At 39.9% G+C, this 288,358-nt stretch overlaps 10 protein-coding genes, 1 long non-coding RNA gene and 2 pseudogenes across 21 annotated transcripts; 5 read left to right on the forward strand and 8 right to left on the reverse strand.

Annotated features, from left to right (window-relative positions):
• Positions 1–16,819: 16,819 nt before the first annotated feature.
• MARVELD2 (MARVEL domain containing 2) lies at positions 16,820–40,239 on the reverse strand. Of its 2 annotated transcripts, none has more exons than XM_061393345.1 (7): positions 40,153–40,239; positions 34,033–35,196; positions 32,873–32,908; positions 26,956–27,104; positions 22,506–22,677; positions 19,467–19,517; positions 16,820–18,869 (listed from the first exon to the last, which is right to left on the reverse strand). In XM_061393345.1, the coding sequence occupies exons 2-7, from the start codon at positions 35,179–35,181 to the stop codon at positions 18,747–18,749; spliced, it is 1,680 nt and encodes a 559-aa protein (XP_061249329.1). In that variant the 5' UTR covers positions 35,182–35,196; positions 40,153–40,239; the 3' UTR covers positions 16,820–18,746. The 2 variants fall into 2 exon arrangements, with proteins under 2 accessions (XP_061249329.1, XP_061249331.1); XM_061393347.1 differs by lacking the exon at positions 40,153–40,239 and adding an exon at positions 39,982–40,065.
• A 417-nt stretch (positions 40,240–40,656) lies between these two features.
• On the reverse strand, positions 40,657–74,603 carry RAD17 (RAD17 checkpoint clamp loader component). 2 transcript variants are annotated; one of them, XM_061393348.1, is made up of 17 exons: positions 74,522–74,603; positions 72,924–73,027; positions 70,024–70,281; positions 69,400–69,483; positions 64,012–64,168; positions 62,470–62,606; positions 61,922–61,974; positions 61,708–61,833; positions 61,550–61,619; positions 56,340–56,448; positions 54,322–54,507; positions 53,927–54,012; positions 53,663–53,809; positions 52,303–52,452; positions 50,013–50,133; positions 43,278–43,335; positions 40,657–41,420 (listed from the first exon to the last, which is right to left on the reverse strand). In XM_061393348.1, exons 1-17 carry the CDS (start codon positions 74,535–74,537, stop codon positions 41,156–41,158), a joined length of 2,127 nt encoding a protein of 708 aa, XP_061249332.1. In that variant the 5' UTR covers positions 74,538–74,603; the 3' UTR covers positions 40,657–41,155. The 2 variants fall into 2 exon arrangements, with proteins under 2 accessions (XP_061249332.1, XP_061249333.1); XM_061393349.1 differs by lacking the exon at positions 74,522–74,603 and adding an exon at positions 74,167–74,418.
• Positions 74,604–74,920: 317 nt separating this feature from the next.
• Positions 74,921–88,753, forward strand: AK6 (adenylate kinase 6). Of its 2 annotated transcripts, XM_061393358.1 has the most exons (5): positions 74,921–75,008; positions 76,685–76,777; positions 85,161–85,219; positions 85,451–85,596; positions 88,293–88,753. In XM_061393358.1, the coding sequence occupies exons 1-5, from the start codon at positions 74,981–74,983 to the stop codon at positions 88,483–88,485; spliced, it is 519 nt and encodes a 172-aa protein (XP_061249342.1). In that variant the 5' UTR covers positions 74,921–74,980; the 3' UTR covers positions 88,486–88,753. The 2 variants fall into 2 exon arrangements, with proteins under 2 accessions (XP_061249342.1, XP_061249344.1); XM_061393360.1 differs by lacking the exon at positions 76,685–76,777 and having other exon boundaries at positions 74,926–75,008.
• Positions 76,688–78,536, forward strand: TAF9 (TATA-box binding protein associated factor 9). The gene is made up of 2 exons (XM_061393356.1): positions 76,688–76,777; positions 77,491–78,536. Exon 2 carries the CDS (start codon positions 77,508–77,510, stop codon positions 78,300–78,302), a length of 795 nt encoding a protein of 264 aa, XP_061249340.1. The 5' UTR covers positions 76,688–76,777; positions 77,491–77,507; the 3' UTR covers positions 78,303–78,536.
• LOC133233391 (N-alpha-acetyltransferase 20-like) lies at positions 82,694–84,036 on the forward strand (annotated as a pseudogene).
• Positions 88,754–95,025: 6,272 nt separating the features above from the next.
• CCDC125 (coiled-coil domain containing 125) lies at positions 95,026–127,403 on the forward strand. Of its 3 annotated transcripts, none has more exons than XM_061393352.1 (12): positions 95,026–95,249; positions 103,797–104,250; positions 108,869–108,927; positions 110,817–110,903; positions 111,904–111,981; positions 113,435–113,520; positions 115,402–115,484; positions 117,792–117,910; positions 120,651–120,758; positions 122,629–122,803; positions 125,974–126,104; positions 126,938–127,403. In XM_061393352.1, exons 2-12 carry the CDS (start codon positions 103,941–103,943, stop codon positions 127,241–127,243), a joined length of 1,542 nt encoding a protein of 513 aa, XP_061249336.1. In that variant the 5' UTR covers positions 95,026–95,249; positions 103,797–103,940; the 3' UTR covers positions 127,244–127,403. The 3 variants fall into 3 exon arrangements, with proteins under 3 accessions (XP_061249336.1, XP_061249334.1, XP_061249335.1); XM_061393350.1 differs by lacking the exon at positions 95,026–95,249 and adding an exon at positions 95,720–95,921; XM_061393351.1 differs by lacking the exon at positions 95,026–95,249 and adding an exon at positions 95,720–95,906.
• On the reverse strand, positions 126,562–160,245 carry CDK7 (cyclin dependent kinase 7). 3 transcript variants are annotated; one of them, XM_061393353.1, is made up of 12 exons: positions 160,053–160,245; positions 159,639–159,698; positions 149,826–149,859; positions 148,635–148,702; positions 147,721–147,789; positions 145,912–146,022; positions 144,590–144,708; positions 142,915–143,014; positions 142,384–142,470; positions 135,042–135,191; positions 132,671–132,818; positions 126,562–132,232 (listed from the first exon to the last, which is right to left on the reverse strand). In XM_061393353.1, the coding sequence occupies exons 1-12, from the start codon at positions 160,116–160,118 to the stop codon at positions 132,204–132,206; spliced, it is 1,041 nt and encodes a 346-aa protein (XP_061249337.1). In that variant the 5' UTR covers positions 160,119–160,245; the 3' UTR covers positions 126,562–132,203. The 3 variants fall into 3 exon arrangements, with proteins under 3 accessions (XP_061249337.1, XP_061249339.1, XP_061249338.1); XM_061393355.1 differs by lacking the exons at positions 147,721–147,789; positions 148,635–148,702 and having other exon boundaries at positions 160,053–160,084; XM_061393354.1 differs by lacking the exons at positions 149,826–149,859; positions 159,639–159,698; positions 160,053–160,245 and having other exon boundaries at positions 148,637–148,661.
• A 33-nt stretch (positions 160,246–160,278) lies between these two features.
• On the forward strand, positions 160,279–179,975 carry LOC133233499 (uncharacterized). Of its 4 annotated transcripts, XR_009731729.1 has the most exons (5): positions 160,279–160,487; positions 161,713–169,760; positions 170,897–173,450; positions 173,746–173,803; positions 174,598–179,975. It is a non-coding gene; the product is annotated as an uncharacterized LOC133233499 (long non-coding RNA). The 4 variants fall into 4 exon arrangements; XR_009731731.1 differs by having other exon boundaries at positions 161,713–170,677; positions 170,897–173,803; XR_009731728.1 differs by having other exon boundaries at positions 170,897–173,803.
• Positions 166,155–175,213, reverse strand: KGD4 (alpha-ketoglutarate dehydrogenase subunit 4). Its single transcript, XM_061393361.1, has 4 exons — positions 175,132–175,213; positions 168,995–169,058; positions 167,855–168,042; positions 166,155–167,145 (listed from the first exon to the last, which is right to left on the reverse strand). Exons 1-4 carry the CDS (start codon positions 175,171–175,173, stop codon positions 167,128–167,130), a joined length of 312 nt encoding a protein of 103 aa, XP_061249345.1. The 5' UTR covers positions 175,174–175,213; the 3' UTR covers positions 166,155–167,127.
• Positions 179,976–183,372: 3,397 nt separating the features above from the next.
• Positions 183,373–202,372, reverse strand: CENPH (centromere protein H). The gene is made up of 9 exons (XM_061393357.1): positions 201,881–202,372; positions 198,427–198,482; positions 192,187–192,235; positions 191,740–191,814; positions 189,705–189,761; positions 187,285–187,348; positions 186,909–186,960; positions 184,457–184,620; positions 183,373–183,811 (listed from the first exon to the last, which is right to left on the reverse strand). The coding sequence occupies exons 1-9, from the start codon at positions 202,003–202,005 to the stop codon at positions 183,719–183,721; spliced, it is 735 nt and encodes a 244-aa protein (XP_061249341.1). The 5' UTR covers positions 202,006–202,372; the 3' UTR covers positions 183,373–183,718.
• Positions 198,427–201,174, reverse strand: LOC133233309 (mesoderm-specific transcript homolog protein-like; annotated as a pseudogene).
• Positions 202,373–207,612: 5,240 nt separating the features above from the next.
• Positions 207,613–217,420, reverse strand: CCNB1 (cyclin B1). The gene is made up of 9 exons (XM_061393362.1): positions 217,208–217,420; positions 216,443–216,613; positions 216,194–216,346; positions 214,344–214,526; positions 209,610–209,768; positions 209,161–209,397; positions 208,744–208,884; positions 208,019–208,129; positions 207,613–207,839 (listed from the first exon to the last, which is right to left on the reverse strand). The coding sequence occupies exons 1-9, from the start codon at positions 217,226–217,228 to the stop codon at positions 207,732–207,734; spliced, it is 1,284 nt and encodes a 427-aa protein (XP_061249346.1). The 5' UTR covers positions 217,229–217,420; the 3' UTR covers positions 207,613–207,731.
• Positions 217,421–232,916: 15,496 nt separating this feature from the next.
• On the reverse strand, positions 232,917–264,992 carry SLC30A5 (solute carrier family 30 member 5). The gene is made up of 16 exons (XM_061393363.1): positions 264,590–264,992; positions 255,480–255,602; positions 250,237–250,303; positions 248,724–248,809; positions 245,997–246,084; positions 243,312–243,399; positions 242,010–242,086; positions 241,647–241,817; positions 240,852–241,140; positions 240,486–240,694; positions 239,717–239,874; positions 238,768–238,897; positions 236,251–236,458; positions 235,254–235,480; positions 234,163–234,291; positions 232,917–233,564 (listed from the first exon to the last, which is right to left on the reverse strand). The coding sequence occupies exons 1-16, from the start codon at positions 264,676–264,678 to the stop codon at positions 233,394–233,396; spliced, it is 2,310 nt and encodes a 769-aa protein (XP_061249347.1). The 5' UTR covers positions 264,679–264,992; the 3' UTR covers positions 232,917–233,393.
• Positions 264,993–288,358: the final 23,366 nt, after the last annotated feature.

Here is a 288,358-nt window from a genome sequence, read left to right on the forward strand (position 1 = left end):
ACCTATTTTGTAAGCCCAGCTCAGGGCTGAACTGCAGCTTTACTTCTTCATCCAAACACTTTCTGGCCACTCCAGCCTACTGTGGTCTCTCCAGAACTCCCTGTCTCCAAAATTCCTAACACTGTTGGGGGCTGTCAGTCCTGAGATCAGTTATGTAAAAGGGCTTAAGAAAGAATAAAGGTTAAAGAATAAATGTAAAACTATACTATCACTTGAATTGCCTTTAAACATAAACCAATCCCTTCACCGTCAGCTCCGGGAAAATTCCTAAAGGACCAAAAATGTTTTTCCAACTTCTCTGAATTCTAAAGAACATAGCACTTATTAGCACAGCGCTCTTTATAATTCTCAGCCTTGCCTAGCCTTCACATTCTTTCCAGCTTAGCTCAAGAGAGTTCTGCTTTTTTACTGAGAAAATCTCGGCCACTTTTATCTTTCTCCAAGGGTCTCTGGAGTCAACTTTGTTCTCTAGCCCTCCAGTCCCTCCCCTCCCCTCATTTAACACACCCTTCTTGGCATTAGATTTATTGTCTGAATGCACCTCCTAAGAGACTGTCCACGAACCCAAAACTTCAAAGTCCTTTCCTGGGCTCCTACGTTCAAAAAACTCACGAGTTCTTTCTTTACTTTTTAAGGGGTAAAGTTTTATGTAACACTAAACATTATTAAGGAGCTACAGAAGTTATTAAAGGTAACTCATCTTTGCTATTTATAAACCAGAGTATTGACTCTTAACTCATGTTTACACAGGAATTGATTCAGCCTTGTACTGAGAAGCTGAGTTGTCAACAGCTTTGCAAAGACCCCACGATGCAATCACTCAGATAGCTGGAATTCTTTGCTTTTCCAGATAGAAGGCTTTGTTAAGGGAGTACTGTCAATGTTGACTCAGGTTGGTTCTTAGGTATTAAGTTGGCTTAGTGTTTCCTTTAAATGTCAATTATTGTTAGTTTAGTTTCATTATTGTCAATTTAGTGTTTTACTTTGCTCATTGTATTTTTTTTCGTGATTCTAGATTACATCAGTAGGATTTTTGGACCATAAATTTTCAAGGAACTAGACTTTAAGATGTGTATGGGTTGATAGTCTAATAGGAGACTCTTATACTCTCATTGCTAAATCAGGTATTTTTATAACTCCCTAGAAATATCCTTGCACTGGCACTTCATTGGTTATGTGTTTCTCAGGAATTTGTGCTATTGATTTAACTTATAACATGGAATCTAGGTTAAGTGTAATGAAACAATGGGTTATTTTTAAATGTATAAAGCATTGTTTTATAATACAAAATCCTGTGGGCAAGTTCATATTCTTCTGTTATCAAGTAAATACAAAGTGATTTTATATTATGTATCCAGCTGTATATCCATCTCAATTTGTTTATAAGGAAAAACATATTAAGGACGTCCTTAGTCTACACTGTGGTATCATTTCGTGATGTGATATTAACAATACATTTATTGTTTTGTCTAAAGTATATTGCTATTTTAGACAAAAAGAGCCAAGACTATTCAATGAAGAAAGAATAGTCTTTTCAAAAAGTGGTGCTGGGAAAACTGGATATCCATAATATGTAAGGAAACAAAGGAGGACCCTTACCTTACACGACATAAAAAAAACGACTCAAACACACCAAAGACCCAGAATAAGAATTAAAACAGTTAAACACTTAGAAGAAATATAGAGAAGAGGAGTTTTCACCACATCAGATTTGATAATGATTTCTTAGAAATGACACCAAAGACACAGGAAACAAAAGAAAAAATTGGTAAGTTGGACTTCATCAAATCCGAAAATTTGTGTGCATCAAAGGACACAATCAATAGAGTGAAAGACAACCCAAGAAATGGGAGAAAATATTTGGAAATCATATATCTGATAAGTGACTGATACCCAGAATACATAAAGAACTCCTAGAACTCAACAACAAAAATACCAAAAAACTCAATTAAAAATGAGAAAAGGACTTGAGTGGATGTTTCCCCAATGAAGATACATAAATGGTCAATAAGCAAATAAAAAGATGGTTAATATTACTAATCACTAGGGAAATGCAAATTAAATCTACTATGAGATACCACCTCACATCCATTTAGAATGACTGCAATAATAAAAAAAAAGAAAGAAAGAAAAGAAATATTGACAAAGATGTGGAGAAATTGAACACTGTATTCTGTTGGTGAGAACGTAAGCGGATGCGCCACCGTAGAAAACTAAAACATAGAATTACCACATGATCCAGCATAGAAGAAGAAACAATTTTTTCTACCCTCTTAGGCTCTGTTACTGGAGCCTTGAATTACACTGGCAAAAGACAGATTAACAGGAGAAGAGCATACACATTTTTTTTTTTGACATTAATATTTTTATGTGGCCTTTGGTGCTTCATGGAAAAGAAATGAGAACCCTGAATAAGTGATTAAACTTTGGGGCTTCTATTTTATATTTATATCTTATTGGAGGCTTAAAATTTTAACAAAGGACCAAAAATGTGGAGAAATGACTATGAAAAAAAGGAAAAATGGGGTTGGGTTTTTAGGGGTAGTAAATTTTGGGAAAGTGACTAGTGTTATTTGGTCAGTTATGTCCAACTCTTTGCAACCCCATGGACTGTAGCCCACCAGGTTTCTCCATCCATGGAATTCTCCTGGCAAGAATACCGGAGTGGGTAGCCATTTCCTTCTCCAGTGGATCTTTCTGACTCTGGGATCAAACCCCTGTCTCCTGCATTGCAGGTAGATTCTTTAGTGTTTGAGCCACAAAGGAAGCCCTAGGAAATATATGGGGGGAAATAATGGAAGAGAAGCATTACTTCTGTAAGGTTGGTTTGTGCAGACTTATCTTGGCGTCAATTCCCCATCTCTAGGGACTTACTTCCCTGGTGGCACAGTGGATAAGAATCCGCCTGCCAGTGTAGAGGACACAGGTTCGATCCCCGGTCCAGGAAGATTCCACATGACCCGGAGCAACTGAGCCCATGGGCCACAACTACTGAGCCTGTGCTCTGGAGCCCAGGAGCCGCAACGACTCATGTGCTACAACCACTGAAACCTGTGCTCCCTAGAGGCCGTACTCTGCAATGAGATGCCCTTGTACCGGAAGGACGAGTAGCCCCCGCTGGCCGCAACTAAAGAAAGCCTGTGAGCAGCAACAGACCCAGCACAGCCAAAAATAAATAAATTATAAAATAAAAAGTCTCTATCTCCAGTAATAAAAATGCCCTCTCTTTTCTGGTACCAGGAAGGCAGCTTTCTCCTAGAAGTGAGCGTATGCCAAAGGATGTGTTCATTTTAAATAGGTACTGCCAAATTGCTTACTATAGAGGATGCACCATTTTATACACCTACTGGTAATACAGTCTCTGAAGCTCAGACGGTAAAGAATCTGCCTGCAATGCAGGAGACCGGGGTTCAATTCCTAGGTCAGGAAGATCCCCTGAAGAAGGGAGTGGCAACCCACTCCAGTATTCTTGCCGGGAGACTTCCACGGACAGAGGAGCTTAGTGGGCTACAGTCCATGGGGTCGAGAAGAGATGGACATGACTGAGTGACTAACACTTTCACTTTTTTCATCACTTAAATGTGGAATCTAAAATATGACACAAGTGAACATATGTATGACACAGAGACCCACAAACATAGAGAACAGATGTGCCAGGGGAGGAGGCATGGGGGAGAGAAGGATTGGGCGTTTGGGATTAGCAGATGGAAACTAGTATGTATAGGGTGGATAAACAAGATCCTACTGTACAGCATGGGGAACTAGATTCAATATCCTGTGATAAATTGTAATGAAAAAGAATACAAAAAATAATATATGTAAGTGAGTTACTTTGCTGTGCAGCCGAAATTAACACGACATTGTAAATCAACTATACTTCAATAAAATTAAAAACAATTTTTTTATGAGGTTATACTGGAGAAGCATGGACCCCAATCCAACGTGACTGATGTCCTTATAACAGCAGAAACACAGAGACAGAGACATATGCAGAGCAAATATTATGTGATAATGGAGGTAGAGATTGCTGCTGTAAGCTAAGGGCCACCAAGGATTGCCACAAACCACCAGAAGCTAGGAGAGAAGCAAGAAGTCTGCCCTGAGGTTTCAGGGTGAACATGGCCTGCTGACAGCTTAATTTCAGACTTGTAGCCTCCAGAACTGTGAGGCATACATTTCTGATGTTTCGTTTTTGTTTTTTTAATTTCTGTTGACTTCCTCTCTTCCTGTTCTCCTAAAAACTAGCCTGACCCTCCTAAAGATTTTACCTTTTGTCCACTCTGGGAAAATGGACAGAGGTATAAAACAAAGGTACATCTGTAGAGGTTGTTGTTGTTAATTGCTCATTCATGTCCGCCTCTTCTGTGACCCCATGGACTGTAGCTCGTTGCCAGGCTCCTCTGTCCATGGAATTCTCCAGGCAAGAACACTGGAGTGGGTTGCCATTCCCTTCTCCAGGGGATCTTCCTGATCCAGGGATCGAACCCAGGTCTCCTGCATGGCAGGCAGATTCTTTACTGTCTGAGCCTCCAGGTAGCCCAGAGATTTAAAAAGTTGTCTTCTCTGACCACCCTGAGTTAAGTAGCCATCCAGCTCTCTGACATAATTCCTGTTTTCTCATTTACTTTATATCCTTCACTAGAATATAAACTGCATGACAGCAGGGACCCATTCTTTTTTCTTCACTACTGTATCCTGAGGACTCACCGGACACATGAATGATCAATGCTCTTTGTACAATAATTGAATAAGATTGTTACAGAATTCTAGCTGATTACCATCTGTGTCCTAGGACATGTCATATAATTGTCCCAGCCCTCAGTGTTTTCATCTGTAAAATGGGGAGAAGTATATATGCCAAGAGTTAGGAGGAAAAAGTGACCAGTGCTATGGGGCTGTGCTGTGCTTAGTCGCTCAGTCGTGTCCGACTCTTTGTCACCCCATGGACTGCAGCCTGCCAGGCTCCTCTGTCCATGGGGATTCTTCAGGCAAGAATACTGGAGTGGGTTGTCATGCTCTCCTCTAGGAGATCCTCCCAACCTAGGGATTGAACCCCGGTCTCCTGCATTGCGGGTGGATTTTGTACACTCTTTACCAGCTGAGCCACCAGGGGAGCCCAGGCCAGCTATGGGGAGGTGGCCTAGTTTTTTGGTTTAGTGGGGGAGGAATCAACCAGACTAGAAGCTCTCCTGATTCTCCACTAGACTTTTTTTAGTGTGGTACCCTCAGTCACTAGCAGATCCTGACACACAGTAGATGATCAATAAATGTGTTGAATAAATGAATGGAAGGCAAGGGTTTTGAGAGATACTTCACAGGTAAAACCTGGTAAAAAACTGGATATTGGGGAGAGGAAGAATATCTGAGATGAAAACAAACGTTTTGTTCATATAGGTGGGGCTCCTTTGACGTGGCCTTCATACTTTAAAACTTTTCTCTGGGAGGGCAATTCTAAAGTCTAGAGGCAGGCTTCTTAGAAGAAGAGTCATAGATCTGACCCTACCCCAATTTTTCATTTTTAATTTGGCCGTGCTGCGCCACATGCGAGATCTTAGTTCCCTAATCAGGGATTGAACCCATGCCTCCTACATGGGGAACACAGAGTCCTAACCACTGGATCATCAGGGAAGGCCCCGCCCGCCCCCCACCAGTTTTTTTTAATTTAAGGGAGTAATTAGCTTTTCCAATGCACACTCCTCTTTCAGTATTTCTTTGGAATTAAGACCGAGTCATTTCTTGGTAAGGGGCATCCCAGAGTGAACAGGGAAGAGAACAGGTGAAGTCAGTGGCTGTAAGCCAGCCAGAAATAAACAAAGATTATGAGGGAAGATAGAGCTTTGGTCAGTCATATTCTTCGAAACTGAGAGTCACAAAGCCACAGATTCTTCACCTTCCCCACTCTTAGATTTAAAATATCAACAAATTCAATCTACGACTTCCATTGATGTGGTCCTGCTTCCAGAGTCACCAAGAGCCACATCCTCTCCCCACCCTTGGGGACTGGCCACAGGCATACACAGCTTTTATACTTGTGAAGAAGAGGAAGTAACACCCCTCCGGTTCTTTTGAACTGGTGGGCCGTCCCCTCCTTTTTCCACCCCCGCTCCCACTCAGACCCTCAGAAAAGAAAAAGTAGACTTTCAAAGCTGGCAAAATAACAAAAGTTTGGTTTTTAAAATGGAAACAAAAACAAACATTTATAGCCCTTTTCCCACTTCTCAGCCTCCACTAGGCAAAAATTTAATTAAAAAAAAAAATTTTACCCTTTGCCCTCTCCCATTTTTCTTTAAAAAACAAAAATCTATTTATTTGACTGCACCAGGTCTTCGTTGCAGCGTATGAGATCTTGTTCCCTGAGCAGGGATTAAACTTGGGACCCCTGTATTGGGAGCTTAGCCACTGGGCCACCAGGGAAGTTCCCCCATTTTTCAACAAGAAAAAACTCTATACTACTTTTCTCAATTAAATTATAGGACTGCCCTGGCTCTCCAATGGTTAAGACTTTGCCTTCCAGTTCAGGGGGTGCTGATTCAATGCCTGGTTGGAGACCTAAGATCCCACATTCCTCGGGGCCAAAAAATCAAAAGACATAAAACAGAAGCAATATTGTAACAAATTCAATGAAGACTTTAAAAATGGTCCACATCAAAATAAATTTTAAAATTAACTAATTTAATGTATATTTTTATATCTACATACAGATACATGATTTTATATGATATGATTTAGGTCCTTCTTTAAATCTTCTTTAGATAGATTAATAAAACCTAGAAAAAATTTAAAAGTTATTTATTCATTCATATTATTTAAAAAACTTTTAAACTGGTTTTGGTAGAATTTTTAAATAGTTTGGAATATATATCAAATAATAATAATGAAATAAGTAGATTAAAAGTAGTTTAAATTAGATACAACCAATTTTGTGTTGCTAATTTGAAAAGGTCAATTTTTTTGTTAGTATGGGGCTTCAATTATTTATAATGTTCATATAATTATCTCAGTTTTCTCAATTATTTAAATTATATGCAGTGTACATCATGAGAAATGCTGGGCTGGAAGAAGCACAAGCTGGAATCAATATCAATAACTTCAGATATGCAGATGACACCACCCTTATGGCAGAAAGTGAAGAGGAACTAAAGAACCTATTGATGAAAGTGAAAGAGGAGAGTGAAAATTTGGCTTAAAGCTCAACATTCAGAAAACTAAGATCATGGCATCCGGTCCCATCACTTCATGGCAAATAGATGGGGAAACAGTGGAAACAGTGGCTGATTTTATTTTTCTGGGCTCCAAAATCACTTCAGATGGTGACTGCAGCCATGAAATTAAAAGACTCTTTCTCCTTGGAAGGAAAGTTATGGCCAACCTAGACAGCATATTAAAAATCAGAGACATTACTTTGTCAACAAAGGTCCGTCTAGTCAAGGCTATGGTTTTTCCAGTAGTCATGTATGGATGTGAGAGTTGGACTGTGAAGAAAGCTGAGCACCAAAGAATTGATGCTTTTGAACTGTGGTGTTGGAGAAGACTCTTGAAAGTCCCTTGGACTGCAAGGAGATCCAGCCAGTCCATCCCAAAGGAGATCAGTCCTGGGTGTTCATTGGAAGGACTGATGCTGAAGCTGAAACTCCAATACTTTGGCCACCTGATGCAAGGAGCTGACTCATTTGAAAAGACCCTGATGCTGGGAAAGATTGAGGGCAGGAGAAGGAAAAGGGGACAACAGAGGATGAGATGGTTGGATGGCATCACTGACTCAGTGAACATGAGTTTGGGTAAACTCCGGGAGTTGGTGATAGGGACGCCTGGCATGGGAGGCCTGGCGTGCTGTGGTTCATGTGGTCGTAAAGAGTCGGACGTGACTGAGCGACTGAACTGAACTGAATTACCTCAAAACTTAGATTCTTTTATCCTTTTGTCTTCAGTCAAAAGGCTTAAACTAAACTACTAACAAGGTAAAGGTTATAGCATGAAAATAAACATTTAGATTGTCTTTTAAAATACGTCTTGTCAGCTGCCTGTTGTGAAAGTGAAAGTTGCTTGGTCGTGTCCAACTCTGTGTGACCCCATGTAGTCCATGGAATTCTCCGCACCAGAATACCGGAGTGGGTAGCCTTTCCCTTCTCTAGGGGTTCCCAACCCAGGCATCGAACCCAGGTCTCCTGCATTGCAGGCAGATTCTTTACCAGCTGAGCCACAAGGGAAGCCCAAGAATACTGGAGTTGGGTAGCCTATCCCTTCTCCAGCAGGTCTTCCCAACCCAGGAATTGAACCAGGGTCTCTTGCATTGCAGGAGGATTCTTTACCAACTGAGCTATCAGGAAAGGCCCAGCTTCCTCTTAAAATAACTTTATTCCCATAAAATAATGTTTTTGAAACCACATCTGGGGATAAAAAGCATAATTGGGTGGTTAGTTTTAATTTTAAAATCCTGGCCCCAAATACTTACTTCTGAATTAACTGCTTTCATATTCTCTCACTCAATATTTATATTTAATGCCCATTCTCTCAATGTCTCTGAAACTGCTCCCCCATAATGTACTTTTAATTTCATTTCTCTGTCTCACCAAGTATATATTCCATTTTCTTCAGAATCTCTTGGCTTAGAAGATCCTGAATGATTCACTAGAGTATTCCTTCCCTCACTACAAGCAAAACACACTTCAGAAATGTGTCCCTTCCACTTCCCACCAGTTTATGGACACTCAGGTTGGAGGAGAAGGCAACAGCAGGCTTGGGTACCAGGTGACACAGCAAACACAGGAATGAAAGGAGTCTTGGCTTTTGTTGTTTGACATTCACTTTTTGGTGACCTAAGGAGTCGGACATGACTGAAGCGACTTTGAATATTGTCTTTAAGATTACTGGCCAGCCCAGCCAACAGTCCAGAAGTAATGTTTGACCAATTTTTGTGTTAAGTTCCCTCCACCACCATAAAATTCCCACCAGATTATATTATTTTTTATATTTTTGCTTCTAAAGATAATCTAGTTAAGAATATTTTTTGGAGTCTATAAGTCTCCTGGTGCACAGACAATTTAATCCAGCTCAAAACAAACCAAATTCAGAGTATATACAAATTTACAATTCAACAACGACAAAAAACACCCAATTAAAAAATGGTCAAAGAACTTGAATAGATATTTCTCTACAGAAGATACAGTCAGTTAACACAGACACTATTTGTCTTCCTTCAAACTCACTCTCCACCCTTCTCCACCCTGACCCCAGAGGCTGACGCCGGTAGACCGCATTATCAGACTCCTTGTCTCTGCCTTCTGGTTGGGTTAGTGGGGGGAACCAGCAGGACATGGGAGGAGGAGAAACATCAGGCTGGAGTTTTTGTTCCCTGGGTCTCTGCCCTGGGCATCTCTCATAATACATACTAAGCACAAATACATAACAAATACAAATCCTGGACCCAACTCTGGACCGGTCAGAAAATGCCCGAGAGGGAAGTAGGAACACAAACTAGCAACAGCATGCTGGGTGATTTGGATAATCAGACCAACCACTTCAGGCAGAGGCCCTCAGATGCTGAAGTCATGGTCCCAGTCTGGGAGGTGAAGTGACTTGCCTCAGGTTACACAGCTGGTAAGTGATACCGTCAGGCTTTGAGCCCAGCCTTCGGTTTCCAGAGTCAGCACACGTAAAACAAACAAATACACAAACATATTATTATGACTTTTAATCTTGGAAGCTCCGTGAGTCTTATTTATTTATTTGGCTGTGTCTGATCTTAGGTGGATCATGAGGGATCTTTCACTGTGGTGCGTGGACTCTCTGGTCGTGATGCACGGGCTTAGCTGCTCTGTGGCATGTTTTTAGTTCTCAACCAGAGATTAAACCCTTGTACCCTGCATTGCAAGGCAGATTCTTCACCACTAGACCACCAGGGAAGTCCCCCAGAGCCAGTACTCTTAACCGCTCTACAGCTTCTAACACAGTTCATGGGCCTATGTATATGCCAATGACTGCTATGAGAGGAAAAACCATGGTTCGTCTCATGAGCAGCACTGTAAGCAAAGCATCTGCTTTGTACAAGGAGAAGCTCAATTCCTGTTCAACTAACACCACAAAATGGAGATGGGAAGACCGTGTAGGTGGCTCTTCCAGCCTAGAGGCACCAATTTCAGTACCAATTTCTCATCAAGGGAATAGGAGAAAACCAAGGAGCAGGCTGTGAGGAAACAGTGAAACCATGACAGTGACTCATGAAGAGTTGCTCATTGACACTCGCCATGCTGACATCAGACACCTGCCACAACATTCTCGCAGGGCGTAATCTCTCTGTAGTCTCTGATTTCAGATGCTTAATCCCAGGGGTTTCTAAGAAAATCCTAGATATCACCACTAATTATATGAAGAGCAGCAGCCTGTTTCCACCACCCTGTTGCATCCGGGCCGCTGAATCACGTGACAGGCACCTCCAAATACTTAGATGGTGGTTGGGCATAACTTTGTCCCACGGTTTAAATTGCATTTGCCCTTCGGCAAAAACAATCCCCAGAGTACCCTTGAATATTAACAACGTTGGCAGGCTTCCTGATCACAAACAAGATTTAAATAGGGAAGGGCTGCATTTTTTCACACATTACTAACAAACAGTATTTTCCTCACCTGTCATATAACCATCAGCCTCCTGCCCTATGCACAAGAGAATTAATAATCATGAATTCAGTGTTAGAATAAAAGCATTGAAAACAGGTATAAGTAATCTTCAGGTTCATTCACGTGTAGACTGTTTTTGGACAGCTCATAGAAGAAAAAAAGGAAGAAAATGGTTATAATCTGCCACCTCTGATAGGAAGTTGGTTCAAAGTCTGAAACACACACAACCCTGGGTTTCAAATATAACTCATTAAATCAACAGTTGTTAGACTGTAGTGTTGCCTTAGCTCTAACTCTGTAGAGCTCTCCAAAGACCACTAGGACAGTAGGCAGTTCACAATTTATGAATGGATTGTGTTCCCAAATTTATCTGGATTGTTTTAAACTGGGAATATGCTTTTCTTCAAATGTATATTATTGTTAAAAATTGAAGTATTACATATGTGCAGTAAAAGGCACTAATTTTAAGTCTTCAGCTTGATGAATTGTTACGTAATTTATATACCCAGGTATATACCCTGATGCCGGGAGAGATTGAAGGCCACAGGAGAAAGGGCAGCAGAGAATGAGACGGTTGGACGGCATCACCAACTCCCTGGACATGAGCTTGGGCAAACTTCAGGAAATAGGGAGGGACAGGGAGGCCTGGCGTGCTGCAGTCCATGGGGCCGCCAAGAGTCGGACATGACTTAGCCACTGAACAACAATAACAACAACCCTCGGCAACCAACCAGATCAAGTAATAGCATCTGGAAGGCTCCCTCATGCCACCATTCCTAGGTGATAACCGTCTTTCAGAGGTATCCTCTATTTGACTTCTACCACCAGAGATTAGATTTTTATAACACAGTAGCTTTTTTATTGATACAGAACAGACATATGTTAAGTGTATAGACTAAACTCAAGGGCAAAGGGAAATAAATATTTAAATATGTATATAGCCTTGTAGGGGCTTCCCTGGTGGCTCAACTGGTAAAGAATCTGCCTGCAGTGCAGGAGACCTGGGTTCGATCCCTGGGTTGGGAAGATCCCCTGAAGGAGGAACTGACGACCCACTCCAGTATCCTTGCCTGGGAAATCCTGTGGACAGAGGAGTCTGGCGGGCTATAGTCCCTGGCTGCAAAGAGTTGGACATGACTTAGCAACTAAACAACAACAACTTCTATGACCATACCATAATTTCTCATCTCTACTACTCTCCTGTTGATGGATGTTTGAGTTGTTGCCAGTTCAGGGCTTCTGTGAGCAACATTGCTAGTTACATAGTAGAATATTCAGTAGGAGGATTTGACCTACTCTGGAAAGGCCAGGAAATGACTTCACTGCAGTGCTCTCTGGGCGATCGTGTTTTTCTGAATCTCAAACCTGGAGGTGGTCTTGTGGCAAAGACTCTGAGTTCCCAAAGCAGGGGGCCCAGATTCGATCCCTGGTTAGAGAACGAGATCTGGCATGCCATAGTCAAGAGTTCACTCTTTGCACGTCCAACTCTTTGCAACCCCGTGGACTGTGTAGTCCCTGGGATTCTCTAGGCCAGAATACTGGAGTGGGTAACTGCTCCCTTCTCCAGGAGATCTTCCCAACCCAGGAATTGAACCCAGGTCTCCTGCATTGCAGGCAGATTCTTGACCAGCTGAGCCACCAAGGTAGCCCAAGTGTTCGCAGGCTGCAACTGAAGATCCTGTGTACCGCACTAAGACTCAGCGCACCCAAATAAACTAAAATAAATAATTCTCATGGCTCTAGCAGTGATGCAAAAAACCTGGAGGCCAGGGATTCATCTCCTATGTGTCCATAGTGGGGACCCTTTCTGTCTTTTCCCTCAGCTCTGGAAGCATTAAGGGTGTTCTGGCATTGGCTGTAATGTGTGTATCTGGCCTGTTCATATATGAGTAAGATAAATCCCTGACTACACTCACCATGAGAACAATTAATCTGTAGGTAATATTTGTTTTGGTTTTTGGCTGTCAACATCCAAATCCCTTCATACTTTGGGGAATTCTCTAAGTGATAAATCTCAGTAGGAGGCCGGATCTTCCTGCTGAAGCTCAAAAGGCCCCACCCCAGTCCCCTTTGCAATTAGAGCATGGCAAAGGACCTAACTCCCACCAACTCGTTTCTCACTCTGAATCATCTGAATCTGAGTCATGTATCCAAGGATGGCAGGGTTGGCAGTGCATTTGCCACACAGAGGGCAGCAGGAGCAGGAGAGCTGTTTGCACGAGATGGAATTTTAGGTGTGATTTTGGGCATTTAGGTGTGATTTCTTCCTGCTGTATAGCCTTCAACTCAGTTCTCCATGGCTCCCAACAGTTCTGTAAGCTAGACAGTGCATGCATGCGTGCCAAGTTGCTTAAGTTGTGTCAGACTCTTTGCGACCCCGTGGCCCATAGCCCGCCAGCCTCCTCCGTCCATGGGATTCTCCAGGCAAGAATACTGGAGTGGGCTGCCATGCCCTCTTCCAGGAGATCTCAACCCAGGGATGGAACCTGCATCTCATGTCTCCTGCATGGGCAGGTGGGTTCTTTATCAGTAGTGCCACCTGGGAAGCCCAGGCCAGACAGTAGATGGTAATAAATCCCTCTTCTACTTCAACCAGCCAGCTTTGTTTTCTGTCGCTTATAACTAAGAACATCGACAGTTAAATTCTCCTACCAAAACTGCCCCATAAATAATGAGTATGACTATTCACTGTTTGAACTGGTAGAACAAAATGCTGCTTTATGTAAAAAGCGAAACCTTGTACACTACTTACAATTCAAACTGTCTTGATAAATCCCTTTTATGGGTCTAACGTCTTATAATAACTTTAGTTTCTCCAAAGCAATTAAATGGTAGAGTTATCCGTTAAACAAACCACAAGGCAAACAGAACTGTCTTTAAATAGATATCTGGAGGTAGGGTGATGAGCCTCTTAGGTCTGAGGGCCCCTTTTCCCTCTTTATAAATAAAAAAGGAAGGTGCCAAATCAGTACTCTATTAATTGGAAAGTCAGTTCAGTTCACTTCAGTTCAGTCGCTCAGTCATGTCTGACTCTTTGCGACCCCATGAATCGCAGCACACCGGGCCTCCCTGTCCATCACCAACTCCTGGAGTTCACTCAAACTCATGTCCATCGAGTTGGTGATGCCATCCAGTCATCTCATCCTCTGTCGTCCCCTTCTCCTCCTGCCCCCAATCCCTCCCAGCATCAGAGTCTTTTCCAATGAGTCAACTCTTTGCATGAGGTGGCCAAAGTACTGGAGTTTCAGCTTTAGCATCAGTCCTTCCAATGAACACCCAGGACTGGTCTCCTTTAGGATGGACTGGTTGGATCTCCTTGCAGTCCAAGGGACTCTCAAAAGTCTTCTCCAACACCACAGTTCAAAAGCATCAATTCTTCAGCACTCAGCTTTCTTCACAGTCCAACTCTCAAATCCATACATGACCACTGGAAAAACCATAGCCTTGACTAGATGGACCTTTGTTGGCAAAGTAATATCTCTGCTTTTTAATATGCTATCTAGGTTGGTCATAACTTTCCTTCCAAGGAGTAAGAGTCTTTTAATTTCATGGCTGCAATCACCATCTGTAGTAATTTTTGAGCCCCCAAAATAAAGTCTGACACTGTTTCCCCATCTATTTCCCATGAAGTGATGGGACCAGATGCCATGATCTGTTTTCTGAATGTTGAGCTTTAAGCCAACTTTTTCACTTTCCTCTTTCACCAAAAGGCTTTTTAGTTCCTCCTTACTTTTTAATTGGAAAATGCCTCCTCAATTCCCTGCTTTTTGCCTACTCCGCATGCACTGTGGCTTCAATCAGTTGAAATGGAAATGTTCTTTGTATATGTGGAGGACATTCTGGCTGTACCAGAATATCTAGACCTCCGAAGAAGTCCTGATTATATAATAAATATGTTTATTGGGCTTCCCAAGGTGGCTCCTGCCAATGCAGGAAATGCAGGAGACGTGGGTTCGATTCCTGGGCTGGGAAGATCGCCTGAAGAAGGAAATGGCAACCACTCCAGTATTCTTGCCTGGAGAATCCCACGGACAGAGGAGTCTAGTGGGCTATACAGTCCATGAGATTGTGGAGTCTGACACGACTGAGCACACATGCACTGCAGACTACTAATGAAAAGTTCTTATTGATAACATTATCAGAACAAAAAACGTAGAAAAATAAATTAAGGATTTTCACAGAGACGTATGGTTTACAAAATTATTTCAGGTACTTTTGTCTCATCTAATTCCATTGCTCAGAGTTTAGTGACTTGCCGGAGGCCATGCAGCTTGAATCTAGAACTAACTCCCATTCTTTATTTTCCCACAATATGAGCATTAATCACTTTGAAACAATGATAACTGCATTGCATTAAAATGAAACAGAAAACATAAAAACTCTACATTCAGAAAAATTATGTTTTATTAAGTAAAATGCAAAACACGGCATGCTATTTGTAATAAACTTGTTCTGTAAATACCACAATTCTTTCTTTACATGCTTATACATACACTTGTGTAAGATGAGAATGGAAGGATATGATCTCAAATGTAAACAGTGACTATCTCTAGGGGTCAAAATTATGGGCAGTTTTATTTGCGTGAGCTTGGGAGGAAGTGCATAAGCTTATTATCATTTTCTACATTTTCTACAGTTAGCACATTACCTATACTTCCTGAGAAAACCTTTTATCATTATTATCAGTCATTTTTGATATTCTATCTTTAAAACAGACAGATCATTATCTAACTCCATGAAAAGTATAGTTTGAGTATCTAGCCACCACTAATTAAACAAGCATCTTCTTGAAGTTTTACTAACAGTATTTCATTAATTTTGATAACAGTATCATCAGGTTGTAATACTATCCCATCACAGGTAAGGAGGCTAACGCTCAGGTTCCTTTGTTGAGATCACACAGGAAATAACAGCCTTGGTTGCTGCCAGCTCCAAGTGCACCTTCCCCTTCTGCTGGGCTCTCCTTACCTTCCTTCTGACTCAGCGTATCTTCTCTAGCGTAGGAGAGCTGCTTTACCACACGCTGGTGCACCTCCCAGATTCATTTCTTTAAACACAGACTTATGGTAGTAAAGGAGACTACTTAAAATGATTCTATGTATTATCAAAAGACTAGAAGAATATATTCCGAACAGCATGGTAGGACTTCCATTTTCTAAGCTTTTGTATCTATTAGTTTTTTTTTTCTCTTTTAAAATTTTTTAATTAAAAAAATATGAGTCAGAAAAAACTATGTTTTTTCCCTATATTGTCTATCTTTTAAACAGTGGGGCATCTCAGTTTCAGGCTATGCAGACCATTTCTAGAAATGCACATAAGAAAAATGCATACTTCATCACCATCCCTTTGGCTTCTCATTTGTATCTCCTGTTAAGACAGGGTCTCTCCTGTTTTACTGACTACCAAATCTTCAGTACTAGAACATCTGGCCAAAGAAGGCACTTGGCATATAACTGGCAAATGAATGAGTGAAGGATATATACTATTCTCCTTCCAAATTTTAGATATACTGATATGTTCTCATACTGTTTCAAAATAGAATACATGTCAAAAGTCAGCTGAAATAAAAAATATACAGGGAACTCTTTTTCTGAATCTCACAGCTTGTTCACGGTGGCTGTTATGTGTTGAACTGTGTCCCCTCCAAAAAGGATAGGTTGATGTCCTAATCTCTGGGACCTCAGAATGTGACAGTGTTTGGACACAGGGTCTTCGCAGGTATAATCAGTTAAGATGAGGCGACTAGAGAGTGTTGGTCCCTGATCCAATATGACAGCCGTGTGAAGACAGGCACAGGGAGAGGGGCACGTGAGGACAGAGGATTGAGGGGATATGTACACAAGTCAAGAAGGTCAAAGACAGCCAGCCAAAAGCATCCGAAGCTGGAAGGATTCCCCTACACGCTTCAAGGGAGCTTGGTCATGCTGACACCCTGATTGCAACTTCCAGCCTGCAGAACTGTGAGACAACACACTTCTGTGTTAAGCCTGTGGTACTTGGTTAAGGCAGGCAGCCTAAGGAAACCAAAAGCGGCCTTGACTTTGAATTCCTGCAAGTAGTGGGGGAGGAGTCACCTGAGCATTATGACCTACAAGCTTCCAATGACTTTCCACTTTATTTTCTGATAATGGAAAATATTTTCAAGAACATGCCCAGTCAACTCAGGAATGCCAGCAAGGTAAACAATAAAGGGCACACACAAAACAACAGGTAACTGAAATTTTAATAAATCTACGTATTTACATAAAAACTGCAAAAATCAACATTACAACACGGGTTTTCAAAGATTAACATTTACAATTATAGTAAAATAGTTTCACAAGTTAAATTTCCCTGACACTTCATTTCAGTATTAATCTAACTCTTTATAGTTAATCAAAGTGGTATTATTTCATCTTTTTTTTTAAAGCATAGGTGTTTTTCTTAAGTGAAATGTTAACATGGGACCCCAGTATATAAAACAGAAAGTGAAGCTGTTCTAGTTCATGAGAAGGGTTTCAGAGGGGGCCTCACACTTCCCTCAGTATCACCTCTTAAGACTTGTAGCACCCTAAGCATTGTCTGAGAACTGAGGGCTGAAAATATTAACAATATACACTAAATGAGATTTCACTGACAAAGAAGAACTAGAAAGCTTATTCGGTAACCAATTTGTTTTTCCACATGCTTTTCTTTGGTTTTATCACCTTAGAAAATTCCTCAAGTATTAATTATGTGAATGGCAGCTATATGAAGCAAACATTATATTTCTGATTTGCTGCATTCTCCCACCTGGTCTCCTTTTTTCTAAACATTTTTGCTGCTCCTTAATTTTATCTTTCCAAAGCATTAGTTTTATGTCTTACTACTTCTTACTTACTTCCTACTACTTCCTTACTACTACTTACTTCTTTCTCACCAGGAGAAGGAAATGGCAACCATTCCAGTATTCTTGCCTGGGGAATTCCATGGACAGAAGAGCCCGGTGGGCTACAGTCCATGGGGTCAAAAGAGTCAGGCACGACTTAGTGACTTGTACTTCTATACCTGGGAAATTATCTACAAGATGGATGCTGCCGAATAGGGTCCAATGACAATGATTTTTTTAAAAACATTTTTAAGGCAGTCTCTTGTTCACATTAACAAAAATAAAACATTTCTCATGAATAAAGCCTTAAAGTCAAGCTAATTCTTGGGATGATGAAGCATTCCAATAAAGCGAAGGGAGGTTCTAAGTAAGATGTAACATCATGGGGCCTTAGGATGGACGTCTAAACAGGACAGAAAAAGAAACAGTAAAAGCTCAGTCTTTCTATTTGAGGTTTAGAGGAATGGCTGGGCTGTGGGAACATGAAGTGGGAACACAGTGACGTTGATTAAAGAAAGGTAAGAAGGTTGCACTGGACCCCAGTGGGCACAGGGCCACAGGGAAGCAACGTGTGTAAGAGTTATTTACAGGCCATGGCCTTGGGTTAGCTGGCTGGACTTGCTCATTAAGGTCCTTTCTTTGAGACTTACTCTGGGTAGATTATTCACTCCACAAACACGTCTGTATTTCACAAACACTGGTGCAGTGCTTACAGTGTGCTCCAAGTGCTCACAAAAGTAACTCATTTAATCCTCATAACAACCCTGTGAGGTAGGTACTATAATTTGCCCCATTGTACAGATGAGGAAATGGACACAGACAGGTTAAGCAACTTGCCCACGGTCATAAGGCTTGAAAATGTTGATCTCGGATTCAAACCCCTTTCAAGGGAAGAAATGACATTTTTGGCTGGGATGAGACGTTTGTCCTAAGAAGTCCCAGGAACCGGCCTAAGTAAAAAAGGAAAGAGCAGCACCAGGACTGATGACTTCACTCGATCGTCACACCACAAGGACACAATATCTGAATCAATTTGAACAACATAAATATAACTTGCACACAGATGAGTCCAGAATTTCTTCCACTCTCAGTAAAGGCCCTTAGTAAATTTGAATTTGTTTTGAAATGTCTGAAATGCAGCTTCAAACTGTCTTAACGTGACATACCAGCTAAACCAACCAGAAGCCTATTCATGAGGCATTTGCTTCTCTATCACAGACACCAGCATAAAAGAGATAGTAAATAAATATTAAGCATGATATAAAAAAGTGGCTTCAAATAAGTTTTAAGAATAATCCTGTACATCCCAATTCATTACTTTATCATATTCTTGAATCTTTTGCTTTATGTGAGAAAGTTTATTCTTCAGATAATCACAGCGTTCTTTTTTTTCTAGAAATGTAGGATCCTGGAAAAGAAACATAGCTGTTATCCCAGGCACTGGCTTCCTCAGTGAAAACCATAGAAACACACATTATCACCCAGAAAATGGCCTTTCATAGCAGATTTCAAAATCTGCCCAACTAGAATAATAGGAAGTTCTCTACATGTACTTCAGTAGATTTTATTTTTTAGAACAGCTTTTGGTTCACAGCAAAATTGAGTCAGAAGTAGAGAGCTGACATGCCCTTAACTTGAGTAGTTTAGAATACATTAAAGAGTAAACCATGGATTACTAAAAGCACTCCCCAGTCTCTACTGATTTGTGCAATTAAGTTAGGGATGGAATTAGAAACCTCTAGAAGAACTTAAATCTGTGAATGAATGTGGGTGAAGAGCTCCGTCAGGGGGCTCATTTCCCTGGGTTCCTAAAGCAGGACACAGCAGAGTGTATTCAGGACAGAGAGGACAGAGGGCACCCAGCAGCCACCCACGGTTCCTAACAAGTAGCATCTTAAGAATCACAAAACAAGAACTACATTAGCTTCAACAATCTGAAGTCTGTCAGCCGACACCACTGTACCCGGATAAGGCTACACCATAAGAAGGAAATGGTTTTACTCACATTTTTCTTTTTCTTAAGCTCTTGGTGGATTCTTGAAATTCTCTCATGTTCCTAAAAATAATATATCATATACGTGAATGAAAATACTTGCAGTTACTCAGATCGTATCTCAAGAGGACTTCCCTGGTGGTCTAGTGGTTAAGAATCTGCCTACCAATGCAGGGGGACATGGGTTCGATCCCTGGTCTGGGAAGATCCCACATGCCGCAAAGAGCAACTAAGCCCGTGTGCCACAACTACTGAGCCTCAATGTTGTAACTACTGAAGCCCGGTGCTCTAGAGCCCACGCTCTGCAACAAGAGAAGCCACTGAAATGAGAAGCCTGGGCATCGCAGCTAGAGAGTAAGCCCCCACTCGCTGGCACTAGAGAAAGCCCGCAGGCAACAACCAAGATCCAGCACAGCGAGGGGGGAAAAAAAGGAATGTCTCAATAGTACACTGGCCACTGAGTACTGAGTACACAGTGGAGACGAATAAGCCTGGCTGGCAGACTCCTGCCCGTGCAGAGCTCAGCCTGAGGACCAGAGGCTGTCTTTTGTGATACAATTAATATCTCCACTTTGGATAAGGCCTGGAGGAGACTAACTGCGGCCCTGTCGTTTGGCTACTTGCTTGCCAAGCCGTGGTAAAAACCAGAGGAAATGAGTATTGTCGACACCCTGTGGGATTATCATTGGAGGACTCAGTCTCTCTGTGCCTGCTGTAATCAGGACCCTGCCACCCCACCAACTGCAGACCCACCTCCTGAGCCCTGTTCACTCATAAGCAGCCTACAAACCTGAGACCACCAGGCCTGGGCTTCGAGACCACACAAGATGGTTGAGTTTCTAACATCTGTCTGCCAACCAGCCTGCTATTCCCAACCTGTGCTGATCTAGATGCTTGGCGCCTGCTCCTCCCTTCCTCATCTAAACTTGGTCGCCCTTCTTGGAACTGTGGACCTTGTCTGTTCACCAAACGGTACTAACTGATCCTGGGCCTGCCTTCTGTGCTGGCCTCCTCCTGGTTCCCGGTACAGGTGTCTCTTAGCCAACACCTTTCCATCACTCCAAGGCTGGGAAAATGTCACTACTCCACACATTTGGCTTGGAGAGCTCATAGTTATAACTCATTTAAATGTACGTGTAAAAGTCTGGTCAAAACAAAGATGCCCAACTAACAGAGGTCTCAGGAGAAGAATATACATATCTACATATAAAATATGCATGTGTGTGCTAAGTTGCTTCAGTCGTGTCCAGCTCTTTGCAACCTATGGACTGTAGCCCTCCAGGCTCCTCTGTCCATGGGATTCTCCAGGCAAGAATAGTGGAGTGGGTTGCCATGCCCTCCTCCAGGGGATCTTCCTGACCCAGGGGTTGAAGCTGTGACTCTTATGTCTCCTCCTTTGGCAAGCGGGTTCTTTACCACTTTGCGCCACCAGGCAAGCCCCATATAATATGGATATAGACTCTATTTACATACATTTGACATTTATTAAAAAAATGCTGTATGAGTTTTAAAAATTTCAATGACACAAGTGGTAGATTAGATTAATACATTCTTTTTATAAAGGATAAATGTTCCTTTACATGTGTGTGTTCCTTTACACACAAATGTGCATAGCAGCATTATTTATAATAGCCCAAACATGGAAACGATTCACTGTCCATTGTCTGATAAATGGATAAAAAAATTCATACAAAGGAATATTATTATTCCACCACAAAAAATAATGAAATATTGATTTCTGACCCAACATTGATGAACCTTGAAAACATGAGGCTAAACAAAAGAAGCCAGACATTCGAGGCCAATTCCCAGGTGCCACAGCAGTAAAGGATCTGCCAGTGCGGGAGATGCGCATTTGATCCCTGGGTTGGGAAGAGCCCCTGGAGGAGGAAATGGCAACCCACTTCAGCAAACTTGCCTGAAAAATTCTGCGGACAGAGGAGCCTGGTGGGCTCCAGTCCACGGGGTTGCAAAGAGTTGGACACAACTGAGTGCCAGAGCGTGCACACACTTATATTACTGCATTTACACCAAGTGTTCAAAATAAGCAAATTCATACAGACAGAAAGCATTAGTCGTTGTCAGTGGTTGGAGAGAGGGGAAATGGGGAATTAGTTCTAAGGGGTATATTTTTTTTGTAGGGGTGATAAAAATGTTCTGGAATTAGAGTGGTAATGGTTATACAACTTTGTGAATATATTAAAGCCACCCAGGGAGTTTCCTGACAGTCCAGTGGTTAGGACTCTGGGCTTACACTGCTGAGGGAGTGGGTTCAATCCCTAATCAGGGAAACTGGGATTTCGCAGGTTGTATGGCATAGCTAAAAAACCCCACAAACACCCAAAACAAACAAACAAAAAAACCACGAAACCACTGAATTGACACTTAAAAGCAATGAATTTATGTCATGTGAATTATATTTCAATGAAAGAAATGCATGTCAGGTAAAAAAAATGCCATTGATTATGAGGGCATCCTAATTTCCCAGATATTAAAATGTGAAAAAGACAAAACATTAGAGAAAAAGCATGAGTCTCCTATGACTGCCATGTCCACCTTGGTTTTCCTTTCTGCCATAGCCACGGTCATCGGTCTGAAGCACGGGCCCTGCAGCTCACACGTGCAGCCTCAGGTCCACTTTCCACCCTTACCCGCTGTGCTCTCTGGGCCTGGGGTGCAAGCTGCTCAGCTGTGACTTACCTGGAGAATGCACGGCCACTGGCGGCTCCTCTACACTCCGTCCACCATTTGTGAATAAACTCTCCTCCAATTATCTTAGTTTGAGTGTGCTGTCTGTCTCCTTTGGGACCCTAATTGACTCAGTGTGCACCTTAGGCAAATTTATATTTTACTTAAGTAGGAAAATAAAATGCAGTTTAACAATTGAAAGCAAAAGACATTAAATGATATATTTTGAATTGTCACCCTGAAGATCTCAAGTGACTTCCCCAGACAGCAGATGTATACGGTTATGCCTTCTCTACATTTTGGACAAAGTCAGAATTCATCCTTCCTCTATTGGAACTCTTCCCCAACAGTGCAGGCCCTCACCTGCTGGTTTTCTGAACGATGCGGCAATCTGCTCATCACGGCATCCAGCTCATCAAACTTCCTCAGGACAGCCTGGACTTCTGCGGAGAGCTCTTTGTACTCTGCAAACTGGTCCTGGAACACAGCTTTATAGCGTTCTCGCTCATCACTTGTCTGAATCATAGGGTATTTCCTGAGGAAAAAAAATAAACCAAAGTTGAAGCATGGCCAAGACGGTGGAGTAGGAAGATCCTGAGCTCACGTCCTTCCATGGCCACAGCAAAATTACAACTATTTATAGAGCAACTATTGCTGAGAGAGACCAGAACACTAGCAGACGATATCTTCTACAACTAAAGATGTTTACTAAAGAAGCAACCACAACAAGATGGGTAGGAGGGCAGAGATACAGTAAAGTCAAGACCCATACCCCTGGATGGGAAGCCCACAAACGGGAGGCTGACTACAACTGCAGAAGGTCTGCTCAAGGAGTGAGGTGTCTGAGCCCCACACTGGGCTCTTCTGTACTGGGAAGACAAGGCCCCAGAAAATTTGGTGTTGAAGGTCAGCAAGCCTTACTTTCGGGAGACTCTGAGGCCTGTGGCAAATAGTCTCTACCCTTAAAAGACGCACACAAAATCTCACACGCTCCGGGATCCAGAGCAGAAGCAGTTATTTGAAAGACGTCTGGGTCAGACCCACCGCTGATCCTGGAGAGCCTCCCAGAGAGGCAAGAGGTAATTGGAACTCGCCCTGAGGACACAGACACTGACAGCAGCTATTCTGTAGAGCTCGTTCTACCACAAGCGCCATTCTGGAACCCTCCCTCCGGCTTCCTGGTGCAGGGACCAGGCCCTGCCCACCAGCCTGTGAGCACAGTACTGGGATGCCCAGCCCACCAGCCTGTGAGCACAGTACTGGGATGCCCTGCCCACCAGCCTGTGAGCACTAGTACTGGGATGCCCTGCCCACCAGCCTGTGAGCACAGTACTGGGATGCCCTGCCCACCAGCCTGTGAGCACAGTACTGGGATGCCCTGCCCACCAGCCTGTGAGCACCAGTACTGGGATGCCCTGCCCACCAGCCTGTGAACACAGTACTGGGATGCCCGGCCCACCAGCCTGTGAGCACAGTACTGGGATGCCCAGCCCACCAGCCTGTGAGCACCAGTACTGGGATGCCCTGCCCACCAGCCTGTGAGCACCAGTACTGGGATGCCTCAGGCCCAGCAGCTAGCCAGGTGGGGTCACAGTATCACTCACTAGGGGGCCAGGTGGGCCCGTCCACCAGAAGACCAACACCAGCTCTGGGACCCCTAGACCCTGTAGCCAGAGACCCCAGGACCCAGCTCTGCCTACCTGTGGGCCAGCACTCGCCCCAGCACCTGGCCCTACTAGTGGGCGCACACCAACTCCAGGACCCCGGGACCTGGCGCCACCCCACCAGCTGACTGGCACTACCCTTGGGATCCCTTGGGCCCCAGCTTTCCCATTGACAGGCTGAAGTCATGGAACTAACCCTCCCCCCCACCCCCGCCCACCTTTCTTTCCCCTGGCCAGACCCCAGCATACCCACCAGCACCAGAAGACCAAGCTCAGCTCTGAGACACTTTGGGCCCCAAAGCAGCTGCCCTGGGACCGGATACAAGCTTTGAGACACCCTGGACCCCACAGCCAGCCATGCTAGGAACTAGCCTCATTCAAGCAGGCTGACCCTAGACCTGGGCTCCCCAGGCCTGCAACCACCAACCCTGGAAACCAGCTCTGCCCATCTGTGGACCAACACTAGCCTCAGGACCCCCGGGACTTCACAGGCATCAACCTTATGACCCAGCTCCACCCACCAGTGGCCAGCAACCTCCACACAAGGCCGGGCCTGGCGGCAGGACTAGGAGGCAGCCACGCTGATCAGACATCCACGGTAGGCAGCCTGCCGTCACAGCAGGGCCCATGCAGCCATCACAGGGGATACGGTTAGAGCATGCAGCTCTGGTGATGAGAAGGGAGTGCGCCGCGGGGACACACGGGACATCTTCTACAAAAAGCCACTACTTCAAGGCCAAGAAACAAAACTGCCAACCAAACACACAGAAATAAAAACAGCAAATTAGGCAAAATGAAGCCACAGCAAATTATGTTCCAAATGAAGAAACAAGATAAAACTCCAGAAAACCAAGTAAAGTGGAAATAAGCAAACTACCTGATTATACTCATAAAGATGTTCAAAGAACTCAGGAGAAGAGTGCATGAGCAGGGTGAGAAGTTAGAAGGTTTAAACAAAGAGTCAAAAAATAAAAAGGACGCCGAGCTCAGCTGAAGAATATAATAACTGAAATGAAAACTCTACCGAAAAGGAGGCAATAGTAGATAAGATGATACACAGCCACAGATCAGCAAACTGGAAGACAGAGCAATGGAAATCACTCACTTGAGCCAAAAAAAGATTTAACAAAAATGTGAGAACACTCTAGGAGACCTCTGGGGCAGCATGATGAACACTGACATTCACATTATAGGGGTCCCAGAAGGAGAACAGACAGAGAAAGGGACAGAGAAAATATTTAGACACATTAATAGCTGAAAACTTCCCTAGCCTGGGCAACAAAGGAAAAGCAACAATTTATCACAAGGGAACTGGCATAAGGCCATCACGTGACATTTCAGTAGAAACTCTGTAGGCCAGGAGGGAGTGATAGAATATATTCAAAGTGATGATAGGGGAACATCTACAACCAAGAAATACTCTACCTGGTAAGGCTTTCATTCAGATATGATGGAGAAATCAAAAATTTACAGACAAAAACAAAGAACAAACAAACAAACAATTTTATGGACAAGCAGAAGATAAGACTTAGTACTACCAAACTAGCTTTACAAGAAATGTTAAAGGAACTTCTTTAAGTAGAAAAGACCATTAACTAGACACCTGAAAATTAAAAAAAGAAAAATCTTATTGGTAAAGGCAAATATACAGTAAAGGTAGTAAATCAGCCCTGTACAAAGCTGCTGCTGCTGCTGCTGCTAAGTCGCTTCAGTCTTGTCCGACTCTGTGCGACCCCATAGACGGCAACCCACCAGGCTCCGCCATCCCTGGGATTCTCCAGGCAAGAACACTGGAGTGGGCTGCCATTTCTTTCTCCAATGCATAAAAGTGAAAAGTTAAAGTGAAGTTGCTCAGTCATGTCCGACTCTGTGCGACCCCATGGACTGCAGCCCACCAGGCTCCTCCATCCATGGGATTTTCCAGGCAAGAGTACTGGAGTGGGGTGCCATTGCCTTCTCGGTGTACAAAGCTAGTGAAAGTGAAATCACTCAGTCATGTCCGACTCTTTTCGACCTCATGGACTGTAGCCTACTAGACCTCTGTCCATGGGATTTTCTAGGAAAGAGTACTGGAGTGGGTTTCCATTTCCTTCTCCAGGGGATCTTCCCAACCCAGGAATCGAACCTGGGTCTCCTGCACTGCAGACAGACGCTTTACCCTCTGAGCCATCAGGGAAGCCCGTATAAAGCCAGTAGGAAGGTTAAAAGACAGAAGCCGTAAAACCATCTATGTCACCTGTAAGTAGTGGTTGCCAGAGAGGAGAGAGGTGGGGGAAACAAAGAAACTGGTAAAGCAGATTAACAGGTAAAAACTTTCAGCTGCAAAATAAATGAGTCACAGGTACGACATGTCCAGTGCAGGGAGTATAGTCAATAACTACGTAGTATCTTTGTTTGATGACAGATGATAACAGACTTATCCTGGGGATGATTTTGAAAAGTATAGAAATACTGTATCATTATGTTGTATACCAGGAACTAACATACTGTTGTAGGTCAATCATGCTTCAAAAACAAACTCACAGAAAAAGAGATCAGATTTGTGGTTACCAGAGGCAGGGGTAGGGGAAGAGGAAGTTTAGGGAGAGAAAATTGGATGAAGGTCATCAAAACCTATGAACTTTCAGCTATGAGATAAATAAGTTTCAGAGACGCAATGTACAACATGATAAACACAATTAACACTGCTGTATGTTATATATGAAAATTATTAAAAGAGCAAATCCTAAGAGTTCTCATCACAAGAAAAAAATTTTTTCCTTTCTTTAATTTTATATCTATATGAGATGATGGATGTACACTAAACCTACTGTGATGAACATTTTATAATGCATGTAAGTTCATGATTTCATTACACTGTACACACTAAACATAAACAGTGCTGTAGGTCACTTATATTTCAAAATTGGAAGAAAAGAAAATCAAAGTGATAACTTTTTCATTAAAACAAGAGGAACAGGAAATCAGCTTATTACCTTATTTCTCAGTGACCATACTGTACCTTCAGTTCAATATACTACCTCTCAGGAAACAAACAACTGTTCAAATATAATTGACTTTAAGCAGAGTATTAACTTGAAGATGAACAGAAAAATGAAATTCCAAATGGAACCTTGCTATCTCTACCTTGAAGAAAGGCAGATACTCACGCCACGTAGTCTGGCATCACAATGGGTTTTGGGATGTGGCCCGGGGGAATAGGTCCACTCAGAAGCTCAGGTTTCATTTTTGTTGCTCTCAGTTCTTTAAAATTAACTTCTTGGTCTCTCTGTCTCTCACAACTGGTGGCCATGTCACACTACAGTTAGAGGGGAAAAGAGGATTTATTTATAAACAGAGCAAAAAAAACTCAACTTCATTCTTAGAGGAATAAAGACCCAGCACAGTCAAAAATAAATAAATAATAATAATTTAAAAATCTAGTCTCATTAAAAAAAAAAAAAAAGGAATAGAGTGCTTGGGGGCCCCACTGGGCAGTGCCCAGAATACCAAGCAGGCTGGAGAGGCTGGTGGATTCCAGGAGAGGGGTTTCCACATTACAAATAAAGGAGTAAGGTTCAGAGAGATTCAGTGAATTCAAGGTCTCACAGCTATGAAGTGAAAAGCAACAATGAAAACCCAGGCCTTTCTAGTTAAGACTGCGCTCTCACTGCTGAAAGCCCAGGCCCTGTGAGTTGCATGGCACAGCCAAGGAAAAAAAAAACCTAAAGCCCCTCAAAAACAGTACTTTTTGACTTTTGGGTTCTTTAAATGAATAAAAGGAGGAAATCAGTTTACTTAAATGTATATCATGTCCGACTCTTTGTGACCCCATGGACTGTAGCCTATCAGGCTCCTCCAACCATGGGATTTTCCAGGCAAGAGTGCTGGAGTGGATTGCCATTTCCTTCTCCAGGGGATCTTCCCAACCCAGGAATCGAACCCAGGTCTCCCGCATTGCAGGCAGACACTTTACCGTCTGAGCCACCAGGGAAGCCCTGGTGTTCCTAAATGTGTATCACTCAATCCTAAAGTTCCCTGAAGTTCTGGTTGTGGTGCTGTGCTTGTTGCTCAGTCGTGTCCAACTCTTTGCGACCCCATGGGCTGTAGCCCACCAGGCTCCTCTGCCCATGGGGATTCTCCAGGCAATAACACTGGAGTGGGTTGCCATTTCCTACTCCAGGTGATCTTCCCAATCCAGGGATCGAACTCAGCTCTCCCACATCGTGGGCGTATTCTTTAATTACTGAGCTACCAGGGAAGCCCAAGTAGCACACTAGAAATGAGGCTGTGATGGGCAGAGGTGGGCAAAGGCATACTGCTTTCCGTGACATAGAAGAAAGCTCCCTCCACTCCTCTGGTCTTCAGTCTGTGCTTGCTGAATAAAACTCCATCAACTAATTGAGAGTGGCTGGGGAGGGACCCTAGTCTATTGAAAACAAAATATAAAACAGGAATTTAAAACCTTGCTCTTTACCTGGTCAGGCAGCTTTGCAAATCCTTTGTTTCCTGATTTCTCTATCTCTCAGAGGCTGCCTTTGAGGTCTCATTTAACATTAGCTCACGCTAAAAACCTCCAACTGTTAACTCACCAAATAGTGCAGCCCATGGATAAGCCCAGCTTAGACGTGGAGGCTGCTGACTTGCCCTGGGGGAGGGCTACCGAGAGGGGAAGCCTGCACCCAGCAGGTGGAAGGAGAACCAGGGCTCCTCCGCAGAAACGATGCCCAGCCACGGACCCAAACAGCAGGAATGCGAGTGGAGAGCAGAAAACCCAGAGGAAACGGGATCAAACAAGACTATTTTAGGAAACATATTCTGAGGTTAGCATCTGTTGCACTTTGTTCCTCGCTGGTCAGAAGGCCACTTCTTCATCCTATTGAATTCTTTAATGCTTAATCTTGAAAATCCAACATGGTATTAAAATCAGTGGAAATTTTTTGGCTTAAGTAAGTGAATTTCCATTTCACGGCATCCCTTTCTAGCTTCTAAATATTTAACAACCTGTTTTCCCCCACAGCTGCCTGAGAAGTGTCTAGGGAGCACACTGACCCTCTGGGGCAGGCTCAGATTGCATGGTCAAAATCACGAATTCTACCCGGGTAGTCACATTGGACAGGAGAGTCCATGTGAGGCTCCCCCCTCAGTCAGTCAGTTCAGTCGCTCAGTCGTTTCTGACTCTCTGCAACCCTGTGAATCGCAGCACGCCAGGCCTCCCTGTCCATCACCAACTCCTGGAGCTTGCTCAAACTCATGTCCATCCAACCATCTCATCCTCTGTAGTCCCCTTCTCCTCACACCTTCAATCTTTCCCAGCATCAGGATCTTTGCCAGTGAGTTGGTTCTTTGCATCAGGTGGCCAAAGTATCGGAGTTTCAGTTTCACCATCAGTCCTTCCAATGAATATTCAGGACTGATTTCCTTTATGATGGACTGGTTGGATCTCCTTGCAGCCCAATGGACTCTCAAGAATCTGCTCCAACACCACCACAGTTCAAAAGCATCAATTCTTCGGCGCTCAGCTTTCTTTATAGTCCAACTCTCACATCCATACGTGACTACTGGAAAAACCATAGCTTTGACTAGACGGACCTTTGTTGGCAAAGTAACGTGTCTGCTTTTGAATATGCTATCTAGGTTGGTCGTAGCTTTTCTTCCAAGGAGCAAGTGTCTTTTAATTTCATGGGTGCAGTCACCAAGTTTTTTCAAGCCAAAGCTATTCATTTTCCTTACTTGCCCGTCCCTAATTCCAAGATTTACCTTTTAATATAAAAAGGAGTTCTAAGAAATCATATTTCCACACAGACTATCTCACCTGCTTTACATTTTCCCCCCTGTTTTTATGCTCTTAACATTTTCTTTCACTCCTTTTGGGTGAACCACACTGATATCAATTCAGAAAATCTCCTGGGGAAAAAAATCTAGAACTAGACATGACACAAAAATGAAAACCTCTTCAGGCTTTCACAGGAAGGAAGTTAGTTGGGCTCCAGCCCTAGGACACACCACTCTCAAACAGTACTCCAGATTACAAACACATGGCCCCAGATTTCATGACCTTTCTCTGCATCTAGCAAGAACTAGTCTTGTCACAGAAAAGCTTTGCTGTGAGGCAAGAGAAATCAATTAAGTCTGGGGTAAGTAATGTTATGGATACAATTACTAAGCTTTTCAAATAAAAAATGGGCTGGAGGAATACATTGTCAAGTTAGAAATGGGGAGAGTCAGACATGTGTTTCAGGGTGCTTTTGTTCAATTTCTGATTGTCCCTCCCTGTAAGTGTATTTGATGTCATGATGCACAGACCCCAATCCCAAACCCACACTATTACTTTTTATGCCCAGATTAGATTAGAAAAAATTATTTATTTATTTGGCTGCATCAGATCTTAGTTGCAGCATGTGGGATCTAGTTCTCTGACCAGGGATTACACCCGGACCCCCTGCATTGGGAATGTGGAGTCTTAGCCACTGGACCACCAGGGAACTTCTTCAGGTTAGATTTTGACTTTTCTAGTTTAGAAATCTGCTCAACACTTAAGGACTTAGAACTTCTTTCTGTAGAAAACTGATGATCCATTTAGCTTACTCTGATTGTTAAGTCACTGAGTTAGTCACAAGTCTAACTGAAATGTATATCCTGACGCAATTAATGTTGAATAAATAAATGAACATTTAAAATGAACTAAAACACAAGAGAATCAGGAAGTTAAAACAAAGTACAATTAAAAAACAACCAAAATGCCCCCCCTCCCAAAGCAGTATTTCTCTAATTCTATGAACAATGTTTAAACTGTAGAGGTTTGTAACATTTGGTCCACACTGTCCTGTGAGAGAGAAACTCTTCAATATTCTATACATCAGCTATTAATACCAGTCTCACTTATTCCCATGCATGGTCAGTCAGGACTGGTCAGATATCCCTTGATTTCTAAAGACTTATGGATCTCCAAGAAAACCACAGCAAGGCTCAGCTGTAATTCAGATGACTTCATATATGTGTCAATCATTTAATGCAACTGACCCTTTAAAAACCATGACTAATTACAGATCCTCAAAGTTGCTTTGATCAGTGAATAATGTTGAACTTGAGATACTATCATTCATAAATTGATTTCCCGAGGAGATGACATAGAAACACAAATCTGTGAGTTATTTAGTTTTGTACTTCTTGCTCGCTTGCTCTCACACTCACACACAATCACTCCACTAATCTTTTGTCTGTGTTTTTCACTAGATTTGTAAGCCCCTGGGAAATGGAGATAATGTTCCTTGTTGCATCCATGTCACTGGCCCACAACCTGTCACATGTTTGTTCAATGAATGAATTAATGATGACACCGATGCTTTAATCATGATTGCTGAGATAGGCTGTTGTTCATCCACTTAATAACGTTCTTATTTCAACATGAACAAGATGTTTTCAAATAGTATTAATATTTGTATGTTACAACGTAATTGAGAACAAAGTAAAAAAGAACCCCATCAAAGGTATTTTCAAAATGAATGCATTTAACAAAAAAAAAGAACTTAAAGAAATTAGCAACCCAATTAAAAAAAACTGGACAAGATATAAACAGACAGTTAATAGGGAAGAAAATGCAAACATATGAAAAAGGCTCAACCTCACTCCTGATAAGAGAAATGCAAATTTCTACATTAGTGATATTTTTCACCTACCAGGTTGACAGATGTTAACAAATTTCCTAACACTGTGTGGTGAGGGTGTGAGGAAGCCTGTAGTGTGTTGGGGATAGAAATTGGTAGACCTTCTATTGGGCAATCTGGCAGTCAAACCAAAAATGTACATGTCTTTTGATCCAGAAACTCTCTTCTCAGAATTTCAGTGTTCTTGCACGTATATGAAAGGAAGTCCGTATAAGTATGTAGTCGTATGTATAAGGTTATTCACTGTAGCACTATTTTTAATAGTGAGAGGCTAGAAACAACTTACATGTTAATATTTGACTAAATGAATTACAGTCTAACCACAAAATGCAATATTCCGTAGTTAGAAACCAAGAATGCAGAAGTTTTCTATGTACTAATAAGGAAAAATCTTAGAAATACATTGTTAAGAGAAAAAAATAAGGGATATAACAGTAGGTATGGTATGCTACCATTTGTGTAAAAGAAGGAGTAAAGCAAATAGATATCTATCTAACACACTCCTGAAAGGAAATACAGGATACTGGTAACACTGGGTGCCCCCACGAGAGAACTGGGAAGCCACCATACAGGGACGAGAGAAGACTTTGTGAGACAGCCTTTTGCATTTTGAATTAAGGGAATACACTTCCTTTTTAAAGAAACAAACAAATCCAAAGGTTGGATTCTTATCTTCTTGCTTAGAAATAGTGCCCAGGGACTTTCCTAGTGGCCCAATGATTAGGACTCCATGCTTCCGCTACAGGGGCACGCGTTCAATTTCTAGTCCAGGAACTAAAATCCCGCATCCCATGTGGCCTCCCCGGCCTCCAAAAAAAAAGGAAAAAAATAATGCCCAATATCTTAAAAAAAAAAACTTTTCAATGAGGTAAAATTATGATTGAAATATATTACATATTCTATATATACAATAATTATAATAACAGCATCTCAGTTAATCCTCTCAAGCAAACTTGTGAGGTAGAAATTATTAGTATCTCAATTTTACAGATTAAGAAACTGAGGCCTGGGAAGGTAAGCACCTTGTCTACCGTCACAGTTAGTAAACTGTGGAATGGGGATTTCTTTCCCAACACGACAAAATTTGGCATCTGAAAGCAGTGTGACAAGAATAGGAAAGAATGGAGAAGAACTGAAGACACTGAAAAAAATGAGGGAGAATCGCCTTCATTAAAAAAAACAATTAAATATATAATAAGAACCAACTGTGTTCACTTGCAGAAACTTTCAGCTAACAAAACCAAAAGATGCTACAAATAGCCTTGTCTGATTTGGCCCTCTTCGTATTAGAAAAAAGCTAAAAAGTTCTATTACGAACTTACTGCAATAGATACACTTTTACAGACAGGTGATCTACAAACAGACAAGAGAGAAAATTGGCAAATCCAGAGATAAAATATGATGTGGACTTTGTTCTTACCATTTTCCTTTTCGATGGCAATGATGGCTCACTTATCTGGAACAGAAAGAGTTAAAATGACTTTTTAGAGGTGTGTGAAGCTACTGAGCAAATAGTTTTGTCCCTTGTATTTACAGCCCAATTTCAATTTTATAGATACTGCTTCTCTACAGATGGATTCCTGACTCTCCTGGCCACGCTTTGATGGACCAGTGGAGAATGAGAGGAGGAGAAATAATTGTGACTCCCTGTCAATCAGGAGCAGAGAGCAGAGCTGGCAATAAGGAGATGGTGGCGACGATTATGGAGTTGCCTTGAACTACCTAGAGATTTTATTTATTCTTGATTCCCACTGCCTCACACAATTAAAGAGTTTGGAATGGTTACATTATTAATTTTATAATTAAAAAAGCTACACATCAGTATGTCTTAACATTTAGGAAGTTACAGCAACACAAACAGGCATCATTCAAGTTTAATCAACCATTATGCAAAGTCTTATAAAAACAAGCTTCTGTTAGGAAAAGGAAAAGAAATAACAGAATTATATGAGTGACAGCCATCATAACATAGAATTTGAAGTGATATTAAGAACTCCATTATTATTAAATTACATAAAATTATAAGGATGTGTTTCACCATCTGATTTCACACTGATTAGAATTTAAAATTCTGTACTTTGCATACACAGATGTAAAACTTAAAAATATGCTTACAATACTGAGATAAATTTATAAACTCCAAGAAAAGTGGGTTTCAGATTTCATTACAGATTTAAATGAGCACTTTGCTCTTGCAACTGAACAACTGTGCTTTTTGTTAAGTCTTACCATACTAAGGAATCAAGATTGTTCTTAATGATGGGCCATTTACTTTACTGAATATGTTGTTATTCTTCTTTATAGAAATTCAATAGCTGTGTCTTCTCTTACCTATTGGACAGACAATAGTGCAACCAACGAACTATATATTACCTTACACATCTGGGGTCTATTTGCGACATTACACAGCAGTGACACGCCAGAGTGGGTTATCTGGTCAGAGCACGTCAGATACAGAGTGAGGCCTTTGGAACTTCAGACCATTAAAAACAACAACGACGGCTTTGTTTTGAGAACTATAGGTATTTAAGGAGGGAGCTAATAGCAGAAAGAAAGAACAAAGATGGTGAAATCCCTTACCTCCTGCTGCTCAATGTATTCCCTGTGTCTCCGAGCCGCCTCGTGCCTCCACAACTTTAGGCAAACCAAAGCACCGATGAGATAAACAATCATGGTGACAAAGAGGAAGATCATGGCTGCTATCTGCCCTCCTTCCACCCGGCAGAATCCTGCGTTCACTGGCGTGTTAAATAACGGATAGTAGCAGAGTCCCCCTCGGTTGGTATCATTCACGTAGACTATGGCTGCGGCCATGTACAAAATGAACAAGGAGACATTGATTCCAAATTCAGTGAGGGGCCACCAATTTGAGTCCAAGAGGATGGTCCGATAATACATGGACATGCCAAGCACCAGGATGATGATGGTGGTCACCCAGGCCAAGCCAGCAACCACAAGGACAAAAGCAGTTTTGGGGCCACTGTAGTAATAGCCCCCATAGGTGCTGCCCAGGCCACCCACGCCTCCGATGCCGTAGGGCTGTGAATACCCAAACATGTTATACCACTCGCTGTCCTTGTGAATGTACGCTGTGACACAAGCGAAAACGCCGGCCCCCAGCAGCAGCTCGGCCACCCCCAGGATCCGCAGCAGGCCTGCCCACGACTTCATGTAGGAGTACCTAAGGTGGTACTCCTCCACCTTCTCGCTGTAGGTTCGGGCTGTGTGCGTGTGTCGGCCTAGGGATCCATAGGGATCGTGAGGAAACACGGCCTCAGTCTCTTTCTGGGAATGCCAGCTGCCTTCGGACTCGCCGTGAGGATCTTTGCAGGAGTTTGGGGGTGAACGATGGTTTGATCTTGTGGGCGAGGCTGGAGGTGAACACTCCACTCCATCGGAGATGTATCTGATGTCTGACACTGGCTTATCCCACCCCGGGTCCTTTTTCTTCCCTCTGAAGAAGTTCTTCCAGGACTCAGGGACAAAGCGTCTTACAGGCTTGAGATCCGGCGCTATGGCTGGTTCCTCTGTGTCACTTGAGTAGAATTCTGGGCCGAAGGGTGGCTGTAATGGGAGAGGGGGTGGTGGCAATGGATCAGCGCTCACAGCCAGCTCACTGTCTCGAAGAGTCTGGAAGGTTCTTACGGTGCCATCTGGATAGTCCGAGTCCCTTGGGACCTCATCATAGTGTCTGTCCCGATTCCTGGATCTTCTGTCACTGGACGACATTTGTGATGTTCACACCTGGGGTCAGGATTAAAGTTATCTCTTATGCTTAGTTATGTATCCCTTCAATGATGCTGGTTTTAGTCACTTAGTAGCAAATGATCATATTCAGGAAACCAATATGATCATATCTAATCATCATGATATAGAGAATGACAAAGCAAATAAATACATTTTAAACATGTGTAACAATTACATTAGCCAGGGATACAGAACCATTCTATGAGATTTAAGGGCAATTAAAATCTTAAACCTTAGGGATTACAGCATTTATAAGTCAAATTTACCTACGAGCCCTATAAACAACAAAATGTAAAAAACCAAAAATGAGACTAAATTTTAATGCAGGGTGCTAACACATTCCAAGCAGAGTCCTTTCCTCAAATATCTAAATAAACATATTTAAGAGTTTGAGCATACCAAAATTTGATGGGTCAGCAAATACTCACTTTCATTAACTCAAGTCTGTTTTGGAACAGCCCACGAGAATCAGTCTGGTAAACACATGCAGTGGAGAGCCCCTTTCCTTCCTAACTTGGGAAGTCATGTTTTGGGAGTCACTTCTTCCACTCTAATGGGATAACGCTTGATACTAGAAAATTGACTTCTCAGAGCCACAGCAATGCCCATGGACATCACTCTTTCCAGAGCAATTATTTAAAGGTGATTTGCTGAGCCATGGAAAGACTCATAAAGTATCTCAGAAGACTTGCCTGGTGGTCCAGTGATTAAGAATTTGCATGCCAGTGCAGGGGACATGCGTTCAATCCCTGGTCTGTGAAGATTCCATCTGCCTTGGGGCTACGAAGCCTGTGGACCACAACTAATGCGCCCAAAGCTTTAACCCTGTGAGCCGCAACCCTGTGAGTTGCTTGGGCGCAACTGAGCCCAAGCGCCTAGAGCCTGTGCTCTGCAATAAGTCACACACCGTTAACTAGAGAGTAGCCCCTGTTCACTGCAACCAGAGAAAGCCTGTGCATAGCAACAAAGACCCAATGTAGCCATAAATAAATAAAAAATCTTTTTAGAAGGTGGTGTCTCTTTGCGACCCCATGGACTATACAGTCCATGGAATTCTCCAGGCCAGAATATTGGAGTAGGTAGCCTTTCCCTTCTCCAGGGCATCTTCCCAACCCAGGGATCAAACCCAGGTCTCCTGCCATTGCAAGGGATTATTTACCAGCTGAGCCACAAAGGAAGCCCAAAAAGCTGTCTTGCTAAGCTAAGTTGCTTCAGTCATGTCTGACTCTGTGCGACCCCACAGACGGCAGCCCACCAGGCTCCCCCGTCCCTGGGATTCTCCAGGCAAGAACACTGGAGTGGGTTGCCATGTCCTTCTCCAATGCAGGAAAGTGAAAAGTGAAAGTGAAGTCACCCAGTCGTGTTAGAGAGTATTTAATCCATCTGAAAAATAGAAAATATCTGTAACTTTTTATCAAACTTGATGATTTCCTTCAAGAAATCAATGACCTGAACACATATGCAAAAAGGAAACTATTTGCTATTATAACTACTATGTTTAAGGTACAATGCTTTTCTCCCTCAAACTGCTCATGAGTATTTATTGAAGGCTCACTGGGCACATGGTATTATACTTGGCACTGTAAAGTTCTCAGAATTAAAGCTGGTAATCCCACCTTTACGATGTTGAACAATTTAGAAATTCCTAAGGTTTTGTTTTTACTTTGTCAAACAGAGATCTATCACTCAAACAATTATTTACCAAGTACCTCTCATGCACAAGGTTTCCTGAAGATGTATCGGTGAAAAAACTTGATGGAAATCCTTGCCTTCATGCAGCTTAAATTCTGGGGGTGGGGAGCAGGGATGACAGATGATAGATAAGGCAAGTGAAACAGATGCCAAAGAACAAAGTTAGGAAAGAGGGTAAGAAGTGCAGTGTGGATAGGATGCTATAATTTTACATAGAGTGGCCAGGGAATTCTTCAGAGAGAACAAGACATCTGAATATAGAAACGAAGGAGATGAGAGAAGATGCCAGGCAGGTATCAGGGGAAGTGTTTTGGGCAGCTGGAACAGCTAGCATAAAAGCCTTAAAGTGGGAGTGCCTAGCATTGTTGAGGCATGGAGGCAGCAACAGCATGAGGGTGCGTAGCAGAATTGAGGCTGTCTGAATCCTTAGGACTTAAAAATCATTAGAAAGGATTCAGGCTTCTATTGGGAGTGACATGAGAAGCCACTGGAAAATTTTCAGTAGAGGTCTGACATGATGTTATTACCTTTTTAAACAGGATCACTCTGGATGCTGTGTTAATAGTACATTCCAGGAGAAAAGAGTGAAAAGAGGGAGACCGGCTAGGAGGTCACTGAAATACAGTTGACCCTTGGCGAACACAGGAGGAGTTGGTAAGGTGTAGTTGGGATTCCAAACCCAGGGATTCAACCAACTGCAAACCACTCAGTACTGTACATATATTTATTGGAAAAAAAAAAGTATCTCAATGGACCCTCACAGTTCAAAGCTGTGTTGTTCAAGGGTCAACTGTACTCCAATGGGCCATGGTGGTGGCAACAAAGATGGCAAGAAGAGGTCAAACTCTCTGTACAGGGAATTAAAATTTTTAATAAAGAAACTTCCAAACACAATAAAAAGTGGAAAGAATAGTATTACGAGCCCTTATGTGCCCATTAGCAACCTTCAATAATTATCAACTTATCAATACTGTTTCATCTATACCTTCCCCCTTATTCATGAATAGATTAAAGCAAATCCCAGACATCAGATCATTTTATCTACAACATTTCTACACTGCCCAGCTTAGTCCTTGGAGGAGCAGCCTAAAGAGAGTCTAAGATACCTGTTAAAAGTTCAGGCAAAGCTAACAAGTAGGTAGGCTGCCCACTGAAGGGTATATACTACCACAGACTAAATACAATCACCTGAGTATTGAGTGGAGCTGGAGAGGTCTAAATTCTGGGGTTTTCTAAAGGGGCACTCCAATTTTAAAGAATTAACTGTGAGTCCCAACATGGTGCCCAATGAAAAGTAGGAGAAAAAATTTAGTACAGAAAATAATTTATATAAATGATAGCAATTAGCAGTATTTTTTGGTCCTTTATCTCTTTATCTGTTGTCTAAAAGTACTTAAATTCTAAGAATGCGTAGTACTAGTATAATTCTTGAAATACATTTTCCTAAAAAAAGTAGAGGCAAAAGCACAACAAATAACTTTAACAAGTTTTACATATCCTTCAATATCTTTGATATACAGGCATTTAAGGGATACCAGTTTGGCGAATGGAGAAGGCAATGGCACCCCACTCCAGTACTCTTGCCTGGCAAATCCCATGGACGGAGAAACCTGGTAGGCTGCAGTCCATGGCGTCGCTAGGAGTCGAACACCACTCAGCGACTTCACTTTGTGATCACTTTCATGCATTGGAGAAGGAAATGGCAACCCACTCCAGTGTTCTTGCCTGGAGAATCCCAGGGACGGGGAAGCCTGGTGGGCTGCCGTCTCTGGGGTCGCACAGAGTCAGACACGACTGAAGCTACTCAGCAGCAGCAGCAGCAGTTTGGCAAAAGGAAATGGCAATCCACTCCAGTATTACTGCCTGGAAAATCCCGTGGACAGAGGAGCCTGGTAGGCTATAGTCCATTGGGTCGCAAAGAGTCGGACACGACTGAGCGACTTCACTCACTCATAATGGATCTAATTTATGCTCACTTCTAATGGCATCACCGACTCAATGGACATGAGTTTCAGCAAACTAAGAGATAGTGAAGAACAGGCAGGGCTACATACATGGGGTTGCAAAGAGTGCGACGCGACTTAGAGACTGAACAACAGAAAGACTTCTGAAAAGTAGCTTATTTGAATTAGATCACCTTGGTGGTGGTTTGGTTAAGTCGCTAAGTCGTGTCCGACTCTTGTGGCCCCATGGACTGTAGCCCGCCAGTCTCCTCTGTTCCTGAGAGTGGGTTGCCATTTCCTTCTCCAGGGGGATCTTTCCGACCCAGGAATCGAACCCGGGTCTCCAGCATTGCAGGCATATTCTTTACTGACTGAGCTACAAGGGAAGCCTAAGATCACCTTAAAAAGTCAAAATTCCAAATTTGGAGAAACGTGTAATAGCAAATTATGTGATTTTAGAAGGGTTCAGTCAGTTGTATTTTTACATTTCTATATCTGGATACCCCTAGCATCTTTCAGGGTCTCATAGAGCGTCCAGTTAGAATCAGCACGCTGAGGCAGGGCGAATTTTTGTTCTGTTCAAGCCCCGGGGCCCTGACTTCTTTCGGTCTGCACACACCATAGCGGTGATTAGAAGAAACGGTCTCCCCAGGAAAGTTACAGGAATCCAGTTGGTCACCTTTACACCACAGAATCACCACTTAGCTGGCTTTTAAAGTTACGCTGGGCCCCAGACACAGGCAGATTTCACACACTACTGGTTTCCAGTGGAAAGGGAACTGCGCTTTGAACCGGGAAAAGTTGCAAGCATCCTTGTCGGGGTCTCTGCCCAGGCCGCGGCTCATCGCTCCGCACCCCGCCCCACCTATTCGTTCGGTCTTTAGCTCTGCACCCCCAGGTACGCGTCTCCGAGTCGGAGTGAAAAGGCATTTTCAGTCTTTCAAGATTCCGGCCCAAAGCGGCCGGAACTAAGTTGGGCCGGACCAGCCCAGGTCGGAATAGCCCTGCGCCCGGAAGCACCGCGGCTTCCCGGCCGGGGGTGGGGCGCGTCTCGCCCGGCACCTGTGTCCGCCGCGTGAAACCTGGCTGGCCGAGGGGCCCTCCTGCTTCCCAGGCCCCAGCTCTCCCCGGGGCCCGCACCCCTTACCGCGCCGGCGGCCGGCCTCGGCCGAAGGTAGTGGCGGGCGGCGCAGCAAGCGCGCGGCCAGGAAGCTCCGAGGGGCCTACCCCCTCCCCACCGCGCACCTGCCTGGGGTCCGCCGGCCCCTCCCCGCCCGCGTCCCGGTCACGTGGGCCCCACCCCTTGGGCCCAGCTCACCTGAGCGGCCACCTGCCAAAGCGCCCTCGCCGCCCGCGGCTCCGAAACCCAGATCGGGCTCCTGGGGCGGGGCCGGGCCGAGCTTCGCCCCGCCCGGCTTTGTCAGGCCCAGACTCCCGCCTGGGGCTTGGGCGGGTCGGTGTCCCCCACCCCCGCCAACCACACCTTACAGCAATAGCTTCGGATCAGGCTCCGCTGGGAGAGCTCTGGAAAGGTCTTTAAAAGAAAAGAAAGTGAAGTCGCTCAGTCGTGTCCGACTGTTTGTGACCCCATGGACTGTAGCCTACCAGGCTCCTCGGTCTATGAGATTTTCCAGGCAAGAATACTGGAGTGGGTTGCCATTGGATTAAACCCTCCGGAGTGTTCTTCGCAAGCTTGCCATTCCCTTCCTTCCCTACTTTTGAAAAAGTTTGGCACTGGATGAAGGAGACTCGTGTCCTATGTCCAATGATACATGGCAGACAGTGCATGTTAGGAAACATTGAAATACAGAAGAAACAGAAAGAAATTCAATATTTTAATTTTATATAAATTACGTAAATAGTTTCCAGAAAGTTATCTAAAATATTCCACTGTACAACATATAAAAATGGCATCTGAGAAGCTAGAGACCAGAGAGAAATTGTGAATAAGGCACAAAGTTTATTTACACTCATAATTGCATTTATAATTCTTATTTACAGCCCATAGAGTTTCTGTGTTCTGAATTACTCCTTCACATTTTCTGGTATTTGGCATAACGTTCAAATGCACTTGATACACACTGACCTCCTCTCCCAACACCACTCACAAGACTAAATAAATACTAGAGGAAAAAACTGAGATTATATCAAGGTTTGAGCTTCTATTTACTTCAACATAACAGAGGTCAGTTCTCTGTGCTGAAATACTAGGAGAAGAATTAACAAACTAATTCACCTGAAGTCTATTATCACCGTTCAAGTACCACTGAATAACATGAGTGTGAATCTGTCAGTTAACAGTCTCATGGGCAGGCTGCTTTCTATGTCCCATCGCTCTCATAGTCTTCTATTATCATGTCTTCTTCTTCCACATCTCCCTGGGCTGAAAAGGGCTGAGGCTGGCTGGCCGGCAGTTCATTCCCACTATTCTGACTCAGAGGAAGAGACCAGGTTTCAGGTTCAGCGCTTTGAATGGGTTCACCCAGTGCTTCCTCTGCAGACTGCCCTCCAGTGAGCTGGGCTTCATCTCCGCTGTCCACCTCTATCATTCCATTCTCCCTGTCAGTCAGGGCTTCCATTTTCAACCTGCCAGATTCATAACACAGGCACTAATAATAATCAAAGGAGAGGATTCTTTTAAATTACATCAAGAGTTTGAAGATTATAAAGCCATCTCCCGTGGTCTCTCATTTACCTTCCTTGTGCTTTTTAACCAGGCACTCCAGTTTATTTAATAATATAAACAAAACTAAAAGGTAAACGACAAACTGAATAAATCATTACAACTTATATAACACAAGTTAATTAATATCTTTAGTAAACAGTTCTTATGAAAATAAAAAATTAAGTGAAATAAAAAACAGATATAAAACATGAACAGAGAGCTTATGGAGAAGAATGGTTACTAAATAAATTGCTTAACCTAATCTGTAATTTTAAAATGGAAATTAAAATAACATTGTCATCTTTCAAACTGGAAAAGATCTTTAAGATAATAAAACCCAGTGGTGGAAAGCATTAGGAGAAAAGAACATGCTTAAACATTGTAAGTGGGCATTAAGATTGGCAAAACATTCTTGGAAGCAATCTGGCAATATAGAGCAAAGGTGTATATCCATTGATTCAGCAATTTTATTTCACAGAATTCATCCTACATAAATAGTATTTGATATACATGATGATTTAGCTTCAAGGAAGGTTGTAATAACAAAAGCTGGAAACAAGCTAAATTAATACAGAACAAGGTGTAGGTTCAATTAAAGGAAACTATGCAGCTATTAAATAGAAACATTAAATATCAAGTTTAAGTATCAGAATATTCAACATTATCAATATAAATCAAAGATAATGTTAAATATGGTAAGTGAAAGACAACAGTACCAGTCATTGTGATAAGGAGCACCGACAAATCCTGCCTCCCAATTCAGATCAAGTACTTGAACCAATAATAAAATAGTGACTCTCGTTCTTTTAATTACATCTTAGGAGGAAAAAGACAACAGAAGACAACTGTCTTCCCTTGATTTTTATGTCATAATCTTGGAGGGAAAGGAGCCAGTGAGAATAGCTGGTCCTTCTTTGATTAAGACAGAAGTGAGGAAAAAAGGAAAGTTTGTAAAAGGTCTGAGGCCTGATCATATCCCACTGGGATGATGCTCTAAAATCCACCCATTATTATCTTCCTGTAAAAGGAAAGGTGCGCTCCCCATAGCTAAGTCACTGTACAGAAGAAACCATTAAACAAAGGCCTTTATTGAATCTATGAAGGTAGAGGGAAAAAAAATCCCAGATAAGCAAGTTTTCCATTTGGGACCAGGAATAGGAGAACTAGTGGAAGGGGTACTAGGTGCCGTTTCTCTCATTTACTCTCATCCTTAAACCAGGACGTGAGTGCTTTCTAAACCTTTTTTAGAATGCCTGAGTGCATAATTTGATCTTATAAATAAGCCAAGTAGAAATGAACTACAAGCACTGTGTTAATCACTGATATTAGCCTAGAAACTATTTTGCAATAGAATGAACAGTATAGATGGAGATTTATCCCTATATTTATATATTTTTTTCACTTGTCTGAATTTTCAATGATAAAGAAATAAAAAGTTCCTGACTATCACACACTCCAAATATATGCTAAGAACACATTAAGCAAAGGGGTTTTCAGTTATGCAAAATTTGCTGAACTCAAGGATTTTAAAGATTCCACTGCCTTTGTAATCCAATGATTCTATCTAACCTGATTCTGAGCTGGTGAAAAATGCTGTTATATGTAATAAATACAATAGATGGGTCTACAGTGTGATCATATAGTCTTTGATCACTGGTACAACATATATTTCTTAACCTTTACAGATATCATTTATTGACTATATAATGAATAAATAGATAAAGTATTTGGTGGTTATTTAGGTAACAGCTCTTTGAAAATGAAAATGATCAGCTTACCTTCCAAAGTGTCGCTTTAGAGGAAGTCTTCCAATATCTTGGATAAAAGAAATCTGAGCTAAAACAGAAATTTTAAAAAAGTTTTAAACAGACATTTCTCCCAAAGAAGAATGGCCAAAAAGCACATGAAAAAATGCTTAAGGTCACAAATAGTTAGGAAAATGCAAACCAAAACCATGAGACACTACATCACACCCCTTAGGATGACTATTAACAAAAAAACTCAGAAACCAACAAGGTGACAAGGATGTGGACAAAGCTGTAGGATATAAAATGGTGTGACTGCTATGGAAAATGGTAAGGTAGTTCCTCAAAAACATAAAAACAGAGTAACTATATGATCTAGCGATTCCACTCTGGCTATATGCCCAGGGAAGAAAGAAACTGAAAGCAAGGTCTTGAAGAAACATCCGTATACCCATTTTTATAACAGCAACATTATTGGTGATAGTCAAAAAGTGGAACCAACTTGTGTCCATCAAAGGTGAATGGATAAACAAAATGTGATAAATATATATACAATGTCATATTACCCAGCTTCAAGAAGGAAGGAAATTCTGACACGTGCTATAATGTGGATAAACCCTGATGACATGCTAAGTGAAATAAGCCAGTCATAAAAAAACAAATATGGTATGATTGCACTAAAGTGGGGTACTGAGGGTGGTCAAATTCATAGACAGAGAGTAGGCAGTGTTTTCAGGGGGTAGCTAGCATGGGGGTGGAAGGGAGGTGGTTAGTGTTTAATGTGGGTAGCTTCAATTTTTCAGGATGAAAAAGTTCTGGAGATTGGCTGCCCAACAAAGTAAATATACTTAAGACTACTGAAAAGTGAAAGTCGCTCAATCGTGTCCAACTCTTTGTGATCCCATGGACTATAGAGTCCATGGAATTCTCCAGGCCAGAATACTGGATTGGGTAGCCTTTCCCTTCTCCAGGGGATCTTTGTACTTAAAGATAGTTTAAGATGGGTGCGTCCTTACTAAGGGAATCCACCTGCCAGTGCAGGAGACAAGTTTGATCCCTGGTCCAGGACGATCATACGTGCTGTGGAACAACTAAGCTGGTGTGCCACAATTACTGAGCGTGTGCTCTAGACCCGGGAGCTCCAACTACCGAAGCCTGAACACTCCAGAGACTGTGCTCCACAACAAGAGAAGCCGCTGCAACGAGAAGCTTGTGCACCGCAACGAGAGAGTAGCCCCCGCTTGCCACAGCTAGAGAAAAGCCTGTGCAGATACAAAGACCCAGCACAACCAAATCAATAAACAAATAAAATAGTTTAAGATGGTAAATGTTATGTTATGAGGAAATATTTACTCAAGAATGTCTAACAGCAAAGAGTCTCACATTTGAGTCATGATCTGCTTTTCCCCTTCCTCAACTTGGGAGATACTTCACTCCAGGTGGACGCAGCCAAGAACACAGAGCTTCCCCTACAGAGTGTCGCCAGCCGAGAGTTTGGGGCTCCCTTTCTCCACCCAGCCCCGAGCAAAGGATGGAGACTCTACCCCAGGGCACAGCAGTGCAAGAACACTGCCTCCTCTTTGAACTGCAATCACCCTCGCCCCCAACTCATTTGTAGGGCAGAATGTCCCCAGTGGGAGAGCCCAAGCCTAGATCATCAGCGGCTCCCTTCAGCTGAGCACACACGTAGAAGAGTGGCTCAGAGATTTTGCCCAGAGGCCTCCTATAGGAAAAGACCGCTCTGAAGCTCTGCCCAGAGGAACTGGCTCTATAAGAAACAGAATGTTGGGGAAGTTCAAGCCAAGGGGCCCTCTTGAAACCAATAGCCCCTCTTAATTAAGACTAACAAGCTGAGCAAAAGCCAGCTAGTTTACCAGAAAAGAACTAGGAAAGAGACAAGTAAGAAGATCCACCACCCTTCCCCTGGGTCAGATCAAACCTGACACTCGCTTCAAGGTTTACACATGCCCACATTTAACTGGATCAGACTGTGGAATAATTTATAACCCCTTGACACTACTGAAAACAATAGAGGAATCTGCCAGTAACTACTTAAACAGAACAGGTGGGTGTGATATCAAGCAAGGCAAACAATTTAACAAAAATAAGGGAAAGAGACAGTTACAAACAGCCCTCCTGTCATCTCATGGTGATTGTGGGCATGTCCAAAGCTGAGCTCACTGAGGAGTGACAGAAGCTTCACACTGTAAGGGAAACAGACTTCATCAATAGTTTAGCCAAATCACTAAACAATTAATTAACAAACAACAGAAAACACAAGCCCCAGAGAGTGGAGGTGACTCAGTATCCAGAGGAGCTACAATATATTACCCAAATTAGCCCAGTTTTCAACAGAACATTGTGAGATGATACAAAGAAACAAGAAAATGTGATCCATACACAGGAGAAGGGTAGGTAACAGAAACTCTGAGAGGGACCAGACATTAAACTCAACAGAAAAAGACTTCATGGACAGGAGCCATTATAAAGATTTTCAAAGAACAAAAGGAAACCTTATTTAAAGAAGTCATGAGAGCTATAATGACAATGGTTCATAAAATAGGGAATATCAGTAAAGAGAACTGTGTTAGTCACTCAGTTGTGTCCAACTTATAGGCTGTATCTCGCCAGGATCCTCTGTCCGTGGAATTCTCTAGGCAAGAATATTAGAGTGGGTTTCTATGCCCTTCTCCAGGGGATCTCCCGACCCAGGGATTGAATCCAGGTCTCCCGCACTGCAGGCAGATTCTTGACCGTGTGAGCCACCAGGGAAGGCCTTAATAGAGAAGAAAATTGCAAAAAGAACCAAATGGAAATCTGGACTTGTTTGAACAAGGAGAAGAAACAATCCGTAACCTTGAACACAGACTGACAGAGATTATGCAATGAAAGAGAAAACAGAATGCTTTTTTAAAGCCTTCCAACAAACACTAATGGAGGACTAGAAAAGAGGATGGAGAGAAAGAAGAAACATAGTGATAATGTCTGAAATGACACAGTAAATAAAATGAAAGAAATGGGATAAAATTTGATGAATAAGAAGAAAAAAATTGATGAATAAAAAGAAAAGCCAAAACATCCTATTTTTGACTATATTTGTGAACCTTCTAAAGTTTGCAAAACAAACTCTATGAGAGCTCTTGGACACTTACCTTTTTAAAAATCCAATATATGACACCATTAGGATTTTCAAAAACAGCTTTTTGATATGGAAAACCTGAGTTGTGATCCTGGAATCTGAACTTGTAACTAGTGGATATAATGATTCTCCAGAAGATTCCAGCATGAGTAATGCAAACCAATACTTCTCAAACATCTGCATAAGAATCACCTGGAGAATCTCATTAAAATGCAGATCAATTCAGCAGGTCTTGACTGAGGCCTGAGATTCTGCATTTTTCTCCAGCTTCCAGGTGATGCTGACGAGTCTTGTCCAAGGGGACTCTTATTAAATCAAACCAATTCACTTTCCCACAGTGGGAATGGGACAAAGAATGTGGCCAGCTGTGCCAACATGAGTTGGTGGCAACAGGCTGGAGCTGAAGGAACAGCCTGCATGGTTAGGAGATAGGTTATAGACAGAAGAATTAAGCAAATATATTTAGCAAAGTGGGAGACAGGTCCATATCCACTAAAAGGAACCAGAACTCCTAGAGATTTCTAAGTCCAAAAATAGACTTTTTTTGGGCAGCAAAGTATGAAATAATTCTGGAACATTTTGTATCAGAAACTACTCTAAGAGTAAAGGCAAAGTCACCTAAAGCAGCTTGCATTGGCCAAATCTGGGCCAAAATAAATAATGATAGTGCAAAACAACAGCTGACAAAGAATCCAGACTCCATACTAATGTAAACAAACGGAAGAGGGTGAAGCGATACCTTACAGCAGAATTTACCAACAGGAATGTAGAAGGAATAATGCCATTAGAAAATCATGACTTGCCAACTATCACAGATTCAGGAAATAATTATCAAAAGATGCTGTGACCAGTGGGTGAAATTTTAATGAGATACAGGATATTTACATAGTCTCAAAGTGTCTCCCCACAAAACACTTAATAATTTTACATTAGAGAACCTCAGAGATAATTACCTTACAAAATAATTAAAGTTAACTTCACCCGCATGGTATAAACAGACACTGTATTCTCCTGATGTGATGCACTGAGAAGAACATGGCATCACTTTTGTGGTATTCCTGACAAAAATACATACCTGTATCCACTCAGACAGATAAACCCAAATCCTCAGATAAACCGAAACTGAGGGACAGTCCATTTTGTAACAATCTTATATGTTTCAATTTGCAATGGACAGGGGTGGGCCAGTGGTTAAGAATCTGCCTTCCAATGCAGAGGACACAAGACTGATCCCTGGTCAAGACCTAGGATCCTACAGACCACGGAATAACTAAGTCCATGCGCCACAACTACAGACGCCCACGTGCCGCAGCTCCTGAGTCTGCGTGCTCTAGAGCCAGTGCTCCGCAGCCGGAAGCCAGGGTGCCCAACAAGAGAAGCCCGTGAGCCTCAACTAGAGAAGCCCTTGTGGGCCGCAAGCAGGGAAAAACCCTGCACACTGCAAGGAAGACCCAGTGCAGCCAAAAAAAAGACATAATGGACAAAGAAACAACAAGGTACTATTCTAAATCAAGGAGACTGAAGAGATAGCAACTGAATAGCTAAGTGAATCATCTGATCTTGCACTGGATTTTTGGACAAGAAAGAGAACAAGTTTTTGTTGTTATTTTGCAAAGGGCATTATTAGGACAACTGGCAAAATTTGAATGGGGTCTAAAAATTATAAATGGGGTCTAATAATTAAACTATGAATTAGCGGTAATGTATCAAAATTAATTTCCTGATTTTGTTGTAAATATCGTGGTGATATGGGAGAATATCCTTGGTTTCAGGAAGTACATGCTGAAGTGTTTAAGAATAATGGGCATCATGTCTGTACTTTCCTCAAACATGGTTCAGAAAAAATATATTTGTGTACAAGTGTGTATCAAGACAAAGAAAACAAGGCAAATATGGTAAAAATGAAACACTGAGGAATCTTTGTGAAGGATATACAAGAATTTCCTTTGTACCATTCTTGTAATTTCTAAGTTTAAAAGCTAACGTAATCTGAGAGTTCCCTGGCGACGCAGTGGTTAGGACTTTACATTTTCACTGCTAAAGGCCCAGGTCTAATCCCTGGTCAGGGAACTATGATCCTATAAGCCACACAGCACAGCCAAATAAATACGAGTATAATCTAAAATTAATAGGCAAGCATAGGGAACTCTCTGGATTCTGACTCACAGATTAAACATGCACACTATTCAAAAGTCATCTCACTTCTGCCTATAAATATAGAATATTTAAAATTTTTAAGTATCAATATTCTTAAAAGATGAAACTCTTGTATGAAGGTAGACATTTACTCAATAATCTTCTCTTCTGATCATTCATAAGACAAACACTATCATTGAAATTTATGAGAAGTTTTGGGACTTCCTAGCAGTCTAGTGGTTAAGATTCTGCCTTCCAATGCAGGGGGCGTGGGTTCATTTCTTGATCAGGGATCTAAGGTCCCACATACCATGGGATGTGGCCAAACAATAAAAAGAAATAAAACTTATGAGAAGTTTGATGAGTTATGTAATAGATTATATTTTCAATATTATACAAATTCTCTGTTCTACCTTGAAGATCAGCACCACAGACATGTGACCTAAGACTGTTAATGAAATATGGCCCTTAAGATATATGTTAAAAAAGAGAAAAAAAAAAAAGAGAAACAACGGATGGAAAACTGCTCTTCAAGAAAGGCAAACCTCGGTACACATATATCGGGCAAGTGGGTATCACACAGGTTTTTGGCCGCACGGAGTCTCTGTGCAGCGTGTAGGCTTTCTTGAGTTGCAGCAGGTGGGCTCAGCTGCTTCACAGCGTGTGAGATCTTTGAACCCACATCCTCTGCATCGGACGGTGGATTCTTAACCACTGGACCACCAGGGAAATCTCTCACTTTTTTTTAAAGCATTACTTATAACTTCAAAATTAGGAAAAACAATGTAAATATACTATTAATGGACACCATTTGTAATACTGAATCAACCAAAATACATTATCAACAAGGTTGAATGAGTTAGATCTGAATATACTTTAGCATTGCTGCTATTACGGAGTAAATGTTTCTGTCACCTCAAAGTCATATTTTGAATCCTAACGCCTTTAGGAGATGGGGCTTTGGGAGGTGCTTAGGTCATGAGGGTAGAGCCCTCATGAATGGGATTAGTGTCTTTATAAAAGAGACCCCAGAGAGAGCTTTCTTCCTCCTCTCTTTACCACGTCAGAATACAACAGGATGGCCATCTGCAAGATCAAAAGTAGGCCTCACCAGACACTGGGTATGCTGGCACCCTGATTTTGGACTTCCCAGCCTCCAGAGCTCCTTTGCACTAATTTATAAAATATGGCGTTCTATGTATGATAAGTGACAAAAGCAAATTAAAGATCACTTTCATTATTATATCTGCACAGAAAAAAGTCTAGAAGAATTTACACCAATCTGTGAAAAGGAATTACCCATGGTTTATAGAGGACTTTCGATTTTTACTTTATATACTTCTTTTTTTTATCAAAAAGCAGTATTAATTCTGATTCAAAAAACAACGGGGAAAAAACTGAGTGTCAGTGGTACACAGAAATGACTTGATGCACAAAAATATAATGTTATAAAACACTACTTCTTGGGAATAATAAAAACCCATGTATATTACCTTGATTTCTCATTGGAATGGTTAGCAAAGTGAGGTATGGCAATAGCTGAGTCTGGAGGCACAAGGCTGGTAAGCAGAAATCAGAAAAAAGTGCTTTTGCTGCCAGGCAATTTTCCCGATACTGTAGAGAGAAAAAAAAGGTGAAATGAAAAATAAAAATTTAAATATAGATATTTATTCCTACACATAAGTTTATTATGTCACAATATGTGTGGGTTTCTACACTAGATACTTTAGAAGTTTATCTCATCAGTCTTCTTTTCTGGCCGCATCAAGCAGCTTGATTAGTCCTTTCTAACTGTCCTGTTCTTGTTGTTCAACTGCTAAGTCGTGTCTGACTCTGAGACCTCATGGACTGTAGCACCCCAGGTTTCCTTGTGCTTTGCTGTCTCCCGGAGTTTGCTCAAACTCATGGCCATTGAGTAGGTGATGCCATCCAAGCATCTCATCCTCTGTCTCCTCCTCCTCCTGCCCTGTCTTTCCCAGCATCAGGGTCTTTTCTAGTAAGTCCTAGTATTATCTAACAAAGCACTTTATCTGTGCAACTAACTCACATTTGATATAATAGCAGAAAGAACAACACCTTAGGTAGAAGGTCCTTAAAAAAATTAAAGGATTTCTGTTTATGAGCATACACATACACCAATTATGTGAAGATACTGTTTCTCAATAAAAGAATGTATTTTCTTCAGTTAAGAGAGGTGCAGTGTTATGGTGATGGCAAGAGAAATATAATCTCTAGCGTTTCAGGAGCCCACGGTTGTAGATCACTTATATGTAACAAATGAAAAATTAATACACATGCTATAAAGAGCAAAGCAAGTCGATAAGGGACATAAATTGCTTACAGTTGCTCCAAGAAATCCACTGGAAGATTTTTCTCAAGTAATGAATGATACTTTCATATTTTAGCTACATGAATTTAGAACTGGAAGACATCTTAGAGATGACCTAGTTCAGGGGTCACAAAGTCAGATGCTACAGGAGGTCAAGCAGGTAATAGAAATCAGTGCAGCAGAATATCTGGGGACAGCGGCACCCATCACTCCCGCCACCAAGGGGCAGGTTATACTTGGCTTGAGCCAATTACAGCCATGTAAAATATGGACCAGTGTTGCCCTCTTTTTTTTTTTTTTCCCCAGGACACTCAAGAAATTCTGAGGCCAGAATTTCTTATCTGAGTTTTAACTATTAAACTAGTTTTTAAACATGGGCAATTCATTAAAAAAAATCTATTTGTGTTGTGTGTTGTATTCAAATTGTGAGCCACCTGTTTTTGACTTCTAAATAATCCAGTCCTATACATTTATAGCTGTGGAATCAGAATCTAGAGGCATACTAGGTGAAATAACTTGTCCAGATGGTTAGAGGTAAAGCCAGGATTTATTTTCAACTGAAACAAAAATATAACTACAGGCATACCTCAGAGTATTGTGGGTTCAGTTTTAGACCACTTCAATCAAGTGAATATCACAATAAAGCAAGTCATACAAATGCTGTGGTTTTCCAGTGCATATAAAAGTTATGCTCACATTAGACTATAGTCTATTAAAGCATGCAACATAGTTTAATGAAAAATTTCTGTTGCTGTTTAGTCGTTAAGTTTTGTCCAATTCTTTGTGACCCTAAGGACTGTAGCCCACCAGGCTCCTCTGTTGATGGGATTTCTCAGGTAAGAATACTGGAGTGGGTTGCCATTTCCTTCTCCAGAAGATCTTCCCTACCTAGGGATTGAACCCATGTCTCCTGCTTAGCAGGTGGATTCTTTACCACTGAGCCACCTGGAAAGCCCACTAATTAAAAAATTCATTGCTTAAAATATGCTAACCATCACCTGAGCCTTCATCCAGTCATGATTTTTTTTTTGCTGGTGAAGAGTTTGAAATATTGTATAAAAGTATGACACAGAGTAAGCAGTGCTGTTGGGAAAATAGTTCTGACAGACTTGCGTGATGCAGGACTGCCACAAACCTTCGATTTGTAAGAAACGCATTATCTGCAAAGCACTTTAAAAAAGTGCAATGAAACAAAGCAGGCCTGTATACTTTGATTCCAATAAAACAGGCATATGCTTTCAAATTTTGAGTGCTTTTTCTTTAAAAAAGCATTTAAGAAGACTGTCCTTTTAATGTTTTATCATAATGCTAAGAAAACTAAAAGCCTTAGCCACTATTTCTTATTAAGAATGAAAGATCATTTTTCTCTTAAATAAAAAAAATAGATTTATTGGGATATAATTCACACACCATAAGGAGTTCACTTATTGAAAATGTACCATTCTCTTTTTTACCTTTTTATTTATTAGAAACCACTGGGGTTTGTGCAAGGGTCGAAAACTTGATCCCCCTCCTTGGCAATGAGCAAATCCTCGGGATTTGTTGGAATGTATGACACCTCTCGTAGCTATAGATGTACTATATTCCCTGAGTGAAGAGCGTGTCTAAAAAAGAATAAAAAATAAAAAATAAAGAAAATAAGAGATTTGTAAGATAGTACTTATTGGTACTACTGACTCCCCAAAAAGGCTAACCGTATTTATTTACTACATAGTCATTTTTTTCACATTCACCATAGCCCTAAACATAATAATGCCACAAAATTATCTGAAGAAAATTCAGCGGAGACATAGCCACCAAATGCTATGTGCGACTATTAACTGTGTATCAGACGGGGTGGTAGGGATAACTTTAAATACATTTTTGAAGTAACTGGGAAACAGGAAGGAGGATAGTATCCTTACTGAATTTATGTTAATTATAATACATACTGATTATATTAATTCTCTTTAGGTGTGATAATGCTATTGTGGTTGTAATAGAGCAGTGTCCTTATCCATGCTTAAGTAAGTGCTGTGATGCTCCAATTACTTTCCAAGTATTCAGCCAAAACAAGTGTGTAAAAATACAGACTAAGCAAATGTGGAAAAATGTGAAAACTGATGAACAAAAGTTAAAGGTGTTCAGATAGTCATTGTATATTCTATTTGTCAGTAGAGTTATAAAATTTCAAAATAAAAAAAGCAATATAAAATAATTAAGCAAATGCAACTACTAAATAGTGAAACTCTAAGTATATAACAGAAACTGTATCATAAATGTTTAAATGCTGGAAATATGGCTAGCATGACCAGGGAACTGAATTTTTAATTTCACTTAAATAGCCATGTGTATCTAGTGACTACTATACCAGTCAGAGCAAAGTTAAAATATTAAGAAAAATTACAAGCTTTATAATGAATAATTTCAAATTTTAAATAAATAAATTTAAAAACTCAGAAAGCACAGAAAGTAGTACAGGGCATTCCCTGGTCAGGGAACTAAGACCCCACATGTCACATGGTATGGCCAAAAGAAAAAATGAAAAGAAAGTAGCACATTCCTTCCCTTCAATCTACTTTTCAATTTGTCAAATTTTCCAACTATGTATTAGTTTTATTATTAGAAAATAACTTTAGAAAAAATTAGTGCTACATTAACATAGAAAAAGCAGATTCACTGCAGAAGTTTCACTGCGAACACTGGTTGCATGAAATTAATTTTGTCATAGTTATTAAAAAGTTAATTAAAATAATGTCACGTAAGTATGAATAAAAGTAAACTTTCTTTCTCAGTTCTGAGGAAATAGTCATAAACCAAACACTTAAGTCTTACATTCCAGTCACCACTGAGGATATCCGCAAAACTCAGAAATTCACTGGCTCTCACAAGATCATCCACTTCCGTGAAGAAATCTACATAGTTCTGGTGAAGATATAAATTAAATAACTCTCCTGGCATGTGTGACATTTCTACTACTTCCTATAAAAAATAAAGCATATATAATTTTAGTAAAAATTCACTGGTTAAATTTATATGGACACAAATGTAAATAGCATGTATTGTGTAAATAGTACTAGGTATTATTAAAGACTTTACCTCAGGCTGAACAAGCAGTGTATCCCGGTCATACTCTGATAAATGAGAAGGTAATCGAGGTGAGTCTACTTCTGTTACAGGTGTGCCTACAAAAAAAAACGTCTGGGATTATTAAAAAACAACACCATCTTTATATAGCACCTCTCATTTGAAAATTTTTCAACAGGTGATTTTTTTTAATAGTTGATTTTTATGTTTAATTCCACTTATAATCCAAAAATACTCTAAGTACATTTTCCTGCTATGTCTTCCTTACGTCATGCCAAAGTGTATCTGACCTATCTTAGCTCTTTCTTGAAACTGAACCTAATATATGACATTCTGAAAAATGGGGTTTTTAAATTTTAATTGTAAGATAATAAGATATTTTTAAAAAATGAATAATGTTTTCTTACGTTTACAATATAGTATTTTCCCCAAAGCTCTGAAGAGAAAGAGGGAGACATCTTTGCCACCAATAGCTTGAACCTCCTGATTTTCAAATATCCTATCAGTTTTTTGTCTTCGTTTTGATTTTGACAGCACAACATCTGATTTTAAGGAAGACATTCCTTTTTTCCTTGGCCGTAAATTGTTCTTTCCTAAATAATATACACCAAAGAAACAATATTTAAAATAAAATTAAAACATGAAAAGTAAAACAGAACATTTCACATATAGTTACACTAAGTATTCTACTTTAAATGCTTTTCTAATAAATAATAATGAGGTATACAAACTGAATCAGAGCCCTCTTTCAGTTACTAAACTACTAAGGACATAAAATGTCATCTGAAAGTATGTCATGAGCTAGATTTAATCTTCAGTGACTGAAATTATGTAGTCCCACCAGAACTATTTACACAAGTAAGCTTGATCTATACAATTCATTTTTCTCCTTAAGTTTTGTGTATGTGTGTCAAATACATAATAAACACTGCAACAATAAAAATAAATAAAATATGACTTGACACCTTTCAAATTTTCACATACACAATGACATACTAATATAGTTATATTACCTTGGTTTCTCACAAAGGCAAGGTACTATTCTTGGTGCATGGTATGTACTAACCAATTCAGTCCTCACAATAACTATGAAGGAAGAACGATTACTATACAGAGTAAAGAAATGAGACATAAAGAGGTTAAGTAAATGGCTAAGGTCATCAGCTAGCAAGTGATTTGAATCTGGGCAGTCTGGTTCTGCAAACCCTGCTTAACAATGACTCTATATTACTTCTTTACTGATTTGGGCAGTCTCCAACTTCTGAATATGCCCATGTTCATATTTCACTGGGAAATCTACTTTTGAAAATTCAGAATGCATGATTTTAGAAAACCAGCCTGGAAGAGCAGAAACACAGAATCTGGGTTTTCAATTGTAGTACTATCTCATTAGGCTGGTCTGAGAATTAGATGAAAAAACATACAACTGCTAATATAGTTTCTAACCCACCCCAAAATTATTATTTTCTTCCTTCTGAAATTTCTGAGTTCAGAGCAATAATATTATAAACGGTAGTCAGGATCTCAAACTGGCCCACTCCTAATTCTAGTAGTGAACCTAAGGATAATTTACATTTATGTTTCTATAGGAAGAAGCAGAATTCTGGTTTTGGTTGAGTTAAAATGTCTAATTCTTTACAGTTATTTTGAAAAACAAAGATGAAACTAAGTGAACAGGTTACACTTGTGGATAGAAACTAGATTTCAGGTGGATTTTGAGAGCACCAAAGAGCTATTAATTTTTTAAGGTCAATCCCTCAATGTTAAGCATCGAGTAGGTCACCTGTTAAAAGTTTTCTGATGATGACTGTGTGCAGTAAATTATGATCATTAAGAATAAAAATTAATTCATTGCCATTAGTGGGGCTATCTCTTTACTTCAGCATGGCTAGGCACTCCTTTTGTTTCTTAATAAGTGGAAATATATTTGTTAAACATATCTTATATAAACCAATATCAAACTCTAACAGCTGGCCATTTCAGAACTCAGTATGTGTCAAGCCCTGGAATAAACACTCTGTATTACCTCACTTACTCTTCACATAACTTGATGAGACAGGTGCTCATGTAAGAGGTGAAAAAATACAGGCATGGAAAGACTAAGTAACTTGCACGATTAAGTCACTAAAAAGTGGCAGAGCCACAATTTTTTCCCAGGAAGTCTCATTCCAAATTAACTTTGAAAGGTAAAGTGGCAAACTATGTAAATAAGTTTTACCTCAGATATGCAAATATATATGGTGACACGTTCATAGGGGTGTGTCTATGTACACATACATACATAATTTTATTATTTTGTCTCAATAAAAAATATAAGTGGGTATATATCAATTTCAAGTTAAAGTATGTTTAATTTAATTTCATTTCATGAACAAGAAAAAGTTAGTCACCTAATTAATATTATGAGTGTATCTTTACCAATTACCTGTTGAGGAAGAAAACTGGAGGCTATTTATTGCACTTCTGATATCACCAGAGCATCCTTGACAGAGAAACTCTAGAGAAGTTTTATCAGGGACAATTTTTCCTCCATTCTAAAATGAAACAATTAAAATTTTAAAAATATATGTTTTCTAAAACAAAAACCAAAACTCTCTATTTTCTAAACTTAATCGAAGTATATTAGAATCTTTCAAATTTGCATGCCAAAAAGCCTACATGTTAAATAGTCTGCTTATGAAGGTACAAGTGTCAATGACACCTTAGTTTAAAGTAAATAATCAAGATTATAAAACAGTTTTACTTTTTTACTCGGACTAGGCTATATAATATTTTGAAGTTCTCTCCCTATATATATATATATACACACACACACACATATACAAATGTATAGATACACACATATACATATATGCACAGAGAGAGACCTCAAAATATAATACAATGCAATAAAACTAAATACACAAGAAAATTTGAAACTTACATGAAAATCCCTACACTGGAGTCTTCACCATATTAGTATAGTCTGTTGAGTATTAAAAAACCACAACTGCATCAACTCATATTTAAACCCTAAACTTCATAGTTATTTAAGGTATATGATATATCACATTTCACATCCTTGGTAGATCAAATGTAATGCAAGAGAAATTTATCCTCTCTTTTCCCTTCAGAAATTCTTAAATAGTTTACCGACAATATGACTTTAGCTGGATTCATGTGATTGCTCAAAGGTGAACCCATTTCAGGTCCTGTAAAAATTGCTTAAAACAGTAAAACAGTACTGTGCTATGATTTTCAATATATTTTTAACTGTATTAATAATGAAAGCTGTCTTAAAAGTTCTTTATGCAAGTTAGTATACTTTTAGTCTCCACGATTCCAACTTTGTCACAACTGCTAACATTTTGGTAGGAACCTTTCCAGACCATTTTTTGTGCTCATACATCTGTAAGTATATATAGTATCTATAAGTATATACAAAGAGCTAATTTTTTAAACACAAGTGGGGATCATATGTATTATTCCATTCTTTATGATCTATGTTAGTTCCTTTAAATCTATATAATTAAAAAAAATTATGGTTATACAGTAATTAAACTAATACTTCTGTCAATGAAGGGATATTTACGTTTCCATTTTTTTTCCAACCATTCCAGACCTCTCTCTCTATATATATATAGATACACACATACTATATATATAGTTGATCCTTGTATAGTGTGGGGTTAGTGACAGGAGCCTCTCTCAGAGATAAAAATCCAAGTATAACTTATAGTTGACCCTCTGCAGCTGTAGTTCTGATTCTTTGGATTCAACCAATCATGGATCATGTAGTACTGTAGTATTTACTGAAAAAAATGCATATATATGTGGACCCATGTAGTTCAAGAGTCAACTGTATATACCTTTGCCAACATGCATGAATACTTCTGTAGAGTGTCGTGCAAAGTGTCTGTAACATTTACCAGTTTTATTTTTCCCAGCAATGGTAGGTGAGAGTGTCCATTTTTCCTTATCTTTGGCAACGCTGTTTATCAATCTTTTTCTCTGATTACTAGCAGGCCTGAATACCTCTCATGTTTACTATCCATTTGTCTTTCATTCCCATGTTTGTCTTTTATCTTTGTTTACCATGTCTTCTGTTATTTCCTAAGTTTCCCATTTTTTTGAAGTAAATCCATGGCTCTCAGGTTTTTTTTGTTTGTTTAGGAAGACTTTCCCCCAACTCAAAGTATTTTTTTCCTAATACTCTTCTAATTTTTGTATTTAAATTTTAAATCAAGGTTTAAATTATTTTTCTGCATAGTATGAACGAAAGAGACAATCTTATGTTCTTCTGTTTGAATATGCAATTGTTCCGATACCACTTATTAACCATTAACAGTCTATTCTCTTTCCCTCATGATGTAAAATGCTACTTTCATTGTGTTAAAAAAATTCCATTTACACATATTGATCTAGTTCTGTGCTGTCTTCTCATTTTACTCTTCCATTTGTCTATTCTTACACTAATATCACACTGCTGTACTCTCTACAGTCTCATATTATGTTCAAATATCTAGACACCAAGTTTCTCTTTATCACTCACAAAATTTTCTTGCTCATGCCTTCGCTTCCAGATTAACTGCATTTATATTGTGAACACATTTACTTTAAAAATTGTTTTGGGAGGAGTAGCTTGTTTTTGAAAAAATTTAAATTTGCCCGCAAGGAAATATAATTTGAAATCATGATTCTTGGAGCTGAAGAAAATACTACAGATGTTAACTACGGAGAATATAGCAAATGTGGCTGAAATGTGTGATCAGCAGTTCCTTCCACACTTTATATACCTAATGACATCAGAAAAGACTAAAGATCTTTTTTCCTATAAATACACAGAAACATTTATTTAAACTTAAACACTTAAGATAGTCAACACTCTTTATTGTAACTCATTCACATAAGATGTCTATACTCTTTCTTAAGATAATTAACTAAGCTATGGAATAAAAGAGATTAAACTCACTTAAATCTTCTTATACTATTGTTATCATCCTTGGCAACCCTCGACAGTATCATAACATTTGATTTTATATTTACATTTGATTTATATTTAAATATTGGGCTTACTGCTGCTCCTGTGATGTAACATATCAATGATGATTTCAAAACTATACTAGTTCTAACATTCTTACAGGTCAACTATTTAAGGTAAAGCACATTTACTATGGGCTTCCCTGGTAGCTCAGCAGGTAAAAACTCCATGTGCAATGTAGGAGACTCCAGTTTGATGCTGGGCCGATAAGATTCCCTGGAGAAGGGACAGGCTACCCACTCCAGTATTCCTGGGCGTCCCTGGTGGCTCAGATGGTAAAGAATCTGCCTGCAATGCAGGAGACCTGGGTTCGATCCCTGGGTTGAGAAGGTCCCATGGAGGGGGGCATGGCAACCCACTCTAGTATTCTTGCCTGAAGAATACTAGACAGAGGAGCCTGGTGGGCTGCAGTCCATGGGGTGGCAAAGAGTCTGACATGGCTGAGTGACTAAGCACATCACATTAAATACGTAACAAAGAAGTTATGGTAATTATTTTACTAGTATAAAACAACTTGCTAGAGTAAATGCCATTTGCAATTTAATGACTTAGTCTTAAAAAAATTGTGAGTCACATGATAAAGTAACATGAGGCTGACTTTTTATTATTTCTCCAACTTTTTAATAAATATTTAAAACTATAGTTTATAGTTATCATGCTTATAGTAGAGAATGTAGAAAAAAATTGTAAGTAATTCAACCACCCAGAATCCCACTTAGCATTTTTATGTGATTTCTTTTAGTATATATAGGTTGATGTATATATGTGCATTGGGCCGTCATAGATTAACATAGATTAACAAATCTATGTTTCGTTTTAGCACGGTAATTTGGAGTCAGAACAAAACTTCCAACTCATCTGACACTTAATAGTCATGGAATATTATTCAAGTTATTTCCTTGCAAAGTTCAGTTTCTTTACCATAAAATGGAGATAATTTGTATAGCTGTAGTAAGGGTTTAATAAGATCAAGTATGTAAAAATACCTTGCATAGGGCCTGACATATATCAAAGGCTGAAACATCATTTCTATTGTTAGCATTATCATGTAACTTTGCATCCTGTTATTTTTAACTTGACATTAAACTGTATTTCCCTTTATCACTAACTGGGATTTCCCAGGTGGCGCTAGTGGTAAAGAACCTGCCTGCCAATGCAGGAGACATAAGAGATAACATTCTTACAGGTCAACTATTTAAGGTTAAGCACATTTACTATGGGCTTCTCTGGTCGCTCAGCAGGTTAAAAACTCCACGGGGTCATGGGTTCAATCACTGGGTCAGGAAGATCCCCTAGAGGAGGACACAGCAACACTTCAGCGTTTTAGCCTGGAGAATCCCATGGACAGAGGAGCCTGTGTGCTACCGTCCATAGGGTCACAAGGAGTCGGACACAACTGAGGTGACTTAGCATACACCCATACCACTAAATATTTTCAAAATATGAATTAAGGACATAATAGTTCACCATAGCAGCTGCTCCCTCTATTACTGGATTCACTGTGTTTCTAATGTTTCACTATTAATAGTTGTATTTATTCAGCTAAGTGCTCCACATACATGCGCCATTTTGTTTAATCCTCAACATAACCTCTCCCCTGGAGATTTCCCTCAGTTCCTGTGATCCAGCATTGCAAAACAAATTATGTTTCATGTAAAATCCAGTTGATTGATAGCAGGTGGTCCACCTAGAACCATGCTGCTGAGAGAAGAAGTTTTACCAATTTAACTTTAACACCATCTTGATTTGAAAGATTAAAAAAAAAACGATGCATTAAATGTAACAGCTATTTCAGAACAATGATAGTATACTCAACACTACTGAACTGGATGGCTAAAAATGGTTAAGATATTTCAAATATAAAATACAGTTAGTAGTACTGTGTATATTATATATTTGAAAGTTGCTAAGAGAAAAAAATCTTAAGTGTTCTCATCACAAAAAAGAAAAGGTAATTTAAGTGACATGATGGAGGTATTAGAAAATGCTATGGTGGCGATCATTTTACATTATGTAAGTTTTATCAAGTCAATGTGTCATACACTTTAAACTTATATGACGTTATATGTCAGTTATATCTCAATAAAGCTGGAAAAAAAAGTCTAAGATGGTAAATCTTATGATGTATTTTTTACCATAATTTTAAAAAATTATTAAATCTTTGAAAAGTGACACAGGACAAAAGTAGAGTTGGATTATAACTGATTAATGAACCAAGATGGCAGGAAATAGTTTCTTAACAATAGACACAAATTAGAACACTAAGCCAAGCAAAGGAAAATTAAAGGTTAAGGATGTTTAAATTTTTTATTTCTTGGCCACACTGCATGGTATGTAAGATCTTGGTTCCCCAACCAGGGATCAAACCTGCAGTCCCTGCAGTGGAAGCACGGAGTCTTAACCACTGCACTGCCTGCAAAGTCCAGGTTAAGGGTTTTTAAAATCAGTCTTTCCTACATTTTTGACATGCTTTAGGAGTATAATTAAATTTTTTTAATTTTAAAAACTGAGATAATTCATGTCTCTAATTCCTCAAGTTTATATAATACCACTTAAGTTTGGCTTTCTATAATGACAATGTAAAGTTCAAAAAAATCAGTTCTTAAGAAACTTACCTTATTAGCTTCTACTGTCACTATTCGATTAAGAAACTTCATCATAATTGTTGGTGCCACAGGGTTGAAACTGTCAAAGTTTTATAAAGAAAGACAGAGGTTATGTGATTAAAAATACAGTATGTATGTGAAATTTTAAGCAGAAATTTCATTCTTACCTAATATTTGAAATAGCACACTCTTCTTGAATTTCTTTGGGAAACAGTAACCTTTGACTATTATCTCCACTGAGACTGTCAGAGATTATAAATATTAGAGGACACCGACCAATCTGCACATACTTCCTAAAATAACAAAAGATAGCAAGCAAGGCTGAAATTTAAACCTCCTGTCATTTAATTTGGAGTTTTAGAAGACTTCACTGAAACTCACCTCAAAACTTCATGTAAAGTATGAGAATCCCGATAAAACTGGTTAGGTAAGTCCTACCAAAAACAAAGGATAAACACTAGCTCAGTTTTATTCCCATGCAAATTTATTTTCAGACTTATATTTACCAAAATGGGAAAAATGTTATGTATTCAATGTACTATAATCAGAACTTCTGCAGAAATTAAACATCAACTAGCTGAAAACAACTAGCTGATTCCCTAATAGTAATAAGCGTCTATGGAACTTTCAGATCAAATTTCTTCAGGTCACTGCAAGTTATAATATTCTAAGACATCATTTTCCAATTATTTTTTTGCCTCTCTACATTTAGGCCATTAAATTTTTAAAGTTCACTAACCTATAATATATATACACATGCAACCTATAGTTACTCTATCCAAGTTTAATGCAAGTTTATTCTATTACACAAAGACTTTATATTTTACCACTACTAGTACCATGGACAGAGTTAATGTCACTCTCACATAAGATATATCTTGCAATTGTTTATTCAATAGTTACAGCAGAATCTCAAAAGTTATTCTTACTTCAACTAGAATTATCTTCTTATCAGTTCTCAGATCATCTCCAAGCATTTGTAGTTGGTTATATTTTGTTGCTCTTAGTAGAAACTCTTTAAAAACTGCTATCTGAGACTGGTAGGGAAATATATGGAAGCTTGATTCTGAAAAGAAACATACTTAACACTTACTTTCCACAAACTATGTATATATCAATATTACATATATGTACATAACATCGGAGAAGGCAATGGCAACCCACTCCGGTACTCTTGCCTGGAAAATCCCACGGATGGAGGAGCCTGGTAGGCTGCAGTCCATGGGGTCGCACAGAGTCGGACACGACTGAAGCGACTTAGCAGCAGCAGTACATAACATACATGAATATTACTAAATATATTTACATATACATAAAGTAGCACACAATACTGTAGACTGTTTTTTAATTTAAAACTGTTCAAATTTAAAACAGAATATTCATTTCAAAAGACAAACTCACTATGAATAACACTATAATGCTTCTGTACCAAGAAATGTAATATGGAGTTAACTTGATTTCAGAACACAGCTGTTAGTATAAAAATCATAAAAGTGGTACAAATATTTATGACTTTGTCTGCACAATGAAGACTCTCCCAGTAAGTGTGTGATCATAAATGAGCTATTTTCAGTAAGTTTTACCTTAATAAGTTTTAATGACAAAAACAGAATGACTGATTAGTAAACTTATTAGGACTACAAGAAGTAATATTTTATGCAGAAGATTGTTAATAAAGACTTTCAGATTGTCAAAAGTAACATTACTACTAGAAAGTAGTAAGAATTACAGGAGTAGCAGCAAAAGAGTATGCATATGCACAGATGTTACAGAACCTAAAAATAGCATTTTAAAGAATACCCCACATTAAAATACTAATATAATTGTCCTTCTACAGAAACTCTTGCACTTCAAAATGGCCTAGGTGATTTGTATATGCCTAGCCTAGTTACTCTAAAGCAGCAATAGGAAAGCTATGCAAGTTAAAAATGATCATGCTGGAGTTCATAAGCATATATGTGAAGTTGTATTACATTATATTACATTACACAGTATTTTCCCTGGTGGCTTAGATGGTGAAGAATCTGCCTGCAATGCAGGAGACCTGGGTTCAATCCCTGGGTCAGGAAGATCCCCTGGAGGACAACATGGCAACCCATTCCAGTATTCTTATCTGGAGAATCCCCATGGACAGAGGAGCCTGGCGGCTCCTGGCGGGCTACAGTCCATGGGGTTGCACTGAGTCAGACGTGACTGGGCGACTGAGCACCACCTCTTTTACTGGAGGGACCCTCTCCTTCCTTCTCCTAAAGTTACTTCTCTCTGAACCTAAATGCACCCATAAAGTTTCATGTGATTGCTCCTCTGACTGTGAAGCAGCTGGTAGTGGGCAGATGCCGATCAAGTACAGGAGCCGCAATACATACCTTCCTCTCAAAAACATATCCAAGTAGGGTCTGAGGGGCTTGTTTCAAATCTTCTGTAAACACAGACTTTCCCACTATTTCCACTACCTTCACAACAAACCTTACCAGGATTCAATATCTCCTTGAAATCATCTTTTTGGAATTCTGGTAAAACTGGATTAATCCACTCTTGTACTTGAATACCATGCTCTTTTGCTAGTATTTTTATAGTTGTTGTTTTTCCACATCCAGGAGGTCCTGTTATTAATAAAATAGATCCACCCTAAAACCAAATATAAACATCAATAAAAAATCAAAATCATTGGAATGTTAGAATATTGTTTTAATATTCTTCTTAAATATTATCTCTAGAAATATTTAGTCATAAAAGCAGAATTAATTGCACAATGTTAGCTGGACTAAACCAGCTATAGATAAAAGTATCTTATTTCCTGAACTTCTAAGCACAGCTTCTGATAATTTCTCATTCAATTTTTGGGGGGCGGGGGGACTTCCATTTTTTCTTAGTATCTTTATAAAAATTTTTTTTAATTAGAGGACAATTGCTTGACAATATTCTGTTGGTTTCTGCCATATATGATGTGAATCAGCCATAGGTACACACATGCCCCCTCCCTGTTGCACCTCCATCCCACCTCCCAGCACCTTCTATCCTTCTAGGTTGTTTCAGAGCACGGGATTTGAACTCCTTATGCCGCAGAGCAAATTTCCACTGGCTATCTGATTTTATGTGTGGTACTGTTTATATTTCAATGCTATTCTCTCAATTAGCCCCATGTTCTTCTTCCCCTGCTGTGCTCACAAGTCTGTTCTGTTTGCATCTCCACTGCTGTCCCTCAGATAGGTCCATCAGTACCGTCTCTCTAGATTCTATAAACACGCATTACCATGTGGTATTTTTCTCTGACTTACTTCACTGTGTATAATAGGCTCTAGTTCATTCACCTCATGAGAATAGGAATGATTCAAACACGTCCGTTTTTATGGCTGAGTTGGAAGGAATGCCACCTCATGCAAAGAGCTTACTCATTGGAAAAGACTCTGATGCTGGGAGGGATTGGGGGCAGGAGGAAAAGGGGATGACAGAGGATGAGATGGCTGGATGGCATCACCAACTCGACGGACGTGAGTTTGAGTGAACTCCGGGAGTTGGTGATGGACAGGGAGGCCTGGTGTGCTGCGATTCATGGGGTTGCAAAGAGTCGGACATGACTGAGCGACTGAACTGAACTGAATAGTCCACTGTATATGTGTTCCACAGCTTCTTTATCCATTCATCTGTCAATGGCCATCTGGGCTGCTTCTATGTCATAGCTATTGTAAATAGTGCTGTGATGAACAATGGGGTACATGTGTCTTTCTCAATTATGGTTTTCTCAGGGTATATGCCTAGTAGTGGGACTGTTGGGTCATATGGTAGTTTTATGGTACCATATGACCATAAAACCATATGGTCATATGGTAGAGTTGGACACGACTGAGCAACTGAACAACGGTAGTTTTATTCCTAAATTTTTAAGCCATCTCCATACTGTCCTAAATGGTGACTGTATCCACAATTCTTGCACTATGTTCCTCCCAAGGACTATTCAGCAGCCAAATTAAAACACCTTCAGCTAGATTAAAGAGGTCATGTCTGATACAAGTATTTTTAGAGGTTACCTGAACTTAGAAAATTCAATCTTAATATCAACCTCTCTTTGGATTATATAGTTCAATATTATACAAGTATAATAGTCTTATGGAATGACCTCAGTTTGGATATCAGGTTTTTTAAGAAATGTATACTAAGAAATGTATTTACCAGAGACAGGACTCTAAAGACAGACTAAAGGTTATAGGTCTCAGTAACATTTCCTCACACATTGAAAAAAAAAGTTTTAAAAGTTTAAAACTGAAAAATTATCAGGGGAAGATATCCCACATGTAACGGTGGGCTGTGATCCTTGCTTGCTTGTTTACCTTTATTAACTATGGTGAACAAGGGCATGTGTACTTGTACCCAGAGAAGAGCCAGTTACACTATTCATTTTATTTAATTCTATTTTTTTTTTTTGCCATGCCATGCAGCTTATTGAATTTTAGTTTCCCCACCAGTGACTGAACCTGGACACTGGCAGTGAAAACACTAAGTCTTAACTTAGTGGACCACCAGGGGATTCCCCTGTTCTATTTTTTAAAATGGAAGACCTTATGAGTGATAGTTCTACAGGCCATGAGTTTAATGTTAATGATCTAATAATACATATTAAATAAGGTATCTTGAGGACTTCCCTGGCAGTCGAGTAGATAAGACTCTGTGTATCCACTGCAGGGGGATGGATGCTGGTTGGATCCCTGGGCAGGGAACTAAGATCCCACACGCCAAAAAATAAGTAAATAAATAAAATTTTCCAGTGGTCATGTATGGATGTGAGAGCTGGATTGTAAAGAAAACTGAGCGCCGAAGAACTGATGCTTTTGAACTGTGGTGTTGGAGAAGACTCCTGAGAGTCCCTTGGACTGCAAGGAGATCCAACCAGTCCATCCAACCATCCATCCTAAAGGAGATCAGTCCTATGTGTTCATTGAAAGGACTGATGCTGAAGCTGAAACTCCAATACTTTGGTCATCTGATGCGAAGAGCTGACTCATTGGAAAAGACCCTGATGCTGGGAAAGATTGAGGGCAGGAGGAGAAGGGGACGACACAGGATGAGATGGTTGGATGGCATCACTGACACAATGGACATGAGTTTGAGTAAACTCCGGGAGTCGGTGATGGACAGGGAGGCCTGGCGTGCTGTGATTCATGGGGTCGCAAAGAGTCGGCCACGACTGAGTGACTGAATTGAACTGAAATAAATAAGGTATCTTTACACAGAAACATACAAAACAAGGTTATGTATTGATGGGGAAGTGATGAAAATGTGACCAGAGCAACATTAGGTTTTTCGTTTTCTTTCATCATTAGGTTTTGAAGGAACCAATCTTGCATTTCCCATAGGAGCAATGGTTCAGGACTTGCTAATTCTTTGCTTGCAGGGACTTTAACAGAACATAACTAATGCTGTTAATGAGAACTGATTACTTCTAAGGAAACTACTTCTTTTCAAAAGAAGAGGAAGCTCAAACACAGGCAGCCCTGCATTTTTCTTATGGAACAAAGTTGCATATGTTTTCTGACACATGATACAGCCACACCAGGTTTTGCTTCTAGCAACAGAATTGGGAGCTAGTCTCCTATCGGAACACTAAATATTTTTTTAATCCCCCCAATGCTTACATTGTAATAGATTTACTATATTTTGAAGGAAAGAAGTTGGCCTCCAAAATTAAACTCAGTGAAAAAACAATTTTTTAGCTTTTCCATATAGAAATCTAGAAATTATCCAGGATTTTTAAAATCAAAATGTCTTATAATTACTGACATTGAAAGTTTTGTATAATAAAGAGTATATGGCTGGTTAAAGTACAACTTCCTAGAGGGAAGAAGCTTTTCAAACTGTAGAGGAAATACTTTCGCTAATACCTATATGCATGCACACACAGCTAAGTCATCCTACTGGTAAAACAATAACAATAACACTTGTGTTAACACTTGTGTAGGTTTAAGACACAATAATGCTTATACTAAAAAAAAAAAAAAAAAAAAAAGGTACTGTTAAGTGATAAAACACAGTGGTCACTGAAAAATAAAGACTATTTAGTTGAGATGACCAAACAACACAATGAGAAAAAGCTTTCTGAGAAAGTACCCAAGAATTGGTACTCAGAGAAACAAGTGATTTCTATGAGCCAGTAGAGGAATACCAATGCTGAAAATGAAGATTCATTTTGAGTACATTATCTTAACTCTACACCAAAGATTAGATTGACAAACCAGTCAGAAAGAATCTTGATTCAAAAAAGGACCTGTTTACCACTGGAGGTAATGAAAATACCAACTCTTCATCTCAAAGTAATTTATCCTGTCTTTCCAGTTGGAAATGTATTTAAAGGTATTAATAACTAAGCAAACCCAGTTAGTAATGAGGAAATCTGTTTTTATAGAAAAATGCCAGCTAACAATTATAGAAATAACAATAATAGAAGTAGAAAATTCACCATTTCACAATCTTAACAAAATTACTAACCAGACAAGGACTGAAAATGAACACTAAATCTCTTAGGTGAAAGACTGTCAGAAAATCCTATATGCTGCCAAAGCATCTTCCAATAGATTATGTGCCAAATGCAAGAGGAAATTACAATGAAGAGTTTTGACTATCACCTCCTTAATCTACCGATCAAACAACAGGATAAAAAGACCCTGGTCTCTTCAGTAAGTCAATGTCGTAGAGAGAAAGAGAAAAGTGAAGGGAACTGTTCTAGATTTTAAAGCCCTAACAGATATAATAATCAAATATAATGGATGGTCCTTGATCATGCACTGGTTGTAACAAACCAGATATAAAAGACATTTTGAGGACAACTGGGAAAATGTGAATATGAATGGATCACGAGATCATGTTAGGGAATTAAATGTCAAATGTTTACATTTTATGTTAAAATACTCATGGGGGAAAACGATGGCTATATTACAGGTTTGTGAATATTCAATTACTATTCTATTTTTATGTTTGCAGAATCTAAAAATTTTAAAAGTTTAAAAAGAAAGAGAGGAAGAATATTCTAGCTTGGGAGTCAAGGGCAATTATGAAATTACGAGGTGAAAGAAAAAACATTTTACAGGGTAAAATAAATGATTATTTTAGGTTATATTTAGTAAAAAACTAGTATGTAATTTGCCTACTTGCTTGAGTGTGAGATAATCTGATATGCTAAATATATTAGCACCCAAATGGTTTACTATGCTTTAGACATAAGAGGGAAAAAGAGATAAAGTAAAGGAGAAAACTCAAAGTCTCTTGAGTCTTTTAATGAGGCAGAAGTAGTAAGGTCAGACAGCTTTCTACCACAGATGAGATGGACTCATGAGTACAAAGTATGCATGTTTATAATAGCCAGGACATGGAAGCAACCTAGATGTCCATCAGCATGAAACTTTTTAACTTCCTACAACCAACTGTAAGGCAGAGAAACATCTAAGGTCAAGTATTTCTAAACATTCCTTGGGGTTTCCCTGGTGGCTCAGTGGTAAAGAATCCACCTGCCAATGCAGGAGACACAGATTTGATCCCTGGGTCAGGAAGATCCCATATGCTTCAGAGCAGCTAAGCCCATGCACCACCACGACCGAGCTTGTGCTCTAAGCCCGGGAGCCACCACTACTGAGGTCTGAAGCCCACACGCCCTATACATAGCCTGTGCTCTGCAACAAGAGCAGGCACTCCAATGAGAAGCCCTCTCACCACAACTAGAGAGCAGCCCTGCTCGCTGCAACTAGAGAAACTCCCACACAGCAACAAAGACTCAGCATGGCCCAAAAAAACACTAATAAACAAAGAAACAAAAATAAACAAATAAAAACTGCTTAAAAAAACAACAACAAAAACATTTCTTATTTAGTTACCTGTTTTGGCTGCCTTTCTAAGACTTCAGCTTTTAACCAGGTTTCAACTTCTTCAATTTTCTTTTTATGCACAGCAAGTTCATGCTAAAATTTTCAAGTTTAAAATAAAAACACTTTAACTCAAAAATTTCTGATACATCGCACAGACTATTGTACACATTTGTAATGAAAAAACTAGCAAATGAGTAACATAATAAAAAAGTCTTTTTGATTGTAATTCTTCATATTCATATGGAAAAATTCTATTGTTAAACTGACCGCAACATATGAATATCTGAAGCACATCTGAAATTATAAAATATTTTAAAATCCTGAAATATATTTTATTAAGGTAATAAATAGGGAGGGACTTTACAAAAAATTAAACAGATTAAGTCAATGTTAGGGGTTGATTAAATGAAACTAAATCAAAGGGTTAAATTAAATCAAAGACAAATAACCAATGATATATCTTCAGAATAACTGCTGGGAAAATTCGAGACTGGAAATATAAAAAAACTTAGAAGTTATTATTTTTTTCTAATTCATTTAGGCAAAAAGGTTTTTATGAATAATAACAAAAATGCACATCCCTCTCCTTCCTGAAACTAAATTATGAAGACTTCTTTGTATGCTAATTATTACCTGAGTTTCTGGTTTGTATTTATCCACCCATGGTTCATTTTCTGACAGATATTCTTTTGAATTTTCTAGACCACAGATCTGTTTAGAGGAAGATAGGCTTCCTCCTTTGCTAGCCGGAAATCGGCTACTTTCTAATGTGGAAGGCACCTTTTTTCTTCTAAGACTTGAGTTATTCACACTTAATGATGTGGCAGTAATAGCAGAAATGCTTGTAGTCTCTGAAAAACCATCAAATGATGGGTCTACCCAGTTTGTTACCTGAAAAAAAGAAACCATATAAATAAAGTTATATTTTTTTGCATCTATTCCCTATGTAACTACTCTATTAAAAATTCTTGTATTAGCAACATTGACAATAAATCTCACAAATTCTTTAAATAAAACTGACTCTATGTATGTTATTCTTCTACTTTACAATAAGTATAAATGCATGCTTATCTACTTGACCATGGCAATGATAAATGCCATATAGATGAATACAGAGTACAAACAATTATTTTTATAAATAATCTTTCCAGGGTAAAGATTGGTGGCTTCCCTGGTAGCTCAGACAGTAAAGAATCTGCCTGCAATGCAGGAGACCCAGGTTCAATCCCTGGGTTGGAAGAACCCTGGAGAAGGAAATGACAATCCACTTCAGTATTTTTGCCTGGCGAATCCCACGGACAGAGGAGCCTGGTGGCTACAGTCCATGGGGTTGCAAAGAGTTGGATACAACTGAGTGACTTTCACTTTCAGGGTAAAGATGAGGCTGATTCTTTTAAAACTCATTTGTAGCTTTGAAACACAAAAATTAAAATCACCTATCAAAAAAGAAGTAAAACAGAATAAAGAAAAAGGCAACCACGTAGAGCAGTAAGAAAAGGAACACTTCTGCCTTGACCAGATTAATATATTCACAAACTAAGAACCATTTCATACATTGAAGTAATCCCTATCAACCTTAAGACTTGTGAGGATAAGGTCTAAGAATACTGATGCTATGAATAATCCGTATGTATGACTTGATTATATTTTTCTTCAGCTCACGAAGCAACTAGTATGTTTCTGAAAGGGAAGCAGGCTTTCCAGAGAGGATGATCTGTCAGATTTGTTCAGGAAAATGAGTACTAGGTTAATAGAGCAGGAAAGTCAGTGAGTTCTACTTCACGGTCCTCTGGTCTATAGAAACTCCTGACCTCTCTGTTCCCCTCCATCATTTATTTTTCTTTAAAATCCTTCATAATGATACACAGTGAAAAATGCAAAAACAAAATATTTTAACCTAAAAATATTTAGGAGTATTAAAAATACTTAATTTTTTAATTATTAAAAATATTTAATAATTTTATTTTTAAAAGTGAACTTTTTCTTCACATTCCAACAGTATAAATCTAGAAAAATCTAGTTCAGTGCCTGACTTTTGGAATTCCCTGCCTGGCTAACAAGGGGGAACAAAGATATATTTTCCTTGAAGAATGCTCAGCCACAGTTGTGAACCACTTACTACACAATGCTTCTTGCTGGGAAGGAAAGAAAAAAACAAACAAACAGAGATTGGCACTGCAAGTAGGCTCAGGAGAAGGGAGTTAGAGCTTACAGGTATTTTATGAATGCAAAATCACACTTCATTCCTCTTATAAAGGCAGAGGTTAGGATTATGATCAGTAGAGGGTAAAGGAAGGAAGACCTCTGGGGAAAACAATTTCAGTCATAGCTACCCCTCTCATTTCCTCCTCTTTAAAAGACTATCACTGGTACTACAATTTTGGCCCCTTTCCTTTATAAAAATAGAGTACATGAAAATATGAGTAGTAGTAAAACTCTTAATAGCAATTCTCATCTAGCAACTTCAATATGCATATTACTCATAAATTTTAAAGTTTTATTTCTTACATAAATGTGAATTTTTCCTTAAAAAAAGAAACAGCAAAGTTAAATAATCTACTTACAGTCAGAGGACAATCAGATCCACCACTAGGAAAATGGATAACTTCCAGTACACTGTCTGACACCCATCCTACCCATCCACCAGCTGTACTGAGAACTGGTACACGGAACCACATAATTTCTAAGAGGTGGGGCTTTTCAAGTTATAATACCACATACAACATATTTATCTCTGATTGCTCTTTCATTCCCAATGTTCATCACAGCACTGTTTACAATAGCTAGGACATGGAAGCAACTTAGATGTCCATTGGCAGATGAATGGATAAGAAAACTCTGGTACATATATATACAGTAGAATATTACTAAGCTATTAGAATACATTTGAATCAGTTCTAATGAGGTGAATGAAACTGGAGCCTATTACACAGAGTGAAGTAAGTCAGAAAGAAAAACACCAATACAGTATATTAATGCATATATATGGAATTTAGAAAGATGGTAACGATGACCCTATATGTGAGACAGCAAAAGAGACACAGATATAAAGAACAGACTTTTGGACTCTGTGGGAGAAGGAGAGGGTGGGATGATCTGAGAGAACAGCATTGATATATGTATATTACCGTATGTGAAAAAGATCACCAGTCCAAGTTCAATGTGTGAAATAGGGCACTCAAAGCTGGTGTACTGGGACAACCCCGGGGAGGGGATGGGGAGGGAGGTGGGAGGGGGTTCGGGATGGGGGACACATGTACATCCATGGCTGATTCATGTCAGTGTATGGCAAAAACCACTAAAATATTGTAAAGTAATTAGCCTCCAATTAAAATAAATAAATGAATTAAAAAAAATTAAGGTTGTGTTTTCAGTGCACAGTTGTTTCACAATTATTAGAGTCTTTAGATCACTAATTATAATAAGTACTGGGCACCATTACTTTGATTGCAGTAACAAGTCATTAGGAACATATTCAAAAATTTATAACTCCTTTTGGGCAACTATCACATGGCCATTTTAGTGTATCATACCTTTGTGGAAGATACCTTTGGTCTAAAAAAAGTTTTTGACATTATAAACTTCAATAGTTCCCATCCGTAGTATACAACCTGTAGTACATTAAAGTATAATTCACCTAGGGGCAAAAAAAGAAAAAAAATCTCAAATTCAGAAAATTGTAAAACAGAAGTACAGTAATATGTATTGGTAAAATCAACAACATAATAAAGGCTCAAGAACTAGTGAAAGAGAATACTGTAAATATACATGCAGTAAGAAATCAAAATGGTAAAGTGAATTTTATTTTTAATGACTATAACTGTCAATTATCTACAGAGATACAGTTTTCACATGAACTCAGTAATACATTAGGTAACACAGAAAAACCAGACATTTGTGTACTTCTGTTTTGTTAAGAAAAATTAAACTATTCTCTTTGTGCAGTTTTTATACTGAAAATTAAAATTTTCCACACTTCAGGGCCTCCCTGGTAGTCCAGTGGTTAAGAACTGTGCCCTGCAATGGAGGGGACATCAGTTCCACTCCTGGTCTGGAAAGAGCCCCCATACCAGAGCAACTAAGCCCCTGCACCGCAACTACTGGGCTCACACACACTAAAGGCGGGGAGTACCCAACCAGAAGTCCACACACTGCCACCAGAGCGTAGCTCCTACTCACCGCAACTAGAGAAAGCCTGCAAGCAGCAAGGAAGACCCAGGGCAGCCAAAAATAAATAAAATACATCAATTTTTTTCCCCCACACTTTAAATTTCAAAAAATTCCCCCAAATTTCAAACAACCAAAAAAGCACCATACAATGAATTCAGACTTATCACTGACTTTAGACAAAGACTTTATATTTTACTATGAAGTTTTTCTGTAACGGTTTGTTCTTTTTTGAATACGTCATCAAGACATTTTTTTGGCAACACTCTTCTGAATTTCATAGTTCTTCAATGTTTACATAAACTGACGAACTCAGCAATTTTAAGTTTGCCAGAAGGAAAGTTCTTTAAAGTCAAAAACCTGTAAACTGAGCTTTATAGTTTGGAGACACACGTAATTTATGTGTAAACACTTCCACACACTAGAAAGCAAATCATACACACTCACAAATTTTTCACAACTGGGAACATCTTTGCAGTTTCAAAGAGGTACACAGGTGGAAAAAAGCACCTCTTTGAGTGAACATAGTTGGCAGGTCGAAATAAGAGAGACAGACTGTTGTTCTAGTCAGAATTCTAGTTGCTCTTTGAAAACAAGGCTGACAGTTACCTCCTTTTAAAAATAGGCAACTGTCCTTGAGGATACCAGGTTCCTGAAAAGAGATGTCAGCGGCAGAAGAGACCTTGAAGAGTATTTCTAGCACACCCACCACCACCCTACACACTGCACTGGAGATAACTAAGCTGAAATATTTGTCCAAGGTCAGGCTGCTAGTCAGGCGAGAGCCGAGACGAACTCCCGTGCCTCTGCTCCAGGCCAGAGCTCAGCACCCCACCCTCTCACCCCCAGATGGGATGGGCAGTTCAGGAGGAGGAGCCACGAGAGGCCGGGAGGCGTGAAGGCAGACATGGATTCGCGTCTCGAGGACATATATACACCACAGCCGCAGCAACGACAGCCTTACTTTCGGGTAGCTGCATCCCCTCGCGGGCGGAGGGGAGCGGTGGAGCCCAGGCTCTGCTCCAGATGGAAGGCAATCCACCCGGCCCTGCCCGAGCTCAGCGCGGAAGCCTCTCAGAGGCCCCGCCCCTCGGGGACCTTCCTGATCTGTCGGCGCTTCCGCGACCCAGTCCGGAGGGCGGGGCCGCCTAAGGAGCGACTGTCTTAGGCATCCAGCGCATTGCCTGACTCGAAGCGCCGGCCCGACCGCTGCCGGTATCTCGGACCCTGCGATGCAAGCGTGTCCTCGAGGGCTGGGTAACCAACTGTGGGTGACGAGGCGACGGAGGTGGGTCTCGAGTGCCCCTCCAGGCCTCGAGTACCCCGGGCCGCTGGCGCTTGCCGTTGCCCGCCCCTGCCGGCCCCTCCCAGGAGTGTGTAGAGCGCGTGTGCAGAGGCGTGCGGAGCCAGCGCGGCGAGGACCATGTTGCTTCCGAACATCCTGCTCACGGGTCAGGGCGCGCGGTGGGGTGCTGTCGAGGGGCTCGGCTGGCCTGGGACGCCGAGTGCTCTGGGGCCTGGCCCGAAGGGTTCCTTTAGTGTTCTGTGGGGAGGTTCGGCGAGGGTCCTGTGGCGGGGTTGTCGTCAGGGCGTCGACCCGGCCCTCGCGGCGGTTTTGCGGGAGGCGGGGGGAGGGGACGACGAACGTTAATTCTGTTGGCGAGAGGTGGCCTTCTCTGTGAGGCGGAGAGAGGTAGATAGATCCAGCTCACTTTTCTGGCAAGCTGCCTAATCTTTCTTAATCACGTTTTTGTTTGTAAAATGGCTGTTGCTTTACTTGGGTAGGGTTGTCTTTGGGTTGTTAGCTAAATAGCATAAAGCAGTATCTGACCCTTAGTAGATCTGTTAATGATGGATGCCATTATTAGGTCTTGAGGCTTCTTGAGCTGCCTCTCATTTTTCCTTTGTATCTGAGAGTCAGGTGAAAGGAGTCGGATGTTTGTGCTGTGGATGATTCATTTGTCATAAACGCTGGCGGAGGTTGCTTCAGGGGCTTTTTAAATTTTAAGAACAGAAGGCATCGACTGAGATCTCTGGTCGTTTCTCGTCCAGAGGTGCTGTAAGATTCCCGGGATGATTGTGGGGTTTCTTCTGGGTCTTTGGATCCATGCTCAAGGCGCCTGTTATATATGAGGGGCCCTAAAATGCCGCATAGTGACTTCAAGAATATTATTTCTAATTTGTTTAACTCTGAAAATGTCTTAACTGTTAAATTGTAGTAGGTAATAGCATCACGGGACATTCATGTCAAAATCTAATGGGTGTAGATGCTGTTGCAATACAAAATTGAGGCGCTCTTTGTGGAAACAAAGCAGTTGTATCTTTCAACAAAACAAGCATACTGGCAGCACATAAGTCTTGACTGTTTCTGAGAGCAGCAGATTAACGTCAACAAATTAACATTTAGCCTGCTCTTTAAGAGGAATGTTTTACAACATCTTACTTATTTGTGTCAGACAGTATCTTAATTTTTTAATATTAAACCATATCGTCAAAAATATAAATGAGCATTTTATTGAAAACATGGTGAGTTTAGGATTCAAACTTGGTGTATTATAGTGGACTGGAGGTAAAATATTATTTTCCTTACAGGTTGACCTGAATTTATTCCTTTTATCTTTAATTATAATGACCAGATTTTATAATTTTGGCGGCATTAAATCTGAACAGCTGAAAATTAGAGTATGATTATCTTGAAGCAATATGAAAAAGGGAAGGTGAAGAACAATGTATAGTATTGCCACTTATGTAGGAGAAGGAAATGTATGTATATATATTGATATATATGCACGCAATGTGTATATATGTATACACGTTAAAACAAATAAATGGTGGCAGTTTATTTGAGGTGGCTAATTTTATTCTGGGAATTTCCATGATGGCAAACAGTCTGTGATTGGCATCAGATTCTCCCAAGCCCCACTTGCTCTGGTAAAATCAGATACACTGGGTGAAATTCTGATATCCAGCAGGCTTTGGGTAGTTCATTAGGTTATGGTGTGTGTTCATATAGGATTGCTAATTAGGAAACTCTTCATTTCAGTTGTTGAGAACCTTAAGGGCAGATCAGTGGCTAAAGTCTAATGAGTATTTCATGAACAGTATTTTTCTGTGGCTTGTCTTACAGGTACACCAGGGGTTGGAAAAACTACATTAGGCAAAGAACTTGCATCAAGATCAGGACTGAAATACGTTAATGTGGGTGATTTAGCTCGAGAAGGTAAGGGACACTTTGGTGTTAGGTTTGTTTATTTAAAAAGTGAGAAATAAATAATGAAGTATTAGCACTGTATTTATTTGTGAGAAAGAAGAGAAAATTTTCCATGAAGGAATTTATGCTCTGTTGGGGACATAGAAATAGAACATATTGTCTCATGCTGTGTCCTGGTTATTTTGACTGCTGCGTCCCCTCTGCAATTGGCTAGCAGTTTTTGTGGACAGTAATAACTGGAACAGCTTCCATGAAGATAGGACTGTTTGAATATGAGGAAGAGTATTTTGAGTTGTGCTAAGCATATATGTATAGAGAGAAAGATAGTCTGTGAGCTTACTGGAAGGACAGAATTTTGAACTCAGGCAGTAGGATATGGCTGTACTACGGTCTTAGATTAGTTTGATAGATGCATGCCTGCAAGCATCTGCACATGTTTTTAAAGTATATGTTTTTACCTATTTTACCCTGGTTTTTCCCAGTCTTGGATCACTTCCATTATTTGTGTCTTCATCTTTTTATATTCTCTAATGGGTAGAAACTCGATAAATTTAAGTAAAGGAACCTTAAATGTGCCTCATTAAAATTGAAAAGATGTAACATTTTTTAATTTCTATTTTTAAAAACTTGTATTTAAAAAATTTTAAGTTCCTGACAGTTGCTACTAAAGTAACTATTTCACATTTGATCTAATGTACATATTTTTTTCAAATGATCTAAAGTTTGATCACCGGATATCATGGAGTCTGGCAAGATGGCTTCTCCCAAGAGCATGCCGAAAGATGCACAGATGATGGCACAAATCCTGAAGGATATGGGGATTACAGAATATGAGCCAAGAGTTATAAATCAGATGTTGGAGTTTGCCTTCCGATATGTGACCACAATTCTAGATGATGCAAAAATTTATTCAAGTCATGCTAAGAAAGCTACTGTCGATGCAGATGATGTGCGATTGGCAATCCAGTGTCGTGCTGACCAGTCTTTTACCTCTCCTCCACCAAGAGATTTTTTATTAGATATTGCAAGGCAAAGAAATCAAACCCCTTTGCCATTGATCAAGCCTTACTCAGGTCCTAGATTGCCACCTGATAGGTATTGCTTGACTGCTCCAAATTATAGACTTAAGTCTTTACAAAAAAAGGCATCTACTTCTGCAGGAAGAATAACAGTTCCACGGTTAAGTGTTGGTTCAGTTACTAGCAGACCAAGTACTCCCACGCTTGGCACACCAACCCCACAAGCCATGTCCGTTTCAACTAAAGTAGGGACTCCAGTGTCCCTCACAGGGCAAAGGTTCACAGTACAGATGCCCACTTCACAGTCCCCAGCTGTAAAAGCTTCAATTCCTGCAACATCAGCAGTTCAGAATGTTCTAATTAATCCATCATTAATTGGGTCCAAAAATATTCTTATTACCACTAACATGGTGTCATCACAAAATACTGCCAATGAAGCATCAAATGCATTGAAAAGAAAGCACGATGATGATGATGACGATGATGACGACGATGATGACTATGATAATTTGTAATCTAGCCTTGACGCATGTAACATGTATACTTGGTTTTGACTCTATTGTACTGAGATTAAACATGCATGCTAGATGTTTCCATGTTGTGTTCTAGAAAAAATAGTATTTAATGAGTAAATATGCTTACCATACTTTTCGATTGAGCTGTTGTGTTAGATTTTCTTTAATAGGATTAGTAATGGTTTCTCGTCAGCCTTTAAGTGTAAAAAATAAAGTTGCAATTCGTGCATTTAATTGTTGGTACTTTGGCAATTATGTTCTTAGTTTTTTTTTTTTATAATTGCAGTTTTCCACCTCATCACCAACAGAAATAGCAGTTGGAAAAACTTGAAGTTGCTGCAGTCTACTCCTTAACCATTAGAGTCACTTCTAGTGTTTTCACATGTTTAGATCATAGTATGATCTCTGGTGTTGAGTCACTCTTAGGGGCCATTCTTTCAGATTGCTGAAAGAATTCAGATTGATAACCATGTCTGCTTTTTAGAGAGACCACTTGGTCAGGATTTTTATTTATAGTGAACCTTATCCATTTGGGCTTCCCTGGCAGCTCAGATGGTAAAGAATCTGCCTGCAGTGCAGGAGACCTGGGTTTGATCTCTGGGTCGGGAAGATCCCCTGGAGAAGGGAATGGCTACCCACTCCAGTGTTTTTGTCTGGAGAATGCCATGGACAGAGGAGCCTGCCCGGCTTCAGTCCATAGAGTTGCAAAAAGTCAGACACGACTGAGTGACAAACACTTATCCATTTAGATTTACCTTTTTCAATTGCCAGGGTTTTTCTTAGGTCCTATTTTTCTATTCCTTTGCTTATATTTAAGGATCCTTGGTGTGTCTCTCAGTATCTCACTACTTAAAAATTTTAAGTTTTTTCCCAGCTTCCCTTTTTGCAGGTCAGTTATGTATCTTTGCTCATCATATTCTTGATACTATAAGCTAGTATCATGCTTATATTTTTAATCCAGGTTTGGTGTTCAAATTATAGTTGATAAAACTTAGGTCTTTATTTGCTACTGTGTATAGCTTGTCATTCTGCATTTTATACCCATATGAAATCTGGTTTGTTCCTTTGCCTGTGCAACTTTACTATTTCAGAGTCACCCGTGTGCTTGTCGCTAAGTCATGTCTGACTCTTTTGTGACCCAATAGACTGTAGCCCGCCAGTCTCTTTTGTCCATGGTGGCTCTTCTGTCCAGCATGAAGACTGGAGTGGGTTGCCATTTCCTCCTCTCAGAGTTACATACAGTAGTCAATTTCAGTCATGTCTTCCAGTTCTCACCCACTCAATTTTATGTTCCTAAACTTAATGAAATAATCTGTCATGAATAGCATTGAGAGCAACAGTAACACCAGAACCAAGGATAATCCACAGTAAGACACTCTCCTCTTGAGTCTGCTTTACACACAAACCATTTTAGTTGTGTGCCTTGATGGTGCATGGTCTTGACCATTCTGTTTGTATTTTATTGATGAGTTATTTAATGAGATGGAATCTTCCTTATAAATGGGGCATTTTTCCTCCTATTATGCCAGATAAAGGATTCTGGTCTGATTTAACATGTTAGATGATGTGCTTTATTAGATTTTTCAAAATGTATCAGATTTTTTGCCCCCACAGATGCCATTTGAATATACCTGAAAATCTAACTAGGAGATAGTCTGAGACATTCAGCTGCCTCATTTTTTCCCAAATGGTAATATGTTTTAAGGGAAACCACTCAGTCTTCTACAAAGCACTGTTTCTCAATGGGGTGATTTTGTCCTTCGGGGGATATTCCGAGACATTTTTGCTTGTCACAACTGGAGTGGGAGGTTTTCTTCTGATCTCTAATGGGTCGATGCCAAGGATTCTGCTGAACATCCTGAAATTCACAGGACAGTCCTCTGTCTTCATAATGAATTCAGTTCAGTCACTCGTCATGTCCGATTCTTTGCGACCCCATGGACTGCAGCACCCCAGGCTTTCCTGTCCATCACCAGCTCTGGAAGCTTACTCAAACTCTTGTCCATTGAGTCTGTGGTACCATCCAACCATCTCAACTTCTGTCGTTCCCTTCCCCCGCCTTCAATCTTTCCCAGCATCAGGGTCTTTTCCAGTGAATCAGTTCTTTGCATCAGGTGGCCAAAGTGTTGGAATTTCAGCTTCAGCGTCCGTCCTTCCAATGAATATTCAGGACTGATTTCCTTTAGGATTGACTGGTTGGATCTCCTTGCAGTCCAAGGGACTCTCCAAGAGTCTTCTCCAACACCACACTTCAAAAGCATCAATTCTTCGGCGCTTAGCTTTCTTTATAGTCCAACTCTCACATCTGTATATGAATACTGGAAAATCAGAGCTTTGACTAGATGGACCTTTGTTGGCAAAGTAATGTCTCTGCTTTTTAATGGGCTGTCTAGGCTGGTCACAGCTTTTCTTCCAAGGAGCAAGTGGCCAAGCTCAAAATGTCAGTAGGATTTCAGGTTTAGAAACCTGCTGTAAGTCATGAGACCAAAACAAAACTGGTTTTAAATGAATGTGCCTAAATGGAGTTTATTGCCATCCTGGTAATCATGTTAAGTTTCTGTATTATTTGTAAGAGACCATCTATGTTGCTTAGAACTAAAGCAGGAAAAATTAGGTGGGGATTTAAGCTTAATAAAACTAGAGAGAGTCCTGACTGTGGAGGGACCAAGACTGCTTTCCTTATCCCTCTTCATTCAGCCTGCATTCCTCACTGTCCTGTCCCATGTGCAGTCATTTAATTATACTTGTTATCAGCATCCTTAATTGTTCTGCCACTAGTTTATCAATCTTCAGCCCCTGTCCCTAACCCCAGCATGCTCATGGATCTAGACGTTAGATGCATTTCAAATATCTGGCCCACAACACTTAAAATCTTGGTGTGTTTCTAACCCAAGGGTTGGCAGGCTGCTCCTGGTTTTGTAGGAGCCACTAGCTAAAGAGTAGGGTGTAAATTCTGAAATATTTACTGTCTGGCCCTTTATAGAAAAAGCTTGCCATCCCCACTCTAACCTTTGTGTATCTCATTTTTCCCCTCACTTTAATAACCTACCACTAGAAGACTTTGAAACTAACTTATTCCTTGTCCTCTCACCAGCACTGCTATCCCAATGCTTTCATCTGATTCTTGCTTTCCCACCATATATGTCTTTTCCTCTGTGATCTTGTAATCCTGCCTTTCCATCTAGTGATCTCATTGACTCAGACTGGTCAGTTATTTTTGCTGGTGACTCTTAGATTAATAATTAAAACTTAGCCCAATTTATAGACATCTACTAGATGTAACCATCTGGATAGTCCTGGACATTTCCAAATGAATGTTTAGGTGCTCTGTAGTCCTCCCTGACTGCTTGTCCACTCCTGATTCCTGTCCCACCACACATACAAATGCATTCACATGCTAGCCAGATGCACTTGGCTTCTAATCTTGATAGTTTAAAAAATCCGTTTGAAACCCCTATTCCATTCATAAGACCACTGATGCTGTGTCCCTGGTACCACTGAACCATCCTCAAGACCATTAGTGCTGAATCTCAGTATCTCATTGTTGTTTAGTTGCTGAGTCGTGTCTGACTCTTTTGTGACCCTGCGGACTGGAGCCCACCAGGATCCTCTGTCCATAGGATTTTCCAGGCAAGAATACTAGATACTAGAATACTAGTTGCCGTTTCCTACTCCAAGTGATCTTCCCAACCCAGGGATTGAACCTGTGTCTCCTGAGTCTCCTGCATTGGCAGGCTGATTCTTTACATATTGAGCCACCTGGGAACGAAGGATCATCTTACCTACCTTTTTTTCCTTAGCTTCAAGTTTCTACTTAGAAGTTACCTCCTCCAGGAAGCTTCCCCAAATATCCTGCTTATGTTCCTCACCTAAAAGATGCCCATCTTATTGCTCAAAGCACCATGATCCACAGCATTAAATATTACAATTTCCAGGTTACTTGTCTATCATCTCTCATGTTACTGTAAACTGTTGAAGGGAAGGACTAAGTTGGTCTTGGTGTTCAATTTGTTCACTATTATATCTTCATTTCCTCTGTAATTACTGGACATGGTGTTAGATAAATGTTTTTTGAAATGAATGTTTGAAAGCTTGTATTACACTATTTTATTAAAATGTATTAACATGATTTTAAGAAATCCTGCATTTCAGCATTGCAATACATAAAGACTTTTAATAATAAAGTTAATACTGCTATAGTTGTATTTTAGACAACATATTCTAGTCTGGACTTAAAATATGAAGGAACATTTATCTACTCCAGATTCCCACATAGTACAAAATCAGCGGTAGGTATTCTTCATTTTGTGGCATTGTGATATATATATGTATATATATACACACACATATGTATATATAGAAAGTAATGTAAAAATAATGGAGAAATTTAACAACCTAATTTACTTAAGTTTAATTACATACTTCAGCCAGTTAGTAAACAAGATTTAACTAATTCACTGTTGTTGAGTATTTTAAAGCATCTTTTATACTTTTTTCTGGTTAGAAATTCAGAGGTCAAAGAAATCTCTGGACAGGACATTTTTCTTGAAAAAATTACAGATTTCCAGGGCGGTTGTGGTATTGCGGTAATCCGGTTCCCGTGGGTGCAGCCGTGTGACGACCTGTTTTGCTTCAACAACATTTAACTTGGATCCACTTAGAGAAACTTATGGGATTCCTTTTTACTTAGAGTACCTCGCCCACTGGCTGGAGTACTTCTTCATTGCAGAGGCCCCTGGTGGAGAGTTAATGGGTTATACCATGGGCAAAGCAGAAGGCTCAGTGGCAAGGGAAGAACGGCATGGGCACATCACAGCTCTGTCGTTGCCCTGGAATTTTGGTGCCGTGGTTTGGCTGCTAAACTTATGGAGTTATTAGAGGAGGTTTCAGAAAGAAAGGGGGGATTTTTAGTTGATCTCTTTGTAAGAGTGTCTAACCCAGTTGCTGTCAACATGTACAAGCGGCTAGGCTACAGCATGGACACAATAGTCAGGAGTACTATTTATTCAGCGCGCAATGGGGAGCCGGATGAGGACTCTTTACAATATGAGGAAAGCACGATCCAAGGACAGTGAGAAATCCATCATACCATTACCTCTTCCTGTGAGGCCAGAAGACACTGAATAACCATGAACAGTGGTTCTTAGGCTGATGATGCTCCAGATAGTTTATGGACAATATTATTTTCATTAGATGATCTTGGAGCTCTATTAGGAGAAAAGGGGCTCATTTAGCTCTTAAAGACTTCAAGAAAATACAGGTTATTAACATTTTAAGTCTTCTTTTCTACTAGCAATATTATACCTTCTAAAGCTGTTCACTGTAATAAAATCCAATAAAAAAAGGCATTTAGGTCAGAAGGAAACGTTCCACTGGCATGGCTCATAACATACTATTCACAATGTGCTAGGGAAAAAGCTTGCTCCAGTCTCCTAAATTCTGTGCCTGAGAACCGCTGCTATATATACATTTTTATCTTGTATTGAACTTAAGCTTTAAAAGCATATTTGAATTGTATGAATCTAAGATGTATACTAAAATGCACTGTTGACTCTAAAAACTAATTACACATTTTCAGAGTCAATTTACTAAGTACATAATATAACAGTTATAAAAAGGCTCATTTAAATTTGCATCTCTTTAGTAGCTGGGAAAGTCCAACATTTTTTTCATGTATTGTTTATTAATTATCTTTTCCATTATGTGTGAATTGTTTTCTTATTATTAGGTTACTGTTTTTTTATTTGAATCAGTTATTTTTTTCACAAACTCAAATGAATCATTCCTTTGTAAAGTTTAGTTTTCCATTAGTTATCTTTGGAATGTAGTAATTAACTTTTTAATCCACCTAGAACTTGTGGTGTAAAGTAAGGGTTTAGATTATTTTCTATATAGTTAACCAGTTTTCCCCACACCAAGACAGTTTAACTTTTTAGCAGGTAAAGTTTCTGGTAGCTGAACAGTAACCCAGGAAGTCCGAGGTCACACTAGGATGCTAGAGAAGTGGTTCATGTGCTCAGAATCGGTCCACAGGCCGATTTCCAGGCAAGACAGTTAAAATTGCCTCTGCCTTCCACTAACCCTCAGGGACTACCCTTCTGTCACTTCAGAACTTATGTCCATTTTAAGCTCATTTCAACCTGTGCCACATTGTTAGGGGGAAGAGGGAGAAGACTATAGCATGCGTTTTGAGATGGCTAAAAGGATGATCTAAGTCTGCCTCGTGAGGACATGCCTCCCAGGGGTTCAGGGTGAGGGTGGGATTGGTATATCTCACCTCCTTACGACACACTTCATTTGAAAGAGAACGAATTTACTGGAAAGTTTTTATGTTAGATTTAAATTTGCCTTCTTTATGCCTGCCCGCATCATTCTTGTTTTACCTTCTGAAATTTAACCCTTGGCTTTTGGGGATGCTGGAAATCTAGACGTTCAGGAGCATGTGTATACTGACTTTCCTTCCCCAAACCCCGTGAATGTGACCTCGGTGACAAAGGGTTCATTCGTGGAATCAAGCGCCAGTTATTGCTTTTAATAAGTTTCATATCCTTGGCCTAATAAGTTTGGAACTTAATCTGCTGTTAATGTATGTGAGTGTTTAGGACCACAAATGCTGAAGTTGGTTCTCTGTTGATGGTTTCAGTTTTGAAACCATCAATAGCTAAAGCAGTTGCAGATACACTGTTACCCAAATTTCCTTTTAGACAAAATTCTAACTTATCAGCATTGCTCATTATATTTGGTGTCCATGTGACACTGTGTATTAGTGCCCTCTCTTATCTCTAAAAAAGTAATAGAAAATTACTGAAAGTTACCAAGAAAAGACTACTTTAATACTCCAATGTAAATCTCTTTTAGGGCAGTTATATGATGGCTATGATGAAGAGTATGACTGTCCCATTTTAGATGAAGATAGAGTAAGTACAATTTTTTAAAGTATACATTTAAAAAATTTAATAGGAAAGTTGACCTTAGGTTTTTTTTTTTTTAATTGATTGAATACTGAGGTGATCATTTTTTTTTTAGCTTATTTATTTTATTATTATTTTTTTTTTGACCTCAGTTTTTAAAAGAGTATTCAAAAAAAAAAACAAAACAAAAAAAAAAAATAAAAGAGTATTCATCTTTATTTTTTCCCTTTCTTACAGGTAGTTGATGAGCTAGAAAACCAAATGAGTGAAGGTGGAGTTATTGTTGATTACCATGGTTGTGATTTCTTCCCTGAACGCTGGTTTCATATAGTATTTGTCCTGAAAACAGATAACAGTATTTTGTACAAAAGACTTGAAAATAGGTAAGAAAGGAAAAACATTACATTCTTTTTTTTTTTTTTACATTCTTAAAGTATTATATAAACTTTTTTCAGATTCCTGAAGTTGGCAACTACTAACATCAAAAAGGTTCTATTTGAAAATGTGACTGCTTTATATTTTGTTCTCATTATAAACCAAGTCTGTATAGTACCAACATTCTGAACCTAAGAGAAAAAGATGCATTTGTAAAACACAAGCAGTAGATTCTGACCTAACTGACAGTCTGATTCAGTAAAATGTACTATATAGCAACTATTCAGTCATGCTTTTTCCCTAATGTAAAGCTTGTCTAGGAAAACAGCCAAGACAATAGCATATTCTTTGCTATGGAATGAAAATTACCCACTTAAATCATCCTCACATCAGAAATGAGAAAACTTATGAAAAACTAACAAGATAAATTAACATTTCACAACATATTTGAGTTCATCCTTTCCAAGAGAGCATCAGGCTTAATCTAGAATAACCAAAAAAGCAAAGTTTTATGGAAAACATTTCCCCACTGTCTTTTGATTCAAGCTGTGGCAAAGGGGGAATTTTAAAGGAATTTAGAAAGAAGTTTCTGGAAGGAAAATTCCAGAAGTTTGCCTAACTAAGGTCAGGTTCAGAATTTGTGTTCTCAGTGATCATAGTCAACTCTGACTAAACACCGTTGAATTGTGTGTCTGTGTGTGTGTGTGAGTCACACTCTTTGCAACCTCATGGACTGTAGCCTGCCAGGCTCCCTCTGTCCATGAAATTCTCCAGAGAAGAAGACAGGAGGGGGTTGACATTTCCTTCTCCAGGGGATCTTCCCAACCCAGGGATCAAACCTGAGTCTCCCACATTGCAGGCAGATTCTTTACCATCTGAGCTACAAAGGAAGTCAATCCTTGCACAAAAAAGTATAGTATGAAATGTACAGGGAAAGTTAGGTGGGAATAATACCTGAAGCTTTCATCATCTTTCTTGAGGCAGAAAAAGCCATTAAAAATATTTGAACAGAGAAGTAATAGAGACAATATGGTACATATGCCTTTTCTCAAAAACCATTTAACATTTTTATTAAAAATTAAAATTTTATGTAAATAAAGATTAAAGTATGAGAAAAGCAGTCTTGTTTTTAGCCATTGAAAAAATTAATCACCTTTTTTTTTAATGAGTAATCACCTATTTAAAGAAAAAAACCTTATTGAAATAAATTCACATACCATATGAATTGTACAGCCCATTTGAAGCATACACTTCAGTGGTTTTCAGTGTATTCACAGAGTTGTATATCCATTATTATAACCAATTTTTAAAAATGTTCACCAACCCCCCTTAAAAAAACCCATACCCATTAGCAGTCACTGCCCATCTCCCCTTAGTCCCCAGTCCCAGGCAACCAGTAATTTACTTTCTATCTCTGGATTTGCCTATTTAGGACTTTTTATATAAATGAAATCATATAAAATGTGATCTTTTGTGTCTGGCTTCTTTTATTTAGCATAATGTTTTCAAGGTTCATCTGTGATGTAGCATGTACTGGTACTTCTTTTCATTGCCAAATAATATTCCATTATATGGATATACCATATTTTATTTATCTGTTTATCAGATTATAGACATTTGGGTTGTTTCAACTTTTTGGCAATTATGAATAATGCTGCTGTGAACATTCATGCATGTGTTTTTCTGTGAACATTATGCATTTATTCATTTATCTTGGGTATTGAAGTTTCTCTAGGAATAGGATTTCTGGGTCCCATGTTAAATAGCTATGTATAACTTTTGAGAAACTGTCAGACATTTTCCATAGTGACTGCACCACTTTACATTCCAAAGAGTAGTGTATGAAGCCTCCAGTATTTTCACATCCTTGTTATTATCTTTTTGATTGTAGCCATCCTAGTGGATATGAAGTAGTATCACAATGTACTTTTCATTTGCTTTTCCTTGATGGCTAATGATACTGAGTGCGTTTTCATGTGCTTATGGGCCATTTGTATATCTTTTGGGAAAATATCTATTTAGACCTTTTGCCCAATTTTTAATTGGATTATTTGGCCTTTTTTATAAAGTTGTAAGATTTCTTTATGTATTTTAGATATAAGTCCCTTATCAGATATAAGATTTGCAAAAACTTTCTCCCAGTCTGTGGGCTATCTTTCCATAAAGTTAATCACCTTTTGAGTAGTTCAATCTAATTTTGATTGTTACAAAATTGAATTGAGTCTGAATTTTCCTTACTCATTTCACTAACTAGCTGGCTAATTTACATCTTCCTAAAGATTATACAAGTTAATTTTTTCAGTGTCTTTGGAACTGGTAAACTACAGATACATCTGTGTGATCTAGTACCCAATTAGTATATGATATTCTTTATCATGTGCATTTTATTATATGCCATTTATTTGTTTTATCTGTCTATATCTTAATTCCTCTAACTTTTAAAATTTAGAACCATAACTATAGACTGCTTAATCTCATAGCTGGGCATCTGGCTTGAGGTAAGTAGATGTTTGCTACTTATTGAATGGCTGACAGATTGTAGGGGGAGGAATGCCAACCTATTTCTAGGTAAAGAAACTAAGAAGTATTTTTGTGCGATTCTTCATGTGTTCAAAAAGTGTATAGATTCTGAAGTGTCCAATTTCTAATTTGTTCCTAAAACTCTAGTTAATGCCATTCAGATTATCTCCTCTTTGCCTTCTAGGGGTTATAATGAGAAGAAACTAAAAGATAATATTCAGTGTGAAATTTTTCAAGTTCTTCATGAAGAAGCCTTAGCATCCTACAAGGAAGAAATAGTGCATCAACTGCCGAGCAATAAACCAGAAGATCTAGAGGATAATATCAATCAGATACTGAAATGGATTGAGCATTGGGTCAAAGATCACAGTTCTTAACAAGAATGGCCACTGCACAATCACTCTTGACATCTCTCTGCTGATGTCACATAAATTATTCAATTATCAATAAAACTTTCTTATTGAAATTGTGCTGTTAGACTAGGAGGTGGTTATAAAGGTTTATGTTTGGGTTTTTTCCTCTATGAGAAAGCTAAACTCAAATATAATGAATAATACTATTAAGGATTGAGAGTTAAACTGTAAAAGTTTATTACAGAAGAAAATCAAGATGATCTCTTAAAATAAAACACAGGTTAAAGATAAAGCATCAATTTTCCATTTTTGTTTCTTTAAAAAAAGAAGTAATACTTGCACTCTGTATAGAATTCAAAATGTACAAAAGCATATACAGATGGTACCCAACTTAAAATGGTTCAGCTTAGGATGTTTTGACTTTATGATGGAGCAAAAGCGAGAACATACACACTAGAAATTGATAGCTTATGGTGAATGATGTCTGATTTGTGATCTGTGAGGAAGATTTAGCTTCGGGACCAGGGACCAGGCTTGATCACTCAAGCTTTTGTGTAGCAGAGTGTTATTAAAGTATAAAAAGGACAGAGAAAGCTTCTGACACAGACATCGGAAGGGGGACAGAGAGCCCCCCTTCCTAGTCTAAGCAAGGGAGTTATATGCTTTTTTAATTAGTTATTACAATAAATCAAAAGAATGTCTCAAGGTTGTAAAGATCTTACTAGACCCCTCCCATAATTTACATTTTAAGGTAACAGGATTAGCCACAAGGTTTTCAGGAAGAAGTAACTGTCCTCAAGCCAGAGACATTGTTGTTATATAGTCCTTACTAAGGAATGTAGAAAAAAACGTTTGTCCTTTCGTCCTCCTTGAGAATTCCAGAAACTTACCTCTTCTTTGAGAGCCCCAGATCCCACTTTTCCTCAGGGACCCCAGACTTACTATCAACCTGCCTAGGAATTGACTCTTTCAAAATCATGCTTTGAATTTGGATGTTTTCCTGGGCTAGCGATCCGCATGCAGCATGTTACCTGTGATAGTAGGGAGTGGGGGTGGCTGCAGCTCCCAGTCAGCCAGGTGATAATGAGGGTAAACAGCCGATAAAACTCACCGCCACTCTGCACCGTGCAACCGTTTACTCTTTCAGTTTAGCGGTCAGTAACTTACGAGACAGTCAACAAATTATTATAAAACAGGCTTTATGTTAAGATGATTTTGCCCAATTGTAAGTTAATGTAAGTATTCTTACATTTAAGATAGCATATTTAAGGTAGGCTAGGATGGGAGCTTCCCTGGTCGTCCAGTGGTTAGGACTCCGAGCTTCCACTGCTAGGCGTTGTGGGTTCATCCCAGATTGCAGAACTAGGATCTCACATTCCACAGTGAGGGGGGTGGGGGCGGGCAAAAAAAGGCAGGCTAGGCTGAGCTGTGATATTTGGTAGGTCAGGCGTATTAAGCACATTTTTGACTTAGGATATTTTCAATTTATGATGGATTCATCAGGCTGTAACCCCAACATAAGTCAAGGAAGACCTGTACTAGAAAGGTAGGCTTCCCTTTCAGGCCACCCTGTTATTCAGTCACTGCTAGTTTCCCTCCCTTTAGGAAAGAATGTTTCTGGTTTGGATGTGTGTGTGTGTGTGTATGCTTTTTTTAAGCATATGGTAGCATTTTGTGGGTGTGTTGTGTGTGTGTGTATGTGTATGCTTTTTTTAAGCATATGGTAGCATGTGTGTGCTTACTTTTTTTCTTTTAAGCATATGGTTACCACATACCATGCTGGAGAAGGCAATGGCACCCTACTCTGGTACTCTTGCTTGGAAAATCCCATGGATGTAGGAAGGCTGCAGTCCATGGGGTCTCTGAGGGTTGGATATGACTGAGCGTCTTCACTTTCACTTTTCACTTTCATGCATTGTAGAAGGGAATGGCAACCCACTCCAGTGTTCTTGCCTGGAGAATCCCAGGGACGGGGGAGCCTGGTAGGCTGCCGTCTATGGGGTCACACAGAGTTGGACACGACTGAAGTGACTTAGCAGCAGCAGCAGCAGCAACATACCATGCAAACTGTTGTGTCATTTTTTTTTCATTTAATGTATTTTGGATATTATACCATCTTAGAACATACAGACCTTCCTATTCTTTATTAAGCTATAACTCACATATAAAATCCACTATTTTAAAGTGTACAGTCCATTTTAAAAATCGTATTCACAAGATTGTGCAACTACCCCATTCTATAACACTTTGATCACCCCAACCAAAAGACATCCCATACCTATTAGCAGTCACTGCTCATTCTTCCCTTCTAGCCCCTTGCTATTACTAGTTCACTTTGTTGCTATAGATTTGCATATCCTGGAGATTTTATATAAATAGAATCATACAATATGTGGTTTTTCATATCTGGCTTCTTTCACTTAGCATAGTGTTTTCACGATCATCCATGTTGGAGGCTTAATGAGTACCTCATTCCTTAATATGGTTGAATAATATTCCACTGTATGGCTATTCCACATCTTGTTTATCCGTTCCATCAGCAGCATAGTTGGATCGTATCCATTTCGGGTATTATGTTTTATGAACATTAGTGCACAAGTTTTTGTGTGGATGTATGTTTTCAACTCTCTTGGATATAGCAAAGAGGGAGATTGCTAGGTCATATTGCAACTGAGTTTAGCATTTTCAGGATATGCCAAAATGTTTTCCAAAGTGGTTGCATTACTTTCTATTCTCACCATCCATGTATTGGGATCTAATTCTCCATATCCTTGCCAACACTTGCTACTGTTCACCTAATAGCCATCCTGTAGATACACAGTCGTAGCTTCATTTTGGTTTTGATACATTTCTCTAACGACCAATGCTGTTGAGCATCTTTCCATGTGTTAGTCATTTGTGTATCTTCCTTTGGATCCCTAATACTTTGTTTGTTTTGGCCAATCCACGTGGCTTGTGGGATCTTAGTTCCCTGACCAGGGATCGAACCCACTCATGCCCCATGCAGTGGAAGCATGGAGTCCTAACCATTGGATCACCAGGGAATTCCCAGTCATCTGTTTAGAAAGGACTTTTTTCACTAGGATTCACTAAATCCTCTTGTCAAGTGACTGCTACTACTTATCCATCCTAACACTAACATTGCCTCATAATAAGATGTTCCTTCAACAAAGGAAATAATGGAATCTAATACTGAACTATATACATTATAAGACTCTTAAAAATATAAATATGCTTATTAATTTCAGGCCAAGGTTTTCATGTAATGCTTTCATCACAATGCTTTAACATTCATAGTTGTTTGGAAAAAAGTCTTAAAAATAAACCTGCTTATTGTTTGTCTCGGTTTTATCCAAACCTACTTGTAAACTTTTTGTTTAAATAGGCAGTATGATATAAACCAAACGAGATAAAAGTGTGGCAAATTTTTAATCATTTTGTATTTCTGTGAGAGTTCTTAACCTGATTTATTCAGTTTCTCAAAAGTGTCCTGGGACTTCCCTTGTGGTCCAGTAGTTAAGACTCTGGGCTTCCATTGTAGGGAGCATAAGTTTGAAAGTGTCTTAATAAGCTTTGACATGTGCATAAACAGTCATTTTCCCCCCTTTTGCCCTTCTTGGTATATTTTTATTTTTGTGGGCTTTGAAATAAGGTATTGGCCTTAGTGGGGCTATATTTCTTCTGCATTCTAAGCATGTCCTACCACCAGTGCCTAACAACATTTGAATTTGTGTTTATCTTTAACACAAGAGTCAGATCTGCAGAGAACTATTTATTCTTTCCAGTTGAGCGGGGAGAGGGCAAGGTGGAAAAAACACCTTGTCTTGGGGGACTTCCCTGGCAGTCCAGTGGTTAAAACTCTGAGCTGCCACCACAGGGGCCATGTGTTTGATACTTGGTTGTGGAACTAAGATCCTACATGGCACAGCTGAAAAACAAAACCCTGTTCTTAATAACTCTGGTTGCTGCATATGAGGAAAACAAGATCATGGAAATTATACCTGTGCTTTTACTAAAGATTTAGTTCCTTAATCCTTTCGATGATATAAATTCCTTTAACAGTCATGTAAGCTATGAACCCACTTCCTTCAAGGAAATACAGATCTACATACTAACATAAAATGTTATATTTTTAAGGGATTTATGGATCCCTAAAATCCATCCAGAGGTTTATTTTTTAAGGAGTTTATTTTTATGGAAGGGGAGATTAGAAAAATATAATTTGTTAAGTGAGACTAGTGAATAAAAAGCAAATTGGTCATCCTGTAAGTCCTAGGCAATGGCAAGCCACTCTAGTACTCTTGTCTGGCAAATCCCATGGATGGAGGAGCCTAGTAGGCTGCAGTCCACGGGGTCGCTACGAGTCGGATGCGACTAAGGGACTTCACTTTCACTTTCACGCAATGGAGAAGGAAATGGCAACCCACTCCAGTGTTCTTGCCTGGAGCATCCCAGGGACGGCAGAGCCGGATGGGCTGCCGTCTATGGGGTCGCAGAGAGTCGGACACGACTGAAGTGACTTAGCAGTAGCAAGTCCTAGGCAATTCATTAAGCAAGAAAATAAAAGATGTATAGAGCTGAAAGAAATAAATCAGCTATTCTGTTAACATTGTTTATGCAGAAATTCCAAAGAGAATCCACACAGAAGCTACTTGAATAAGTCACATTAGTAAGGCCACAGGATACAAGACCAATACAGAAAAGACAATGCATTTCTATACAGTAATGACAAACATTTGGAAATTAAAACGACAATACCATTTTAAATGGTACCAAAAAGCATTACATACTTTAGGTATAAATCTAACAAAATACGTGCAAACTCTGCATGCAGAAAACTCAAATGAGAAATCAAAAGATCCAAATAGGTGGATATACCATGTATGTGGACTTCCGAGGTGGTGTTAGTGGTAAAGAACCCACCTGCCAATGCAGGAGATGCATCCAGATGCCCTGGAGGAGGTATAGAAACCCACTCTAGTATTCTTGCCTGGAGGATCCCATGAACAGAGGACCCTGGGAGGGCTACGGTCCACAGGGTCGTAAAGAGTTAGACACGACTAAACCAGTCCATTCTAAAGGAGATCACTCCTGGGTGTTCTTTGGAAGGATGATGCTAAAGCTGAAACTCCAGTACTTTGGCCACCTCATGCGAAGAGTTGACTCATTGGAAAAGACTCTGATGCTGGGAGGGATTAGGGGCAGGAGGAGAAGGGGACGACAGAGGATGAGATGGCTGGATGGCATCACCGACTCGATGGACGTGAGTCTGAGTGAACTCCAGGAGTTGGTGATGGACAGGAGGCCTGGCGTGCTGCGATTCATGGGGTCGCAAAGAGTCGAGCACGACTGAGCGACTGAACTGAACTGAACTGAAACCAACTTAGCATGCACACACCTTGTTGATGAATTTCAACTCAATATTATTAATATGTCAGTTTTCTCCAAATTGATGTATAAATTAAATTCCAACATACTCTTTTAAAATAAAAATGGATAAGTTGAATCTAAAATTTGTATTCTAGAAACTAGAATAACCAGACAACGATGAAGAAGAACCAAGTTAGAAGACTTAAATGATTTCAAGATTTGCTGTGAAGAGTAAAGGCAGTCAGTGTGGTATTAGTGGAAGGATGAACGAAATATGATCTCAGGTGGCCTCGGACTGCAGCAGCTTGAAGCAGGATTTCGATTCCCTGGCCAGAGACTGAAAGTCAGGCTCTGGGAGTGAGAGTGCTAAATCCTAGTCACTAGACCACCAGGAACCTGTGACTAGTGACAAGGCCCTGGCCCGCCACCTGTGTAGAAATGAATTCCCACGGAGAGATGTAAAGTAGTGAAACAAGTGTTTACAGGAAGAAAAAGGTATGTGTGAATAGACACATGGGAGGGCTCAGAGAGAGTCTTGCCCTCGTGGTAGGGCCCTCCCACGTGTGCGCGTGCATCTCTTAACCAAGATGGAGTCTAGGAGACAGGCCCGTGGATAGGTCCACATCACCTACTACAGGGTGGCATGCGTGTGTGCTCAGCCGTGTCTGATTCTTTGTGACTCTATGGAGCGTAGCCCGCCAGGCTCTTCTGTTCATAGGATTTCCCAGGCAAGAATACTGGAATGGGTTGTCATTTCCTCCTCCAGGGGATTTTCCTGACCCAGAGATTGAACCCTCGTCTCTTGCGTTGACAGGCAGATTCTTTACCACTGAGGCACCTGGGAAGCCCTGTCGGGCATTCAGTTCAGTTCAGTTCAGTCCCTCAGTCGTGCCCGACTCTTTGCGACCCCATGAATCGCAGCACGCCAGGCCTCCCTGTCCATCACCAACTCCCGGAGTTCACTCAGACTCACGACCGTTGAGTCAGTGATGCCATCCAGCCATCTCATCCTCTGTCATCCCCTTCTCCTCCTGCCCCCAATCTCTCCCAGCATCAGTCTTTTCCAATGAGTCAACTCTTCACACGAGGTATTAGGAAATATCAAAATCATTGCACCAGGTGAGGAAGCTAAGGACTGGCACATTTTGGGTGGAGTTGAAGGGAGGTAGGGTCTTTCTCAGGAAATTCACAGGAATGGATCTCCTCAGTAGCAGTTCTCCAGGCCCTGCCCTCTGGTTCCCTCCCACTGCCTAGCCTTCGCCCTGGCAGTTCCTTTGGCCTGCAAGGCCTCCTCATTCCTCGGCTCTGAAGCCCTTCTTTTCAAAAGCCCCTCTACAGCTCAGCTCCATCCTTCTCTTAAGCGACTCCTAGAGGCGTAAGCACTCTTGCCTGGAAAATCCCACGGACGGAGGAGCCTGGTAGGTTGCAGTCCATGGGGTCGCTAAGAGTCGGGCATGACTTCACTTTCACTTTCATGCATTGGAGAAGGAAATGGCAACCCACTCCAGTGTTCTTGCCTGGAGCATCCCAGGGACAGAGGAGCCTAGTGTGCTGCCGTCTATGGGGTCGCACAGAGTCGGACACGACTGAAGCGACTTAGCAGCAGCAGCAGAGGCTTAAGCTTTGAACCAGTTCATTTTACCTTCAGTGACGCACACACGACCTCGTCGTTTCTCGAGGTCTCGAGCTATTATTTATAACTCGGTTGCGCTGTATCTGGGGACATTATGGGTGTCCAAGTCGCACAGAGCTCCTAGTCCCCGCATCCTAACCGGGAGAGCTCAGACGGTGGCGCCGAGCTAGGAGGCGGGGCCAGGGACCCGGGCGCCACGCCGCCTTCCCGATCGGGGCCGCACCGCGCGGTCATGTGGCGGGAGGAGCGGCGGCGCGCGCGGCGAGGAAGCTCGCGCCCGCTGAGCGCGCTTAGGGGCCGTCGGGGCGAGACGCGGGCGGCGCGAGTCGGCCAGGGTGCCCCTCGCCTTGCCCCACTCTCAGTTCTTCACTCGCCAGGGATCTGGGGAGGGTGTGGAGCCAGACCCCAGGACGCAGCTGCGCAAATTCGAGAAACTCCGCAGGTTGTGGACAAGCTGGTAAACGGGCTCCTCCTTTCCCTCATGCTAGTTAATGGCCTTGTCTGACATTATGGAAATGAGAAATAGGTTTGAAAGACTCTATTTCTGCCTCTCCCCCCTCCTCCTTTATTACTTTTTCTATATTTTTTCTACTAATTATGAACGTTAAAACTGTAGCTCACTAAATGAATTGTGGTATCCTGGATTGGATCCTCGAACAGCAAAGGACTTAAGTAGGGAAACTGGAAAGGACCCTGATGCAGGAAAGATTGAGGGCAGGAGGAGAAGGGAATGACAGGGGATGAGATGGTTGAACGGCATCATCGACTCAATGGACATGAGCTTGAGCAAACTCCGGGAGATAGATAGTGAAAGACAGGGAAGCCTGGCGTGCTGCAGCCCATGGGGTTGCAGAGTTGGACAGGCCTGAGGGACTGAACAATAACAAAGGGAAAGGGGAAATTCTGATAAAGTATGTGGTTTAGTTAGGGCTTCCCTGGTGGCTCAGTCAGTAGAGAATCTGCCTACAATGTGGGAGACCTGGGTTTGATCCCTGGGTCCGGAAGATCCCCTGGAGAAGGGAATGGCAACCCACTCTGATATTCTTGCTTGGAGAATTCCGTGGACAGAGGAGCCGGGAGGGCTATAGTCTATGGGGTCCCAAATGGACACGACTGAGCTACTAACACACATACAGATATATGGTTTAGTTAAGTGTGTGTATCATTGTTAATTTCTTATTTTTGATAAATGTACCCTAATACTTCATTAAAAGAATTTGGGTAAAGGGTATACAGGAGTTCATGGTACTATCTTTGCAACTTACTGTATATCTAAAATTATTTTAACATAAAAATTTAAACAGAATTCTACAGTGATATGCAGTAGACCATTGTTTACAGAAAGGGCTGACGTCACTTCCTTTTTTGCCAGGAATTAGGTGTCTGTTTGATCAACTTGTTTGCTAAGGAAAGAGCTGTCCGGCTAGTGGGTGTGGGTGTTTCTAGTTCAAGTTTTCCAAGCAGGAATCTGTTTTCTTTTTCCGTTCCATCTATGAAGTGTCTCTGGAACACCTGTTATGCACAAGTAAATGAGACACACACATTAGGGGCGTGTACAATAAAAACACAAGTCAGGAAGGAAGGAAGGACTGTTAGAAAAGTACAACACTGAACTAGGAGGGCTCAGAGGTGGGAGAAATCGCTTCTGGCCCCGGGGACTCGGGAGGGCTACTGAAGGGAGTGGCTGTCGTGAACTGAGGGGTCCTGAGACGAGAAGGGATCCCTGGGGTGGAGAGTGGCTCCAGCAGAGACTTTAAGGAGATGAGGCTGCGGGGGCCTGGGAGCAGGTAAAATACGTCTCACACGGAAGCACAGAGCGTGCCCAGGGAGTTCACGTGGCACAGGAGGTGAAAGCTGCAGTTACCTTATAGAAAAGGGCGACACCTGCTTTCCCTGTATATGCCATGGGAGCTGTGGCTTGTCTTAGGGCAGGAGAGGGGCATTATTGGATGTGTGCTTGGAGATGATTGACTTGGCAGCAGTTAGGGGAGTATTGGTTTAGCACAGGAGAGGTTAAAGAAATTCACCCAGGGCTATGACGTCGATGTGCAAAGACAGACATAAGCGTGTGTGCGTGCCAAGTTGCTTCAGTCGTGTCTGACTCTTTATGACTCTATGGACTGTAGCACTCCAGGCTACTCTTATCTGTGGAATTCTCCAGGCAAGGATACTGGAGTTTGTTGCCATTTCCTCCTCCAGGGTATCTTCCCATCCCAGGGACTGAAGCTGCTTCTCCTGTGGTTCCTGCGTTGCAGGCGGATTCTTTACCACTGAGCCACCAAGGCAGCCCAAAGAAGGACATGGCTTGGGGAAATTTTGTGGAAAACTTGACAACTGAAGGCCAGAAAATAAGAAAAAGGGGAAAAGCCTAAATCCTGGAGTTTTTTGTCCCTGAATGTTTTGGAGCATGGTTGATGGATTTGCAGAAATGGGGGACTCAGGAGGAGACCTGGGGTGGAGGTGGGGAGCGCAATGAAAGTATTTTTGAACAACCTGTGTTTGAGTTGTTGGCAGGATAACCAGCTGGAGATGTATATTTAAAGTATTTAGGAGAGGAAGCCAAATATATACAAAAGGGACAGGAAGAGGAAAAGGAGTCTGAGTGGGCAGGTAGGAGGCGGTCAGGGACCCCTGTGGGGTTGTGTGCCAAGAGGGACTTGGACATGGCGAGTCAGTAGCATCATAGCTTGTGCAGAGGTAGAGGAGACAGAGGGATGAGGCTGTCTTAAATTTAGGGATTAGGAGGCTAGGTCTTAGATTTAGGAATTAGGAAGACCCATGTCCCATTCAGGGTTGTTTTAACGGAAGAGTAGGAGCTTGTCTGCTCACAGTCCGTCATCTGTTCATCCAGGGGCCATTCGCAAGGGGGCTGGGAGCCAGAGATGTGGTTTCTAGTTCTGGCTCTGCCACTGCCGTGTAAGTTTCTGTATAATTTTACACCCTTAATAAAACCAAAAGGATCCTTTTATTCCTAGCAACACTGAATAGTCCAGAGAGCCAGGGTTCCCTGGGGCACACCTTGGAAGAATGCTGCAATAGAATCAGAATTTTAGAGGTCTAAAGAACAAAAGAGTCTTATCCAGTCCTGTGACTTGACAAATGAAGACACTAAAACTCAAATTCATATCAACCAACATTGATTTCAAGTATATTAATAGTGCCCCAAATCCACCTATAAAGTAGCCATGCTTAAACCCGTTTTGGAAATTCTGACATAGGCTCTGAGAGGTTAAATGACTTGCCCAGAATCAGAACAGCAAGTGGTGGTGTGAGATGTGAACCCAAGCCTCCTGGATCAGGGCTTTCTCTGTCACACCTCCTGCTGCCTCCCTGGTTGATAACTTTGGATGCATTTAAAAGTGGTTGAATGGAATGTAACGTCAGTCTTTTCTCCTTTCTTATAAGAAATGTGTTCTAAAAGTCAAGTTTGACTGCATTACAGATTACTATTATAAATGGCTGCCTGGGGTGGGAAGGATAACTTCAAAGAGCATGAGGGAACTTTTCTGGAGTGATGAAAAAGTCACTCTAGACTTAGTATATAAAAGTGTCCCAAAGTTACATTTTAAAAAACACTAGAGCATTAGACCATGTGAAATCTCATATTCAACTCTGAATAGTGGCAAGGTATACCTATGATACCTGAATATATATGGCACTTTGAAAAATATTCTTAGCTGATCTTGTGATTGCTTACTCTTTCCTCTTACTGCTTTTTTCCTTTGTCTTGACCAATTCCATTTTCTTCACTGCTGGCTGCCAGACCCTGACCACACCCTTCTTAACAGAGGCAGGAGGTTGAATTTATAAGCAGAAATCTGCTCTAGTGCAGCCTCTTAGGGATTAGTCTCTGATTCAATAAGTAATTTCCTATCAACCTTGACAAATAAAAATAGACAGACTTATTTAGGAAATAAACATATAAAGGAACCAAGAGGATTTCATGAAAATTTTGGGGGGAAAATGGGTCCAATATACTGTGTTGAGTGTTGGCCAAACTAAGTATCCTAGACTTTCACTCTCAGTTTTATTTGATGTCATAAGTAATAGAAACTTGGTTTACTCTGATATTAATCTCATTAAAATGCTCTGAAAGATAGAAAGCAAGGTCTAAGAGTCTAGCAGTATCTTTGACATGAGGAGTCTAGATTCAGAATCTGGCTGTACTCTAGCTATGTTATTTAACCGCTCTGTACTTCAGTGTAATGGTTCTAGGTAGACTTAAACAATAGTAGTATTGTCTTTTAAAGTGTTTGTGGAGATTAAATAGAATAATCTAAGTAGAGCACTTAGAATAGTGTCTAGTAAGCAACAAGTGCTGGCAATTATTAGATCATGGTTTAAAAGTTGTTACCAATGTAAGACATCCAGTTTAATGATTTTCTTACCGAGGACAATACAACCACTTAACACACTTCTAATCTTTTCCCCTAGTCCAGTTAAAAGATCCTTTACTTTAAAAAAATTTTTTTAATAGCTTATTATTGAGGTATAATTTACATATAATAAAAGGTACCATTGTAAACGTATGGTTTAATGAATTTGACAAACCACCATCCAGTCAAGACACAAGACGTTTTCATCACTCCGGAAAAGTTCCCTCATCCTTCCCACCCCAGGAAACCATTGATCTATTGTCTGTTGGTCCAGATTTCATACAGTATATGGTTCTTCTGTTGGATAATGTAAGATTCATATTATCACATGCATCTGAAGTTCGTTATCTATTAATGAGTATAGTCTTTGTGTGGACTACCACAGTATGTTCATTTCCTGTTGCTGAACATTTGGGTTGTTTTCAGGGTTTTTTTGGCTAATTTGAATATCAGCCAAAGAACTGAACATTCATGCACACATCTTTGTAGGCACAGTGTTTTCATTTCTCTTGGGTGAATGCACCTGACGGGTCACTTGTTTGAAAGAAGCCTTCAGACTTTTTCAGTGGTTGTACTGTCTTACACTCCTGCCTGCTGTGTGTGTGGTGTCCGTATCCTCGGCGCACTTGGAATTGTCCGTGGTAGGTGGTGGAATCTCACTGTGGTTTAAATCTCCAATTCTTTCATGATGAATGATGCTGAGTCTCTTTCCATCCACGTACCTTCTTTTATGATGTATCTTTTCCAGTTTTCTAAGGGCCTTTTTTTGTTTTTAAAATTTTTTGAGGGCCTTTGTTATTAAACACTGAAAATATGTGGTACCTTGGCCCTAAAGGCACCAGAATCCCCTTCAGAAACATGATAGATTTATTTGGCATCTGTGTCTGCTTTTAATAGCAAACTAAGAGAGCGACTTCAGCAAAAACACAAGACTGAGATTTAACCATTTTGAATGTCCTTGTAAGCAGCTACTTAAACAGCAGGGTATTTAGAAAGGATGTCAGATCTGATTGTTTTCCTTTTTTAAAAAACGTGAGTCTTGAGAAAAGGATGAAATGTTCCTAAACAGCTTCAGCACAGCAGCTGTTTTGAAATGCTTGGTGGTAAAAGGCCCTCTTAACTGCCCTGGTACTGGAGGGCAAGGCTGGGCATTTCCGGTGCTCTTCAGCCAACAGGCAGGCCATGTCACCAGGCAGGTGGCCACAGTGGGCTCCTTGTGCGAGGGCTCAGTGTTGGGCATTTCTCTGTATGGCATTTTCACCTGCAGTTAGTCCCAGGTTATCCAGTAGGGAGCCTTACCAAGGTGACTGTTCAGTTTTTTACCCCAGGCAAGTATTTCAGTTTTTTAATTTGTCTGTTTATTTATCTATCTATTTATCTGTCTTTTATTTATATATCTGTAGCTCCGATGGTAAAGAATCTGCCTACAATGCAAGAGACCCGGGTTCGATCCCTGGGTCAGGAAGATCCTCTGGAGAAGGGAATGGCAACCCGCTCCAGTATTCTTCCCTGGAGAATTCCATGGACAGAGGAGCCTGGCAGACTATAGTTCGTGGGGTCACAAAGAGTCTGACACGACTGAGTGACTAACACTGCTAAGTCACTTCAGTCGTGTCCGACTCTGTGCGACCCCATAGACGGCAGCCCACCAGGCTCCCCTGTCCCTGGGATTCTCCAGGCAAGAACACTGGATGGGTTGCCATTTCCTTCTCCAATGCATGAAAGTGAAAAGTGAAAGTGAAGTCGCTCAGTTGTGTCCGACCTTTCTCGACCCCATGGACTGCAGCCCACCAGGGTCCTCCGTCCATGGGATTTTCCAGGCAAGAACACTGGAATGGGTTGCCATTTCCTTCTCCAATGCATGAAAGTGAAAAGTGAAAGTGAATTCACTCAGTTGTGTCGGACTCTTAGCAACCCCATGGACTACAGCCTACCAGGGTCCTCCGTCCATGGGATTTTCCAGGCAAGAGTACTGGAGTGGGGTGCCATCGCCTTCTCCGGTGACTAACACTACTATTTATGTATCTATTTATGTATTTTGATTGCGCCGTTCAGCATGCAGGATCTTAGTTTGCTGACCAGGATCGAACCCATGCCCCCTGCAGTGGAAGCATGGAGTCTTAACCACTGCATCTCCAGGGAAGTCCCTCAGTTTGTTTGTTTATTCCTTCCTTCCTTTATCCATTTATTTAAAAGTATGTGTTGAGCACAGATCATGTCTCTGATAACTGTTTAGGCATTGGGCTTGCAGTGTGATTCAGACAAAAGTCTCTACCCCGTGGAGCTTGCATTCCACTTGGTGCCCTCAGGAGCAGGTTTGGGCTCCGGCAGAGGAAATGTTCAGGACACCCTGCTTTTTAGGAAGCATCACAGGCAAGCCAGAGCCACCTTCTGCTTCCCTTTTGTTGTTGTTCAGTTGCTAAGTCATGTCCTACTCTTTGGACTGCAGACCCCATGGACTGCAGCACACCAGGCTTCCCTGTCCTTCACTATCTCCTGGAGTTTGCTCAAACTCATGTCCATTGAGTCAATGATGCCATTCAACCATCTCATCCTCTGTCACCCCCTTCTTCTCCTGCCTTCAGTCTTTCCCAGCATTAGTGTCTTTTCCAATGAGTTGGCTCCTTGCATTAGGTGGCCAAAGTACTGGAGCTTCAGCTTCAGCATCAGTCCTTCCAATATTCAGGGTTGATTTCCTTTCAGATTGACTGGTTTGATGTCCTTGCTGTCCTCGGATTCTCAAGAGTCTTCTCTAACACCACAGTTCAGAAACATCCATTTTTAGGCACTCAGCCTTCTTTATGGTCCAACTCTTACATCCAGACATTACTACTGGAAAAACCATAGTCTTCCCTAGGCTCCCTTTTGTACTATTTCCCCCCTTCTGGTGGTGTGCTTTGAAAAATGAGTAAAATATGGAGGGGCATGCTAGAAGGTCATAAATGCCAAAGAGAAAAATCAGGCAGAGAAGGAGTAGAGAGAGGAGGAGTTGGCAAATTTAGGTGGGGTACCAGGAAAGGCAGCAGTGAGAAGGAGACACTGTAGGAAAGATCCAAAGAGGCGAGGGACCAGCTGCGCATCCCCTGGGGAAAGAGTGTTCAGGGCATGGGGAACTCGAAGCTCTGGGGCAGGAATGCCTGGCTGGGTCCACACCACCAGGGAGGTCAGGGCAGCTGGCCCAGGGTGAGGGTACCAGGCAGAGATGAACCTGGGGCCCCTCACCATTGGAAGGGCTTTGACATGTACTCTGTGCTGAGAAACGGTGGAGGGTTTTGATCACAGATGTGACCTGGTTTGAGAAAAAAGAGAGGGAGGGATGATGTAGGGGCAGGAGAGGGAACCTTCTTCCCTCCCACCTGTCACTGACCCAGCAAAATGTCTCCTAATTGTGTCTGCACAGAAATAGACAATGAACCAAGCAGAGCTGTAGGAGAGAGTGTAAGAGTCCTAAGTGTCTCAGGCAGATGAAGGATAAAGGACAGGGATAGGATGGTCTTAGTCATTGGGAGCTGATTTTTCAGACACTTTTTGGATTATATATATATTTGGCTGCACCTCGCGGCTTGTTGGATCTTATTCCCCGACCAGGGAACTCCCAAGACTGCTGAATTTTGTACAGCTCTTAGGCTTGTGAAAACTGAATGCTTTCCTTTGGAAGCTCATTTGTCAAGACTGTTGTTTCCTTGGCAAAGCCTGATCTCTTCATCCTGATCAGTTATTACTGGAATCAGTAAAAGTCTGTCCTGTGTCCTCAGAAATATAGAGTCAGATTTTTCTTTTTCTTATTTAAAAAGTCCTGAAATGTTAAATAGCTTCAGTTGGGTTGCCAGGGGCATCTGTGTGCTTGTGCGTCGCTGGCTCTGCCAGCATGATGCAGAAAGGAACTTTTCTTCCCTGGCAAACCCAACTCTGATTATACTGATTGGATTTTAACTGCTGTTTTTTCTTAACTACAGGTAACTAGGTAAAGAAGGCTTCAGGGGACCTTCCCAACCCAGGGACAGAACCCACATTTCCTGCACTGGCAGGCGGATTATTCTTGGATTATTCTTTACTGCTGAGCCAGCAGGGCAGCCCATTGTAAAGAAGGCACGTGACTGATGAGCAGAGTGGCGAGGCTGCCGAGTGAGGCGGAGGGGCAGGCCTGGGAAACAGAGGACGATGACACGGCAGAAGGCGACCTAGGGTATGGCCTTGGAAGAAGGCCTGGCGGCATTTGTGAAGTGCCAGTTTCACATTTATTTAAATCTAGAAAAAGATCAGATGGGAAGAATTCTAGTCCTCCCCTTTTTTCAAGAAATGGGGACAAAAGAAACAGTGCCGTTTTTCAGTATTCCAGACAGAAGAGCTTTCAAGATACATACCTGGAAGGGCCCCGAATTCCCTATCACAAGCGACAAAGTAGCACCGGTAAGGATGCCTACTGTCCTCCTCTTCTTTTCTCCGTTATGAGTGCGATCAAGGCTGTCACCCTTCCAGTGCGTGAAGATGGGGCACCATCATGGGTTTTAGAAATTTATCTTTATTCACCTCTAGAGATTGATTGGTGATGGTATAAAAGTAATTGATCCTTCTGTTTCCAAGTATTATACAAATTGTGAAGTACTTATTCTGTGGCATTGCATACAAGCTCCAGGACTTGGTGATGGACAGGGAAGCCTGGCTTGCTGCAGTCCATGGGGTCACAAAGAGTTGGACACGACTGAGTGACTGGACTGACTAGCTGACATATATGTTAGTAATATCGATAAGTGATTACTTACCTTACTTTTCTTGCGAAGTAGTGGTATATTTCATTTTAAAATTTTTTGGTCTTATTTGATAAACCTTTACTGGGTACCTATTAGGTGCCCACGACAGTACCAGGTTCTGGGAATAACATCAGTGAACAAAATAGTCAAAGGCTCTAAGGTCATGGAGGTCACATTCATGGTAGAGGACACAGAAAATAAACCTGCAGATCAACTATATAACATTAGGCAGTAGTAAATGGAAAGACAGTAAGTGATTGGAGGGCAGAGGCGCTGCTGTTTCAAGCAGAGATCCTGAGGATCACCTCCCTGAGGAGGTGACATTTGAGCACTGCAGGCCCGGAGCTCATCTGGGGAAAGAGTGTTACAAGGCAGGACACAGGCTTCAGATTATTTTAGGGATATCATAAAATTCTCAAAATAAAATTAATCTTAATTTGTCATAACTATGGAATGAGGTTCCATAGTTCGTGACATTGTACAGGAGACAGGGATCAAGACCATCCCCATGGAAAAGAAATGCAAAAAAGCAAAATGGCTGTCTGGGGAGGCCTTACAAATAGCTGTGAAAAGAAGAGAAGCGAAAAGCAAAGGAGAAAAGGAAAGATATAAACATCTGAATGCAGAGTTCCAAAGAATAGCAAGAAGAGATAAGAAAGCCTTCTTCAGCGATCAATGCAAAGAAATAGAGGAAAACAACAGAATGGGAAAGACTAGGGATCTCTTCAAGAAAATCAGAGATACCAAAGGAACATTTCATGCAAAGATGGGCTTGATAAAGGACAGAAATGGTATGGACCTAACAGAAGCAGAAGATATTAAGAAGAGATGGCAAGAATACACAGAAGAACTGTACAAAAAAGACCTTCACGACCCAGATAATCACGATGGTGTGATTACTGACCTAGAGCCAGACATCCTGGAATATGAAGTCAAGTGGGCCTTAGAAAACATCACTACAAACAAAGCTAGTGGAGGTGATAGAATTCCAGTTGAGCTATTCCAAATCCTGAAAGATGATGCTGTGAAAGTGCTGTACTCAATATGCCAGCAAATTTGGAAAACTCAGCAGTGGCCACAGGACTGGAAAAGGTCAGTTTTCCTTCCAATCCCAAAGAAAGGCAATGCCAAAGAATGCTCAAACTACCGCACAATTGCACTCATCTCACACACTAGTAAAGTAATGCTCAAAATTCTCCAAGCCAGGCTTCAGCAATATGTGAACTGTGAACTTCCTGATGTTCAAGCTGGTTTTAGAAAAGGCAGAAGAACCAGAGATCAAATTGCCAACATCCGCTGAATCATGGAAAAAGCAACAGAGTTCCAGAAAAACATCTATTTCTGCTTTATTGACTATGCCAAAGCCTTTGACTGTGTGGATCACAATAAACTGTGGAAAATTCTGAAAGAGATGGGAATACCAGACCACCTGATCTGCCTCTTGAGAAATCTGTATGCAGGTCAGGAAGCAACAGTTAGAACTGGACATGGAACAACAGACTGGTTCCAAATAGGAAAAGGAATTCGTCAAGGCCTGTTTATTTAACTTCTATGCAGAGTACATCATGAGAAACGCTGGACTGGAAGAAACACAAGCTGGAGTCAAGATTGCCGGGAGAAATATCAATAACCTCAGATACGCAGATGACACCACCCTATGGCAGAAAGTGAAGAGGAACTAAAAAGCCTCTTGATGAAAGTGAAAGTGGAGAGTGAAAAAGTTGGCTTAAAGCTCAACATTCAGAAAACAAAGATCATGGCATCCGGTCCCATCACTTCATGGGAAATAGATGGGGAAACAGTGGAAACAGTGTCAGACTTTATTTTTCTGGGCTCCAAAATCACTGCAGATGGTGACTGCAGCCATGAAATTAAAAGACGCTTACTCCTTGGAAGGAAAGTTATGACCAACCTAGATAGCATATTCAAAAGCAGAGACATTACTTTGCCAACAAAGGTTTGTCCAGTCAAAGCTATGGTTTTTCCTGTGGTCATGTATGGATGTGAGAGTTGGACTGTGAAGAAGGCAGAGCGCCCAAGAATTGATGCTTTTGAACTGTGGTGTTGGAGAAGACTCTGAGAGTCCCTTGGACTGCAAGGAGATCCAACCAGTCCATTCTGAAGGAGATCAGCCCTGGGATTTCTTTGGAAGGACTGATGCTAAAGCTGACACTCCAGTACTTTGGCCACCTCATGCGAAGAGTTGACTCATTGGAAAAGACTCTGATGCTGGGAGGGATTGGGGGCAAGAGGAGAAGGGGACGACAGAGGATGAGATGGCTGGATGGCATCACTGACTCGATGGACGTGAGTCTTAGTGAACTCTGGGAGTGCGGTTCATGGGGTCGCAAGGGGTCGGACACAACTGAGCGACTGATCTGATCTGATCTGAAACATAAATTCTGCTTGTACACTAAGGAGAGACTAACATTCAGAATCATCTTGTGATAGAATGTTAACATCCCTGAAGTGACTGGGAACTGGTGGATGAGCCCCTGCCTGCACTGGGGCACAGCTCTGGTGTGGCTGAATCTTTTGTAATCCACTGTTGTAAAACTTCCCCTCCAAAGTGGAACAGCATGAAAATAATTTAAGAAACATGGTTTCAGATGTACAAATAACATGTTGCAGCTAGGGACTGATGTCTATCCTTCAGAATCCTTCTTGAGATTATTTACATATTTTTCTTCAAAGTCTTTATCATGCATAGAGGATGGATACTGTTTTGCAAGAAAGATGTTGAAAACTGAGCATTAGAAACTTTAGGAAACTACTGGGATATAAATAAGAAATAATAGTAATGGTGAAATTGAAAGTGAAGTCCTTCAGTTGTGTCCGACTCATTGCGACCCCGTGGACTGTAGCCTCCCAGGCTTCTTTGTCCATGGGAGTTTCTCAGCAAGGGTACTGGAGTGGATTGCCATTTCCTTCTTCAGGGGATCTCCCCAACCCAGGAAAATAGTAATGGTATGAGCTCCTATTCTGGGAGTTTATGGACTTTTGTCTTTTCATCAGAGTTGACTTGATTCTAGGTAAGAATATGGTATTCGTTTCCTCTTGCTAATAGGCAGTTTCCAAATGATCAGAAATGTAATGGTTTAAAACAACACAAATTTTATTCTCTTACAGTTCTGTAGGTCAGAAGCCCAAAGTAGGTTTCACTGGGCTAACACCATAGTGTTAGTGTGACTGCCTTCTTTCTGGAAACTCCAGGGGAGAATCCTGTCCCTTGCCTTTTCCACCCTGTAGAGCCTGAGTCCCCTGGTCCATGGTCCCCTTCCTCTATCTTTGAAGCCTGCAGTCGCCGGTCGAGTCTTTCTCCCGCTGCATCATCACTCTAATTCTGACTCCCCTGCCGCCTCTTTTCATTTGTAAGGAGCCTTGTGATTACATCTGGCCCAGCTGCCAGAATAATCCAGAATAATCTCCTGTCTCCAAGTTCTTAATCACATCTGCAAAAATCCCTTTTGCGAGGTATTCACAGCTCTGGGATTAAGATGTAGATTGTTGGAGGCCATTATTCTGCCACCACAAGTATAACAGAATAGAACTTGTCACTGTCAGCCCGGAGGCGCTTTTGTCCCTCCTTGGAACCCTGAATTATCAGAGTAAAAACATGACTTAGGTTTTCCCTTGGATACTGTCATGTTCGTGAAAGTTCAGAATAGCAAAAAAAATTTGGAGAAATCTATAATGTACTTTCAAATATTCTAATTGTTTTGCTTCTTTTTACTTCCCGCCCTCTTGCTCTAATTTACCAGTTCAGTGTTTTTCTGTTGCCAGTGAGACTGCGATGAAAATGAAGTTCCTGGGAAACTCAGTTTAATGTCTCAATTGATCACATTAAGGAGAGAATAATTGAAGTTACTAGAGAGTTCTCGTCATTCCGCTTGGAAAGAAACTAAATTTAGGTTATTTCTTAGATATTTATATCATGATATTGAATAGGCTTAAGCCAAACACCAAAATTCATTTATTTCACTCACGAACATTCATGTTTTCTGATACTGTATGTGGTTATAGTAGTTAACCAATTCATTAACAACAGTTTTATTTAAGAGTCCTTTTTTTTAAAGAATCTTTTGATTCAAAAGTATGTGCTTTTCATTTGTGGAGTGTTTTAAGCTACCTGTTTTTATCATCAGTGTTTTATTACAATTATTTTCTCTTTTCAATTTAGGGAAAGCCTGTATTTGATATCTTGTAAACAAATGTCCTATATCTAACTAATTTAAGAAAATATTTAATAAATACTTAATTTTTTCTCCCTCTAATAGATTCTAATTCAGAGTTGTCAAATGTGGAATTAAGGCAACGTCTTCATGAAACTTTAGAGGTAGGTACTCAGGCCGATATACAAATTCGCATGTGAATGAAGACCACTGACATTTTGTTTAAGTGATACTAACATGGCATGGAATGCAGTTGTTGGCCTTCCAGACATTCTCGAGCCATGGTGGCAAGCTCCTAACTTCTAACTGACCTCCTTATCTCTCAAAAAGGCTGTTTATGTAAACATGCCTTCCTGTTCTCCTTTCCACCTTACTTCTCTAATGTCCTAGAGAAAATACTAGTCCCTCCCTTTCATCTGTCTTCCCAGAGTGTGTGGCTTGAAATAACCTGACTTAATTTAACCTCTTTCAAGTCAGAGGACCAGAAAGCGCCCAGGGGGTCTGTGGAGGTCATCCATCTTGCTTGGGAGTAGGAGTTTCAATGCGGGTGGCTGTCCTCTCAGGGACAGGAAAGCTGTCTTCAGGCGCATTTGTGAACTCTTCTGGTGAAAGCTGCTCTACTCGTTTCGTAGAGCTGCCTTGACACACTGGTGGCTTAAAAGAGCAGATTGATTCTCTTTCAGTTATGGAGGCTCAGTTTAGTTCAGTTACTCAGTCACGTCCGACTCTTTGCGACCCCATGAACCGCAGCACGCCAGGCCTCCCTGTCTATCACCAACTCCTAGAGTTCACCCAAACCCATGTCCATCGAGTCAGTGATGCCATCCAGCCATCTCATCCTCTGTTGTCCCCTTCTCCTCCTGCCCTCAATCTTTCCCAGCATCAGAGTCTTTTCCAATGAGCCAGCTCTTCGCATCAGGTGGCCAAACTACTGGAGTTTCAGCTTCAACATCAGTCCTTCCAATGAACACCCAAGACTGATTTCCATTAGGATTGACTGGTTGGATCTCCTTGCAGTCCAAGGGACTCTCAAGAGTCTTCTCCAACACCACAGTTCAAAAGCATCAATTCTTCGGTGCTCAGCCTTCTTCACAGTCCAACTCTCACATCCATACATGACCACAGGAAAAACCATAGCCTTGACTAGATGGACCCTTGTTGGCAAAGTAATGTCTCTGCTTTTGAGTATGCTATATAGGTTGGACATAACTTTCCTTCCAAGGAGTAAGCATCTTTTAATTTCAGAGGCCTGAAATCAAGGTGTGGGTGGACCATGTACCCTCTGAAGGGTCTAGAGGGACCTTTACAACCTTCCTAGCTTCTGGTGGTTGCCACCAACAGTCTCAGACTTTAGCTGCATCACACCAGTCACTGGATTGAGGCCTACCTTAATCCAGTATGACTTCAATTACATCTGCAAAGACCTTATTTCCAAATAAGGTCGAATTTATGGTACCAGGGGTTAAAGCTTGAACATATCTTTTGGGATAGAGAGCACAGTCTAAGCCATAATATTAATAGCTCATGGAGCTGTATGGATGAGCATGTGCTTAATTTACATGGTCTAAAGATTTTTCTCCAAATTATTAACTGTGGAGCCTAGGGAATTCCCTGGTGGTTCAGTGGTTAGGACTCTGCACTCTCACTGCCAGCAGCTCAGGTTCAATCCCTGGTTGGGGAATTAACTACAATCCCACAAGCCTCACATGTGGCCAAAAAGCAGAAGCAAATACACACACAAACACACACAATCCCACAAGCCTCGTGTGGCCAAAAAGCGGAAGCAAACACACACATACACACACAAACTGTGTGGCCTACATAGGTAAAAGTAAAAGATTTGGGCTTTTAGCCATAACTGATACCTGATCGTAATGATCTCAGTTTTAGCCTCTCTAGTCCCCTTATATAGCCTGGAGGAATTTCCAACCTCATTTTGTAAGGTCAGAGTGCTTTGAGTCAAAGTGAATGTTGAGCTTAAATGTAAACTAAGTTGATCATTAGGGGTTGCATATATTACAGATAGGAAGACTGACTATATTTTTCTCCTCAGGAGGTAGAAATTTTAAAAACTGAACTTGAGGCATCTCAAAGACAACTTGAAGGTAAAGAGGAAGCATTGAAAATTCTTCAAAGCATGGTAAGAAGTTATTTTCAAACTTTCATCAGGTACACATTCCAGTGATAAGTAGTATGATTTTTAGCTTTTCTTTTTCATTTATCTTTATTTTTATATTTTTGGCTGTGTTGCACAGCTTGCAGGATCTCAGTTCCCCAAGCAGGGACTGAACCCTGGGCCATGGCAGTGGAAGTGCTGAATCCTAACCAGTAGATCACCAAGGAACTCCCTGGTTTTAGCTTTTAAAATAAATGCATCAATTCTTAATACAGTTGTTTTTTTTTTAGCTACAGATTTTAAAAACAGCTTTATTAACATAAAACTTATGTGTCATAAATTTCACTTGTTTTAAGCATACAATTTACTTTTACTAAATTTAGACCTGTGAAACCATCATCACAACCTAATTTATACTATTTCCATCACCTGCCAAAAGGAACCTCTTAGCCATTAGCAGTTACTCCTATTCCTATCCCCCCAAAAGCAGTATCTGCTGTTTTACAGCTTTGCCTTTTCTGTTTCATAAATAGAATCATACAATATGTGTCTAGATTCTTGTGCCTCTGGATTCTTTTAGTTTGCATATTTTTAAGGTTCATGGATGTTGTAGTATGTGTCAGTGCTTGCCTCCTTTTTTATTACCAAATAATAAAATGTGGTATAGATATACCACATTTTGCTTACCCATTCACCAGTTGATAGGCATTTATGTGGTTTATATTAATACATTTTGGCTGTTATAAATCATACTGCTGTGAATGTTCATGGATTCGTTTTTGTGTGGGAAATCCATCCATTCATTCATTCATTCTCACATTCATTGGGAAAGAAATGAACCAAGATCTTCTGATTTTGAACTATCAAACTCTATACGAAAGGTGGTCTCTGTGGGAATTCTCATCTCAAGGCAGTTTTCTGCTGTCTTAAAATAAAAATATGAAGAATAAAGATGTGAACTTCACCTTGTATATAAGGGTGGTCATATATTTAATTTATACTGATATGTCTTTATTTTTTGTAGGCAATATTTGGCAAAGCCACAAGTCACACCCAGGCAGTGCTTCAAAAAACTGTGGAACACAAGAGATCCTTGGAGAAGGTATTTTATCACTTGTAGCATCAGTTCAGTTCAGTCGCTCAGTCATGTCCGACTCTTTGCAACCCCATGAATCGCAGCACGCCAGGCCTCCCTGTCCATCACCAACTCCCGGAGTTCACTCAAACTCACGTCCATCGAGTCGGTGATGCCATCCAGCCATCTCATCCTCTGTCGTCCCCTTCTCCTCCTGCCCCCAATCCCTCCCAGCATCAGAGTCTTTTCCAATGAGTCAACTCTTCGCATGAGGTAGCCAAAGTATTGGAGTTTCAGCTTTAGCATCATTCCTTCCAAAGAAATCCCGGGGCTGATCTCCTTCAGAATGGACTGGTTGGATCTCCTTGCAGAGAGTCCTCTCCAACACCACAATTCAAAAGCATCAATTCTTCGGTGCTCAACTTTCTTCACAGTCCAACTCTCACATCCATGAATGACCACTGGAAAAACCATAGCCTTGACTAGACAGACCTTTGTTGGCAATGGACTTGTTCAATTCAATAATCTTTCCAATAGAATTTCCTTAAAAATCCCCATACCAATGGTTATGTCATTTGTGCCTACCTTCTACCAGATGTGCTTCAGCTTCATATCGTCCCTTCCCTTTTGGATCTTATAATCCAAAACAGATTGTCACATGGGCTAACCCTGCCAAACTGACACTTCTATTTCTCTTCTTTTTCTATTTTTCTTCCTCTACTTGCCCTGCAGTGCTTGCCTCTTCCTATTTCATCTTCACTAAAAGGGTAATTAGGCAGCAGTATTGGAAGCAGCTTGAGATTATCATACTAAGTGAGGTAAGTCAGAGGGAGGAAGACGAATACCAGATGCTATCACTTCTATGTGGAATCTAAAATATGACACGAGTGAACCTATCTACAAAACAGAAAGAGACTCACAGACACAGAGAGCAGGCTTGTAGTTGCCAAGGGGTCAGGGGTTCGAGAAGGACAGACTGGGAGTTTGGGCCTAGCAGGTGTAAACTGTTATACACAGAATGAACAGCAAGGTCTGACTGTATAGCACAGGGAACTCACTGTCCTGTGATAAACCATCATGGTTAGGAATCACTCTTAAGTGGTCACATTCCTGTGTCCGTTTCTCTCTCCATCAAGGGAGAGAGTCTTCTGGGAGTGTCCTGGGCTCAGACTTCCGTGAGTGTATTTTGGGGTCTGCATGGATTGGAGGTGATGAAAAATCTAGGCTCAAGCCAGCAGAATTTGAAGCTAGACAATTTGAAATTTTTCTAATGATAAGTAACCTTCAGTAAAGCTTTTTGAATGCTAAAGAGGCATGTTATGTGTGTTTACAAATGTCACAGACTTTTTGAGCAATAATTAGTGTTTTCTCTTTAGCCTAGTTCTGTGAAATGACTAAATGATTTATTTCAGTTATTTGTTAAGTCATAGAATGATTTAATTGTAGTAATTTTCCTTGAAAGTGCTATTTTTTTCTGTAGGAAATAAATGCCTTGCAGTGGGAAATACAATTTGATCAGAATAGATTTAAAAATATAGAGGAATCTTGGATCCAAAAATATGACAGGTTTGTATATTATTATTCCATAATTTTTCTTTGGAAAATTTTAAACTGTGTATAATTTAAGTGTAGCTTAGGCTTTCTTCTTCTTTAACCTAATTGTAAACATAAAATTCAGGGAATTCCCTTGGCAGTCTGGTGGTTAGGACCCAGTGTTTTCATTGCTGGGGCCTCAGGTTCAATCCCTGCCCAGGGGACTAAGATCCTGCAAGCTGTGTGGTGTGGCCAAAATAAAAAATGAAATTCATGTTGCTTATCTACTTACCAGTTCCATATTTTACTGTTACTGTTTTCTTTTTTAAAAAATACAGTATAAATTGTGTATTAAAATACTGTTTAAGAATTGTGTTTCCAAAGTTATTTTAGCATTGGCACTGTTTTTTACAGTCTTCTGAACAACTTTTTTATCAGCGTGAATTTATTTAATAACTTTATAGCATATTTACAAGGTCAGTCATTGAGAAATTGATACCTGGGGTTATAGATGGCTTTAGTACCTAATTTTTTAACTTATTACTTCTTACTTGGAGATAATTGAAGACTTACAGAAAAGTTGTAAGAATAGTACAAATAATTCCTATATATCTTTCACCAAGATGCTCCAAATTTTAACTCTTTACCACATTTACTTTATCATTCTTTTTACCTTTCTTTTTCTCTCTTTGTAGTTAAATACATAAATATAAATAGAGGTAATATTTTTCTGCTTTGTTCAAGCGCTATAGACACTGCTTGAAAAAGTGATTTCACGTTTTATTAATTTGTTAGGTAATTCATGGAAAGAGGATGCCTTAGGTTTACATATTTTTAGATGCAACCAACATACTACATTAGTTCAGGTGTACAACACAATGCACTCAGCACCTGTTCACGTTGCAGAAGGTTCACCACAGTAAGTCTAGTCAATATCCGTCACCATGCATGGTTACAGAATATTTTTTCTTGTGATGTGAACCACATTTCACTTTTTAATTGAAAAACTTGAGCTTCATGACCACTGTTCTAATGATATGAGGCCTATGGCCTATAGCATTTGGGATAAATGATATTATATCCCAAGCACAGGATGTAATATTCCCTAGGCATATCACAACATGTCTTGATAGGTATTTTATTTAAAGTTACAAATTAGACCAGATGATCTGGCTACTGTTTTTAATTACAAAAGCAATTTTTTTTTTAAGCCTCTGGTGTTGGGCAATTTAAGAACTCCTGTAGGTAATTCCAACTTTCATTCAATAGATAAAACTCCCTATGTCTCTTTTTCTTAAATTAAGGTATTACTGACATATAAATAACATTGTATTAATTTCAGGTGTACAAGACAATGATTCAGTATTTGCATATGTTGCAAAGTGATCTTTACAATAAATCTAGTTAATATTCATTGTCATACATCATTACATCTTTTTCTTATGTTGAGAACTTTTAAGATCTACTTTCTTAGCAACTTTCAAATACTGCACAGTAATTGTTGGCTATAGTCTCCACACTGTGTATTACATCCCCAGGACTTATTTATTTTATAACTGAAAGTTTGTACCTCCTATGTAGCTTTTTATGTAAATTTTGGAAGGTGTCCTAAGCATGTAGTTGGTGTTCAAATGATTATTAAGTTGATTGAAACTTTAGTAAAGATATATGAGTGTTCAAGATAGATGCCTTACAGTTATTTCTGGTTCTGATTTTCTCAGCTAAATATATAGAAGTGTTAAGCGTAAGTACAGAATCTTACCATATACCTTTAAATTTTTGTTACACATATAAATTCTAGACAATTTTGAAGTAAGAAAAATTATATTTGGGTTTTAATGTTCTAACTATGGGAATAAATATTCAACTACAAAATGTTAATGTTTTAATGATTTGGAGGGTACTCTTTTCCAGGCTAAACTGTGAAAATGCAGTCCTCAAAGAAACTTTGAAACTAAAAACAGAAGAAATTAAAATGCTCAAGTCTGAAAATGCAAGTAAGTAGAATGGTATTTTGATAATTTTTTTAAAATATTATGTTAAAAGACCAGTTTTGTCCTATGTTAAGAATATTGTGAAGTAATATATTTTAAGAATGAAAGAAGAAATGCATCAATTAGTTTTTTTCTTTTTTTAAAAATATATTTTTGGGCGCCCCAACACTCCCCACTCCCGCCACGTGCCCGGTCACGTGACCTGCCAGGCGTCCGCACACGTGGCCTGGCGCACTCCCCTAGCGCCCAACTAAAAAAAAAAATATATATATATATTTTTGGCTGCATGGGGTCTTTGCTACACTAGGGCTTTCTCTAGCTGTGTTGAGCAGGGGCTACTGTGTTGCGTTGCGAGGCTCCTCATTGCAGTAGCTTCTCCTGTTGCGGAGCACGGGCTCTAGGCACAAGGGTTCGGCAGTTGTGGCGCCCGGGCTTAGCTGTCCCGCGGCATGTGGGATCTTAGTTCCCTGACCGGGGATCAAACCTGAGTTCTTGGCACTGAGAGCCTGGAGTCCTAACCACCTGACTGCCAGGGAATTCCCAGCAGAAGCTATTTTTTAAAGTGGTGGCTTGAAAGGGATGAGTGCCCAACTGGGCCACGGGCCCAAGAGCAGCACTTTCCACAGGGCAGTAAGTGAAGTGTGGCGATGCCCCGGGTGAGAACTGCAGGCACAGACCTGCTTCTCCACACCAGTGATCTGAGCAGATAGTGATTTCCCTCTTGTTGGGTTCATGCCAGGACAGAAACTGCTAACCACTAGCCCTGCCCTTCCTCCCCATCCTTCTACCCTGCAAGAAGAGAGGAAAAGTTACTCTGTTTTCTGCTCTGTAGTAAATAGCAGGACCCCTCTTGTTCTAAGTATTTGGGTTAAGAGCCTCTTATGAAAACTCTTAACTAAAACAAAAGTCTGATAGCATTTAGAGAGCTGGTACGGTACATTAATTTAATACAGACAGTACATTAATGTAGCATATGCGATTTCATTGTCTGATTGTCTCACAGTGTGGATACTGTATATCTCTTTTTGAAAATCCTACAAATTTTTTTTGAGCAAATGACGACCAGACTTCAGTTGCAGTTAAGATCCTTCCACATTAAAAATAACATTTTGGCCTTCGCTGGTGGCTCAGTGGTAAAGAATCTGCCTGCCAATGCAGGAGACGTGGGTTCAGTCTCTGGCCTGGGAATGATCCTACATACCTTGGAGCAGCTAAGCCGGTGCACCAAGCTCCTGAGCCTGTGCTCTCAAGCCTGGGAGCTGCAACTACTGAAGCCCATGTGCCCTGGAGCCCATGCTCCGGAGCAAGAGAAGCTACCACAGTGAGAAGCCTGTGTACCAAAACTAGAGAACAGTCCTCGCTTGCCACAACTAGAGGAAAGCCCGCGCAGCAGCAAAGACCCAGCCTGGCCGAAAATAAATACAATTATTTTTTTAAATTAACATTTTTATCTAGTGTTGCACGTCCGTCTAGTCAAGGGTATGGTTTTTCCAGTGGTCATGTATGGATGTGAGGGTTGGACTGTGAAGAAAGCTGAGTGCCAAAGAATTGATGCTTTTGAACTGTGGTGTTGGAGAAGACTCTTGAGAGTCCCTTGGACTGCAAGGAGATCCAACCAGTCCACCCTAAAGGAGATCAGTCCTGGGTGTTCATTGGAAGGACTGATGCTAAAGCTGAAACTCCAGTACTTTGGCCACCTCATGTGAAGAGTTGACTCATTGGAAAAGACTGATGCTAGGAACAATTAGGGGCAGGAGGAGAAGGGGACGACAGAGGATGAGATGGCTGGATGGCATCACTGACTCGATGGACATGGGTTTGGGTGAACTCCGGGAGTTGGTGATGGACAGGGAGGCCTGGAGTGCGCAGTTCATGGGGTCGCAGAGTTGGACACGACTGAGCAACTGAACTGAACTCAACACGTGTATTTACATGACTCAGTGGTAAAGAATGTGCCTGCCGATGCAGGAGACTGGAGTTCAGTCCCTGGCTCGGGAAGATCCCCTGGAGGAGGAAATCACAACCTACTCCAGCATGGGAAATCCTGTGGAGAGAGGAGCCTGGCGGGCTACAGTCCATGAGGTCGCAAAGAGTCGAACATGACTAAGTACGCATGCACATGTGTATTAATACCTGCTTAATACCCACTATTCTTTCAGGTAGATTTTCTGGCTGGAGGCAGATTTTGTGGGTAACTGTATATCCCTTGCTTAGAGGAAATAAGTATATGATGCTAGTTTAGGTGGATTAGGTGAAGCTCGAGTTGGACCTCGTGACTAACACTTTCTCTCTTACATGGCCCTTCCCCAGTTTTGAATCAACAGTATTTGGAGGTACTTGCCATGCTTGATATTAAACAGCAGCAGCACATGGCTCAGGAAGACACCTGCCAGGATAGAAGTGGCTTTTCAGAGGTTTCAGGCCTTGAGGTAGGTAAGCAGTTATGAAAATTTAGCAGAAGGGAATTTTTCACTTGTGTTCTGTTTCTGTGATCGCCATCACCTCCATGTCTACAACAGCAGCGTGCTTAGCACCTTGAGACTGAGGGTGAGAGGCCTGTGTCCCCTCTTCAACCTTGCAGGTACTGTACCCTTTGGGCATTAGGGGATGAGCTTGCTGCTTCCTGCTCCTTTTATTTCCTTTGTCTAGCTTCAGGAGAAACTAGTTAGTAGTATCTCTCCGGGTAGAGGCTTACCATGGCAGAGTACTTTCCCACACATTTTAAAATCTGATCTTTGTAATGGTCTTGTGAAGCCTGCAAAGCAGTTATCAGCCCCATTTTACAGAGGAAACTCAGGCTCAGTTTCATTTACCTCCCTGAAGTGACGCAGTCAGTCTGGGGTTGAGCCAGGTTCAGGATAAAGATCTGCTGATGCCTTGCTGTTTGCTTGCTGAGGTGTGAAATGTCTTACAAGGTAGAAGTTTGGCTGATAAGATAAAAAGGGTCCTGGGGACTCATGAGAAATAAACATCAGTGAGAGGGAGTAGCCATTCACTTATTATAGAACTTCAAATAAAGTAACTACTACTCATAATAGCAAATACATAGTCCTTAGTAAGCACCAGATACTGTTCTGGGTGCTTTGCATAGATTTATACATTTAATTCTCACAACTACCAAATAAGGTGAGTACTATTAAATCCTTATTTTACAAATGAGGTTAACAGAAGCACAGAAGGGTTCAGTAATTTGCTCACAGTCACAGAGCTGGTAAGTGGTGGAACTGGGATTTACACCCAGGTAGAGTTTAGAGTCTGTGCTTTTGATCACCATGCTCTACTGCCTGGGTGGAAAACTAGTGTATTAGCAAAAAAAGAGAAACATACAAGAAACTGAACTGAGAGAGAGTTCAGAATAAGTGTGCCTTATTATAATCCTGAGTAGGCTATCGTAAGTAACCTTATAACAGGCAGGAACAAGGGCCCTGAGCCAGCTGATGGAGGGGCACTGAGGTAAGGGCAGAGAACTGGGACTGAGAGGTCCTTGCAGAAAACTTGCGATCTGAAACTGGTTGCTGGCAACTTTCGCAGGAACAATATGAGTAGTTGGAGGTTGAAAAGGGAAGAGGGAAGATACCAATCAGCCATATAACCACTCAAGTCAGCCGAAAGCTATGTACTTCAGTTATCTTCCATGCGAGAAGGAATTTTCTGAAATAGCCTTTACCCTAAGAGAGACAGTGGACTCTTCTTCTCTAAACAGTCTGTAAAATAAGATTCTATTTTAAGCCAGTCCATTCATATAAAATTAACAGCAGCAGGAAGCTTCGACAATAATTTGTAGTAAGTTTCACATGAAACTTTAAAAGATATGGCCCAATATCTTACATAGACTGTCCCCATTAAATTGGAGTATGTTGGGAAAGCAACTTGGGGTTAGTTGTCAAAATGAGTTTTAAGAAAAAGTACAACAGTTCTTACTTTTCTTTTTTTTTTCTTTATTTTTAAAAAATTTTATTTTATTTTTAAACTTTACATAATTGTATTAGTTTTGCCAAATATCAAAATGAATCCGCCACAAGTATACATGTGTTCCCCATCCTGAACCCTCCTCCCTCCCCATACCCTCCCTCTGGGTCGTCCCAGTGCACTAGCCCCAAGCATCCAGTATCGTGCATCGAACCTGGACTGGCAACTCGTTTCTTGCATGATATTTTACATGTTTCAATGTCATTCTCCCAAATCTTCCCACCCTCTCCCTCTCCCACAGAGTCCATAAGACTGTTCTATACATCAGTGTCTCTTTTGCTGTCTCGTACACCGGGTTATTGTTACCATCTTTCTAAATTCCATATATATGCGTTAGTATACTGTATTGATGTTTTTCTTTCTGGCTTACTTCACTCTGTATAATAGGCTCCAGTTTCATCCACCTCATTAGAACTGATTCAAATGTATTCTTTTTAATGGCTGAGTAATACTCCATTGTGTATATGTACCACAGCTTTCTTATCCATTCCTCTGCTGATGGACATCTAGGTTGCTTCCATGTCCTGGCTATTATAAACAGTGCTGCGATGAACATTGGGGTACACGTGTCTCTTTCCCTTCTGGTTTCCTCAGTGTGTATGCCCAGCAGTGGGTAAAGTGACCCAGATGGACTAGTTTCTTCATTGTGATCCAAAGACAGGTTTTGAGGAATCCGGGCCTTATGCAATTCCAGAACATTGGGTGAGCCAGGAAGTATTTAAGAATGTATTACATGATCACAGGGCGTCTTTTTTAGGAGTGGCAGGATGATCGTATTCCTCATCAGTGTTAAAAACTACCATTTGCGGGACCTGACAGTAATCAATGCTGGGCGGCAGGGCCAAGCCCAGTCACAGAAAATCCATATGATAGAGGTTTATATTTACTTCGTTAGGTCAAGTTCCTGCCAAGGACTCAGAGGTATAGGAAACTGATACAAAGTGAAAGGTTTTGAAGACTGAAAAGAATGTAGAATTCCTTTAGGTTTTTGTTCCTTGTAATACCAGTCTCTGCTTGTTTGTAATTAATTTCCACTTGGGTCCTGAAATCATGGTCTCAGCTTCCTATTTTTGTTTTCTTTCGTAGTTTCTTTGAATGAGATGCTTGTCTGAAATGTGCAGTGGGTTTGTGAGTGCCCCGTGTTTGTGTATGGGTCAGCAGTGTTACACTTGGTAATGGATAATTCTTTGGGATTTGAAGCTTGCAGTGCTGGGAGCTTGCCTTTGTCACCGTCCCAGAGGGAGCCCCTGTGCTTGTGCCAGACTGGCCGCGTCCACTCGGAAAATGCTCCTGCAGCTCAAACAGGAGGTAAAAACAGTGAAAGCTTTGGTTGTTTCTCTGTTCATACAGTAAGTTCCCTACATACGAGCCTTCAAGTTGCTAACTTTGAGAGATGCGAGTGTGCCTTCCCACGTCCAGTCACGTGAGTTCACATGTGTCTGGTGTAGTCACGTGCATGCATCCTCTACAAGGGCTTGTGCTTTTGTGTACATTACTGTACATGGCTATACGGAGTACAGATCTTTATTTCAAGCCCAGGATGTCTGGAAGCAAGTGTAAAAGCAGTGGTATATAGCTGATTGTATTATCTGGGTACCTAGGCTAACTTTGTTGCACTTATGAATGTGATCTTGGAATGGAACTCATTTGTATGTAGGGGACTTACTGTATGAAGATGAGTAAATGGAAGTATATGCAGTAATTAGCTTCATTGGTAGTCACTGGCTATGTAACTTATCCTTAGTTTTAAATGATATTAGTAACATTAATGTATAAAAAACAGGTTTACACGGTTCCAAAATACAAATAGTACTTGGCACGATACTGTAACCGTAAAGTTGTTTGCCTCTGTATTAGTTAGTATTGCCTAAGTTCTTCTTTCTGTTGTCTATACATGGAGGAAAAGTGCTTAAAATCATCAGGATGCACAGCACCGATTAACAGATAAACATGAAGCGTCTTAGAAAAGCTGCAAGGTATAGTGGAAGGAACCTCTGTGCCAGCCAGATCTAGGTTGGAATCTCAGCTCCGTCACTTTCCTCCTTTGTGGCTCTGGATGTGTGTTAAATGGAGGGTAATAACTGGCTTGGAGGTTTGTTGTAAGAAATACAGCACCTACAATGTTTAGCATATGGCCATGCCTGGCATTTAATCAAATGATAGCTGCCATTATTAGGCTTTAATAATAAATATAATGTGGACCATAATTTTTAGAATATATTTATTGAAGGTATGGAATTTAGTCTTCAGTATATATGTGAAAGCAAGCAGCTAAACATTACAAATTCATTAGGAAAAGCATAAGATTACAAAGACCAGTGGGAGGTATCTGAAAGATGGTATTCATAATTATTTTAGTGGTATTGTCTGGAATGGCCCAAGGCAGAACTGAAATGTGGCATTTGGCATCCTCCCTGCTTCCTTGTTGGGAAGGGCACACACAGGGCCTGTCTTGATAATGAAGTCTGAGAGTTGGATTACCAAGGAGCTGACAGGCATAAGGGAAACTTCCAGTAATCTAGTTGGCAAGTACTAATTAGATTAAACAGATGCAATAGGTCACGGATATGCACTCAACTCCACTCAGTGGTAAGACTGCATTTGCTATCCTGACTCAGCAGTTGGTAATAAGGTAAAAAAAAAATTGTTCTGGTTTTGCGTCCAACTCTTAGTGACCCCATTGACTGTAGCCTGCTAGGCTGCATCGGGTTATCCCGGCTAGAATCCTGGAGTGGGTTGCCATTTCCTACTCCAGGGGATCTTCTGATTCTGGGGTTGAACCTGCTGACACGTGTCTCCTGCGGCTCCTGCATTGGTAGGCAGATTCTTCACCACTGAGCCACCTGGGAAGCCCTGGTTTTGCCTCTGCTGCTGCTACTGCTGCTAAGTTGCTTCAGTCGTGTCCAACTCTGTGCAACCCCAGAGACGGCAGGCCACCAGGCTCCCCCATCCCTGGGATTCTCCAGGCAAGAACACTGGAGTGGGTTGCCATTTCCTTTTCTAATGCATGAAAGTGAAAAGTGAAAGTGAAGTCGCTCAGTTGTGTCTGACTTTTAGCGACCCCGTGGACTGCAGCCTCCCAGGCTCCTCTGCCCATGGGATTCTCCAGGCAAGAGTACTGGAGTGGAGTGCCACTGCCTTTGCCTCTAACACCTCTCAAACTTTCTTTCAAAACCAGATGGAACTTCTGCAGAAGAGTAAAGAAGAAGCCTACATAATGGCAGATGCATTCAGAATTGCATTTGAGCAACAATTAATGAGGAAAAATGACCAGGCACTAAGATTGACACAAACGGATAAAATGTGTAAGAAAGCAACAAAATGGATAAGTTGGAAGCACCTTAAAGAAAATGGTAAATATGAATTATAACGGTAATAATCAGGTATAATTTGTTTTTAGTTATAACTAAGCATAATATGGTGAATATAATTGAAATTTCAGATATGATTTATCTAAAAATTTAGCAACTGTGGGGACAAAGTGGGTCGCTGAATGTTACCTATGGAAATGAAATCATAAAATAACAGGAGACTCTACTTTAGTACTCTTCTATTTCATTTAAACAAGACTGTGCTCAGTGGGAAGAATTTATAATGAGTGCTAGATGATTAAAGGGAAAAATGAGAGTGAAACCCAACATCAAACTTACCTAAGTAAACTTTATTGAAATGTGTGTTTCTGGAAGGACACACTGAGCAGTAGAGGAAACTCAAATTGGACAAATCAATATATTCTTATAAAAAGTGAAACAAATTAAGGTTTAGATTTTGGTTTACAAGCCTGTCAAAAAGTTCATGGCCATTTTTGAGTCATTATGGTATAAGTGTAAACAAAATATATACAAATGCCATGAGAGAATCAAATTGTCATTGAAGTATGTAGACTGTCCAATATATACAAATAGGTATTACTTTTTAGAAATTAGTTTCTCTTAATGGTCAATCTCAATTTTCATTTATAAGTATTATTCAGTAGAACTCATTTTGTTTCCATTTAAAATTCCAATTTGAAACCATTTATCAGTCATGATTGAAGTGGTTTATTAAGAAGTGTAAATTTTTATTATTAAAATTCTGAAATGACCCTATTTCTAAATCTTTTTTAATTTGTTAAAATCCATAATCCTAATCCCAGTCTCTCTCATTTTCAGATGAATTTAGGACCAAGAAGAATCTTACAGTATTTACATATGAAACTTTTAATATATAATACTTATTCTGTTTTAAATATTTCTTTTCAAACAGTGCATATTAGTATTAGTATATGGGTCAAGTGTTGTGAAGTTTAGCTTCATTAAACTTTACCCATCTCTTTGCTGAAGTGGTAAGAAATAAGGGATAATAAAAACAGAAGTGGTAAAGAAGAACTGTGAAAGTGGGTGAAAGCAGATTATAAAAGCTGTGTATTTAGAGTCAGGTGGAAGTCAGGACAAATGGGGGAAAATGATACTCGTCAACTCTGATTCTTCAACAAGCATTCCACTTTATCCTGAAACTAACTTTTGAAGTTGTTTCTTCTGAGATTTACAGAGGCTGATGAGCAAGTATAATGGCTAAGTCCTCCATGGGCATGGGCTACCCAGGTGGCTTGGTGGTAAAGAATCCACCTGCCAATGCAGGAGACGCAAGAGACGCAAGTTTAATCCCTGGGTTGGGAAGATCCCCGGGAGGAGGAAATGGCTACCCACTCCAGCATTCTTGCCTGGAAAAATCCCAGGGACACAGGAGCCTGGCAGGCTACAGCCCATGTGGACGAAAAGAGTTGGACACAACTGAACACACATGCAGAGAGAGAATAGGGAGAAAGAGGAAACAAGAGAGGTAGATCCATATTCATTTCAGCGCCTGTATTCATTTAATATTCCAGAATTCCTGCCTTGCCTATTTACAGAATTCAGGAACTTTTCCATTGAAAACATGATTTGAGAGGTACAGTCTTTGCTTTCCATAAGTTACTGAGACTGGAAGCAATATTTAAAATAATTGGTTCGTCTCTGAAAAGTCTTTACAAGTCCATAAAAGCGTTACTAGCTCTGAGTTTCTTAGAGACAAGCATGTGTGCCAAGTCGCTTCAGTTGTGTCTGATTCTTTGTGGTCCTATGGAGTGTAGCCCGCCAGGCTCTGTCCATGGGATTCTCCAGGCAAGAATACTGGAGTGAGCTGCCATGCCCTTCTCCAGGGGAAGCTTCCCCACCCATGGCCTGAAGCCACGCCTCCTTTGGCTCCTGCGCTGCAGGCAGATTCTTTACTGCTGAGCCACTGGGGAAGCCCTTCTTAGTGACAAGACTTTGATTCACTTTATTAATATTCTTCAATAATTTGTTGCAAAATGATTGTTACAGGTCATTTTTTTATTTGTGGTTAACAGTATATTAACTTTTCTTGATTTGGCAGCTTAGACAAGTCCTGAGAGATAGCTCATAAACATATTTCTTCTTTTTTTAGATTAAAAATAGAGACACATTCATTCACTCTCAGGATTGATGAGCCAGTCAACTTGTCTGGCTTTCCCCCTTTGCCACCGTTGCCACTGGCAAATGTCAGGTGTGAAGCCGTCACTGTGGTTTATCAGGAATGGGTAGAAAGGGAATTGTCCCTTTGGAGTTCATCTAAAACTTTCTTGGTATATAAATCTATGACTTCGTATTTTCTGCTACAAACTGCATCCTTTTGATGGATGAAGAATATCAGCATACATACTGCAGAAATGTGGACTTTTAAGCATTATGTCAGTACCCGGGCTAGGTGCTTTCCCAACTGTGTGGTTTAATGGTGATAATTATACATAAATCTTAGCATTTTAACCATTTTTAAGTCTCATTAAGTCTGTTCACATTGTTGTATAATCATCACCATCATCCATCTCCTGAACTTTTTCATCTTCCCAAACAGAAACCCTGTACTCATTCAATACCACTCCCCTCTCCCAGCCATGCTCTATTATTTAAATGGCACAGCAGCCCAGCAATAGAGCATAGGGACTATTATTCTCGTTCTAGAGCTGAGGGCATGTAGCTTAGAGAACTTCATTCTAAAGTGATACCCTTCTGAAGTGGCTAAATGGGGATTCAAGTCCAGGTTTTTTTCTGGCTCTAAAGCAGTTTGCATGGTTCAGAGGCCACCTGTCTGCAGGTATGTTTTGCTGGGAGTGTTCTCAATGTGGGTAGGTGGCTGACCTTTACATCAGAAGATTTCACATACAAATGTGGATCGCTGGTTCCTCTGGAGGACTTGAGTTGGGTAGCAAGGGCTGCATTCTCCCATGGGCTGAGCAATGAGTGCAGGGCGCTGCTCTGGGTTCTCAAACTGTGGTCTCTCACCTGCGTTTGCTGCTGGCTCTAAAGTCCATTTTTCCCACTGCACTGTGCTGCCTGCCTCACTCATGCTGGAGGGTCCCTGAAGAGGACAAGGTCCTGATTGATTTAGGAATGAATTAACCTTGGTTCACACTTACCTCTTTTCCTGGAAGCATGTCAGTGTGTGTCTTTTTATGTCTCAACTGGATTTTCATGTTCTATTTTAGGGTCACTATCCCAAGGGAGTAAGAAGACCTTAGGGCAGAAATTGTTGGGTATGCTCCCTTCAGAAAACAGTTCTAAGAGTACCAACGACCAGGACGATCCTCAGGAAATCTTTAAGATGCTAATAGACTTGGTTAGTATCTTTGCTTTCTTTGTTGTTAGAGGTTGTGGATGAGCTAATCTTTTTGCTTCCTATTAATTCAACTCTTTATCGCAGTATACTTGACATTTATGCTCTTTTCCCAGTTGAGGTACCATTTTCTGGAATTTTTATCATCTTGAACACCCCACACACGCTTTCCAATTCCCCCTTCTAGGTTCCTCCTGTGCAACTTTAATAAAGTTCCACCTCTGAAAAAGAGGAGGCTCTCTGTAATTAAGTCCAGGCATCTCCATCATCAGCACTTATGCATAGTTCATGACAAGACTTTTATACATTTAGGATTTTTTTTAAGTGTTCAAAGCACATCCTCATGCATCGTATCCTGTAATCATTACCACAACACTGTCATCAGTCCTGTTATCCTCAATTTCATAGATGACTAAACTAAGAAACTCATGTTATATGAACATACGTATCTATAGAAGAGTATTATCAAAGTTATTTATTGCATATAAATATATAACACAATTTTATAAATAACTTCATTCTTTCAGAGTTAAGTACATGTTAGCATTATATATACATATATACACACACCCCATGTAAATATATACTTCTCTCCAAACGACTTAAACATTTTTTTCGGCAGAAGGAATGCTGTTTTCTATTCTTCCTAAAAAAAAGAAAATCTTCAATAACATGTAGCACAATGCTGAGGAATTAGTGGACCTAAATTAATTTATTCATATTGACTGACTGGACAGATTGAAGACTAAATTTAATTTTCATGAAATACTCCTGACTACAGCTCTGTATTCTGATTTACTGACTAACTGGTACATTTTTACTTTCTCTGCATGCAGTTGAATGATAAAGAAGAAGCTTTGGCTCATCAAAGGAAAGTGAGTTACATGCTTGCTCGGGCTTTGGAAGACAAAGACACCACTTCAAAAGAGATTAAAGAAAGAAATTCTATGAAAGACAGTTTTACATTAAAAAACCCCTGGCAGAAAATTTTAGAATTCCCTGTTTCATGTGATCCTGTACATTCAGGTGTTCAAATTTTTAATTCTGTGGGCTGCATTTGTTCAATTCAGCACTTTCAAACAGATCAAAAGTACACAAGAACTCTTAAAAGGTCCCATTCTTTGCCATCAAATATGTATTGAAGATAAATCAGATGAAATTAGAACTGAGAGATGTTGATATTGAGACTTTGAAAAAGGGCCTTGTAAATATTGCTACATTTTCAGAAGTTGTATGTTTTCTAGGTATTTCTAAATTTTAGGAGGCAACTTAATTAAATAAATGTTTTCTATAAGAAATTTATTAGTATTCTGTGTTGATGCATTTTATTTATAAATTACATTACTATGTTATATGAAATTTTCAGCATTTCCCAAAATCTTAAAAGAAATAGTGATTTTTGAGGAAAAAATATTTATTTAGATTGACTAAACAGATTGTTGACTATAGGGATCTTTGGCTCAAGCAACAAAAGGAATGACTCAATGTTAATTTTTGGAATACATTTATCTTGTTCTAGTTCTGTTTTTTATTTCCCATATAAAGCTTAAAAATAATTTCCTTAACTGCAATAAAAATGTTATTATGATAGGAATTTGGCAGAAGTACAAAGTCATTGCTAGCAACTTTCCTTTACAGCTGATTTTTTTGTTAGAGTAGTGACATTTTATAGCCAGATCTACCCAGAATTCTGGCACTTATAAATACCTCTAAATTAACTTCTTGGTCTTAATGCTGAATTTTAGGCCATTTAAAATGTTCTCTTCCTAAAAATATTACATAGTAATAATTTTCAATACCTTTTGGGAATATTACTATATTAATCACAAAGCATCACAATGATGGCACAGGAAATGCACTGCACTTTCAGCAGTTACGAAAAGATACTACTATTTAAATAGATGAACACAATAGGGTAATAAGGTAACAATATAAACCATTTATAGTTGTGTTACAGGAACCACACTGGTAGTCATTACTAACAAAAGCTGAAAAATTGGCAAATACATTTTGAAAAAGGGAAGAATAATGAGGATCTACTGTTACCAGATATCAAAGTATATTTATCAACTATACTCCAAAATAAAAATTACATTTAATTAAAAAATATATTGTCCTGACAGTAATACAACGCTACATTATTCAAAGCAGTGTGGAAACAGCAGGTCAATGAGAATAAGATAAAGTCCATACACAGTCTAGTATATATAATAATTTTCAAGGTAGGGAAAGGAAGGATCTGGGATTATTTAATAATACCAAAAAGAGAAGCATAAAAAAAAATCAAATTGCAAAAACTAGAAAGGTTCTTTTTAAATGTGTTTAAAACAAACACATAAATTGATAAAATTTGTAATATTCCAACTGATCAAGGACAAAGAATTAAATTTCATCAAGTAAACAAAAGCAAAAATAAATGGGGCCTAATTAAACGTAAAAGCTTTTGCAGAGCAAAGGAAACCATAGACAAAATGAAGAAACAACTTGCTGAATAGGAGAAAATACTTGCAAATGATATGACAAAGAGTTTAATATCCAACATACATAAACAGCTCATATAACCCAACAGCAAAAAAAAAAAGGCAATCCAATTTAAAAATGGGCAGAAGACCTGAACAGACATTTTTCCAAAGAAATGCAGATGGCCAACAGGCACAGGAAAAGATGCTCAGCATCACTAATCGTCAGGGAAATGCCAATCAAAACCACAATGAGATATCACCTTATGCCTGTCAGAAGGGCCATCATCAAACACACGTAACAAGCAGTGAGGGTGTGGAGGAAGGGGACACTTGTGCACAGCTGGTGAGAATGTAATGTGTACAGCCACTGGGGAAAACAGTATGTAGTTGTCTTAGAAAACCAGTGCAATACTATTCAGCCATAAAAAAGATCTCCCCATCTGAAGCAACATGGATAGACTCAGAGGGCATCATGCTAACTGAAGTGAGAGCAAGACAAACACTGCAAGGTATCACTAATATGTGAAATAGACAAACGAGTGAATATAACAAAAAAGCAGACACAAATACAGAGAACAAAGTAGTGGTTATGGGGGTGGATCCAGGGGTAGGGGAGTGGGGGTACAAACTACAGGGTGTGAGACAGGCATAAGGGTATACTGTACAACATGTATAACAGTACTTGGTAATACCTGGGCTTCCCTGGTGGCTCAGACAGTAAAGAATCCGCCTGCAATGTGGGAGACCTGGGTTTGATCCCTGGGTTGGGAAGACCCCCTGGAGGAGGGTGGGGCCACCCACTCCAATGTTCTTGCCTGGACAATCCCCATGGACAGAGGAGCCTGGCGGGCTACAGTTCTTCGGGTCACAAAGAGCTGGACACAACTGAGTAACTGAGCATGTATATAGCACACACATATATAAACATTTGTAGTAACTAAATGGAAAGTAACCTTTAAAAATTGTATAAAAAAAATCTGAATCAACAGTTCACAAAGGCGGAATCATATATGATTAGCAACACAGTAGAAATCAAAGAAAACTAAATTAGAATGAGATAAATTAGCAAAGACCTCAAAGACTGAGTGCTACAGGGAACTCTGCTCAACACTGTGTGGCAGCGTGGACAGGAGGGGAGTTTGGGGGAGAATGGATACATGTATAAGTATGGCTGAGCCCCTTTGCTGTTCGTCTGAAACTGTCACCATGTTGTTAATCAGCTACACTCCATTAAAAAATAAAGTTTTTAAAAAAGATAGATTATGAGTGTTAAAGATGAGATGATGAGGTGAACTAGATTCCTACATAAAAGTTAATGAATGTATACATTTGGGATCCTGCATTCAACTTTTTGGGGTACATACTCAGAAGTGAAAATGCTGGATCATATGGTAATTCCATTTTAAACTTTTTGAAGAAACACTAGTTTCCGACAGCTGCTGCAGTGTTTTTATACATTCCCGCCAATGGTGTACAAGGGTTTCCTGATTTCTCCACATGCTCACTAATACTTGTTAGTTGTTTATTTTTGGTGACTGCCATCTTAGTAGGTTTAAAGTGATATCTCATTGTGGTTTTAACTTGCATTTCCCTAATGATTCGTGATTTGGGCATCTTCTCACATGCTTTTTAGCCATTTCTATAGCATCTTTGGTGAAATGTCTATTTCAAGTTCTTGGCCCATTTTTTAATTGGATTTGTTGTTGTTGTTGAGCTGTAACAACAGCTTCCCAGGTGGCCCATTAGTAAAGAACTGCCTGCCAATGCAAGAGATGCCAGAGATACAGGTTTGATCCCTGGTTCGGGAAGATCCCCTTGGAGAAGGAAATGGCAACCTGTTCCAGTACTCTTACCTGGAAAATCCCATGGACAGAGGAGCCTGGTGGGCTACAGTCCATGAGGTGGCCAAGAGTTGGACATGACTGAGCAACTGAGCACACACAATAACAACATATATTCTTCACATATTCTGGCTATGAACCTTATCAGATACATGATTTGCAAATATTTTCAATCCATAGGAGTTGCCTTTTCATTCCATCGATCATGTTCCTTTGAGGCATACAAGCTTTTAATTTTGATACAGTCCAAACTGTCCTTTTTTAACTTTTGTTGCTGCTGCTTTTGGGGTCATATCCAGGAAGCCCCTGCCAAACCTGACGTCATGAAGCTTTCCTCCTATGTTATTTTCTAAGAATCTTTATAGTTCTAGGTCTCATGTTTAGGTTTTCTGATATATTTTTTTCAGTCACAGCATGTGGCTTTCAGGATCTTAGCTCCCCAACCAATGACTGAATCTGTGCCCTTGGAAGTGAAAGCAGAGTCTTCACCACTGGACCATAGGGAACTCCTGAGTTAACTTTTGTATATAGTGTATGGTAAGGGGCTTCTCCATTTTTAAGAACTACTGAGCAGTTACTGGGAGTGTAAATTGATACAGCTACTCTGCAGAAGTATGGCAATATCAATGCTACTTGAAAATATACAAGTGTGTAACTGTGACCTCACAATTACAGTTCTAAATATGTACAACTCCTGCATGTACATATAAACATTTTTTTTTTTTACAACTGTGAAAAATTTAAATAACCTAAACGTCCATGTGACAGAATTCTTAAGATGGCCCTCTCAAGATTCCTGTCCTGATTATTCAAGCATTCAATCTAGGAACTGCTATGAAGGGAATTTTAAGACTTATAATTAAGCCTTTGGTGAGCTGACATTAGTTTATCAGGTGAGTCCTTAAAAAAAAAGGAAGAATTTTCTCTACTGGCAGCAGATCAGGAAGCCATAGATTTGACACTGTTGCTGGTTTCCAGATGGAGAGTGACATGCAACAAGGCAAGTGAACTGCCTTCAACTAGCAAGGATAAGAGGCAAGTGCATTAAAACGACATGAACTGTATTAATTAGGAAGCAGATTCTACCTTAGAGCCTCAAATAAGAGCACAAAGTCCAACTGCCATCCTGATATTGGCTTATGCAAAAGAAACAAAAAAAATATCACAGTTGATCGATGAGAGGTATCTGACCTACAGGGCTGGGAGCCAATAAATTTGTGTTATTTTAAACTGCTGCATTTATGGTAACTTTTATGTAGCAAAAGAAAAATAACATGGTCTGTAAATAGAGCATGTGTAAGATATGATATCAAAGATGTGATATATGCTATAAATTATATGGCAGCTAAAACAGAAACTAGATTTACAGGTAATAACATAGAAGAAACTTAAAAGTTCTAAGTAAAAATAAAAATGCTCTATGAGAGTTACAGTCTACTTACCACTCATAAAATTTTGAGACCAAAACCAATTTTCCATTTTTAAATACTACCCCCTTTATTATAAATTTGTAATGCTATATAGGCCAGATCATTAAAATAATTGATAATTATCTTTATTAAGGATTCCTTAATGCATTTTCAATTCTACATTTCAGAGAAGCAGACTTATTTTATTACTACTGCACTCTAATCAGAAAATCAGAATTGTTTGTTTTAAAATACATTTAATAAAAATAACCAAGTTTTACATATTTTACACGTGCAGAATATTTACAAATATCTTGTAAAGCATTTACTTTATTGTGCCTTTTTCACTGTTTCCTTCAGTAGTAGAATATTGTCCAGTTTTCTCTGTAACTAAAAAATTAGCTTCTTGGGTAATCCTCCTAGGGGGAAAAATGAGGTTATTTAATTTTATAGTAATTCTATAAAATTACATTTAATTTTAAAGTACTTCTAACCAATCATTCATTCCAACTATATTTATACTTGCTTTGATTTTCCAATAACACTTGCTAAACATTAAGCATAGAGTGTATTGTTAGGAATTTATGAAAAAAATAGGGTACACATGGATAGTTCTCATTAACTCTGAGGTGTACTCAAAAGTGCTCATGTCCTTAAAAAAAGTATGATTTTAAGTACGCATGATGTTACATATTCTCAAAGGAAGCAAATATAGGTAAAATATCACACTCTACTTTATAAAATTTAAATTGATAATAAGTAAACAGCTCAGTCTGCATTTCTTGGCTACCCAGTCACTAGCTATACATTAGGTATCTGGAGTTTTCGGAATTCATGTAAGAAAATGAGAGTTTTACCTTGTTCCAAGGCCTCTGTTCTCTTCCGTTTTGTTGCCATGGCTGGATTGGACTGCTCCTTTAGAGCCTCCGCTGGACAGTTTGGTCTTGGCAGCTGACATCCAGGTGTTGGCCCTGGCCGATTACTGAAATACTTAGTTTTCAACGCCTTTCCAAAGAAAAGAGACCAGAGATAGTGAGCTTTTATGTGAATATCTGAACTGTGTTGTAAGGAGCATTAAATATACTAAGCAAATATACCCTGTCTCAAACAAATTTAATTTTGAGTATTTGGATATGTACATTATTACAAATATCTAGCAGCCTAAGATTGATTGCTAATTCCATTACTGTGTTACTACAAGAATGGAATTTTTCCAAGATAGCCTATACAAAATATGAAAAATCCTTAATAAGATATTGTAAAATTCATCTCTCTACACATTATAGGCTCTATAGCTGAAAACAGAGAAACTTGCTTAAAAACAACTTCCAAGTTTATTTGTCACAACATTTGTGTGTGTTCAAACTCCAAATCATATGAATTCTTAAAAATAAAGCTTTTAAAAAGATGCGATGGGTTGGAAATGACAGATTAAAGTCCAACAATCCACTAGAAATTAACTGAATTCTTACTTGGAAGGACTTGTCCAAGTTTATTTCTATTTACCACTAGTCCAACGTTCTATAATATTATATTTTTACCTAGGTCCAAAATTCCAATAAAAAGAGTTTATTTGAGGTGACAAGTTGTCAAGTTCATACTTTATTTGCATCATAGTACTGTTCAACAGCCAAAGTAATTTAATAAGGTATTTCCTTCTGGATAATTCTCTTAGGAACAAAAGAAGTCCTATAAACTTTTCAAGCAACTCTCCCTACTTGCCAACATATTTGCAGTAATAATTTAGATAGAGAATTCTTACTTCAGAAGAGTTGAACTTACAAAATATTACTTCTAAATCACAGCAGTTCCATAAGTAAATTAAGCTAATTTTGAGCTACACAGAGATCTAAGAAGGGTATCTCATTAAACTTTTATGTTTTTAAAATGTTTGTTTATCTGGCTGTGCCAGGTCTTTGTTGCAAGATGCGGGGTCTTTAGTTGTGGCATGAAAACTCTTAGTTGTGCCATGTGGGATCTAGATCCCTCACTAGGGATCGAACTTGGGCTCCCTGCATTGGGAACACAGGGTCTCAGCCACCAGACCATCAAGGAAGTCCCTCATTCCAACTTCTAAATATCCATAGGCCAAAACCCATTAAAAAATTAATTCTAAAAAAAAAACCCATTCTATCAAAATACAACCCAAATAAGTTATCACAACTAATATGTTTCTATAAATTTTGAGCTTTACTATTAATAAAAACAACCGTTTTGACAATCTGACCTGGTCTCAAGGTTCTTATGACAGAGATAAGATGTATACATACATGGATAAAAGGTAAAAATGAGTTAACTGTTTGAAATTAGAAGAGTGACTCCAATGGTAAAATATCTATTATATATGTATTAATGTGGCATATACTGCTATGAAGTAAAGGTTTATACATTAAACAAAGATCTGGTAGTCTATAATAAGCCTATGTGAAAAAAAATCCACTTTTTACCCGATATTTTGTGCACTGATGTTTCGTCAGATATGAAGATGTGCGACATTTCTGTCTCTTCCTTTACGAAGCCGAATCACTGTACCATGTTGCATTTTGGTACTGCATCCCTGCCCCAACTGTAAGCGTTCGTGACCACTCATCTATCTATATGTGCTTGTTTTTAAAATAAAGAAAAAAAAGACTTTCAAGTCTATAGATCTTATATTTTTATGTTGGATAACATTTCTCTCTTCTATAAGAACAGATATTCTTGGTATTCCACATTTTTCTTGAGTTTGATTCTTATTTCCCTTAAGTAACTGGCAGTTTCAGTGTTTTTCTATTTAGAGTATCTTTCAATCTCTTTAAGTAATACAGTTGTATCAGGCTATACCATTTTCTACTCATTATCTCTTTCTGACTGTGACAATGACCAGAATGCATTATCTGGACTGCATTTCATGGGCGAAAACACAAAACAAAACACTTTTGGCATTGGTTTTGGCACAAGATTTAAGTTACTTAAGAGTTTAACTGAAAAAAAAAAAAGAGTTTAACTGAAATATTCCAGTGTCTTAACAAACACAAAACATTTTTTCCCTCCTTCTCTAATTTACTTTCAAGTAGATGACCTAATTAGGAAACAGAATCTTTATACTCTTCTGAACTTGTACAGGCATATAGTGCTTATAGCTCAGGGAAAAAAATAACATTTGTTATTTCTTAAAACAAAAGCATCTTTGCAGTATTTAAAGAATGTTAGGAAATCTTAAGAAATTAGAAAAATATACTAACATACCTGTGTGGCTGTAATTCGAGTACATGGATTAAATAAGAATAAGCCTTGTATAAGATCTAGCAAGTCATCTCCTGCTGCAATGAAGATATGTTGTAATGGGATTCCAGGAAAACTCTTAAATGTCACGAAATCTGGAAGACTACACATGTCCTGTAAAAATATTTTTATAATTCAAACTTAAGTAAAGGATTGAATGGCAGATAGATCTCAAATGAGTAAATAAAACTGTCATACCGATGATATGATGATCTATCCTAGCACTACTGAGCAGACAAGGTTACAGGAAGATAAACACAAGTCAACTTTAGTTCTCCGTATTAGCAAAGAACATGTGGACACTGAAATGAGAAACAACGCCCTTTAGAAACTCTCAAAAACAACGATGAAAAGCTTTGGTGAAAATCTACAAAACGTGCGCAGGACTCGTATACTGAAAGCTATACCACACTGATGAAATAAATCAAAGCTCCAAATCAACGGTGAGCCCTACCATGTTTGTGGATTGGAAGATTCAGCACTGTAAGGATGTCTGACAATTCTCCTCAAGTTAGTAAACAGGTTTAATGCAATTCTTACCAAAATTCTGGCAAGATTATTAGATAGATAGGCTATTCTAAAATTTATATGGAAAGGCTAAGGAACTAAAATAGTATAAACAACTTGGAAAAAGACTTAATATATAATTTATTAAGACTGGTACTGGTAGAGGGGGAGGTATCATAAACAACAAGCCCCACTCCTGCCATAAAGACACTTTTAGTCTCACATCTCATGTAAAAATTAACTCAAAAAGGATCACAGACTTAAACTATAAAATTTTTAGGAAAAAGAAAATCATCAGGAATATCTTTGTGTTAGGCAAAGAGTTCTTTGACTTGCTGTCAAAAGCATTATTCATAAAAAGAAAAACTGATAAGACAGACTTAATCAAAATTAAAAACTTTTATGCTGGGAAGATTCTGGGAAGAGGATGAAAAGACAAATTACGGAGTAACAGAAAATTTGCAAACCACATATACAATCAGAGGATGAGTACTTTATATAAGTACTCAATACTCAGCCAAAGTACAAACAATCCAATTAAAAAACAAGGCAAGAGACATTCCATTAAAGCTATATAGATGCCAAATACGTACATGAAAAGAAATTCAACACCATAAGTCATCAGGGAAGAGAAACTTAGAGCCACAATGAGCTATCACTACACATCTCTCACGATGGTTAAAATAAAAAAGCAACACCACCAAATGCCAGTGAGGATGCAGAGAAAACAGATTACTTCTACATTGCTGGTGACAATATAAAATAGTACAGGCCCCTCTGGAAAGCAGTTCAGCAGTTTCTGGTCTTCCCTGAGGAGCCGTGGCTGTGCGGGCACAGGAGGGCCTAGAGGAGCTATCCCACATTGAAGGTCAGGAAGGGTGGCGGTGAGGAGATACCCCTCGTCCAAGGTAAGGAGCAATGGCTGCGCTTTGCTGGAGCAGCCATAAAGAGATACCCCACGCCCAAGGTAAGAGAAACTCAAGTAAGACGGTAGGTGTTGCAAGAGGGCATCAGAGGGCAGACACACTGAAACCATACTCACAGAAAACTAGTCAATCTAATCACACTAGGACCACAGCCTTGTCTAACTCAATGAAACTAAGCCACGCCCGAGGGGCAACCCAAGACGGGCGGGTCATGGTGGAGAGATTTGACAGAATGTGGTCCACTGGAAAAGGGAATGGCAAATCACTTCAGTATTCTTGCCTTGAGAACCCCATGAACAGTATGAAAAGGCAAAATGATAGGATACTGAAAGAGAAACTCCCCAGGTCAGTAGGTGCCCAATATGCTACTGGAGATCAGTGGAGAAATAACTCCAGAAAGAATGAAGGGATGGAGCCAAAGCAAAAACAACACCCAGCTGTAGATGTGACTGGTGATAGAAGCAAGGTCCAATGCTGTAAAGACGAATATTGCATAGGAACCCGGAATGTCAGGTCCATGAATCAAGGCAAATTGGAATGGTCAAACAAGACATGGCAAGAGTGAATGTCGACATTCTAGGAATCAGCAAACTGAAATGGACTGGAATGGGTGAATTTAACTCAGATGACCATTATATCTACTACTGCGGGCAGGAATCCCTTAGAAGAAATGGAGTGGCCATCATGGTCAACAAAAGAGTTCGAAATGCAGTACTTGGATGCAATCTCAAAAACGACAGAATGATCTCTGTTCGTTTCCAAGGCAAACCACTCAATATCACAGTAATCCAAGTCTATGCCCCATCCAGTAACGCTGAAGAAGCTAAAGTTGAACAGTTCTATGAAGACCTACAAGACCTTTTAGAACTAACACCCAAAAAAGATGTCCTTTTCATTATAGGGGACTGGAATGCAAAAGTAGGAAGTCAAGAAACACCTGGAGTAACAGGCAAATTTGGCCTTGGAATACAGAATAAAGCAGGGCAAAGACTAATAGAGTTTTGCCAAGAAAATGCACTGGTCATAACAAACACCCTCTTCCAACAACACAAGAGAAGACTCTATGCATGGACATCACCAGATGGTCAACACTGAAATCAGACTGATTATATTCTTTGCAGCCAAAGATGGAGAAGCTCTATAGAGTCAGCAAAAACAAGACCAGGAGCTGACTGTGGCTCAGACCATGAACTCCTTATTGCCAAATTCAGACTTAAAGTGAAGAAAGTAGGGAAAACCACTAGACCATTCAGGTATGACCTAAATCAAATCCCTTATGATTATACAGTGGAAGTGAGAAATAGATTTAAGGGCCTAGATCTGACAGATAGAGTGCCTGATGAGCTATGGAATGAGGTTCGTGACATTGTACAGGAGACAGGGATCAAGACCATCCCCATGGAAAAGAAATGCAAAAAAGCAAAATGGCTGTCTGGGGAGGCCTTACAAATAGCTGTGAAAAGAAGAGAAGCGAAAAGCAAAGGAGAAAAGGAAAGATATAAACATCTGAATGCAGAGTTCCAAAGAATAGCAAGAAGAGATAAGAAAGCCTTCTTCAGTGATTAATGCAAAGAAATAGAGGAAAACAACAGAATGGGAAAGACTAGGGATCTCTTCAAGAAAATCAGAGATACCAAGGGAACATTTCATGCAAAGATGGGCTCGATAAAGGACAGAAATGGTATGGACCTAACAGAAGCAGAAGATATTAAGAAGAGATGGCAAGAATACACAGAAGAACTGTACAAAAAAGATCTTCACGACCCAGATAATCACGATGGTGTGATCACTGACCTAGAGCCAGACATCCTGGAATGTGAAGTCAAGTGGGCCTTAGAAAGCATCACTACGAGCAAAGCTAGTGGAGGTGATGGAATTCCAGTTGAGCTATTCCAAATCCTGAAAGATGATGTTGTGAAAGTGCTGCACTCAATATGCTAGCAAATATGGAAAACTCAGCAGTGGCCACAGGACTAGAAAAGGTCAGTTTTCATTCCAATCCCAAAGAAAGGCAATGCCAAAGAATGCTCAAACTACCGCACAATTGCACTCATCTCACACGCTAGTAAAGTAATGCTCAAAATTCTCCAAGCCAGGCTTCAGCAATATGTGAACTGTGAACTTCCTGATGTTCAAGCTGGTTTTAGAAAAGGCAGAGGAACCAGAGATCAAATTGCCAACATATGCTGGATCATGGAAAAAGCAACAGAGTTCCAGAAAAACATCTATTTCTGCTTTATTGACTATGCCAAAGCCTTTGACTGTGTGGATCACAATAAACTGTGGAAAATTCTGAAAGAGATGGGAATACCAGATCACCTGACCTGTCTCTTGAGAAATTTGTGTGCAGGTCAGGAAGCAACTGTCCAGTTAGAACTGGACATGGAACAACAGACTGGTTGCGAATAGGAAAAGGAGTTCATCAAGGCTGTATATTGTCACCCTGTTTATTTAACTTCTATGCAGAGTACATCATGAGAAACGCTGGACTGGAAGAAACACAAACTGGAATCAAGATTGCCGGGAGAAATATCAATAACCTCAGATATGTAGATGACACCACCTTTATGGCAGAAAGTGAAGAGGAACTAAAAAGGCTCTGGATGAAAGTGAAAGTGGAGAGTGAAAAAGCTGGCTTAAAGCTCAACATTCAGAAAACGAAGATTATGGCATCCGGTCCCACCACTTCATGGGAAATAAATGGGGAAATAGTGGAAACAGTGTCAGACTTCATTTTTCTGGGCTCCAAAATCACTGCAGATGGTGACTGCAGCCATGAAATTAAAAGACGCTTACTCCTTGGAAGGAAAGTTATGACGAACCTAGATAGCATATTCAAAAGCAGAGACATTACTTTGCCAACAAGGGTCCATCTAGTCAAGGCTATGGTTTTTCCTGTGGTCATGTATGGATGTGAGAGTTGGACTGTGAAGAAGGCTGAGCGCCCAAGAATTGATGCTTTTGAACTGTGGTGTTGGAGAAGACTCTTGAGAGTCCCTTGGACTGCAAGGAGATCCAACCAGTCCATTCTGAAGGAGATCAGCCCTGGGATTTCTTTGGAAGGACTGATGCTAAAGCTGAAACTCCAGTACTTTGGCCACCTCGTGCAAAGAGTTGACTCATTGGAAAAGACTCTGATGCTGGGAGGGATTGGGGGCAGGAGAAGGGGACGACAGAGGATGAGATGGCTGGATGGCATCACTGACTCGATGGACGTGAGTCTGAGTGAACTCCGGGAGTTGGTGATGGACAGGGAGGCCTGGCGTGCTGCGATTTATGGGGTCACAAAGAGTCAGACACGACTGAGCGACTGATCTAATATGATCTGGGGGCTCAAATGGTAAAGAATCTGCCTTCAATACAGGAGACCTGTGTTTGATCCCTGGGTTGGGAAGATCCCCTTGAGAGGGAAATGGCAGCCCACTCCAGTATTCTTGCCTGGAGAATTCCATGGACAGAGGAGCCTGGCAGGCTACAGTCCACAGGATTGCAAAGAGACAAGACTAAGCGAATTTCATTTTCTTTTTGGCAGTTTCTGGCTAAATATGCAACTATCATGACTTAATAACTGCACTCCTGGTCATCTGTCCCAGAGAAATAAAGATGTATGCTTACCTAAAAGCCTGTACATGATTTTTTTTTTCCTTTGCCCACGTAGCTTGTGGGATCTAAGTTCCCTAAGGATGGAAACTGGGCCCTTGGCAAGAGGAACAGAGTTCTAACCACCAGACCGCCTTTGGACATGAAAGTAAAAGTCGCTCAGTCGTGTCCGACTCTTTGCAACTCCAAGGACTACACAGTCCATGGAATTCTCTAGGCCAGAATACTGGAGTCGGTAGCCATTCCCTTTTCCAGCGGATCTTCCCAACCCAGGCATCCCGCATTGCAGGCAGATTCTTTACCAGCTAAGCCACATGGGACGGGAAGCCCGAGAATACTGGAGAGGATAGCGGATAGCGGATATCTCTTCTCTAGCGGATCTTCCCTACCCAGGAATTGAACAGGGGTCTCCAGCATTGCAGGCAGATTCTTTACCAACTGAGCTATGAGGGAAGCCACGATGCACTGTTATTACAAATACCAGTGTTATTTGTAATAGCCCCAAGCTGGAAACAATGCACATGTCCTTCAATGAGTCAACAGTCAGACACACTGTGGCACATTCACACCACTCAGCAAAACAAGGAAAGGAATGAATTACTGACAACTTGGATGAATTTCCAGAGAATTATATTGAAAAAGCTTACAAATCATATTCCAAAAGCTTACATTTTATATGATTCCACTTATAACATTCTTGAAATAAAGTTATAAAAACGGAAATCATATTAGTGATTGCCAGGGGTTAAGGAATGGGTGAGAGTGGAAGGAAAGTGGGTGTGATGATAAAAGGGCTCTTTGTGATGTCCTGTATCAATGTGGTATACTTTGTGGTGATACTAACTGTATCAATGTTAGCATGCTGCGTGTGATATTATCCTAATTTTGCAAGATGTTACCCTTCTGAGAAGCTAAGTAAAGGAAGTAAGGGATATATCTGTATTATTTCCTTCTACATGTAAATCAAAATAAGAATTTTTAAAAATCCAAGGAAACCATCATAAGCAACTACTATTTAGAAAATCATGTCAAATGAAAAGTACTGGATAAATGCTATGAATATGGCTCTGGAGTCAGAAAGACTCAAATTGGAGTCCTAGGAAATGGCAACCCACTCCAGTGTTCTTGCCTGGAGAATCCCAGGGACAGGGGAGCCTGGTGGGCTGCCGTCTATGGGGTCGCACAGAGTCGGACACGACCGAAGTGACTTAGCAGCAGCAGCAGCTGACACTAGGTAGCTTCGGGTAAGCTACTTAACCTCACGCCACAGCTGTCTCATCTATAAAGTGTGAATAACAGCACCTACCTTAACAGGATTGTTGGGAAAATTAAATACAATTTATGAAACCCTATCATTAACGGCATAGAGTAAGTTCAATAAATGAATGCTGTTAGAGCATGTTTTACAATTAGAACATACAGCTGACCTTCAGTTAGAAAGTTGAGGAAGTAATAACGCAAAAGAAACTCCTTAATTTGTTTTAGACAATTTCATTACAGTTTTAACCAGAAGGTAAAGAGGCTGATTAAAATGTCTTGTCTAGGATTTATTTTTTCCCCAGGAGATGAGGCTATAACAGAAAGGAAAATCAAAAGGTCTACAATTATAATGAACAAGTGAGAATTTCACTGAACTGTAATACATAAAATTAGCAACTTAAACTGTAATAAATTTTATCACAGATTTATTTTTTTGAGATAATTTAATAGGTTAAAAATAAATAATGAGTTCCCTGGTGGCCTGGGATTCCAGGCTTTCCTGGAGGACCAACTTCAATCTCTGGTTGGGGAATAATGAACAACAAAACCAAAAATAAACCTTCACTGTGTTAGTGAAAATGCAATAAATAAATCCATCAAGATGCTGATAAACATGAAACAGCCACAAAATGAAATATTATATAACTTAAAAAGGAAAATGTGAACAATATTAGGAGCAAGTTGGTTGCAAAAATTTACATGGTGTGATCACATTTTTAAAGAATCAAAGAAAAAGCAAGTCATATGTATTTATGTGGGCGTGTGTCCTCACAGCAAGGCTTTACAGCAAAATAATGATTAACACTGGGGTAGAAATTACTGGGATGGGTGAGGGCTATATGTATATAGGAGTCTGGATGGTATATCACAATTTTAACTTTTACTTTGTGTAAATTTTGCAAAGAGTAATTATTACTAGTAAATTAAGACAATTAATGCATTTGTTTAAGTAATATTCATGTTATAGCACTATACACTACTCTAAATTTCAAAGAACATGTATGAAAGCTTACAGGCCACTGCTCTTCAGTTGGTGTGCCCAAAGTTTCAAATATTCTTGTTAGTTGATCAAGGTCTGAATCTCCTGGCAAAAAAGGAACCTAAAAGTAAGAAGCAGATATTTCAAGATGATCTGTGATAGCTGTTACACAAATAATGATAAATTTAATAAGAAACATTAAACAATAACAAAAATAAAAACTTAGTCTAAGGGTGGGACTTCCCCAGTGATCCCAGAAATACAGACGTTTATCCTAACCCTTTTAGTTGCTTTAGAGATAGTACCATATTACAATCCAATAATTTTATGACGGTCGAATTTCAGAACACAGAATGAGCAATAATAAACCTTTATTGTCCTAAATGGTGTTAATAAACAGGCTGTACTTGGTGGAGGTTTTTTTAATTGGCCTGTTTGTTGGTTTCTTATTTCAAGGATGGTAATTACCTCTGGGAAATTACCTCTGAGAAGATAATGTTTACACAAATTGTAAGAACAAATACCTATAACAATACTGAAGAGTGTACATCAACTCAAGACTTACCCTTAGAAGCAACTCTGCTAATATACAGCCCACAGCCCACATGTCCACACCTACACCATACATTCTAGCTCCGAACAGTAGCTCAGGGGCCCGATACCACCTGGAGAACAAAAATAAACATTGTCATTTTAGAGTGGAATTAGTAAAGTACTTCTTAGAGAAAACTCCTCAGAAAAACATCATGCACTGATGAAATGTACTTTTACAGATATATTAACTCAGAAAAATTGGCTATAAAATCAAAAGTTCCTTACTGCTGCAGGAAATTCACCCTCAGTCCATTTATCCTCTCACTTTTAGACGATGAACATGTTCTTTCTCCCAAAACCCTAAATACCATCCTACTTCTTAGCTGATTTTCTAATTCCTACTTCAATAAAATAATGCAAGTAATGAAAAAAAATTTCTACAGACTCACCAAGAGTCATCTGCACACTCACAATCCACCTTCCCATCCATAACTACATAACTAGCCTTTAGTGTTTTTAAAGTCAGTCCCTCAACTTGGGCACTGGATACAACACTCTTGCCTGTTTCCAAGGATATTGCTCCTGCAATTCTCTTTTTCCTACAACAGTCAGCTTTTTGTTCTTTACTAGATTTATTACTATCAATGTTAAACATACCATTGTTTTCATAGCCTTAAAAAAATAAACTAAAAAACAAAGAAACAAACAACAAAAACTTCTCTGAACCCTGCTGCCCCTAACACCCCTCATTCTCTGGCTGTATGTTCTTACTGTCTCCATTTACTCTTCTCTTAACTCCATCAGTCAGGTTTTCATCCCACACCACTCCACCAAAATTGCTCTTGTCTAGGTTATCAAGATATCCCTATCACTAATCTAAATTGTTAATTCTCAATCCTCATTTTAATTTGACCTATTAGTAGTGTCTGATTTCAAAGTAGAGAAAGTCAGAAACAGGTAAATGAAAACCAGTGAAACGCAACGCTCATGTATGTGGGTCCTTGTTTTCCTGAGTTCCCAGAGTTCCTGAACGACGGGCCTAATTTTTCCAGAAATTACCTGAACAACTACTTATATCCCTTACTTTATACTCTAGGATCAGGTGATTGACACTCAATGAGATCTATTTGGAAGAAGGTGACAAAGTAATTTAAAGGATAGAAAATCTGAAGATCGTCTCAGATTCTTAAGAGTCAGGGAAGTTAACAAATGCCATCTGGACAAGAATTATAAAATCTACTGTCCCTATCCATATAATGTGATTTTTAGTTTTTATTTTCTGTTTATACTTTTTATGTATAAACAGAAAATATTAGCAATGAAAAATCCAAATAAAAGCACTGCTTTGTTTAGGGAATTTTCATTCACACTCAATGATACAAAATATGGAATCAGAACTGACCAATAAAATAAACACAGGCCCCCCCAAGTCAGGTGGTTATGTAAAAGAACAGCCACTATAGTTCCAACCTACCTAACTAAACTGTGTAAGAAGTATAAATTAGTCCCCCCAAATTACTAGGTAAATCTCTGGGGACTGAATTAATTCAACTCCATTAGAAAGAAGGGCTGAATATTTTTTCACTGTTTAATAAGATACCAACAATAACTCCTGAACTCAGCCAAAATTCAAAGAAGCCAAATGAGGCTCATTTGTGATTAATATCCTACACAATACAAGCTTTAGTTAGTTAAGGAATCCTTACCTGGTTACAACCTGATGTGTATAAGCTCTACTGGGGCTCCCAAATGATTTGGCCAGGCCAAAATCAGCCAGTTTTAGAACTCCATTTTCATCTAGCAACAAGTTGTTTGGTTTTAGGTCCTATATAATGGAGATTTTAAACCAACAAATAAGCGGGGTGAAGGAGAGCATCATAGTAATACATTTAGTTATATTTAAATCTAGCAGAAACAGGTAACACTCCAAATTTAACCACCACCAAAATTTTTTTCATTGATGTAAAATCCTAAAAATCAAAATAAGATTAGCTATATTTCTTAGTGAGGCCTTGGGTCAAGGTACTTCTTTTCAATGAACTTCAATTTATATACTTCACAGGTTTGCTGTGAGGATTAAATTTAATATTTCCTATGAAAAGCCTAGTGTAATGATTGGTTCCTAGTAAGCATTCAAAAAACAGCTGCTGCTATTAATTCAATAACAATATATACAGGGAACTCCCTGGTGGTCCAGCGGTTAGGACTCTGCATGTCACTGCTGAGGGCCCCGGTTTGATCCCTGGTTGGGGAACTAAGATTCCACAAGCCGTGAGGCCCAAAACAATAAACACCACAATATATGAACTTTAGTAAATAAAAACATTATGTGTTTATAAAAGATGAAGAATATAGTCTTCACAATCAATGCTAAAAAGATATTAGCCTTAACCTAAAAGGAATTCCAAGCTTAAGTATGACAATTACTATTATATATATTTTAGCTACTTTATGTACTGATAAATAGGATGCCTACGAACATCTACCTATCTAAATCATCAGCCTTGTTCTAGTAGCTGAATGTTCCTAACAATGACTCAGCCATTTCAGAAATTTTACTTCATTACTTCCCAGAGTTTCAGAGCTACCAGAAATATTTTTTCAGAAGTATTTTTGCATTGTATAATTTAATCCAGACGCCCACTGTTGTTGTTTTCTATTATAACAGTATAGCACAAAAAACACTGAACTTCAAGCCAAAATATCTAGGTTCTAATACTCTTGTCAGTCACTACAGCTGCTGACCTCAAAAAAAAAAAAATGTAACTTTTGGGTCAGCAACTTAACTCTTCAAGTATGAAAAAAATGAAGGAATTGGCCTCTTGCATTTCTAAATTCCACCTAGTAACACAGAGTTTTCACAGCGCCACCTGGTTTAACTGAAGGAGCGCAGAGAGGAAGAAGGGTGGATAGAACAGTCCACTTCTACTTTTATAATTTACATACTTAGGCCTTTTGTGTAATAAACTGGCTGCAGAAAGTCTGACTACAACATAAAGACACAATCATACTTGGTTAAAAACCTTACCCTATGCAGAATCCAATGTTGATGTAAATATTCTAATCCTTGAAGAGTCATCAACATATAGGCTTTGATGTGTGAAGGTGTTAGCACAAGACTGTTATCCTTTATTATAACCTGTAAAGTAGGCAGACAGTATACAGGTACGCTTTTATCATTCCAAATAAATTCTACTATATCAAATCATTTATAGACAAAAGATGGACTTATTCATAAAGGAGATTCTTTACGAAAGAAAGGAGATTCTTGCCTAACTCTCCTTAGGAAGCACGGTCAGAACTCCCAGTTATGTGGTTAGGCAAAGTCTCTTTAGAAGGAAAGCAGTACTGTCTCCTACTGCTTTGTTTTTAGGCATCCATGTAGCAATCATCTGCCGTTTCACTTGCCCCAGGATATACAGCCCCTCCTGATAACAGCATTCAACATTCCTTTCAGAAACCTCGGGTTCCCAGCTTAGTCCACGTGGTTACACGTTGTGCACTACCTGTGGCCTCCAAAGGTAGCGGACACATGATCCAGGCATGCTCCGTCACCACTCTACAGCCTGCTTTCCAGACTAGTTCAGGGATAGAAATGTGAGCCAAGCCAAGCCATACTTGAGCTAGAATCAAAGGCAACAAAATACTTTCTCTCCTCAGGCATTATTAAGCTCTAAGGATAGAAGCCTACAAGCACCTGAGCCACTATATTGAGAAATTTTACCCATGAACGAGGCAACAGAGAACAAGTGAAAAATTGTGTTCTGCTAGCATTATTTGTGAACTATGATTCAAGTCAGTTTATTCCCAGACTTTTAGTTATACGAGCTAAAAATGCAATTTTCTTTTTTTCAAATAGGTGAAAGACACTTTTAATTTCAGTTTTTAACACTTCAGTTGTGTAACCACTACCACAACCAAAAACCGTTTTACAATTCCCCCTAAACTCCCCCATGCCTCTCTCTACTCAATCTTCCCCTCGATTCCTAACCCCAGCAACCAAAGATCTGATTTCTGTTCCTTTAGTTTTTCCTTTTCCAAAAAAAAACATACATGAATCATACAGCATCAGTAGCTTTTGAGCCTGGCTTCTTTCCTTTAGTGTAATGTATCTGAGAGTTACCTATACTACTGCATATGTTAATAGTTTGTTTCTTTTTATTCTCAAATAGTATTCCACTTTATAAATGTACCAGTTTGTTTATACATTCACTTGATGAAAGACATTTGGGTTGTTTTCAGTTTGGGTCATTATGAAGAAAGCTAAACATCTGTGTGGACATGTTTTTGTTTCTCTTGGATAAATAAATATATAGACGGATTTCTAGATCATATCCTAAGGGTGTATTTAGTGTAAGAAACTGCCAAACTGTTTTTTCCAAAGTGGCTGTATCTTTGCATTCTCATCAGCAGTGTATAAGAATTCCACTTGTTCCACATCTCCAGACTGTCCATCATTGAGATTCAATTAGTATTAATGAAAAGCCTAAAATCTTATTCTTCTCAAAAAGAAACTTGGTTTTCAAAAGGACAGTCTGTGATAATACCACAAGGAAGTTCCAAACCCTCCAAAGCCAAACACTTATTTTTCTAAAAAGTAATGTTAATAAGGTATCGGGAACTTGGCAGACAACAAATGCTATCGAAATCCAAATCTTGTATGTAACACTGGGAATATGGGTAAATGATTCAGAAGATCTTTGACTTAAGACCACATCTAGATTTCAACAAAATTTAAGCATTCTTTTGACTACATTCTTCAAAGGTAGAAAATAAACATTTAGATTCTCTTTTGATAAACAGGAAAATAAATTTCTCCAGAAATCTTAAGTCTTACCTCTAGATCAGTTTCCATAAAATCAAAGACAAGACTAATGTTAGATTTATGTCCAAAAGCATCAAGGAGCTACAAAGCAAAATTTAAAAAAAAAATCAACATGTGATACTCTTAATAAATACTTGACATTATACCTAAGTTTTTAATCTTTAAAAACTTAAGCATTTGGACTGTAAAGTTTAAATAATTTTATTAAATTTAATATTTATCCATTTTTGGCTAGGAATTAGTACTTTGAAGCACAAGATATTAAGCCTTACTATTAAAAAAAAAAATCACCAATACTTAACCTCTCCCTCCAAATTTTAGGAATTATAATTAAGTAATGAATTAATGAGAACCTCACTGAAGTCCCTATAATCTAGAAAAACTCCCAACCTTGGTACTTAAGAAAATCCAACAAACAGCAGCAATAGCTATTATTCACTGAATGAGTGTGTTCCCTATGCCAGACATTATCCCAGGTAAGTAGGTGTTAGTTGCTCAGTCATATTGGGCTCTTTGTGAGCCCATGGCCTGTAGCCCACCAGGCTCCTCTGTCCATGGGATTCTCCAGGCAAGAATACTGGAGTGAGTTACCATTACTAGACGTGTCTTCAGTGAACTAGTCTCATAACAACCCTATGAGGTAGAGACTATGAGGCAGAGTTCAAGGGAAACTGCTCAAGGTCTTACACATGCTAGAGCTCTCTAGACTTCAAAATTTCTGATAAAGTCAGCCTGTATGCCCATATTTAATTTATTTCAGCAGCTGTATAGTTTTTAAAACACTGCCTATAAGAACAATTAGGATAAAAAATACATTTCAGCCTTTTTGTAAGGCTCACCTAGGACAACTCCTTCCTGAGCCTTCAATCAACATCCACATTTGGAAAGGCAGGGTCCCAAACCCCAGAAACTTAGATCATACTCACACCAATTATATTTGGATGACTTAGCTCCTGTAATAATTTTATCTCTCTTAAGGCTGTTCTATTTATACCTAGATAAAAAGGCAAAGAAAAAAGTGAAAAAGAATTCTGAAATCTCAAACCTTCTTATAAACATATTTTTTGGGAAAGATCAGTCTCTGATGAAATAGCAATGAATATTCCTCAGGAAAAAAAAAATAACAATTTTTATAACATACCTGTTTCCAATTTATATTGCTTTGTTTTTAAAACAGTTTAGGACAGACTATGATAAATGATGAAAAAAGTATTCACTTCATCTATAGAATATGAGATCTGAAGACTCCTGGAATAATATGTACACAAGTATGTAGCCTATAGCTGAGAAGTTAATAGCTTTTCTTCTCTTGCCTTATGAATATTAGAGGCAGATTCTTTAAGCTAACAGAAAACTAGTGATTAAATACCATCTTTCCCAATGCAAAGGACAAAACCCAACATTTTAAAATAAGATCTGATGGGATTTCCCTGGTGGTCCGTGCACCCAATGCAGGGGGCCCAGGTTTGACCCCTGGTCAGGAAACGAGATCCCACACGTCGCGAGTTAAGAGTTTGCTTCCCACAACTAAGAGATCCTGCATGCCACAATGAAGATCAAAGATCCAGCATGCTGCAACTAAGACCCAGTGTAGCCAAATAAATAAATACTGGGGAAAAAAAACAAAAAACGACCTGGTATTAGTATTAGAGAGATGATGGATCCTTTACACAGAAACTATTTCCTGATGACTAAATAGGACTTAGCACTCAAACAGAGCTTTAGCAGAAGGGATACAAAAATCTCCCCCATCCCTATACATTTATTCTATAGTGAGCTTTGTATACTTCCATGAATCCTGAATTTTCAAAGTAACCAGAAGCTCAGAAAAACAGTGGCTTGAAAACAACTAAAGCAGTAATGAAGACAGTAAGACAAGTCACTAATAACCTTGCTGTTTTCAAACATCTGCTTAGGTGATCTGAATATCCTCTGAACACCCAAATGGTGAAAAGTACAAATATCCTATCTCTATCCTGAGTCTATCGTTAGTCTTCTGGGACCTGCAATAACTCTACCCAGAAACCACTGTTAACTTAATTAATACTTTGTTCTTTTCCTCAGTGAGAAGAACCACCTTTTCTGTTCTGTCAGATTACATGAAATAAGTTACTTACCATCTTTAGCTTCTGATCTATGTCCAAGTTTGATCTGGTAGAGGAAAACACAATAAAAACGTGTTAAACTATTTAGACAAATGCGTAATACATAAACACTTCAAATGCTTAAAGCAAAAATACATAACTACTTATATGTAGCTAATATTAGCAGGCAAGGAGGGAGCAGGAATCACGAATCAGAAAGGCAAAATTAACAATATAATAAAGGATCAAGTACCTATCATTCCTTTCCCCTCAAGTTTTGAATTACACAACTTTGTAAGATTAAACGTGGAATAAATTAAATGCATACAGGCTAATAAAAGAAGCACTTCAAATTAGACTACTTGGGAGGAAATATGTAACATATAAAATAACATGCTTAATATGCCCAATAATATACTCCCAGGGACCACATTTTCCAAGAAGAAAAATTATAGATTGTGATACATATAGAACTTAGGGAGATAATCTAGGTGGGTGGTGGTGGTTTGGTCACTAAGTCAGTATCTGACTCTTGCAACCCCATGAACTGTAGCCCACCAAACTCCTCTGTCCATGGAATCTTCCAGGCAAGAATACTGGAGTGGGTTGCCATTTCCTTCTCCAGGGGATTTTCCCAACCCAGGGACTGAACGCAGGTCTCCTGCACTGCAGGCAGATTCTTTACTGACTGAGCCACCAGGGGAAGCCCAATAAACAAAACAAGCACTTCAAGTTAAGACTACTTGGGAGGAAATATGTAACATATAAATAACATGCTTAATATGCTCCCAGGGACCACATTTTCCAAGAAGGAAAATTACAGATTGTGATGGATACAGAAAATGGTTAAACTTTTGCTACTATATACAAGCACAGTGAACTGCATTAATAGGTTCAGTCTCACACAAACCCAACTACTAGGTTAAAGAACAAGAGCTTACTACTTTATGCAATGACAATGTAGCCAAGAATACAAAAAAAAAAAAAAAATCCTACTCCAGAAAATCAGCTATTTTACCTTTTAAAATACTCCCCACCTATATACTACAAACAACTTTTAACTTAAAGGTAGGCTATTTATTTTATCTTGGGCTTCCCTGGTGGCTCAGCCAGTAAAGAATCTGCTTGTTACACAGGAGACCCAGGTTCAATTCCTGGGTCAGGAAGATACCCTGGAGAAGGGAATGGCAATCCACTCCAATATTCTTGCCTGGAGAATCCCATGGACAGAGGAGCCTGGTGGGCTACAGTCCATGGGGTCAAAAAGAGTCGGACACAATTGAGCGACTAACACTTCCACAGGCTATTTATTACAGCACCAAAAAATATAAGGCACATAGGAATTAAAGCCAATAAGAGACGTCTGAAGCTTTCCAAGAACATTATAAAACACTCTTGAACATGTTTTAATGTTCAAGAAATGTGATCAAAATAAACACAGACAGCATGTTCATGGATAGAAAGATTCAATATCATAAATACATCAATTCTCTTTAATTAAACTAGATGTAAAGTACAACAGCATTTTTCATGGACACTGACAAACAGATTCTAAACTTTATACAGAAAAGTAAGGAGCTAAGAACAGATAACTTAAAACATTACTTTTTACTGTGTTTAGGAAATGTAATAGACTAGTTTCATGAAGCCATCTACATCATCACTCAGATTCAATAATTACCAATATTTTGCCATATTTACTTCATCCATCCTCTTTTTTGTTGGCTACAACGTACATTTTTTTTATGCTGTGGTTGGACTTTGTATTATTTCATCCCTATATACTTCAACAGGGATCTCTAAAACGTGGACATATTCTTATATACCCATAATGCCATTCTCCTAATAAAATTAATAATAATGCCATACAGCATGTAATAACTAGTTCATATTCAAATTCTGATTTGGTTCAAATTTCTCAACTGACTCATAGAGTAAGCCAAGATAATTTCGAAGAAGAGTAGTTGGGCTTCCCTGGAAATCCAATGGTTGAGAATCCGCCTGCCAATGCAGGGGACAGGGGTTCAATCCCTGGTCTGGAAAGATTTCACAACTAAGCCATGGGGCAACTAAGCCCCTGCGGCACAACTGAGCTCACACTGAAGCTACCAAAGCCCAACACCCTGGAGACCAGGTTCTGCAATAAGAGAAGCTACTGCAATGAGAAGCCCCCATACCACAACTACAGAAAGCCCTCGAGAATTTACAAGGCAACTGTAAGTACAGACCCTAGAGCAGTGCAGCAGGAATGGAGGGAAAAAGAAAATCAACCAATAAAAGAATAGTATGCCCAGAAACAAATCCAAGTATAAACTGGAACTTGGCATTACAACTCACCAGGAAAAGAATGTACTAAAAAAATGTTGAGAGCTGGGGGAAAAATACTAGATTTTAATACTATACAACAAAGAAAATTTAACTCCAAATGGAATGTAGACCGAAATGTGAAAAGCGATACTTTAAAATTTTCAGATGAAAATACAGGAGAATTCTTTATAATCTAGAAGCAGGGAAGCACACAAAAAAAGGGAACCAAAAAAGGGGAAAAATAGACAAATTTAACCAGACTAAAATTTTAAATACCTGTACCTCAAAAGATACCATAAATAAACTAAAAGCCCAAAGTCTGAGAGACAATGATTGAAGAAATTTTCACATACTAAAGTACAAACAAGTCATTCTGGCTTATTTAACAAACTTTATGCTAACCAGATACGGAATGAAGCAGGGCAAAGACTAATAGAGTTTTGCCAAGAAAATGCACTGGTCATAACAAACACCCTCTTCCAACAACACAAGAGAAGACTCTATGCATGGACATCACCAGATGGTCAACACTGAAATCAGACTGATTATATTCTTTGCAGCCAAAGATGGAGAGCTCTATACAGTCTGCAAAAACAAGACCAGGAGCTGACTGTGGCTCAGACCATGAACTCCTTATTGCCAAATTCAGACTTAAAGTGAAGAAAGTAGGGAAAACCACTAGACCATTCAGGTATGACCTAAATCAAATCCCTTATGATTATACAGTGGAAGTGAGAAATAGATTTAAGGGCCTAGATCTGACAGATAGAGTGCCTGATGAGCTATGGAATGAGGTTCGTGACATTGTACAGGAGACAGGGATCAGGACCATCCCCATAGAAAAGAAATGCAAAAAAGCAAAATGGCTGTCTGGGGAGGTCTTACAAATAGCTGTGAAAAGAAGAGAAGCGAAAAGCAAAGGAGAAAAGGAAAGATATAAACATCTGAATGCAGAGTTCCAAAGAATAGCAAGAAGAGATAAGAAAGCCTTCTTCAGCGATCAATGCAAAGAAACAGAGGAAAACAACAGAATGGGAAAGACTAGAGATCTCTTCAAGAAAATCAGAGCTATCAAAGGAACATTTCATGCAAAGATGGGCTCGATAAAGGACAGAAATGGTATGGACCTAACAGAAGCAGAAGATATTAAGAAGAGACGGCAAGAATACACAGAAGAACTGTACAAAAAGATCTTCACAACCCAGATAATCACGATAGTGTGATCACTGACCTAGAGCCAGACATCCTGGAATGTGAAGTCAAGTGGGGCTTAGAAAGCATCACTACAAACAAAGCTAGTGGAGGTGATGGAATTCCAGTTGAGCTATTCCAAATCCTGAAAGATGATGCTGTGAAAGTGCTGCACTCAATATGCCAGCAAATTTGGAAAACTCAGCAGTGGCCACAGGACTGGAAAAAGTCAGTTTTCGTTCCAATCCCAAAGACAATGCCAAAGAATGCTCAAACTACCACACAATTGCACTCATCTCACACGCTAGTAAAGTAATACTTAAAATTCTCCAAGCCAGGCTTTAGAAAAGGCAGAAGAACCAGAGATCAAATTGTCAACATCTGCTGGATCATGGAAAAAGCAAGAGAGTTCCAGAAAAACATCTATTTCTGCTTTACTGACTATGCCAAAGCCTTTGACTGTGTGGATCACAATAAACTGTGGGAAATTCTGAAAGAGATGGGAATACCAGACCACCTGATCTGCCTCTTGAGAAATGTGTATGCAAGTCAGGAAGCAACAGTTAGAACTGGACATGGAACAACAGACTGGTTGCGAATAGGAAAAGGAGTTCGTCAAGGCTGTATATTGTCACCCTGTTTATTTAACTTCTATGCAGAGTACATCATGAGAAACGCTGGACTGGAAGAAACACAAGCTGGGATCAAGATTGCCGGGAGAAATATCAATAACCTCAGATATGTAGATGACACCACCCTTATGGCAGAAAGTGAAGAGGAACTAAAAAGCCTCTTGATGAAGGTGAAAGTGGAGAGTCAAAAAGTTGGCTTAAAGCTCAACATTCAGAAAACGAAGATCATGGCATCTGCTCCCATCACTTCATGGGAAATAAATGGGGAAACAGTGGAAACAGTGTCAGACTTTATTTTTCTGGGCTCCAAAATCACTGCAGATGGTGACTGCAGCCATGAAATTAAAAGACGCTTACTCCTTGGAAGGAAAGTTATGACCAACCTAGATAGCATATTCAAAAGCAGAGACATTACTTTGCCAACAAAGGTTCGTCTAGTCAAGGCTATGGTTTTTCCTGTGGTCATGTATGGATGTGAGAGTTGGACTGTGAAGAAGGCTGAGCGCCCAAGAATTGATGCTTTTGAACTGTGGTGTTGGAGAAGACTCTTGAGAGTCCCTTGGACTGCAAGGAGATCCAACCAGTCCATTCTGAAGGAGATCAGCCCTGGGATTTCTTTGGAAGGAATGATGCTAAAGCTGAAACTCCAGCACTTTGGCCACCTCATGCAAAGAGTCAACTCATTGGAAAAGACCCTGATGCTGGGAGGGATTGGGGGCAAGAGGAGAAGGGGACGACAGAGGATGAGATGGCTGGATGGCATCTCCGACTCGATGGACGTGAGTCTGAGTGAACTCCGGGAGTTGGTGATGGACAGGGTGGCCTGGCGTGCTGCGATTCATGGAGTCGCAAAGAGACGGACACAACTGAGCGACTGATCTGATCTGATGCTAACCAGAACAGCCTGCTTCGTGGTCTATGAAACACATACTGTCTATCTGCTTTAAATATTGGAATAAAAGGGTCCACTACCAAAAGTGAAAATCGCACAGTTGTGTCTGACTCTTTGCAACCCCATGGAGCCTGAGAGGCTCCTCTGTCCATGGGATTCTCCAGGCAAGAATACTGGAGTAGACTGCCATTCCCTTCTCCAGGGGATCTTCCCAACCCAGGGATTGAACCCAAGTCTCCCACATCGCAGGAGGATTCTTAACCATCTGAGCCACTGTAAAGAATGCCTATTTTGAAGATAAGGATAAATACCTCCCTTTCAGGGACTTCAAAGGTAGTACTCCTTTGATAAGATCCCCTTCCCAGGAGCCAAGGTCATACTGACTCACTATATACAATTATCTGTCTTCTGATCTTTTTTTTTTTTTAAACTTTGAAGGAATGTACCCCAGTCATGTTTGATGTTTTCTGTTCTGACAAGATATAAACTACACTGAAAACCATACTTCTTCAGAACTCAGAGCTATCTGAGAGACTGCCTTCTGGGCTATAATCCTAAGATTGGCTCGAATAACACTCTTCTATTCTTATTATAGATTTACATTGACAATGATATCTGTAGTGCGTATTTCTGACTAAGGTTCAGTATCCAAAATATATAAGAAATTCCACCAAGTCAACAGGAAAGGAAAAAAATGTAGGCAACCTAACAGAAAAAGTATAAAAAGCCAATAAATCTAGGAAAAGACGATCAAGCTCACTGGTAATCAGAGAGATATTAATTGAAAAAACATCCATATACCACTTTAGATCCATTTGATTGACAACCGTTGTAAAGTCTGATGATACAAACATGGTGAAAGTGCGGTGGGAGGTTAAACTGAGCCAACCATTTTTGAAAGCAGTTTGATAGTATCTGGGTGTTGATGTGTATTCCCTTGCTGTTGTTCAGGCACTCAGTCATGGCCAACTCTTTGCAACCCCATGGACTGCAGCACGCCAGGCTTCCCTGTCCTTCACCATCTCCCAGAGTTTGCTTAAACTAATGACCACTGAGTTCGTGATGCCATCCAACCATCTTGTTCTGTTATCCCCTTCCCCTCCTGCCTTCAATCTTTCTCAACATCAGGGTATTCTCTATGCAGCAACAATTGGCAATTAGTTTCAACTGTAGATACATTTTCTAGAGAAATGCACAAATGTATGTCTGTGGAAAGACTGTATCAGAGTAAAACATTAAAAAAAAAAAAAGCAGCTTAAATGTTTATCAACAAGAGTTTGGATAGACCAATTTTAGTGTAGTCATAGAATAGAATCTGATCATCAAAGAGCATGAATAAACAGATCTACATGTATCCATCTGGAAGATTTCAGAAATGATACTGATTCAGAAAAACAAGTTGCAAAAGAGAGTGTGTGTGTGTGTGTGTGTGTAGCAAGAGAGAAAGAGCTTAGAAGTATACAATAATGTGTATTGTTGAGATATATAAAACAAATACCGCAAAGTGAAAACTGCTCCAAAAAGCTACCACAGAGGACTGGTTAAACTGGGAAACGTAAATTCAATACAACTGTTTAAAAAGGATAAGGTATATTAATGATATTTTAAAGGTCCAAGGAGATCCAACCAGTCCATTCTGAAGGAGATCAGCCCTGGGATTTCTTTGGAAGGAATGATGCTAAAGCTGAAACTCCAGTACTTTGGCCACCTCATGCGAAGAGCTGACTCATTGGAAAAGACTCTGATGCTGGGAGGGATTGGGGGCAAGAGGAGAAGGGGACGACAGAGGATGAGATGGCTGGATGGCATCACTGACTCGATGGACGTGAGTCTGAGTGAACTCCGGGAGTTGGTGATGGACAGGGTGGCCTGGCGTGCTGCGATTCATGGGGTCGCAAAGCGTCGGACATGACTGAGGGACTGATCTGATCTGAAAGGTCCAAAATACAACAGGTGAAATAATACATAGCTTATTACTCCTTTTCTGTTAAATTCAAGAAAAGAAAGAAAGAAAGTGAAGTCACTCAGTCATGTCCGACTCTGCGACCCCATAGACTGTAGCCTACTATGTTCCTCCGTCCATAGGATTTTCCAGGCAAGAGTACTGAAGTGGGTTGCCATTCCCTTCTCCAGAGGATCTTCCCGATCCAGGGATCGAACCCAGGTCTCCCGCATTGTAGGCCGACACTTTACTGTCTGAGACACCAGGGAAGCCAGTAAATGAGTGTGAGTAGAAATTGAGTATTGGGAGGGGAAGATGCACAAGCACCAAATCTCTAGGGTTTATAGTTTAAGTCTAGACAATGTCTGAACCAAGGAAGAAGGCCACTCAGGGAATCATAAGTATGCTATCTAAAAAAATGGATGTAAATACCAGAGAAAACAATTTTGGAGTTGAAAGGCATTGCTCCAATGAGTGAAAACCAGAGGCATGCTTGGCCTAGTAACTGACTAAAATAAAAAAAATGCTTTGAGAATTAATGGGGTTTGGTAAAAAGAGAAATATTCCTGGTTTTTTCTGAGGTACAGTTGACATACAATATTATGTAAGTTTCAGGTGTACAACATAGTGATTTAACGGTTATATATTCCATTTATATAAAGGTTACATTCCATAAAACTACAAAGATGTACTATTTGAAATAAAAATTAAATGTAAATGAATATTCCATAATGAGTCACTTTCAAGGGGTAGCAGTCTATCACTGAGAAATATAGTGCTAAGTTGCTTCAGTCATGTCCGACTCTTTGTGACCCTATGGACCAGAGCCCACCAGGCTCCTCTGTCCACAGAATTCTCCAGACAATACTCAAGTGGGTTGCCACGCCCTTCTCCAGGGAATCTTCCCGATTCAGGGATTGAACCCACGTCTCTTATGTCTTCTGCATTGGCAGGCAAGTTCTTTACCACTAGCATCACCTGGGAAGCCCATCACTGAGAAATAGGATGAATTCTAAATCCTAATTTATGATAAAAGCAAGCAAGTAAGTAAACCAACTGGGATTTTCAGAAAACCCACAGAACTCAATATGCCAACAGTTTGAAGAGACCGTATCAGTTAGTCAAGCCAATACATTTTTAAGGGTGTCTGCAAAGGTACTAGCCACAGTCCTAAATATAATTTGAGTGGTAGTAAATAGAAAATAAACTCAAAGATAAAAGATTTTGATAAATGCTATGAAGATAACAAAGAAATATGGAAAAGAACACTAGGGAAGAAGGCAGGTACACCTGTTTTAGCTAGAATGACCAGCATAAGTCTGTATGTACAAGAGATATCTGACTGAGATCTAAATGATAAGGAACCAGCCAAGCCAAGTTTTAGAGGAAAAATACACCAACTGGAAGCCAGAGCAAATGCAATGAATCTGGGACTGGGATGCATTTAATATACTCAAGGGATAGAAAGGTCAGTGTGGCTAGAATAAAGTGAACCAGGGGCAGAATCAGAAAAATAACTTAAAAAGGATTAGGAAAGTTAAGGGTTTTACAAGGGAGTAGCTATAAATAGCATTGACTTATAGAACACAAACTGAAAAAGGAGATTAGACACATTAGAAAAAGTAAAAAAGATAACTATGACAGCAATAATTGTAGAAAAGAAGAATGGGGAGCAGGTGTTAAGAATATGAGAGGGATGTGCTTCAAAGGAATTAGGGGTTTTGAAGGAAAAACAGGTTCAGAGCAGCAACAGGAACAATAGGAAGGTGGCTACCTAAGCCACCAACAGGCCTTTTGTGCTCAGTCACTCAGCCATGTCTGACTCTTTGCAACACCGCGGACCCACCAGGTTCCTCTATGAGGTGTGAGGAAGCCAGCCTCTCCTGAGAGGGTTACTGATTTCAGAAGTATGGGGAAAGGCAATCAGCCTGGAAGCAGTACCCCTGGATCTAAAGCCTGGCTCTCTCAACTACTACCTGTGCCATCTTGATGAGTCACCTCATCTCCCTTAGCTTCAGGCACCTCAAGTATAAAACCAAGATACCTTACCTACGTCACCTGGTTCTTATGAGGGTTAAATGAAAAAACAAGGGTCAGAGTGCTTGGCATATAGAAAGCCAAATATGACCTAAGTTTCTTGAATGAAATGCAAGTAAAAAAGGTACTTAAACCATTAAAAAAAAGGCACCCCATCAATGTCATTAATGCCGGCAAAAGCCTTTAATGGTAAATATGTATTCAGAAAAATACAGATATAGAGTGGACGCTGGTGAGGAAGAAATAGGGACCTGGAAAGATGAGTAGTTCTGAGGGCCCAACAGACGAGCATATTTGTCCCCTTTGTCAATGTGTACGTTTATAAAACAAACAAGATACAGACCTTCTTCATCTAATTTCAATGGATAGAACAAAACGCTAGTTCAACCCGAGTTCCACCCTGGAACACAAGACACTAAGATATTCTATTTTCTTTGAAAATGACATAAGTAACTCATTAGCAGAGCACAGTCAAGAGTAGTAACAAGGCGAGTCACCGGCTCTAACACAGACACAGACAGACATACACACACACCAGTAACAAGGCGAGTCACGGGCTCTCACACACACACAGACACACGAGTAACAAGGCGAGTCACCAGCTCAAACACACAGAGACACACACACAGAGACACACACACATGCACCTGTAACAAGGAGAGTCACCGGCTCTAACACACAAACACAGAGACACAGACACACACACACACACGAGTAACAAGGCGAGTCACCGGCTCTAACACACAGACACACACACACGCACCAGTAACAAGGCGAGTCACCGGCTCTAACACACACACAGACACACACACACCTTCAAGACACAAAAACAAACTGCAACTCACTTTCTTAATGGCGACAATTTGGTTGGTGTTCTTGTCTCTGGCCTTGTAAACCGTGGCAAACTAGACAGAAAAACAGGAGTCATGTTAAGTTTGTGAAAACTTCTTGGTTTGTGTTGGTCTTTTCACTTTTTTTAGATTTGGGGAAGCAAGGAATCCAGGGTTCTCAGAGCAAATTCGCGGCGGCTGGCAACGTGCTGAGGTCGTCCACGTCCCGTTCCAGTCCACTGAGCGGAGAGGGCCGCTCAGGGACTCAGGTCCAGGGGGGACCAAGGGGCGGCAGGGGCGTCTGGGCAGCCTCCTCCGAGGAGAACGAGGAGCGCCCGTCCGCTGGCTTCCACGAGAAAACTTTCGACAGCGTGAGGCGGCCCGGCGCTCCCTGCTCAGGGCCCTCCGAGCCCCGCCCGAGAGCCTCACCTGTCCCTCTCCGAGGAAGTCCAGTTTTTCATAACGCTTCGCTCGCGACTTCACGTCCACTGCCATCCGTCGCGAGGAGCCCGTCTCCAGCTGAAAGTGGTGAGCTACCAAGACTGCAGGAATTTAAAGCTACCTTAAAGCCTCCAACAGCCACTTCCGCCCACTGAGCGCCGACGCTTCACTCGCTCCGCCCCCACTTCCGGGGTGGGCGGGGATGCTCTGAAGTAGGTCCGGCCAGAGCCCTCCCTACGGAAGCTGCGCGAGGCGAGGCGGGACTCCCGGGCTTCCCTGAACTCGGCCCCGTCTGCTCACGTGACCGCAGATCGTACCGGAGGCGTGGTCCTCTTGCAGGTAGCTAGTGTGTCGCCCTGTTACCGTTTCAACAGGTATTTTCTTCACTACTGAGGACCGTTCAGCGCTCTCAGGATTTAATAGGTGTGTATGGGTGTGGAAGGCTTGGCCTTGTCTCTGATCTCTAGTTTTTGCTCAAGGCTATCCTGTCACCATGGTTACCATGGACCCCCAAGCCGACAATTTCAAGTTACTTAAGCAGAGTTGGATGGTATCACCGATTGGATGGATATGAGTTTGAGCAGGCTCCGGGAGTTGGTGGTGGACAGGGAAGCCTGGCGTGCTGTAGTCCATGTGGTCACAGAGTCAGACAAGACTGAGTGACTGAACTGAACTGAAGTGAGTGCTAGTTCTTAAGGTCTGGTCAAGAGGCATTCTTAGTCCTTTATGAAGAAGCACATTCAGGCAAACAAATTCCTAGTAAGCTGAACAATTTCGTGCTGTGGAACAGACTTCTGACCATCAGTTTTTCACCCTGTAAGGTGGAAGGAACTAATAGATTTCATCGTAGGCGGTTGCGAGGATTAAATGATACTTGCACAAAGTTTTAGGCATAGTGCTCAATGGTTAACTGTAATCAGTACTCGACTTTATTCGCTTTTCATACAAATCAACAAACACATTAATTCATATATTTAAAGAATATATATTGAGTGCTTACTGTATGTTGGGCTCTGTTGCAGACTCTGAGAAATCAGCCAGCTAAAAACAAAGATCCCTGCCTTCCAATGGGAGGAGCTAACAAAACAATTAAAATACGCTATAATACATAGTGACCAGTGCTACTGAGATAGTAAAGCAGGGAAAGGGAATAGATAGTAGGGTTTGTGATTTTAAATAGGGTGTTACCAGAAAGATATTACTGAAAAACCACTGCAAAGTTTTGAGCAGATAAATGATATCTGACTTAATGTTTTAAAAGCCTCCCTTTGTTGTGAGAAATTACACTATAAACTTAGAGGGGCAAGGAGAAACAAGAAGGCCAGTTAAATAATTTTTGCAGTGATCCAGGTGGTTGTATTGAGAGTACCAGTTTAGCTTCTAGACAATAGATTTGCTGACACTTAATATGGGTTATGGAAAAGAAAAGGATAATTCTAAGGTTTTGAGCTGGAGCATTTAATGTTTTAAGAATTTAACATTCTTAGAGAGATGGAAATAGACCACCTTACCTGCCTCCTGAGAAATCTGTGTCCAGGTCACAAAGCAACAGTTAGAAATGGACATGGAAAAACGGACTGGTTCCAAACTGGGAAAGGAGTACATCAAGGCTGTATATTGTCACACTGCTTATTTAACTTATATGCAGAGTACATTATGCAAAATGCTGGGCTGGATGAAGCACAAGCTGGAATCAAGATTTCCAGGAGAAATATCAATAACCTCAGATATGCAGATGACACCACCCTTATGTCTGGAAGCGAAGAAGAACTAAAGAGCCTCTTGATGAAAGAGGTAAGTGAAAAAGCTGGGTTAAAACTCAGCATTCAAAAAATCAAAGATGATGGCATCTGGTCCCATCACCTCATGGTGAATAGATGGTGAAACAATGGAAACAGTGACAGACTTTATTTTCTTGGGCTCCTAAATCACTGAAGATGGTGACTGCAGCCATGAAATTAAAAGATGCTTGCTCCTTGGAAGAAAAGCTATAACCTACCTAGACAGCATATTAAAAAGCAGAGACATTACTTATCAACAAAGTTGGTAAATACAGTCAAAGCTATGGTTCTTCCAGTAGTCATGTATGGATGTGAGAGTTGGACCATAAAGAAAGCTGAGCACTGAAGAACTGATGCTTTTGAACTGTGGTGCTGGGGAAGACTCTTGAGAGTCCCTTGGATGGCACAGAGATCAAAACAGTCAATCTTAAAGGAAATCAGTCCTGGATATTCATTGGAAGGACTGATGCTGAAGCTGAAACTCCAAAACTTTGGCCACCTGACGTGAAGAACTGACTCATTGGAAAAGACGCTGATGCAGGGAAAGACTGAAGGCAGGAGAAGGGGATGACAGAGCATGAAATGATTGGATGGCATCGTTGATTCAATGGACATGAGTTTGAGCTGGCTTCGGAGTTGGTGATGGACAGGGAAGCCTGGTGTGCTGCAGTCCATGGGGTTGCAAAGAGTCGGACATGACTGAGCAACTGAACTGATTTAATGTTTCTGAGAGTTGAGAATCCTGATTTTCAGAGTTATATTGAAGAAGGCAGCAGAATACAAAAGCTGATAACTTACTCAAGGTAATATAGTGTAAAAGTTGAGTCCTTGCTCTGGATCTAGACTACCTGCATATGAATATTGGACCCACAAATATTCATTTACTAGATTTATGATTTAGGCACATCATTTAACCTTTCTGTTGCTAGTTTCCTCTTGTGTAATAGGACCTGCTCACTGGGCTGCTACAAGGCTTAAATGACTGCACACTTCAAAAACCCTTAGGATACTGTCCAACAGTGCTCAGTTTATGTTAGCAATAACTGTTATTGGTCACCTTCCAACTCTTTGTCACCACTTGGGTCTTTATTGAGTGCTGATATATTCAGTAAGCAAAATTCTCCTACATCATAGAAAACACACCATCTCTATCACTCTCTCTCTTAATTGTGGCAAGTCATAGCTAGTGATATATGGTGTGTGACTTAGGTCACAGTTCCTTCTAAAAGACATCACTGTAACAGTAATCTATTCTCACTTGTAGAAACAAGCTAAATAGTGAACTAAATTTGAGGCTTGAGGTTCCCAAGTGTGCCATGGCATATAAATTGATAAGCCCACTAAACCATACTTTAGACAAGTGAATTTCTATTTTGGAACTTTTTAAATAGGGTAACAAAGGCAATGTCTAAGTGATATTCTGGGTCCATTAGGTCACTGTATAAATATGAAATACCATTAAGCATGTGTATAGCATTTTACAGTTAACAAGGCACTTTTACACACCAGTGGAAATCAGCTTCCAAGATGGTCCTAATGATTCTTGCCTTCTGGTATGAATGCACTTGGGTAGTTTCCTCAATGAAATGGACTATTTTCTGTAACGAACAGAGTATAGCAGAAATGAATTTGTATAGTGGGTGTAGATCAGAGGGATTGCTGTTTCTGCTTTTAACTTAGATCACCTCCTCTGGGGATGTCAGCCATCATGTTGTGAATTCATTTGGGGAGCCTTGTGGAGAGGCCTAGGTAGAGAATTGAGGCCTCCTACCAACAGCCAGCATCAACCTGCCAGCAAAGTGAGTTAGCTATCTTGTTGGAGCTAGATGGTCCAGCCCCAGGTGGCATTGACTGCAACCTTATGAGAGACACTGAGCAGAACTGCCCAGGCAAGCTGTTCCAGAATTCCTGACCTAGAGAAACCATGAGCTGTGAAGTGATTATTGTTTTTAGCCACTAAGTTTTGGGGTGCTTTGTTACAAAGTAATGGACAATACATGAACCAAGTACTTCCAGATGTGGAAGCTCGGTTTCGAAGAGGCAGAAGAACCAGAGATCAAATTGCCAACATTTGTTGAATCACAGAGAAAGCAACGGAGTTCTAGAAAAACATCTACTTCTGCTCCATTGAGTACACTGAAGCCTTTGACTGTGTGGATCACAACAAACAGTGGAAAATTCTTAAAAAGAGAAGGGAGTACCAGACCACCTTACCTGTCAACCTGAGAAAGTCTGTATATGGGTCAAGAAACATTTAGACCCAGACATGGAACAACTGATTGGTTCCAAACTGGGAAAGGTGTACGACAAGGCTATATATTGTCACCCTGCTTATTTAACTTATATGCAGAGTACATCATACGAAACACTGGGCTGGATGACTCACAAGCTGGAATCAAGATTTCTGGGAGAAATATCAACAACTTTAGATATGCAGATGATACCACTCTAACGGCAGAAAGTGAAGAGGAACTGAAGAGCCTCTTGATGAAGGTGGGAGTGAGAAAGCTGGCTTAAAACTCAACATTCAAAAAACAAAGATCATGGCATCTGATCCCATCACTTCATGGGAAATAGATGGAGAAACAGTGGAAAGTGTCAGACTTTATTTTTTTGGGCTCCAAAATCACTGCAGATGGTGATTGCAGCCATGAAATTAAAAGACGCTTACTACTTGGAAGGAAAGTTATGACCAACCTAGATGGCATATTCAAAAGCAGAGACATTACTTTGCCAACAAAGGTCCATCTAGTCAAGGCTATGGTTTTTCCAGTAGTCATGTGTGGATGTGAGAGTTGGACTGTGAAGAAAGCTGAGCACCAAAGAATTGATGCTTTTGAACTGTGGTGTTGGAGAAGACTCCTGAGTCCCTTGGACTGCAAGGAGATCCAACCAGTCCATTCTAAAGGAGATCAGCCCTGGGATTTCTTTGGAAGGAATGATGCTAAAGCTGAAACTCCAGTACTTTGGCCACCTCATGCGAAGAGTTGACTCACTGGAAGACTCTGATGCTGGGAGGGATTGGGGGCAGGAGGAGAAGGGGACAACAGAAGATGAGATGGCTAGATGGCATCACTGACTTGATGGATGTGAGTTTGAGTGAACTCCGGGAGTTGGTGATGGACAGGGAGGCCTGGTGTGCTGCAATTCATGGGGTCGCAAAGAGTCAGACACGACTGAGCAACTGCACTAAGAAGACCTGAGTGTTCCTTGGACAGCAAGGAGATCAAACAAGTCAGTCCAAAAGAAAATCAACCCTGAATATCCATTGGAAGGACTGCTGCTGAAGCTGAAGCTCCAATACTTTGGCCACTTCATGTGAAGAACCAACTCATTGGAAAAGACTGTGATGCTGGGAAAGATTGAAGGCAAAAGGAGAAAGGGGTAGCAGAAGGTGTTAGCATCACCAACTCAGTGGACATGAACTTGAGCAAACTCCAGGAGATGGTGGAGGACAGAGGGGCCTGGCATGCTGTATTTCATGAGGTCACAGAGTCGGACATAACTAAGGGACTGAACAGCAACAGCAACAGTCAATACAGTAATTTGATCCTGCCTATCAAACTGTATAGTACTGGAGAAAAAACTGCAAGTTGGACAAACTAAGCAATTCACTAATGGTTACAGATACTTAAGTGTTTAACTCCTACATGAGTATACAAGCTATTAAAGCTAAACCCAAATTCTTTCTATGACACTATCCTCCTTGGGAACTCATCCTATGACAGCAGTTCCCACTAATATCCTTTTGTCATGCCTCTAGTCATAAATTATATAAAAGTGATATATTTTTTCATTGGAACTTTCATGGCAGCAGCTGTAGTAAAGGTGGCCCTCAGTTCCAGTGCTGGGGTTTCTAACTGCCAGCCCACAGTATTACTTAAGCCACTCTTCATCTCCTGAACCTACTGTTTCTGAAAGAAGAAAAAACTTGCCATGAGCTTCTTTTTACTGAAATAAGAAAGCTAAGGAGAAAAAAGAGAATAGTACTGGTTTTTAAGAAATTTTTCCAAATACATTTTTTAAATAATAAAAAAGAAATCCTGAGTCATTTATTTCTCATGCATTACCAGAGTAGCTTATTGCTAGCACCAAATTCCTATCTCACATTTGAGTTGGGTAACATTTATAATAGGCCACAATACAGAATTTACACAAAGAGCAGATCAACTCTGAAACAGTAGAAAAAACAAAATAAGTATAAAGATTAATCCATATGTAACTGGGCAAACACAACAATTCTACTCTATTACTCATGAATTACCCTTACTATTAGGGATGATTTCTTTAAAGTATATTCTACAAATCATTAAAGGTATGGAAGAGAATTTATTTCACTTTGTGAGGCTTTATTTTCACAATTATACATACCCTTGGCACAGGAAGACCCTATCAAAATTCTGTTAATTGACTTAAGGTAAATAGGTTGATTTTATGAGACTTTCAGACAATTAAGTTTGAGAAAGTTTATGATTATCAGGATTTGTATACATGATCACAATCAAAAGAAAGAGATAAACCAAAGAACAAGACTTTCTTAACCCCCCTGAAAACATAATAAATTACAATTTCTGGTCAAATGTTACTCGTATGCTATATTTATTTTTATCTCATTTTCCATTTTATACTCTGGCATTTCTTTTCTGAATACAGGTTACATATAATATTATGTGTTAACTCCCTAGTCTTAATATCACAAAGTCACCTGTTTTACCATGGGTATATTTTTATCATTTAAAGTAGGATATGCTTGTTAATAAGCGAGTTATACTCCAGTAACTTTGTGAATGCAAAAACACTGAGAAGTAAGAACAAATAATGGAGTTATTATTTCACGGATCCTCATTCAAGTTCAGGAAAATTACTTCTAGAAAGCTGCAATTCTGCCAAATATTTTCTATGTTTAAATGGAAACAAAGAAAAGTGAAATTACTGGAAGCCTTTGACGGTTCACTAGACATTGAGTGCTTTCAATAGTTCAACACTGTTATGCTTGATAATCAAGAGTAAATTAATAGGCTAACATTTTAAAATGTATACTTTAATTAAGGTATAAAGTATATAAACAATCAGGTAAGCTTATAGAGAAGCTGACCAAGATACATAAATTAGGAGACATAAGTGTCCATCTAAATTTTCTATACTTCATCTTTTTTTTCCTTTTTACAGAATATTTATTAAAGTTGTTTAATATACAATTTTTCATTTGTCATTCTGGAAGTCCTTTTTTAGAAAGACTCTTCTTTATCTGATGACAAATATTAGAGCCACATTATCAGTGATTATTCTGGACCTCCACGCTGAAAAAGAAGAAATAAAGCAATAAGATTAGGTGTTTCATTTACAAAGAAAATATTCATGGCAACTGTACAAATCTGAGACATTTTAAAGCAAGGATCTTTAGGTCTTAAAACCAATTTCAGACTTTTCATAGCTTTTGGGCTCTCCTATCAATATTATAAAGAATTTCAGATCTGAAAGGGACTCAAGGTTGACGTAGGTCAATGGTCCTCGAATTTCTTGGTCCTTTACGCTATAAAAAAATTAATGAGAACCCTGGTCAGGAACTAGATCCCACATGCCACAACTTAAGAGTCTGCATGCTGGAACTAAAGAGCTCACATGCCTCAATGATCAAAGATTCAAAATGCCTACAAGTAAAACAATAACAACAAAAACCAAACAGATGCAGCCAAATAAAGAATTTAAAATAAACTAAATATTTTTAAAAAATTAATGAGGACCATAAAGAGCTTTTTTTCATGGGGTATATGTATTTTGCTATTTCCATACTATATACTTCTACACATATATTCTTCCAAGCACATTTACCAAGGGCTCAAACATCATTTACTTCTCATAGGCCTGGCCTACCTGACCATCCCTGTCTTAGGTATGGACACACCTTGACAAGACAATTGGAAGAACATGTAAATCAGCATCTGAAACTCCAAAGCTAATAATATGAAGGTGTCTTCCACAGTATTGGGATAAAGAGCAACAACATACTTGGATAAATTCAATTTCTTCTTGAGACACAAGTTTCCTTCTGTATTTCTGAGGTAAAGTTTTTATCATCTCTGCCGTGTCTGGTGGACCCTGATGCATCAGCCAGTCTGGCGATTTACTTCCCTTAGAATGCTGTGAAATTGAAGAAGTATGAGATGGTAGTCCTGCTGATCGTAGAACTTCTGATACTGAAATTTAAAAAAACCCCAACTTAGAGGGATTGTTCAGAGTCTTAAAATACTATTTTGAGTTATTGAATCATCAAGGTATTCTTAAAATGATAAGTATTATAATTCCAAGAGGTAAGTATTATAGAGTAACCTGGTTGGGTAGCTATGTAGTTTCATAAGTTGGTTTTAAAGAAAATGAGGTAGTTTTAAGTGAGTGAACTACTAAATTGAGTAAGTTCATAAAATAATGAAATTTTTAGGTAGTGGAGTTCAATCCATGTGGATAACTGACATTACTTAAGTTTTGCCCTATGGTAGAGATTACAGGTAGTATCATACAATGGAGAATAAAAAAGTTGGAAAATGGAGATGAGATTTGTTTTCTCCAGACTTGTCTGTCACCTATAAATTCTTCAAGAGTTATAATAAGTTAAAAATATCCATATAAAATTTGTTAAAATTCTCCCTGAATTAAAGGTTGGGTATCTTATAATAAACACAGTGACAGACGAGTAAAAGAAAAACAGAACTTGTTCAGAATCTTCAGTTACTTTTAATGGGTAATGACTACTAAGTTCTAAGGCAATCCAAGAAATATTTACTGATTGAATGAACACATATATCAGTGAATGAGAAAGAGGTTGGCTGGGAGAAAGATATAGAATGGTGATTATTCATCATAAAGTCTGCAGATATAAACATGGGAGATTCTTCTGAAGGACAGAAGAAAAGGTAGAACAAAAATTCCCATATATAAACTCAATATAACCAAAAATTCAGGAATACCTACTGTTAAGTTACTGCTTTTTAAAAGTAAGTAACAGAAGTTAGTTAACGCAACCTAACATACCACTGTGACCTAAGCTACAATTGTCAACCTGATTTTAAAATGAAAAATAGTCTATAATAAAATATTCATATATGGATCTGATTGTACATATTTTTTTAGCCTAAATAAACTGCAGCTTACCATTTGGTTTAGGATTGTCTCTTCTGTCAGGGAACCTTATTAATGGAGTATGTGGCTTGACTACCTAAAAGAAAAATATAATGCATGAGAAAGAAATGAAGTACTAAGATAACCTCATTAACTACGTAAGAAATAATCTACTGAATCCCACAAGCAGATACCTTTGTTAAAATAACTTAGTACTTGACAGCAACTTTAAATTTTCTATGAAAAAATTACTTTTAAATTTTATTCTTGTATTTCCCTTGTGGCACAATGGATTGAGAATCCACCTGCCGATGCAGGGGACACAGTTCACTCTCCGGTCCAGGCAATTTCCACATGATGCAGAACAACTAAGCCTAAGCACCAGAACTACAAAGCCTGTGCTCTAGAGCCCATCAGCTGCAACTACTCATCCCACGTGCTGCAACAACTGGAGCCCACGTGGAGCCAACATAGAGCCTATGGTCCACAACCAGAGAAGCCGCCACGGTGAGAAGCCCACGCACCACAGGGAAGAGCAGCCCCTGCTCGCAGCAACTAGAGAAAGCCTGTGCTGCAACGAAGAACCAGTACAGCCACAAAGGAATAAATAATTTTACTCTTCCCCAGCAAGGATAGCTAGTCTATGAACTATTCATTGTTTATATTATTTGATATGCATAATAAATTTGTACTTCATACATCACAAAACATTGTACTGTACTGCCAACTGACCTCAGAACAACCGTATAAGGTGACATGGATTTTACACTGCGTGACTTCTAAATCACCCTGCTGACTGGTAAGAACTGGAAGTTTCCTTGACTTGTACTGACTATTGTTTCTGTACTATGTTTTAATACTTAGTAGTTTAGAATCGGAGAAGGCAATGGCACCCCACTCCAGTACTCTTGCCTAGAAAATCCCATGGATGGAGGAGCCTGGTGGGCTGCAGTCCATGGGGTCGCCAAGAGTCTGACACGACTGAGCGACTTCACTTTCACTTTTCACTTTCCTGCATTGGAGAAGGAAATGGCAACCCACTCCAGTGTTCTTGCCTGGAGAATCCCAGGGACAGGGGAGTCTGGTGGGCTGCCGTCTATGGGGTCACACAGAGTCGGAGACGACTGAAGGACTTAGCAGCAGCAGCAGCAGCAGTTTAGAATAGGGTAAAAAGCATACAGAAAATCAGGTAATCAAAAAAACTTTTTCTGACAACAAAAGTAATACATGTTCTATGTACAAAAAACTGGTAAAAACACAGAAAAGCAGAAAGAAAAAAACATCTATAAGCTCAAAACACACATAAAATAGCTTTAAACATCTGATAACTCTTGACTTTATTCTTTTTCCTACTCCCATAGAAATACATGTATTTACATAACTTTTTAACAAGCTATTTGAAGAGTATTAATTTTTTATCACTAAAAATTCCAGATAATGCTATAGAGGAACTTAAGCAGAACTTTCAGTATGAAATCATCTGAATATATATAAAATGCTAAGACTAATAAACAGAACCCTAAAAATAACTTCTTACACTGTCTAGTAACTTTCTTTTCAGAGCCAGGCTTCTTGAAAGAGTGTTCTATCCATCTTCCAGGCTGATGTTTTTCAGGATAAATTTCAAACTGGCATTTGGCACCTACAGGTCCATCATGATCTGGCCTCTCCCTACCTCTCCAGTCTCATTCCCCACCATGGTACCATTCACTCCAGGTACTCTGAAGTACTTTTTATTTCCCTAACTCATCAGACCATTTCCACCCTCATTCAACTGAGACCTCACGTGCTCTGGCAGGAAATCTCTCCCTGGTTCCACCCTAAGTCCATGTCTCTGCTTTTACCTGACTATCTTGTAAAACAGCTCAACTGTCACTCTTAAGAAGATTCCCCATCCCTAAAGTCGATTTAAAAAAGACTCCTATGTTTCCACAGCAACCTGAACATCTTAAGAGTACTGTGTAGAGGACACCTTAATGAGCCAATGACTACAGGACAGCAAAGTTCCTGGAAGGGCAGAGATGGAAAATGAAGTACTTCTGCAGCAGCACCCAGTACATGCTCAGCAACCATCAGACAAATGAGCGAACAGACCATTTGTCAGTCAGGGTTAACTCTACAGGCAAGTGAATATGTATACACACACTTAAATGTATGTACATATACCAGAGAGAAAGAGTCCATTTCAACAGTTTTTGTACACTTAAAAGCACAGTAATATGCTTTTACAGATCAGTTGGCTCTCCCTTTATTTGTACCTTTCTAAGTCTCTTAGTTTCAGCTGTGCCTCATATAACACTGCCTATTCATTTGCTGGCCAACCTGAGAACACTTTTAAAAGGGGAGTGAGACCACTTACATTTATAACTCATAAACTTGGTATATTTTCTGTCATATCATTATTTAACATTCTTTGTCCTATGATCTTTTTCTTTGCTTTCATTTGTGGGGTTGGTTGGTAGGCTGGTTGGTGGTTTTTTGGTATTTAGAAAGAGCTGTACTTTTGTATAATGTTTATATTATGCTGTTACCTTTAGATAATATTCTTAATTGCCTGTTTCTGAGATACTATCTATTGGTTCATTATCACTAGAAAGAATGAAGGTAATTGATGGTAATCTCGTCTCTGCCACCCCTCCCCATCTTTTACTACCAGTTAATAACTAGAGGCAATTACAAGTTTATTCTACTTTCTGTATACTCTTCCTCTTATTCCTCCGTTTAAAAAGTCTTACTAGATATATACTGTCAGAGCAAATACTACCAACAAGTCTTTCTCCCTTCTCTGCATTATCTAGCCTTAATTCTACAGTTAAATACACTCAGTGATTATATCCAGTTCCTGTGTTAAAACAGCTACAAGTACAACTAAGTACTCCTTAGTTGTCTGATGCTCATTCCCTGGGAGAGCTAGTAGGAAGAGCTTTGGGGAACAGTATTCCCTGAGTTATTAAAGGTTTAGAAGAGTTTGTGGCCTTTATACTTGAAGGTTAGTGCAGCTAGATAAAGCTTAGGTTTACATTTTCTTTCCTTAACTACCTTAAATGTGGTATCCACATGTTTTCCTTTAAGAAGTATTATTGTTGAAAACTTTGATAACTTAGTAAGTGCTTGGTCTTATTGCTTGGATCACCAAATAATTCTTTTCTTTATAAGTCAATGATTTTACTAGAATATACCCATTGGTCAACAAACTAGGTCAAATCTCTCAACTACAAGGTATAACTTTAAGTCTCTTTTTGTATCAGGAAAGTTCTATTAAATTATAGGTATTGAGACTTGGTCAACTCTATTTTCACTTTTTCAGAGACTTACTATACAAAAGTTGCTTCATCTTGTCTTTATCTACTTCTATGGCATTCTCTGAATCCCTTTAATCTTTTTTCATGATCTTTGATTTTTTGGGGAAACTTATTTTATGAAAGAATCCCCTTCTATGATTCATGAAGCCCAGGCTAAGTTAAAAGTGACGCGTTCTGGAGGAAACGACACTCCACTCTGGACCTTCTGGTTAGAACTACTGTCTTCTCTCTCTACCTCAACTGAAAACCCAGCCTCATGCCGCCTCAATCCCTGCCCTACGATTCTTGGAAGATGCCAAAGTCGACTATGTTAGAGGCTTTTTCAGAGGAGAAGACAACTCTTGCCTTCTCAGAAGACCAAGCCTCTACTTACTTTGCTTTATGAGGCAGATAGCAACTCCAAACCACGGACAGGTTGGGACCTGCGCAGGCCTCAATCATTATCTGTGTGTTTTTAATCCTTTTTCTCCTTTCCTCTACTATTTACTTCAGGAAAACTTCTAAGTTGCCCATTGACCTTTGTGTTCTTTCCAGTTTAGCGTCTATTCCTGAAAGGTTCTTTTCTTTTATTCTTAATTCTTTACTGAGTTCAGAGCTGTAGCATCCCTAAAATCTTAACCTAAAAGCCAAACTCAACTACAGCCTTTTAACTCTCTTCTTTGTTATTTCCCACTATCAGTTTCAGCCAGCCCTTCATTTCCTTGATCTCTCCCTTTTCTCCCAGTCAACTGGTTCCATCTTGACTTTACTTCCTTTTTCATCTAGCCTAGACCCACAGTCCACTGAGCAACCTCCTAGCACTCTCAACTGCCTTGCTGTGAATCTCAAACCCTGAATTAACCCAACTACCTACCTTCTTCCCCTGTCTTATACAGTTAAATGATTTCCTACATGATTATCTCCTCTCTACTACTGCATCATCCCAAACGTATCAAATATACACTGCTTGGCATTCAGCAAGCATTTATAACTTACTCTTCTAAAATTATTTTTAAATACCCTGCATCCAGCCAAATTCCTCTACTTAATGGTGACACCATGCTTTGTGAATTCCTATCAGTTTGTGCCAGTCTGCTGAAATACTACTCTCTCTTCAGATACCGATCAAGTTCTAAGCTCTGTGGAAGCACCATGTATTATCCTGTTGGCACTGTGGTCCCAGCACTGAGCACAGGCCTGGCACAGAGGTACCCAACACATTTTGCTAATGTTAACATGTTGTCAGCACGTACTGCTTTGTATTATGAATGTGAATATAAGTCTTCGCAGCTCTGTTAGAAGTGGACAGGCCATTCCTTATTCTGTATCTCACAGCATCTTTTTTGTTGCATGTATTAATAGTACTTTATTATTGCTGTGTGCTGTTCCACTTTAACAAGTCTACCACACTTTATATTGCTAATGGATATTTGGATATTTTCTGGTTTAGGTGTTACTATGAATAAAGCAACTATGAACATTTTTATCTTGTTTTTTAAATAGGTATATGCACTCATTTCTCTGGGGTATAAACCTATGAGTAAGACTGCTGGGACATAGGGTAGGTATGTCTAACTAGTAGTAAAGGCCCACAAAACAGTTTTCCAAAGTGGCTATACCTTTTTATATTCCCACCAGTAATGTATGAGAGTTTCGGGTGCTTTGTTTTCTCATCACCACTTGGCAGTGTCAGTCTTTTTAATAATTTTGGTGGTTTCCTGGTTTTAATTTGCATTTCCCTGGAAAGTAATCATGTTGAACATCCTTTCATTGGCTTAGTGCTCATTCAAATATCTTGCTTTGTGCAATATCAAGTTTTTTTACCCATTTAAAAAACTGGGCTATATATTATTGATATATATAATTATCTATTAAGGATACCAGTCCTTTGTCAGGTGTTCTCCTGTCTTCACAAAATCTTTAATTAAGGCTTAATAACTACACACTGAATGAATAAGTGAGGATCATTCATTGCAATAGAAGCAAAGACTGGGATCTAAGATTATATTCCAGAGTGAAATAACTATAAGAAAAAGTCTCTCAAGAGACGTACTTGTGGAAAGGGAAATGCACTTCTCATATCAAAGTTAAAAGTTAATTGTACAATAATGCAATTTGAGTTGGAAAAAAACTCGAGTAAAACAACCACAAAAGTGGAGGTTGTAGCCCTTTATAGACCAAGTTTAATTTTCCTACTTAAGCTAAAGACCACAGTTGGAGAAGCAAAAACAAAAGCTGTCAGGAGTTAGTAACTGATAAGTGGATTGATAAAGTCCCTCTAGCGCCAATCTAAACGCAGGGAAAAAACATTACAGAAAAAATTAAATATATATTTTTTCCATTCTCCCCCATCAGGCCTATAACCAGACGCTGGTTGGTGGAGGAGAGTATCCGGCGAGGACGCAGCTCGCGGGGCCAGTTCTCTGGCCATTCCCAAGACCTTGAAGGGACACTGGGTCAGAGCGAAGGTTCGCTTCCTTTCACTCCTCTACCGCCTTCCTTCCGATTGGCTGATTCGCGACAACCTAGACAATACCGGTCGCTGATTGGCCAGGATATTGCCAGGGCAGCCAAGCCTGCAGCCTGCTAAGAGGCTAAGGAGGTCTCGGTGGAGGGCAGTCCAGGGACTTTGCAACAGCTAAGTGCCTACCTGCGGAGATGCACTCCCTCGGCTTGGCTCGAATCGTCAGCTCCGTCCCAGGCTTCACTGCCCGTCCCAACAAGCGCAAGGTCCAATTCTCACATACACCCGGGGAAGCAGCTGCTGGCCCTAGGCAGGGCCGCGGTCATCGCGCAGCCTCCACCACCGCCTTTCCTCCCCAGCGCGGGTGCTACAGTCAGCACCTTCCCTATAGCCCACGGCGCAGAAAGGCGACCGAGTCTCCTTACCTGAACGACCCTGCTGGCAGACGCCATCTTGCTGCCCATCATGACCCCCGAGAAGGGGCAGCTTCCGGGGCGCTGGCGAGCCGCGGTTTTAACAGGCGTCCGGCGCGGCTGGGGGCGGGCCCTGCCTGTGACGTCACGGAGGAGGGGCGGGTGCCCGGGCAGGACCCTCCTCCACTGTGGAGCTAGCCCCACCCCCTTGTGCCTGACTCCGCCCCGCCTCTCTTCCCGCTGGGGTGCTGACCCACGTGTTTCCCGTTGTTTTCGTTTTGCAGGTAAAGATTTGTGATGTTGGATTTATTTTGTTCATCAGCCTATGAGTGACCTAGGACCATTTCTTCCCCGGAAAAGTTTTTAATTTCAGCGTAGTCCAAAATGTAATATGAAACCAAATAAGTAATATAAATTCTTTTGGCTACCTAAAATGAACAATCTTGTTAAAATTTGGGGAGTAAGAAGCAAACTCAAAGAGTGGTGGCCAATTCCGACTCTATAGGTTCTATGGGTCTCATATTCCGTTGGTTTTTAGAAATTTGTTAATTTTTTTTTTTACTGAAGTATAGTTGTTTTACAATGTGTTCATTCCCGTTGCTTATTAACATTGCTTGATTTGGTTTTCTGATTCCTTTCTCTACCATTACTCCTGATATTAAACTGCTGCCTGCTTCGGGTTTGAGAAAACTCAGAAGTTCTAGTTGTTTTTTTTTTTGAAACATGAGCCATCCGTCATTCCCCCAAGTTGTATTAATGTTAAATTCTATGGTAAATATTAGTGTTTACAATGTTAAAAATTTAATACACAGTACAATATGTTGCAGCCATTTTGTAGGTAATGTAACACCTTACATTATTGTAAATATTTAGAGCAACAAATGTTTTGATGATCTAAGTCAATGTTTTCTAAATCTAGGAGTTATTTAACCTAAATATGGGCCCTTCTGATTCAGAATTTCTGGAGACCAGGAATCTTTTTTTTTTTTTTTAATGCTTTCAAAGCTTGTTTTAGCAGCACATAGCATATTCTATGGAGAAGGCAATGGCACCCCACTCCAGTACTCTTGCCTGGAAAATCCCATGGGCGGAGGAGCCTGGTGGGCTGCAGTCCATGGAGTCGCGAGGAGTCAGACGCGACTGAGCAACTTCACTTTCACTTTTCACTTAACTGCATTGGAGGAGGAAATGGCACCCCACTCCAGTGTTCTTGCCTGGAGAATCCCAGGGACGAGGGAGCCTGATGGGCTGCCGTCTATGGGGTCGCACGACTGAAGCGATTTAGCAGCAGCAGCAGCAGCATATTCTAAAATCAGATTGATAAAGTGGTTAGGTGGGCAAACCACATGAACTGGCAAATTAAAAAAAAAGAAAAACAAATTTCCCTTAAAAATATTAAAAGACATTCAACCTTCCTTATTGTAAGAAAAATTTAAACTACATTGAAACACTGTTTTTTTAATCCATCAAATTGGCCAATAGCCATAGTTTGGACAATATGATCTGGGGAGGCTGTGGGGAAAGAGGCACTGATGTATATCATTTAAATTTTAGTTTAAGGCAGGACAAGAAAAATTAAACAAAATTCTCTCTGTGGGTTAATATGCAGTGTGCGTCTCCATTACACATTAACCACAGCTCCTCAAAGATGGAAGCACCTGCTCAACCATAAAGATCCTTTTCTTTCTTTCTTCTGAGGCTGGCAATGTAACTTCTTCAAACAATAGGGTTCTTTTCCAGTTCTGTAAGGGGTCACAGTGACTTGTCGCTCAGTTTGTACCTGCTTACCTGGACTAAGCATGCTTTGTGGACTTCATGTGAAGTATCAGTTTGTCATTTAGATATACAGTCCTTTGTCTCAAAAAGGTAAATGATTGTGCCTTTGACTTCTAACAGGCAGAACAGTCCTCAGAGCTTTCTGAGAATCTGCTTCCTGATTATAATCTTCAGTTTGGTTTATATAAAATTCCTTCCCCCCTACCCCCACAGACCTTAACTATTCAGTAATTCATTGAATTTTCATCAACAGTGGGAGTAAAAGATGGTACTCAAAAAAACCCCACAAAACTACATACTGAGTGACTCCAATTATATGACATTCTGGAAAAGGCAAAACTATGAAGACAATAAAAATAAGGGTGGTGGTCAGGGGTTGGGGGGAGGGAGGGACAAACAGGCAGAGCACAGGGAATTTTTAGGACAGCGAAACTATTCTGTATGATAGTATCAATATAATGGTGGGTACATGCCATTATATTTATCAAAATTCATAGAATATGCAACCTTTGGATGATAGCGACACGTTAATGTTAAGGTTCGGTTGTAGCAAACGTACCGCTGTAGTGGGGGACGACAGTGGGGGAGGTTGTACATGTGTCCGAGCAGTAGGTATATGGGAACTCTCTGAACTTTCTGCTCCATTTTGCTGTGAACCTAAAACTGCTTGAAAAAAATAAAGTATATTAAAAAAAATTTTAAAGGCCCCATTGCTGTAAGCAGAAAAACTAATGTGTTCTTGAAGTTCAAAAATGGTGACTAACCTGGAGTCTACTATACAGAGTGGAGTAAGTCAGGAAGAGAAAGTCAAATACTGTATATTAATGCATATATATGAAATTTAGAAAGACAATACCGATGACCTTACATGCAGGGCAGCAAAGGAGACATAGATGTAAAGAACAGACTTTTAGATTCAATGGGAGAAGGAGAGGGTGGGATGATTTGAGAATAGCACTGAAACATGCATATAACCAGGCATAAAATAGAGGACCAGTGCAAGTTCAATGCGAGAAGCAGGGCACCCAAAGCCCCTGGGTTTTGACAACCCAGAGGGATCAGGTGGGGAGGGAGGTTCAGGATGGGGGCACACATGTATACCTGTGGTCGATGCATGTTGATGTATGGCAAAAACCATCACAATACTGTAATTATTCTCCAGTTAAATTAGTTGAAAAAAAAAATAAAACTTTTTTAAAAAAATGGTGACTAGAGTTGATGACATTGCATTGTACAGTTGAAATTTACTAAGAAAATAGAACTTAAGTGTTCTCACCAAGAAAAGGAAAAGTAAATATTTGAGGTGCTGGATGTGTTAACTAGATTGTGGGAATCCTTTCACAGTATACACATACATCAAGTCATCATAATGTAAGCTTTACGTATTTTGCATTTTATTTGTCAGTGACAAACGGCAACCCACTTCAGTATTCTTGCCTGGAGAACCACTTGGTCAGAGGAGCCTGGCAAGCCACAGTCCATGAGGTCGCAAAGAGTCTGCCACCCGTATCTTCAGTAAAGCTGGCGGGGAAGAAAGCTCAAAAGCAACAGCAGCTTAGATTTCTAGTACACAGACACTTCATTTACATTTAGAGAAACAGCAACTTTCTGTGTGAAAATCTACAATGCTAGATTCTCATTCTGAAGTCATTCGAGAAACACAGGTAGCCTTTTTGGCTACTTTTCTACTAATATTTTTCATTTTCCTTTATGATTATATTTAAGAAAGAAATGAAGAAAATGGAAAAAGAATTCCCACGGTTTAGAGATTTTACCAAAATATAAACTTTCCAAGTCCTCTAATTCCAAGAAGTTTCACCAGAATACCTGATGATGAGATTAGAAAATGTCAAATGCAGGATAAATTACTGGTCATATTGGTATGAATTTTGTTTGGGGAGGACTACCAGGAAAATGCTCTGACTTTTCTCTACTTGTGGATTTTTTAATAAGTGTTGGCATTCATACTCCACAGAGTTCTCATCCAGGCCCCTTCTTGATTAGTTCTTTCTAGGATGCAAATGCGGAGAAGGCAATGGCACCCCACTCCAGTACTCCTGCCTGGAAAATCCAATGGACGGAGGAGCCTGGTGGGCCGCAGTCCGTGGGGTCACTAAGAGTCAGACAAGACTCAGCGACTTCACTTTCACTTTTCACTTTCATGCATTGGAGAAGGAAATGGCAACCCACTCCAGTGTTCTTGCCTGGAGAATCCCAGGGACGGGGGAGCCTGGTGGGCTGCCGTCTATGGGGTCGCACAGAGTTGGACACGACTGAAGCGACTTAGCAGCAGCAGCAGGATGGAAATGACAATAGGAGCTGAACCTGAGACAGCAAACTGCCTCGATTCCCAAATTCTATTTTATTTTCCTGCTCAATTTTAATCACCCTCCTGTCATCATACCATTTGATTACTCATTCTTCTTTTTTTTTGACACGTATACACTGCTGTATCTGTTTTTGGCTGCACTGGGTCTTCCTCGCTGTGTGCGGTCTTCCTCTCTCTAGTCGTGGCGAGTGGAGGGCTTCTCAGTGTGGTGGTTTCTCTTGTTGCGGGGCACAGGCTGTAGGTGCATAGGTTTCAGTAGTTGCAACTGGCAGGCTCTGGGCACTTGGGCTTTGGTAGTTGTGGCACAGAAGCTCATTAGTTGTGGCTCACGGGCTCTACAGCATGCAGACTTCAGTAGTTGCGGTGCATGGGCTCAGTTGCTCTGTGGCATGTGGAATCGTCTCCGATCAGGGATGGAACCAGTGTCCCCTGCATTGGCAGGCAGATTCTTACACACTATGCCACCAGGGAGGTCCAGGTCCCGTGATTTTTGTCTTGTATTAATGAAACAATGAATGTTGTCTACCCTCCAGTTCTACAAGGATCAAGTCATTGATTGCTAACCTCTAGGACACTGTAAAAATTCAGGACAAAGAACAGGAGCACTCAGTGCTTTGGGAGAACAGGCAAACAAAAACGGCCCTTAGATATACTTTAGGACGTGTTTTATGAATCTGGATTCTTGCATCCTCCGATACTTAGAAAAGCACTAAAATATCATTAACTGATGTATCTGTTTCCCTTAACTAAACTTCTGCTAAGATATATGCTGGATTGCACATACTTTGTAGCCAAAATCTCATATATACTGGCCTCTTCCTCCCTACCTCTTCAGAGCACTTCCTCAGAGCTATCTGAGAGGCTATTAGTGCTCAGTAAGACACTGACTAAAACTCAACTCTCAGCTGTTACACTGTACATCCTTCTTTAGTCAACAGTCTATACCCTGACTGCTGTTTTTTGGCTGTTTTAATGGACCTATGAAGCACAGCACCCAGTTCTACCTCATCTATTGTGTCTTCTTAATATCCTTATCTTACCTAGCCTTTGACTCCTTCCTTGTCCCATGTACCTTGTTCCTGACACTGGCCGTACATCTGTGGGGCAGAACTCAGTATGCATGACAGCTTCCTGATGTGATCGAATACAGAGTGCCCAGAACAACTTGTGGATTTTTTTGATTAAAAAAAAATCTGAAACTACATTTAATAAAGCACTTAGATCTAACTTCTGGTTTGCCAGAAAACAGAGGTGAAACAAGCTATGTAAACTACTAGGAAGCAATTGGACAAGTCAGAAGAGACCTTTCTACAGGGCAATCGCTTCCTCTGACAATGACTGTTAAGAACTTGTAGGGGGTGGGTGGGGGGAAGGAGGCTATAATCTGTTGCAGCTACTCAGTTCAGTTCAACTACAGATCTTCCTTATGAGGGGGTTACATCCTAATAAACCCATCCTAAGTTGAAAATATCCTAAGTCAAAAAGCATTTAATATACCTAATCTTAAATGTGCTCAGAACATTTACATTAACCTACAGTTAGGCAAAATCACCTAACGCAGCCTATTTTATACTAAAGTACTGCGTATGTCATGTAACTTACTGACTACTGTACTGAAAGTAAAACCAGAATGGTTGTAAGTATATCGGTGTTCGCCTCTGTGACTGTGTGGCTGACAGATGTGGCTTGCTGCTGCTGCCCCCATTACTATAGATCCTGAGAGTGTTAGCCCAGGAAAAGATCAAAATTTGAAGTATGGTCTCTACCGAATGCATATAGCTTTTACACCATCATAGAGTTGAAAAATCCTAAGTTGAACCATCATAAGCAGGGGACCAACGTATGCTATTGTAGAAGAAAGGCAGCCATAGATAATATGTAAACGTGTGGGTGTGGCTTTGTTCCAATAAAACTTTATTTACAAACTCAGGCAGCTGGTAAATCAGTTTGATATGAGGAAATAGCCAACCAAAACAACCATCACTCCCACATTTTTGAGAAAAAGTGTATTAGCAAAGACACCACTAGCGTGGATTTTTAGACTGTGTTTGAGATGTAAAATATTTCGGTCCCCAATTGAGAAAGCTCTTCAGATGGGCATAATCTCTGATGCCCTCTTCAGATATGGTCCAAGTTAGTAATGGACAGGGAGAACCTCCCAAAGGGCAGAGTGAAGGACCACAGATAAAGAACTGCTTCTTGACAGAAGAACAAGAGCCAAACCCAAAGGTGTTCCCTGTCCCCTTAGAAGGGCTCTTCCTTTCCCTGGCCAAGCAGTATTTCAGAATTGCCCCAGTCACCATTATTTGCTGACTGTGTGAAGCAACATCATTTGTCTTTTCAGGTCATAGGGTCTCCAGATCAGGAAGAATCCATATGAACATAACTGGAGACTCTTTGAAACTGGTATGCCTGGGTGACATTGTTGGCTTACCATCTTTGGGGAAAGGCGCATCTTCTACATGCAGAAGGGAAATTAATATTTAAGACCAAGGTAGCAGGCTGTGGTAGACTATATTCTTTTCAGCAAATATCCATTTGCTTTCCCCTACTCTGAAACTCAGCACTTCCTGCTGTGAGAGAGGTTGAGTGTTGAGCTTGGTCAATGGAACCTGGGTGGATATGTACACTTGCTCTCAGTAGAAATCAAATGTGCTTGCATAATTTGACTTGGCCTCATAAGCCATGAGCATGTGTTTCAGATAGTGGCTGCTCCCTCAGCCTGGGTCCTAGGATAATGAGCCAAACCATGGATCCAACAGAGAATGTATTTCTTGTAAGTCACTGAGATTTGAGGTGGTTATTCAGCATGATTTCCAAGAAAGATAACTAATACAATTTCTTTCTCAGAGCTGGGATTTAAGAGGGAGCACACTACAGGACAATAAACTCTTAGGAAAATGCAGCAAGTTTTTTTGAGGATGGTGATAATCCTCAGAGTTGGGACTCACTAATAAAGTGTGCATCTATGATAACATTTAATGCCATGTCTTTGGATCAGGAAAGTATTTTCCAGAAAGTTTTTCTATGAGAAAAATATAACTTGTTTTATAATTCACATGGACAATTTCCAAGAATACACTGTGGAAAAAAGGGTACGTATAAAAAGCTACACAAATTATGATTTATCAAAACAAATGAAGCCAAACTATAAATATTCCAAAGAAAAGCTTTCAGAATTCAAATTTAGGCAAATATCATTTTTGTTACTGATCTAAAGAACAGATTTCTAATACTGTTGTCCATTGCAGTACATCTTTTCAAATTTCAAGTCTTTCTTAAAATAATGTTGAAAAGACTACAGTGACTATAAAAATTATCAACAGCTCCAAATTAATAAAGAGCTCAAATCAGAGTTTTCAAAAAATGAAATTGGATACTATAAAAGGCTTCAAGTTCTATTTTTTTAATAAGAATAACATTTACTTTTTAAATAAAAGTGATACATAATAAACCTAAAAATACAAAATAAAGTCACAATTTTTCTATAATCAGAGTATGTTTTTCTTTTTCTTCTTTTTTCATGACTGAGGTGCTTTATTTGGATATCTGTTTAAAAATGTGGATGGAGGGGTGAGAGAACTGAGAAAATCATGGTCAAAGGGTACAAACTTGCAGTTAGAAGATGAATAACTTTTGGAGATGTAACGTACAACACTGTGATTCTAGTTAACGATACTGCATTACACACTTCAAAGTTACTAGGAGGATAATCTTAAATATTCTCACCATGATAAAGAAATGATACTTATGTGACACAATGAAGATGTTAGCTAATGGTGGTCAGATCAACAATGTTGTACACCTTAAACTTACACAGTGTTAGGTATCAATTATATCTCAATTTTTAAATTTTTTTACAAAAACTGCTTATTTGGCTGCACCTGGTCGTAGCTGCCACATGCGGGATCTTCAGCTGTGGCATGCACACTCTCCACTGCAGCCATGTGGGATGTAGTTCCCTGACCAGGAACTGAACCTCGGCCCCCTGCACTGGGAGCATGGAGTCTCAGCCACTGGAACACCAGGGAAGTCCCCTCGATTTTTTAAAAAAGGCAAAAAAAAAAAACCTGTAGTGAGTTGAACTAAAATGAGATTTACCTGAATAAAATACCGTTGACAGTTGAAAAAAAAAAGATGTGTGTGGATATGCTTTTCTAACTTTCTAATATTTTGTTGATAAACAAATACACAGAAGTATTACAAATGGGAGCTGAGATTTCCAGGAATGCTGTAGAAAAAATGTCCATATTCAGTAGAAGGCTGGACTAGATGTCTTTTGGGACCCTTCCAAGGCTAAGATGTTCAGGTTTAGACTATGCCAGTCACTTTATTATATTTAAAACAATAGATTCCATGTAACACTTAACTCAAGCTAAAAAAAATAATTGCAGTATTAGAATCGTTCCAAAAACACTGAAAAGCATTTCACTTGAAATTTCTATTTAAATGACATTAAAAACAGAAACAAAAAATATCAAACTAGAATTCCTGTTAGATCATTGTGAGATTCTTCTCAAGCTGCAGAACAGTTTCCTTGAGGGCAGGATCCTCTGCCCAGTTGACTTTACTCCCCAAAATGAGGTTCTGTAATTAAAAAAAAAAAAAAAAATTGTTTTAAAATTAAAGTTCTCAGCAGTATTTTTAAAAAATCATCTTTCATTTATCAAATATTTACAGAAGTAGGTGTGAACATTTACTCTGTGATGATGGGAAAAAACAGTAAATACATTCTTGTATCTTTATTTCTATTTTCAGTAAGGCTTCAACCTTGATCGCCATAATGCTAGGGAAATATTTACAATGTTTATAACAATTTTTCTACTTTGCCAGTTTTTGTGAATAGTTTTTACCTCTTAAGGAAGGATATTTGCAGTGTTTCCTAAAGGAAAAAGATTACAGTTATGGTTCAGAGTTCATTTTGCATTTCTGCAGTGAAAAACAAATTGTAAGTAACATGCATTATTTTGACAAGAGGTTAAAGAGCTTAATTCTCAGCCCTTGCAAAGTTCCAAGACTTTGACAAAGGTGAAGATTGTTTTTGTGGTAGGCAATGGAGGACTGATTAGGGTTATAATTAATGAAAATTCTGGTCATTAGTCTTTGAAAAACTGCAGCTCAATGATACTGAGTTAATTCAGTTATATATAAAAATATGAAGCCTGAAAACAATAGAATTAATCGCTTTTTTAAAAGTTCTTTATCCCTCTTCCCACTTTATATAAACATTACCTGGAACACATGTTGAATAACTGTAGTAATCTGTATCTCTGTCTCCAGGTTTTGTTGTATGGCCTTTATTTTGTCTGAATTTTCCATACTATCCAAATCATCTTTCTGTTTGTTCTTTTCAGTTTGTATTTCTAAAAGCTTTCTTTCTGAAGCTTGTTTTAATTCTGTTGGATTAAAAATAAAGCAATATACTATATATGACAGCTCCTATAAACAAGAATCTTGAAAGCTTATGAAGCAGAACAGTTCCTCATTATTTCAGTCAAGAGAAAAATTTTAATATGCATTTTAGGTTGCAGTTCCATTCTGACATGAAATGATTTCTCTGGTGCAAAACACCAATATTTTAATTTCATACTTGGCAATGCCCTGTTTGAGATGTTCAAGTGTGCATGCATGACAATGATACTGTCTACAAATGTCTGCCATGGCATCATGTCAGAGGACTTCCTCTGGGTTGCCAAAAAATAGGTGATATAAGTAAGGAAATACTCCCCCCCTTAATTTACAAAAATTACATATTAATAAATTTTCAAGGAAAGGTAAGATCCCCTTCTCCAGGGATAAATATCATCAACCATTTTTTTTGTTGTTCCTGAAATATTCTAAGAATTACACTAGAGATCTTCCTTTCATCCTCAGTTGAAAATATCCTAAGGCAAAAATGTACCTAATCCACCAAACATCACAGCTTAGTCTAGCCTGCCTTAAACATGCTTGGAACACTTCCATTAGCCTGCAATTGGGCAAAACCACTTAACACAAAGCCTGCTTTATAACAATATATTAAATATCTCATGTAATTTATTGAATACTAAAAGTGAAAAATAGTTGTAAATGTATTGGTGGTTTATTCTCATGATCACTTGGCTGCTGCCTAGCATCACATGAGAGACTATAATGAGCCCAGGAAAAAAGCAAAATTCAAAATCTGAATTCAGTTTCTACCGAATGCATATCATCATAAAGTAAAAAAACTGTAAGTTGAAACATCGTAAGTTGGGGACAGACAGTATTTAAAAATATAAATGGGTATATCTCAGGAGCTCAGTTCCTTGACACTGATGTATCAAAAGTAGGTTGGAATGCAATGGAAAAAAAAGCAAAGAGTGATTAGACAGGTGACAGGACTACTTCTGACCCTGAGATTACTTACAAAAGGCAAATCTAGGGGCTTCCCTGGTGGCTCAGTGGTAAAGAATCCACCTGCCAATGCAGGAGACAAGAGTTCGATCCCTGATCCAGGAAGATCCCACGTGCCGTGGAAGAAAATAAGTCCATGTGCCACAAATATTGAATCTGTGCTCTAGAGCCCAGGCACTGCAACTACTGAGCCCATGTGCCCAAACTACTGAAGCCCCTGTGCCCTAGAGGCTCTGCTCCACAAAAGAAGCCACTGCAATGAGAAGCCCGGCATGGCAACTAAGAGTAGCCCTCGCTTGCCACAGCAAGAGAAAAGTCCGTGCAGCAGTGAAGACCCAGCACAGCCAAAAATAATAAAAATAAATCAATAATTTTTAAAAGGGAAATATACATAGTATTTTAAAATAATAAATCATACCTATAACTGTTAAATGAAAAGAGTACTACAGAATAAAATTATGCCAATTTTATAAATAAAAAGCACTGAAGATCGATTATCTCTTGATAAAATAAAAAATTTTCTTATGTATATGTTTGTTTTCAAATTCTTTATAGACAATATGTAGAACTAGCCTTAGTTCTCTCTGAAATAGATTTCAATAAAACATTTCAATAATTTCAATGCAAAAAGCCATCTCATGTTAAGTTAAACTATAAAACCATATGTATCAAGTGATCATTTAAAAATTGTGTACCAAAAAAATAAAATTATGTATGGACTTCCCCAGGAATCTGCTTGCCATGCAGGGGACATGGGTTCAATCCCAAGTCTGGGAGGATTCTACATGTCGTGGGTTAACTAAGCCCTAGCACCACAAGTACTGAGCCTGTGTGCTGCAGCTACTGAAGCGTTCACACCTAGAGCCTGTGCTCCACGACAACAGAAGCCACCACAATAAGAAGTGAAGTACTGCAACAAAGAATATAGCCTCTGCTCACCACAGTCAGTGAAAACTCCTCGCAAAAAATTAAATAAATAATTAAAAGAAATTATAAATGTTAATGTGGATGTGGAAAAAGGCCTGAAATGACGTATATCTAATGGTGCTCACACAAGGAGGTATGGGTTTCACATTATACTTTTGTGTATCACTTGATATTTTACCCCCACTGAGAAAGTATTAATTTTTGTGATTTAAAGTTCTAAAACAATGGATCAAGCAAATTGCACTCTGTATACTACTCTTTAAATTGCCATGTCCAAAGTTTTAAGAAAATTTGAAAATTAAAATTTTCAGTGATTGGGAGATCTTCGTATTAAGTGAAAAATGTGTTCTCGAAAAAAAGAGCCAAAAAGTGTTCTACATACGCAATCTCTTCTTTCTAACATCAAGCAATTTTTCCTCCAAATCCCAAGTTTCCTGTTATTAGAAATAAAAAGATTAAGGCACATAACCTAAGAATACACCTATAATATTTAAATCATTGAATTTTATCTATTCATATTTTCTGAGCTTCAGTTTTCAGTTCCTCTATTTTTACACAACAAAAGGGAAAGAAAGAGTAGCTTAAATGATAAGTAGATAATTAGAAATAATGGAACTATGAAAAGACAGAAAACTTAAGGATACTGAATTCCAAACATACCAGTCTTTGGGCAATCCTATTTAGTCACATACAGTTACCAGCAAGAATGTGTTACTGAAATCATGAGAATGCATAAGCAGCTTTATGTTCAAAATTACCTGCTGTGATTTCATTATTAATTTATTCAGATTTAGTATTTGTTTCATGTTATCCATGAGCACACTGAAAAGGAATAAAAAATATGATTTACTAAGTTTAAAAATTTTCATTAATTAACAAATCAGTATATATATACTTTCATTATATCCAATGTACACTTCAATATAGTCATTGTTTAACAAAATAAGTCTAGAAAAGTTTGGTGTAAACTAAATTTCTGATGCATTTCCCTAGAAAAATTTTTGCTCATAGACAACAAAGAATATAAAATTTAAGCATGTAGGAACATTTCTTTTTTTTTTTTCTTGGCCATACCCCATAGCATGCAGGATCTTAGTTCCCTGACCAAGGATTGAACCAGTGTCTTCTGCAGTGAAAACATAGAGTCTTAACTACTGGACTGCAAAGGAAGTCCCCAGGAACATTTCTAAAAATCTCATACTTAGGGAGAAAAAAACCCTAATAACTTGCTAATACATAATGTTTTTTTTGGAAACGGACTTTAGGATTTTTTAAAAATCAATTAATTTGGCTGTGCTGGGTCTTAGTTTCGGTACACAGGATCTTCCATCCTCATTGTAGCATGTGGGACCTTTAGTTGAGGCACATGGGATCTAGATCCCTGACCAAGGATCAAACCCAGGCCCCCTGCATAGGGAGTGCAAATTCTTAGTCTCTGTTCCACTAGGGACAGAGAAGGCAATGGCACCCCATTCCAGTACTTTTTCCTGGAAAATCCTATGGACGGCGAAGCCTGGTAAGCTGCAGTCCATGGGGTCGCTAAGAGTCGGATATGACTGAGCGACTTGACTTTCACTTTTCACTTTCATGCATTGGAGAAGGAAATGGCAACCCACTCCAGTGTTCTTCCCTGGAGAATCCCAGGGACGGGGGAGCCTTGTGGGCTGCCGTCTATGGGGTTGCACAGAGTCAGACACGACTGAAGTGACTTAGCAGCAGCAGTTCCACTAGGGAAGTCCCTGGATGTTAGTTTTTAGACCAGTTTTAGGTTCAGGGAAAAACCAAGTGGAGGGAAACCCGTATACCCTCTGGCCCCACAGTTGCACAGCCTCCCCCACCAGAGTAGCCCATCTGTTATAAATGATGAACCTACACTGACACATCATTATCATCCAAAGTCCAGAGTTTACACTAGGGTTCACTCTTGATGTTGTACATTCTATGCATTCTGACAAATGTATAATGACATGTATCTAACTATATCAGACAGAACAGTTTCACTAAATCAACTGTTTTTATTCCCCATTTCTTCAACAAGTATTTCTGAGAGACTACTTCATGTCAAGATTGTGCCAGGCACCAAGATTATAAAATAGAATAAAACACAGTACCTGTTTTCAAAGAGGAAAGAATCTTATGGGGGAAAAAAATAAATCCACAACCATCGTTATGACTTCATTAGAATCAGTAATGGATTGTGTAAGAGTTGTGGAAAGGGTAGAACAAGGAAACCCTGAGTCTTAAAGGATGGAAAAGTACAGTTGATCCTTGAACAATGCAGGTAGAGTGGGTGGTTAGTTACCAACTGTCCACACAGTGCACAGCACTGCTACCTCTGCCTCAAAAACACAGGAATTAAATGGCTCACCCGAGGACAGAAAGCTGAAACAGTCTGGATTAAACCCCAGTTCACTGATTCCACATACCGTGACCTCTAAATAAATACAAACTTTCCCCCATACTTAAAGATCTGTAAAATGAAAATACAGGTACTATATTTATTGAAAACAAACAAACACAAAACACCCGCATAGAAGTGGACTCAAGCAGTTCAAACCCATGCTGTCCAACGGTCAAGTGTAATTACGAAGACTACCTAACAAGCAGTTTGGTACAGCCGGAGTAAAAGGGCAGAAATAAGACTGGGCAAGAAGAGCGGTTCTCATATTTCCTAGTGCCACCATCCTTTGGGAGGCTTGTTATATGTGGGTTGCCAGCTTCCCGTCTTAGGATCGGATCACAGATGACCTTGAATGCCAGAGTCTTTATTTTATATTCCTTGGCAAATTATATAAGTTGCTCATTTCTGCCCATGAAAAATGAGGAGTATATTTCCTATCTCATTGGGTTATTGTTGGCTTAAATGAGATAGCATTGTTCTTGTCTTACAGTAAGTACCAAACAAAAGTTAACTTTCAAAAGCTTCCTTCAAAATTATAGATCATCTGGGTAAAACCTCCATTGATTCTCAGGGTCCCATCCATTTGGAACAGGATGTCAGTAGGACTATAAAGTTTGTAATGATGAGACGAGCCTACTTTTCTTATTTCCCAGATAAAGGTGGTCAACAGTGACAGACAATTAAAAAAAAAAAATTCATGGAACTAATCATTATGTGATCTCCCTTACTGCCATCCTTACCAAATCCAGAAAACATAAAACAAACAAAAAAACATACCTAGTCTTGATGTCAACCTTCTCCAGGTGTTTTTTAAGTGCAGTTGAAAGTTGCATCCTATAGAGGAAAAAAATCCATTATAAAACATGGGTAACATTTATGGTACAGTGAAAAGAATATTTAAAAATACAACATGGATTGATTTCTATTTAAATGTAACATAAAACAAAAGTAGGTTTTTAAACAGTATTATATGGGAAATAATTTGATAAGTCAGTCATAGAAACATGAAGTAGCACCAAGAGGGAGGGGGCTGTTACATGTGGCTGTGCATGGGCAGGCAGAGGGGCTGAGCTGACCTGACACCCTTCCTGAACTTGCTCTCTAAACCATCCACCTAGGTGCAGGGCTGGGAGGAAGCAATAAGGCACTACAAAATGTAATGCACAATATGATAAAATACAATTAACATTGCTATAAGTTACATATGAAAGTTAGGAGAATAAATCTAAAAATTCTCACAAGAAAAAATTTTTTTTTCTAATTTTTAAATTTTGTATCTATATGAGATGGTTGATGTTCACTAAACCTACTGTGATGATCATTTCAGGATGCATGTAAGTCAAAACACGTTCTACACCTTAAACTTATACAGTTATTGTTTAGCCGCTAAGTTGTGTCCGACTCTTTTGTGACCCCATGGACTGTAGCCTGCCAGGCTCCTCTGTCTATGAGATTTTCCAGGCAAGAATACTGGAGTGGGTTACTACTTCCTTTCTCCAGGGGATATTCCTGACCCAGGGATTGAATCCATGCCTTCTGCATTGGCTGGTGGATTCTTTGCCACTGAGCTGCCAAGGGAAGCCCAAACTTATACACTGCTGTATGTCAGTTATATCTCAATAAAACTGGAAGAAGGAAAAAAGGCATACAGATCAGCAGGCTCAAATTAGGTAGAGTTAGGGAATACAAAGCCATACTCGACTATAAACTTTAAAATATGTCTGTGTATAAGCAAGCACTATAATTTGTTTTTAAATTCAATAGCTAGTAAATAAATAATAATAAAAAGGCAATAAGCTCAGCAATATTAGTCATTTCATTAAAGAGGATATCTTAATAGCTCTTATCTTAGTCAAAAAATATCATCTATATAATGAGCCAGCACATTAAATGAGGGGAAAAAGTTCACTGCTAGAAGTAATTAAAAGGACTTTAACTATTTTCAATTAAATATAAGTAAATGTATCTGGGAAGGTCAGAAATACAAGGGAAAGACAATTAGAGTCATTCACTGAATTGAGATTATTAATTCAGATCACAAGTCTATAATAGAGACTACGTTTGTCTTACTGACAGCTGTATACCAGCGTCCAGCACAAAGCTCTGACACAGTAAGCACTCAAATATTTGGTGAATGAATTCTAAAATATAGATCCAAAGTCTAAAATTAAAAATACATTTAAACTCAATGACAATTCCCTTACTCCATTAAGAGTTACTGGAATAAATATGAGACTTCCCTGGTGGCCCAGTAGCTAAGACTCCAAGCTCCCAATGCAGGGGTCTGGGTTCAATTCCTGGCTGGGGAACTAAATCCCACATGCTGCAACTAAAGATTCTTCGTCCCACGACTAAGACCTAGCACAACCAAAAATAAATCGTATAATCCTTTCAAACACCGAATGTGATTTAACCTCACACTTCTATTGTCTTGATTGACATTTTCTTATTAACACTGTCTTACGTAACTTCTTCAAATGAAAACATTAATGATGTAACTTTTCTCTCAGGGCTCAAAATTTGTGGGACCATCAACTAATCATCATTTTGATTAATTCAGACTAGTGATAAAGAACCCACCTGCCAAAGCAGGAGACATAAGAGATTCCAGTTCAATCCCTGGCTCAAGAAGATCCCCTGAAGGAGGGCATGGCAACCTGCTCCAGTATTCTTGCCTAGAGAATCCCATGGACAGAGGAGCCTAGTGGGCTCCATAGGGTAGCAAAGAGCTGGACATGACTGAACCGACTTAGCACACACACACCCCACCCTGAGCCATACCCATCTTGCATACTTAAAATGTAATAATTACCTGTCTAATGCAAGCTTTTTCATTTCAAAAGCAGTTTTTGCCTCTTCAACTTCATTTTCTAGTTCTTCAATTTTACTGCCAAAGAAGCATGAACCAAAGAATGTCAGCAATGTCAGATAAAGTAACTACTGGAATAAAGGTTTAAAGTAAATCTTTGAAGAAAGTAAAATGCCTGTTATCTAAATAATAGTATTCTACAGGATCCCATACTGACACATTTCCGGATTTGGTAACCTGACTCCCACTGAGTTACTTTGATAAATATCTTGTTAGTGGTAGCTCACTCATTTGCATCTAAGTCGACATCCCACATCAGTAACTTCTCAACATGTGCATGACAAATTACGTGGAAAAACAAAGAAAGGAAACAGAAAGACAATATTATAAGATGGATAATATTATTAAATCTGTAAAAACCACAACTAAAAATTTAAAATTAAGACATACGCTTCAATTTGCTTTTCCTGTATGATTTGTTCTGGAGTCTTTTCTTCATCTACAAATAAATAAATTTTTGAAGTTAGTAATATTTCAGAAAAGCATTGTCCAACAAAAATATAATGTGAGCCACAAATGCAAACCAAATATGTAATTTAAAATTTCTAGTTTCCACATTACAAAAGTAAAGAAACAAGTGAAATTAATTTTAATATAGCTTATTTAACCCAGTAGATCCAAAATATTGTCACTTTAACATGTAAGCTATTTAGAATTACTGTTGAAATAGTTCACGATCTCTCCTTCTGTTCATATTTTACATTTAGTCCTTCTCAATGAGGAATGACCATATTTCAAGTGTTCAGTGGTCACATGGAGCTAGTGACTAACATATTAGACAGCACAGATTAGAATGATACAAAAAGAGAGTAAAAAAATCAAGATCAATGTAAAAATATATAAACTATGTCTATATATAAAAAATTTTAAATATATGTAAAATTACATCCAAAAACACAAAATAATTAAGGATAAATTTAACAAAACACATGTATGTATGACCTCTACACTAAACACCATCAAACAGTAAAATGGAAAGATATACTACCTATACGTACTGGGAGAATCATGGCTAATATAACAACTGCTAATATAATGAACTCACCCATACTGATCTACGTGCTGTGTTGTGCTTAGTGGCTCAGTCAGGTCTGACTCTTTGTGACCCCCTGGACCGTAGCCCAACAGGCTCCTCCATGGGGATTCTCCAGGCAAAAATACTAGTGTGTGTTGCCATGTCCTCCTCCAGGGGATCTTCCTGACCCAGGGATCGAACCGGGGTCTCCTGCAGTTCAGGTGGATTCTTTACCAGCTGAGCTACCATAGTCCCACTCAAAATCCCAGAAACTGACAAGCTCATTTTAAAATGCATATAGAAAAATAAAGGACCAAGAACAGTAAAAACAATTTTGACAAAGAATGAACTTGAAGGACTTATAGTGGCTGATAATCTAGACTTACTATAAAGCTACAGTAATCCGAACAGTGTGGGACCATTGTAAAGGCAAACAAATTACTCAAAGCAACAGAAGAACAAGTCCAGAAATAGACCTACACATATACAATGGGTCACACACGGAAAAAATGAGTCTTGACCCTTACTTAGCTCACACTATATACACAAAACTTAACCCAAGATGAATCACAGCACTGAATGGTGAACTTAAAACTTTAAGACTTCTAGAACATACACAGGAGAAAATCTCTGCAGCCTTGAAGAAGTCAGTTTCTTAGAACTCAAAAACCACAAATCACAAAACAGTAAAAAAACAACACTTCATAAAAATTAATGCCTTCTGCTCCTGAAAAGACACAGTTAAGAAAATAAAAAAGCAAAAAACTAGGAGAAAATTTCTACCATATATATATATATATATACACACACACACACACACACACATACACACACACATATATATATTTATTCATCTGAAACAGGACTGTATTTATTTTTTGAAGTGAATGTTTAAGAGAATATATAATATTTTCACCTTTAATTGAAACTCAAACTCAGTAAGACTAACAATCTAACCAAAAATGGGCAAAGATTTGAAAGGACACTTCAAAAAAGTAAACTACCAATAAGACATGAAAAGATGATCAACAACATTAGTTATTAGGAAAATATAAATTAAAACCACATAAATATATCACTACATACTTACTAGAGTGGCTAAAATTTAAAAAGACTGACAGTACAAAGTTTTGGAGAAGATATTGAGTAACTGGAAATCTCATACACTGCTGGGGAGGAATCTGCCATAATGGTATAATTATTTTAGCAGTTTGGTAGTTGCTTAAAAAGTTAAACATACACTTACCATATTACCTTGAAATTTCACTTTTAGGTATTTAACCAAGAGAAATGAAAGCAAATGTCCACAAAAATATATACAAATGACAACTGTCCATAGCAGCTTTATTTATGAGGGGCAAACACTGGAAACAATTCAAATGTTCATCAACAGGTAAATGGATTAACAAATCGTGGTGCAGTCATCATAAAATGTACTTCACAATAAAAAGGAATGTATTACTGAAACAAAAGAGCATGGATGAATCACAAAAATGCTACACTGTGCAAAAAGTAGCCAGACCCTTTGGGAGTGACTACTGACAGGTCTGGGGGCTGATCTGCCTCTTGAGAAATTTGTATGCAGGTTAGGAAGCAACAGTTAGAACTGGACATGGAACAACAGACTGGTTCCAAATAGGAAAAGGAGTACGTCAAGGCTATATATTGTCACCCTGTTTATTTAACTTATATGCAGAGTACATCATGAGAAACGCTGGGCTGGAAGAAACACAAGCTGGAATCAAGACTGCCGGGAGAAATATCAGATATGCAGATGACACCACCCTTATGGCAGAAAGTGAAGAGGAACTAAAAAGCCTCTTGATGAAAGTGAAAGTGGAGAGTGAAAAAGTTGGCTTAAAGCTCAACATTCAGAAAACGAAGATCATGGCATACGGTCCCATCATTTCATGGGAAATAAATGGGGAAACAGTGGAAACAGTGTCAGACTTTATTTTTCTGGGCTCCAAAATCACTGCAGATGGTGACTGCAGCCATGAAATTAAAAGACGCTTACTCCTTGGAAGGAAAGTTATGACCAACCTAGATAGCATATTCAAAAGCAGAGACATTACTTTGCCAACAAGGGTTCGTCTAGTCAAGGCTATGGTTTTTCCTGTGGTCATGTATGGATGTGAGAGTTGGACTGTGAAGAAGGCTGAGCGCCGAAGAATTGATGTTTTTGAACTGTGGTGATGGAGAAGACTCTTGAGAGTCCTTGGACTGCAAGGAGATCCAACCAGTCCATTCTGAAGGAGATCAGCCCTGCGATTTCTTTGGAAGGACTGATGCTAAAGCTGAAACTCCAGTACTTTGGCCACCTCATGCAAAGAGTTGACTCATTGGAAAAGACTCTGATGCTGGGAGGGATTGGGGGTAAGAGGAGAAGGGGACGACAGAGGATGAGATGGCTGGATGGCATCACCGACCTGATGGATGTAAGTCTGGGTGAACTCCGGGAGTTGGTGATGGACAGGGAAGCCTGGCGTGCTGCGATTCATGGGGTCGCAAAGAGTCGGACACAACTGAGCGACTGATCTGATCTGATCTGATCTATAGAGTAATGCAAATGTTCTGCAATTAGATAGTGGTAATGGTTACACAACATTGTAAATAATACTAAAAGTTACTGAATTGTACATTTTAAAATGGTGAATTTTGTTGCGTGAATTAAGTCACAAAAGAAAGATGTTGGAAAAAAAACAAAACCACCATATAAATACATTTACATCAAATTCTAGAACAGTGCTATCCAAAAGCACTGTTCTGTGATAAATGAAATGCTTAATATCTGCACTGTCCAATATGGTAGCCACCAGCCACATGGTGGCTGAAGCATTTGATATATGAGTAGTACAACTAAAGTAAAACTAAAGTGAAATTAGTTAGTTGTACTAGTCACACATCAAATAAGTTCATCTTCTAAGTCTGTGAGTCTCTTTCGATTTACATCTTTGATTTTAGTGGTGATCTTGATTAAAGAGATGTATGCTAAGTCACTTCAGTCGTGTCCGACTCTGTGCGACCCCATAGACGGCAGCCCACCAGGCTCCCCTGTCCCTGGGATTCTCCAGGCAAGAACACTGGAGTGGGTTGCCATTTCCTTCTCCAATGCATGAAAGTGAAAAGTGAAAGTGAAGTCGCTCAGTTGTGTCCGACCCTCATCGACCCCATGGACTGCAGCCCACCAGGCTCCTCCATCCATGGGATTTTCCAGGCAGGAGTACTGGAGTGGGGTGCCATTGCCTTCTCCAAAAGAGATGTATATATTTGTCAAAACTCATCAAACTGGGCTTCCTTGGTGATCCAGTGGTTAAGAATCCTCCTTGTAAGCTAAGGGATATCAGTCTGAACCCTGGTTCGAGAGGATCCCACATGTGGAGCAACTAAACCTGTGTGACAATTATTGAGTCTATGCTCTAGAGCCCAGGAGCCACAACTAACTGAGCCCATGTGCTGCAACTCCTGAAGCCCGTGCACCTAGAATCCATGCTTTGAAACAAGAAAAGCTGCCGCAATGAGAAGCTTGCACACCACAACTAGAGACGAGCCCCCACTTGCCACAATTTGAGAAAGCCAGTGTGCAGCAATGAAGACTCACCACAGCCAAAAAATAAACAAATCTTTAAAACAACATCACAACAAAAAACTCATCCAATTATACCCTCAAAATAGATGCACTTATTGTTAAAAAAAAAAAAAAGCCTTCAAGCAATAAAGTCTCAGTATTTTTTAGTGGTAAAAACTAATCAATTTTAGATACATATCTTCTCTTCAAAACTAAAACCTAACTTCTTATGTGTGTGTTAGGAGCTCAGTCATGTCCCATCCTTTTTGACCCCATGGACTAAGCCCTCTGTCCATGGAATGCTTCAGTCAAGAACACTGAAGTGGGTTGCCATTCCTTTCTCCATGGGATCTTCCCAACCTAAGGTTCGAACCCAGGTCTCCTGCATTGCAGGCAGATTCTTTACCATCTGAGCCACCAGGAAGCCATAGCAATCGGTCCTCTCCTTTAGCTGTAGAAATTCTAGAGTGCAGACTATTAAATCTACTCAAGTTTTCAGATGTCACAACTCCTTTAAAATTAGCTATACAGGGCAAACAAGAACTGCAAGAGGAGGCAGATTCTTATCACTTGGATTTTAGCTCTAAGGTCATCTTCTTGAAGAATCCATCTCTGATTACTGTATCTAAAGTAGCCCTTCCCTCTTATCATATCATTATTTCCTTCATCTCACATTTACTTCACCTCATAATTATCTCAAGTCTCTTTGCTTACCTGTTTTGCTACATAGAATTTAAGCTCCGTGAGGATAAAGTCAGCCTTGTTCAACACCGTATCTCCATTCCTAGCATCCATTCATTCAACTATGATTGCATGATTACCTCTAGAGATAATTCCTCAGTGGTTCAAATTTTGAATAGCTTTTCCCCTACACCTCATCGTCTAACATCAGTTATACTTTTTTATGTATTACGTGGGCTCTCATGCCAGTAAAAGGATTAGACAAGTCCTACTTCTCTTGTCTAAGATAAATATAATTTGTTTAATACAAGGAACACAGGCTTTGGAAAGAAGGACACCATTAATTCCTCCAGGGGAAGGACAGTGACCTACTGATCATCTTTGAGGTAAGCATTTTTTAATCGAATTATAGTTGATTTACAATGTTGTGTTAGTTTCAGGTATACAGCAAAGTGATTGTAATACATATATACTTATATATATATAAATATAAGTACTTTATAGATAATATATATTCTTATATAGGCATTATTGATGTTACAAAAGGGACATGACTTTAGAGCCAGTAAGGTCTGATTCACTTCCTAACTCCTATGGTTACTAGCTATGGTAAGCAGAAGAGAGGCTGGGGGCCCATCTTTTTTTAAGGTTTTGTTTTCTTTCGTTCTGTTTTTTGCCTAAGATGACTTTAGAAACCCTAAAATGGGGATGAAAAACATACCAGAAATGCCTTCTGATCTGTGGCCTTAAAGTGAGCTTGAACAGAGCACAAAAATTATCAGGGTTCAAACATGGACTCAGGGAAGTAACTAAAACATCTGTGAGGTGCCTAGGCTTTTCCACAATTCTTGATTCAACACAGTGTACTATTTGGTTTTATTCTATAAGCTTATTTCATAGAGAAAGAAAAAGTAACCAAAATCTATCTTTGTGACCCAAGGGCTTATAATAAATCAGGTGGTGCTTATTACTTAAGACGACTAAACCCATCATTTAACTACTCTCTTGGCCCTGAGATTTTTGGATTAATAATTGTAAAAGATAAATTAAAAATTTTTATATAGAATTGAAAATTGTCTATCACACTTTTATGCCTATCTCCCTTCTGCTCTCATGTCATTAACCCAGTGTTTCTCAAAGTATAGATCTCAGATCACTTGTTCAACAATCATCTAATCTCCTAATTTAATGTTCAAGTTGTTGATGGTAGCTAAGCCTACAGGAATTTCCAATCAATAGAACTTAATTTTCCTGAATTCCTAACACCCCCACTTCCCTAGATAAATAATTGTAAGATTGATCTTTTCCCTGGAGTACTGTTCATCATCAAACTCATAAAACCTTATTTGAAAATGGAAATCCTTACTTGCATCAACCATTGACTTATATTCCAAGAGCTGTTGTTTGGTCTGTGCTCTTAGCCTGAAAACAGATAAGAAGAGAGTTATATAATTATTGAGGTTTTATTCATTACTATGATAAATCAACTCATCTTTTTTGGAATCTGATGCAACAAAATGAGTATAAATAAACAGCACTAAAATCTTCCAGGGACTTCCCTGGTGGTCCAGCGGTTAAGACTCAGTGCTCCCAATGCAAGGGGCCCAGGTTCAATCCCTGGATGGGAAACTAGATCCCACATGCTGCAATGAAAGCTCCCTCCCACACATGGCAACTAAGACTTGGCACAGCTAAATAAGTAAATATATATTTAAAAAACAGATCTTCCAGGTTGGCCTCATTTAAAATAGGCGTACAAGATGTTATGCCTCAGAAAAATACACAAAATGAAATACAGTAGGAAAACAGCATCTGTAAGGAAAAGTTAAAAATTTGATTTTTAAATTTATTTTTAATGGGCCACACTGAAATAAAGCTTAAAGAGAAGACTACATAAAGAAATAGATCAAAGTGGTAAACTCCCAAACACAGTAATGAGTTACAAACAGATTGAAACATTCTTAAGAGATACAGAAAAATATCAAAGATACTAACCTTTGGATAAATAAGTAATTTATAGTTTCTTAGTCATCCTATGACTCTACTTACTTAAAAATCATACAAAAAATGGGTAGAAGAGCTATGGGTAAAATGATAACTACTTATTAGATGTTTCATATTTACCTGGTAATTCCCCAGTTCTGAGTTTGTTTTGTGACTCGGAGATCTAGTTAAGCAGCTAAGGAACATTAGACAAAATTTTAAAGCTTCGCAGCTTAAGTTCCCTGTTTTAAAATTCCAAATGAAAAGGGCAATTTCTTAAGACTTTAAGACAGCATTTTATGACGCACTGAAACAATAATTCATTTTTAGCTGAGATGGAAAAGGAGATGTTATATCTTTAATATTTTATTATTTCATATTGTAGGTAGAAAGGGATTTTTATTCATTTTTTAGAACTGTTTCAAAGACTTTTACACAAAAGAATGTCTTTCTTCATCAGTGAGTAGTGTTCATCAGCGTTTTCTGAGAACAAAAAGATGAAGGCAAGTCCACACACTTGGTCAAAGGTCAAAGGAATGGGAAGTGGGCTATTATGTCACCCCCAGAGTTCCTGCGGCCTTTTTTACTAAATGCTGTTCACCAGTTGAGTCAGGTGGACTTTTGTGAGAGAATAGTGTCTGGTGGCCAGGACCTCTTTGGGGCATTTCTTCCTAAGTGTAATACACAACAGATGGGAATAGGGGAAAGTAATACAGGAAAGTTACTCGTTCCAGTTCAGGAGCTGATGAAGCCCTTATATGCCTTCAAGAAACCCATGGGATCTTCTAGCTGTGAACAGTGGCTATTATGGTCATTTGGAATTGACCCTGGACTATATGAGCACTTCCTATATAGCTCTGAGAACTCTGGATAGGAATTCACCAGATCCGATGGCCCATAGATAAAATGAATGGGAATAGTTAAAAGGAAAGAACTCCCACTCAGTGTCTTCTAAACTTCTTCCTATATATACTGTTTAAGAGACTATTGTTAATTAAATCCCCATCATTGTTGCCCATCTCTGCCCACAGGTCCCTCAACTCACTCTCAGAGGGTTAGGTGTATGGCCCAAAGACTGGGGTGAGACTTTGAGAGAATACAAAGAAGTTCATCAGTCACGTGAGGATGGGTGACAGCATGCCTCCATGAGAAAATTTTGAAGGAAAGGATGGTGAGTCTTGGTAAATATAACTCCATTTGACAGACTCTTTATGGTAAGTCAGCCAGATCAACTCCACTTGAACCCACAGAACAGCTCCTGGGCAACAATATCTCAATAATCATGAGATAAAGGTTGATCCTGTGGTTCTGGAGCACCAGAGGTTGCAAAAATGCCTCCAAGAAGCTGACCTGCCCCCAAATGGAATAGTCTGGGCTCTGGTTGTCAGTGAAGCCAAAGCCAAAGAAATTAAGAGCAATCACTTGATGAAATCTAAGGGTAAGAAGAACTACCCAAGTCTTGTACCAATCAGAGCTGGATGTTGGAAAGCCATGTAAAAGCATGACTATCTGGAGACTTCCAACCATACCCACAGAGTCTTTAATAGAAGATATTCAGTCCCTTGTAGGTGAAAAATTTGCCTAGCAACTTTCATGAGTGAGGAGCAAGGGGAAAACTGTGGGAGTGGGGAAGGAAGGGTAAGACCTGGGCTATAAGATTCCACGTTTGCAGGAACCTATTGTGCATTTGTAGGGGGGTAATTTTGAAGGTGAGGTTCTGAGGTTTATTATTAGGTGAGGCCTTTCAAAGCAGTGATGAAGTTGAAATACATACAGTTACAAAGCTTATTTTTTTTTTTTTAAATTCCCTTGTTACAATTTAGGTCTGCAAATTTTTTTCTGTAAAGGACTAGAAAGTAAATATTTTAGGCTTTGTGAGTCCTATAGTAGATCCTATAGGCTTCCTACTGTGGGCTTCCCTGGTGGCTCAGATGATAAAGAATCTGCCTGTCAAAGCAGGAGACCCAGGTTCAATCCCTGGGTCGGGAAGACTTCTGGAAAAGGGAATGGCTACTCATTCCAGTATTCTTGCCTGGAAAATTCCATGGACAGAGGAGCCTGGCAAACTACAGTCCATAAAGGTTACAAAGAGTCAGACACAATTTAATGACTTTTACTCACTCTCACTCATGGTATCTGCTGTAACTACTCAACTCTTTCTTTGAAAGTTGTGTTCCAATAAAACGTTACATAAGGAGATTGAAATTTAATTTCATATAATTTTCACCTGTTATTAACATCTTGTAACTTTTCCCCCAACCATTTAAACCCATGAAAATTAATCTCAGCTTGAGGGGTCACACAGAAACAAAGAGTAGGATGGATAAGGCCCAGGACCATAGTTGCCCACTGGAGTAGAAGACTGATGTCCTTTCTCATTAAGTCTTTTCCTTAGCAACGTACAGACATTGCTTCCTGGTAGAAAATATAAAACACGCAGCTTCTGGATTGAAAAGGGTCATAGCTATAACAGAGAAGGGCAGAGAAACCTCCCTCCAGTATAAACCTGGGCTTGGATGCAACCCACAAAGGGCTTGAAAATCAGGACCGCAGGGCATGAGTGGTTAAGAAAGGCGATGTTAATTACAGCTCCGTAGGCCCTTTGCTAAACGCTGACCCCATAATCTCTCTTTTAATTCCCACGGCAACTTAGCTAGGAAGCTGTCATTTTCCCTCTCTTTTCCAAGACGAAGAAAGGGGCTTAAAGAGCTTAAGTGAATGCTCTAGTCGCCAGCCATTAAGCGACCGACACTGAATTAGAACCCTAGACATTTTCGGCAAAGAGTCTTGGCCAAGACGCCCACTTGGCTCCTGCCCAGTCGGTCAGAGGGAACAACCTGAGCAGCAGGGTCATGCGGTCCTCCGGACGCGCCGCCTGGGCGCCGGCGACCTGCGGCGGCCCGCCTTCCCCTCCGGAGTCCGCAGGCTTGGTGACGGCTTGCTCCTCGGACTGCGTCTCCATTCCGGGCTGGCGGACTCTACCACAGAAGGGACCGTTTTTCCCGCCACAAAATTGATACCCGGAACCAGCCGGAGGGTCTTCGCGCGCGGTCACACCCCTTCCGCCTCATGGCCCCGCCCTTTCCTCCCCCCCCCGTCTCTGGTTGCCATAGTTGCGGCTGTACCTTCTTTTATTCCAGCTCTAGTAATTAAAGTTGTTGTTCAGTCGCCCAGTCGTGTCTGACTCTTTGCGACCCCGTGGACTGCAGCACGCCAGGCCTTCCTGTCCCCCACTGTCTCCCAGAGTTTGCCCAAGTTCAAGTTCATTGCCTGGGTGATGCCATCCAGCCTTCTCATCCTCTGACGCCCTCTTCTTCTGCCCTCAGCCTTTCCCAGCATCAGGGAGTTTTCCAGTGAGTCTTCTGTTCGCATCAGATGGACTTGGGCTTTCCTTATGGCTCAGCCGGTAAAGAATCCGCTTGCAATGCGGGATTCCCTGGATCTCTGGGTTGGGAAGATCCCCTGGAGAAGGGAAAGGCTACCCACTCCAGTATTCTGGCCTGGAGAATTCCATGGAATGTTTAGTCCGTGGGGTCACAAAGTGTCGGACACGACTGAGCGACTTTCACTTTCCACTTTCAGCTTCAGCATCAGTATTTCCAGTGAATATTCAGGGTTGATCTCTCTTCAAGTTGACTGGTTTGATCTCCTTCCTGTCCAAGAGATTTCATGAGTCTTCTCCAGCACCACAGTTTGAAGGCATCAATTACAGACGACTAGTAAAAGTTAACCGTCAGCTCTGTCCAGCTGGGCTAAGCGCTATGCTGCAGCCATTTGGGGGCACTCTCAGGCTTGTGGCACTGCGACCTGGAGGGGAGAACCCCAACATCAACGGTCTTTCAGCCTTTGAGCTGGGATAGCGATTCTTGATCCATTTTAGAATTCTCCTTCCATCTGCTGCCCTGTAAGATGGGTGTGGAGGGCAGGCTGGTAGAGAAACGCATTTGAGAGTTCTGAATTCAGGGCTCGGTAAGTCCAGGCCCCTCGTTTGGCAGAGAAACCAGAGGCCCAAATTAGAGATACCCACTGCCCTCCAGGAGGCAGTGCTGACTCTCAGTGTGAAATTCAGCTTAAGATTCGAACTTTTTATTTCACTTTTTTGTGGGGAGAGGCGGTTGATCCCTGCTTAGATAACTAAGATCCCACATGCTGCAACAGGTTTGCGTGCCCCCGAGTGTCAGTTTTTTGATCCGACAGATTACAATCGACCTTTCTCAGCTGAATTTAATGCTCCAGTGCTTAGCTGAGCAGTGACCAGGTAATGGAGAAAACGCAGGGCATAAATGCCTGATTGGTTTGCAGTTTTTCACTATGATCAGTCCCATAAGTGACACGATCTTTGTGGCACAAGCAGCTTGGGGCTCTTTGAACAGGAGAGTCTCTAGTTTCTCCAGAGTTAAACTTGTTCACACAATGCTGCTGCTGTACCCTTTTTCCTATTATCAAAGTAATTCGGCTCCTGGTAAAAGATGCAAAAGGCATAGTAGGATGTAAAATGTTAAGTTCACCACTGCTGCTGCTGCTGCTGCGTCGCTTTAGTCGTGTCCGACTCTGTGCGACCCCTGAAACGGCAGCCCACCAGGCTTCCCGTCCCTGGGATTCTCCAGGCAAGAACACTGGAGTGGGTTGCCATTTCCTTCTCCAATTCATGAAAGTGAAAAGTTAAAGTGAAGTCGCTCAGTCGTGCCCGACTCTAGCGACCCCGTGGATTGCAGCCTACCAGGCTCCTCCGTCCATGGGATTTTCTAGGCAAAAGTACTGGAGTGGGGTGCCATTGCCTTCGCTACTCCCAAATTCCTTGGAAGAACATTTTGCTTCATTTTTCCTTTTACAAGAAAGTTACTGTTTTCTTTTTTCACTTAAGTACTTTGTCGGGGATGTCTTACAATGTTTCAGAACTAATTTATCCAGCATGTCTCTGGTATCTCACATCAACCTCATCCTTTTAAGCAGCTGCCCATCAGGAGTCCACAGGCCAAATTTGGGCCAAAAGTTATACAATGCTTTTCCTCAAGAGCATACATGAGGATCATGGAAAGGACTGGTTAAAACAGATAGCTAGGTGCCTCTCCACGTTACTGATTCTGATTTGCACTTCATGTCCCCAAGTGATATTGCTGTTGCTGGTTGAGGATGACACTTTAAGAACCACTGCAGTGGTGGATTATAACAATAAATTAAAAAAAAAAAAAAATTGAAACGGGGAATTCCCTGGTGGTCCAGTGGTTAACACTCTGCTCCCAATGCAGGGGGCCCGGGGTTGATCCCTGGTTAGGGAACTAAGAGCCCACATGCTGCAACTAAGACCAGGTACAGCCAAATAGTTAACTTTTTTAGTGTGACAAAAAGATTGCAGCTCTGGAGGATCCTAATTCTTAGGACATTAGACACACGATGGAAGTATTTTAAGGGAATATCATCCTCAATCACTAAAACTGTGTCTGTTAGGAAATAAAACCCTTTCTTTTGTCCATGGACTATCTACATAAGTCAATCATGTACTTAATCTGCATAGAAGTTTCAAAAGGCTTTTTACAGACCATCTCTGGGTGGCTCAACGGTAAAGAATCTGCCTGCAATGCAGGAGACACAGGAAACATGGGTTCAGATCCCTGGTTCAGAAAGATCCCCTGGAGAAGGGCAATGCAACCCACTGCAGTATTCTTGCCTGGAGAATCCCATGGACAGAGGAGCCTGGCGGGGTACAGTCCATGGGGTCACAAAGAGCTGGACACGACTACATGGACTTCTCCAATGAAATAAGAAAACACCAACATATAGGTGTCTGACAAAAAACAATAAACTTAAGAAAATAAGCAGTAAAATAATCTCCAGATCAAAAAGGATTACAAAAGAAATTCTAAAAACCATATTGATGAAAAAGAGAACTTTACAAATGAGTTATCTCAGAGGAAAATGTATATACAAAGGCTTTTATTACTAAAAATACATTGAGTATTTAACTAGAAAATAACTGAGAAAAGCAGACGGTGAGAATTAACATTTGGTAGCTAAAACTACCAGAGGTGGTAGAAATGATAACACCAAAAACTGATTCTTTCAAAACACCAATAATACCCTCTAGGCAAGCATGATTAGAAAACACAAGTATTCAACATCAGAACTAAGAAGATATAACTATAATACAGAAGAGGTTAACTAATATCCTATACCTCTACAGCTATAATTAAGAAAATCTAGAATGGATGATTTTCTTTTAAAGTGGTGGTGATACAGGAGGGGAATTCATTAAAAAAACACCAAACCATAGAAAGCTACCACTATAAGCACAGGCCAGGTGACTTTACATATTGATTTAGCTAGTTTTCAACAAATGAATAAAGATTTCAAATTATAACACTTGAATATGAAAACCTCTTTAATCCACCTTAAAGCTGGTAGATGAGGTAAAAATTAGAAAATGGTTACAAAAACTGAGCCAATTACCCACAAAACGCAAAACTTCCTAAATGAAATACTAGCAGATTAAATCTGTATATCTTAAGCAAGAATTCATTAACCTCAAATTAATGTAATATTTTTAAAAGTTATCAAAAGCTGAAAGAGTAAATAAAATTCCACAGCCTTTCTCAACAGTAAGAGAAAAATACCTAAAATATAAAGACTACTTACAGACTAACAGCAAAAATATTAGATGGTAAAAATACTGAGGAGATGTACAATCCAGGAATAAGACAGTGATCTACCGATTCACAATGTTATTTTGGAGATTCTAAAACAATAACCTAAAAACCATGTAGTTGAAAAAATAAATTTTGGGGATTTAAAACCTAGAAAACCACTAAAATGAAGGAAACTATCAACTAGGTAAGAAAAAATACACAAAGCAATAAAAAATAGGGGTGGGTAACAGAGCCTAAACCCAGCAATTAACTTGACAAGAAAAGTGTAGCAATTACATAATTAAATTCTAACATTGCAGTGAAGGGCATGCAACAAGCCTTACTGGAGAAAAGTTTCTGAATGGAAGACAATGTCAGTCTATCCAGAGCTAACACATATGTATGTATACAACATTCAGTCAAAATGTAAAAGCGCTTATCAGTAACTGCAAAGTTCCTCTTTGAAATTTTCCCCACAAATATTTGAAAAATAGTGGTAGCCTCATCTTTCCAGATAAACTTAATGTAAAACTATATTAATCACAGGGAAAAAGTAGATCAGGGAACAATAAACTAGCGTTTCAATTGTCCAAGGCGGGGTTTAAACATATGGTACTGGCACAAATGGGTATCCATCTGCAAGAGTCCTACCTCATACCACATACAAAAAGTTTAACTGAGGGCTTACACACCTAACAGGAAAAATTTAGAAATTTAAGAGATATTAATGGTTTGGGGATGGAATTGAACTTAACACTGAAAATCTAAAAGCAACTACAAAAAATATATATCTAGTAAGAGCCAAGTTTAAAACTGTCTGCAAGGAAAAAACAGCATAATCAGATTTAGGGCAAATGACAAAGTGGGAAAGCTTTTACAAATTGTTAACGACAACAAAAATTGATTCAACTAGTCATGAAAAGTATAAGTTAAGACAGTAAACAAAATAGGGTATTTTTTGCCACAAAAAAAGTCACAGAAACTAAAGCGAATGATTAGCTTCAGTTCAGGCACAGATGCTGAGAAAACCAGAACTTTTGTACATTTATTGCTGATGACATTGAGAACGTCAGCTGGCTACACCGGCCAGAACTTAGAACACACATTCTTTGGAGAACTCAGTCAATGTACATAAAGGAAAGTATGGGATATAATGACATTTAAACAGAATTGTCTATAGGAACAAAGAGAAAAAGCAATCTGAATGTAAACAGAGGGACGGTTAAATACATTATAACATATCCATACAATGGACTGTAATGCCCAAATACAGGTAAGGCCTGTCCATGTTGAAATGAATTGCTAAGTATACAAAATGACCCCATTTTTAATACATCCCATAATACTACATACGCAGGTCTATGCACATATTCATGGATCGATACACTCCTAACTCCTTATATCCTTCACATGCGACTGAGACAGGACAGTAAGAACAGGTGGGTAAATAAAGTTTTTAAGATACTTTCATATTTAAGGAGTGTTTTATTTTCTTAACTAATGAACAAAAACTAGGCTTTGAATATAAATTAAAATTCTTACTTTTCCAAGTGAAAATGCTGATACTAGCTAAAGTTGATAATTTAAGAAAGTGGTACTAGGAGATTACTTAGAATTATGGTAGCAACCACCAGAGTAAATAGGAATCAGGAGGACTAGGAATGAAATGGTAGACTTTTCCTTATGTAGAACTAGGCAGCAGAATTTCTTAAGGTGACTTGGGCTTACATACAGTATGACATGTAAAGTACATCTAGATTTTAAGTGCCTTCAAGAGCTTAGTAAATCATCATAAGTAAAGCCAGGCATATAAAACAAAAACCAAGAAGAACCAATTGTATGTATTAGTTGGGTCCCCAGGTAACTGAAAACTGTTTTTAAGCAATCCCCACCATACCTTTAAAACAACTTTTATCCTCAAGCGCAAAGTAGCCACATTCAAATAGTTAAAGGATAAGTAAAAAGAACTTCAACTTTATTAAAAGTAAATAAATGTAACATATAATATGTACAGATGGCACATGGTGCCAATTTTATTTGCAGATAGTATTCCAAAGTTCACAAGTTACACCTTTGCCACAGCCTTGGCTAAATCTTGAACTAGTGCAGAATTCAGCTGTGCTAGAGTGCTGATCTTAGCATGCTTAGATGTGGCATACTTGTTCTTGATAGTCTGGAAGAGAAAAGTACAGAAGTTAATGATGGAAAAGAGGAAAACATAAGAATCAATGATACAGATATTCAGTTAAAAATCAATTCCTTAAAAAAGTAGGCTATGAATTTACAGGCAGGCATAAAGTCGCAATGATTTCCACTTTCCCCGACACCCTATAGTACCACTGATTGACTCACCATGTGCTTTGTGAGCCCACGGTTCACCATGACCACATTCTTTGCCAGGTGTTGCATAACAACAAGAAGGGATTCTTCAGTATATGACAGGTAATGCTGTAGAGTTGGTGTCTAAGAAAACAAAAGTTAATGTTGAAAATGCTCATCACCAAGGGTTTTCATAAAATTTCTAGATGTTCTTCAAAAGTAGGTAGGGAAGTAGATACTCTATATGATTATAATTGAAATTTAAGACAAGCTTAAGACCCTTTCTTCCCCAATTACTCCTCTTTTGTGGCTTCTCTAGGATCCTGTGCTCAAACTTAATTACACTTTTGTAATTGCCGAATTTTCCACCCCAAAGCTAGACCAAGTTATGGAGCTGACTTTCTCATTTACAACTCTATTGCTAGGGCCTATAGTATTATCAAATGACATATAAGAGAAATACTCATTGACTCAACGAATATGAATGAACTTCTGGTATGTTATTTGACCTGCTTGAGCTACTCTCTCTATAAACAGCAGCAGCTGCTCTGCCTTTCTCAAAGGGGTATAGCAAGATGAGATTAGGCAATGAAATGGAAGCATTCTAAGAAAATATCACAAGATATTCTAATCATTGCCTCAGAAGATGCCATATGTAGGAGCTATATGAATTGTCCTTTAATGACAACAGCTCTATCCTGAGCAAATAGTGAAATTTCAAAGCTCAGGATAATCTCAGTTTGTGGGACAGAGCTTACCCATTCACCATTATCAAGAACTTTCAGTGCTAAGCAAAAAGCTCCCGCTGCAATCTGAGAAGGAGGAAAGTGCACCATATCGTAGTCCAGCATAGTTAGTTCCATCAAATATTTGGCCAGAGTATGTAGCTCAACATCAACCTGGAATAAAACCCACAGGTTCTGTCAGAGAATTCTGCACTGGCAGTAATTAGTATGCCCATCACTGTACCTACAATTGTTTGCCTATAAATTTTCAAATGCAATTGCCCATGAAAGGCTTTAATAATAATATTAACACACAGACCAACTGGAAATAAAGACTACCTTTATGCCTTCTTCAGGCAGTTAGGTATAAATATAATGCACTTGAATTAGATCTCAATGGCCAGCAGTATTCCCTAATGTACCATACCAGACGTTTCAAGAAACCTGTACCTCTCCAATCTTAGATGCTCTCCGAAGGAAATGCAGGGGTAGAGGGCGACCCAGACTAAAATTTAAAGCTCTTAGAATCTTCATTTCCATCTGTCTGATTTGAAACTTGGTGTAGGTGTTGTCAGTCACAAAGGCAAAGTCACCGATTTCTGGAGGGTACATTTCCTCATATTTGCTTGCAACAAACATGGCAGTGACTCCAACCAGCTGCAGCATCTTCTTGGGCACATAGGTATCCTACAGTGGGAATATCAAGTCAATGAATAAGTTATTGGTATTTGAAAAAGGAAGCACAGAACTGTGAAGGAGAGATAGGAAAGACACATTCCCACAACAAAATCTCAAAGACACCCCATGCCTCAAGACAGATTTTAGCTGAAAAGGTCTGTTTCTTATGATTCAGAGAGGACCCGGAGAGGAAGAACCCTCAACTGCTGAATTACACTCACCTGCATGAACCGATCAATTATGGAAACAGTCATGTACATGGTCTCCTGCAGTAATCTGAATTTTATTTGAACTTGCACTAGCCAGTCAATGAGGATGGCTCTCATGTTTCCAGTGACTTCACGACCCATTAGGTATTTTGGTTTGACTGCTTGCTCTTCCTGCAAAAGAAATGCTGATTATCCTAAGAAGTAAGAGTCCACGTTACATTTCTGACCAAAAATAACTGGTCACCTCAGAACAGCTCTGGAACATTTAAAATCTTTAATAGCTCTAAGCTCTATTATCATTTGGTCATTGCAAACAGCTCCATCACCGAGAAACAAAGAAAGCACATGTCAAACAGGACAGTGTGACAGGTTTTCATGTTGGCAAATCTTACTATACCCAATTCACCATCACTACTACTGGCCCACATCCTGTCCCTCCTTCACAAATAAAGATACCATACTATCACCTCAGATCTTTTTAAGACTCCAAACCCAGAACCTTGAGCTTTATGTGTGTGTGCTCAGTTGTGTCAGACTCTTTGCAACCCCACGGACTATAACTCACCAGGGTCCTCTGTCCATGGGATCTTCTAGCCAAGAATACTGGAGCAGGTTGCCATTTCCTAGTGCAGGGGATCCTCCCGACCTAGGGATCGAACCTGCATCTCTTGTGCCTCCTGCATTGGCAGGCAGATTCTTTACCATTGCACCACCTGGGAAGCCCCTGAGCTTCACGGAGTTAAGAGAAAATAATAGTAGCAGCTCCCAGATCAGCTGGAACTAATATGCTACCACACGTGCTTCAAGGTTTAACCCCCCAAACAGCATGGGTAAGAAAAGTTAACCATCAAAATCCAGCACACACACCTGCTAAGTTAGACCACTAACTTTAAAAACAAGGGAGAAGGGACTTCCATGGTGGTCGAGAGGGTGGGACTCTGCTTCCAATGCAGGGGGCCTGGGTTTGATCCCTGGTCAGGAAACTAGGTCTTGAGCACTATAAATAAGACCTAGTCACCCCACTCCAGTACTCTTGCCTGGAAAATCCATGGACGGAGGAGCCTGGTTGGCTGCGGTCCATGGGGTCGCTGAGAGTCAGACATGACTGAGCGACTTCACTTTCACTTTTTACTTTCATGCATTGGAGAAGGAAATGGCAACCCACTCCAGTGTTCTTGCCTGGAGAATCCCAGGGACAGGGAAGCCTGGTGGGCTGCCGTCTATGGGGTTGCACAGAGTTGGACACGACTGAAGCGACTCAGCAGCAGCCAAATAAATAAAAAACAAAAACAAAGGAGAAAAAATTCAGAGAAGGCTGGTTCTGGCGAAAGTCTTACAGGACAATCCTGTAGAAGATGGAGATACCCAAAATAACCAGGCAACAGCCTGCTGAAGATATTAATGATGCCACTACAATAGAATGCATTATAAACAAGCAACTGAGTAAATTTGCTAACTGTATTGCTTATGTTGTTAACATACAGAATGCCTCCTTGTTTGGGGGAAAGGACAAAGGACACCAATAGAAAGTTTCAGAAATGAGATGAAATGGAAGAAGACCAAAAGTTTTAGTTTTGAGTATATTCTTATTGGACAAAAACAATTTCCCAGATATCACATGTTCATAAGCCACACTGACCCAAAATGCCTTGTTTGGGCTATGGTTTTTTACCACCTTCTCCATACACAACACTATGATATATAATTTATATATAATTTATAACCAACCCTATGATATGAGCACAGAGGTGAACTGAAGGTTCCAGTTAATACAAACCAGTAGCACTTATCGGTTTTCGTTGGAGAGCCTAGTGATTAAAGAATGCTGTTAGAATTTACAATGAGCTACCAAAGTAAAACAAAATGTGTTTATAAGCCATTTAATGATTCATGGTGGCTTATAAATGTATGAACAAAATAAAGCCATTTAAAAGTAAGGAAGAATTAATTATGAGAATGGGAAGTAAGAGTAATGAAATAAATAAGATGGAGTCCAGAGTAAGACTATGCAAAATTAACATCAGACACTTGACGCAAGGCAGTGCACAAATTTGATTTTTAAGATTACTGACCTGCCTTCTTGAGAGAAACACTATCATTGTGCCCATAAAATTAAAATAGACTAGTTATCTGAACCAAAACAAAACTAGCAAAGGATAATTAGCCTTTTCCATTACTTCTCCTCTACACGTGAACATCACCAGATGGTCAATAATGAATTCAGACTGATTATATTCTTTGCAGCCAAAGATGGAGAAGCTCTATACAGTCAGCAAAAACAAACTGGGAGCTGACTGTGGCTCAGATCATGAACTCCTTATTGCCAAATTCAGACTTAAACTGAAGAAAGTAGAGAAAACCACTAGACCATTCAGGTATGACCTAAATCAAATTCATTACGATTATACAGTGGAAGTGACAAATAGATTCAAGGGATTAGATTTGATAGAGTGCCTGAAGAACTATGGACGGAGGTTCGTGACATTGTACAGGAGACAGGGATCAAGACCATCCCCATGGAAAAGAAATGCAAAAAACGCAAAATGGTTGTCTGAGGAAGCCTTACAAATAGCTGTGAAAAGAACAGAAGCGAAAGGCAAAGGAGAAAAGGAAAGATATATCCACTTGAATGCAGAATTCCAAAGAATAGTAAGAAGAGATAAGAAAGCCTCTCCTCAGCCATCAATGCAAAGAAATAGAGGAAAACAACAGATGGGAACGACTAGAGATCTCTTCAAGAAAATTAGAGATACCAAGGGAACATTTCATGCAAAGATAGGCACAATAAAGGACAGAAATGGTATGAACCTAACAGAAGCAGAAGATATTAAGAAGAGGTGGCAAGAATACAAAGAACTGTACAAAAAGATCTTCAGGACCCAGATCTTCACACGATGGAGTGATCACTCACCTAGAGCCAGACATCCTGGAATGTGAAGTTAAATGGGTCTTAGGGAGCATCACTATGAACAAAACTAGTGGAGGTGATGGAATTCTAGTTGAGCTATTTCAAATCCTAAAAGATGATGCTGTGAAAGTGCTTCACTCAATACGCAAGCAAATTTGGAAAACTCAGCAGTGGCCACAGGACTGGAAAAGGTCAGTTTTCATTCCAATCCCAAAGAATGTTCAAACTACTGCATAATTGCACTCATCTCATACACTAGCAAAGTAATGCTAAAAACTGTCCAAAAGCAAGGCTACACCAGTACATGAACAGAGAACTTCCAGATGTTCAAGCTGGAGTTAAGAAAGGCAGAGGAACTAGAGATCAAATTGCCAACATCTGCTGAATCATAGAAAAAGATAGTTCCAGAAAAACATCAACTTCTGCTGTATTGACTATGTGGATCACAATAAACTGTGGAAAATTCTGAAAGAGATGGGAATACCAGACCACCTGACCTGCCTCCTGAGAAACCTGTATGCAGGTCAAGAAACAAGTTAGAACTGGACATGGAACAACAGGAACAGGAACAACAACAACTCCTTTTCCAAATAGGAAAAGGAGTACGTACGTCAAGGCTATATATTGTCACCCTGCTTATTTAACTTATGTGCAGAGTACATCATGAGAAACGCTGGGCTGGAGGAAGCACAAGGTGGAATCAAGATTGCGGGGAGAAATATCAATTACCTCAGATATACAGATGACACCACTCTTCCGGCACAAAGTGAAGAAGAATTAAAGAGCCTCTGGATGAAAGTGAAACAGGAGAGTGAAAAAGCTGGCTTAAAGCTCAACATTCAGAAAACTAAGATCATGGCATCTGGTCCCATCACTTCATGGCAAATAGATGGGGAAACTATGGAAACAGTGACAGACTATTTTTCTAGGCTCCAAAATCACTGCAGATGGTGACTGCAGCCATGAAATTAAAAGACATTTACTCCTTGGAAGGAAAGTTATGACCAACTTAGATAGCATATTAAAAACCAGAGACATTACTTTGCCAACAAAGGTCTGTCTAGTCAAAGCTATGATTTATCCAGTAGTCATGTATGGATGTGAGAGTTGGACTATAAAGAAAACTGATGCTTTTGAACTGTGGTGTTGGAGAAGACTCTTGAGAGTTCCTTGGACTGCAAGGAGATCCAACCAGTCCATTCTGAAGGAGATCAGTCCTGAATATTCATTGGAAGGACTGATGTTGAAGCTGAAACTCCAATACTTTGGCCACTTGATGCAAAGAACTGACTCATTTGAAAAGACCCTGATGCTGAGAAAGATTGAGGGCGAGAGAAGGGGACGACAGAGGAGGAGATGGTTGGATGGCATCACTGACTCAATGGACATGAGTTTGGGGAAACTTCGGGAGTTGGTGATGGACATGAAGGCCTGGCATGCTTCAGTCCACAGGGGCACAAAGAGTCGGACATGACTGAGCGACTGAACTGAACTGAACACTCCTAATTGTGATGGATATAAAATATCTTTCAATCTGTGGACTTTCCTTTAGAAAAGCCATGGTAATATCTTTCACTTTGAATTTCCCCAGTTCAAAATGGCAAATAAAGCTGTCATTGGGAATTCCCTGGCAGTCCAACAGTTAGGACTTTCACCAAAAAAGAAACCCCCAAAACCCCACCTTCTTGGCATTTGGTGCCACTTTTGACAGTTTGCAAAGAACTTCAAAGTGGAATCTACTGTTAAGAAACACTGCTTGTATCCTGCTTAAAACTGTTAATGGAAAATCTCCAAACTAGATGCAGTTTAGAAAAAAACAATGGTTTAATACTACTGACCTCAAGTTGTCTTAGATAAGCATAGATATCTTTTACATATTCACTACAAAGGTTTGGATCCGCTCCGTCTTCTGCATCCACATCACTCACTGCAAGAATTACATCTGAGAAAGCCTGACACAGATACTCTTCTGCAGGGGCACAGCCAGATGTTTCCATGGGGCTTGGAGAGGGAGTATCGACCTGGAAACAGAGAGACTTTTTGAAATAATTGCAAAAAGGAGCATACTGTCTGAGAATGGACAGATTATTGGTATCAACTCAAGAGACTATCTGCCGGATAGACATGCAGTTTATTTTCATCTTCTCAAATCTATTATTCCATTTGTCTTCAGGAAGTGAATAATATGAAAAGTGAGATGCCAACTTAGACTGAACCAATTTAGAATCATGAGCATGCTAACAGGTAAAACAGAGAGGAAGCAAGTTCATATCTAGACTTTCCTCCAAAGGGAGCTGATTAGTAATGCGTTGTTTAGCAAGGTCATGTAAAGTTAATCCAAGTGAATGACAAGTTAGCTTTCAGTCTTTATTTCAAAACAGGGACTGCTTCCCACTGCACAGGAGAACACAAGTTCTATCCGGACTACTAAGGATTAATTGACTTCGTTATCATGAATCATTTTCTTCAAGCTCCAGTTACCCCGTTGTCCAAACAGTTATTGAGCACGTCCATCAAGTCAAGCTTTGTGTTAAGTACTGGCTTTATGGTGTCCTCAAGGGGATTTGGATTCAGAAGAAATAAGTAAATGAAGTAAAAGAAATTGATTCTAGGAACAAAAGTAGGGGTGAGGAGAGTTAGGGTAGAATTTGGAAAATTAGGGAAAGCTTTAAATGTTGATGCATGAGCTGTTCTGAAGGGTGAAAAGCTTATCAGTTAAAAGAGGGTGGGAAAGCAAAGGCAACAATCAGTATGGGATTTTGATGAAAAGCTCAGTATGGCCAATTAAAGACTGTGCATGCTACAGGTTTCTGTGCTATGTTCACAAGGTCAATACTAAAGCCATAGCCTCATATCCACTTCCCTTAGATATAGAGAGCTAGGCAAAATGACTATTTTGCCCAACCAGCTTTAATAAAGTTTTAAAAATTAAAACTTAAGAATGGAGTTCATTGCAATTTCAGGAAAGCAGCCTTTTCAAAGATGGTATAGTCTCCCTCACAGAAGTAGATACATTTACATGCCTGATATTTAATAAAAAAATTCTTGGTTTTGAGGCTGTTAACTCATCTTCTTGCCTACTCTGAAGAGCTCCGTTTTCTGCTTTACATCCTTATATAAATTCTAAAGTTACAGGCTTATTGTATGAAGGCCACGTTATGGAGTTTTTAAAAAAAAAAAAGGACTCAAGAGAACAATCTGTTTCAATCAATAAATTTCAGACAGAGATGGCTTGTACCCAAATACAGTCAAATCTTTAGTCCAGGCAGCTCAATACAGTAAACAAAGGCGGGGCAGTATGACAATTAAAAGCACAGATTCTGAAGCCAGATAGTCTGTGTTTGAACCCAATTTTGTGCCACTGATGAGAAGTGACTCAAAAGAAAGTTTGAAAAGAAAAGAGTTTGTTGTTCAGTGGCTAAGTCCTGTCCGACCCTTTTACGACCCTATGAATTGTTTGCTCAAACTTAATACTTCTCTACACCATTATCTACAAAACTAGAGATGACAATACCAGTGCTGAGAGTAAGATTTTGTGAGCTAATTCATGCAAAGTGTTTAGCAGAGCCTACCTCCTAAGCACTCTGTAACTATTACTATTATTTATATTTATTCAAATACTGTGCCATCCATTAGTAAAATGAAGGAAAAGAAACAACAGGTTCTCAAATAGTAGAGTCAAGTTTACCAAAATAGGCTCGGGGGAAAGTTTGTCTTCCTTAACATGCTCGGGTTCCGGCTCTGGCTCCGGCTGGGGCTCCGGCACAGGTACAGGAGCCTTTTCCAGAGGTTTTGGTACTTTTTTAGCAGTAACTTTTCCAGAAGCTAAAGTTTTTGCTTCCTGTGGATGAAAAGGAGAGAATGGAATGTTTCTCCATCACGGGTCACAGCTGGAAGGCATTCTCACAGAGTAGTTGAATCAGGGAGACAGTTATACCTTTTTCAGAGGCAGTTTGGCCTGAGGTTGTTCACTGACTTTGTTACCGATGTCTCCAAGAGCTGTTCGGGGCCTCAGCCCGGGCTTAGATGTTGCAACAGCGGCCACAGGCACGCGCTTGGCCCCTGCCATACTGATCTTCGCCTTATTTTCAGCATTAATCTTCGTGTTCTGTAAGAATCAAGACCACTTTGAGAGCTGGCTCAGCCAGGTTAGAGTAATCAAGGGTTAAAATGGGGGCAAAACAGAAGCTTTCAGGAGGAAAGCGAACTGTAAATGGGTTCCCAGGGAAAACCAGGGTTCCAGGGGCTACGCTAAGGCTGTGACAAGCCAATTTCCTTCCGGAGCCTTTTATTTCACCTATTGAGGGATCGCCTGCTTAGTCCCTGCCGGACCTAAAATACCATGAATTTACATTTGAAAGGAAATCTAAAAAGCCTTCAGTTGCAGGCACCTTCCCGTGGGTGGTTGCGCAGTTGGTGGGAGCTCGCTCAGGGGTTTCCATTGCCTTTTTACAAAAGGTTTCGCGTCTACCCTCCATCTGCCCCTCCCCCGCTTGTCCACTACCCTTTTTCATCTTCTCTCCGACCGTCCGCCCCCCAAGCTCTCCCACCACTTTAGGGGCTCGCCGGCGCCCATCCTCCACATCCTTCCCCCCAATCTCGGTCCCGGTCCGCTTCTGCCAGGGAAACTCCGGTAGGAGAGACAGGGAGAGGAGGCGCAGCCAGTTACGAGAGCCGCGTTTGTTCACCACCCGCAGCTCACCCTGGTGATCCGGAGCGCCATGGCTACTTGTGCACCAGGCAGCAGCTCAGTGAGGAGGAGAGCACTGGAGCCCCCGACCAGCCGGGAGCTTGAATCAACCACAGGCCAACAGCCGTTCCTCCGCAGCACGCCGGGAGGAATCGGGCCCCGCCTGAGGTTTAAACCCCGCACCGCTCCCTCCTTATTGGCCTGTTCGTGGCACTCGCTCGCTTCCCATTGGCGGCGGCTGGTTCCTCTGAGAATGCATTTCCAGGGCGATCCCGCGAAGACGTCCGGGCGGGGGCGGGGCTAGGGCCAGGCCGTCACGTGGTCTGAGTCGGCGCCTGCGCCCTCGGGCAGCGGCTGTATCCTCCTGGAGAGGGAAGTGGTGCCTTCACCGCCCCCCTTGAAGAGGTGAGACTGTTAAACACCGTAGTTGGCCTCAGGGCCTTGGAAAAGATATGGTGGAGCCGCTGGCTTGCCGTAAGAGACAGTTATGGCTTTAGTCCTGCCTGTTGTTAAACAAACTTTCCTCTTCTGCAGTGGCATGTAGCAGGAAAGAATTTTATATACGCGTTCTTTCGTTTGATCATCCCCACAGCTCTCTAAGGTGGAGGAACTGAAGCTTAGAGAGGCTTTGGGTGACTTTCTCTGGATCATAAGTTAGTAACACGGGACTAAACATAGATTTCTTTAGATCCGTGATGTTTCCACAACACTAATAGTCTCTTAAGAATATTGCCAGCCTCTTAACCTGCCAGATTATTTCAATCAGATTGTTTCCCAAAGCCAATTTTTTGATTTGGAAATAATGTTTTACTTTTTGATTTGAAAATAATTTCAAACAAAAAAGTTGCAAGCAAAAATATCGCAAGGAATGCACACGTATACCCTTTACCCAGATTCAAACATCCTTAACCTTTTATCCCATTTGCTTTCTCATTTACTTAATCTCTTTCTTATGTATGTAACTACCCATCTATGTGTCAGTTCAGTTCTGTCGCTCAGTCGTGTCCGACTGTACCACCCCATGAACCGCAGCACACCAGGCCTCTCCCTGTCCATCACCAACTCCCGGAGTTTACCCAAACTCATGTCCATTGAGTCGGTGATGCCATCCAATCATCTCATCTTCTGTCGTCCCGTTCTCCTCCCGCCCTCAATCTTTCCCAGCATCAGGATCTTTTCAAATGAGTCAGCTCTTGGCATCAGGTGGCCAAAGTATTGGAGTTTCAGCTTCAAAATTTGTCCTTCCAATGAACACCCAGGACTGATCTTCAGGACTAATGAGATCTCCTTGCAGTCCAAGGGACTCTCAAGAGTCTTCTCCAACACCACAGTTCAAAAGCATCAATTCTTTGGCACTCAGCTTTCTTTATAGTCCAACTCCCACATCCATACATGACTACTGGATAAACCATAGCCTTGACTAAACGGACCTTTGTTGGCAAAGTAATGTCTCTGGTTTTTAATATGCTGTCTAAATTGGTCATAACTTTTCTTCCAAGGAGTAAGCGTCTTTTAATTTCATGGCTGCAATCACCATCTGCAGTGATTTTGGAGCCTGAAAAAATAAAGTCTGTCACTGTTTCCACTGTTTCCCCATCTATTTGCCATGATGTGATGGGACCAGATGCCATGATCTTAGTTTTCTGAATGTTGAGTTTTAAGCCAACTTTTTCATTCTCCTGTTTCACTTTCATCCAGAGGCTTTTTAGTTCTTCACTTTCTGCCATAAGGGTGGTGTCATCTGCATATCTGAGGTTATTGATATTTCTCCCTTATATAATTGTATATAAATTTTTTTTCCTGAAATACTTGAGGGTAAGTTACAGTTATCATGGCCCTTTATCCCTCAGTTCTTAAGTGTGTATTTCCTAACAGTTATCAACTTCATACATTTACTTTATCACAACATTGTATTCAACCTAGTTTGTATTCTAGTTTTATCAGTTGGCCTAATAATGTCCTTTCCAGCATTTTCTTTTCTCCAGTACAGGACCCAGCTAGGGGCAATGTTGCATGTAGTCTCCTTTAGTCCGGAACAATTCTTGCAGCTTTTCTTTTTCTTTTATAATACTGATGGTTTTGAAGAATACAGTACTCCCTGCCACTTTTTAGAAAAGAGAACTTTCTTATTTTTGTGTTTGTATAATTGTTCCCTGTGATTTGCATTCTTGGCTGTTAAGCCACGTAGGTGACATCGTGGTCTTCTCAGGGAATTAACTCTGCAGACACATGGTGTTCACGTGTTCTCCATAAATGAGATTAATTTTGATCACATGGTTACGCTTTTACCTCCTTTCTCCACTGTATTTAGTTGTTTGTTTCTTACAACTAATAAAGTGTCTATGGGAAGACACATTAGAACCATGCTTTTCATCAGATTTCCCCCTAGGTTTCACCTCCCCAAGCAGCAGCACTTGCTTAGGAAATGTTGACACTGTTGTTCCAGTGCCATGGGCCCTCTCCTACTAGCTGAAGCTGATTTAAAAAAAAAAAAAAAGCATACACTTTGAATGATCCTAGGATGCCAGGCCTTTAGCAGACCTAAGTGACAACCCTTTTGTGAACATTGCACAGTGGAACTTCTTTTAACACAGTAGTTCTTAACTGGTGAACATTTTGTCTCGGGGTGGGAGAGGCTGCAGGGAGGGGGAGATTTGCATTTCTGATTGTCACAACTGGCAAGGTGCTACTGCCATCTAGTAGGTGAAGATCAGAGAGGTTTCTAAACATCCTACAATGTATAAAACAGCCTTACCCCCTAAACACACACACACACACATAAATAATTATCCAGCCCCAAATGTCAGTTGGGTTTTCCTGGTGGCTCAAATCAGTAAAGAATCTGCCTGCAATGCGGGAGACCTGGCTTTGATCCCTGGGTTGGGAAGATCCTCTGGAGGAGGGCATGGCAACCTACTCCAGTATTCTTGCCTGGAGAATCCCCATGGACAGAGGAACCTGGGGGGCTGCAGTACCTGGGGTCGCAAAGAGTGGGACCCAACTGAGTGACTAAGCACAGCAAATGTACACAGTTTAGGAGCGCAGGCTTGAGAAATTTTGCAAATTGTGTTCGTACTTTAGGAGTCACTTCTATTGAGAATGTTAACATCTGTTTTTAGGAGCTGTGTTTGTTTTTTATTTATTTAGCTGCATTAGTTGCAGCATTCGGGATCTTTGTTGCATCATGCAGGATCTTTTTCGGTAAAGAGTCTTTCTAGTTGTGGCACTCAGGCTTATTTGCCCCAAGGCATGTGGGATCTTAGGTCTCTGACCAGGGATTGAACCCCTTCGTTGCAGGGCAGATTCTTGACCACTGGATCACCAGAATGTTAACTTTTGATGCTTAATTAACACAAGTTTCATGGATCATCTCCTTTCTTTATAACACTTAAAAACTTGATTTTTCTCCTGGGTGAACTACTCCATGTTCTCTCCCCTGGCCTGGTTTTTAGTGCCAACCACATACGAGGCAATGTTCTAGGTGCTAGGAAAACAGCTCTGAACAAAACGGGTGCGATCCCTACTCTCATTAAGTGTATATTCCAGGAGAGTGTACATTCTAGGAGAGAAACTAAGTTAATAAGTACAGTAGGAAAAAATCAGATAGTACTAAGTGCAAGGCAGAGACTAAAAAGCAAGGGATTCAAAGAGAGCCATTTGGTAGCTGGCTTACACTTGGTGGGTGAGAGATAGTCTGAGAAGTTGGCATTTAAGCTGAGGCTTAAGTGACAAGAAGGAAAACACTCCAGAGAGAGGAAATAGTCTGTGAAAACCCAATGATAGTGTTGCCCTAAAATAGACTGCCAGTTATTTCTCCAGCAAAAATGGGTTTATTCACAATCAACAAAGACTTGCAATTTGGGATCTGTATCCATGGCAAGCCATACAAGTTCCATGCCACTAGAGGACTCTTACAGAGAGGGGAAAAGGAAGTTGGAAGGACTATAATAAACAGAGTCCATTGAAGGAACTGAGAATTTGAAGTATTGTGGCTTTTTATTGACTGCACTCATGCCCGGTAAGAACTCCCTCTTCTTCCTGTTGGGCCCTGCTATAGCTGGGCTTCCCAGGTGGCTCAGTGGTAAAGAATCTGCCTGCCAGTGTAGGAGACTCAGGTTTGGTCCCTGGGTCAGATGATCCCCTGGAGGAAGAAATGGCAACCCACTCCAGTATTTTGCCTGGAAAATACCATGGACGGAGGAGCCTGGCCATGGACAGAGGAGTCCAAACGATCACAAAAGAGTCGGACATGACTTAGCAGCTAAATAACAACAGTCACAGGGCATGAAATGTCTCCTTTCTGACCTCCTATTCTATTTTAATTGAGGTTTCTGTTTATTAATTTTTTAAATAGGCATGAGCTTGTCATGTTAAGAAAAGCCCATATGGCTAGAGCATGGGGGGAGGTAGGAGTAGAGATGAGATTAAAGAAATTGGAAAGGGTAAAATTATATAAGGCCTTATTAAGCCAAGCTATGATAGGTACAGTGGAAGCCTTTGAGGGTTTTAAGCCAAGGCGTGACATAATCTGTCCTTTTGAAAGATAGTGACTGTGGAGAGATTACACAGTGTAGGTGGGGAGGAGACAGAGGGGGAAGCAGGAGGAGGGGAAGAGAAGCAGGGGAGCCATTAATAGGCTACTGTAGGAGGCCAGATAAAAGATGATGACTTTGATGGTACTAGTAGTGTTAGAAAGAGAGAGATTCTGGATATATTTTGGAAGTAGACTTGCTGAGTCTTGATGGTTTACATGCTTGGAGTGAAGGAAAAGGAGTCAAGGATGACGCTTAGGTTTTGACTTGAGTAAATGAAACAGAAGACTAAGAGATGAACATTTTTTAGGGAGTAGCAGGTTTTGGGTAGGAGATCAAGAATTCTGCTACATTTGGAATGCCTAGAGATATACAAGAGAAGTCTATTAGGCAAAGGTCAGGGTGGGAGCTAAAGCCTCTTTTCCTGTAGATAGTATTGTAACTGTGATGCAGGTGAGATCATCTAGAGAATGTAAAGCAGAGTAGATGCCCAGGAGCAAGCCCCAGGGCCCTCCATATTAAAGGCTGAACAGAGAGGGGGAGCCCTTCTCTGTCAGGAAGTGAGGAAGATTGGGGAAGAACACCATACAGGTAGGGCACCAAACAGTGGTTTCTCACAAAAGAGAAGGTGATGTTTCACAGAAGGAGTAGTGGTTTAACATGGCAGATTGAATATACATATTTCTTCCTGAAGGCAATAGAGGGATTTTTTTTTTAATGCACAAACTGTCAAAGATGAGTGAGGAAACAATAATGACATCATTTTGGAAGCAGGAAACACATTGAAGAGTGATAATGGAAGTACCAGACCAAGAATCTAGGCTGGCAATGGAGATTAAAGAAGCAAATTGATTCATACTGTGGATTCCAGCTAGTCTTGGGAATTGGAGGCACCGGGAATCTATGAAACTGGTGACGTAGGTAGAGTTGAGAGCAGGACTGCTTGATCACCTCCTGCACTTGGGAGCATGGTTAGAGTGAAACATCTTCTTGGTCCTGGCAGATGATTAGAGGCTGAACTAATGGAACTTGGGATTTCAGACTCCAGGCAAGCTGAAAGGGGATGAAGTGAAATTCTTCATCCCAACTAGTGAGACCTCCTGCTCCCTCTTCCACTTAGTCCCCTAAATGCAGGCAGCTGGACTTACGCCCTCCTAAGTGAGATCAAAGTGTGCTTCTCTGAGAAGTGAAGAGCCTGAAACAGAAGTCTTAAAAATACAGAAGGTTAGGAAGGATGATCAATGAAATGGATGGGACATGTTTAAAGTGATACCGTTTGACCTACGTATATGCTGACAAAGGGTTTCTAATCAATATATTAATTTCTTACTCCTAACTATTAACAGCCAGTCAAGGAGCACTGGACAATTGAAGGAAGTCCTCCAACTTGAAAGAGACCTAACAAGAATACATAAAAAGAAACTCCTAGAACTTTCCTGGTGGTCTAGTAGCTAAGACTTCACACTCCCAGTGCAGGGAGCCTGGGTTCCACTCTTGGTCAGGGAACTAGACCCTGCATGCCTCAACTAAGACCTGGCACAGCAAATATATAAATATTTAAAAAAAAAAAAGAACTCCCAAGTGGACAGAAAATTCAAGGAGAAGAAAGCTAAAAAAATAAGTATAAAAGTTATATAATCAGAGAAAGAAAAGATAATAATGCACCCATAAACAAGTTTTAGAAAGACTCTAAGGAATTAAAAATGTGATAACAAACACTAAAAATGCAATAGCAGGTTTGTAAGAGAAAGTCAAGAAAATTTCCCCCAGAAAGGGCAAAAAGACAAAGAGATAAACTATAGCAAATATAAGAATTTTATTTATATAAGAAATTCATTCCATAAGATCTGACATACAACAGATGGAGGAGTTCTAGAAAAAAAAAAGACAAAAGAAAATGAAAGGAGGAAATTATTAAAGAGAGAAAACAAGAAAACCTCTCAGGACTAAAGGACATGAGTTTCATGGGTCCATGTCTTAGAGTTGCACAATAAGTGAACCAAAGGCTCATCTCATGGCATATTCTGCTGGCATATGACATTTAAAACAAAGGGGAGACCCTTAAGGAAACAAAATCAGATACAAAGGATCTAGAATCAGAATGGAATGAGGTTTTCAATAACAATGTTGAAAGCTACAAGATTTTGTAGGAAAATTATTTTCAATCCATAATTCTGTACCCAGTCAGACCATTAAACAGTCATGAAGTAGAATAAAGACATTTTTAGATGGGCAAAGTCTAAAAATTATTTTCCACATGTGCATTTGTAGAAAGTTATTGGAGTGTGTAGTCTTCTAACAAGGATGAAAATTTTCAAAGGTGAAGGAGACTTCCCTGGTGGTCCAGTGGTCAGGACTCTGCACTTCTACTGCACAGGCGTGGGTTAGTTCCCTGGGTCCCTGATTTGGGGAACTAAGAGCCTGCGTGGTGTGGCAAGGCCAAAATAAGAGCGGAAGGTGTGGGATCAAACAAAACAAAACAGTAGTTCCACCATAGGACAAAGGCAAAGAGAATTCCCAAGACTTTAGGTAACCCTCAGCTGACTCTTCTTAGTAGGCCTGGAGAGCAGTATGATTGAATAGAATGACAAGGATGATGGTGGGTTCTAAGTGGGACATCTCCAGGCAAAAAATTAAATCAATACCTTACTTGAAGTATTTGAATATACTGAGAAGAGACTTACACTTCTGGTGGAATTGGAGATGAATGAGTAATAGGTACAGAAAAACTAGGCAAATGAAAATAAATAAGGCACTATTAAATCTATAACAAGCTAGTTAAAAGAAAAATTGGAAATGTAATCATAATATGGGACTTAGTGCAGATTGGTAAATCATAAAATAATTAAAACACTGAAGATTGATTTAACCCCAAATTATGGTTCAACTCTATTGGGAGGTTGGGGAGGGGAGTGTTAGATGTGAGTATGTATGTGTGCTGATAGTATAAAAGCGCCGAACCCTTGTCTTCCATTGTTAGAAGTGGATGATTTTTAAAACTGGTAAAAAAAAAACTACAAAAAATAACAGTATAAGGACATTATTGAGAATTATGACTGTAAATAGCAAATCACAGAGTTACAAAAATAGAAAATGGTTCTTTTTAGAGAGCAGGAATGGTAGACAGGGGTGTAATGATTTTGTTATCAGTTTTAAAGAACTATTTGACTTTTTAAAACAATACACTGTGTAACTTAAAAAAAAATTAAGGTTAGGGTGGTTGATGTATTGACTGAAAATTGGGGACATTCACACTAAAATGTTGATAGAAACAGGAGTTGAAAAAGATGACAGTATAGGGAATCCCCTGGAAGTCCAATGGTGAGGACTCTGCATTGTCACTGCTGAGGGCTGGGGTTCAATCCCTGATCAGGGAACTAAGATCCCACGAGCTATGTGGCCAAAAAAAAAAAGTATACAGAAAAACACCATAAAATAATTTTCTTCAGTTGTATATTGACCATAGATTTGTAAAGCTGATGTATACTTTAACCCCTTGCCATTGTCCCTTAAATTTGTTATTTTAGGTTTTGGATACTGTGTTTAATAGTCATGGAGGTTATACAATAAAGAGTTGGTCCACCTCCACAAAGGAAAATACATTAAAAGGTTCTTGGGTATCCTTCAGGAATATTCTGTGCACATATAAGAGTACACGGTTTTTTTTTTGGAAATCTTAGCTCTCCGACCAGAGATTGAACCTGTGCCCTCTGCAGGGGGAACACAGAGTCCTAACCACCCAGACCATCAGATAAGCCCCATGTAAAAGTACATAGATTTTAAAGCTGCAAGGTACGTCTGCTCCTATTTCTATCCCACAGTGGATATGTGGGTGTGTGGCCATGGGGAACACAAAAATTGGTTTACAGAAGTAAGGGTGTTAATGAACTGGTACTTGAGAAGGAAGTGAGAAACTTGTTTTTAAACGTTTTATTTAGAATACAATTTGTTATATTTAGAATATGGTCTGTATATATTTCTTGAATTGGTCTCATACAAAAACATGTTACAGTTGAAGCTCTATTTATTGTGATGAAATAGTGTTTACATTTTAAGGCAGGGAAAGAAAACTTAAACATAAAAGTCTCCCTCCCCGTCTGTCTGGGTCTCCCCCTTCCCTAATATCCAGTGTTCATCTGCATTACACATTAACTAGACCTTCTTAAATACAGAAGTGTTTGCTTAACTGTGAAGATCAATTTGTTCTTTCTTCTGATGCTAGCAATGTACTGTCAAAAAGGAACAGCATTCTTTCCCAACTCTGTAGGAGGTCACGGTGACTTGCTGTTCACTTTGTACAAGTTTGTATGTGTGTGTACTTAGTCACTCAGTCGTGTCTGACTCTTTGTGACCCCATGGACTGTAGCCCACGAGGCCCCTATGTCAGGGGATTCTCCAGGCAAGAATACTGGAGTGGGTTGCCATGCCCTCCTCCAGGGGGTCTTCCCAACCCAGGGATTGAACCCAGGTCTCCCGTATTGTGGGCAGAGTCTTTACCAACTGAGCCTCCAGGGAAGCCCTTGTACAGGCTTATCTAGTCTATGTATCTTTGGTGAACTTTGTGCAAAATATCTGTATGTCATTTTGATGTATAATCTGTTGTCCTGAAAATGTATATGACTGTGCCTTCAACTTCTAACTTTGAAACAGTTCTAGGAGCTGAGAGTCTTATCTCCCAGGTTATGATCCTTAGTTTGACTTGAATAACATTCCCTTTTTTCTTCTTAACTTGATTATTAATTGAATTTTTGTTGAAACTTGTGATTAATTATAGCAGTGTCCAGTAAGGGAAATATTAATACATTTGTTTTTTCCTATAGACATTACTCTGGGAATAAGTTATGCCCTGTGTGGTGGTTTAGTTGCTAAGTTGTGTCCATCTCTTGTGACCCTGTGAACTGTAGCCTGCCAGGCTCCTCTGTCCATGGGATTCTCCAGGCAAGAATACTGGAGTGGGTTGCCATTTCCTTCTTCAGGGCATCTTCCTGACCCAGGAATCAAACTCAAGTCTCCTGCATTGCAGGCAGATTCTTTACCAACTGAGCTACAAGGGAAGAGCTAGCAAAGTGAGGTGAAGTATTTTACAGCTAAATGTCTCACACATTTGAGAAATCTGTTGTAAAGTCAAACTTCACACCTCGTAGGACCTTCAGTTTGTTAGGTTAAGTTGTGGTAAGGAGAGGGACTTCCCTCATACCTCAGTTGGTAAAGAATCTACCTGCAATGCAGGAGACCTTGGTTGGATTCCTGGGTCAGCAAGATCCCCTGGACAAGGGATAGGCTACTCACTCCAGTATTCTTGGGCTTCCCTTGTGGCTCAGCTGGTAAACAATCCATCTGCAATGTGGGAGGCCTGGGTTTGATCCCTGGATTGGGAAGATCCCCTGGAGAATGGAAAGGCTACCCACTCCAGTATTCTGGCCTGGAGAATTTCATGGACTGTATAGTCCATGGGGTCACAAAAAGTCGGACATGACTGAGCAACTTTCACTTTCAAGGAGATGGAGGAAAATAAAAGGGAATGAAGAAGAAAGGCAAGTAATAAAAGAAGCCCAAGAAAAAACGGATGGAGAATGAGAGGACAGTCTACTGGTCCTGGAAATTGAAGAAAGGATTCTCTTCTGCAAACCACTCCTGCTATATCTGTTCTTACTCTGTTTGCACAGTAATGAGTCTTTGCACAGTGAGTAGTCTTTCTAGAAGGCTGAGTAGCCTGAGACTCTTAAGACTGGGGCTGAGTAACATGGGGTACAGTACAGAGCGAAATTAAAGCACAATTTAATAGTCTTTTGTTGGTGCCCAGCTATACTTTACAGTGGCTGTTTCATGAGGTCAGAAGTGGGAGTAGGTGAAAGTTGCCGCTGATCACCCCAGAACTCACTGGTGATCCTAGCTGATGAACCTAAGGCTCAGAGTTTACGCAGATTCAAATTTTTACATAGCCAAGATATGGACAAGTCAAACTTCAAAATCATAACGAAGTGCACTGATCTTCCCTGATTATTGAAAATGTATGCCCTCTCCTCCATAACGGTTTTTGCAATCTTCCAAGAGGAAGGGTTCTCTTCCTCCTCTGAACTCAGAGCAGTGTTAAACTTACCTTTCTCTCAGCATGTATCTCTTTCATGCTTTTACATATTTTTATATTTTTATAAACTGTTTTGTTCCTATGAGGGCAGAGACTGTATTACTTCTTTGTATCATGCACCCTGCTTTGTACACTATAGGCTTTTAATGCATTTGTTGCCTTTAACAAAAATGGTTCCTGTAGATGAATTTAGGACTATTACCCTGATTGCACAGGACTGCAAGGGCCTGATCACCTTATATTCACTGGATCCAAACCCTATCATTTTAGGTCAGAGATTAAGTGACAGACACTTGGATCACAGCTATGGGCAAAGTCTGATTCCTAGGCCCGCCAGTGTCCAGCCCACTATCAGTCTACAGTCTTTCATATTAGGCATTCCTGTCCTGCTCCTGTGAGAAACCAAGGCAACCAACAATGGAAAACCCTACTTGAAATAAGGCATAAGTCACTGTAACTTAGCCCTTTTTACAGGGCTAGAGATGAACACCTATATGATTACCTTATCCTGGAGGAGGGCATGACAACCCACTCCAGTACTCTTGCCTGGAGAATCCCATGGACAGAGGAGCCTGGTGGGCTACAATCCATGTGGTTGAAGAGTCAGACACGATTGAAGCGACTTATCATGCATGCATGCGTGATTACCTAACAGGTCTGTGGTTAGCTGTAACCTGGTTTTCAGATATCCTCAATGCTGTGCTCCTAACCTTCCTAATAGTAGGACTGCTAACCCCACACCCACACCCACAAGCCGTGATTGCACAAAAGGGAACCCCTAATGGGATTATTCACTTTACTCCAGAGGAAATTAATCCCCTTGCCTTCTGTCTCCAATCCTATTGGTCCTTTTTATCTATCAAATGCCACCTCCTTTGTGAAGACTCACCCTTGTCCCTTCAGCTAAAAGTAACTTCCATTTTCTGAACTTTGCCACTCCCTCATGGCACCAAATTTCTCTAAATCTTGAATTACCCTTATGTACACCTTATTTTCCTTGTGTAACAAACAGTGAAGGCAGGGTTTGTGTCTGATTTATTTTTTACCTTAAACAGCGAGCTTATGAATAAGGGGCAATGAACATGCTGTTTAGTCCGCCCAAATCTCTCATTTGGGCTTTGGCAAAGGCCTTCTCACTGTTCCCTGGATTCCACTCTGGTTTTCCTGTCCTGATCCTTTTGAAACTAATCAGCTCAAGTTGCCCCTTACTCAAAGCCCTCCACAGATTTTCCATGTCCTCACTATACTGCTGCTACTGCTAAGTCGCTTCAGTTGTGTCCAACTCTGTGCGACCCCTGAGACGGCAGCCCACTAGGCTCCCCTGTCCCTGGGATTCTCCAGGCAAGAACACTGGAGTGGGTTGCCATTTCCTTCTCCAATGCATGCAAGTGAAAAGTGAAAGTGAAGTCGCTCAGTCGTGTCCAACTCTGAGCGACCCCATAGACTGCAGCCTACCAGGCTCCTCTGTCCATGGGATTTCCCAGGCAAGAGTACTGGAGTGGGATGCCACATGCTAACCACCGCCTGCCTCAAATGCCGTGCATTTGATGTTCTTTCAGGGTAGAATAGGGGCTATTAATAGAATACAGTTTAGGATACTAATATTGTTTGGTTCCTTATTCAAATCTGGTTCTGTTCCCTGCCATGGAGATCCTCTTTGGCTAGCTCTAGCACCTCTCTTGAGTGAAACCAGACTGCCTGGTTTGGAAAGTTGGCTTTACAACTTATTAGGTGTATGATTTGGGGCAATTAACCTTTTGCTTCCTCAGTTTCCTCATCAGTAAAATGCGAATAACAATTAAGACATATTGATTGCTTAGAACAGTGCCCACGTAGTACATAACAAGGGTTCAGCAAGTTATTGTTCTTCCTCATACTGCTTATCACAAACTGGTATTTTTACATATTGGTCTGTCTTCTACATGTAGAAGTAAGTTCCTCTAGGGCAGGACTGTTTTATTGGTGATTTTACCCCTAGCTTCTAGAGCAGTGTCTTGCTATAAAGAACTTCAGTGAGTTTTGTTAAGAATGAATGGATTTATTCAATGTTAAAAAAAACATAAACTACCAAATTGTATTATTTCTTAAATGGGCTTTCCATAACTGTGTGAATACTGACAGATCTATGTACTGTACTTTGCTTCGGGGGAAACCTCCTTAGCCTTTATATTCAAGAGGAATATAGCCACAAAGAGGAACAGTGTATCTGGAAAAAAGTCTAGTCCATTATACTGTGTTATTGAACTAGATCAGTTAAAGCTAACTTATTATATGGTAACACTAGAGTACTAAAAAAAAACTGGATAATTGTGTGCCTACCATATAGTTGCTTTGAGTAATTACTAGCAAATTAGTAATATAAAAGCACTTGAGAAAAAATGCAGTAACAGAAGTTAAATTATAACTAAGATTCTGACTCCTGTATATACCTGTGTAACCACCACTGTGCTCTAGGTATAGAACACTTCTACCACTCCAAAAAGATCTCCCTGCCCTTTTGGAACAATTCCCTGTCTTCCCAAGGCAACCGTGTGGCAGGCAAAATAACAACTCCCTGAAAGATGTCCTTGTCCTCATGCCCAGAACCTGTGAATATGAACATACCTGTGACCATGTTACATAGCAAAAGGGACTTTGAGATAGGGGATTATTTGGGATTACCTGGGTGGGCCCAATGTAACCACAAGAGTCCTTAAAAATAGAAGAGGAAGACAGAAGAGTGGGTCAGAGAAAGATGCTACAGTGAAAAAAGAGGCAGGAGAGATCTGAAGTGTAAGAAGCACATGACCTACTCTTGTTGGCTTTGAGGATGGAGGAAGGGGGTGGTCAAAAAATATAGGTGGTCTCTAGAATCTGGGAATAGCAGCAAAGAAACAGTGACCTCAATCACAACTATAGGACTGAATTCAGCCAGCAACTTGAAATGAATGAGGTAATGGATTCTGAGAGCCTCCATAAAGAAATGCAGCCTTGTGGCAACTTGATTTTAGGCCACTAAGTCCCATCTTCAGCTTCTGACTGCAGAAGTATAAGATAAGTTTGTGTTAAGTAATCTTCTCTGTTTTTGGACTTTACATGTATGGAACCATATAGACCTCTTTTGTGCTGTGCTTAGTCGCCCAGTCGTGTCTCTGACTCTTTCAGACCCCAAGGACTGTAGCCCACCAGGCTGCTCTGTCCATGGGGATTTTCCAGGCAAGAATACTGGAGCAAGTTGCCACGCCCTCCTTTAGGGGATCTTCCCAACCCAGGGATTGAAGCCAGGTCTCCTGCACTGCAGGCGGATTCTTTACCAGCTGAGCCAGCAGGGAAACCCAGCCTTCTTTTGTAGCTGGTTTCTTTCACTTATTCTTTTTTTGGCTGCACCCTGTGGCATGTAGGAATCTAAGTTCCTGGACGAGGGACTGAACTCTCACCCCCTGCACTGAGAGCACAGTCATAACCACTGGACTTTCAGGGAAGTCCCTCACTTATGTTTTTGAGATTCACCTATATAGTTTCTAACAGTAATTTAAAAAACTGCTGAGTAGTAGTCTATTGTAAATATACCATAATTTACTTATCTATTGAGGATGGACATTTAGATTCTTTTAGTTTCTGGCTGTCACAAACATGTACATTCTTGTCCACTCTTTTTATAGACATGTTTCCATTTCTCTTGGGTAAAGACCCAGGAGTGGAACTGCTGGGTCACAGGATAGATGTATGTTCAACATTATAAGAAACTGTTGAACAGTTCTCCGAAGTGGCTGCATCATTTCATATTCCTACTAGTAGTGTCTGGGTTCCAGTTGCTCCGGAATTTAAGCAGACTGTATTCTGATTTTATGTCTGAGGAAAAAAAAAAATACAAACCAGAAGCTGATTTGCCTAAGTCATATCTTCATGCTGCCTTCTCTTTCATCTTGATAGTTGTCAATCACATTAGCTTAATTTTCTTGCTATTTTTATGCCTTCTAAGGGAGATGACAATTTTATTTTTAAAGGGAAATACAATTTTAAAAAATGATGTAATATTGTACCTATCTACTTAAATTTTTTAATGTATAAAAATTACATTAAAACATCCATATGCAATTATTTTCCCACCACTCCAAAGTTTTAATATGTATTGAAGAATCTGGACCAGAAAATGTGTAAAGAGAAGACAAGGAATATCAAAATAACTTATAACAAATTTCTAAAACCTCTCACATATTAAAATTTGTAAGACAAAAATATGATTTACAATACAAGTTTGCCATTATGGTATAGATAAGAAAATAGTACCCATACTAAAATTAATCCATCCTACTCATCAAAATTCCTAGTATAAGAGAGAAAATATTCAGATGCTTATAAATAGGTATTCAAAAGTTCTTTTGGACAACATTCTTTGGTGTTCATAGAACTGCATATATTATTACGTATCTATTTATCATACAGTCTTTTCAGACTATACATTCAGTTTAAATCGTAAATGAAAAAATATAAATTAGATATTATTACAGAAAGTACTTATAGGGTATTTTGATTTCATAGTGCCCAAGGGTTTATGAACAAGATTTACTTATTAAACTTTAAAATAACCACCTAATTCTTTGATGTTTCTTTTATAGCGATATGTTTCAGAAATTTTTTTTTTTTAAGTTACATTTTTAGGCAGAAAATTCAACTCTGAGTTGACAGTTATCTATGACTCTCTCCACTGGCTCTTCCACAGTATATGGAGCTAAATGAAAAGACGAAAAGCCTAGCACTGCTTGGATACCAGCTTAATAAGCAACTTGGAATGCCAGATGCATAACAAGAAGTGGAATATTCTACTTTAGAAGACAAGTGAGTGAATAACATGGACACAACTTAGTCTAAGTTCTTTACCCTAATAAAGCAATTATTCATTTGCAAATATTACCAAAATAAAAAAAAAAAATTTATTTTACAGAGTGGTTGACTTCTGTAACGCGTCAAAATCTGTCATGCTGTCCTTCACATCCCCACTGCTGCCTCCTATCAATGGCTGAGGTCTCTCCCAAGTAATTCAGTTTACATTTAAAGTGGCAACAAGGTTTTACTTAATGGATTTAAGTTATAATTAGAAACCAGTTTTATATACAGAAAGTCCATAAATATAGATCTTTTATTCCTATTTTATCCTAGGGCTATGCAAAAAAGTGACTAAATTTTTTTCATTTGGGTATTTGTAATAAACATGTTACATACATTATTTACAGTGGAGATGCTTTCTGGAGGAAAGTAAACACACAGAAGTAATTTTGGTCTTCACTTGAATCCATCATTATATGTTCATTTTTGAAGATGATGTGATATTACATCTCATTCACTCAAATTTCAAGTTTGCTATTTTACACATAATTTCAACAATTATTTTACTTGTACAATTAATGCTTCATTCTATATTTAAATTTCCTTTAAGAAAGATTCCTTGATCCAACTGTAGGGAGCTTTAAAAATTTTTTCAAAAGCAACAAAATGTTTCTGTACAATTATGTGCAATTTTCTTCCTTCTGGTGGTATTATAAATACCCGGCCTTTTAATCTTCATTGTTCAAACCCCAGCGGTAATTCCCAAGTTATCTCACATGATGTAAGTACCATCTTTGTAGTATTTCATGGACTCCATTTGTTTTGTCATAGTCAGAACATCATGAAATCCAGTACTCAGGCCAGACATATGTTGAAAGTATGCTTCTTTTTCCACTTGTATCGTTAAATTGTTTACTCCAGCATCTTTAAGTATTCCTGTAACCTGTTATAAAAATCCATACATTGAAAAGCATTTAGATTAATGCATTTAGTGCACATGGATTAAATAATGAATATCACATTTTAAAAAACAGCCAATCAGTGATACGTCCTTAAAGTAACATTTATTATTTAGCTGGTCAAATATTACATAGGATCTGTCAGGAGGCCAGTAGCTCACTGAATTGACATTCAGAGGAGTAAAGGAGAACAGCGATTGTTTTCAATTTGGTAGGTCCAGAATAGGGATACAGGAACTGTTTTCATCCTTATCGCCACCCTGCCAACTTTATTATTATTAACTTAGGACTATTTATAATAACTTATTTCTTGACCATCTGTTGGTAATCAAGGTGGATTACAAATGAACTTTTTTTACATTAACTTAAGCTTGTCCTCCACATAATAAAGACTGACTTTATTTTTACTATTTTTGGATATAAAACAAATCTAAATGTAAAAAAGAAAGCTGTCCCTGGTCAGCTGTAAGGCTGATATTTAAAAAAAATTAAGTGACAATCGAGCTGTAGAACTTATAATGTGTACAATTTAACTTATGAATTACCTCAACTGAAATTATTTTTAAAACTTAAGAGGATTACCTGCTGTACTATTCTTTGTTCCAGCACATCAGATGTCACCTGTATATGAATTGTTCCTGCCACAATACTGGCAGAATGACGCCAAAAATGTGGGTCTCGGTATGATATTAATCCTTCAATTTTCTGTAGCTGTCAAATAAAAGGAAAGGTGATACAAATGGACTTGAAAGGCTACTTTACTGAACACAAAGCAGTCTTTCTGGTCCAGGAACCATTATTAAGCTGATTAAAAATAATACCAATAATAAGGAGAGCCTAGAATTTAGAAGGGAACAGGAGGGACAACCACAAGCAAAGGCGTCTGCAGTACTGACCTGGCAGTGATGCCAGGAAGGAAGTCTGGAACAGGACGGGAGCAGGGTTACACAGGCCTTTACACACAATGGTGCACGCCTATTTTTACCTATGTAACATGCACTTTCCCTGTTTTAAACCAGATATGTTTAGTGAACTACCTCTTTTCCTTTATACTGATACAAACATTCAAGTATTATTTTATATTTGAGATAACACATTCAAAAGATAGCCTTCACGTTCAACAATACAGGCTGGTTAAATTCAATGGGAAAAAATTTACAAAGCAGTACAAAACATTTTTTTGGCCGTTTTTAATATTTTTAAAGTATTTTTACATAGAAAAATAACTCTTCAAAAGTATTTCTCTCCAGGTGGTGAAACTAATTATATATATTTTTTTCTTTTTTATACTTTAAAACTTTCTGTAATGGATGTATATTAGTTTTGAAGTAAAATACTTTTTTTAGTAGGACATAGTAAAAACTTTTTTGTAGTAAATACCAATTATGAGAAAGTGAGAAAACTTTACTAATTTTATTTATGAAACCAGTGTGGTTAAAATGTTATATCTTATATATTCAAGATGCCAACTGTTCATCAGCAGATAATATTAAATGGCAAACTACAAGTTGAAATATATTCTATTTGTGTCTGGTTTTTCTATGAATTGCCTGTCCATATTTTCAGTTCATTTTCCACAAGACTGTCATTTTCATTTTCATCTCGTTTGGCCAACTTAATTTCAAATACTATTTTAAAAGGAAGAAGAATAGTAAGGAAATTATACACAGTACCTTTTCTAAGGCAATATGTAGCTCTTTTTCATATTCTGGTGGCAGCCTCAGAAGTAGAACCTGACAGGCATCTTTAATCAGTGGGACAACACTGAGAAATATTAATACAGCAATAAAAAGAGAACAGAGGGGATCAGCAATGAACCATCCAAACTGCTCTATAAGAATGGTGGATACGATCACACCAATACTGCCGAGCGTGTCTGCCAAAACGTGTAGAAACACACCTACAAGTAAGGTACACAGAACATTAAAAATTAAAGCACATCTAATTTAGTTTTTCATTCATTCTACAAATGTCACAAGGTATCTATTATCCACCAAGCACTCTGCTAGGGGCTGGTACTTCCAAATGATTAAACCTCCTCACTTCATCAAGGAATTCATGGCATAGAGGTCAAAGTAGAGATTTGGGCAACTATTAACAAAGTGGTGAGTTTTACGATGGTGTAGTTTGTTTGGGAATGACTCCTAGAAATCATACATGTGCCAACTCTTGACATTACTCAAATTATTTATATTAAAATATCAGAATGGGGAATTCTCTGAGAGTCCAGAAGTTAGGACTCTGCACTTTTACCATCAAGGGTGCAGGTTCAATCACTTGTTGGGAACTAAGATCCCATAAGCTGCATGGCACGTCCAAACAAATATCAGAACAAATATCACATAAATGATAAATACTTCCCCTGTATTTTTTTTTACAGTACAATAAACATTTTCTAATTCTTTTACATGAAAGTGCATAATAACACAGTTTCCCTCGCAACTAATATTTATACAAGTGTTACTATGAAAGGGACTTTATAATTACAATAATTCATTTAAAAAAATGGACATTTATGAACATTTGTGGGCATTTTCGATAACAGATGATTTTAGATCTCTTAGCTACAGATTGTTCTTTTTTAAATAAAATTGTACCAGAAGCCCAATTCTTAGTACAGTATCAACTGAGAACAGCTGAAAGGTAGGGCGGTTCTTGGCCAGGACTCACCCCTCATGTTAGCGTTCATGCCTCTGCCTGCAGACCCGTGGCTGTGGCCGTGGCCGTGCCCATGGTCACTGTGGCCGTGCGCGTGGTGTGAATGGCTGTGATCAGACGAGTGACAGCTTCCTTGAGAAGCTCCATGGCTGTGGTTATGGGCATGGCTAAAGGCACAGATACCAATAAGGTTTACTATCAGCCCTCCAACTGAGACTGGCTAGCAAAAAAGAGGAAAGAAACCTTTAAATTTGTAATTAAAAAAACAAAACAAATTTGTTATCAAAAACTTACTATACAGCTATATGTTTTTTTTGGTTCACAGTTTTGAAAATATAGTAAAACTTCACTAAATTCAATGAGAAAAAATTTTAAAGTGTGAATTTTAGAATATTTTAGAAGCAGCACGTAAGTTTCAAATACCAAAGTGCTGACAAGTAAAAGGATTTAGGTTTGCTTTAATTAAATGATTAAGAATAAAAGTGTACTTGATTCAGGGTTTATGAATAAATAAATGATGCTCAAGTTTTGTCTTGTTTAAATAAGAGTTTGAAAGTACTGCTTAACTAGAGCATGTATACACTGTACCTGAAATCTCATTACTAGGTAAATTTCAATACTTTAAAAGACAATGACTGTAATTTACTAACGAGTGGACTCCAAATAAACATAGTCTTATTGTGTCTTAACTATAGTAAGATTTACCATAATAAAAAAAAGTGTAATGAAAAAGCATTTTTTTCAAAAACAAAGTAAGCGGGATTATCTTTACTTAATGGTGCCACAATAATACCTCAGAGGATAAACAAAGTTACTTACCTTCATTAACACCTCTTACAAGGTGATTTGAAATAGTAGCTCATGGCACTATTTAATTTACATATATCTACAATTTCTCCTTTAGAGAAATCCATTTGTTTTATAAAAAGAACATATAAAATTAAGGGCACAGAATATTTTAATTAATTTTCAAAGCTAGTAAGAGACTAACTAGCTTTGTAGTCTGTAGTAAACATGTATAGAACTTATTTACTTCTTCTCATGATTCAGACCATCTGTCTGTCAGATTTAAAAACTTCAGTCAGCTTTATGATCCTGAAGAGTGTTAATGAATTTTGAATGAAATAAAATACTGTTTGCAGAGACTTCATTAGATTATAAATACTCTCCTCTGTTGAGAAATACTTCATTTTTCTGTATTTCATCAGAATGAAAAAAAAATAACAAAGTGAAAGGCCCCTCTAATTCTGCCCTCTAAGAGTTAGTCTCTCCTAAGAGGACGGTGTATATTCTATGCACAATACTAATATACATATATATATATATATATATATACCTTTTAAAAATCAGTAACAGGATCATATTCAATACTATTTTATATTTTTTTTCACTTAGTGCATACTGTAAATATTTTCCATGCCAGCATATATTGATACACCTTTCTTTTTAGTAGGTGTGTATTCTATTGGATGAGTGCCATTTAACTAGTCCTTTCATTGGTGAACACTGTTTTTCTTTTTCCCTGCCACTGTACCATTATAAATAGTGGTACAATGAATGGTGCACCCCTACACCCTTGTGTGAATATTTCTGTAGCAAATATTAAAGGTCAGATATAAGCATTTAAAAATCCAAAATATATATCCAAATTACAATTCAAAAACATTTACTACATGCTTCCATCAACAAGATTCATAATTGTTTTTAGTCATTTAATGATTAATAACAGACTGTAAAAAAAGAATATATATATATGTATTTTTATATATATATATCACTGAATCACTTTGTGGTAGATCTAAAACTAACATAACATTATAATAAAAATTCTACTATATTACAAAAAAATAATCCCTACCAATTAATAGTTGGCTTTCTATTGTAAGCCAGGTGCTAAAATTTAAGAGTTAATATACACAATTCAGGTCCTGAAAATACATCTTAACTGTGGAAGAATGACAAATTAAACAACAGCCTTAAGTCAGTGTTGCTATAAGAAGACTGCACAGATACAATGGGAATATTCAGAAAGGAAAATCGAACATACTTTGTGGTGCGAAGAGAGGGATGAAGGGAAGGTATCCCACCAGAGGAGACATTAGAAGTAAAGGCTAAAAGGGCAGAATGTGGGAAAGGTACGAGAACTACAAGGAAAAGCACATGTAAAGGTTAAGGGGCACAGGGAGAACATTAAAAGTTACCATAGCACTAATTTAGAGTAATCAAGTCTTTGCAAATTTCCTCAGTTACCTAAAAACACATCTTCAAACAAAAACATTTAATAAGGCAGAAAAAAAATCTGTGTTTTAGAATGTCATCTAATATTCTGACAACCAATGTACTGGAGAAAGGTGTATTAATTTCTAAGAGTCAGCAGTGTAAATGTAAATAGAAAGATAGGAAGTTATGTTGAGTTAAAAAAAATAAATAAAACCTTGTTAGGTCAATAATTACAAGTAGTTAAACATTAGTAGGGAAAAAGCTGTATGAGTATCAGTAGAAACTAAATAGTAAAATGAAAAGACTTACTGTCAACATGTGTGTGTCTAATTCCGGAGGATCAATTAACCTGGCCACCGACTCCATAAACACAAAGAAAGCTATTACCACTAGAAAAAGCCCGTTAATAAATCCAGAGAGAATTTCTATTCGGCCATACCTAAAAATGGAGAATATATTTTTAGAAAAGGAAATTAACAAATGAAGTATTTTTAAAATATAAACATTATTATGTTATAAATGAGGAAATGAGTCCAGATTTTCAACTACACAAACAGTAAGACTTGAAAATTACCAAGATTTTAAATATCATACTACTGCTGGAAGGTTTATATGTTTGTTGGGATTTTATGTGTTTATCAAAGTCCTTCTTCAGTGTCCCCTCTTATATAAAGATGTCCTAATTTCTTAGCAAGAAGTTACTTTTCTCTCTTTCAAGACTTTGATGTTCTCTGTATCTGTCACAACACACAGATTCAACTTGTATCAAGATTTTTTGTATCTTTGGCTCATTCATCTTTCAAAATATAAACAGCTGAAAATAAGCTGAATTTATTAACCTATTTACAGTAGGTCTTTATCAAAATACTCTGAACAAATCAGGGATTCTAGTATTCACCGAATGATTCACTTAATGAAAGGATACTGCATGCATAATCACTTCAAAGTTTGAATTCTCTTCCTAACAGCAAAGATGTGAATGATCATGCACATTCCATGACCTCAAAGAAACACCGCTGGCCAAATAGCTCGCTATTTAACTGATTTTTGCTACCTATCTATGAGAAGGATTTGTCAGGGAGTATGGTCTTAAGCTTACTGCCATTCAGTATTTATCAAATGCTTGGTTTATTTCCTCTTATCTACTTTAAAGAAAAATTAGGCTCTGAAAAATTAAATTTGTATTCAAGGTAGTAGAATTTTATCCCATGAGATGGAATTTGCTATTAACACAAGCCTTGATAGTCAGTGTACCTACCCATAGGAGAAAATCCGAGTTGCTTTCCATCTGCTCATCAGGGCTGCAAAAAGTCCCATGACCAAAGCAGAGCAGTCAAAGAGCATGTGAAATCCATCCGAGATCAGACCCAGACTATTGGTCAGCACGCCATAGAACAATTCCACAAAGGTAAAAAGCTAAACCATGTTCCAAAACAAAACAAAAAACAACAGGGGAATAGTTTTTATTTCCCAAAAAAACAATTGGGCAATACTGTTTTAAGATAAATCTATCAGAATTTGATCATAAGGAATTTAATGCTTAATTACGCAAAGCTTACTTGAAGATATACCGCCTCTTTTCATTACTTAACTGATTCTCACACAAGAAATCTCACTTCATATAAATGGTAAGAAATCATGCTAAATCAGATATGTCCATCTTATAAATTATTTAAAAGGAGATAGCTTTATCTACATGTCTGTAGAACTCAATAAACTAGATTAGAAAATGTTAGCAATCTGGTTGGGAGTGAGATCCCATAAGGAGTACATTAGAATCTTTATAAGCTACTCTATTGATTTGAATGGCACATGAAACCAATGTCTCTAAAATACCTCAAAAGTGTTTAAGCAGTATGAATATGATCCTGTAATCTTTCTACTAGAGAAAATATTTTAGCCCACCTCTAACTATTAAAATTTTGGGGAATAACAAAAATTACACCAGAACTGTCCAAATTAAAAGATTAAGCCTTCAAAAAGAAAAAAAAGATTAAGCTTTCAAGATATGCCATTAAAACTCTTACCAGATTCAAACACAAGAAGTAAAAGATCTGCCTAGAGTCATTTTCCTCAAGAATTTGTTTTAGTGATTCCTTAATAAACCTAGGGATGGACTGGGAACTATGCTGAAAAGCGTCACCCATGAAGTTATAAAGAGGTGTTCCTTCAGGAGAATATCCAATGAGGGTACCTTTCTGTCCTTTCTTAGAAGGAGATGATAAGATGTTGGCAGCTAAAAAAAGGAAAAAAAAAAAAATATATATATATATACATATATTACAAAAATTTAAAAAGTTTAACCTACAGAACCCAACAGTATCTCTCAGCACTATGTAAGCACTGAACACACTCCCCAGTTGAATGAATGAGCCACTAGGGGAAATGCTCACATAAGGTGAAGAACACAGCGCTGACCACCACTCCTCCAGAAAGCACGTGCTCCGTGCCCTCCTGGAGTGCTGCTCTGTCCACAGCCCGGAGTTGGCCTGCCATCGGATGTGTCCAAAACTTTCCAAACAGTAGAGCGCTGATAAAAATGGGAAAGGATCCATAGCGGGCACATTTGGAAACTTCCATTTTGACTGAACAAATGGACTCGACATAGAAATCCAGGATCATGACAAAAAAAATAACCGTTGAGAAAGGCATAATGAGAGAAAACCAAGAATCAACTTTACTCTGGAAATTAAAAAAAAAAAATTGTTAATACCATATGGGTATAAAGTTCACATCTTGTATTTTAGTTAATCTGTTTATGTGTACACAAGTATTTCCATGATTCAATACAACTTGTAAAATGACAAAATATGAGTTATAAGATATTGGCACAGTTTCCTAGTATTCCCCAAAGTATTAAAAAAAGAAGCATTATGGTTTAATAATTTTATAAATACTTGGTGATGTACAATCCTTGGGTTTTTGGTTAAGTATTAAATTATTCTGGGTAGTATTTAACTGATTCCTTCAGGCCACAAGGATGGGAGGGGTATATAAATATAATAGTACTTGATTTGTATTTTCTATAAACAATAAAGTTAACTCTAAAAAATTTTCAAAACCTATAAAGAAAATGCAAAGAAATTTAAGCCACTTGTAGCATCAAACTGAAATAAAATATAATGTATTGAACCAAAATCTATAAGTAATAGTTATTTTACTTATTACCAATAAATTCCTGCTCTTACCTCAGTTGTCACAGAAAGAACAATGACCCATGGGCATAAGAGAAGTACAGAAATGATTTGGGATAAAGCTTGAAGACGTTTGGCTCCACCAACATCTATAGAGAGTTTTCTGGAAGCTGTATGAAAACCAACTTTACAACACAAAGCCAGTACTAGCAACAATACTCCACCCTGTGAAAAAAGTAGATAAATCTTATTAGAAACACAGAGTTCAAGAGCTACCATGTTTTTTTCATAACCCAAATTACTGAACTACTCAAATGGTTGGCAGTATTGTAAACAATTTTAAATGCACTTTTAAAGTTATCGTTGCTTTAACTTTTCAGAATCTCTCATGTTAAGAACAAAGAAAAGAAAACATACCTTGTGATCTGCCACACCTAAGAAGGCAATGGCTGTGTAAAGCATGTGGGTTAGAGCACTGTCATGATGTCCTTCAGCTAAGTGAGTTGGAGTAAAGGAAAAAAATTTAACTCTTTGAATCTTGAAGTCCTCCTGGAATTTACCTACTATTTTGGGTTGACTATTAGTCCGAGGGCCCCAAACCTGACTATCCTCAATAATTTTTCCCTTAAAAACAAAAGAAAATAATGAAAAAATTAATTTAGGGAACATGATTCATAAATTAGAATGGCTTGTGTTATACTTCTTTTGTTGTCTCCAAGACAAGTATAATAGTACTTAAGGCATAGTTGTTAAATTTTAGTACACAACCTCCAAAAGACATATGCATACATACTAGAACAAAGTGATGAGAACAAGGAACCTCCTTAGACCACTCCTATCTGATTCAATTAAGGTTGATCTTTTGGAATGCCATGTAAAACTCAGTCCTAAATCTGCTTCTTAGTTGTTGATAACATACGCCTCAGCAAAATAAGCAGCAAGCAAAAGAGCGTAGGGTGGGCAACAGTTCTTTAACAGTCAACCCAAAGTTTTGCAAAAGTCATGCCATTCTCTTTCACTGTAACACAGTAAACTGGTCTTAGTTAGTGAATAGGTTTTAGGGCACTATCAATCACCAGAAGATTCAAAACTGGTGTTCTGAGCCCTGCTAAATGGAGAGGGTTAAGGGTAACTAAAGGGTATGTGGATAGGAAAGAACAAGCCATGTCTGCAGAGGAAAATGAGTAGATATATTTAATTGGAAGCTGGGTTTAGTCAGTATAAGAGAGGAGTGGGGGGCTGAGTTGGAAATAATTTAGAGCAAGAGAGTGAATACCAGATTAAGGAATTTAAACTTCTTTCAAGTAAGAAGATGCCAAAGGTTTTTTCATTTAATTTCAAAAAAGTTTATATTTAAACTGCCACTGCCTTCTAAAGGGAGCATTTAAATTGTTAAATTACAAGGGAGCAAACAGATTGATTTTGTTGAGTGAGTAAATCATACATATATATGTATACACATACATACATTAGCACCACAACATTCTAAAATATTCTTTCATTGTCCCCAAATTGCTGAAAATTTAGGGTGCTTTAAAAGATATTTAACTTAGAATGAATTTATTCACTATTTGAATACTGATTTAGAATACCTACATTAATCTATGAAAATTTCATTCACGATTGATTAGTTTAATTCAGTTACTCCTTCTTTCCCATTCTGCCAGTCTTCTGTTTTTCTGTAAGACTAAAAAACTCCCATCTTCTGCAAAAGGATACGGTGTTCAGCCATTTTAGCCATGAGATCATCATTGTCGAAAAGCAACAGGCAAATCACAGCAATAATGAAAAAAGCAGCCCCCCTTGTCTGAAAATGAAGAGAATAATACCAAGAGTGGCTTTTTCAAGTGTTGATTTTTAAGACCATGACTATACAAATGCTAAAGAAAATTTTTTCAAGTACCTATTTAAAGATAAAATAACATTTGACATTAAAATCTTTATACTATACAATGTAAATTTATAGTACTAACAGTAAGATGCAAAAGTAAAGAGCTCCCATAAATTCTGCAGTATGTTTTCAGGGCACTTGAAGACACTTAATAATGACAATTTCAGTTGTGTCTTTACTACTATGAATAGGGATATTACTATGCACAAACTGTTATATGTTCACAGAACTAATCTTCTTAAATGTTACTTTGCTTCTGTCTGAAAAGCCCAAGTAGCTAAGGAATAATTAGTAGTGACATTTTATTCTATAACATGCAACAGTTATAGTGAAGACAGTTGGTTTACAATAATATCAGTACTCTACTTATCATTCTTCTAGGGAAAAAGAACTAAGAGGACATGTTATGAAAATCAGCAGTCATCTCTAATATCTAGTAAAGGTATAATGCACTTAAAAGCTGACACACTTCTTAAGTTCTCATTTCAGGAAAGGATTTTGATAAAAGAAAATTACAGGAAGGACATACTATCCAGGTTTATGCAAATACTTCAGAATTTTTCATACACAAGCAATCTAAATAGCACTGCTGTACATTCTCTAGTTACAAATGTACAGGTGTAATACCAGATACTTTCAGAAAATAAAAATGTTAAGTGCAAAATGAGGATTTTTGTTCATTACAAGATAACCACTATACTTGATAAATTCCCTATTAGTGTGGTAGGTATTTTGACAAAGTCAGTATACATAAGCCATACAATTTAAAATTTCCTAATTTTAATTGAATCAGGACATGGTAAATTAACAATACCCAAACATGGAGACTATAACTTAAGACTTTTGTTGCAAAGAGGGCACTGAGGATTCTGTAGTACTTCACAGTCAGAACTAAAAAAAAAAACCACCACAGTTCTGGTTAGATGCCCAGATTCATTACCGACACTAACGAGAAGATATGTAAGATCTATACTCTCATTTTAGTGCAGTAAAATTTTTAATGTTTTAAAGTCATTTGTATTTATTTTATGAGTTGTCTTTGTCCTTAGCTTGTTTATGTTGAAGATCTTCAGCATTTTTTTAAACTATTTGAGTGATCTGAGTATATATATATATTTAATGTAAAATTTTGTGGCAATTTGTTACCATTGTTAGTTTGCCCAATTATTTTTCAAATATTTTTATTTATTTATTCTTTTGTCTGTGCCACGTGGGATCCTAGTTCCCCTCCCAGGAAAGCGTCCCCTGCAGTGGGCTCAGAGTCTTAACCCCGGGACTGCCAGGGAAATCCCTACACAATGGTATCTGTTATGTAGATGTTTGTAATCATTATGAAGTCACAAGTTCGGGTTTTCTCTTTTGTGATTTTTTGACATTGATTTTGGAGTATGCTGTGAGTACACTTAAACATTTATTTTGGAATACTCTGTGAGTGAAGGAAAAAGATTAAATAGTAGCATATACTTTAACACCCATAGATCCAATCTGAAATGTACAAGCTGGGCAGACTCACTTCGCTCTATTTGGCACATTGCTTTGGTCACTTTATTTTATTCACTACTGAGCCTGAAAGTCCCTTTCAGAAAAGAGACTATTATAGCTTATTTGCCTTTATTTCTCCTTTCCTGTGTAACACAGGAAGCATTTAATTTGGTAAGTCAAAGTATTGTAGCTGCAAGAACTTTTAATTGCATATTGATAAATTTACTAAAAATAGATTAATACTTAAATTATATAAGATGAATAGGGTTGCCTACTTGGCAAATGTTCATCAAACTTTAAATATAACAAGTTTTTAGGGACATCTTTTCCAAAACTGATGTACAGGAGTTAAGAATGAAATAGGGGAGGGCTCGGGTAAAGCATGAAGGAGATGTTTGCAGTGATCGATCAGTTCTGTATCTTTGACTATGGTGATGGTTAAACAAATCTAAACACACACACACACACATACACACACGCACACACGCGTGTATGTAAAACTGGTGAAATCTGAATACTGTCTATGGGTTGTACCGATGTCGGTTTCCTGGTTTTGACAGTGTACTTGAGCTGGTAAGAAGCTACTGCTGACACTGAGTAAAGCCACAGGGACCTCTCTGTACTGTATTTGCAGCTTCCTAGGGTCCCAGGTGGCTCAGTGGTAAAGAATATGCAGTGCAGGAGACACAGGAGATGTGGGTTCAATCCCTGGGTCAGGAAGATCCCTTGGAGGAGGAAGTGGCAACCCACTCCAGTATTCTCGCCTGGAAAATTCCATGGACAGAGCAGCCTGGCAGGCTGCAGCCCATGGGGTTTCGAGGAGTCGGACATGACTGAGTACACACACACACACATGCAGGAATTTATAATGATTTCAAAATAAACAGTAAAAAATAGAAGACTTGTGAGAAAAATTTATAATTAGCAAAAAGCCTCTGCATTCTTTTAAATGGGAAAGGATATACTATTTTATTGCCTTGGATAATATTTTACTTGTATACTTTCAATTTTCAAATAACGGAAAATTCTACCTTTGCTGGTCCTCCTCCAGAACTAGTGAACAAAACACTGAGCAGTGAGATGACAACAATATCACTGTGCTCGAATAGCAGCAAGGTCCTACAAAATAAAGCACCGTAATTCATGAAGTATGTCTGATCTGTATCAGGAAGCAGGAATTCAACCGGATTAAGGGAGAAGAAAAAACATCTTTCCCCTTGATTTCATAAACCATTATGGAAAAAATAAACATGTACAGCTGCCTTGGAAAACATTCTGGCATTATGTATCTTAGAAGGTTGTAACTACAAATATCTAACAATACTACTTGTAGGATTATATCATACATATTTCTTATATACATGTACCAGGAAACACTTATAAGATACCAGCATTGTTTGCAATATCCCTAAGCTGGAAACAACCTTACTACTCACTGATAAGAGAATGGGTAATATAATATAGAATGTATCCATTCAAAGGACTATTACACAGTGGTAAAAATGAAGGAAATTCCATGAATATACACAAATTCTAAGAAATACAGAATTGTATACTTCAGAAGTGTTGCAGACTGAATGTCTGTGTCCCCCTCCCTTCCCCAAGGTTAAACTCAATCCCCAACATGATGGTATTAGGAGGTAAGGAACACCTTTGAGAGGTGCGTAAGGTTATGCGGGTGAAACCCTCATAAATGAGATTAAAGGCTTTATAAAAAGAGACCAAAGGGAGGCCCTTGCCCCTTCTGCTATGTCAGGTTACAGTGAAGAAACAAGACAGCTTTCTATGAACCAGGAAGAGGTCTCTCATCACATATCCAGTCACCTGTACCTTGATCCTGGCCTTCCTGGCCTCCAGAATCATAAGAAACAAATGTGCCTTTTTTTAAGTCACCCAGCCCATGGTATTTTTGTTACAGCAGCCCAAATGGACTGAAACAAAAAGAGTGAATTTTATGGTATATGAATTGATTTCAAAAAACTAACATAAAACTCAAAGAACTATATACACATATGTATATATATACACACACACTACATGCATCAAAATGAGCAAATCTCAAACATAACACTGAATGTAAAAAGTAGGCTGCACAAAAGTACACACAATGTAATTCTATTCATATCAAGTAAAAAATCTGCAAAAAAGAAATACTGGTTACATCCGATGGTAGCCAGAGACAGGGATTTAATCAGGAGGGGGATTCATAAGGCACCAGAAGAACTGGTAAGGTTTTATTTGGGGGAACACATGAATGTTCATATTTATTTAGATTTATTGTTTTATATGTATGAAATATTAAAAAATTATTGCCAGCTGAAGGGAGCTTATAGGATCTACAGATCTTGAGCTTCTCATTAAGAAAATTTTCATTTTTCCTCTGTACTCAAAAATCTGTAATGAAAACATGGCAGTGATTATTTCAGTTCTGTTAACATTTGGGAAATTACAATTAAAAAAATAAATATATCAGCAGAATGACAGTAACTTGAAATAAGACAGGCTATGAAACACCAAAGAAGTCTATGATCAAGAAACTGAATGACGATTTTAGTAAAAGAATGAGAGGGGCAGCGCTGGCAGAGGAGCTGGTGGTACTGAGGGCTGTAAGGACAGAAACAGATGACTAAATGAGGAGCCAAATAAGAATTAACAATTAACAACTTTCCCCCTTCCTTCCCTGACACTCAGTGATGGTGATTTAGTAACAAACAGACCACAGGCTCACTTTAGGGGTAAGAAATTATCAGTCAGTCATATTTAAACATAAACTGAAAAGGCTTTCCCCAAGTTGAGAAATTCCAGCCAGCTTTCCCACCACTCCAGGATCCTACTGCTGTCGTGGACAGCGATGTGACAGTGGAGTTCTATATATTCCTCTTTCGAAAAGTACAGGGTAAACAAGCTAAAGGGAGACAACCCAGAGCTCCTTTATTCGCTGGGAGAGGAGAAAAGCCTTTTCACAAAGCAGGTCTCACTGATCACTTTCTACTCTGTCCACTCCATCACCCTGAGGGAATTTCTTTAGAATACCCTTCGGCTTACTTGCTTCTTGTCCCCATGTTCCTCCCTCATCAATGGCAGGGTACTTTTTTCTTATAATTTTGAGAGAGAGAAACATTAAGACTTAGACACAGTTGCACCTATCAAATTCTTATTAAATTAGGTGGCCCTAAAGCATTTTGCCCCCTGAACTGACCAATTTACATAAAAGAATCTATATAGACTTAAGGAATATGAAACGCGAGTTAACGCATCTTAAATCTGATGACCGGCACACTATTTCCAAGGCGTTTGTTTATGACCATGCCTTTCACACATCTTCAGTGGTACTACAGGACTTTCAGAGTGGGGGGAGGGGGAGCATTTTTAAAAGATTCTGCTCTCCTCGTTATCGGCTGATTTTATTTACCATTTTAGACTTTTCATCTCTAAAATCAGCTGCTAAAATGGATATAATCAATGAATAACAAAAAAGCCATTTATGCTAAAATTTTTCTGAAACTGTTTGGTGGACTCTAGTAAAATGTCTATGACAGATCATGAACAATAGATTAATGCTATTCAACAAAGAATGGTCCACAGACTAAACAGGTCCTCAATATACATGTATACTCACTCAGTTGTACCCAATGCTATCGAAGTGAAAGAAGCATTTGTATATAACCGACAAAAAAATTTGACATAAAACATAATGGCAAAAAACTAATATTCAAAATGAAGAAACAAAAACACTCAAAACACGCATTTCTATTTACCTTAGTGGTCCACAAAGCGTGAGGCCAAAGAACCACAAGAGTGAAATGACACACCCAGCCATCGCGTGTTTAAATATTTTGATCCACTACAAATGGAAACAAAAAATTAAAAATTTCAGTCATGTTTCGTCAGATATCTCAAAATCTTAAACAAAACACATAGGGGAAGATAATGGTAACACAAATATTTTAAAGGCCAAATAATTACATATTTTGAAATGAAGCAGAAATTATTAAGATGTCTTGACTAAATCTAGATTTGCAAGATATTACTCTGTTTTGCATTTTCTATATTCTTCTCTGGTGTTAGATCCTGAAATCTTTTTCTATATAGTACAATTTTCTCCATTTTTTACATTAGTTCTCACCAGTTTGCCAGGAACATAAAATGTTTTAGTCTTTAAATTCTTCTCCAGCAGGAATAGTCAATTCTCCAATTATTTGAAAAGAGGGCAGGGCAGGGCGGGGGGTGGGGAGTTAAGATGGGGTTTAAAAATTAATCCTGTTTTAAAAAATGTTCTTGGTCCTCTAAAACAGAGGTACTTAAATTTCTTTCTAATAAAAAATCACAGCACAGGTTTCTAAGTTGTGGCATAAAGCAAACATGTAGTAGGGTATAAGTGCTGTCCAAAGAGGTGGTAATGTGAGATGATTATGCAGAATGTAGGACATTTCTGGGTATGCATCCTGAACCTCAGATGCTTAAAGAAAGTAATAGTGATGACAAGGGAGACGGCTAGTATGCACTGCACACTCACTGCTTGGGTTTCCCCAGGTGGCACCAGTGGTAAAGAACCCGCCTGCCAATGTAGGAGACGTAAGAAATGCAGGCTTGATCCCTGAGTTTGGAAGATTCCCTGGAGGAGGGCATGGCAACCCACTCCAGTATTCTTCCCTGGAGAATCCCCATGGACAGAGGAGCCTGGCAGGCTACAGTCCACTGGGTTGCAGAGAGTCTGAAGCGACTTAGCACTTACAACATGTCCAGCACTATTTAAAGAACTTTACATATATTAACCCATTTATTCCTCATAGCTTCATTAGGAAAGCATTACCATCTGCATTTTCAGGTGAGAAACTGAAGGTAAAGAAATTAAGTAATTTAAGTCAGAGTTAGTAACTATAACAGCCAAGAATCTGTCTGACTCCAAATGCCTTGTTCTTAACCCTTATGCTTCATCTGTTCCCCAGTGACATCTATCCTAGTCTTGTGGGCAAGTCTACATGCCTGATTTGTAAATCTTTTCAAAATATGGATCGTGTATTAAAGAAAATAATTATATGGATGCTTGAGACATTTTCTACTCTATACTACATTTTTAAATACTTCATTATCTTAGCACTTTATAGTTTACTCTTAAAGCCTCAGTTCTGAAAAGCTAAGTCAAGAGCAAGTTAACTCTACAAATGTTCTGCTGTGCACCTAAAATCATTCAATAAGTAACCCTGATCAAGGAAAGAACACTGCCTCCTGGTCTACTTCTAGGATAAAAGGATTCTGCAAAAGACTTACCTGGCGTTTGGTAATACTTTTCCCAGAAGAAAAAGGCTTTTGAAACAAAACCATAAAAAATGCAGTCCTGTGAATATTGAAATATTAACAAATTAATATTAATCTTATATACAAGGTATGGTTTAAAGTAAAGACACTTAAATATACTAGGACTTGAAGGATATGTTAGCCTCTAAAGAAATTATACTAGAGAACAACACTTATTTTAATAAGGCTTCCGCCATGATGTCTTGGGAACTCTTCTTTCTTTTGTAATGGCCTTTAAAACCCAGTTTACAAGCCACAAAAGAACCCTCGATATTTTTTTATACTCTGAAATACCAAAGAAAATAATTCCTACCTTCTCAAAAATTTAGTAATAACAAATCTTGAAATAGAACTGAAGAAAGTACTAATTATATACCCTACCTTTCACATACCCAAAATAGTTATTAAAAATACATATAACTGGTGCTTAAAATTTCCTAGTCAAGAACCACTTTTCATTATTACTAAAATTATACTGCCAGGAGTGTAACAAATCGTGTTAATACAGAGGTTGGTCACCATCAGTCACAAGGTCCTGAGCACTTTTACAATTTCTTACTACCTGCAGAATAATGTAAAAGGTATACTGTCAGCGGGCCCTTCCCTGGTGGCTCAGATAGTAAGGAGTCTGCCTGCAACGCAGGAGACCCAGGTTAGACTGCTGGGTCAGGAAGATCCTCTGGAGAAGGAAATGGCAACCCACTGCAGTATTCTTGCCTGGAAAATCCCATGGACGGAGGAGCCTGGCGGGCTACAGTCCATGAGGTTGCAGAGTCAGACATGACTGAGCGACTAACACTTTCACTTTCTTTTCAAGCCTACACTATATTACGAAGGAACATATAGTGAACACAGACCAGTGTGGTTCAACTTGGAAAATGAGGAACATCTGTGCCCAGACAAGGCTCAGGTGACATTCCATGCCAGCTGGAAGGTTAGACTACCCCAGTAGGATGGTCAGGGAATCCCTAGGGCCCCTGAAGCCCTTTTAGGAAGCTGTGAGGTCACACTATTTTTAAAGAAGTATTTAGATATTATTTACTCTTTTTACTCTTATTCTCTCAGGGCTGTATAGGAGAGCTTTTCAGAGGCTAGTTCATGTGGGATACTGCAACCATAAGCAGTTGAATGCTGACCGTAACCGACTGAATGCTGACTCAGATGTGGGAATCCAGCTGTGTTCTATTAAGCCAGACATTAAATTTGCAAAAACTGCATTCAGTCTAGTTCAGTTGCTCAGTCGTGTCTGACTCTTTGTGACCCCATAGACTGCAGCACGCCAGGCCTCCCTGTCTATCACCAACTCCCAGAATTAACCCAAACTCATGTCCATTGAGTTGGTGATGCCATCCAACAATCTCATCCTCTGTCATCCACTTCTCCTCCTGCCCTCAATCTTTCCCAGCATCAAGGTTTTTTCAAATGAGTCAGCTCTTCCCATCAGGTGGCCAAAGTATTAGAGTTTCAGCTTCAACACCACTCCTTCTAGTGAACACCAGGACTGATCTCCTTTAAGATGGACCAGTTGGGTCTCCTTGCAGTCCAAGGGATTCTCAAGAGTCTTCTTCAACACAATAGTTCAAAACCATCAATTCTTTGGCACTCAGCTTTCTTAACAGTCCAACTCTCACGTCTATACATGACTACTGGAAAAGCCATAGCTTTGACTAGATGGACCTTTGTTGGCAATGTCTCTGCTTTTCAATATGCTATCTAGGTTGGTCATAACTTCCCTTCCAAGGAGTTCAGTTCAGTTCAGTCGCTCAGTCATGTCCGACTCTTTGCGATCCCATGAATCACAGCACGCCAGGCCTCCCTGTCCATCACCACCTCCCGGAGTTCACTCAGACTCACGTCCATCGAGTCAGTGATGCCATCCAGCCATCTCATCCTCTGTCGTTCTCTTCTCCTCCTGCCCCCAATCCCTCCCAGCATCAGAGTCTTTTCCAATGAGTCAACTCTTCGCATGAGGTGGCCAAAGTACTGGAGTTTCAGCCTTAGCATCATTCCTTCCAAAGAAATCCCAGGGCTGATCTCCTTCAGAATGAACTCGTTGGATCTCCTTGCAGTCCAAGGGACTCAAGAGTCTTCTCCAACACCACAGTTCAAAAGCATCAATTCTTCAGCGCTCAGCTTTCTTCACAGTCCAACTCTCGTAAGTGTCTTTTAATTTCATGACTGCAGTCACCATCTGCAGTGATTTTGGAGCCCCCCAAAAATAAAGTCAGTCACTGTTTCCCCATCTATTTGCCATAAAGTGATGGGAATGGATGCCATGATCTTAGTTTTCTGAATCTTGAGCTTTAAGCCAACTTTTTTACTCTCCTCTTTCACTTTCATCAAGAGGCTCTTTAGTTCTTCTTCATTTTCTGCCATATGGGTGGTGTTATCTGCATATCTGAGATTATTGATATTTCTCCCGGCAATCTTGATTCCAGCTTGTGCTTCATCCAGCCCAGCGTTTCTCATGATGTACTCTGCATATAAGTTAAATAAGCAGGGTGACAAAATACAGCCTTGCTGTACTCCTTTTCCTATTTGGAACCAGTCTGTTGTTCCATGTCCAGTTCTAACTGGACAGTTGCTTCCTGATCTGCATACAGGTTTCTCAAGAGGCAGGTCAGGTGGTCTGGTATTCCCATCTCTTGAAGAATTTTCCACAGTTTGTTGTGATCCACATAGTCAAAGGCTTTGGCATAGTCAATAGAGCAGAAATAGATGTTTTTCTGGAACTCTCTTGCTTTTTTGATGATCCAGCAGATGTCAGCAATTTGATCTCTGGTTCCTCAGCCTTTTCTAAATCCAGCTTGAACATCTGGAAGTTCACGGTTCACATATTGCTGAAGCCTGGCTTGGAGAATCTTGAGCATTACTTTGCTAGCATTGAGATGAGTGGAATTATGCAGTAGTTTGAGCATTCTTTGGCATTGCCTTTCTTTGGGATTGGAAGGAAAACTGACCTTTTCTAGTCCTGTGGCCACTGCTAAGTTTTCCAAATTTTCTGGCATATTGAGTGCAGAATTTTCACAGCATCATCTTTTAGGATTTGAAATAGCTCAACTGGAATTCCATCACCTCCACTAGCTTTGTTTGTATTGATGCTTCCTAAGGCTCACTTGACTTCACATTCCAGGATGTCTGGCTCTAGGTCAGTGATCACACCATCGTGTGAAGATCTGGGTTGTGAAGATCTTTTTTGTACAGTTCTTCTGTGTATTCTTGCCACCTCTTCTTAATATATTCTGTTTCTGTTAGGTCCATACCATTTCTGTCGTTTATCGAGCCCATCTCTGCATGAAATGTTCCCTTGGTATCTCTAATTTTCTTGAAGAGATTTCTATTCTTTCCCATTCTATTATTTTCCTCTATTTCTTTGCACTGATCACTGAAGAAGGCTTTCTTATCTCTTCTTGCTATTCTTTGGAACTCTGCATTCAAATGGGTATCTCTTTCCTTTTCTCCTTTGCCTTTCGCTTCTCTTCTTTTCATAGCTATTTGTAAGGCCTCCTCAGACAGCCATTTTGCTTTTTTGCATTTCTTTTTCTTGGGGATGGTCTTGTTCCCTGTCTCCTGTACAATGTCACGAATCTTGGTCCATAGTTCTTCAGGCACTCTATCAGATCTAGTCTCTTAAATCTATTTGCACTCTATCAGATCTAGTCCCTTAAATCTATTTGTCACTTCCACTCTTCATAAAGGATTTGATTTAGGTCATACCTGAATAGTCTAGTGGTTTTCCCTACTTTCTTCAATTTAAGTCTGAATTGGGCAATAAGGAATTCATGATCTGAGCCACAGTCAGCTCGTGGTCTTGTTTTTTGCTGACTGTATAGAGTTTCTCCATCTTTGGCTGCAAAGAATATAATCAATCTGATTTCCCTGTTGGCCATCTAGTGATTTCCATGTGTAGAGTCTTCTCTTGTGTTGTTGGAAGAGGGTGCTTTGTATGACCAGTGCGAACGTTCTCTTGGCAAAACTCTATTAGCCTTTGCCCTGCTACATTCTGTACTCCAAGGCCAAATTTGCCTGTTACTTCAGGTGTTCCTTGACTTCCTACTTTTGCATTCCAGGCCACTATAATGAAAACGACATCTTTTTTGGGCGTTAGTTCTAGACGGTCTTGTAGGTCTTCACAGAACTATTTAACTTCAGCTTCTTCAGCGTTAGTGGTTGGGGCATAGACTAGGATTACTGTGATATTGAATGGTTTGCCTTGGAAACAAACAGAGATCATTCTGTCGTTTTGAGATTGCATCCAAGTCTGCATTTGGGACTGTTTTGTTGACCATGATGGCTACTCCATTTCTTCTAAGGGATTCCTGCCCACAGTAGTAGGTATAATGGTCATCTGAGTTAAATTCACCCATTCCAGTCCATTTTAGTTTGCTGATTCCTAGAATGTCGACATTCACTCTTGCCACCTTGTTTGACCACTTCCAATTTGCCTTGATTCATGGACCTGACATTCCAGGTTCCTATGCAATATTGCTCTTTACAGCATTGGACCTTGCTTCTATCACCAGTCACATCCACAACTGGGTGTTTTTGCTTTGGTTCCATCCCTTTATTCTTTCTGGAGTTATTTCTCACTGATCTCCAGTAGCATATTGGGCACCTACTGACCTGGGGAGTTCATCTTTCAGTGTCCTATCTTTTTGCCTTTTCATACTGTTCATGGGGTTCTCAAGACAGGAATACTGAGGTGGCTTGCCATTCCCTTCTCCAGTGCAGCACATTTTGTCAGAACTCTCCACCATGACCCGTCTGTCTTGGGTGGCCCTACATGGCACGGTTTAGTTTCATTGAGTTAGACAAGCCTGTGGTCCATGTGATCAGATTGGCTAGTTGTCTGTGATTGTGGTTTTAGTCTGTCTGCCCTCTGCTGCCCTCTCTCAGCGCCTACTGTCTTACTGGGGTTTCTCTTACCTTGGTTGTGGGGTATCCCTTCACACATTAACACAAACTAAAGTAAAAGTTGATGTTTTGGCAAGCTAATAGAGTGTGACAATTATTTTTTTTTTTTTTTTAAATCCAGCCTGTTATCTCTAACCTTAGGTAGTCTATCTTTAAAATATATATATGTATATCTCAAATACTTTTCAGGAGGAATAAAATGCACAAAATATTTTACATAAAACTTCCTAAAGATCCTCAGTTAACAGAATTTTCAAAGACATTAAAAAACATTAAGGAAAAAAAGAACTGTACACACTCACCCAAGTTTTAATATAAAAATGAACTGAACAACGTGAACGACTTTCAGGAGATCATATGATTCAAAAAGTCCAACAGCCTTCAGAAATTTAGTGAAACACAGTAACACAATATATTTCGTTAATCTGAAAAATAAAAACAGAAACAAGTTTCAGGTATCAATGAAATCACAAGGAACTCTGAAATCTTTTTCTTATTATACAATAGAGGTCATTATGAAAACCATAAATATAAACAAAAGATGAAACAAACAAACACTCAACTCACCCCCCATGTGTAACTACTACTAACACTGGTATATATACTGTCAGATTCTTTCATGTACATGAATGTATTATGGATAGGTACAGTCTATTAAAAAAAAGGCAAACTAAAAATAAACATTTTTGATTTCCTGAGTCACCTTGACTACTTTATAATGCACTTTTTAAAGAATTACTCCAAACAAAGAGAATAAAAACAGAAACCAAACTCTGTCATGAAATGAGATCATAATACAGGAAGGGAGAGTATGACAAATGCTGAAGTTCTCCTCTCCTCTGCTTCGTTAAGTGGTTGCAGTAGTCATAGTTGAAGTCAAGTGACCTGACCTACAGTCTTGAAAAGGCTTAGGAATGTGAAGCACCTCAGAAAGGGTGTGGAGAAGGGAATGGAACCCATTCCAGTATTCTTGCCTAGAGAATCCCATGGACAGAGGAGCCTGGGGGTTTATAGTCCATGGGGCTGCAAAGAGTTGGACATGACTGAGTGACTAACACACACACACACACACACACACACACACACACACACACACACACACACATTAGAAATGTGCCAAGTAGTTAGGTCTCCAGAATCCCACCCAGCACAGCCAGGCAACCATTTTCCCTCAATGAGGACAGAACAAGTGAAGTTTAGCCTCTGGAGAGGTCTAGACAAAAGGCAAATGGAAAAAAAAAAGGATGAGGTGTTGGACTAAAACCACAGAGATTAAAAAGAAGTTTCCCTTCTTTACCCCAAGACACCTGTCTTCCCTCATTTAGCTCTAACATCCTAACTGTCAGACTTTAATCTCCCAACAGAAGAACCCTTTTCTGGGAAGCCCATCAGGGGACAAGCCCTACACAACTCTTCTAACTAGTTTTTTACGCCTCACTCAAATATGAAAAGCCAAACCTGGATAATTATTTACAATAAGTCTATAACAACAGACCAAACTAAAATAACAAAGAAATTTAAAAGATACAGAGAGCATAGGGAATAGTAGAGAACATCAAAGAACTATATATTCTCGGACAAGAAAGAACACTGCGTCCATGAAAACCTGGTGCTTGCATAAAAAAAGGAAAAAGGAACTCCCGAAAGAGCAATCAGAAAACAGTGAAGAAATTATCTGTTTTCCAGCTTAGTAGAAGAACTGACTCTGTGAAAAGACCCTGATGCTGGGAAAGATTGAAGGTGGGAGGAGAAGGGGACGACAGAGGATGAGATGGTTGGATGGCATCACCGAGTCAATGGACTTGAGTTTGAGTAAACTCTGGGAGTTGGTGATGGACAGGGATGCCTGGCGTGCTGCGGTCTATGGGGTTGCAAAGAGTTGGACACAACTTAGCAGCTAAACTGAACTGAACTGAGTCTTCTTTGATCTAGTATTACCTCTAGTATTAAAAAAAAAAAAAGTACCTGAAACCCATTATTTATTTAGATATTACAAACATATACTACTATGTTGATATTATATGTTATAGAACACACACAAATTAGAAATGAAAAAGAATGAGATAAACAGATCGTCTTCACAAGTCACCCAGAAGAATACCTGCAAAGTTTACGTCTAACAGGAGTTAATACATTAAAAAGGAGGTACAGGGGATGTGCAAAGCAGCACAGCAGAGGAAGAAGTCTCTACTCATGGGAGAAAAATACAAAAAAGCAGACACAGAAGTTTAAAGGAAACCTTAGTCATTCAAATAGCAGTGCTAAAACAGTTTGATCTGCAATGATACCAATGTACATAGGGTGGTCCCCAAAACCACTGAGTGTAAATCATTAAGTCTCATGGCACTAAATCAACAAACAGTGATCTGCTTCAGAAGACATCAAAATATATACTTTTGGAAGTTTTAATGCAACTGTGAAAATATATTTCAGTCCTTGAAAGAATGAATCTCAACAATTCTACCATCTTCACAGTCTGACAGCTCATTTTCTGTTTTACACCAAATAACATTAAAGAAAATCAGATTTAGAACAAAATGGTTTTTCTTTTCATGAACATAATCTGCAGGAACTTTTAATGGTGCTGTTTGGGAGTTTTAACAATGTGATAATTATCACCAAGAAGCTAATAAAAACAATATGCAGAATGACATAACTCAAATCCTAAACCACAGAGGTTCCTACTTAATCTACCTATAGAATAGTATAAATATTGAAATTTCTGTTTAAAAGATCAAGCAGATTTTCTGGGCTGATAAAAATGGCCTACAGCTTGATTGTGCTGAAAGATGTAATTTATATCTCAATGAGAAAAGGAGTATTGGAAAAAAATAATAAAATTATGGCTTTAACAACAACAAAAAACTGAGTGTATTTTGTTTTTGGATTGTTTGCAGACTGGTTGAAAACGCAGTATGACATGAAAAATCCATCACGTTTCTAGCAATTATGTAGGTATGAAAGTAATGTATATGCGCTAGAAAGAACAAAACACTAACATGTAAGAGCTCAAAAACACCCTGGAGATTCTCTAGTCCAATTCCCCTCCTGTCACAGATTGGGAAGTTGAAGCCCACAGAGTTAGCGAGGGCCCAGCCCTTGACTCTCAAATATGCTCTTTTCTTAGGTCACACAGAAAACCCAAGTTCATCCAGAAGGCTTTGGGGATTCCCATCTTCTAAACCATTTCCAATTATATATTCACAGTGGCCCTCACAAAGGGTAAAATCATTAAATATTACAAACAAAATGCATATTAAAACCCAAGATTAATGCAGATTTTCTCTATTTAAGCTAGGGCTTCACTGGTGGCTCAGAGGGTTAAGAGTCTGCCTGCAATGTGCGACACATGCAGGTTTGATCCCTGGGTTGGGAAGAACCCCTGGAGAAGGAAATGGCAACCCACTCTTGCCTAGAGAATCCCATGGACAGAGGAGTCCAGCGGGCTACAATCTACCTGGTTGCAGAGTCGGATACGACTGAGTAACTTCACTTAGAGAAAAAAGTCAGATAGACTGAAGTAAATTAACTATATTAATGCTAATGATCATGGCAGCAATTTGTAATTAGCCAATAAAAATACTACTTTTGTTTATTCAGTTCTGTTTATTCTTCTGTTTATTCACTTCTTAACAAGGGGACTTACATAATATGTGCTCAGCAAATGTTTCCTAAATGAAAGAATGCTAACTCTACTGTTAACATTTGTGTGATGCAGCGATGTCTAGCACAGCAATACAGATAGCACAGTAATACAGTACATAACTGGCTGTCAAGCTTCTGGCAATTTAAACTGTCATCCACTCAGGCATGAATTCAGAATGAGGGAAGAGAGAGGAAAGCTCAAAGCCTCAAGCGCTTCACTCCTTCAGCTCTTAACAAGGTGTAAAAATAAGGTTAAAAAAAAAAAAAAGGCAGCAGGACAGAAGCAAGGACACAAAGAACGACACTGTCAACAAGACAGGGAGGATAAAACAAGAGACCAGGAAAAACAGACAGACATACATTAAAAACCCCGGCAATCTGGGAATTCCTGATGCCAGCCAAGAGCCTTGTACCGCCCTCAGGGAGCTGCGAAGCCATTTTCCAAATATTCCTGCTCACTTTCTATGTGCCGGGTGTCAATGGAGCCCAGTGAGACCAGTCTGACAGGTTGGTTTCAGGTACGACAGCCTTCCCCTCTCCTGATAAAAGGGCCTGATGCACCTGGAACTAGTTCTGCATTCTTTCTGACTTCAAAGGAGGACTTTTATCTAAAATTTATCTTAAAATGTTATCAAAGTCTTAACATTCTTTAAAAAAATGTCATCCATTTGATAATAAGCCTGAATATGAGAGCCATACTTGGAATGGCAGAGAGCAAAGGCCAAGAATCTGTCCTAGATGGTACTACGGAGGGGCTGAATCAATACTGGCAGCCTCTCGCATCTTTTATGTGAGAAGAATATATCCGTCTTTGTTTAAAGCTCTCTTAGTTTGGTTGCTGCTGCTGCTACTGCTGCTAAGTCACTTCAGTCATGTCCGACTCTGTGGGACCCCATAGACGGCAGCCCACCAGGCTCCCCAGTCCCTGGGATTCTCCAGGCAAAAACACTGGAGTGGGTTGCCACTTCCTCCTCCAATGCATGAAAATGAAAAGTGAAGTTCAAAGTGAAGTTGCTCAGTCGTGTCCGACTCTTAGCGACCCCATGTACTGCAGCCTACCAGGCTCCACTGTCCATGAGATTTTCCAGGCAAGAGTACTGGAGTGGGGTGCCATTAGTTTGGTTACTTACAATTAAATGCATTTCTAGATTCTATCCAAGAAACTTGTAATAAAGGCCCTCCCTTAAGGAGTTTAAGGTCTAAAGACAGGTGAGAAACAAGTGTTTATGTGACCCAGGTTAATTAGCAGAGATCTAAAGGAACAGATGTGGAAGCAACTAATTGCAACTAGGGCAACAAAAGTAGTCTTCCGAGTCTCAGGTGTGTGGGTATTAAAGACTAAGTAGAAAAAATAAACAACCCAATCAAAGAATGTGGGTTTGATCCCTGGTGGGGGAACTAAGATCCCACATCCCGTGGAACAACTAAGCCCAAGAGCCACAACTAGAGAGTCTGTGCTGCAACTGGGCTTCCCAGGTGGCACGGTGGCAAAGAACGCAGGAGACACAAGAGACTTGAGCTCCGTTCCTGGGTTGGGAAGATCCCCTGGAGCAGGAAATGGTAACCCACTCCAGTGTTCTTGCCTGAAAAATTCCATGGACAGAGGAGCCTGATGGGCTATATAGTCCATGCAGTCACAGTCAGATACAAATTAAGTCTTGTCATCAAGAAAAAGGTAAACTATACTTAATAGACTTGTTTTAAGATGAGGGAATATGTAAAATCATTTCTAAATAATTTTTCTTTAAATTGCTAACAAAACTTAAACATTTGGCACTTTGATGGCAAGATTCAGTCATAGGGAACATTAAACACAGAATTTCTTTTGGAAAGTATTTATTTGGCTGCATGCATCTGTTTCAGCATGAGGGCTCTTCCGTTGCAGCGCATGGACTCTTTAGTTGTGCTGCACAGTCTTCGTTGCTCCCGGGCATGTGGGACCTTAGTTCCCCGACCAGGGACTGAACCCACATCCCCGCACTGCAAGGTGGATTCTCACCCACTGGACCACCAGGAAAGTCCCTACAATACTTGCTCCCCTCTAGCTGTGGTGCGTGGGCTTCTCACTGCGGTGGTTTCTCTTGTCCTGGAGCTTGGGCTCTAGGGTGAGTGGGCGTCAGTACTTGCGGTTCCCCAGCTCTGGAGCACAGGCTCAAGAGCCGTGGCTCAAGGGCTTAGCTGCTCTGGAGCATGTGAGATCCTTCTGGATCAGGGATTGAACCTGTGTCCCCTGCACTGGCAGGCAGATTTTTATCACTGAGCCACCAGGGATGCTTTTCCTTTTTAATTAAAAAAACAAAAACAAAAAAAAGATTGTGAAAGTAATTCCTGAGTAGTTGCTTGTTATCAACATTTTAAATAAAACCATTCCTAATTTTCTGCTCACAGGTGCCCAACTGGGGACATCCTTCCAAACCTTTTCCTTTGCATATCCATGTATGGACAAACATATATTTTAGATACATTCATGTATTTACCACTGTACACATATTTTGATATTTTTATGTAATTTTTCATGTAATATATATTGGAGATTTTTTTGTTGTCATTATTAATTAGAAAAACTATTTTAATATTTAGCTGAAAGGTAGATACTTTGCTTTTTAAAGTGTCAACTAATGAAGTCTTCCTGTGGGGCTAACAACAAAACATTAGCTAAGGCCAGGTAACCATACACTATTAATAATAAGCACACAATCCCTAGTTCACGTTGCAAAGGGAAACATACCAAAAGGGAAATTTTCAGGGGTGAGGAAGGGAGGCACTTAAATGGGGGCAGTGGCTTCTGAGCCACTCACTGGTCCTTCAGGCAACTTATCAGGATCCAATCCACATTCCTGACTTCCTGATAATGTAAATCATTATCTGCCATTAACTAGCCTCATCAAAGGTCATCACTGGTATTTTCTGTGAAGGGTTAGAAAAAAACTCATTCTTCAAATCTGAAATTACTGAAATCGGAGTTTGGATTCAAACCTGCCTTTCGGGCTTTGCCCACTGTAGCAGCTCGCAGTTAAAAAGACAGAATCAGTGTATGTAAATCTATTTTGATTCATTCAATATTTAAGTGTCTACTATGTAGAGGGCAGTGTAAATGAAGTTTGGGGGCTTCACTGGTGGCTCAGTGGTAAAGAATCTGCCTGCAATGCAGGAGACATTCAATAATTATCAATCAATGCAGTAATTATAAATCGATTCAATAATTATCAGTCTGTGCAGGAGACATGGGTTCATCCAATAATCATCAATCAGTTCAATAATTATCAATTATTGCAATTATCAATTAATGCAGGAGACACGGGTTTGAACCCTGGTCTGGGAAGATCCCATATGCCGGGGACCAACTAATTGAGCAACTCACTCAGTGGTTGTGCCACAACAGCAGTGAGTCTGTGCTCTAGAGCCAGGGAGTCACCACTACTGAAGCCCGCGCGCCCCCTGCAGCCTGAGCTCCACAAGAGAAGCCACCACAATAAGCCTTCACACCGAACTAGCAAGCAGCCCCTGCTCTCTGCAACTAGAGAAAAGTCCGCACAACAAAGAGGACCCAGCACAGCCAAAAATAAATAAAAAGGAAGCTTCTAGCTTTAAAAAAAAAAAAAAAAAATGAAGTCTGAGGGAACTGACTCCCAGTTCAGTTACTAGGTGTGTGACCTTAGAAAAATTATTTTTCTATGTCCCAGTTTCCTGATCTGTGAGACAAGGACACAACTAATGAGTCTGCAGTGCTGTTGTGAAGGCTTAAGAGAAATGCTGCATGCAAAGTCCCTGGAACATAGAAGTGCTTAACAAATGCTGGCTGTCACCCTCTGCTCTTTCCTGCCAAGAGGATTTATTGAAGCCAACATACAAACATGTAAAACAATTCATATTTGTGAATTCAGGCATAAAAACATCCACAAAGAATCTGTCAATTAGCTTTTGTTGCAGATTATAATCAGATTTTGATTTTCAGTCTATATAAAGAAAAATTCTTTCAACCTGTAATCTATTCAAAATTCAACCAGTCCTGATTTGAATTTTATTCTGTAATGAACTATTTTTTTTAAGGATATTTATTTTTATGTATTTGGCTGCTCCAGGTCTCCGTTATGGCACTCGTAATCTCCAATCTTCCTGACAGCATGTTGGGTCTTTTAGTTGTGGCATCTGGGGATCTAGTTCCCTGATTAGGGATCAGACCCGGGCCTCCTGTCCTTGGGAGCAAGAATACTGGAGTGGGTTGCCATCCTTCTCCAGGGGATCTTCCCCACCCAGAAACTGAACCCACATTTCCTGCATTGGCAGGTGCAAACTTTTTTTCCTGAACTATTTAAGAGTAAGTTACATATATTATGCTCCTCTACCCGTAATTACTTGTATTCCTAAACCCATGGACATTCTCTTCTGAAATCAGTTATAAACTATAGGAAATTTAACATGGATATACTTTTATCTAATCTATCTTCTACAGTCCACTTTTATCAACTGACCCAGTCCTACCCTTTACTACATTTTCTCCAGTATTAAATCTACACCAGAATTGCCTATTGCATTTAGCTGTCACATCTCAGTAAATAATATTTGATATGTTGTTTTTTTTTTTTTTGAGCTTCTCTGGTGGCTCAGTCAGTAAAGAATCCACCTGCAATGCTGGAGACCCAGGTTTGATCCCTGGGTCAGGAAGACCTTTTGGAAAAGGAACTGGCAACCCACTACAGTATTCTTGCCTGGGAAATCCCATGGACAGAGGAGCCTGGAGCCGGTTACAGTCCATGGGGTTGCAAAAGAGTTGGACACGACTTAGCGACTAAACCACATTTTTATTTTACAAAAACGAGCTGTTCAAAATAGATCAGAAAATTAAACTTGTACTACAAAAAAATGCAGCTGATTTAAGTTGCTCAGCATTTCACAAAAAAATAGTTATTCTGGTAATGCTATTTATACAGTTCCAAAGAATTTAGCAAAAAATCTTCCAGTCTCAAAGGAGATATCCGAGAACAAGAAACACCTAACCTCATTAACCTTATTAAATATAAAGGCGATGAAAACCAGGTTCAATCAAACTGTTGAGCCGTATTTCGTGCATCCTGCGACACTACCTCAGAAATTAGCACAGGTCCAGAAAGACAAGCTGGAAAGTGGTCACTGTACTGACTTACCTTTCTGGCGTTCGTGGGAACATTACGGGGAGGGAGGGAAAGGGAATTTTTCCTTTTCACTCTATGAATTTCTGTACTGTTTGAACTTTTTGACAATGCGCACGCATTTCTTATTTAAGGATAAAACAAAATAGGCGAAGAAAGGAAAAGAAAAACTAGAGGGCGGGCTGGATTCTTAATGTGCGGGGTTATAACCTGAACCTCAAAGTTCATCTGTTTGTACTTTGATTTCCTCGCCTGAAGAGGTGATGGTGACCCTTCCTTTAAAAGGTCAGAAAGGTTAAATATCACCAAACTACTATTTGAGGGAGGAACACCCAACAGAAATTCTTCTGACAGGTGAGAAAAACCTCTCACGTGAACTGGCCAGCAGTTGTAAGCTTAACGGACGGCTCTGAACACCAGAAACTCAGGCGGAACCTTCCCGGGTCCTAGAGCATTTTTCCCGCAGCGGGGAACGGCGGAACCAATGAGAGCTGCCGCGGGAGCGCGGACTGCACCGAGGCGGGCGTTCCGGGCTGTCGGCGGCCGGGCCCCGCGTGCACCGGGGAGGATCCGCGCAGCGGCCGGGCGGGCGCAGGGAGAGAGCGGCTCCGGAAGCGGGAGCCCGATCGGTCCCTTACCGAGCGCTGGGCACATCCACCGGCCCGAGGCCGCTGCCGCCGCCGCCGCCGTGGCCGGCTAGCACGTCCCCGCCGTATTTCTCCTCCATCCCGGGGATCAGGAGCCGTCGCCGCCGCCGCCGCCGCCGCCGCTACCCCCGCGGCGGGGTCTCCTCATGTCTCTCCGCTCCGCGGAACAGCCGGCGCGGGCGCGTCACTCCCCCATGGCAACGGCCCCGTCAGGTCCCCGCGGGCCAGACGGCCGCCGCCGCCGCCGCTATTCCCGGCTCACAAGCACGCGTGCGTGGGGACTAGGCCACGGACAGTTCCGGGGGCGCCGGCTTTCCCGGAGGCTCACCGGAGCGGACGGCACCAGGCCACGTCATCAGGCCCAGCAGCCCTCACTCTCGGGGCGGGAGGGCCCGGTCCTGCGCCTGCGCACTGCACAGCACTCGCCATCCCCTCCCCTCCCTAAGGCTCCTCCTACCGCGGGGCTTTGAATGGAGTTCTGGCCCCACCCCATCTGCCCCTCCCGTAGATGAAGCCTGAGCACATACCTGTCCCTGCAGCGCCACCTATGGGCCGTAAGAACTACAAGGAGTTCTGCAGCGGAGAGGAGACAGAAAATGCCCCACTTGTGATGAAATATTAATAGACTAGAATTTCTTTTAAATTCTGGCTTTTAAACTTGTTACTTAATCCTGGCACATCAGTAAATCTGGGAAGGTAGGACAAGACTTTATTAGGGTTATTTTTCTGTTGCTAAAAAGTTAAGAAAATGGGCTTCAGTGTCTGTCTTTGAATGTCAACTCTGCCACTTACTGTGTGACTTGGTCTTTCTGTACCTCAGTTTTCTTATCCGCAAAGCAAGAATAGTAATATCTATGTCATAGGGTTGTTGGGAGGAGTGTTAATACGTGATGTCTGTAACAGTGAATGGTATATAGTAATCAGTAAATGTTAGCTATTATTTATAGGGAAATTTGAGGACTGGGATATGGAGATAAAAATGGGGTTTTTGAGCAGTGCAAATTATGATTAGTTTACAATGTTCCACTTAATTCAAATATATTGATACATAGAGTCTTAGAAACCTTTTAGAGAATGAGAAGTCATAGTCTCTGCCTGCTGGGACTTCATAATCTATTGTGGAAAATACTTAGCAATTTGAGAGCAAGACCTGGTTGGCAACCTTACACCTTAAACGCACAAATGCTAAGAGTTCCCAATAAAGGTGTGATAGGGGTGTAACCAGAGAAGACTCACAGATAGAAGCTGATCTGGAACCTAAGTTTTGGATATGTGAGAAAAACATTGTGGGAAGATATGTCCTAAGTGTAGAACAAAGAAGAAGGCATGAACTTTACTTTTAATTTTTATTTATTTGTTTGTTTATGGCTGTGCTGGGTCTTCACTGCCGCGCAGACTTTTCTCTCGTTGGGGAGAGCAGGGGCTGTTCTCTGGTTGCAGTTAATGGGCTTCTTATTGCAGGGGCCTTTCATTGCGTAGCGTGGGCTCTAGGGTGCGAGGGGAAGGCACGAACTTTAAAAGCTAAGGATGCATATTTTCCCATTTGAGGCAAAGAAGAGTGCAAAGATACAATACTCCATCAGTGAATTGGGTTTTAAATTCAGGATGTTTGTTTATTGAATTTTAGTCATTGACTCAGAGTGGAGTAGATCAGGTAAAGCTGAACAAAGAATGACTTTCTTGCTTCACTTTCTTGAAGTGACTTTTTTGTAGCATTTTTTTCCTTGTAGCTATTTCTTTGCAGAATTGTTATTTTCTAATCCAGATGGTGGTGGTAACAACTAGCTATCTTGTTTTTCTAGAGCTGATTCCATCCCTTTGGAGTTCAGAGAACTAGGTAAAATGACATGTATACATTAAGATTAATTTTTATCCCAAGCAGAGCTTGAATTCAGTTGATATTTGATTTGGTTAGAATTAGGACATTGTTCTTTTAGGCTGATATGTTTCCTGTTGTTGTTTTTTTTTTCCGTAGTGGAAGGAAAAGCGACTCTCTTTTCTTTCTTCCTGCTCACTTCTCAGCCCAGTCCAACCTGGCTTCTACGTTCACCATTCCTTTGAAGCAGCTCTCTCATGGGTATTTTTGAGCTATGTATTACTTTACCTCTCTCTAACTTTGAACATAGTTGATCTCTCCCTCTTCTGGAAACATTCTCTTTCCTTGGTTTCCAGAGCCCCCCATTTGGTTGTCAGCGGAAGTTCATGTTCTCCCAAACTCATGCTCTCTCCACTAGACTTGATCCTCTGTTGATGCTTCTCTCTCATCGAATGGCACCATTTACTTAGTTTAGTAAACCAAAAGCTCAAGTATCATCCTTAACACCTCCCCTTCCTTACAGTCTGTATCCAACACTGAAGTCATGTCATTTTTTACCTTCTCAGTATTTCTTGAATCAATCCAAAATTTTCCATCCTCATCGCTACGCTCTAGTCTAAATGACCGTGGCGTTTTATTCAGACGGCTACCATAACCTCCTTACTAGTCTTTCCAAGTCCTCTCCCTTTTCTACAGTCTTGTTTTCCACATTCTGCCACAGTACTAACAATCTCTTCCAGTTGCAAATCTTATTATGCACTGCCTGCCCCACCCGACCCTACTCTCCAGCCTTCCAGTGGCTTCCCATTACTCTTTTCTTAAAGGTTTTATTTATTTATTTTTGACTGTGCTGTGTCTTTGTTGCATTGTGCAGGCTTTCTCTGGTTGCGGTGAGTGGGGGCTACTCTGTTGCAGTACACAGGCTTCTCATTGCAGTGGCTTCTCTTGTTGCGGAGCGCAGGCTCTAGGCACCTAAGCTTCAGTAGTTGCGGCACGAGGGCTTAGTTGCTCCGAGGTATGTGGGGTCTTCCTGGACCTGTGGTGGAACTAATGTCCTCTGCGTTGGTAGACGGATTCCTATCCATTGTGACTTTCTATCCTTTTTAACACAAGCTCAGTGGTAAAGAATCTTCCTGCCAATGCAGGAGACCCAGGTTCGGGTTTATTCCCCGGGTCGGGAAGATCCTCTGGGGGGAGAAAATGGCAATCCACTCCAGTGTTCTTGCCTGGAAAATTCCAAGGACAGAGGAGCCTGGCGGGCTACAGTCCATGGGGTCTCAAAGAATTGGACACAACTGAGCACGCCGGTCCCATCACTTCATGGGAAATAGATGGGGAAACAGTGGAAACAGTGTCAGACTTTATTTTTCTGGGCTCCAAAATCACTACAAATGGTGACTGCGGCCATGAAATTAAAAGACGCTTACTCCTTGGAAGGAAAAACCTAGATAGCATATTCAAAAGCAGAGACATTACTTTGCCAACAAAGGTTCGTCTAGTCAAGGCTATGGTTTTTCCTGTGGTCATGTATAGATGTGAGAGTTGGACTGTGAAGAAGGCTGAGCGCCCAAGAATTGATGCTTTTGAACTGTGGTGATGGAGAAGACTCTTGAGAGTCCCTTGGACTGCAAGGAGATCCAACCAGTCCATTCTGAAGGAGATCAGCCCTGGGATTTCTTTGGAAGGACTGATGCTAAAGCTGAAACTCCAGTACTTTGGCCACCTTACGCGAAGAGTTGACTCATTGGAAAAGACTCTGTTGCTGGGAGGGATCGGGGGCAGGAGGAGAAGGGGACGACAGAGGATGAGATGGCTGGATGGCATCACTGACTTGATGGACGTGAGTCTCAGTGAACTCCAGGAGATGGTGATGGACAGGGAGGCCTGGTGTGCTGCGATTCATGGGGTCACAAAGAGTCGGACATGACTGAGCGACTGATCTGATCTGATCTGATCTGAGCGCGCAGGGTTTAAGACAAAATCAAGCCATTAACGTGGCCAGCAACATCCTGTATGGGCTTGACGTAATGTATCTTTTCAGCTTTATCTCATTTCAAGCTGCCCTCTAATCTCAAGATCCCAGTCATCAGTTGTGCTGTTTATTTTCTAATATAAGACTTTTCTCAGACCAGTTTTCATGTGTAGAATGCACCCCATCTCAACCTTTGATTGTTAAGATCTTACTTGTTCCTTTTGCTTCAGGTTGAGTTTCTCTAGGAAACAGACTCTGAGAGATGGAGTTTAGTGTGCAAGATACTTTTTAAGGAGTGCTTTGGGGACCAACAGCTGTAAAGGGGAGGGAAAGGACACAGCTGGGCAGAAGAAGTTGAGAAGTGGTGCATACCAGCAAAAGCCACAGTAAACCTCACGGACGCATCTGGAGCTAAAATGGTTCTTGAGACATACGTTACAGTTTTTTATTTTCCGAATAAAGTCTTTTATAGGTTCAAGATTCATCCAAGATCATGAATTGCGTTTAATTGTCATGTCTCATTAGTTTTGTTTTATCTGGAACAGTTCCTGGTCTCTCCTTTTTTTCATGACCTTGACATTTTTGAAGTGAATGGGACAGTTGCTTTGCAGAATGTCTGTCAGCTTGCGTTTGTCTGATGTTTCCTCATGATTGGATTTTAGGTATGCATTTTTGGCAGGAATAGCACAGAAGTGATTCTGTATTCCTCTTGTTGCATTACATCAGAAGGGACATGATGTTGATTTGTCTCATTCACTAGTAAAAAGTTAACTTTTATCATTTGATAAGACATCTGCTAGATTTTTCAGTGTAATGTTATTGAATGAGTGTTTTGTCTGGAGATACTTTGAGACCATGTTAAAATTCTGTTTCTGATCACACTTTCAGTCATTTGTATTAGTATCCATTTTTGGTCCTCGATCAAAACAGTTTTTACTATAAAGTTTGCTACATGCTAATCATCTGTTCCATCATCTTGTCTACATTTATTATTTGACCTTCTACTGTAAGGTAAAAATTTCCTATACTGCCCCCAATGTAGCTATCTATCTTAGTATTATTAAGTTCATGGGTTCCTGTTTTATTAAATGGATTATAATCAATTGCTATGACTCTTTTGATGCTAAATTATCCCAAATTAAGCCACTGGTTTTTGTACAGTCTTGAAATATTCCTATCAATCTTTCAGAATTTCCATATTTTCTGGTATAAGAGGTTCCAGATTTATTATATACTTTCCCTAATTTAGCTCTGGAATTAGCCATTTCTCCAAGGAGCTCTGGTTCCTTTTGAGGAGAGTGGTATTTAGAAACTGAGGTCTATATGGGACTTCCCTGGCAGTCCCGTAGACTCAGTGCTTCTACTGCAGGGGGCATGGGTTCCATCCCCGGTTGGGTAACTAAGATTCGGTATGTCATGGCCAAAAAAAGAAACCAAGGTGTGAAGTGATTCCAAAGAGAAAGATAAATGCCATATGATATCACTTATATGTGGAATCTAAAATAGGACACAAATGAACCTATCTGTGAAACAGAAGCAGAATCACATGGTGAATACATCTGCAGTTGCCACGGGGGATGAGGGAGGGAGAGGGATGGATCCGGAGGGATTAGCACATGCAAAGTAGTGTATATAGAATGGATAAATCTAAGGTCCTACTGTACAGCACAGAGAACTGTATTCAAAATCCTGCAATAAACTCTAATGAAAAAGACTGTAAAAAAGAATATATATTTTGCATATTCTCTCTGTATAGAATATATGGGCTTCCCAGGGGGTGCAGTGGTAAAGAATCCGCCTGCAATGCAGGAAACCCAGGTTTGACCCCTAGGTTGGAAAGATACCCTGGAAGAGGAAATGGCAACCCACTCCAGTATTCTTGCCTGGGAAATCTCATGGACAGAGGAAATTGGTGGACTACAGTCCATGGGGTTGGAAAGAGTCAGACACGACTGAGCATGCATGCAAAAATAGAATATATGTGTATATATATATATATATCTGAGTCATTTTACAATAGTAATTAACACAATATTATAAATCCACTATACTTCAATAAAACAAAGACCGAGGTCTAGGTGTTGGGTATTGCATTGCTGCTGGTGCGCTTATTGCTGCTTTGACTTCTCAGTGGACAGAGTTAGGAATTATGTATGTACATATGTATACAACTAGGTGTGTGTTTGTGTACCTAAGTATATTTTTCTATTTATCATACACCGGAAACCAAAAGTTCATACCAACACTTCCAAGTGCAAGCCAATCTTAGATGTTTTTATCCTAGACTCTCCCCTTTCTACGTCTGTATTTCTCTTCCTTGAGGGTGAAAAACCTGGCTCCCAAAAAAGATTATGTAAACTGTCCAAAATTATATAACGGGTAAGGCAAGACTCCCCACTAACTGGGCGAAGTGCACTCTAGTGTCAGCTGTTGGCTCCTCTCTTCTGCTTGCACGAGTGACGACTGTTCCAGTGATGTAAGCGAACCCAATTCGGGGAGGGCCTCTTTTGTAAGCCACCTCTAGGAATCTGGATCAAAGAATATGGCGGCCATCGTCCTGCAGAGCAAATTAGTGGCTGCTTCCTTCCTTCTAATGAGTCCTTGTTGAGTGCTTACTTTGTGTAGGTCCAATTCTAGGTACTTGTTGGGTTTCCCTGAAGCACACTCTGAAATGAGGATTTGTGTGAAAAGTGTTCCCAGGAAAAACTGGTAGGAGTGTGGGAAGGTGAGATGGGAAAGAAAGATGAGCAGGAAGTGACAGCAGGTTCACTTCCACTGGGGAGCTTGGATATTGTGAAGGTCCCGCTTCAGAGGGTCCTGGTTGGGGTGAGGTGTCTTAGTCCATCTGCACTGCGGTAATTAACAAAACACTGTAAATGCAGTGGTTTTATAAATAAACAATGGAATTTACTTCTCACAGTTCTGGAGGCTGGGATTTTCAAGATCAAGGTGCTGGCAGATTTGGTCTCTGGTGAAAGCCGTCCTCCCCGTTTATAGGCAGTGCGTTTTCACTGTGTCCTCAAGTGGTGGAAGGAGGGAGTAACTCTCTAGAGTCCTTTTTACAAGGATATTAACCCAAATCATGACCTAATAACCTCCCTAAAGCCCACCTCTCAATTCCATCCCCTTGGGGTTTAGGATTTCAATGTGTGTGTTCTGAGGGAGACACAACATTGAGACCATAGTATTTGGAATGAGGATATTTCAGGAGTAGTTCACCGACAAAGAGAGGAAGGTGCTGGCTGGCTGTTAGGAGTGCTCCTGGCATGTGTAAGGGTAGGAAAGGGATCACGGGGGCATGGGCAAGGGACTTATTGATGATAATGTCCACGGCAAGACTACAAATATTTTGATCATTTCCCACATTATATGGTCTACTTTTTCAAGGTTGAAATCAGAAACCTCACATTCCCAGACTTCCTTCCACCTGGGGTTTGGGAATGTGACCTGGGTTTTTCACAATCAGACTATTCAGGCATAACTTGACCTCAGCTGAGGAGGCAGGAAATCCAGAGTTGATGTTCTACTTGGGAAAAAAGACCCAGTACTTTGGAAGAGTGGTGGCGGAGCTTCTGGTGTCCATTTCTGGGTGTCCTTGGTGCCCAGTGGCAATGCCATTGGTGTTTTGGGCAGAATGGCCTTCATGATATGGTTGGACCTTGTTTTTGGCTGCCTAGCTTCAGAGCCTGGCTCTCTGGTCCTCCAAGAAGTTCTGTGATTTACCCAATACCCCTCAATAAATTCCTGCCTAAACTAGTCAGAATGGAGGTTGCTGTTGGTAATTAAATCACTGAATGGTACAGGTGATAACGGCAGCAACCCTTTAAGAACAGTAATCAGCTCACAGATTTTGTGAGTGCATTTTATTTCACTCACAGTGTGAGTGGGGAACACTATGATGCTTATAAAAATCAACTCCTAAAATGTTGCACCATAGTGGAGAAAGCTTCCCCAAACTCATCAGATGACTTCATTTGATGTCAAATATATTCTTGTCATCTATTTGAAAGTGGAAAAAGGAAACGAGACAATGTTCACTAATTCCTTATCCTTCCTGACCAGGTAGAAAGAAGGAAAGTGTGTGTGTGCCCTGGAATTGTAAGGGAGACACTGAGTTTGCAATACAAATGCTAAGCTATAGAAGGAAGCGCTGGATTTTTTTAAGGGTTTGAGGTGCTACCAGTTAGGCACATTAGTGTGTAATCTCTTTAGCAGACATTAAATGTGGGCAGCTAAAAATGAAAAACCCTATCTATAGGAATGATCGGGAGGGTGCAAATGAGGAGACGGAGGGAAATAATTGCTATTTTGACATTTTCAACTAGCAGAACAGTGGATCTAGAAGTTTCGTCATAATTATGTCCCAAGTTTTTCAAGAATTTATCCTGCCATTCACCCACACATATACCCAGTAATCATAAAGGAAATATTCACTCAAGGCCTCCTATGTGCCAGTACCAATTATATCCCAGAATGGAGAAAAATACGGTGTTACCCTTCTTCTCAAACTGATTGGAAATTTAACTGGTAGAAACACACTGTGGAAAAAAAAACTTAAAAAAAGAAATTTGTTGGAAGGCAGTTCTTCATGGGTCTGTTGTGTTTTGCATGTCTTCTGAGCAGGAGCGTGGATAGCTTTTGCCCCAGACTGTTTTCAAGGTTGTTTGTATAGCAAACAACCTTGGAAGATAGAGATAATATCTTCTTCTCAAACAGAGGGAAGATTTGTTTGCTGCCTGGGTGGCTCAGATAGTAAAGAATCTGCTTGCAATGCAAGAGACCTGGGTTTGATCCCTGGGTCAGGAAGATAACTGGAGAATGGAATGGCAACTCACTCAGGTATTCTTGCCTGGAGAATTCCATGGATAGAGGAGCCTGGCAGGCTACAGTCCATGGGGTCATATAGAGTTGGACATGACTGAAGGACTAACGCATAACAAAGATATCACTTCCCTCTAGGACAAGGTTGGGCTAGCAGCTCTATTAAAAGATTGGGGTTTCCCCAACCCTCACTTGCATGTTAGCATCCATCTAGGCTAACATGCATCATCTCCATGGGATTTTGGGGTGGAGGGGGCAAGACAACGTGATGCAAACCTGAGGTTCATGCTCCCAGCATTTTTGGATACCCCCAAAGAAAAAGGACAAAGATTTTGGACAATTTTATGGGTTAAAACATTGTATATCACTGGTATTTTAATTAAAGCAAAACTTTTTTTCACCATTGAGTTTGAACATCTGTTGACATATTTCTTGACTCTTCTGCTTCATTTTCAAGTGTATGGAAATTGTTTTCCGATCTTTCTCATTTTTCTCTTAAGGGACTTATCTTTTGTTCATACAAAAAAATAAATTTATACACTAAGGAAATTCCTTTGACTCTAATTCCAGTTTGGATTCTTTGCCTGGGCCATGTTGAGGTATAATTTCTACACTGTCTTCTGTATTTTCTGAACCACCGCTTGTTGATGCCACATTAGTCTTTGATCTTACCTTATTCATGATGGGTGGGCGGTTGGCCAGTGAAAACTAGGTAAGGAAGAAGTCAGAAAGGTCAAACTCGAAAGATAGCTGGAGAAAGCTCATCTGTTGTTAGCTGTGCTGACATATTCTGGTGGAATCCCTGTGCTAGATGCCCATGTCATCACACCATTCCCCTATTCTGGAACATTCAGTGACTGACTCCTGTGTTCCCAGACTATGTAAAGTTTCAACCTCCCTTCTCTCTCCTTAATTTGGTTCTGTCCTTCCTTTCCCATCCAACTTCATCCCTATCTTTTCCATTCCACTGCATCTGGGCTCAAAGGTGCTTCAAGACACCAAAGCCTTCAGTGGCTCCTTATTTGGAGACACGATTGCACATTAACTTGAAAATGTCTTAGAGCATGGTTAGATTTGCACTTTAATCAATTTTAAAAAGCGTCATTAATTATGAAAGAAGCACAAATTAAAACAGGAAATATGCTGTGGCGGGCACAGACATGTGTGTCCCAGATCCCACTTCAAGGCGGGACGTGCCGTCCAGCTGGCAGCTTGCAGTCCTCAGCTGTGACTCCTTTTGGGTGCCCTCGTTCTACGGGTGGTCTGCAATCATGCTGACCAAGGCCGGGTTCCAGGGCTTGGCCATTGTGTCTCAGTGCTCTTCAACTCTGATCGATCATACGCACCCCAGAGCACATCTTGGGGTTGAGGTTCCTAGCAGGTTGGATTGAAGTTCCACTTTTCTCTCTGCCCAGTCCTACTTCCCTCCCACTCTTTCCCATAGGTGTCGATGCTTCATAAATACTTTGTGTGCAAATTCCAAACCAGTGTCTGCACCTGGAGAACCCAACCTGCGTCAGACTCTTTTAAAACATTCACGTCGGCAATTAAAAGGGGCAAATCTAGGCCTTTCCTAAATTCTTCAGCATGTTTATTATTATTTAAAATTTTTATGTTTATTTATGGCTGTGCTGAGTCTTTGCTATTGTGTGTGGACTTTCTCTAGTTGCGGCAAGTGGGGGCTTCTCATTTGCCATGGCTTCTCTAGTTGTGGAGCACAGGCTCTGGGACCTATGGACTCAGTAGTTGGCGGCTAATGGGCTTAACTGCCTTGTGGCATGTACGATCTTCCCAGGCCAGAGGCTGAACCTGTGTCCCCTGCATTGCAAGCTGGATTCTTAACCATTAGATCACCAGGGAAGCCTAGCATGTTTCAATATTTGCTTACCAGTTTTTTCTTTTGATATAAAATTTATGTACAATGAAATGCACACATTAACTGTACATTTGCTGAGTTTTGACAAATATTTGTAACCCACACCTCTATGGAGTTATGGGCTGTTCCCGTCACCCCTCAAAGTCCCTTCATGTCCCTTCTCAATCAATCTGACTTCCAACAGAGGAAACAGCTACTTTCATTTCTTTCCCACCATCCAGTAGCCTATTAGCCTATTCTAGAACAACACATAAGTGGAATCCTGCCACAGTTCTCTTTTGAGAAAGGCTTCTTCACTCAGCATAATGTTTTTAAAAGTCATCATAGTTGCTTCATAGATTGGTAGTTTATTATTTTTTCTTGCTGTGTGTTTTGGTACTTCTGGTTCAGTGCATGAATTAACACAGTTTATTCATTCTCTTACTGATGGATACCTGGGTTGTTCCAGTTTTGGGGTATGGTGAATAAAACTGCTTTAAACATACTTGTACAGGTCTTTGTGTAGAAAGGTGTTTTTTTTTTTCCTTGGGAGTAGAATTGCCAAGTCACAGAGTAGGTGTATGTTCTAGTTTATTAAGAACATGCCAGCCGTTATTCCAAAGTAGCTGTTTTATTTTCCAGGCTTACTGCAACATATGAGTTCTGGTTGCTACACATCCTCATTGTGGTTGGTGGAATCAATCATTCAATTGTAACTGTTTACAATTCTGATAGGTATATAGTGATATCTCATTTAATTTACATTTCCCCAATGACTAATAAGAAGTTGAGTGCTTTTTCATTTGCTTATTGGCCATTTTTCTGTTGAGAAGTGTCTATTTGAGTATTTCACCCAATTTTTCATTGGGTGATTTGTATTTTTAAACTGAGTTGTAGGAATTTTTTTGTATTCTGATTATACCATTCCTTTGTCAATAAATGTTTTGCAGTATTTTCTTCTAGCAAAAAACATAAGCCTAAAAAAAACAATCTCAATACTAACCCCTGGATATTTATAAAATGCTTTTATATTTTTATTTATTTGATTTTTTTTATATACAAAATATTTTGACAGAACAAAGGGAAAAAGAGCTGAGCTTTGAGAGTCGTTCAGAGGATCTCTGCTCTGACACACTGTGTAACTGTTAATCCTGAGCAGGTTTCCCATGATGTGATGAATTCTCTCAGGGCAGAGTGAATATCTTAGCTATTTTTGGTTTTCATTTCAGTACCTGGTTAAGGTATTTTAAAGCTGGAAATTTCTGAGTGAGTATTTTCTCCTGGGTTGAAATCCAGTGGCATTTTTGTTATCTGAAGAACAGGAGTGGGATTTTTTTGTCCTTAGTCACAGTTTGAATATAGATGATAATATCAGCTCTTGGTTATTATTGATTTGCTGTGGTTTGTTGGCTGTTGAGCGGTCTTCAATCAGGATTGAAAGATATGTGCCAGACATTCAGAAAGAATTATTTCAGAGGGGACCTCGTCCTTCCTTGAACTCCTAAAATTCCTTTTCTATCTCTCTTAGTGTGTACTCTGCTTTCTCTCTACAGGGTAAGCAGTTTGAAAGGAAGGATGAATCTCATTTGTGTCTCTAGCTCCTCCCGGAACTAACATCAGGATGCCTTGCACAGAGCAGAACAACAAACACCTACAGAATGGATACATAAAGTACAAACAAAACAAACCCAACCCAACCACACAATACAGCAAGCTGACACAAAAGAAAGATTAAGGAGGGACTAGTCTATGGTTCGCATGTTGCGAATTGCAATTTCTCTGCTATTTCCAAACAAATTCATTTTGCTTGGTTAAAAAAATTAATAAGCCATAAACTTATATGGTTTCCTTATTCGGTGAGGTGTTATTAAGATTCAGATGTGACTGAGAAGTGAAGCCTCACTCCAAAGTACCTTGTGGTACAATATTCTGGAATGGAGACCAACTTCAAACACTTTGCTTGTAGTTATCATTTTGGGAATTTTTGTACTCTTAGGCTGTTGTACTTCCCAAAGTTACATGGGAATTTCTTGAAACTATGCAAGCATTATGTACTTTAAAGGAAAGCCTGGGATGGCATAAGTGACCTGAGCCTGAAATACTCCTGCTTGGGAGAATACTCATTCTCCCAGGAATGCTGAGGTAGGTTGTCTTATTTGTTTGCAGTCACCTGTAGGATCTCTGTTAGTCGTTTCCATCCATTTAAAGACCTATGTTAAGCATCATGTATGTGTATGGCCCTGTGATAAATACTGTCCTTAAAAATGGGAGATAAGAAATTTTTGAAACCACTAGAGGACGATATAACACAACACAATCCATGGTGAATTTAGGCAGTGAATGCTTCAGGAAAGTTAGAGAAGGACAGAGACAGCACTGCAACCTGGACTAGAGAAAGAGACAAGTCTGTTGCCAGATCTTCTGGGGTTCTCCTGTCAGGGAAAAATAGTATAAACTATTCTTCACAGCACCCACTTTTCAGGCTGGTTAAATGTGACCTTTTCTAAAACCTGTATATTATGTGGCTTTTTCCTGCCCCAAGCAGATCTGCTGCTGATACATCTTCTCCTTTTAAGATGTGCTTCAGTTCAGTTCAGTCGCTCAGTCGTGTCTGACTCTTTGCGACCCCATGAATTGCAGCACGCCAGGCCTCCCTGTCCATCACCAACTCCTAGAGTTTACCCAAACTCCTGTCCATTGAGTCAGTGATGCCATCCAGCCATCTCATCCTCTGTCGTGCCGTTCTCCTCCTGCCCCCAATCCCTCCCAGCATCAGAGTCTTTTCCAATGAGTCAACTCTTCGCATGAGGTGGCCAAAGTATTGGAGTTTCAGCTTCAGCATCCGTCCTTCCAAAGAACACCCTGGACTGATCTTCTTTAGGATGGACTGGTTGGATCTCCTTGCAGTCCAAGGGATTCTCAAGAGTCTTCTCCAACACCACAGTTCAAAAGATCAATTCTTCGGCCCTCAGCTTTCTTCACAGTCCAACTCTCACATCCATACATGACCACTGGAAAAACCATAGCCTTGACTAAATGGACCTTTGTTGGCAAAGTAATGTCTCTGCTTTTGAGTATCTATCTAGGTTGGTCATAACTTTTCTTCCAAGAAGTAAGCATCTTTTAATTTCATGGCTGTAATCACCATCTGCTTACTTGACTCTTTTGCATGCAACTTGGATTTGAAAGCACAGAGCCTAATTTGTTTCCATTATAATATACTTCAAAAATTATTTATTATTTATCTATTTGGATGCTGCTCTAGGTCTTAGCTGTGACATGAGGGATCTAGTTCCCTGACTAGGGATTGAACTCTGGGCCCCCTGTGTTGGGAGCTCAGAGTCTTAGTCGGACCAGGCAAGTCCCCATCAAAATATACTTTGGTTTTACTCAGAGTTAGAAATTGAGTCACTTGTAATGTATTCTTTCTTTCTTTTTAAAAAACATTTATTTATTTTTGGCTGTGCTGGCTTTTCTAGTTGTAGTGGTCAGGGGCTTTGTGGTATGTGGGCTTCTCACTGCAGTGGCTTCTTCTGCCGCAGAGAACAGGCTCTAGGCGAGGGGGGTTCAGTATTCGCAGTATGTGGGCTCAGTGGTTGCAGCTCTCCAGTTCTAGTTGTGGCTCATGGGTTTAGTCACTCCAAGGCATGTGGGATCTTCCCAAAGCAGGGATTGAACCCATGTCCCCTGCATTGGCAGGCAGGTTCTCAACTACTGTACTAACAGGGAAGCCCCCTATCTTTTTTTTTTTTTTTTAAATAAATCTTGTTTATTTATTTATTTTTGCTACGCTGCGTCTTTGTTGCTGTACTGGCTTTTCTCTAGTTACAGTGAGTGGGGGCTACTCTTCATTGCATTGCTGCTGCTGCTGCTAAGTCGCTTCAGTTGTGTCCAACTCTGTGCGACCCCATAGACGGCAGCCCACCAGGCTCCGCCGTCCCTGGGATTCTCCAGGCAAGAACACTGGAGTGGGTTGCCATTTCCTTCTCCATCATTGCATTGCACAGGCTGCTTATTGCAGTGGCTTCTTCTGTTGCCGAGCACAGGCTCCCGGGCACCGAGCTTCAGTAGTTGGGGCACGTGGGCTCAATAGTTGCGGTTCCTGAGCTCTAGAGCACAGGCTCAATAATTGTGGCCAGTGGGCTGAGTTGCTCCACAGCATGTGGGATCTTCCTGGATCAGGGATCGAATTCCAGTCTCCTACCCTGGTGGGCAGATTCTTTACCACTGAGCCACCAGGGAGGGCCCAGGAAGCCCCCTATCTTAATTAACTTTTTTGAATGTGCTTTTCCTGCTTATGCACTTTTTTCTGTTTCTATCACAGTATGATTGGAAAGGAAACGAGGATTTCTGTAGTTTTCTTTTGATGTGTCTTTATATTCAAAAGGGAATGCAAACATTTATCTTGATTTTTATGTTATTAAAATGCTTTAGCTGAGTCCCTGGTGATAATTTATTATCATCTGGTTTGGTATTTCCAATGCTTAGTACGTTAAAGGTGTGGCACATAGAAGACACTCATTGAAAGCTGTAGAACCTCACTTAGAAGAAGAGTAGACAGGAATATGTCAGAGCGTGCCTATCCATAGACCATATTAAGGCTTTTCTGTTCAGAGTCTCCTGCTGAGGAAACTGGCACTGGTAAGGTCCTTATTTGTAGGTGGCCATATATTCTAAATCATATCATTTATCCCCTGCCGACACATGAAGGACCATCAGCTGCAGCTACAGCAGAGACTTTTAATTAAAGTGTAATCTCTAGATCAGAAGCATCAGAGTCACTTGGGGGTTCTGTTAGAAGCACAAATTATTGGATCCCACTACAGATCTACTGAATCAGAAACCCTAGGGGTGGGCCATTTGTGTTTCAATAAATCTTCCTGGTGATTTTATGCCCTAATTCGAGAACCACTGGGCTAGAGGCCTGTGAGGTAGCCTATGTTGTGGCTTGTTGTTGTTTAGTTGCTTTGTCGTGTCCAGCTCTTTTGTGACCCCATGGGTTGTAGCCTGCCAGGCTCCTCTGTCCATGGGATTCTCCAGGCAAGAACGCTGGAGTGGTTACCATTTCCTTCTGTAGGGGATCTTCCCGACCCAGGGATTGAAACTGCGTCTCCTGCATTGGCAGGTGGATTTTTTTTTTTTAAACTACTGAGCCACCAGGGAAGCCCTGAGGTAGCCTACAGTTACGAAGTCAAGCAGTTTTCTCTTTCAAGAATTTGTGCTGGCAATAAAGGGCAAGAGACAACCAAGTGATAATGCAAGCGGGTGTGGATTCCCCCCACGGAAGGCAGTACATCGATGCCAAGAGGACACAGAACCATGAACTAGCAGAAGCCATGAGTGATGTAAGCCCTGAGGAAGAGAAAAGATGTTTGGAGTGGGGTGGTTGGTTCTGGCGGTGAGGAGGTTGTCTCAGCCTGACAAGCTGAAGAAAGAGAGTTGCTGAGTCAGCGTGAGGATGGAGAGGCAGAGAACCCAGCGGCCGAGGCTGGCAGCCTGGGTGCCTCGTCACTGCCACTGCTCCAGTGCCTTTTAGTTCTGGGAACCGCCCTTCAGGCCCCGTAGCACCTACTGTCCTGCTCCACCGAGCCCCACGATGCCTGGCCATTTAGCCCAGATTCCTATTTTATTAATCCTGTGTGCAACACACAGTAAATCCCCTAGTACTCAAACTGAAGTTGCCTTGACATCAAAAACCCTAAACACACACAAACATACAGACATTCTCATACGCTTTGCATGTTCTAACTTTATGTACCATTCATGAGTCAGTTCCTTCTCATGATGGGTATGAACATGGAAAAGCTTCTGTAAATTGAAGTAAAGCAAGCTGAATTTTGGCTTCTCATAGAAACAAGAGTGAAATAGGGAGGTGATAGTCTTGCTTTGGAGCTTGATTTCTTTTTAGAGAGGTGACTCGAGGAACTGATTTTGCACAGTATTAAGCTTTCCAGGGATTGCCCTGGTGGTCCAGTGGCTAAGACTCTGCACTCCAATGCTGGGGTCACAGGTTCTATCCCTGGTGGGGGTGGGGGGGACTAGATCTCACATGCTGCAACTGAAGATTCTGCATGTCACAACTAAGACTAGTGCAATCAAACAAATAGATATTAAAAGATGCTTTCCAAATTATTTCTTAATTGATCAAGCAGGCCAAATGTATATAAAATTACACTTCACATGAGATAATTTTATAAAACCCTAGTCAAAAGTTCTTATCTTCATATTTCTAGCCTTATTTTTGCTATAAACATCAGGAGACAAACACCAGAACAGCCACAGAGTGGAGAATCTTTGTTGGACTTTTTGAGTAGACTGTTAGAGACCTAGTACCCTTCCACGTGCCCTAGTGAGAAACTAATTCTGGAGCATTTATTAAGCTGTTTTCATTTGTTATTTGTTTGTTTTAATTTTCACTGCAGATTTTCTTGAAGCAAGTATAGGCTCAAGTTGTTGATTTTCTTTTTTTTTTGCCTTTGAAACTAAGACCTTTTATGTTTTCTTGAGCAGCTCTTTCATCAGCTTTAGAAGCTTCTCCCACATCCTGGTTTGATGCAAGCCACAGCTATATTTAAAATGCATGAACAGAGATGCTGGTTTGTTTCATCCTTAGGGTCTCCCAGCACACAGTTTTAACACAACATTAATGAATTTGGCTCAAATAGGGACTTGAATGCTTAATTTGAATCCATAAAGTTTAAATTCTTCTCTTTTCAATACACTGTAATTTGCCTTATAGCAGTAGATTACAAGGATCACTAGAGCACTACCCCCCCCTTCATAAGCCATTTAAGGGCTTAAGTATGAGCTATGAACATGATAAGATCATAAGAAATTTGAAACAAATTTGTATGCCTTGGACGTCCCTGGTGGTCTAGTGGTTAAGAATCTGCCTATCAGTTAAGGGGACACAGGTTCGATCCCCGGTCTGGGAAGATCCCACATGCAGTTAGGTCCTGTGCGCCACAACTGCTGAGCCTGCGTGCCTATAGCCCATGCTCCACAAGAAGTCACTGCAATGAGAAGCCCACTCACCACAGCTAGAGAGTAGCCCCCGTTCTCTGCAACCAGAGAAAGCCCATGCACAGCACCGAGGACCCAGAGCAGCCAAAATATAATAAATAATTTTTAAAAGTATGCCCCAATGCACAGCACTCCTTTCAAAGTTTTCCATTTTGTGATATAAAGGTGGAGGGGTACTCACTTGCACAAATGATGCTGGCAATGCTAAGAATATTTTTGAAACAATAGAAATGATTTAGTTGGAGGACTAACTAACCAGGTGCTACCCTTCCTTCTGTGAGACAAACAATTCACAGATGTTTCTGTAAGTCCTTATTAATTGGTCTAAATAGGACATAAATTATTTCTGTTATCTTCAGAGAAAGAAAGATCAAGTCTAGAAAGTTGGTATAAGAATTAGGATAGATGGTGGATGTCGTGAGCTACTACATCATAGTCTTTGGTTTAGATCAAATTAGTAGAAAGGACAGTTCAGAAAACAAACAGAACAACCTGAGTCAATCAGATATTGAGGGCCTGGAACTATAAAGGACCAAGGTAATTAGGATAAATACTTGGAACAGGTGACAAGGATGCCATTACAATGGAAAATTTAGTCATAAAAGAATGAGTATGAGGTTTCTTTCTTTTTTTTTTTTTTGCATTTGGTAATCACGTACTTTTTTTGTTAATTGAAATATAGTTGGATAAAATTTTATACAATTTACAGGTGTACAGGAGAGTGAAAAAGTTGGCTTAAAGCTCAACATTCAGAAAACAAAGATCATGGCATCTGGTCCCATCACTTCATAGCCAATAGATGGGGAAACAGTGGAAGCAGTGTCAGACTTTATTTCTGGGGGCTCCAAAATCACTGCAGATGGTGACTGCAGCCATGAAATTAAAAGACGCTTACTCCTTGGAAGGAAAGTTATGACCAACCTAGATAGCATATTCAAAAGCAGAGACATTACTTCGCCAACAAAGGTCCGTCTAGTCAAGGCTATGGTTTTTCCTGTGGTCATGTATGGATGTGAGAGTTGGACTGTGAAGAAAGCTGAGTGCCAAAGAATTGATGCTTTTGAACTGTGGTGTTGGAGAAGCCTCTTGAGAGTCCCTTGGACTGCAAGGAGATCCAACCAGTCCATTCTGAAGGAGATCAGCCCTGGGATTTCTTTGGAAGGAATGATGCTAAAGCTGAAACTCCAGTACTTTGGCCACCTCATGCGAAGAGCTGACTCATTGGAAAAGACTCTGATGCTGGGAGGGATTGGGGGCAGGAGGAGAAGGGGACGACAGAGGATGAGATGGCTGGATGGCATCACTGACTCGATGGACGTGAGTCTGAGTGAACTCCGGGAGTTGGTGATGGACAGGGAGGCCTGGCGTGCTGCGATTCATGGGGTCGCAAAGAGTCGGACACGACTGAGCGACTGGACTGAACTGAGCTGAACAGGTGTACAATATAGTCATTGTTGTAAAATGTATTTTACTTAGTTATTTTTGGCTGTGCTGGTTCTTTGTTGCTGGGAGCGGGCTTTTCTCTAGTTGCAGTGAGTGGGGCAGCTCTCTAGTTGTGGTGTGTGTGCTGCTCATGGCGGTGGCTTCTCTTGTTGCAGCGCACACACTCTGGGTGCATGGGCTCGGTAGTTGTGGCACACGGGCTTAGTTGCTCTGAGGCTAGGATGTAGGATCTTCCTGGACCAGGGATCAAACCTGTGTTTCCTGCATTGGCAGGCAGATTCTTTACCACTGAGCCACCAGGGAAGCCCCAATACAGTGATTACTTTTAAAGGTTATACTCCGTTTATATTAATAGTTATTATAAAATACTGGCTATATTCCCTGTGTTGTACAATATGTTCTCATAGCTTATATCATATGTAATAGTTTGTACCGCTCACCCCCTTGCCCGTATCACTTATACCTGGAATCTGAAAAAGACAACAAAGTAGTGACGATAACAGAAAAGAAGTATGAGATTTTTTTTCTCACTCAACTAGACTAGATTCAACATAAAGAAGGAAGGCAGTCTGGGCTTTTGGTTAGACTAATGACATTTGGCACTCCCCTACGCTACTTAGCGACTAAACAACAACAATCACTCCCATCAGTGGGTTGGAAGAGGCTAGTTTTTCCAAAAGTGAGTGGATTTAACAGTTTTATAGATTCCAAGTGGTAAGAAGTTTTCCTGTAATTGAGATCTGAATGGAGGAGCCTTTTGAATCTATGGAATTGATGGAGTTGTTGGAGACGTTCCTTGGTGAGAAGCAGAAATTCCCCAAAGACCTTGTAAATCTGAAGCCGATAAGAGAAATAAACCAAATTTTACAGTATTGATGAGTGGCAAAATTTGTCAGGAAGAGCTGGATATTAAGTAAATAGCTTTTAGAAAGCAGAGTATAAATCTTTAGCTATGGAAAAAGGAAGAGGAGCAGAGACATCATATTTGAGTTACTGGCCTAAACTTAAACTTGAAAAAATACAGTGTTTGTTTTGTTCTTCTTGTTTTTTAAAACAAGGGGGATAAAGCTTGTAGAGTCCCACACTCCCAGGAGCCCTGAGATAAAGGGCAGGACAGATAGCGAAGCAGGACATTTGGGATGTGAAAGAACAGTTGCTTTGGTGTATGACTTATTTTGTTGTCCCTGAATGACAAATATGGTGAAGTTTCACAACTGCGATATGAATGAGGCAGAAGGCTTGAACCGAGAAGGGTGATCAAACTAATACACTCAAAGGCTTATGCGTCACTACAACTATTGCTTCAGCATCAGTCCTTCCAATGAATATTCAGGCTTGATTTCCTTTAGGATTGATTGGTTTGATCTTGTAGTCCAAGGGACTCTCAAGAATTTTCTCCAGCACCACAGTTAAAAAGCATCCATTCAGGGCGTAGCCTTCTTTATGGTCCAACTCTCATATCCATACATGACTACCGGAAAAACCAAAGCTTTGACTATACGGACCTGCTTTTTTAGTCAATAGAATAGCCCAGAAGAATCAGGTAGGAGCCATTGCCTAGTCTCATCTTAAACCACAGCGCCACCTATAGAACTCTTGTCGGAACTACATGCATAAAGTTGAATCTGTGGGAGTCCTGTCTACAGTTCAGTTCTGCTGTTCAGTCCAGCCGGACTCTTTGCGACCCCATGGACTGCAGCACGCCAGGCTTCCCTGTCCATCACCAACTCCTTGAGCTTGCTCAAACTCATGTCTATCCAGTTGGTGATGCCATCCAACCATCTCATCCTCTGTCGTCCCCTTCTCCTCCTGCCTCCAATCTTTCCCAGCATCAGGGTCTTTTCCAATGAGTCAGTTCTTTGGATCAGGTGGCCAAAGCATTGGAGCTTTTGCTTCAGCATCAGTCCTTCCATTGAATATTCAGAACTAATTTCCTTAGGATTGACTGTTTTGATCTTGCAGTCCAAGGGACTTTCAAGCATCTTCTTCAACATCACAGTTCACAGGATTAGAATCACAGGATTTCAGAGGTCATGGGACTTTAAAGGTTATCAGAGACAGGTTTCTATCCAAATCTTGAATCACTTTTATAGTATATTTGATTAGTGGCTCTCTAAATTCTGCCTGAACCTCCTCAGTGAATGGAAACACACTTTGACGGAGCAGCTCATTCTATTCATATGTTCATATACTTTTACTTCTCACTCTGGGCTTCACCAGTCTCTTCTGCACTATTGGGCCTCCTGGTTCGAGGCCTTTCCAGGGTTCTTCATGTAGAACTGCCTGCTTTCTCACTGGCATCCCTCTTTGCAGGTACTTTGGTGGTGAAAGTGAACGAAAGTGAAGTCACTCAGTTGTGTCTGACGCTTTGCGACCCCATGGACTGTAGCCCACCAAACTCCTCTGTCCATGGAATTCTCCAGGCAAGAATACTGAAGTGGGTTGCCATTTCCTTCTCCAGGGGATCTTCCCGACCCAGGAATTGAACCCAGGTCTCCTGCATTATAGGCAGACGTTTTACCAACTGAGCTATCTGGTGGTGGGTTCTGTCAAATCAGTTACTGTAGGCTTTCCATCTTTTGAATTATTGCTCACATTTCCTTCCTTCTAAGGGTTTTGCTTTTTCTAAGGGTTTTGTGGCATGGGGGAATCTTAGTTTCTTGACCAGGGGTCAAACCGGTGCCCCCTGTGTTAGAAGTACAGGGTTGTAAATCACTGGACCATCAGGGAAGTCCCACATCTCATGTCCTCTATTTATCCCCTCTCATTCTTTTTGTTCTTATGATTTATAATTTTATTTTAAAAATTACCTACTGTCATTTTGGTCGGCTTTGGAAGAGAGAAGAAGTAAAAGAAAGAAGTAAAACATGACTGTTTTTATATGGAAGCCTAGCCATGTTTTTCTGAGTTTGTTCTTATGCATCAAACAATGTAAGTGTAGGCTTTTGCATTTATTCCAATTAAGAGTTTTATTGTTGAATTTTGTTTTTTATGGCCTTTGGATCCACACTGTCATTCAATATATTTGGTTATCTTTCTAGCCATTGAAGAAGAAAAGCAAGCTGGCTGTACACTCAGCTGTTTGCTCAATGCACAGGTCAAGGCTAAAGACAGAATTCTGTGGCACCAAAGACTCTGGGCTGACATTGATTTATAATTATTATTTATCTTTGTAATCATCCGAGCCACATTCGTCCATCTTGTTCACAAGGTGAGGGTCTCTATCAAATTCTGATCTCAAATGCTGAAGCGGAGTGTCAACAGATTTCTCTGGTTTACTAATATGGCACAATCTGGAGAAGGAGGGAAGTTCTGTGAATTCACTAAATCATGACTTGGCCTTTCTTGACATCTAGGTATGTTCGAGTGCCCCTCCGTTTCTCTCTCTGTGTTCAGGATCATGTTTGATAACTTGTTTGAGAATTTATCACCCATGCCTGCCCCAGTTTCTAAGATTCTTTTGAGATAACAAACAGTAGCTCATTTTATCTCCAAGTTCTTCCAGTATTAGGCTGGGATGTAGTTTGTCAGAACCAGAAGGTTTGCACTGACGTAGTGAATCCAGGTGCTCTCTTAGAATCGCTAAACCAGTTTGGACTTTGGTCTCTCATTTGAATGCTTGTTCTTCTATTTTCTGTCCAATAAACTTTCTCCTTGGCAGAGATGAAAGATGGAAAATAGAAGAAATGTTCCGTGAACTAAGTATGCCCCTATTACCATTCTTTTGCTTTGCTTGTCCTTATAACTCCTATGTAATCTCAAAAAGTCATCCGTAACATTTGAAAGTTTATAGTAGGGCACTTGGGTTTACTAAGAACTGTGAGTTACTCAACATTTCTGATCTTTATTAAATGTCTTTTTTATTGGGTTGGCATTATTATAGTCTGTGCTCTGTAGGGTTTAGAGTAGAGGTTTTGGCTTAGCAACTCATGATTTAAACTCATATTCAGGAAGAAAGAAAAATGTTTCAAAATTCCTTACAGCATTTTGCCTTTCCTACACATGGGATAGAATCTGAGCTTGTTTAGCTGGGCAAAGGGGTTGAATTTCTTCACTGTGCCCTTCTAGATCCATTCTCCACCTTTCTCCATACTCTTCTCCCTCCTGTGAGGCTGTCCTGCGTGAATTACATCAAAGGCACCTATGTTCTTTGGGTTTCTGCAGGAGGTGGGAAGGAGAGAGAGTGGAGCCTGGGGTCAGGCTCCACTGGTTCATTTCTCTGGTTCTTGCCTGGGAGGTTGCCAGAGGCTGCTGCATTCCTCAGCAGATGATCATCATTCCTGTCTAGGTGGCTCACTCTGAACTACTCCCTTTCTGAAACGGATCAGGACCCCGTGGGGCCCTCCTGAGTACAGATCCTGTCCATGTCCCCTGTTTCCTGTTTGTAGGAAAAAGGCTGTATTTACTCTCCTTGACCTTCCCTGAGTTCCAAAGGGCAGATTCAAACAGTTGCTTATCGGGGGAAGGAGGGAATGAAGAAACAAAGGAAGAGCGGTCAAGAAACAAGAGTACCCTTGGAGCAGGGTTCTGGTTCTTCCTCAAGGAAGAGACACAACAGTTGGTGTTGTTCAGTTGCTAAGTTGTGTCCAGCTCTTTGCAACCCCGTGGACTGTGGCCTGCCAGGCTCCTCTGTCCTCCACTATCGCCCGGAGTTTGCTCCATCAAGCTGTGAGCAGCTGAGCCTGAATTTAGCAACATCTCTAGCTTCAGGCAAGCTTTCCTTCCCCTTATTCCTTTGCGGTTGGTGACAGCTCCACTGTTACTATCTCTTACAGCTCCCCTATGAGAAAGCAAGTGACAGATTTTGTTTTCTTGGCCTCCAAAATCACC

Source organism: Bos javanicus, chromosome 20 (assembly GCF_032452875.1).
Source record: "Bos javanicus breed banteng chromosome 20, ARS-OSU_banteng_1.0, whole genome shotgun sequence".
NCBI lineage: Eukaryota > Metazoa > Chordata > Mammalia > Artiodactyla > Bovidae > Bos > Bos javanicus.

Coding starts and splice junctions, on each gene's coding strand:
- CCDC125 (XM_061393352.1), top strand. CDS start 103,941: ATGAGCAGAGTGGCGAGGCTGCCGAGTGAGGCGGAGGGGCAGGCCTGG. Junction 104,251..108,868: donor CAAGCGACAAAGTAGCACCG/GTAAGGATGCCT, acceptor TCCCTCTAATAG/ATTCTAATTCAGAGTTGTCA. Junction 122,804..125,973: donor GAAGCACCTTAAAGAAAATG/GTAAATATGAAT, acceptor GTTCTATTTTAG/GGTCACTATCCCAAGGGAGT.
- CCNB1 (XM_061393362.1), bottom strand. CDS start 217,228: ATGGCGCTCCGGATCACCAGG. Junction 214,527..216,193: donor TTTCCCCCGAGCCTATTTTG/GTAAACTTGACT, acceptor CTCTGTTTCCAG/GTCGATACTCCCTCTCCAAG. Junction 207,840..208,018: donor GTGGGCTCACAAAGCACATG/GTGAGTCAATCA, acceptor TTTCTCTTCCAG/ACTATCAAGAACAAGTATGC.
- CENPH (XM_061393357.1), bottom strand. CDS start 202,005: ATGGAGACGCAGTCCGAGGAGCAAGCCGTCACCAAGCCTGCGGACTCC. Junction 189,762..191,739: donor AAAAAGCTTGCATTAGACAG/GTAATTATTACA, acceptor TTTCCTCTATAG/GATGCAACTTTCAACTGCAC. Junction 186,961..187,284: donor TAATAATGAAATCACAGCAG/GTAATTTTGAAC, acceptor TTCTAATAACAG/GAAACTTGGGATTTGGAGGA.
- KGD4 (XM_061393361.1), bottom strand. CDS start 175,173: ATGATGGGCAGCAAGATGGCGTCTGCCAGCAGGGTCGTTCAG. Junction 169,059..175,131: donor CTGCCAGCAGGGTCGTTCAG/GTAAGGAGACTC, acceptor TTTTTCTTTTAG/GTAGTCAAGCCACATACTCC. Junction 168,043..168,994: donor AGACAATCCTAAACCAAATG/GTAAGCTGCAGT, acceptor TTTAAATTTCAG/TATCAGAAGTTCTACGATCA.
- SLC30A5 (XM_061393363.1), bottom strand. CDS start 264,678: ATGGAGGAGAAATACGGCGGGGACGTGCTAGCCGGCCACGGCGGCGGC. Junction 250,304..255,479: donor ATTTTTATATTAAAACTTGG/GTGAGTGTGTAC, acceptor CAATATTCACAG/GACTGCATTTTTTATGGTTT. Junction 248,810..250,236: donor AAAGTATTACCAAACGCCAG/GTAAGTCTTTTG, acceptor TTCCATTTGTAG/TGGATCAAAATATTTAAACA.
- MARVELD2 (XM_061393345.1), bottom strand. CDS start 35,181: ATGTCGTCCAGTGACAGAAGATCCAGGAATCGGGACAGACACTATGAT. Junction 22,678..26,955: donor GTGATGCCAGACTACGTGGC/GTGAGTATCTGC, acceptor TTTTTTCCTCAG/GAAATACCCTATGATTCAGA. Junction 18,870..19,466: donor AGCTTAAGAAAAAGAAAAAT/GTGAGTAAAACC, acceptor TTTCTTTTCCAG/GATCCTACATTTCTAGAAAA.
- CDK7 (XM_061393353.1), bottom strand. CDS start 160,118: ATGGCAGTGGACGTGAAGTCGCGAGCGAAGCGTTATGAAAAACTGGAC. Junction 147,790..148,634: donor GTCATCCAAATATAATTGGT/GTGAGTATGATC, acceptor TTTGCTTTGTAG/CTCCTTGATGCTTTTGGACA. Junction 143,015..144,589: donor ACACATCAGGTTGTAACCAG/GTAAGGATTCCT, acceptor TTTGTTCTCCAG/GTGGTATCGGGCCCCTGAGC.
- AK6 (XM_061393358.1), top strand. CDS start 74,981: ATGTTGCTTCCGAACATCCTGCTCACGG. Junction 75,009..76,684: donor TCCGAACATCCTGCTCACGG/GTCAGGGCGCGC, acceptor CTTGTCTTACAG/GTACACCAGGGGTTGGAAAA. Junction 85,220..85,450: donor CCATTTTAGATGAAGATAGA/GTAAGTACAATT, acceptor CCTTTCTTACAG/GTAGTTGATGAGCTAGAAAA.
- RAD17 (XM_061393348.1), bottom strand. Junction 53,810..53,926: donor CACTGCTTGTTCAGCCTGAG/GTAAAGTCTTTA, acceptor TATTTTTTATAG/GAAGTAGTAGAAATGTCACA. Junction 43,336..50,012: donor CATTCCAATGAGAAATCAAG/GTAATATACATG, acceptor TTTCTGTTTTAG/CTCAGATTTCTTTTATCCAA.
- TAF9 (XM_061393356.1), top strand. CDS start 77,508: ATGGAGTCTGGCAAGATGGCTTCTCCCAAGAGCATGCCGAAAGATGCA.